The sequence below is a fragment of the Pseudopipra pipra genome, chromosome 2 (genome assembly GCF_036250125.1).
Source record: "Pseudopipra pipra isolate bDixPip1 chromosome 2, bDixPip1.hap1, whole genome shotgun sequence".
Taxonomy (NCBI): domain Eukaryota; kingdom Metazoa; phylum Chordata; class Aves; order Passeriformes; family Pipridae; genus Pseudopipra; species Pseudopipra pipra.
The window spans coordinates 65198794-65435339 of NC_087550.1; the positions used below are offsets into that span (position 1 = coordinate 65198794).

The following is a 236546-nucleotide window of genomic DNA, read 5'->3' on the forward strand; positions in this document are numbered from 1 at the left end:
GTTACGTATGTCTATACAGATCTGACCTAAAAATTTTGTTTTAAAATCATACAAACCAGAACTAAGCAGGTGGTAATTCAAAGGTCTTTTGAATAATTTATAGATTAGATTGTCCAGCAGTTACAGCTGTAAGGCAAAACTGTTTCTAGTCATTTAGTAAGGCTTTTATCATAAAATAAAAGTTATCATAAAATCATAGAATCATAGAGTAGTTTTGGTTGGAAGGTCATCTAGTTCCAATCTTTCTGCCATGGGCAGGGACACCTTCCACTAGACTGGGTTGCTCAAGGACCCGTCCAGCCTGGCCTGGAACACTCCCAGGGATGGGGCATCCGTACACTCTCTGGGCAGCCTGTTTCGGTGCCTCATCATCCTCACAATTTCTTACTAATATCTAACCTAAATCTACCCTCTTTCAGCTTAAAGCCATTATCTTTACCCCTTATTCTCTTATTACATGCCCTTGCAAAGAGTTTCTTTTCTTTCCAGCCTTCCTGTAGGATTCCTCTATGTTCTTAAATCAACCTTTTTAAACTAGAAGCCTAAAAGACACAAAAATCAACTTTAAGAAACTTAAGTCCTGATTCCCTGCTTATGAATCAGTCTAGTACCAAAGAATACTATTTAACGGGGAATGACTCATGATAAAATCTCTAAGGATTGCCTTCACACACTTAGAAATATGGATATAAGCAAGAGCTAAAAAACCCACGGACTGTCTGCATGCTTTAAAAATTGAGTCAGCAGTCTCTGATAAATGATTGTATGTCATGAAATTTCAGGCTTTCATACATAGCCTTGTGAATGTATTTCCTTCTCTCCACTCCCTGAATATTAACTCCAAGACACAAGATAAATATACGTAGTGTGTACCAGTGGAAAGTTGAGTGAAGGGTAGAAGGAAAGAAGGATGCATTAAGTTTTAGGATTTCTAGTGCAGTTCTTGGTTTGCCTAATCTTACTGCAACTCACTCTTTTTAAGGAACCAGATTCATGGAGGTGTTGTCTTCATTGTACCCGACTGAGATTTCTCCAATAGGTGGGAAATCACATTAAAAGGAAAAGTTCTGCCTTGAATTAAACTCTTTCTAAATATTGTGAAATTCCCACAGCAGCATCTTGAACATAAGCCCCACTTTGAAAGAGTAAATATTTTTCTCTTATAAAGCACAAGATTGTACCAGTCTTAGAGGTGTGAAGGCTTTCAGGAAGCTGATCCTTACCAAAGTAGAATCAGCAGGATTTGCAGTCTTGCTTCCCTTTCAGGAAGTTTAACCTTTGTGGTACATGAATTTAATTTTAAATATTGCAAATGTAGTGAAACATGAGGACTAGAGGCAACAGAGTGTTTACAGTCCTAAATAATTTGAGATTTTCCATAAGGATGTATTTTAGCAATGCTAAGAGTAAAATGCTCTGTTGAATCTGTGCCTAAATATATTTCGTATTGGTTAAAAAGAAGCATCTCATTTGTGTGAAGAAATACACTTGGAGATACTCAAGTCTTTCACTCTTCTGAAACTGAAATTCCAAAATATGAGTACCTCTGGTCAACTGACTGGAATAGGCTTTGGTTCAGGCTTTGTGGAAAGGCAATTTTTCTATGAAATGCCTCAAAAAAACAGTTGTAGAATGTTGAGTAGATATGTCTTCTGCTGCTCTGTGCTACTGTACTGACTTAAGTTCCTTTGAAAATGCCATGCTAGGGAACTTAGGTACCAATTTCTGATATTGGTAAGGTAGCAGTGGACATGTCTTGCTGTAATACTGCCATAAAAACTAGATATCTACAAGGAACCTTGAAGTTCATTTGAAAATATCAACCTCCATCAGTCTCCATCATTTAATTCACTAGATTTTTACTTGTGTCTTTTTATAGAACAATAGACATGGTGGTTATTCCATCTGTCTTGAGCCTATATGTCTGTCCTAGCTCTTACAATACACACGCTTTTCTATTTTTTAAAATTTCGTTTACTTTTGGTGTTCAATGTAATGTATCTGTAGGTAAAAGGTGCCAAACTTCATGTGATCCTCTGGATGGGATTCCTCTTGTTTGACTGTACACATGCACAGCTGAAAATTTAAATTACTTCATTTGGCCATTTTGCCTAGACTGCCTTTATTGACTATAGGAAGCAGAAGTATATTATTCTGTCTGCTTTCATTGTACAGTTTAGGAAGAAATGATTCACTCCTTTTACGGGCATCTTTCTTTCTGCTGTAGAAAACTACACTGCCAGCTTAATTTTAGCATCTATCCTATGTACTATATGCGTGGTTATTCTTCCCTGACTCTTGATACAGTATCCTGTTTCCTTTTAATTATGGATTTTCTTCTTCTTGTGTCTAGCAAGAAACTTTTTTTCTGTTTACAGAGCTTGCCAAACATATCTTAATGTAATCTATCTTGTAAAGCGAGGTTTTGTCAATATGAAAGCATTTTGCCTGGGATAGACTGTTGTAAACTGAACAAAACTGTGAGGTTCTTTCCAGCTGCCAACCACTTGAAAGTCCAGGTTCAAAAGCAACATTTTTCTATTTTTCAAGACAGGCAAGAAGGAAGACCCCGGAAACTACAGACCTGTCGGTCTCACTTCAGCGCCTGCTAAAATCATGGAAAAATTGTTCTGGAAAGTATTGAAAAACACTGGGAGGACAATGCATTCATTGGTCACAGCCAGCACAGTTTCAAGAGTGGAAAGTCCTGCTTGTCAAACCTGATTTTCTTCTACAACAGCCCACCTAACTGATATAGAAAATCCAGTAGACATAATCTTTTTGACCTTCCGCAAAGCTTTTGATACTGTCTCTCACAGTATCCTTCTAGACAAAACATCCAGTTTAAAGCTGGATAGCCATGTTTCATGATGGGTGAGCACCTGGCTCACAGATTGGGCACAAAGACTTACAGTGAATAAGGTAACATCAGGCTGGTGTCTGGTTACTGGTGGAGTTCCACAGGGTTCCATCCTCAGACCAGTTCTCTTTAATATCTTTGCAAAAGACTTAGACACAGGATTCAAAGGAATACTAAGGAAGTTTGCCAACAACACCAAACTGGGAGGAGCTGTTGACTCCCTCAAAGGCAAAGAGGCCCTGCAGAGAGACTTTGACAAATTAGAGAGATGGATAATCACCAACCATACGACGTTCAACGAGGGCAAGTGCCGGATTTTTCACATGAGGTAGGGAAACCCTGGTTGTGTATATTGACTAGGGAACAAAAGGCTGGAGAGCAGCACTGTGGAAAGGGACTTGAGGAGATCTTGGTCAATGGCAAGTTGAATATGAGTCAGCAGTGCCCTGGCAGCCAGGAGGGCCAACTCAGTCCTGGGGGACATCAGGCAAATCATTGCCAGCTGGTCAAGGGAGGGGATTGTCCTGCTCTGCTCTGCACTGGTGCAGCCTCACCTTGAATATTGTGTGCAGTTTTGGGCACTACAATATAAGAAAGGTATTAAGCTATTAGAGAGCATCCAAAAGAGGGCAACAAAGATGGTGAAGGGCCTTGAGGGGAAGCTGTAAGCCTTATGAGAGTGGCTGAGGTCACTTGTTCTGTTCAGCCTGGAGAGGAGGAGACTGAGGGGACACCTTATTGCAGTCTACAACTTCCTTGTGAGGGGGAGGCAGAGGAGCAGGTACCAATCTCTTCACTCCATGACCCATGAAAGGACTCAAGGAAATGGCATGAAGCTGAGTTGGGGAAGGTTTAGGCTGGATATCAGGAAAAGGTTTTTCAAACAGAGGGTGGTTGAGCACTGGAACAGGCTCCCCAGGGAAGTGGTCACAGCACCAAGCCTGTCTGAGCTCAAGAAGCATTTGGACAATGTTTTCAGGCACATGGTGTGATTCTTGGGAAGTTCTGCACAGGGCCATGAGTTGAACTCGATGATACTGATGGGTCCCTTCAAACTCAGCATATTCTATGCTTTTATGATTCCCTGAGTCTATGATTCTGTGATTCTATAAATTATTCCAAGACATAAGAGATCACAAATCCACAAACAACAGAAACCTTTGTGTCTTGGCAGCAGGTTATTGATATTTGCTGTTCTAACTGATGCTTTCTTTTTCATATGTAGAGGTTGTATTCAGATATTGTGTTAATGATTAAGAATCATTAAAAGTCAATGACCTGAGCCTAGATTCTAGGACTTGTTAAATATATGTTCCACTTTTTAAATCTTAATGAAAATCACCTCCAAGACAGTATTCTTAGTCATAATTTCAAGGTGTCTGCTCCTTTTGTAGGTTCTGCACCTCTTATAGGAAATCAAACAGTTCTGCACCTTGACTTTTCTGAAGTCTGATGCCAAGAACAGTTCTCCATAAACAGTAGGTAACTGGATTAGCAAGCAAGCAACCAATTAAGCTTTAATAGTGCTTCCTAATGGTACTCTTGAACCCTAGGTTATAAATCAGAGCAATATTGATAGGAATACAAAAGGAATACACGGGAATGTGTTTACTAATTACTATATTGTGGAGGGTGGCAGGATGGAACAATGAGAAGAATGAGAAGAATATTATGAATCACTCCTTTGTGCTGCTTTAGACCTTTGTTTCTCATGTAAATAATATGATTGATTTTTTCTACAGGAAAAGAAGAATTAGTATTACTGACAGTAGTTGAAAGCATAATAGTGTGATGACAGGAAAAGTGCTGTGATCATGAGGGAACTATCGTTTTTCAGAATTTACTAGTTTGTTCATAAACTGACTTGGCCAGTCATTTCAGCCTCACTGCAGCTATAATGATTTGCTTACAGCCATGAAATGTATTTGTAGATAGGACTGAGTGGACTATGGAGCAGCTGATTTGCAGTACCATGAAGGAAGCCCATGAGTGGACAGGTGGCACAATTTTATCCTGGACCTTTTCCATTTCTTACTTATATCAGCACATGTGAGAGTGCTGGGAAGCCAGTTATAAAGAGTTCCTATTATCAGTATTTTTTTCTAAGGTTCAAAAAAAAAAAAATTGGTCTTTGGTTGTGACTGTATCCATTTTGACTACATTTCTGATTCCTCGTCTACTTCTAGATCTAGAAAATTATTTTCAGAACCTGGCCTTGCCATGGAGTGCTTTTTGAGAAACATACATTGATTATAGTAATATCATAAATATCATAAAAGAGAATAATGAAAATCATAGCGAGCCCTTCCAGACCATCCATCATATCAAAAGCTTAAACCACTCCTGACTGATGAATGTTCAATTCACATTCAAATTTTCACTTGAATGCATAAAAATTGTGAAAGAAATGAGCAATTATGTACTTTTCAACAGAATATTTGCATGTGCACTCACATTGAATATATATAAAATATCAGAATAGCAGCATAAAGGTTCCTAATCACCTTAAATTATATAATTATTTACGGATTGTACTTTTTCTATGTGAAGATGGATTTGAATTAATACTATATTTAATTTAAATAAAGACATTCTTTAACATGTTTCTTCCATCTCTAATTGCCATGAGTAAAAATTTTAGGTGGCCCAGATTTTGCTAATAATATGTAGCAGCTAACTTATTTAGTTAAAACTGTGACTAATTAATTTTTAGCACTGGAAAGGGATATTATAAACTAAAGCACAACATTGTCTAAAGGTAGTATATATGTATGTGATTTTAATTTTGTCACAGTCAAGGATAGATGGTCTTTTGGACTCTGCTTCTCACAAAATATACCACTCTATATAAACATAATGTACACAAAGACCTTCACAAGTCCCATCTTTATGTTAGTGATACATCTTTCATGTATAGACATACATGTTGGCTTCTTGATTTAAACATTCCATGGACATGATTTAGTTCCTAAAATCCGTATTCTTGCCAAATAAGGCTTGCAAAAGGCTGTTAATTCAATAGTTTGTTCAATGCATGTGATTTTTATATTTGCCTTTAAGAAATTTGCTGGTTTAGTGTTAACATTTAGTGAAGCAAAACAAAAAGCACACTCCAATCTTGCAATACTGGTGAACAGATGGTTGCCAGAGCAGGGTGTGAAGGCACCAGAAGGCACCAGAACTCTTTCACTCTTTCCAGAATCAGAATTATTTTGAATCCCATCACCAAACGCATGAGGCACAGAGCATGCAGAAGAGAATCCCCAGAAAACCATGGTCAAACACCTGTGTTTTGGAACAGGCTTTTGAAACAAACAATTTAATTTAGGGAAGAAAAAGATACTACACTTAGTGGATGTTGAAAAGATTGAAGATTGTTAAGGTAAGAAAATTTCTGAACATTTTGAAAAAAGCTAGAATCTTTGATTAGTAAAATATTTACTCTGACTTAGGAGTTAGGTGTTTTAAATTTAAACTTTATCTCTGTGGTATGTTTAGTAACTATAACAAAGTGATTTCTTGGCACTAATTTGGCATTCAGTCTGATGTTTTGGCTAAGTAAGCTAATATACATATTTGTTCTTGGTACAAATCAACTTTTAGAAAGATATTTTTAGACTAGGTAATGATATGCTAGCCACAGAATTATACATGCAGCTGTTTGCTGTCTTACATGTCAATAAACCTGTCAATATGTCACCTTTTTCCCCGTCTCAATTTGTAGATGAGTTTTTCAAGGAGGGATGATCTATCATATTGATCTGTAGTGGAACCTGAAACTCATTGAATCAATGCTGTTACACACAGAAGACCTAAATACAAGTGAGACGTAAGAGAAAGCAATACCTGGAAATCAGAAACATGATTATTACTTTGCAGGTTATCTTAGATAGCAGAAAGGAATGAAGTGTGAACGCAGGCCAAAACCAAGCAGACGAACACATGAGGCTTAAACATTTTGCTTAATTGCTTAAAAGTCTGAAAGAAGAATCAGACTTAAGCAATGCTCTCCCTTTACTCAGTGAAACAGCATAGTTTCAAATGTTGAACAATCAACGATACTGAGACATTTATGTGTGTTTGAGTTCACACCAAGTTTTCTCAAGAAGGCTGCAACCCTACTAAGTGTTACAGAGGCAGAATTTAATTGTTGAAGTTGAGGAGGACAGTCATTGAAGACCCTTGCTGAGTTGCTCAGGTATGCTACCATCTATGCTTGTAGGGCCAGCACTTTGTTAGTTAGCACACTGAATGATTCCTCTGTTAGTAATGGAAGTTTCCTCACCCCTCCCTCTCCTGAGTGCAAACCAGCATGGGTAGGGATGGCAATGCTTAGACTTTTCAAATCAAACATTAGTGGTTAGGATTATTAATGGGGATCTTAATAACCACTCTTCTGTGGAATTTATTTGGTTCGGTTTCCATTTCTTTTGACAGCTATTATATCTTAAACATTTCTTTTTTTTCCTTTTTTTTTTTTTTTTTTTTTTTTTTTTTAAGCCACTGCTTTTCCAGTCAGCAGAGTTGTGAAGCCTGGAACACAAAAAGGAAGAGTCTGAAACATTATGAGCAGGTAAGAAAGAAATGTATGTTCTGTGCCATTCATTGCATCACTGTCAAATCAAATTCTCCCTAGACTATCCTTTCAAATCAAAGGAGAGGAAGGCTGGAGAGATGCAAAGGAAATGCAGTTCTCTTTGGCAGCCCTGGTGAGAAGATACAGCTTTGTTCATATGTCTTGTTTAATACTGCTGATGTAACCAAACTTCAAAGAATAAAATCCTAAAGGAAGTCAGTAAATTAGAGTAAAAGCTGAATGTGTATCGATTTTGTATCTCCCGATGGAGTAAATACTCACTGGCACGACCAGTAAGACTGGTAATGACATTTTTACACACCATCCAGGCTGCAAAGAAGGCTGTGTGAATAGTATGACCTCAAACATTGAAAACTAATAAAGACTTTTCATTGCTCTCCATATATCCTCACCTCTCTCCTACAAAGTTAGTAAGAGGGGAGAGCAGATAACAAGCAGTCTTTGCAGTACTAGGCAGCACAGAGACCTCCAGGCTAGAGCCTGTGTTTTGTTTCTTTGAAGGTCAAGTACCTCAGGAATCCACATCACAACAAATCCCAGGTGGAATTATGCTTCTTCCACAAGTAAACATGAGATGAATTCATTTTGACATATCCGGTTTGGGCAATCTTCTGCATTTGAAGTAGATGGAGAATGTGAAGCAGAAGCAGAGCTTCACAAAGCTAAATTAGGTGTCCAGTGAGCTGCCTGAGAAATTAAAGGATAATTAAATTAAGCTTAGCTCTGCTTCATACTATTTGCAAATAATTTGGATAAAGCAAATATGTACAAATGACTGATCTATTGCATGTTGCATTAAGATATTGTTTCTCAAACTTTCCTTTCATTGTGTTCTTGTTATGTTTCTGCTTGCATTAACAACAATATTGCATCATGCTCGGAATTAGAGAAATAGAAATTTTTTAACGCCATAATAAATATTTGCATACAAGTGTTTATAAATGGTGTCTGAATGGTTCACAGTGACCAAATGTCTCTGGTAATAGCATGACATGAATTTGAAGGAAGCCTATTTAAAGGACAATTGAAATGAAACTCATTATATCATCCTACAAATGGTTTCATTGTGAATGATATTTTTGCTGTTCTATCTTTAATAACTGAAACATCCATAGAATCATGGAGTGGTTTGGCTTGGAAGGAACCTTAAAGATCATCTAGTTCCAACCCCTCTGCCTCTGGTAGGAACACCTTCCACTAGACCAGGTTGCTCAAAGCCCCATCCAACCTGGCCTTGAACACTTCCTTGAACAGCTTCTCTGGACAACCTGTGCCAGTATCTCACCACCCTCACAGTAAAGAATTTCTTCCTAATATCTAATTTAAACATATGCTCTTTCAGTTTAAAGCAATTACACCTTGTCCTGTCACTAACTGCCCTTCTAAAAAGTCCCTGTGCAGCTTTCTTTTAGGCCCGTATAGTAGGTTTCTGTGGCTGGGTTTTGGTAGCCAGGGGGTGTGGGAACGGGTGGGGGGGTGGGCAGGGGGAAGGGGTGGGCCTACAGGGGTGGCTTCTGTTAGAAGCTGCTAGAAGCTTCCCCTGTCCTGTGGAGCCAATGCCAGCTGGCTCCAGGATGGGCTTCCATCCATTGGCTGCTGGCCAAGGCCGAGCCAATCAAGAGTGACAGTAGCGCCTCTGGGATAACATATTTAAGAACAGAAAGGCAGAGTGAGAACATGGCAGCAACAAAGTAGACACCACGGTCAGTGCAGAAGGAGGGGCAGGAGGTGCTTCAGGCGGTGGAGCTGAGGCCCTGCAGCCCGTGGTGCAGACCATGGTGGAGCAGCTGTGCCCCTGCAGCCCATGGAGGATCATTGGGGTGCAGAGACCCACCTGCAGCCCATGGAGGAGCCCATGCTGGAGCAGGTGGATATTTGAAGGAGGCTGTGACCCTGTGGGAGGCCCAGGATGGAGCAGGGTCCTGCCAGGGACCTGGAGAGAGGAGTCCATGCTGGAGAAGGGTTTTCCTGGGTGGCCCCTGTGGGGGACCCACGCTGGTACAGCTCATTTGTGAAGGATTGCATCCCATGGAGAAGTGACCCACGGGACAGCAGTTTCATGAAGAACTGTTTCCCAAGGGATGGACTCACACTGGAGGGGTCCATCAAGGACTGTCTTCTGTGGGAGGGACCCCATGGGAACAGGGGAAAGACTCGTCTCCCTGAGCAGAAGCAGAAACAACAACTGACTGTAACCTCCATTCCCTGTCCTGCTACACTGCTGGGGGTGGAGGAGGGAGAAAATGGAAGGAAGGAGGATGAGGGGAAGGTGTTTTTAAGATTATTTTACTTCTCGTTCTTTTGCTCTGATCCTGTTAGTAACAAATTTAAGTACTATCCCCACTTTGAATCTGTTTTGCCTGTGAAGGTAATCAGCAAGTGACTTCTCCCAGCTCTTAACTCATGAATCCTTAGGCGGTTTTTTTTTTCTCTCCTCTGTCCAGTTGCAGAGGGGACTGAGAGAGTGGCTTTAGTGGGTACCTGGCATCCAGTCAGGGTCAACTCCATGCAACCCCCTCTAGGTACTAGAAGGCTGCTATAAGGTGTCCCTGAAGCCTTTTCTTCCAGTTGAAAAGCCCCAGCTTTCTCAGCATGTCTACATAGGAGAGATGTTCCAGCCCTTTGATCATCTTAATGGCCCTCATCTGGACTCCCTCCAACAATTCCATTCGTAATTGGTTTTATGCTTAAATGAACTACCTCAAAATAAACATTGTATTACATAACAAACAAAATCATGTCTCTTCTTCTTCAGGTTCCATTTATGCTTTAAAAAAAGTATGCCTCTGTACACACAAAGACACATGCTTTCCTATTAACAGCTTTACGTTATGTTTGCCTCTATTTGATGTACCGTTGAATGTGATTTAATGAATAGTGACTGAAAAGTAGACTTCCGGGGATAGGTTACTGTCAACACATTTTGTCTCTCTGATGTATTGTCATGGGTGATCATGCTTACCTTGAATGAATATGTCTTATGTTGCTTTCTGACGTGTAGTTATTGATCTAAGATGCAAAGTTAACAGAAAAACTCAACACATAACAAGTAAAAAATGATGCGACTTGTGCTAGTTCCTGCCATGCCATGCCAGGCACTCCAGTTTCTTTTCCTGACTACTCAGTTGTCAGCACTGCTGATTTCTTCTAAATTAAATTATGAGGTATTTGACATGTGAAACATGAGCCCACTGTCTGGAATTAACTGAAGTCCTTTATAAATTATAGATCTGATCTGAAGTAGGAAGACATCAAATAGCTAATGCATTTCTGTAGTTTATTAGATTGCTGGGTGTGTATTCACATGAGAATTGCTAGAGCTAGAAGGCATCTGTTGAAGTCAAAGGCAAATATGCTTTTTTTCAAGTGAAATCAACTTTAGGTCTAATAGGGAAATGGTTTCACATTCTAAGATATATCTATTACATTGTGCTGTCCTGTCACTAGGAAGCAAAGCCACCAACCACTAATCAGCTGGAGTATAGTCAGATTGAAGTCTGAAGGGAAAAAACCAAAACTGCACAGTTTCAGTGAGAATATTTGACTACAGAAATTTCAGATCTCCATGTTTTCTTTTCGTTTATTCATTTGTGCATCTTTATGAAAAAACCAGCAGTTCTACAACAATGTCCCCAACTCCAACAGGCCCAGAGCCCACAAGAATGGCACTCAGCATTGTGTCATTAATTAAAAATTATGAATCCTTACTGTAGAACTCCGTTTTTCAAAAAGAAGAAATTATTTGAGAAAAAAATCACAACTCCGTAAATATGCCAGTGTAATCATTCTGATACCCACAATTAGTCTTTCCTTAGGACAGTCATATCTTTGACCAAAACAAAAATAAAATTATGTCATTATTTTTAAAGTATCAAAGCCATTTCGCTCTGAAGAAAGAGAATCTATAAAACGTGCTTTTCTAGTCCAGTTAAAATCAGCAGTTCAAGTCCAGTGTTTTGATCAATCATCATTCCAGACAAGAATTTTCAATACTAAAAGGGAAAAATTGCATTTTCAAATCAATATTTAAGTGGAATATGAATTCTACTAACAGGAATAGAACTTTCACAAACCGTATCATAGATTCTCAGTAGCTGAGAAATTAATTGATTTGTCTGAAAAAATTATTTGCAAAGAATTTATGGATGTGAGGGTTTTTTTAATACTTGCTGTTTACACATGTTTTAAGAGCCCAGAATATAACATGGAAGAAAACAAACTGATCTTACACAGATTTCAGTGATACTGCTCCATCACCTGCAGTGAAATATCCCTTAATACAAGCCAAAGCAAGAAATGAAGCAGAGAGGATTTTCAGTCCTTCATTGCTCATCGTTGGCCCCTCAGTGCTTCTGTTCCTACTTGTCTAGTCAAGCATCTGCTACCAGAATAAACTCTAAAGCCTTGTATTTTTTGCATTATGTCCAAGATTCTCATCCTCAAGTTTTTGACTTGATCCTCTCTGTATGCCTGTTTTTATTTCACCTTATTTTTTAACACAATATTGATGTTTTTGTCTGACAAAGACTGTAAGACATTGGTCAGAATGATGATGAAAATTAGAAAGCAGAAATTTAGGAAAAGTCAGAACAGCTATTAAGAAAAAAGAAAGGAGGCAATTAAAATAAAAAAAAAGTATGAAATCTTCTAAGATTTTGCTTTATTATACACTCAAGCCTAATCCAACGTTCTGGTCTTTAGTGCGTATCCATGCACCCAGGACAAGACACAATGCAGCCAGTTAATGAATGCTACTACCTTTTGTTTTCTTGTGTGATGCTCTGAAAGTCAAATGAAAGTGGTGGGCGACTTTTGTTCTGTGTGACCCTGGTAGTATGCATATGGCTGTCTGGGCATGGCCTGGGGATGTAAGATCTAATGTGTACTCAGGCCCTTTCATTTCAGTGAGGAACATTAAAGATTTTGGAAGCAGAGCTAAGCATATTTTAATGATTCATAAAATCATCTCAAAAAAAGAAAATAAGATCAGAATATCTTCAAAATTTTTGCAATTCTTGGTTTAACTTTTCTATTTTTATTTTTTTTTAATAACACTTTCTTTTGACGATTGGCCAAGCTTTTGTTCTACTTTATGTTTTGCTGTATCTTTTAAAATGCTGGAGCCTAAAATATTTAGTAGTTCATGCAAACATGAAACACAGAAAATACCTAATGTAAACCCAAATATCTTATTTTATTAATTTTTTCCAGTTTATTTGTGAATATAGAAGAAAACCCTGTGATTCACAGTGGTAGGTTCTGTTTAAAAAGAGAGAGCAGGGGAGCAAGTGTTCTGCACAGCTGTGCGAGAAATAAGAATGACAGAACAAAGACTTGAATTATGTGGAATGTGTCCTGGAATTCCTTTTTCATCAGCTGACCATCTGATCCATAAAATTTCACAGAACAAGATAAGCAAAGTGATTTTGCAATATTTTGATTCACCAAGAGAAGAATTGTTTCTTTTTTCAAAATACTGAACTATTAACAAATCAGTAGATATTATGTCCGAAGTCTGATTAATATTACTAAGTATATGTTGAATGCATATGAAGCCGGAAACTGTACCACTTGGCAATATCTGGTTTGAATCACAGTTCTGAATTTAGACACAACAGAAATCACAGAAATTAGGGACTGCCATGAGTAAGTTGAGTATGGCCTTTTGATTCTTGAACTTATATCCCATATAAATAGCACTGTGCTTGGGCTTCATTAATCTGACTAAACTGGAAATGAATGTAATATGTAGTAAAGAATGTGCTGTATAGTAAGATCTGACTCTTTCTCTGACACAAACTGATTTAAAACATCTTAGTGAGAAATGGGTATTTAAGCAAACATACCCCAGCATGAGAAAAAGAATCTGTAAATAGCCTGTAGAAATAAAATCAATATATATAAATAGAAGTACTCTGTAATACTTTAAACAAATATTTCTTTAAAAAATAGTTGTACTGAATGTCTCAAGATCATTTGTAGTTCGTGATTTACTGATTCGCCATCGTTAAACCCTGTGCATTTGGTTTTGGTGGACCTTTCATCTGCTCTATCTTATATCTTGAAGGTACAGTCCAGTGTTTATTCTGAATATACAATATGATAAAACATTTCTGACAAATAATCCAAACACCTCATGAAAGATAATCTTTTTACATTGTATTAGGTCATTTTGCTGCTACATTTTGTGATTCAGACTTAAAAATTAAGGATGTGGACGCATAGGGAATGCACTGAGACTACAAAGAAGTATCTTTGTAATAACATATCTCATGGAAAGTTCCATGAAGCTTCAGAAATTGCCTGGATGTAGTTGTCTTCACAGTTTTGGGGTTAGGAGGGTGAGGTTTGGAGGAGAAGGTAGGGAGAGGATTTTCCTTCTTTATTTGTTTTTAGAAATAAACTGGAAACTGTATTGAAAATAACTGGGGTTAAAATTTTCACAAGTGTTTTTTTTGGTCTAATATTGTTCCCCTTGTATTCTAAAATAAACATTTTAGCACTGATCTCAAAGAGCACTTGATAAAATAACATATATGTACTTTTGAATATTGACTTTTAGATGATTCAAGAAAAAAAACAGCACTCAGTTGTTAAGTGTTAGAAGTAATTTGGAGGATAGAGAACTCCTATAAAATAGTGTGGTCCATCTAGGAAAGGCATGAATAAAATTAAGAGAAACTGACCATCTTGGGGTGTTGGTGGATGAGAAGCTTGACATGACCTGGCAATATGTGTTTGTAGCTCAGAAAGCCAACCATGTCCTGGGCTGCCTCAAAAGCAGTGTGGCCAGGAGGTTGAGGGAGGTGATTCTTTCCCTTACTTCACTCTGGAGTCTGCATGCAAGTCTGGGGCCCCCAGCATAAACAGACTGTGGACCTGTTGGAGTGAGTCCACAGGAGAGCTGCAAAGATGATCAGAGGGATGGATCATCTCTCCTGTGAGGAAAAGCTGAGAGAGTTGGGGTTGTTCAGCCTGGAGAAGACAAGGCTTCAAGAAGATCTTAGAGAAGCCTTCCATTGCCTAAAGAGGGCTTACAAAAGAGCTGGAGAGGGACTTTTGACAAGGACATGTAGTGATAAGACAAGGGGTAATAGCTTTAAACTAGCAAAGTGTGGGTTTAGCTATAAGGAAGAAATTGTTTTCTGTGAGGGTGGTAAGATACTGGCACAGGTTGCCCAGAGAAGCTGTGGATGCTCCATCCCTGGAAGAGTTCAAGGTCAGGTAAGATGGTGCTTTGAGCAACCTGGTCTAGTGGAAGGTATCCCTGTCCATGTCAGGGGGGTTGGAACTAGATCATCTTGAAGGTCCCTTCCAAACCCATTCTATGATTCTACGATGATCTAAATATGGATATTTTATTTCTTCAGTGTAAAACTAAAGATGCTGATAAGTAACTACTGCAGTAAAATTTTCAGAGGAATATATGAGAAGTCCAAGGGAAGTGAAGCTGTAGTGTAATTACAAGATCTATATTTCATCTGTGAAAAGAGTTGCTGAGAGTGGGCTGCTGTGCAGTTAGTTACCAGGGAAGGGTGGGTGGAAAACCAGCACAGAACAGAATGTCTATGAGATTGAAAAAACCTATTGTGCCATAAGAATGATTACTGGAAGAAATGACTATGGACTGTAATGCAGCTGAAAGAGATCACTGTGTACTTGTGAGGATAAAATAAACAACACATAAGGCAGAAAATTAGATGGCAAAAATCCGATGTATATTCAAGTACATGGTGATATTTTCCGTAGTTTCTGTTATACAAATAATTTATCTGGGCCTTACATACATTCCATTGTTTAATCTAAGTATTTGTTTCAGAGTGGTATTTACTTCTTTGTATAGTTTAATGGCATTCCAACTTCGTAGTGCCATTATCCTGATCATGGTCTGTGATTGGTCCAGAATTATTTTTTTTTTAATGTTCTGGAAAATGAGGGGTTCTGGGTCCAGACTACGCAAGAGAAATAACATATATCATATGTAGAGACAGTCTTAAAAATGGTCTGGCAATTATCTTAAACATCTTATTAAGAAAAAAGTGAAATGAAGTTGCAATTTCTAGTTTTGATTTGCAATCCATATTATAAAAGATGAGGTTAAAAATTAGTTGACTTAAAGGATGCACTCCACCAGGGTTTTGGGGGAAGGTAAGAAAGAGATTTTTGTTACAGATGAGATTCCTCTTATCTCATGAAAAATCTAGTATGCATAATATTTATCTGAATTTAGTATAAGGAATAACAATGTATTAAAGCTGAAAATCTGAAACCTATAGAATGATAATTATTTATAATAGCTATGCATTTACATTTTTTTAAGTATTGGTTCTAAAAATAAGCTACTCCCTTTCAATTACGAATGTTATCTCTGCCATGAGCTGTTATTCTATTGCACCATTCTGTGTACAGATACTACAAGAGATATTTGAACTAGCAAAATAAAAGACTTTATTATAATAAAAGGATAAAAAAGCAACAGTTAGTTGCAAACAATAGTCACCTATTGTTCCATATTACAGACCTAAATATATATGTGACTATTTTTAGCTCGATATTCTTCAAATTTATATAAAACTAATTTCTTTAACATTCAAAAATTAATTCATCGAAAGAATTTCCAAGAAACAGGTAATAGATTAATTCTATCAATTTAGACTCTTGAAGTATAGGGAAGGAACAACCCATCAGGAGTTTTGCCTGCACATCACACAAATTTTACTTTGTCTGCAACTTTTATAAACTTCTGGAAAACTCCCCAAGTCAAAGCGGGAAAATACGTACCATATGTCCATCTGAGTGAATTGATGTTTATGCATATGTCATATGTCATAATGGGCAGCTATAAATAAATTGGTTTAGAAAGAACTCTGGATGAAGCTAAGGGCCAGATCCAAAAAAGGACTTATGTGCCTTAAGAAAGACTTGGCAGAATTTAGGCCTAGTGATCCTGAGAACTCTAAGCTGCATCTGCTTAACCCAAGAAATACTTGAAAAACTGTATTATTGTCTATTTTTAATCATTACATTTCACCAGTCCCATAGCCTGGTTCTGTATGTGCCCAGATCTGCCCCAGTTTGACCTAGTGGTTGTGCCATTAGGTGCTTAATTCATGCTTAGTACATTGTGTCTGCATCTTAAAATGTCTTTGAACCCTTCAAGCTGAGAAAATAACCACACTTCTCTTTCATGGGAAACACCTGAATCAGAGGATATTGTTCCCTCATAAAATTATAAAACCATGGAACATAACATCATAGAATGGTTGGGTTTGGAAGGGACCTTCAAGATGATCTAGTTCCAACCCCCCTGACATGGACAGGGATACCTTCCACTAGACCAGGTTACTCAAAGCCCTGTCCAACCGGGCCCTGAATGCTTCCAGAGATGGGGGATCCACAACTTCACTGTGCCAGTGTCTCACCACCCTCACAGTAAAGAATTTCTTCCTAATATATAATCTAACCCCACACTCTGCTGGTTTAAAGCCATTACCCCTTGTCCTATCATTACATACCTTTGCAAAAAGTTCCTCTGAAGCTTTCTTTTAGCCCTCTTTAGGTGCTAGAAGACTGCTATAAAATCTTTCTGGAGCCTTCCCCAGGCTGAACAACCCCATTTGTCTCAGCTTGTGTTCATAAGAGAGATATTACATCCCTCTGATCATCTTCATGGCTCTCATCTGGACTCACTCCAACAAGCCCATGTCCTTCTTATGTTATAGTCTCTTCTCTGTCGCAAGTAATATTTATAAGGAGTTTCAGAGGAAAATGAGGACAATGCTCCTAGGCTGGGTAGCCTGGTGAGGAGATCAGCCAACGAAGAGGAAAGAAAAGTGGACTAGAAATATCTCAGAGAGCAGAGGGAATCAATGCTGCTGTGCCCATCTTCTCTGAGTGCTGTACCCCCTGAGCTACTGTGGAAAAGGCAGTTGTGACATTTCAGATCAGGTTTTAAAAGAGCAAACTTTGATTCATTTGAAAATTAAAGGAATAAACTTTAAGCTCCACAAGAAAGGTCCATGGGTGAATACCTAGGCAAATAAAATATTTCCTCGCAGTTCTGACTATCACGTATTGGGAGGGAAAAGTGGTGGCCCATCTACAAGTTCTAAGGCAGTCAAATCTGATTAAATGTAGAGAGCACCCTGTCTTCCATGTGGGTGCAATATTCTACTTTATTGGCTAGGAACCTTCTTTTTTTTTGCATTAGGAAGATTCAGTTTTCTACTCCCCTTTCATCTAGGATCTAATGGCAGTTGATTGCTTTGGAGTTTTATTTTGGCTCACCTCAGGTCTACTTCTTAATAGAACCTGGAAAAGCAGTGTACTGTTTCATGATAGCCCTTCTCTTAATGGCACTCTTTCTTCCTTAGTTACACTGACATCTTAAAGAGCATTCTGTTTCTGTTCAATTTTAATCATAAGTTCAAGAAATTTGAAGTGCTGGTTTTTGAGGACTTTTATTCAGACTTCCAATTCCTCCAGTGTCTAACAATCTTCAGAGGCAATGGTGAGTGTGTACAAGATGGCTGAACCAATTCCTGAGGAAATACGCACAGATACAAATATACAGAAATGAGCCTTTTTATTGTATTTTTGTTGAAATTGGTTTTTCTATAGTCCTTGGCAAAGTCAGATAACTTTGAAATGATCCCTTGTCACAACAAAAGATTTATCAGTAAAAAGTCAGCTTGATTTCAAAGTGTTTTTTCCTCCTCTACTCTCCTGTGTCCCTGAATAAATGGAGTTCTCTCCAGCATCCGCATTTCACCTACATTCAGAAAAAATCACTTCCAGCACAGTTATCTGATTTAATCGATATCATGCTTTCAGTACAGAAACAGTCTCGCGAGGTGTTGGTCATCTGACCCATTTTAAACTTTTAATTTATAATGAAATTGCTGCATCTCCTGTTGCTATACAGGGAATTCAGGAAATTTAGGAAGACTACCCAAGATTTCAATATCTTCTTCACAGATACTTAAAGTGACTCTACGCTCATATAGGAGAGATGCCCAAATCCCAGCTGAAGCATGCCACATCCATAAACACTGGACAGCTTAGTATGACAGAAAAGCATAAGACACCTGAAAAACCAAAGCTTTAACTAGTCAGAAATGTATTTTTGTGTTAATCTGGTTTAAAAGCCTTTTTCAAACCTTGTGCAAGTAACTATTAGGTGAAGAAAATAAGAGCTTTCACCTCTGAAGTGCACATAACTAATAATTTCATTTCCTTTCTTCCTCTCTGTTGCCACTTTATGTGAATATTGCAAAATCAATTCCAAAAGTATTTTTAAGGAAGTTCGTTATTTAAACATTTAGTCTAGCAAACGTGTGGATGGCAAAGGGCATTTCACAAAGCACTACAGATACAGAGGTGAATGTAATTCTAATTTTTGAATTACCCCTAAAGTGTAGATGCCTTTTCCTCATGCTGGACTGCTATGCAGTGAAGTCAATGAGATGAATGTATTTCTGACTGCTAATAAAGTTTTGCTGCAAAGCAAAGCAAAATTAAATAAAATCTTTACGGAATGTCTCATAGAACATAAATGTGTTATATGAACATACCATGAAAATTTATATAAAAAAAAGACAAAATTATAATGCATTTTCTCTAAAGCTGTCATTACTTGTTCATACAAAATAAATAGAGTAATTTAGAGTGCTAGTTCACAAATACAGAATGATGATACCTTGACAGATGAAATGAGAACACACTAAAGTAAAAGAAAAAAAGTTTATTAGGCAGCTTCCCATTCCCTTTTCTCGTGCCTGGAGGAAAAGAGTCTCCAGGGAGACTTTATCACTCTCTACAACTACTGAAAGGAGGTTGTAGAGAGGAGTGGTTTGGGGGGTGGGGGGTGGGGAGGGATGGACACCTTGGTCTCTTCTCCTAGGTACCAAGTGACAGGATGAGAGGAAACGGCCTCAAGTTGCTCCAGGAGAGGTTTAGATTAGATATTATTATTATTATTATTATTATTTTCACAGAAAGGGTTATAAAGCATTGGGACAGGCTGCCCAGTGAAGTGGTGGAGTCACCATCCCTGGGAATGTTCAAAAAATGTATGGATATGGCACTTGAGGATATGGTTTAATGGTGAACATAGTGGTGGCACTGGGTTGACAGTTGGACCTGATGATCTTAAAGGTCATGTTCAACCTCAGCGATTCTTTGATTCTATGTTTCTAAGTTCCAGTTTGCCACACTTTGGAATGGCTGAGACAAGCATTATATTTAAATGTTAAGGTTTCCTGGGCTCAGATTTTCAAAGATAAGATAACCTTACAGTTCTGTGGTCAAATATGCCCAGCTCTCCACAGTTCGTTGAGTTAGAATATCGAAAGACTCGTTTTGACTCTAGTTCATGAAGATTAAACTGTTGTGATTGGGTATGTATAAATGTATATGTGTGTGTGTGCATATATCAGCTAGGGAATTAGAATTCTCTGTGATAGGAATTATTAGCAGAAAGATAGATCAAAGTAATTTTGAGCTCTGAAAAAAAACTCTGAAATTCCTTAAAAACACACTCTATGTTAATAGTTCTTATTCATTTTCACTCATTATTGCTATGAAATTAAAGCACCCAGCCCTTGCCAACCAAATCCTAAAATGGCTTGGGGCTAATCCCGTGCTGTTAGTACTGGTATTATAGTCCTTGATGGTCTTTGTTCCTGAGGTCAAGGTGGTCAGATTTACAAGCATAACAACAAGAGAAGCCAGAATAGAAGTCATTAAGTGGATAGGTGGGTACTCAGCTCCACTCACCCTCTCAAATTTAGGATCTCGTCCCTTTGTACAATATTTGACTTTCTGGAGTGTTCCCAGCCTTTGGCCTCCACCCTGGAATACGTGAGCCATAATACTTAGTACAGGAGCAGAGGGAATAATTTTCCCAGGTCACAATATACCACTCATTCCGTTGTGGACTGCTTTATTTATAATTAGAATTATACTACTTTGTATATATATAATCTATATAATATAATATACTATATACTATATAATATAACAGCATACCATTAAATTCTAATTATGTATTAATTATGTATTATAGGTTCTAATTCTATATTCATTAAATAATATAATTATATATCAAATTCTATATTATTATAATGCTTTTATTTATTTCATAATCCTTAGTTATTGTTTTTTCCATTACTTTTTTAGTGCTGCTTTTTTGTAATGCAGATGCATTTTTTCCTCCATCTCGCATGGCTGTGCTTTTTCAGTGTCTGATAGCTGATCATCAGCAAGTTGTAATTCCCAGGTATCTTCTTGCAACCTGTACTCATATTTTCAAAAATATTTGCTGTTATCCCAGGCTTAAATCAGAAAAACCTGGTATCAAGGTCTGTCTCCCACAGCAATTTCTTATAAGCAGTTGGTTAACAAGCCTAAAATCCAGGACCAGGGCCTTACAAAATTACCAATAAAGCACAGTTTGCATAAGGTCTGTCAGTACTTTGGCAATATTGGGTTTGTTAGCTTGTGTGGTTATGTTATAGTGGCATGCTTATCTTTGGGTTCCAAACAAGCTAATACTAAAATCTGCAGTGTGGTACAACAGAGGCCTCTACGATTATTGTAAAGGGAGTTTCCATATCCTTACTGAGTCTTGTGCTCTGCTGTGCTCAGTTTCATGCACTTTTTACTCCCTAGGCTACATAGCAAGGGAGAGGTAAAATGACTAAGGTAGCTGTCAATACCTAGTCATGTGTTCCTCTGGAGTGCGTTCTATATAGGTTTGTTGTCCAGAATACTCTGACTGCAGTAATGGAGTGATTTTTTGGGGGTAGGAAAAGAATTATTTTATTTCCATTCCACATTGTCTGAAAATCATAATGTTCCACTGAAACAGGTTGACCAGAGAAGGTATGGTGTCCTGTCCCTGGAAGTGTTCCAGGTTGGGTTGGATGGGGCTTTGAGCAACCTGGTCTAGTGGGAGGTGTCCCTTCCCATGGCAGAGGGGTTGGAACTAAATAATCTTTAAGGTCCCTTCCAACCCAAGCCATTCTATGATTCTGTAACATTAGTTATGGAAAAGAGAAGTTAGAACTGGGATTTTCACAAATAGAACTACCGTGTATCCAAGTATCCAAGTGTTGAGTTTTATGAGTTTGGGGACATAATGTAAGGGCTTTATATATTTGATGGAACTTGGAGTATTCATTAGCCTAGTCAGATCTGAGGTATATGTAGGCAAATAAACTCTGTGGCACAAATAGAAAATTCTACAAATGAGACAAAGCAGTAAACATTTCTAAACTGGCAAGTTGGTTCATTTGTCTAAAGAATAAATAAAGGGTGATGTAGAGAGTCTGCTGCATTAAATACTACTGTCTGCTAGGGAATCTGTTCTGTTGCTGTTTTCTGGAAATGTGTTATCTTTATATCACAAATAAATTTGTTTGAGAATATGTTCAGGTGGGTTGAATCGACCTTCAAGGTCAACTAGAAGAATCCTATGAAAATGGACTATATACAGATGATGGGTATATCTTAGTAGCAGGCATGAATCATAAAGCTTTCCCAATGCAATGTTCTCTAACCTCTTTATTTGTACAAGGGTGTATCTTTGTTCACTTCTCTGATGCATCACTGGGTAACTGTCTCAATAGGTTGTTAATGCTAAATCTATCCTAACAGAGTTTAATCAAAGACCATATTCCGCATCTTTAGTAAAAACCAAACATAGTGGTGGTTCTAACCTTTACTTGCACACTAAGGCATACAAGTCATAATGTCTGAATAGGTTCTTTTTTAGTTAAATATGACATTTTAGTTTGTTATATAATTTATTGACATGGTTTAGAAATCACTGGTTATCTTATAACCATAACTCAGTAGGGTAGCCCAGAAGTAAAGCTAAATAAGAAAAATAAATAAATTTAAAAAAGCTATTACAGAGTGTCCAACGGAGGGCAATGGAAATGGTGAAGGGCCAGGAGGGGATGCTGTATGAGAAGCGGCTGAGGTCGCTTGGTCTGTTCAACCTGGAGAAGAGGAGACTGAGGGGAGACCTCACTGCAGTTACAACTTTGTCGTGAGGGGAAGAGGAAGGGCAAGCACTGATCTCTTCTCTGTGGTGACCAGTGACAGACCTGAGGGGATGGCCTGAAGTTGTGTTGGGGAGGTTTAGGTTGGATAATAGAAAAAGATTCTTCACCCACAGGGTGGTTGGGCACTGGAACAGGCTCCCCAGGGCAGTGGTCACAACACCAAACCTGACAGAGTTCAAGAAGCATTTGGACAATACATCATATTGTATACATGACTAGATTTGTGCTGGACATTTTGTGTGGAAGGATACTGCAAAAGAGAGTATCAAAAACGTTTCTAAATTAAATAAAACCCCCATATCCAGTCTTCCCTTCATCCATTAGTCAGGTAACCTTGTCATAAATGGAAATTTTAAGTTAGTAAAGGATGATTTTGCCTTTATGAACATATGTTGCCTTTGAGTGATGACTGCATTGTCTTTCAAGTGTTTTTTAATAACTCCCATAATAATCTTCTCTATAATTTTACCAGGCACCAAGGTGAGACTGACAGACTTATAATTACCAGGGTTTTATTTCTTGCCCTCTTGAAGACTGGAATAACATTTTCTAGCTTCCATTCAACTGGGATCTCTGCATATTCCCAAGACCATTGATAAATAACTGAGAGAGGTCTCACAATAACATCAGCCAGATCGTTCAGTATTTTGGGATGAAATGTCATTATTTCCTAGTTAAACCACTAAATGTTAGAAAACTATCCTAGTTCTGGTTTGATCTTGCTGAGGAAGCTAGACAGTTCTACTCTCAGCGAAACCTCAAATATTTATTTTCCTGTTTGTAGAATTATAAAGCTGCTGGGAATACAAACACTACAGGTAATCCAATCCAAGCCATCAGGATACACCTAAGCCATTTCTGGCAGAAATCTGCCTAGAACTGTGATATAGACTCCCCAAGCTCATCAGATAATCTATACTTGTTCTTTTTCTTTTTATCACCCACAGTTTTCTGCTGAAAGTTAAAATCTAAATATAATAGTGGTTCACATTCCTCCAACATTTGTTTGTGTGGGCAGCTATCATAAATACAGGTCTCCTTGTAGGCACCAAAGAATATCAGATGCTGAGCATGTAATAAAATCAACCCATCCCTTGTTCAAAACTGGGTGACACAGATTTCACTGATTTGTAATAACTAAATAAATAGTTAGGATTTTATTTTATTAGTAGTAAAAAAATCACTCCACGTTTCTAAAAGTAAGTCACCTCTAGTGAGGTAACGGAATATTGAAAGAGCTCCATAATTGTACACACATAGTTTTGGAAGCATTGACTAAGGTAGATATCTTATTAATGCTGTCTTTTTATTCCTGGGAAGTTATGAAATACTGCAAAAGTTGGATAGTGGAAAACTAGGGCATCTGATGTGGATATTGCTCAACAATTTTTGTGGAAATATTTCTTTGAATAATTGAGTATTTAAAAACTAAATTAACATCATTTACATAATTTAGAAATGCTCAAGTAGTAAGCAGTGTTCGTTACTATAACACCATCATTTTGGCATGTACGCTGGCAGAAAGGTTTTTTTGAATCAGAATAACTCATGATACTCTGTCTCAATTTATTTTATGTTTCCATTTGGATTGTCTGGTGGATCTTGTTGATAACAACAGCACCTATATTGTATGCATAATCAACTTTCAAAACATTAGCTCATGTATAAATTTCAGTAAGTACTTCATTACACATATGAGAACAAAACTAAGAGACTCTATCACAAGCATGGAAAATGTTTCTATGATTCTTTTTCTATTCCAGATTCCTGATTATGATAGACCATTGAGAAACAATGATTTAAGTGTTTTTTCCACCCATCTTCAGAGCTCTAATGCTAATGAAAGACTTTCCTACCCTAGGAGTTGCCCAATAATTAGCATGGGCTGTTTGGTGAAGGGGTTGCTCGCTATATTTCGGTGAGGTATTGGCAATTCATGCAAATTTTAGCTGCAATGACTGTTTAGGTCAGTGACCATGTAAGTCCTGAGATTTCTTTTGAGTACTTTAAATTGAAAAAAACAGCATTCTTCTCTAAATGAAGTGTTAGTTTTAAACCCAAATGCCCTTTCAAGCCTTGATCTAAAATTGAAATTATTATTATATGTCTATTTGTTAAGGGATGGACAAGTTATGACAGATATTCTTTTTTATTAGTCAGATTGTTAGTAGATGTCCCAAAAATTTTATGCTTTAAAACCCTCTTAGCAATTTGGTAATCTGTGATTTCTTCCTTCTTCTTCTACCCCAATAGGTATAGGAATATTGCATTTATACAAGAAATTGTGTACAAAGTCTATTAATGAATCCCTTTTGCAAAGGACACAGTATACTGAAAATTGATTTCCAGTTAAATATATTAGTAATTTTCTGACTCTAGGCCATCAGTTGACAATCTTCAGAGCTCCTGCCTCTTCAAAATAATCTTTTTTTCATTAACAACTTTACATATAAGTGATGGTGCATTTCCAGTGAGAAAGAAGCTGACCTAAATCAGTACCTTTTCAGTATTTATAGTTACAATTGTACTTCCATCATTTAAACTTTAAAGAAAATTTCTTTCAAGCGAATGAAGTAATTTTTTTCTTTCTTTCCCAAAATAAAAATTTTAAAATGAAAACAAATCATCATTTTGGTGCTCTTCTGTGTCAAACAGCTTGTCATGTTAATGACAATAATCTTGTTGAGATACTTGTTCAATGGGGTTTTTTTCTCAATTTTCTCAATCCCTTCTCAGTACTTTTCAAATACTGTGCCTGAGAAAACACATGTATGAGAAAGTTGTATTTTTAACAGCATGATTCCAAGTCTCCTTGATTCAGGAGTTTTCTAATCATTCTGCTCCCTTGCACAATTTGAAAACCATTCATTGCAGACAAATATATATGCATTTTACAAAATGTGTGAAGCTACCTGGCAGACCTAGGGAGGAAAAACAAACCCTTGGCTTCAGTGCCATTTCAATACAGTCTGACATTTTACTTCCACATTTAATATAAAGTGTACCTCCTAGGACTGATGTCTTCTTAGTGGTTCCAAAAAAATCCAACAAATAAGGCATATTTTCAAACCTTATTATTGTCTTTTCTAAAAATACAAATACAGTACCGTTTATTGATATGGAACTATACCTAATGAAGTTTTCATGTTGCTAGTAAAGATTAAGGCAGATTGTATCTCATGGTTCCCACTCTGCTCCTACTGAGTGGTTAGTAGGTGTTTATTTCCAAAAATCTGTGCCAATTTAAAATGTTGCCACCTTACACTATCTTTTAAACTCCCATTCCTGTTTTGGGAATGCTTGGTGCACATTAGAAAACACCACTGTACAGCCCTTGGTATAAGAAAAGTTATAGAACAGGAAATTTCCAGAAGGTGATAAATAAGGAGCAGTTGGAATAGGTAAAAATCTCACTGCTTGCTCCAGAAGACAGCATCTGTCCATGCTATTTTGAACCCTCCAGCCCATGATTTTCATGGAGAAATTATGACTAAGTATTTGCTGGATCCAGCTTCTAATTAGCTTCCCACCAGTGTTGGCTTAGCACAGCCATCAGCTGTGGGATGTTCTGAATTGAGTAGCCTGAATTTCATTTACGTCAGCGTTTGGCCTGACTCATTGTTTCTGAAGAACTGAAGGAAAAGAATAAATGAGTACATTGTCAAATGGAAATTTGGTCAGCACTCAGCAGCCCTCATGCTTTTAAAACACTTTGACTAGAAATTCATTTAGCCATAGCATGAAAACCCTATGCCCAGGTATAAACCCTGTTTATGATTTCCTTACTTTGTAAACTACCCCACTGGCACCTGCTGAGAAGTGTGTAGCACAAAATCTCTCATTACAATTTGTCCTTAGCTGTTCCGGGAACTGGAAAGCGTGAGTTACAGATCATAATTCCCATTAATGCTATAGTTGAAAATGAGACTACCTAAAAAGTCTATTCCTTGTATTCAGATTAATGGACTTTATTTAACAGAGGAAACTTCAATGACATACAATAATTCAATCTCTTATGTTGTTTTTTTTTTCTTTTTTTCTAAAATTGTGTTTTCAAGAGACCTTACCTCCTCTGTTTCAGTACAGCATTAAATATGCTTGGGGGATGTAGTAAATAAACAGTAAAAGACATCTCAGCACAGAGCTTAGCATGAGTCTCACAAATTGAACAGAAAAATTTGCCATGAAGGGTGTCTCACCTTGTAGGTGTATGCCTGAAGCCAGAAGACTGGAGGTACGAGGTTGGTTACGGAGATCTTGAGACGAGAAGAAGGAAGATGCACAAACTGACTGTGTTACCCAAATCTGTAAACTAACCACTGAGCCTGCATAGAGGCTTCAGTGAGCACAGGAATAAAACAACAAAACCTCAATACTGTGGAAGGCAGCAATGTGGTGTAGTTTGTGCAGAGTGATTGTGTATTAAAAGGGAATGAGATCCTGAGGGTACACCATGTTCCAGTGCATATTATCATTTGATCTGCAAACTGCCAGCCTTTAATGATCACTATATTGCCTAAATAAGTTAACTGATAAACTGAATATGTATCCTAAGAGCCTATGCTGCTGAATGAGGGGAAATATAACCCTCAGGGAGAAGATGACTGAAAAGTCTTGAGGTTTGTGAGCAAAATTGTTTTTTCTTCATTTGCTACCTGCCAGCCCTGTCTAACGTTTACAGCGCAAACGGTTCTGAGTTGATGTATTTAATTCTGCACATACAGGGTAACAAGTATATTGGTCACAACAACCCCAAGCAGGACTACAGGCTGGGGACAGAGGGGCCAGGAAGATGCCTGGCAGAAAAGGACTCAGAGCTGTGGGTCAACAGCCAGCTGAACACGAGCCAGAAGTGTGCCAAGGGAGCCAAGAAGGTCAATGACATTCTGGCTTGTATCAGGAATAGTGTGGCTAGCAGGACCAGGGCAGTGATTGTCCCACCGTAGTCAACACAGGTGAGGCAGCAACTCAAATTCTGTGTTCAGTTTTGACCCCCTCACTAGAAGAAAGTCACTGAGGTGCTGGAGCCTGTCTAGAGGAGGGCAACGAAGCTCGTGAAGGGTTTGGCACAAGTCTTATGAGGAGAGGCTGAGGGAGCTATGAGTATTTAGCTTGGAGAAATGGAATCACAAAGTAGACATAATCACTCTCTACAGCTACCTGAAAGGAGGCTGTAGCAAAGTGGAGGTCAGTTTCTTTTCCCAATTATCAAGTGATGGAACAGGAAGAAATGGCCTCAAGTTGAAAATGGGAAAGTTTAAATTTTATTAGGAAAAATTTCTTCATGGAAAGGGTTATCAAGGGTTGGAACAGGCTCCCCAGGGAAGTGGTGGAGTCACCATTCCTGGACATATTTAAAAGGCACGTAGATGTGATGCTTAGGGATATGGTTTAGTGGTGGACTTGGCAGTGCTGAGTTAACTGTTGGACTCAATGATCTAGAAAGTGTTTTCCAACCTAAACATTTCTATGATTCTAAGTATATGGGGATCCTTGCCTAACTTTTTCTTGAGCACTATGGAACATTTTAAGGATGGGCCTACTTATCCTGTCTTATAGCAATGAAGAGATCTAGGAGTCTGTGTAACACAGGATTTTGTAATCTAAGGTAAACAGATAAACTCAAATTCTCCTTCATATATTTCTACATAGTCAGTAAATTCCCTGAAGCGAATAGGATAATCCTGATGTAAATAGAAAAGAAGTGTGCTTCTTTAGCTCTTGTAAATATTCCCTTTAGAAAATACTTTTAAAGTGTAGAGCTAATTGAACTTTGAATGCTCAAATGTTTTCATTATGAACAAACAGTCTTTGAAAAAGGCTTTTTAACTTTTTCTCTGTAATGTTCAAAATGACTCTGTGGGAACTAGCTCTTTAAAAACCCCCAAAACAAAACAAAGGAAACTGAACTCTCCTTCTCCCCCAGAACCTTAGGGGTTCAAATTAAGTCAATCAAAATCAAGACCTTTTGTGGGCTGAGAGTAAATGCTGTTTTCCTCTGCAATCTGTGGCCTCAAATAGGCCCTTTTCTTTCTAATTGCATGCTTTACATGCTGTGAAGAATGTAATGCATTTAATTCTTTGACTCAGCCTCTTTATGCCTATGTGACAGAGCTGGTGAAAACTGCAGGTGAAGTTCTGTAGGAAAGAATAAAGCAAAAAGTGGTTTCATGCACATTTCCCTATTCCTAGGGTTCTTGCAAGTATACACGCAGCATGTGGGATTACCTACAGTGATAAAATTGAAGGGTTTGAAAGAAATTAAGTTCTGGGATGATAAGAAGGGAAAATAATCACATTTTATATGCTTAGGGTAGAAGAAAATCTTTGTGTGACTTTAAGACTGCCTATTTAGTGTCCATTAGGATAGAATAGAATAGAATAGAATAGAATAGAATAGAATAGAATAGAATAGAATAGAATAGAATAGAATAGAACAGAACAGAACAGTTCAGTGGGAAAGACCCTGCAACAATCATCAAGTCCAACTGCCTAAACAGTAGCATAGCCTTTACACCAGAGCAGTTGCATCATTTCCCTCTGACTTGTGGAAAACTGTAGCTCTCTTTTATGTTGTTTGGCGAAGCAGATTGCTGTGTACTTGCCATGACTATCTGGTTGCTTCTTAGGGAACTTCTCTGCTTGACCATTTCTTATGTGTCTAATGTAGCTAATATAAATGCTTCAAGGCTTTGGAAGAAAAACAATAACTTTTAGCCACCCGTGGTCTTCAGAACAAGATGAATTGATTACATACCGGTAAAAGAAATGTGCTCAGGACCACAGTCTGAAACAAAGCAGTTCATACAGACTTGATGAAATATTTTTATCCCCAAAACAGGGAATGTGCATGAAAATAGCCTACTGAGAACAGTATTTGAGCATGGTAAGCTACTGAACTTGGAAATGCATGAAAACCATTTCAAGAATAATTCAAAAAATTCTAAAGTATATCGTATTATTGCTATCCAGGAAAGTTTCTAGACACTGTTTAATTTATCACTACAGGTGCAACCTCTGTGACAATCATTCATTTACAATCTGTATTTTCCTCTTTTATCCTCAACATTTCTATGTAAACATCGATACTTCTCCTTCTTCCACTAATGCTCAATGCTTTGACTCCTTTACCCCCTAATACTAATATTTCTTTTTCCCCTGCAGTGCTCTTAATATAATTCTTTGTGTCTTCACTTTCTTGTCAGTGCACTCTTTTCAGCTATATGCAACTGTTACTGTACTTTCACAGATAAAGACTTCACAACAATGGAGAAAAATCTAATGGAAAACACATTTCTGAGACAATGAAACAAGTCTGTTATGGAAAATTATCATCTTTCTTCAGTGAGCCAAAGATACCACAGCTGTGTAGAGTTCTGCCCACTACTCTAGGTGACATGGTTGTGGCTTTGTTTCACGATGATCAAATCTCCCCAGTGTATTTTTCCTTAATTTTCCCATTAAGATATTCATAGAATCATGAAATGGTTTTGGTTGTAGGAGACCTTTAAAGATCACCTAGCCCATCCCCTGCCACAGATACAGACATCTTTCACTAAACCAGGTTGCACCAAAGAGCCATCCAACCTCAATTTCAATAGTTTTAGGAATGGGTGATCCACAGCTTCTTCAGGCAGCCTGTTTCAGTGTTGCGCCATCCTCAGTGTGAAAAATTTCTTCCTTATGTCCCATCTAAACCTATCCTCTCTCACTTTAAAACCATTACCCTTTGTCCTGTCACTTTGATCTGTCCCTGTCTTTCTTAAAGGCCCTCTTTAGGTACTGGAAGGCTCCAATATGGTGTCCCAAGAGCCTTCACTTCTGCAGATTGAACAACCCCAGCTCTCCTAGCCTTTCTTCATATGATAGGTGCTCCTGAACATTTTTGTGTCCCTCCTCTGGACCCACTCCTACATGTCCATGTCTTTCATGTACTGGGAAACCCATATGTGAACACAGCACTTCAGGTGGGGTCTCATGAATGTGGAGTAGAGGGGAAGAATCACTTCCTTTGACCTGTTGGCTACGCTTCTTTTAATGCAGCCCAGGATGTGGTTGGCCTTCTGGACTGCAAGCACACACAGACATCTTTGTCTTCATGTGGAAGCTGATGGGCCAAAACTGAACTTTGTACATTCAGGCATACAATAAGCAGAGGCTGGGAGACGCAGAAAGTCAAAAAGAGTAGATTTTCCATTGCCAATAGCAATCAAGATTTCATTTGAGAGGCAGTATTTTGTGGTACATGGCTTCGTTATTTCAAGAACAATAAAGGTAGATCACAAGCTGGCTTTCAAACTAAAAATGAATGTGTGACATTCTTTTCACTCCACTCTACATGTCACAAAAGGCTCCAATCACCTCTGATTTATTGATCAATTTATTTTTCAATATAGTTAGTCCTTCTGTCAAGAAAAATAATGTAGCATAGACTAAAATACAACTAAAATTTTAAAGAATTATTGCAATTAGTATTTGGAAAATGAACTGAGTGATTAATATAACTCAGTAACCATATATTTTTGTTCTGTACCTTCATATATTGTATTATTCTTGCTCTTCCTTTTTTTTCTTGCCATAGGATGAACCTGTAATTCCTATAACTGAAAGCCATGACAAAGTTGTAAAACATGGTATTTTTTAAACAGTAGGAAAGATGAAAGCCAATCAGATAGATGTTCATAATTCCATGATCCTTTAAAAACCCCACAACTATTGCATATGTATTTGATATCTGTGCTGCCTTTCTATAATTTTATCAGTTATTTAGAGTATTTACAATATAAGAGGAATTATCCCCCCCCGCTAATACACCTGAATCTGCTTTTATGTGATTGTCTTTCTAGAATGTAATACATTGCACTTATGACACATGTCAAGACTACAGTTATGTTTGACAGGAGTACATGAAGAGTTGACAAATAACTTGGAAATATTTATCGTATAAAAAACTCAATTGTTTCATGATACGTTTTAGTACAGGTGATATATAATGTCTAAAAGATAGACAAACCGGTAACCAAACGTAATTATTTCTCTTTATGAGATAGTTTGACACCAAGCCCTAAAAAGCAAGCCTGTTTCAACCTCTGGATAGTGTTACATATTCAGACTGCCAAGCCACAACAACAGTTTTCATTCAAAACTCATTTCACTTAGTTTTAGGCATTACAGCAGAGACTAAATGAGAAAAACCTGGGCATATCCAGCAAAAGATTCTCAGCTCTTTCATAGACATCTTGAGCTGCTTGCTAAGGCAGTCTATCTGACCCCACTATCAGGAAATCCCAGATGACCATTGGCTAGATGCTCAACCAAACTGCCCAAAGATAAATCCTACACAAAGCTCAGTGAGCAAATAAGAAAAGTGACACTATAGAAGAAGATTATTACTTATAAGTAAATAATTTAAACTATATATTTTTGTTCAGCAGGAATGAAGGCTTTCAAAGCAGAGTCCTGACAATATCCTAAACTTTTATTTTATTATCTTTATTTCTTTTATGTTTATTCATTCATCCATTCATTTATTTTAACTTATTAAAGCTAGAGAAATCTGCATGTTGATTCTGTTCTTGTTTATTAGTGATAGCTTCCTGTTCTCAGTGTGGTGAACACTTAATTTAGTCTAAACAGGACTGCAAAATCCAAATGGTTTTTCTATGAGCCATTAACTAGAGATCATCACAAAATCCCTTCTGATCATTACCAACTCTCAGCTAGTCCCACGCCAATGACAACAAAGGAAATTTTTCTAAATTGTTTCCAAATTATTCCCCAAGTCATACTCAGGTCTACTAACAGCTTGCATGTTTTATTTCAGGAAAAAATAACATAGACACTCTGAAACACGCACAGAGAAAGTCTTGGGGTCATCTGAGGCACAAAATGTAGTAAGACAGACAAAAAATCCTTACCAGGCTGATTCCAGTCCTGTATTTACAGCAGATGTCAGTATTTCTTAAGGACTATATGTATTAGAAAGGAAAAAGCATCTTGAGGCTTCTCAGAACAGGATTCTGGGTACTTGTGATCTAAATTTGTGAGCAACAGATTTTATTGTTTTCATCACCTTATTTTTAAAATGTCTTGAAGAAGGTATTTGTCACTGAACCAAAAGAATAGCAATTTAATTTATGTGTGGTCTCAATTCTGAACAGGTCTGAGTAGCCTGAACTCAAACCTTTGGCTGGGGTTGGAGAAAGAAGTTGCTCTCATTCCTAAGCAGCTCCCTTCACAGAACGGTCAGTGGGGATACGATCTTAAGATATGGAGGAAATAAAGAGGCCATGATTTAAAAAGTAACCCACTAATCTCAGAGTGAAATGAAAAATACTGTGTAAACTTTTAGATCTGAATTATTAAATAGACAATAAAAATTGAATATAGACATTTCAGAGAATAAGATGTTGTTATCTAATAACTTTCAGACATATATATGTAAGAAGACAGACTTTCATGGAGATTATTTAATTCTGACACCATTTATTCAAACACATACATCTGTTGAAATATTTGAGACAAATCACAGGAGTAGTTGCGTATAAATCACAAAAATTCATCATAAGGATTATAGAATCTTTCCTCACATCATATAGCCTTGAGTGACATGTTGGAAAAAGGTTCAACCTATACAAACTGAGGAGCTGGCAAAATGCTTGAACTTCTCAAAGGAAGAGAAATTTATAATAGATCAGCTTTGAAGGTTCCTAACAGCTACTAGGGCTTTCTAACAGTAGGGAGTCAAGAATCACAATACCTTATGTGATGCATTCAAAAACAGTTACAGAATGAATGTCAGAAATCCTTTGCACTTTTCCAAAATGTTGTATAATTAAGAGGGTAGCTTTAGTCAAAAGCAATGAAGACATGGTTGCAACCTTGATGGTCCGTGTTGGAGCAGTTATCTACCTTCAGTCTATGGAGGACTCCACACTGGAGCATCTGAAGAAGGCTGTGATCCCATGGGAAACTCACACTGAAGCAAGTTTGCTGGCAGGGCTTGTGACCCCATGGGGAATCCACACTGCTGCAGTCTGTTCCTGAAGGACTGCACTCTGTGCTAGAGCAGTTCATGAAGAACTACAGCATGGGAAGAGATCACATTGGAGAAGTTCATGGAGGACTGTTCCCTATGGGAGGGACCCCGTGCTGGAACAGGGGAAAAGTGTGGGGAGTCCTCCCCCTGAAGGAGCTGCAGAGACAACATGTGAAGAACTGACTTAAGCACCCATTCCCTGTTCTCCTGCTCCACTGGTGGGGAGGAGGTACAAAATTCATGATTAAAACTGAGCCTGGGAAGAAGGTAGGGGTAAAGAGAAAAGTTTTTTTTAAGATTTGGTTTTGTTTCTCATTACCCTGTTTTGATTTGATCAGAATAAATTAAATTAATTTCCCCAAGTCAAGTCTGTTTTTCCTGTGACAGTAATCCATGAGTGATATCTCCCTGGCCATATCTCTACTCATGAGCCTTTCCTTATATTTTCTCCCTCCTGTCCAGCTGAGGAGGGTAAGCGATTCAGCAAATTTGGTGGACACTTGCCATCCAGCCAGGGTCAGCACGCCACATCAGATAAAAAAGCATCTTAAAATCTTTTGCCCAAAATTGTTACTTTGAAAGATTAAATACAAGGTACCAGTGTATATGCAACAGAAGGGGGCAAATGAGTCTCATTTTACTGTGCTTCAAAACTGTCAAAAAATCTCTTGGCTGAAATTTTATCTTGAGCTATTTTGCGTAAACATGTGCAAAAGAATGTAAAAAATCCAATCAACCAAGGAAAAAATGAGCAGAAATAGAAGACAAGTAATATGAGGACACTGTTCAGTAAGCTCTGAAATTAATTCCATCAAGGGCACTCAACTGTGACACCCTAGCTTGATGGCTACATTCTCCCCCTAAGACATGGTTAAAAAAATATATGTATTTACTGATTCTAAAATAAAATCATTCTCTAAGTTTGGTCGAGGTGATGCCCCACTGGCTGGTTCTCCTTATCAGGTACAAAGCTGACCATGTAAGTTCAAGCGATAGAAATACAAAGGATTTCCACATTTAGATTCATCTTGACAACGCAGCCAAATATTTCCCCATGTTTGCAGTTATCTCACCTCCACGAGCTACACTCAGTTCTGCTTGCACACCGTGGCTAGAATCCCTCTTCTTTTGTCTGGGGGTAGGATTAAGTCTCTGGCTTTTTAAAAGCAGTCCTCTAGGCGGTTTTAAAGCAAGTGGTAGATAGGGGAATGGTTTTGTAAACAATCCTGTTAGATGTTAATAGGATCAGAATGATTACCTCAACTACCACACCAAAAATGCACCCTCAGAGAGATTTTTCTTCATGTTATTTATGCTTAGGTAAGTCCTCTGCAGGAGTTTCAAACCAACCACAACTTTAAAGTAGTACAAGTCTGCTCAGGGCAAAGAGATGTTACAGCACATACAATCTGCAGTGAAAGAATAAGCTTTCACATAGTCTCTCTGAAATTTGGTAGAGGTTTTGTACCATCCCACAAAACCCTGTTCCTGTTTATAAGGAGTGAAAAGAAGCAATGTCCAGAGAGCAGAGAGTTCTGGATAATTTGGGGTAGTAGAGAGCTGTTGATCAAACAGTCCAAGCTGGTCTAGCACATGCATTGGGGTTGGCCATTACTCCAGTTTTAATTGTACTCTTCTTCATTCTGTTCTATTTTACATCTCCTCTAATTTTTATAATTTAATATTTCCTATCCTTATCCTGAATGAAGTCTGACTATGATGTGAAACAAAAATAGCATTCCATGACACTCTAGATGTTAAATGTGAATACACACCATGCATTTGTCTTACTGTTGAGCTATTCTCATTGCATTTCATCAAAAAAGTAGTATCTTAGAAAGTCTGTGGAACTTGTCCTAACTCTGTAAGGCCTCAGGTTTCAGGTCTTCACGTCAGCAGCTCTCAATACTTGAATACTACAATATAGGGAATGAGAAACTTGTGAAAACTCTGGAATTCAGGAAGAACAAAGAACTGCCAATATCTGGCAGTTATTTCACTTGTTTTTACTTCTAATCTAACCTTATTAATAGATAGACATTAATTTCCTTTCAGGTAATTGTAGAGAGTGATAAGTGATAGCTTCCTTTTCTCCAGGCTAAAAACCCCCAGCTCCCTCAGCAGTACTTGTGCTCCAGACCCTTTACCAGCTTTGGTGCCCTTTGCTGCTCCAGCACCTCAATTTCCTTCTTGTAGTGAGGGGCACAGAACTGGACACAGTACTCAAGGTGAGGACTCACCAGTGCTGACTGCAGGAGGACAATCCTGTTCCTGCTGGCCACGTCATTGCTGATGCAAGCCAGGATGCTGTTGGCCTTCTTGGCCACCTGGACACAGTGCTGGCCCACGTTCAGCTGGCTGTCAACTAGCACCCCTAGACCCTTTTCCGCCAGGCAACTTTCCAGTCATTTTTCTCCCAGCCTGTCGCGCTGCATGGGATTGTTGTGACCCAAGTGCAGAACCTGGCACTTGGCCTTATTGAATATTATGTAATTGGCCTCAGCTCATTGATTAAGTCTGTCAAGATTCCTCTGTAGAGCCATCCTGCCCTCCAGAAGATCAACATTCCCATCCAACTTGGTGTCATCTGTCAACTGACTGAGGATGCACTCAATCCCTTCATCCAAATAATCAATGAAGTTATTAAACAGAACTGGCCCCACAACTGAGTCCTGGGGACACCAGTGGTGACCGGCTATGAACTGGATGTGCCACCATTCATCACCACTCTCTGGGCCCAGCCATACAGCCAGTTTTTAACCCAGCGAAGAGCGTACCTGTCCAAGTTGTGGGCTGCCAGCTTCTCCAGGACAATGCTGTGGGACATAGTGTCAAATGCTTTACTAAAGCCCAGATAGACAACATCCACAGTCTTTCCCTGATCCACTAAGTGGGTCACCTTATCACAGAAGAAGATCATTTTGGTCAAGCAACACCTGCTTTTCATAAAACCATGCTGAGTAGGCCTGATCCCCTGTTTGTCCTGCACATGTCATGTGATGACACTTAGGATGATCTGCTTCATGACCTTTCATAGGTACCGAGGTCAGGCTTTGGAAACTTTGTAGATGGGTTCCTTTAATTAACTCCAGATATGAAAAGCTTTTCAATATTACAGTTTCACAGAATTATGAGATACTTCCTGAACATTCAGAGAGGATAAATTTAATTTCACAGAATTTGCTAAGCTGAACATTTCTTTGTTTGTACACCTGACAAAAATAAATATGCATCTTCCAGATGGATGTTCCAGGTTTGCATCTGCTGGAATTCGTTCTTCTGAAAGATACTGTCTGGAGGAGAAACTGAAATTTCTCTTACAAATATATAAGTGTTGTGTCAATACTTCAAAGAAAGATAATGAGTAAAAATCAGAGCAAACATAGAAGTGAAACTAGTCTAAAATACTTGTCTTCACAATATTTCCATTTATGCCTTTGTAAAAATAGGTGAAAAGCAGGCACAAACCACTGGCTATATTAAATATCCATGAAAACTCATAGAAGTAGCTAGCGTTAATGGCTAGAACAGATGCCTGCCTCCTGACTAGTTTACTTTTCTCTATGTTCTGACATGAGTATCAACATTTTGTGAGTGATTACTACTACTTGCTGCAGCACTGGAAAATTATATCACAGAAACAGCTGAGATACAGATAATCTGAGGCACTAAGTACCTAACTCATGCTGAGCTCTGATAGATCTGAGTGCTATCAAGAATTTGGGACCAAGAAATTTTTCAGCATCTCTGAAAAATTTCCTTGTAGGGCATGTAGTTTCTTAATGGAACTGCTGAAGCATAAAAGAGAAAAGCTAGATGGAAATCATCAGGGTGAATAAAACTACTCTTTATTTTAGCATATCACCATCATCATGGCTAGGCTTCGCGAACGAAGATTTGGGAAGGGCTCTACCCACGTTTGTTACGAGCACGTTGGTGGCTAAAAATGCCAATACGAGATAGACACGTCCGGTTGCAAAAGGCACAGCAGAAAGACTCCTTAGGTGGTATATTCTGCAAGGCACAATTCTTTCTGCGTTGTCTTTTCTCCTCAAGAGTGATCCTGTGTGCTTTCTCAAAAGCATCAGCAGCGTTATAGATGGTGTGTCTCCAGGCCTCCCGATTGGAGGCCAGAGTAGACCAGTGATGATGATCAATATGGCCAAGGCTGAGATGTTGTTTCAGGGAGTCCTTGTATCTTCTCTTTGGGGCTCCTCTCATGCGGCAGCCGGTGGTAAATTCACCATAAAGCGAGATCTTAGGGAGGCAGTGGTCCTTCATCCTTGAGATGTGCCCTGCCCAAGGCAGCTGTGTTCTCAGCAACATGGCCTCAATGCTTGTGACTGCTGCTTGTTCTAGAACAAATGTATTAGCAGGCCAGGGCCAGGAGCCAGCCCCCCGCCCAGCGTGGCTGGTCAGGGCTGGCATTTTACCATATAGAACCAGAAAAAAAAAAAAAAAAAAGAAACATAAAATCTATGTGAATGAATGAGCTCAGTATCTGTAAACTGCATTATATCAAATCTACAGATTAGCAAATTAGATAAGCCGTTTTTCCTAGGATTTTGTCTTTGTTCATACTGAATATATGCTTCAGCGGAGGCCAATCAATCCTTTGTCAGGGGCCTGTGGTGGGATGCCCTTGGCTGGCTGCCAAGCATGCATCCAGTTGTTGTTTTACTGCACCTCTTCAGTGGTACAGTGGGAGAAAATGAGGTGAAAATGTCAAAGATCAAGGCAAAGGCAGTTTAATGAGGGGGAAAAAAAATTATTCACTGCCTCCCACCAGCAGATGATGGCCAGCCACTTCCTGGGAAGCAAGGCCTCAGTACATATAGAGTTTGCTTTAGAAGATGAACATCTTAACAAATGCTCTCTACCTTCTTTCCCTCACCTTGTAATGCTGAGAATGAAGTCGTGTGGTATGGGACATCCCTTTGGTCAGTTTGGGTCAACTGTTCCAGTTGTGTGACCTCCTAGCACCCGGCCCCTTCCCATCCTACTGTCTTTTGGGAGTGGCAGGTTGGAGAGACAGTCTTGATACTATCTGAGCACCACTCAGCAACAGCCTAAAACACTGGTGTGTTATCGACACTGTCCTAGCTACAAATACAAAGCACAGCCCAATATGGGCTGCTATAGGACTTAATTCCATCCCACCTAGACCCAATACAGGGCCAAATTTTGGGATTTTTGGAAGGCCACTTCTGCCTGTTGAAACACTGAGTTTGCTGTATTCCATATTTATTTGGCAAAAAATAAAGCATAGTGCAGGTCTTCCTGGAAGTAATATAGAAGCTGTATCAAATAGTTGCTGCAAGTACACCTTGCAGTCAAGGTGTGTTTTTAATTGTTTATTCTGCTTATATTATATTGTGGCTGAAGGAATGCTGTAGAGGAATTGGCATGACAATGATACAACTGTCCAGGAGAAGAATACAACTGTATCCCTGAACTGATTTTACCTGTTTTACCAGAAAAACACAAAAATCTGACTTTCCTTTCAAAAGAAGAGGGAAATCTACCATCCAAAGTGTGTTACAGATCAGACCCTGCTTCATGTGCCTTCTTGCCTAGAGAAAGGAAAGGTAGCTGAGGCAGAAGTTTGCATAGCTGAACCTAAACAGTCAGAAAAAATGTATTGATGATATGTTATAAAAATAGTGACTGTTCTCTATTCTAGAGAAACATTCTGCTGGGGAGGTAACTCATATATCTGTGAACAGATTCCATCCATTAAAACTCTCCATACAGAATTTGACACACCACTTTTCTTCTTGGAGCTAACCTTATACCAGCAAGAAAAAATTTTAAGCCAGATGATATTGCAGGAGAAGTTATGTAAAAATGTATTAATTTTGAGTAAATATAAGTTAATGATCCACACAGAAATCTAGCACATCAGAATGAATGAGTCTGTTCATAGGACCTGTCTTCCTCATGTCACTAATTTTTTGGAAAATTTTTTTTCCAAGCAAGTGAATTGTTTCCCAGTCCTTTGTTTTCCCACACACTGGACTTCTTTGGTTATACTACATACTGACTTTCAAGAAGTACAGAAAGACCCAAGAAAAAGCACACCTTTATGGAGAAAGCTGATTAAGACCAATACAGAGAGTACACTCTTTTCCCAATTTTTCCTTCAAAAGAGGAAGGTTCAGTGCTTCAATCCTTTCCACACACTTGTAAGTTAACACTTACCAAGAGACAATGCACTGAAAGGCTCATTGTGAGAGAGATTCTTATTTAACTAACTAGAACTAGAAACTTTTTCTTAAGTTTTCTGTGAGAAATCTCATTTGAAAATCCTCGTACTTCTGAGTTCCATGTTACTATACACAAGTATGACTTTACTGCATGAGGATTCTTACCAAAATCAATAGATGGGGAATCTGGAAGGACCAAACACCCTTCAATAACAAAAATAAGCCCATAAAAAAAGCAGCAAAATTACTCAGGAAGATATTTTGTAAATTTATATTATCATTCAGCATTTTCTTGGTGGCCCTTTAGCATACCATAAGCCTCAAAGAATCCATCTCTTGTAAGATAAATTCCATGAAAATGTTCAAGAAACTTGGGGGAAAAAATTTCTTGTCTATAATACCTACTCCATCATATAAAAATTGTGAGTGTACTGAATTAGTACAATTAATAAAGAGTGCTCAGCTGCTCAGGCAGCTTCACTAACCCGCTACTTTACCTTAAATGAATTTTACATTCAAAATAACGTAGGGAGTTTGAGTCAAGTAATTTGTTCTTTTGATGAGTTTCCTACTGCAGCATACCTTGAAGATGGTGATCATGTTTTAAAGCTGTCCTTCAATAAACTTCTCTTTTTTTCCCCTCTCCAGCAGCACTTCCCCACTCCAATTCCTGTTTTAAGGCATAATTTCACAGACTTACGAAAATGAAAAAATCCTCCTTCTCTGCCCACCTGCTTCTACCAGGAACTGCAAATGCCCCCACATTCCTTATTTCATGCTATAATTAGAACAAATATTTGAAATACAAATACTCTCTACTTCTCCTCCTACCGTCTTTGTTGCTCTCCTGTCACTCTCCTGTCATCCTTCTGCACTGCCTAGAAAGACTTTGAGTCCTATTGAAAACCAAATTTTCTGCTTTTTTTAACCAAGGTTTTGATTTAGTCAGCACAAGAAATATTAGCCTTAAACTTCTTTATTACACATTCTTGTGGGTCTTTCAAGAGCCTGTATTGTCCGCAAAGCTGCCAGTAGATCCCTTAGGTAATTCTGTGCTTCACCTTCTCTCTCTGTATTCACACCTTTGTGAGCCCCAGAAAACAGATATCCTTATACTAATTATTCCTTTTGAAGCAGACGATAGACGCTGGGATGCATTTCAGTTTTACTAAAATATCCCTCCTTTATTGTTCTGTCCCCCAGAAAGAGCTCCATGCTGGAGCTAGGCCATGGAAAGTACATCACGTATTTGTTGCTTTTAGATCATTCAACATTCTGTTGGGTATGGCAGAGGCTATCACTGAGGGTAATTCCCTGCATAGCCCTCCTCTCTTGCCAGACCCATGGCAGCATTATTAGTCAAGGCTCTGACCTACAGCCTCTCACAGGCACGTTCTTTGTTCTGCCTACCTTGTGCAGCTGAACCCAGTACTTCACCACAGGGACACGTTAAAGATAGCAGCAGCATGTCTGAAGACAACCTGAAGTAGGCTAAAACACAGCAATCAAAGCTACCAGAAATGAGCAGAGAGATGAGTTCATATTTTTCCTGTCAGTCATCTGTTTGCTTGAAAACAAATAGCAAACCAACAACAACATGCCATGTATCCATTAAGATGCTCGCTATGTCTTCCCACTCCCATCAGGATGACTTTTCTACAGACCTACTCAAGTCCCACAAATCTGCCAGACTGTGAGCTAGCAATAAGATATTTTAGGACAGCTGGAACTGGTGCTGTTAGATGTGGTTTAGGCAATAAAGGCTGCTTTTCATTCCCATTATGCCTATTACTCTTAAAATCTTTTGTTTAATGTTTATGAGACTTTGACACACTTGAATTACAATAATAGAATAACCCAAGTTGGAAGGATAATTGAAGTCCAGCTCCTGGCCCTGCACAGGACAGCCCCAAAAATCACACCATGTGCCTGAAAGCATTGTCCAAACACTGCTTGAACTCTGTCAGGCTTGGTGATTACTTCTCTGGATAGCCTGTTCCAGTGCCCAGCTACTCTCTGGGTGAAGAACCTTTTCCTAATATGTAGCCTGTGTATGACACAGTTTCATGACATTCCTTCACGTCCTATTGCTGGTCACCAGAGATAAGAGATCAGTGCCTGTCCCTCTGCTTTCCCTCATGAGGAAACTGTAGACTGCAATGAGGTCTCCCCTCAGTCTCCTCCAGGCTGAACAGATCAACTGACTCCAGTTGCTCCTCATATGACTAGCTTGTTTAAAGCTACCTCTGCTGTCTCACTGATAACCTTCAGCAACCTCATCTATTACTGGAAGAAGCATCTACCCATCATATTCATAAAATATAGGAGGCAAGTAGAAAATTCTGTGTCTATGAAGAATGAGAAACACTTATCACCATAAGAATGAAGACCAAGAAAGTGGTCTTCAGCTGATAGTAAAGAGAAACAGCAATTTTGAGAGCGTCTGCTTGCTGGATCTGCAGAGAAGGGCAGAGGCCAGTGGCTGTTCTCTGCCTGATTAAGAATGTGCCCACCCAGCTTGAATTTGATGAAGCATTTCAGGAGGTTTGGTAAGTGTACCACAGCATGTGCCTTATCTTTATGTATAAGTACTGCATTCAGTATTGAGAATTGCATGATAACAAATGCTAAGAACAGATAAATAGATAAAAAAGCCTACTGTCTCTGTGTAGCAACGATATTAAGAGATACCTGACCCCTAGCAAATCAGATAGATTTCCACTGGATGTCCTGCAGCAGACAGATACAGAAGAAGAAAATATGAGCTAGGTTTCCCATTGCCTTGTATATTTCTTTCAGTCATAAGTTCATGCAGAAAACATTGTTTCTAAAAACCTGTCCTGCTAGTGGGGAGTTCACACAAGAAAATCTCAAGGAGACTGCTCAGAAACACATTACTCAGAGCAGCATTGTGATTGTATTTGTGTAGCAGCATACTGAGCAAAAGTCCTAAGCAGGGCATTTGAGTAGGACTACGGAAGCAGTGATCAATCTTAAATTGAAGTGTCACAGACTATTTTCTGTAAATCTCTGTTTATTTTACTGTTACTGTCTGGAATAAAATTGTATTGCAAAGCTGGTAGCCAGTGTGTAACATGTAATACAGGGAGTAGAAAATTCCAACAAAGTCACATTAAGAGTTTTGAAGTTTACTGGGAAAGCCCTACCATACTTGGAAAGGAAGCTAGTTCGACAAAGTCAACTGTTAGATAAGGAAGCAGCACCATCATTAACTTATTGTCCTGGAATGATGAAATGGCCAGTGATCAAAATTAGCTCTGTAACACTTGGATTTCAAAGGAGTACAATTGGTTGTGTCTCAGTTATTTCTTGTGGTAGTTCTTGTGTTTTCACCCCAAACCTTGTGAATTAAAACAAACAAAGAACAAAATATGGCACTTCAATCAAATTTTTTATATTCAAAATGTGGTTAGATTTTGACTGCTGACTGCATATGTCAGAACACCTATTTTAGCAATATGCTATATATTTTGTTCTTTACTCATACTTCTCTCCAGAATGCCATTTTCATACTTTGGAACATTAACATATATTAACAAATTACACTTTGTGGGCTTAGGCATTATTGCATCCTTCTTCCACAATTAGTCCAAGGCGGTGCAAATAGTTTTTGCAATAGTGTAAAACAGCCCAAAAGAGGTAAATAAGTGACTCTGCACGGCAATCAAAGGTGTTCTGGACTAAAGGGATGTTTTCAGAGATCATAACTCTACCACAGCTAGAAGTAGTCTCGCCCTTTAGTTCCTCCTTGCCATTCTTATGTGCCACAGAAATTCTGTCACTAATTTTCAATTTTATAATTCATCCTGAGTGACAGTATTTTCAAAGACCCACTCATTAATTCTCATGGTGATTTAAATTATCCTTACACATCAGGGTGCATATAAAATATGCTCCTGGGATCATAGAACCCTGAAGATAAATAGCTACACATGTATCCAGTGTTGCCTTCCTATTAGTTTTCAAAAAGACAAAATATGAAAACAAATAATGTTAGAGACAACTAAGCAGGAGGTATTCACTTTTTTCCTCAGTACATTTCCATGAGAGATTGTGAAAGGATTTTAAAAGCTTTGCTTTAAATAGGCTTCCCAATATAGCTGTCTGATAGATCCAGGACTTTGACAGAGCCCCAGAATTCATCAACCTCCACAAATGCATACAGAAGTCATTATTAATATTGTGCAACAATTTAGATCAACAAAAATATGAGACACAAAAAGTTGTATTTCAAGATATAGTACTTGCACTTACACGAAATTGTTTTGAAAAGCAGATTTATGAATGGATCTAATGAAGACCATGCCTTTTTGGGACTGTGACACCCAGCTTGTTCAGGCAGCTGTACTGATTGAATTAGGACCTCAGTTGTAGCAGTTATGTGCTGTCATCTCTAGTTAGCAATGCTGCTCAGCAGCTGCTTGCTTCAGGCATCCGTTCAAACATGGGAAATATTCCTGGAGGTTTGAGCAAACTTAAATGATTAGGAGAAGGGTAGAAGTCTGGGACAGAAATTCATTATTAAGGGGTGAATGTGAAATATAGAATGGCTATCAAAGAATTCTTTGTGTAAGTCTGAGGAAATTAATGATCACATCTATGTCCAGTGAATTCAGTAGGAACAGCTTCAAATTCATAAAAAAATTGCAGTAAGACTTCCTACTGGACTTTTGTGACTTCTAAAAAAATCAGTAAGAGTGATCTCATCATTTTTTTAATATATGAGTTTGATCTCACTTTGTTTTCAAGTTAATATTTTTTCTAATATAAGTATTTGATAATTTGAGCCTTTTGTGTTTATTTATGTGTATAAATATACATTATATATCCAATCCATTTTCTTTCCTTTATTAAAATTAAATCTCAGAATCTGCCCCTAGAGCCAGTGAGCTGCTGTACAGATGGAAGGAACTGCTTCCAGAAAACTCCTTTGTATCCTTAGTTGTCAGGCTTTCTTCCATTATTGTTTCTTCCAAATTGTCTCATTACTTTATGTTTCAAATAATATTGTTGCCCTAAGTTGTAACACAAAGGATACATTTTCTATTTTGTGTTTTACTTGAGTAATAAAATGTAAAATCTCATTATTTGATAGTTAGATGACGCAATGTGTGTATTTTAGATTTTAATTAAATTGAAATACCTCTGAAGCAGTTTACAATTCAGATGAAGTCTTCGTTAGAAATATAAAAATATTTTAAGTTAGTTGGCTTGGTACATCTATTTCCATACCTCACTACTATACAACAATCCAGGGGTTAATCTGCCTTGCCAAGGAGATGGAATACCTGGTTATTTACATAGTGGATGGATATATCCTAGCCAGCAGCCTGCACTGTGGATAAGTTTATAGCCAGTGAGAGCTATGGCCAGCACATGTACTGTTTCCTTCGTAATCTTACAAGCAGTTGTGAGCACGGGTTGGTTTGTGGTGAAATGATTCACAGTGTTGGCAGTGAAGGTGATCCTGTGCTAGAGAAATTTCGCTGAGTTAAGCACTACCCTTCACAAATTGCTAGACTGTCCTCCTGAGCTCACTAACAGTACCCAGCACTAGGTGACAACTGTTCAGTCTTCATCTCCTCAGCTGCTTCCCCAGGGCCACCATGTCCACTGGGCCTGCAGGAGAAGATTCTGCTGTTGGGGGTATGCAAATCTTGGGACAACACTCTGATGCACAGACAGCTGCAACAATGTGAAAGGCACACACTGCAAGCCCTGTACCTTCTCTGTCAGTTTTAGCAGAGGAAATGTCAGGTCCATACAGACGTTTAAAATAATTTTTTTTCATGAGCACATTTCTTTTGCAGCCTTGGCTGCACAGGTGAACTGCTGAAATTCAATCATGTATGGGAATTGATTTGCCTCTTTTGTTTTCCTTTCTAAACATTATTCTTGCTGCCAAGGAAACCTGGTGCAGGAAGAGCAGTTCAGATAGCCTACACATGGCTCTTGTTGCTAAGGAAACATCTGAGGATGCCTGTAGACCTCTGTGTAGAGCTCCTAAGTGCCATTGTGCACTTGGAGGGCTGAGATCCACATGGATGAAACGACTATGGAGAAATCAGACTTTCTATTTTTCATTTAGTTTGATATCATTACATTTAGCATTTAGCGTCTGAGACTGATTTTCCAAAACCATAGCAATGAGAGTATCTGCTATATCACTGTTAGTACTGCTGCCTGCCTGTGCCTGTAATCATTAGTGCACAAAGCAAATAATCAGACAACTCCTATAACTGCCATATCCAGTTCCCCTTACTCTCATGCTCTGTTATTCTGAAGAGATAGATAGGAAGGAGACATAGACAGATGTGAACTCTTTAGAAATGCAAATGATCACTCTTCAAAAGTTTTTTGCACATCTGCCTAGCTGGTATACAAAAACTTTCTAAGAATGGTGGAAATTATATGTATTGCTAAACAACATGCTGGAAGGATATGAGATTAATTCTCGAGAGTCCCAGTGATAATTTAAATGTGTCTATTTTGAGCTGAGGTTATATATGCAAAATCACATAATAAATCTGATGACATTTCCAGTCTCCCACAAGGAATGACACTTATCTGCTCATTAGTTGACCTTCTTGGGCTTCTCATCAGATATGCATGGACGCATTCACATATTTTACTATAATGATGCTTCTCTTACTCATTTCAACTCACACTCCACACAAATTGTTCACCTTGTAGCTTAGTCGATGTTCTCATACTAATAAAGATTCAAAACTAATTGCTTTAATGAATTATTGATCAGAAATAAATTGAACACGGAAGGCAAGCAACAATTTGATATGTGACACAAACAACATTTTATATGTCAATCTAGTGTGTTCAGTACTCATGCTGAGTGTAATAGGTACACTCTTAATCCATTCCTGTACATTATTTGCAATATGTGAACTCTGGGTATATAGATTGTTATAGCCCTCTGCCTCAGTCTTTGAGGCCCTCAGTAAAAATGCTAACTGGCACATAAGATGCTGTGCTCCACATCTTGCGGGTCTGGCCAAATAAAAAGTGGCTGCATAAATTAATTATTCATATGGAGGGTTTAATGACCTTTGGGTTTATATTGGCAGTGAAATAGGAAGCAGCAGCTGGAAACAAACTGGAAACTAAAAGTTCAGCTTTTACCTTTTTTATTAAAAATGTATTGAGGTTGCAATAGTAGAATGATGTTATTCTTTATATATCTCCAGATACCAAAAAACTGACCCCATCGTAGTAAAAATAATAAAGTTCATTCATATGTTCAGCATCTCTCTGCCTGCCAGCAGTAGCCTTGATCTTCCATAACCTGCACAGATGAACTGACCAGAGGGCAGCTCCAACTCACTCTTCTAACACCTAAACTGTAAAGTTCTCATGCCAAGACATTAGGAGGAACTGATACAATCCAGTAAAATCCTGTCACAGAAATGAATCCAAATATTCCAAGAAGAAAGAAAATAAAGGTTTGTCAAGAGTAGAACTCTTTTATTCAGTTAGTCATTGATTCTAATTAGTCAGCACTGTGAAATCACAGTAATGCCACTCTTTCTAACCCCTGGTGACCTGAGAGGTCCCAAAAACGCAGTTTCCCACAGTTGTGAATTCATAGGGTTGGAATCTGGCTGGAATTTATAAACAATGGAAATTAAATTATCTTTTCTAATGGTACAATGATTTCTAACACATGGATAAATTTCCCCGTATTTCTTTAATAGTTTACCCCGAAATTTCTTGTTTTCATGAGTTTAAAGACATGGTCATTCTACTTATCTACAAAACCTGATTTTTAGTTTTCAGGCACACATCCAAAATAAAACTTCATTTCCACAAAATTATAAAACTGGGATGAGTGACAAAAATAGTCATAGAGAAAAACAAAATTATTACTTCGTAACATTAAAACAGGTGTTTCATAACTCCTCTGGTTAGAGGTAGGTAATAGTAATGGCTACAATTATAAGTTATGCACAGTTTCTTTTAGAACATGATTTGCAAGCGGCAAGAACAGATCCCATAATGGCAACTGGGGAAGTGTTTTTCTTTAATGAAGTCAAACTACAATTCTGACTCTGATAGAAAGAGCTGTTTCTGTCATTGAAATGGAAGAAAAAATGAGAAAAATGCTTAACTAGGTCATGTTTTTTTTTTTTCCCATGATTTTCAAGTCGTTGAAGATTTCAATTTTCAGGGACCTAAAGTGTATTCACATTGAAGCAGTGGCAAATATGAAGCTTTTATTACACAAAAAACAATATACCCATCTTGAAAAATGTCCTGAAAGTGTAGATAAAACACACATTAGCAGAGTGAAAGCTACAGACAGAAGCATATGGCTCAGAGCCCAGTGATCAAGTATACCTCTCTTAACAAAGAATAATCTTGCCACCCAAATATAAGATTATTTACATTTTTCAGTAATCACATATACAGAAATAGTACCTATCCAGCAGATCAAGATCTCTCAAGCTCTGAGCACTTCACAGAATCACAGAATGGTTGAGGTTGGAAGGACCCTCTGAAGGTCATCTAGTCCTACCCACCTGCTCAAACTGGACCACTTGGCCCAGGTCTGTATCCAGATGGCTTCTAAATCTTTTCAAGGAGGGACGCTCTACAACCTCTCTGGGAAATCTGTTTAATCAACCTCACAGAAAAAAGTGTTTCCTGATGTTCAGAGGGAACCTCCTGTGTTTCAGTTTCTGCCCATTGCTTGGGGTCCTGTCACTGGGCATCACCGAAAACAGCCCAGCTCCATCTTATTTAAACCATTCAATAAGGTATTTATACATATTGATGACACCTTCCCCCTGAGTCTTGTCTTCCTTAGACTGTGCTCTCTCAGTCTTTCCTCACATGAGAGATGCTCCCATCACTCCACTATCTTAATGGTCCTTTGCCGGAATCTCTTCAGTAACTCCATTTCTCTCTTGTTCTAGGGAGCCCTGAACTGGACACAGGACTCCAGCTGTAGCCTCACTAGTGCTGAGGAGAAGAAGGATCACCTCCCTCAACCTGCAGGCAATGCTTGACCTAATGCAGCCCAGGACAATACTGGTCTTCTTTACAACAAGGACAATAGTTCTTCCATGAATGGCAGATCTCTTACTAACATTTGGAAAGGATCCACATATTAATTTGCAGTTATTTAATTTCTATCTCAGAGAAGAAGCTATGGATGAGGAATCACAAAGATTCAATTCTATTCCCAAGTATTCGAAATGTGGTGAATAATCTTGGGCAAAGTATCAGATGTCTATGTCTCTTTACCCAAGAAAATAGGTAAGATAGCATTTCCAATATGTGTGAAATATATTGAGAGTTTCGAAAAAGAAATTGAAAAAGTGCAATTCTTTGTATAAGAAATCAAAAGCTAAAAAAGGAATATCATTGAACAATCCAGCAGCAGATAGAGCTTTGTTAATTAAGTACCTTTTGAAATAACTACATGCAACAAAGCAGACTGGTGTCCATCTGCAACTTTGCAGTCAAAGACCTGGGGATACTCGCAAACACTTGAATCAAAGTAGCTATGCGAGGGCAAGGACTTATTTTTGCTGCAAGCCATCAGAAATAAAAACTTAAGTGAAGAATATTTCAATCAGATTTTTTTCATTCTCAATTACTTTTGCATTTGAAACATTTAAATGTATCCAAAATATTTGGAAAAGTTAGTTTAAAAGTTGGCTTTATTTATATTTAGTTTTTAGGTGCTCTTGACAAGCTTTTGTCCACCCTTATTAAGCAGAGGGAAATACGACTCTTCTCGTGCTGGAGCTGTAAGGACTGCAGCAGTCAGGGCAGGCAGGAGATAAATAGCAGGTGGGACTTAAGTGATAAAAAGGAGAAAACTAAGGATATCATCTTTGGTTATGTTTAGAAAAGTGCAGACATATTTTCCTGGCAAGATTCCTGAAATTGCATCAGTATTTGCACACTGAAGATGTAAAGTTTCTTACATCTCTTCAGGGACAATAATTATAAGAGTTATAGAACAAAAGATAATATGTTGTCTTGACTTTTATTTACATTTCTGTCTATTTCTTTACTTTTGTTTGCTTTGAGATTACATTCACTATGAGTGAGAGTCAGTCCTACAGTTCTACTTGTAAAATTTGCCTTATGCCAGCACTTCTGTTTGAGAACATATTTCAAAACTGCACCCAGCTGGTTTTACTTGGAGGGCTCAACTTCCCTCCTAGTGGCACACAACCACCAATTCAGATATAATGACTATGCAGCTACCCTATTTTCTGTATCATTATAAGTTGTCCTTAACTGGTAATCCAAGTATCCTTGACAGAGGTCACAGTTTAGTATCCTTGACAGAGGTCACAGTTTAGACACCTCTTTTCAAGGGATCACAGTAATGGGAAACTTTCTTTTTTTTTTTAAATCATCAGCATTTCCTAAATATGCTAAACTCTGTCTTTGTACATACACAGGTCTGAACAGTGAGATGATGAAAACCAAACTATGGTAGTTTGCTGAAGAGGAGGAAGTGATCAAAATGTGTTTATTCCATCAATTCATAATTTGCTCTGTGTACTGGGTTTGACCCTGACTTTCTGTCAGATGCCCACCCAGCTGCTTTATCACTCACTCTCCTCAACAGGATGGGGGAGAAAATAAGGTGAAAAAAAGTTTATGGGTTGAGATAGAGATATTAATCACTTGCCATCATGGGCAAAACAGACTCAACTTTGGGAAGATTAACTTAATTTATTGCTATTTAAAAATGGCGTAGAATGGCAAAAAACAAAGAGATAAAACCAAAAAAGTTTCCCTGTAACCCCTATTTTTTCCCAGGCTCAACTTCACTCCTTCTTTCCTAAGCTCTTCCACCCACCACCCAAAGTGGCACCGTGGAATCAGGAAGGGGGCATTGTGGTCCCAGCAACTCTTTTCTGCTGTTGATTTCTGCTCACACTTTTCTCCTGCTCCAGTGTGATGTCCTTCCCACTGGAGACAGTCCTTCACATTAGGCTCTAGTGTGGGTTCCCCATGGGCGACAGATCACACCAGAAAATACCTATGTGCGGTCCTCTCCACAGGTTGCAGCTCTTGCCAGGAGACTGTTCCTGCATGGTCTCTTTATGAGATGCACCATTTTTCAGGGCATATCCACCTGCTGCAGCATGGGGTCCTTCATGGATTGCAGTATGGGGATCTCCTCTGATGTTGTCCTCCAAAAGATGCAGAGGAATTTCTGCTCCAGTACCTGGAACAACTCCTCCTGCTTCCTCTCTGACCTTGGTGCCTGCAGGGTTCTTACTCTCATATTTTTCTCACTCCTCTCTCAGAGCTGCTGTATAGTGGTTTTACCCTTTCTTAAATATGTTCTCACAGCAGTTCCACCAGCCTCACTGATGGGCTCAGTTGCATCCTGTGGTGGGTCATATGGTGTGAGCTGGCACTGGCTGTGACCAGCATAGGCCCTGGTCTGTTCTCCCAGAGGCTACCCCTGCAATCCCCCAGCTAACAAAACCTTGCCACATAAGCCAAACACTATGACAGCCATTCTGCTATTACAGATATGTTCACTCTTCAGATCACCTGGCTTAAGCCCTCCCTTCTCACCCCACTTTCACATTCATGGGAGTGCACACAGAGCTCAAAGCCATCCTACTGGAAGCTTCTGCACTACAGTGAAGCATATCTAGCTCATGTAATAATTTTATTAAAACCTTTATGAGAATGTTTTAGGGTGCTTCCTGTAATTTCAGGAACTGGTCAATGACTCCAGCATTTCATGAAATGCTTGCATCATCCATATTTTTGAAGTGTTCTCAATTTCAGCAGTGAAAAATGTTCTACTTGATATGAGAAACTTGGCTGACAGAGGAGAATCAAAATCCATGCCCGTCACAATGTGAGAATTCTGCCTGTTTTTCATCCACAATTTGGATAAGAAGGCAGGTGATGGAAGACTGTCAAGTAACATAAAGTTATGAAATAAATAAAAAAAACCCTTTGGGTTGAAAGACTCAGAGCTAGAGAGTTTATTTTTTTTTTCATGCTATCTGTAGGACTCAAACAACAGCAGAGTGAAAAACCCCATGTTATTCTTGGACAAGTCATGATGACTGCAGTTGCAGAGTAGGCTTTGATCTATTTCACACTTTAGCATATATGAGGTATTTTAACTTTGAGTTAAGAGCCTACCAGAGTCCCAGCTCTGCTAGGTCAAGTGGCCATAGAGCTAGTTGTTTTTCTCTGTGATTGGGGTTCTGTGATTCTTATCTGACTCACATTCTTCCTTATTTCAGAAACACGACTCCAGAGAAATTAATGGAAAAATATATATATGTTCCAGAGAAGGATTTCAGATCCTGTAGCAGTTAGTATCTCAAAAAGCGCACCAAAAGTAAACAAAAGACTAAAAGAATTTGAACAGACTGCGAAGAAAATTACACTAAGCTGGGTGCCTAAAAAAGGCAGGAATTTAAAACAGGAGGATGCTTTGGAAGTGCTTAACTTTCTTCATGGACTGAAAAAGGTGTTACAGCATCTGTTGCCTGCTGGATGTCCACTGATATCAATAATTAAATTTAAATGAAAGTGCAAGTCATTTAAAGATGTCAGTTTTTTTATAAACACAACAAAATATCAAAACAACATAATTTCAACACCAACAAATGTAGACACACACTCCACCTCTCTTTCCTTCACCACAATCGCAATTAAAATTCCCTGCAATTATTCTGCTCTCTAACATTGTTCAGTCCATGTTTTCCCCTTTACCTCTCACAATTACTATTCTTATATTGAATTCTGAACAGCTCCCTATTGTACAACACAAAGAACTGTGGTGGGTTGACCTTGGCAGGAGCTCACCAAGCTGCTCTGACAGTCCCCTTCCATCAACAGGACAGGAGAGAAAATAAGATGAAAAACCAATAGGTCAAGATAGGGACAGGGAGGTCACTCAACAGTTACCATTATGGGCAAAACAAACTCAACTTGGAGAAATGAATTTAATTTATTGCCAATCAAACAGAGCAGGATAATGAGAAACAAGGACAATTGTAAAACACCTTCCCCCTTCCTCCCCCTTTATCCCAGGTTCAACTTCATTCTCAACTCTTCTGTCTTCTCCATATGAGCAGTGCAGGGGGACAGACTGAGGATTGTGGTCAGTTTGTAACACTTTGTGTCTGCTGCTTCTTCCTCCCCACACTCTTCCCCTGTTTTCATGGGAGACAGTCCTATTAATTGCTCCAATGCGAGTCCTTCCCATGGGCTGCAGTTCTTTGTGAACCGCTCCAGCCTGAGTCCTTTCCACAGGGTGCAGTCCTTCAGGAACAGACTGCTGTAGCATGGGCTCCCCTCTGCGTGGGTCAACAGGTCCTGCCAGAAGCCTGCTCTAGTGCAGGCTCTCCACAAGCTCCAGCTTCTTTCGGGACACATCCACCTACCCTGGTGAAGGGTCCTCTGCGGACTGCAGAGGGACAGCCTGACACCACTGTTGTCACCATGGGCTGCATGGGAGTTTCTGCTCCAGCGCCTGGAGCATGTCCTCCTTCTCCTTCTGCAGAGTTGTTTCTTTGATATTTTCTAACTCCTATCTCCCAGCATTTTTCAACCTTTTTTAAATATGTTATCACATACAAGGTGCTCCCAACATCGCTGATGCGCTCCACTTTGGCCAGTGGCAGGTCTGTCCTGGAGCCGGCTGGCACTGGCTCCACTGAACACAGAGGGAGCCTCTGCTGTTACCTCGCAAAAGCCAACCTGCAGCCCCACCTACCAAAACCTTGCCACATAAGTGCAATACAGTCACAGCAGTACTTGCTGCAAATCCAGGGGCAAGGTAAGCTGAGGTAAGGGATAGCTTTAAAGCATGTAACGTGTCAGGGAACCATTAGTAAGTTTACGAATGACGTTAGAAAAAGGAGTCTTCTAGCAGTCCAAAAGTGAAGCTCTAGACCTTCTTTTCCTCACATGTAATGCAAAGCACTCAATGCAGCTTGTTTTAAACAGAACATCATACATTTATAGTCATTTGTTCAGTTTTTCTGTGACACAGGGTTGAACACGATGACTCAGAACTTGCTGTGAAATTACTGTGCTTTTATATCTGCTGATAGCAATAGGCTAATGATAAAACATGAGTTAAAAGCCTTATCAGCAGTATGGTTCACTGGAAAACAAAAAGATAGGATTTCATTCCTATTCAATTTGTCTTTGTAAAGAAGAAAGGTCTACTTTGCCCAGTAAAACCAACATTTTAAAAATAAATATCTATCTTCTGAAGACAAGATATTTATAGAGATACCTTCTTAATAGGCATTTTAATTAAATCCCAGCACCCACAAGGGAGCCTGATGTACAAAAGAAAGAGGTTTCTGTCTGTCATCCAGTCATCTTCTCTGTTTAAATATAGATGGAATCTTAAATGGTTTTTAACAAAAAAATTATTAAATTTCCAAGTATACACTTACACGTATACTGGAAAGAAAGGAATTTCTTCCATGATGTATTTGTGGTGTCAGGATGCTGATTATTCCTATTTCACTAATTCATTATATTAACAAAGATGGTGCTGAAATTTAATTATAATTACAAGTTTTTCTTTTGGGTCATGAGCCACATTTGCTTTTCTCTTTCTTTAATTTTCTAAGGATGATCACACTCGCCAGAAGAGTATTAGTTTATGGTATGGCCCTCTCCCCTGACTGGCCACTTCTCCTGTTATTCTCAGTACAAAAACATCTCGGTTTTTTTATCAGAATAAAAATGTGTTGCATAAACTCAAGTAATTTGGACACTAAGAAAAATGCCAGGATCCAAAGGATCTTCTAATATAAACTGCTCAATCTTACTACTTTTGATAGAAGTTGAAACTATGAATGAGAATACAGTTAGAAGACTTTGGAATATAGAAGGTTTCCAACAGAAATGTTTGTTTAAAAAAAAAAAGGCAAAGAAAAGGAAGATAATTGGCTGATATAATATCATAGCAATATCATAGCATCATAGAATACTTTAGGTTGGAAAAGACCTTTAAGATCATCAAGTCCAACTGTTAACTCTGCACTGTCACATGACCTCTCATTGAATGAAGCATTTGATTTTGTTCTTTTGTCTTCTTTTCTTTCTAAAAAGGATTATCAGTAATTTATTTGCTTTTTCTGTGAAGAGAAAGAAAGTTGAATTCATATTTAGAAAGTCCTTTAAGCATTAAACCACTGAGCTATAGCTTTTCAAAGTAAAGAACTCATAATTCTTGGGGCAGTTGAGAGGAAGAGAGAATTCTGTTATATTTTAATGGGTCTTTACACTGTCTTGAGTGTATCTCACAAAAACCCCTGGATTAAAAAAATAGTCTAGATAACTATGGAGTTAATTTTTGGTTATACACTCAGCTAACATAAAAGAATGTGAGCAAGTGAGAATGTGACAAACTGTTCATAAAAAAAGCAAAAAACAAAGTCCATCTCAAACTATCTATTCCACTGGTAAGAAAAAAAATCTGTAAAAAAAGTTTTGCTTAAAGGAGCAAATTCACATCTTGTGCTATCCTGTCTTTGAGGCATAGTTTATGTAGGTTGACTTGAAAAATTACAATTAAAGCTTTTATCTTTCTTCAGAATTCATATCCTGACGTTGGATACTCACTTTTTTGTACACAGGCACACAAGGCTCATAAATTAGACCCTTTGAAATTAAGGATATGGATTTAAGAGAAATTGAAGTTTAGAGTGTATTTAAAAGAGCCTGTAGTGACAAAGACAGACAAAAGGCTGCAAAATAGAGACAAGGCAGTCATGAGGCACACACGCAAACTGGGGATTGTAATTATTTTCAGGCACTCATATTCTCTTTCTTTGCTAGCACAGCCACAGGAAGAAGCCCCAAGCCCAGCTCCAGTTTGAAGACAAACAGTCAAACCTGCTTTGGGAACTACTGGTACCTCAGGCTTGTATAACACACATGGACACTATAGTTCCAAATAAGAAATAATATGAAGTAGGAGCCTGATATAGTGCTGATGTCTACCATGCAAATATCTGCCTCTGAAGTAATACAGTCATGTTGGCAGTGGAGAGAAATAAGCACCAGCAGGGTATAATTAACCTCTTCCTAAAGCAGACAGTTCATATAGGTCAGATGACTCACTTCTAAGAAGTGCCCATTTTTCTCAAGTATGGGATATTGATGAGAGGATTAACTCATCTTTAGATCCATGGAACTAAAATTGGAGAAATAAATCCCAGTTATCAAAAACTATTGTATATCATAATCACATCCATAGGTATTTCTCTGAAGCCTAACAATCCAAGTTGGCATGTTACATATAATATAGCCATAAAATACTGTCTGCACACATTTCCGCTACCATCAGCAGATCAGATACTAAAAGACCGCCCTAGTTTAACCAATTGAAAAATAAATCTAAGGGATTCACTAGTTATCCAAAAATAAAGGAGAGGTAAAGAACCTAGATTATCTAATCAGAGAAGTAGATCAACATATTCCCTACTTTAAAAGGGGTAAATAAACCATAATGAGACCAGCCAACTAGAATAGACATGATTTTTCTTACAGTTTAGTAAATTATGGAAATTAAGGAAAGACCAAAGAATTGATGGAAAGTTACAACTCTCTCCAATCATTGTCATTTCTCACATACAAGCATAACGCTGCCTTCCTTTTTAGACTGTAAATTAAGAAAATGAATATACAAACATGAAGTTTGAATAAATTAAAACAGTGTAATGACTAACTCCATTTCTCCAGTTAATAAAAGGAAAGAAAGTCTTCACAAAATGCTCTTCATCACTATTTTCACTCCAATTCTGCTTGCCTTTCTGGTGGCAACAGAATGTCAGTTTAATGGCTTTGAAAGATTTATTAGTAACGTCCCAGAACCAAAATAAGCCTCATGCCATTAGCAGTCACTCAGCAGACAGTGAGCAGGTGGAAGATGGTTTTGTGATTCAGACACAGATCATAAATAATGATCCTTAGTTTCCTCTGAACTACCAGAAAACTGCCTGTAGAAATATTTTGAAAGAAATTAGGGATTATAGATGCATGCAGGATACCACCTTACTCATCCACCAGGAGACATTTAAAGGCATTCCAAGAGCTGGACCAGGTGACCACCAAAAAGTTTAGCCTTAGAGTCAAACCACAGGTTCAGCAATATGATGTACAATTCCAGACTAGGATCCAACAACTGTGTGTTTAGAGAAATCTCTGTTATTCATCTAACTCTACTGTCCAATTTGTGGTTGAATCAACTCTAGTAAACACTAGTTTGTATTGAAATATTCTCAAACATATTCAATTAATTCATATGGACATAACCTGTGACTGTATTTGGGTGAATCCCTTAATTCTCTGTACTTCATTTTAGGTATGTCGATGCACTACTCAGAAATTGCAGAGATTTTTCCTAAACATATGTCTTCAGGCAAACCTGGACACATGCTTTGGATAAATCTAGTGATCACTGAAATAATTTGTAAAATATTTCATAACCTCTATAGTATTATGTGAATGAATAATACATAAAAAAAAAGAAGTGGCCCTTTTAGAACAATGCATTATCATATTGCATGTTTTCTTTAGAGAGGATATTTTGAGGAAAAATAACATTTTCTGTGTATTCCACACCCACTACTTAAAAAAGAATGTAAAAATTCTGATTTAAGGGTTAAAAGAGAGGAGTTGTAATTTTTATGCTCTTAGTCATTTGAATCACCTGAGCAATGACCTCTCTACATGATTTTCTGCACTATATGACTCAGATATGGAAAAGCATTAGTTCTTGAAAGAGGTTTCCAAGCCAAGTATCTGTACTGACTCTCTGTCTTCCTTCAATGTTAATGATGGATCCTCAGGTATCTACCTTCTCAAAGTAATTATATTGCTCTTTTTTGAAGTAGAATATACTCCCCAAAAGATTTTAAAAAATAATTTTCCAGAAGATTTTACAGAAGGTAAATTATGACTAATAACTTGCTACAGTCATAATTAAAAGCAGTCAGCAGGAAAAGATTTCTCCTCAGCTGCTGTGCTCTGCAGTTTGCATGGTGTTAGATTATTCCCATCTTCTGTGCACAGACTGCTGCACCATTTACACCTTTCATAGGCTGTAGTCTTCCCTAGGCAATTAATGCATAAAGTTACATAGTGAGCCTTTTAGTACAAGCATATTCTCTTTCTATACTTTAATCTAGATGACCTGGTCTTCTAATAGGCTGATAGGTTCTTCCAGAGAAGTGTCGAGCACCATCTGTTTTCACAGACAAGTTCTCAGTCACCATTTTCCTGTTCTTGAAATATTGTCAATCATTTGCTAAGGTCTAAAATTTTTAATAGCACTGGAGTATTTAAAGATCCACAATTTCTTCTCTGCGAGAAAGCTTTTTTTTTTCTTTTTTTCTTCAAGGATAACATTTGATGAGAAATTCACTCCTCATTACTGAACATGCCTCATTACTGAACATTACTCCTTACTCATCAAAGACCACATTCTGAACTTGTAAATCAAGTGAATATGTGCATCAAGTGTGAGGCATAAAGGGGTTCTCTGCTCCTTTCCACAGGTGCTCTACTGTGTTGATAACAGCTGGAAGATGTTAATGATTAATCAAGCATGTCACCTCCCTTCTCTTTATTGGGTGTGAACTGTGCTCAGTCTCCCTGTCTTCTTCTGACTTGGACCACCAGACAGTGCCCTTGGTTTGATGAGAGAGCAAGAAGAAAGCAAGGGAACTTGCTTTCTTTTGGGAAGCAGGACTACACTTTCTTTTTTGCCATTGAATAAGGAGAAACAGAGTCAAGACTCTGCTTTTCAAAGATGGGGGCTTTTTTTCTGAGGGACAATCTCTCTTTGACTGAGCACATAAAAACTTAAATCTAAACTGGAAATTTTCGCATTCTGTATAAGAAAAGAATCAGACACAAGTTTCATATATCTAATACATTCAGGTAATGATTTCAAATGAATACTACTTTCCTTTAATAAAAAAACTGACATGCAATCATACAATTAGTCATACAAAGATTATAAATGTATCCGTATTTTATTTAGGAAACATGATTTGTTCTTATTAGAGAGAAATACTGTATAATAATTGGCATTTCTCTAAGGGTTGTTTTCCATGAAAAAGCAATTAACAAAACCCTATATCTGAAAAGAAGTTTATATTTTAAACTCTTTATATTTAAACTGATACTTCTATGTCAGTAAACTTCAATCTCATTACACAAAAGAACTGTGTAATGATTATAGTTTTATACAAGATGTGAGGAATGGTGGTTTTTTTTTGTATTACAGGTCTCCTTGGATCAGTCATATTGAATGGAGTTGGTTTCACCTGTCTTTAGCCAGATAAGTGTTGGACATTTAGTTACCTAATTTAAGCTAACTTCCTTGGATTGCCTGGAGAGAGATGGTCACCCACAAAACACACTTGAGCCAGCCTCAACTGCTCAGCATCTATGGGATGAATTGCACTCCTGATCACAACCTCCCAGTAATTACAAACAAGGAATAAATGGCTAGTTTAGAAGATATGTCTAAATTTTACATAACTGAAGTTATGCTACATGAACCCCATCCCCCTGCACTGCTTGGGGAGAGTAGGCAGAGAAAATTGGCAGAGAAATTAAGTCCAGGAAGAAGGGAGGGGTGGGAGTAAGGTGTTTTTAAATTTGAGTTTACTTCTTATTACCCAGATGAGGAGGGGAGTGACAGAATGGCTTTGATGGGCATCTGGCATCCAGACAGGATTCAAACCACCACAGTGCTGTAATTTTAACCTTAATCCACTGCAAGTTCTTAATATACTTTGAATACATACATCTTTGCTTACTGGGCAGTTCTACTGACATCACTTATATTATCCATATAAGAAGACAGCTCTGTTGTCATATATTAAGACAGCTCTGTTATCCTCTGTTGACTAGAGAAAAATTTGTTTCCATTTCTTTTGTGCTGTATTGATTTTCTCTGGTCTTTCCTTAAGCTGATAAAGGAGGACTAACTTTTCCAGTAACCTTCTTCAAAAAAAAAAATAAAATTCTACATCTCTAGAAATTTTCCAGAAATGTCAATTGTGCCTCAATAAGACACCTCAGTAAGGCAGCAACTGGTAAAAATATTTTAAACTTTCACCAACAAATTTTAAATAGTTGACTAATGAGCTCTCTAGTTAATGAATACTACTTTTCAATAATTCTTGCAATATCAGGAAGGTTCCTAAAGACTGGAAAAGGGTAATGATGCACACACAGTGTTGCTCAAACAAAGTAATAAAAATAGACCGCTCTAACCAGCATCAGTAAATATGGGAACGGCTGAGACTCTGTTAATGAACAATTAAGAGAATGATTAATGCTTCAGGAAAACCCGTTAGATCTTTTCCAAGCAGTTTGCTCTTTTAATGATGTCAGTTTGGTTAATAAAGGTAATGGATGCTGTGTAACATACCTCAACTCCTGTAATGATCATGACTCAATATTGCTTGACATTTTGATTAAGAACTAAAATGATATGATATTAATATGATGCATCAAGAATGCATTAAAAATAGGCATGGCATATCTCAAAGCTAATGAGAAAATCAGCTAGTGAGTTTCTGAGGGACCAGAAGGATGTGCGGATGTTGATTCCTAGCTTTATGAAACATGCAGTTCTCTTCAGTAACTTAGAATAAAACAAAACAAAGCAAACTGATAAAGTTTGCTGATGGCAGATATTTTTGGAAAATAATAAGTATGATAGAGAGGATAAGTTCCCAATGACTAAAAAAAATTAGATTACTTTGTCTGCTGAATGGAAGAAGACAAGCTTTTTTTATTCTGTCAGTGGAAGTTAAATATCTGCAAAATATGTGTTATTGAGAGAACAGTAGAGCTTCTGCTGGTGGGCAGTGGAGAGGACTGTTGTCCCTCAAGAGGACTCTAGAGGAACGGAGGAGCAATGGCTGAACCTCTTACAGAATATCTATAAGACCAATACACATTCCCAAGTAGGATTTGTGTGTCTACATTTCCTTTGTACTGACAGAGCTGTCACAGTCACCATCTCCACATATGTTGGTCACAGTTTATTAGGACTGTTGATAGTCTGGAAACTGAGAAATTAAAAGTCTTGCCTTTTAATGGCATCCTGGGAACCGAAGATATTTAGAATATCAAAAACTCTAGTGTGATAAAGACTAAGAACCTATACTGAGAGAAAAACGTGTAATGGGTTCTTCAATCCAGTTGCCAAAGTTATAACAAGATCCAATCCATACTGAAAATTAGACAAATGAAGGCCAAAATAAAGGTGTAGTTTTACAGCTTTCAGCCTAGTTAGTCACTGAGGAAAATTTACAATAGCTCCCAGTGCACGTTCCTGACACTGAACATTTAACACTAGAAACTGATACTCATTTTTAAAATTGTAATTCAACTTAAAATCTTGTGAAATGTCCTGGATGATGTTATACACAGCCAGACTGTTCTATTCTATAAACTGTCAGCTGAGATTTCAGACAGCAGTGAATCAATTAAGTTGTCCAATGGATGTAGATACATTTATTTTTGAAAATATTTAAAAGAAGCTCTTAGCATACAATGTACAGTCACTTACCCAAGGTCACAAAGCATGTGTGAAGCAGAATCAGACACTGACTCACAATCTCCAGTACTCCCAATATACTCTTCTTTTTCATCATTTGGGGATCATTCTAATCCAGCAGTGTCCCCATTCTAAAAATAATGTGTTCTGAAAATAAGTAACAGAATTACAAACACAGTTGTAAAAGCTTTTTCTTCTGATTCATTTCCAAATAAATTTTAAGCTGATAAAACAGAATTCAATCCACATTCATTGCCATGCATGATATGGTTAACTCAACTGAGGTGGAGGTGGGGATGTTATTCATGGCTGGGCTTCACGAACGAAGATTTGGGAAGGCTCTATCCACATTTGTTACAGGCACGTTGGTGACTTATGAGGCCAATATGAGATAGACATATCCGATTGCAAAAGGCACAGTAGAAAGATTCTTTAGATGGTATATTCTGCAGAACACGGTTCTTCCTGCGTTGCCTTTTCTCCTCGAGAGTGACCCTGAGTGTGTTCTCAAAGGAGACAGCTGCGTTATAGATGGTGTGTCTCCAGACCTCCCGATTGGAGGCCAGAGTAGACCAGTTATGCTGATCAATATGGCCAAGGCTGAGATGTTGTTTCAGGGAGTCCTTGTATCTTTTCTTCGGGGCTCCTCTCATGCGGCAGCCAGTGGTAAGTTCACCATAAAGCAAGATCTTAGGGAGGCGGTGGTCCTTCATCCTGGAGACGTGCCCTGCCCATCGCAGCTGTGTTCTCATCAACATGGCTTCTATACTTGTGACTGCTGCTTGCTCTAGAACAGATGTATTGGTCACATAATCTGACCAGTGGATGTTTAAGATTGTTCAGAGGCAGTGTTGATGGAAGCGTTCTAGGAGACGCAGGTGGTGGTGGTAGATGACCCATGATTCGGAACCATACAAGAGAGTAGACAGCACTATGGCTCTGGGGGATGTTATTACTTGAAAATTAATTACTTACATCTAACTTCAAAATCTTAAGTTTGCAGGCTTTCTAGCTCTAATTTCTGTTATAGACTTATAAGACATCTTTCCAAGCAAGCTATCCTATTTTGTGCAGTACAGAGTCTACCTTATGTTCATCACACATAAATTTCTCTGTTATAGCAACAGCCAACACCTCATACTCCAAAATGGCCCATGAAATCTCACAGAGAAGCACTCTCTACTTTTTATACAAACTTGCTTGGCATCATGATACTATCCCTTTATTTTAAATATAAGGTATTGTCACTCCTTGAAAGATAGAATGCCTTGATGGTTTATATTTGACTTGAACTCACACCCAGGCATAAGACAAATATAAAGTAAAAGAGAATTGCATGTAGAACTCAGTATTTGAGATTTGGACTAAACAGAATTGTACTCAAGATCCTTGTGGTGTACCATGACATGCCCTATCAGGCATATGGGCTTAGACAGGCGGCTGGCACCACAGAAAACAGAGACAAGTGTGCAAAGACAATAAAATAAATGTAAAATTGAGCTTTAATGCTTTATTTCCTCAAGTCCACCTACACTTCAGATGTTCAAAAAATAAGGTCTCACACAACTTAATTATCTATCTGCCCAGACAAAATCATGCATTTCAAAGGATCTTTTTTTGTGTGTTTGTAGCACTTATTTTTTTTACCTCAGCTTTACACTCTTTTGTTTGTTTAAAAATGAGCCATTTTTCCCAACTTAATGTGAACAAAAACTAGAAAAATAATTTAAGTCATCTATTCTAGGTGTTGAGTTTGTTTTTTTTTTTTTTCTAACTTCCTAACAAGCAGTAGTTAAGAAAGAAAAGACAGAGATGAAAGAGAAAAGTGGGATAGCAACATTTTTTACAGGCACATTAAAATTCTCATTCAGTGCACTGGTAAAGGTGTAGGTGGCTGAAATCTGTTAGGTGTGTAGTAACCTAGCAAGAAAGGGTTACACAGTTTCTTTCTTCATGTGGTGCCAACATAATTGCTCAGCACTTTAAAATATTACCTAAAAAAATTGCAAATATTTTTTAGTGTGGGAATTTCTTCCACAATAAAAGTGGGCTCAGATAGAACCATTCACCCACAGGCTTCCTGACAAGGAAGCTGGAGACATGAAAATTCATGTGTCAGCCAGCCTGCAAAACAAATCTGGCTCATTAGGCTGGGTAATATGCAAAAGAAAGGTCCTTATTTTTCTCTGTCCCATATCCAACCCACTGAACAATTTTTTATTGTGGTCAAGAGAGCTTTCATAATTTAGGGCTTGTGTTTTGGTATTTCAATCTAGCACAGCATAATTGAAACTTACTGGCTTAATTTATTCTGTCTTCAATCTAAGCTATTACATTGCAAAAGCATTACAGAAGGTATAAAATATTTTGGAATCTGGGAGCATTATTTACAGTGCAGGAGCTGTGAACATCCCATAGCAGAGTTCATATCAGTTCATATTGCTTGTCAGGGATGTTTCTTCTGAAGTGTATTGGTCAAAGCAATGCTTTGAAATGTTCCAAAAATACTTGCTTCAAGCAGGGGTCAAGACTTTGCATCCAGAACCGTCACCTTTAAGATTCTGCAAGCTGTGTCACCTGAAGAGTGTCAGCCCCTTGCCTGAGCAATAGGACCTCTTTGTAACCCAGGAAGCACAGCATGCTATGTGAAATAGTATCTATGTCGGCATTTCACAGACATTTGTATCCTGAAAAGTAGCATTGGGTAAGGAGATCAAAGATTGCTATCAGGGGAGGTGTTATCTTATTTATTGGTGTTGTATTCGTGGTAAGAAATAGACAGAAGTACCTTATAATGTGTGGCTTTGCATCCACTCCTAACATAGAACTTCCTCCAGACAGCACATCCACTGTACACCTTTAACAGCTGGGAACAGCAGCATTAACAAAGAAAAAACAAACAAACAAACAAAGAGTAATTTTCTTTGGGAAACCAAGTTTGAAGCAGTTTCAGGATCCCTTGCGCGTGGAAGCTCTGACCTTAGGTGGGGCTGGGGCTCAGGCCCTCATTCAGCCCCCTCACAGATGTTTTATTTCATGCTTCAGTATTTTAAAATTGTCGTAGCTATCCCAGTGTCTCAAACCCTGTCATTCTGTCAGATTGTTGTAGGTTTAGGTACACACTGCTTCCAGGGTCTTAAAGCAATTGATTTTCATTTCCAAAGCAAACATGTGAAATCGTTTAATGCAGATATAGGAACACTGAAAATACAAACTTTTTTTGTAGGGCAGTTCATTAAGGATCCAGATAAAAATACTTTCTACATGACATGCTAGACAGGAAACATTTCAGGCTCAAAGAACTGGAATTGTCTGCCAAAACAGATTTAGCTTATTTTTTTCCTACTGTCTTTAACATTTTAAGTCAAAAATATTGACTAAATTCACAACACTGATATGGATATCTAGGGGCATTTCTGCAGAGCAGTCTGCTTCTTCAGATATCCCTTTCAGTGGACAACATTTAATTTGTAAGTAGGTATTTGGAATAAGATTTTAATAGCTGAGGCAAAAAATCACTAGGCTTTCTTTTCCCTTACAGTTTTTAACATTCTTATATTTAGTCAATTGTATCTGTTTCTGTTGAAATGTTTGGGGGTTTTTGTTGGTCTCATTTGTTTTTTCTTGTATGCCTGAAAAGTCTGTGACATGCAGCTAACAGTATTTGTAATTTAAATATCTCCCTTATGGTAACACAATTCAAACTCGAATAAAGTGCATCTCTATTACAGGGAAAGGATCAATAATAAGTATTCACATCTGAACAACAGAGTTTATGCAAGATTTGTTACAGAAACAGACTTCAAAGCAGCCTTCATATGTGCCAAATCTTCTAATGAAGACAGTTTTTCATGTTACTGTATACTGTACATGATCCAAAGCCCTGAATACACTTTCAGAAGATTAGAAGAAAGTCAGTGATATAATGTGCTATGTATAAAAATAGCAGAGCAAAATGTCGAGTTCCTAACTCATAAGATATATGCGAATAGTTCTGACACAGCAGCAAGGATTACTCTGGTTTGTAAGTTGACCTTCTGCCAGCGCAGTGAAGACAGCTAAATTGTTACTGAAACCGTTCCTCTGACATGGAATTTTACAGTCCATTTTTAAAAATAATCAGCATACATTGTGAAACAACACCCTCCAAACTGTGGCACTTAAAGAGACATTTCACAAGAGTCGACACGCATAGTGTCGACACGCATAAGGCAGCAAAGGGACCTCAGAAGCAAAGTTGTTCAGCTATCCCACTGTCAGCAATCTCCACTCTTCAAAAGCCAGACCTTGAGTAGTCTTAGTGAGATCACTGCACCTCCATACTGGCATATTCAGATTCCATATTCTCACTGGATCTCCTCCCTATCTTTATATTGTTAAAGAGCAGGTTTTTATTCCCAATTATCTTAACAGCTACAGTACTCTGAAAGTGCCATTTGCCAGTCACCGATTGCAGAGTAATGCAACCAGGACTTGGCTCTTCTTTTTATTTTAAGCTGACAAAGGCTGTCCCTGGCAATGGTCTCCTTTCCCCTGACTCATATCCTCCCATGTCTCAGTGACAATTTTTATGTCAGCTTTTGAGATTTTTGGAAATGGTATATCCAGCAGAGATTTAACTGGCCCACCTGACATTTTGTCTGAATGGTTAACTCAATTACTTGTAAAAATACAGCACAGTAAGGAATTAACTTGGAAAAGTGGAATCTGTAGATTTTTAGAAGCCAAAAGTTTATACATTCATGTCTCAGAACAGACTTCAATGATCAAAGTAACATTAAGCTGCTCTCTTATTTAATTGCTCTTATCTACAAAATAAGTAATTTCCTGAAAAAAATGGTTTTGGGGAAAGTTTTTGTACCTGAAAGTATAAAAGAAGTTTCCTATGAGTACAAAGAGACAAAAGATGTTATGAATTTGAACACTTGGACAAGAAAAGTCTAGCAGGTAATGTGGATGATGGTAACTCCCTTACCTAAACCCTGGACTTAATATCTGCACGTTTTTCTTGTCTTAGGTACTTTTTACATTCACTAGGACACTGATCTTTATTACTGGCTTCCACAACTTGTCATGTTGACTGGAATACCAGGAGAAATTAAGACAAATAACACGGAAAATATGTTATTCTGATTGTTTGGATCCCCTCAAGATTTCAACTTTTTAAAAAAATTATTGCTGCACACAAAGTGTAATTTTCTTGGGCTTAATATTATATGTCCTTTAAGAAACATTAATTTAAAATTAAAATATCATTTAACAAAGACTTTATAGGTTCTGGTGTGATTTTTTTTCTTCCAGAAAACCCTGGCTTGTCAAAAGCAACATATTTCTAAGTGGCTTTTGTAAAATCATCCTTGATTTTTCTGCTAAGTGTTGTTCTTAAGTGTTGTTGTGGCCAATTGCCACCAAGCCTGTCACTGACTGCCCTGGTTGACGTCCCTTAGGCTTCCTGACAACAACCCCAGCTCACCGCCCATATTGTTGTTGCAGCAGGCAGCTGACCCACCAACCTGAACAGATCCTGTTCTCCAGATGCCAGGATGATTCTTGGTCTTCACAGCAATTTTTCTCTGTGGCCTAGATATCCCTCTTCCATTTGACCACCATTCTGTGATGGTGGGCCATGCAAATGCTATGCCATTAGGCTGCCATACAGATCTCTTTGGTTTTGCTTGAATGGTTGTAGAAATTTAATTAACTAAAAATAAACTCATAAATACAACACAAACAATATAAATGGAAAACAGGGAGTGTCAGGAACAAAATAGTTACCATATTATTTGGTGTGTTGAAAAATAAATATACCTCTTGAACAAAAAATGCTACTTCTTTCAAGGTGAGGATTTGCTGTTTTTAAAACTAGTATAAATTGAACCTAAGGGGAAAATGGGACATAATTGTATTTCTGCTTTAGTGGGAATTTAGTTGGATTTATTTTTTACCTCCTCTACACTAGAACAAGAACAAAGAAGTCATTATATCTTATGAAACAAAATTCTGATGGAAAAAATAAAAGTCTCTACTTTGACTGATAAGCACTTTTTCTTTTTTTTTCCATTTAAACTCTCTCACTTTAAATTAAATTTTTAAAAAATACTGTCCCAGTCTGAAGCTTTCATAATACTCAGCTCCCACCACTCAGTGATTCAAGGTGAATGTTGCCTTCTTCAAATTACTGCCAGAGAAGAAAGATCCTTTGGAACAAGGATGGAAGGAAGTCAGACAAAAGAAGAGTAAAAGGGAAGAACAAACAATAAGCAACTCTTTCCAGAAGATTACAATCTTTTTTTTTGCTGTTATACCCAGTGGAACAAACCAAAGTATACCACCCTTCTCAAAGCTGCTTTGCTTTCTACAGAATGACCTGCATTGAAGAAGAAGGTGTTTTCAAATTCTCAGTTTATATTAACCTCCCAAACACCTTCAACATGAAACTGGTGCTTTTCCAAGTAATCTGTCACTGCTACATAACTGCCCATAATAAATCTTAGTAAAATGTTTCTTCACTGAAGTACTCCGGCTATTTGTGCGCTTGCTCTGCTCTGATTTTTATTCCTTGAAATAAAAGTGCTTCATGATGAGAATCTGGTTCACAAGCTTGTCAGTAGCTTACAGTGTATTGTATCCTCTGTACACAATAACTGGCTCTGTGAAATTTTCCAGAAAAAGAGGTTTTTTGCTTCTTCATTTCTCAGTAGTCCATGATATCTTCTTTTGTCTCTCCTGCCCTCTCCAAGTTATAAAAGCATGCAAAACAGAGAGCCTTTAGGATTTCTGTCTATTCTTTAATCTTCATGGAGTAATTTATGCTGCATTCCAGTGTTTAGAAACAGAAAAATTTCAGTCCAAGGCATTCTGCTATTTCTGTGCCATCTCCCTCCTATATGATCTATCCCAGTCCTCAGCTCCACGCTGTGCTGACATAGTCATCAGCTGACCAGTGGTACCAGTCAAAGAGGAGGCAGGGGTTGCTGCCTGTAACTCTAATTTCTGATGACAGAGTCCCTCTCCTCCCCATCCGTTCCCTTTAACAGAAGAAACACCTGCAGACATAAAATTTGTGGGGACATTACTGCTACTGCTTCCTGTCTCCACAGGCCAGCTTTGCCTCAGGGTAATTCTGTGAAGTTGCAACTCAGCAGTGCTTCAGTACTGATCCGTAGCTGGGTTTTTTGGGATTTTTCCAGTCACAGATTTCACCCTTCACTGTAGACAACTATGGGCATGATCCCATGGGAAAGGCCTTGCGAAGTGTGGATGCAGGATGTGTCGTGGGGGAGAATGTGAATGGGATGGTAAGAGATGGGAAAAAACTTAAAAGTATGTTACCAAACATACAAAAATGACCCTGAATGGATCCTAGAGTGAGGGAGAAGAAACCATCAACATGGACATCCTACTCCTCCCAGCAAGGACTCCAGATGATGACAGTTTCCTGTAACACCCTCACTGCCAACACCAGGATGAGACCGGCAACTTTACAACCTACAGGAGCAGAGGAAAAGTAACCAGAAAATTAGGAAAAGGGGTAGAAAATAAGAAGTGCATGCAAAATGAGTTTAACTGAATTATTATAATTACTGGAACTTTTTCTGCATAGGTATATTATTTTTCTTTTTGAAACAATTACTCCTGGAATAGCAATGATTCTTGAATTAGACTGTTACAATTTTAAATGTACTAACAATAAACTTTTAACTTTGTATATAAAGTGTTTTTCCTCTTTTCTCTAACAAAAAAAAAAAAAAGATTTTTGAGTGTAACACTAGCTCCCTATCCCAATAAAGTCAGAAAGGTAGAATCCTAGAATCATGGAATCATAGAATATTGTGAGTTGGAAGAGACCCACAAGGATCATCAAGTCCAACTCCGGGCCCCGACAAGAGTAGTACCATGTGCCTGAAAGCATTGCCCAAATGCTTCTTCCACTCTGCTAGGCTTGGTGCTGTGACAGCTTCCTTGGGGAGCCTGTTCCAGTGCTCAACCACCCTGTGGCAGGAAACCTTTTTCCTGATATCTAACCTGAACCTCTCCCAACTCAGCTTCATGCCATTAACTTACTACTAATAAGTACTTACTAATAATACCAGTAAACTACATCATTATGAGAAGACATGGGTGTTGTCAGAATACCATCCACTGCTTGCAACATTCATACAGGGGAAGGTAACTACACGAATCCCTGAAAAATGTCCTTTGACCTTGCTCCTGAATGTTACCTATTGCAAAATGATAGAACTAGAAAAAATGAGCAAAACATATGGTTATATGTAGCTGTGTATGAATCTGCTGCTTTGCCTTCTGGTGAAATAGTCTTAGGTGGCATTAAAAATCAAAGAATCTCGGCTTACAGATCTGCAGGATATGAGCAGTGGATGTAGCTCATACCTGGATTTCCATGCCTGGATGGGAGTTGTTTATTTTCATTGAGAAGACTTTGAGAATCTATATTTTAAGTTCTGTCACCCTTAAAATATTCAGGATGTAAAGTTAACAGCAAGTCTATAATTTAAAATGCTTACATTTCTTGAGTATGTGTAGACTGAAATAAAATGACTAAATATATAAAAAGAATTAGGTTTACAGGCTGTAATCCCTTACCCTTAAGAGTCATCTACCATCGCCAACCACAATTTGTTAGTGTCAGAGAAAACCTGCCATTCCCTGTGTCAGGATAAATTCTGCACAGCTGTTACTCAATATAAAAGCAATCATACTGCCCTTAATGAGCAGACAATAGTAAATGAAGAAAAAAGCCACCGTTTCTTTCCTTGGTCACAATTAAAGGAGAAACAAAAAGGCTACAGAATATTAATATGGGACTGAAAGGGACACAGCCCACCAGAGGATGCCAAATGTGAAGTACAGCATTTTTTTTTTAGGCCTATGAGCTAAAAGACACCACCAGAAATTAAGGGCAACTGGTCCAACTGCAAATGAGTTACATTTGCTTGTTCTCTAAGCCCTCGTTTTTTGTCTGGCTTGCTGCAGGACCATTTTTTTAGTTGCCATCATGACACTAATGAGTCACGCTGCAGAAGTGATCTTCACTATGCTCCCTCTTTCAAGATATTCTTTACAAAGCTTGTTTGGTTAACTCCACTCCTTTGTATCCATTTTGCCTCTGGTTAAAACAAAATCCTACAGATGCAAAGGACTGACAGATTTTAAATGAGAAAAAAACAAATCCAGTTTCATAAGACATGATTTTGACACCAGACTCAAATCAGTACTCATAAGTTTTACCAGCTTCTATAAGTAAATGCAACTCTTCTCTTCTCATAGAAAGGTACAAACTAAAACAAGTCTTTGATTTTGAAGTAGATCTTATTCACTTCAATAAGTCTAGGGAGAAGTTTTGGCATTTTTGCAAACTACTTGTCAGAATATAAGGTATGTGAAGCCATGTAAGCAAAGGTAATAATTTGTTCTGTTTCCTATATGCTATTCCTTGAGCTGGGGGAATAAAGGCCTTCAGAAAGAAAACATGAGGGGCTGTCCTCTGGAAGATTGCTGCTGGAAGGAAACCACCACTTTTTAGGCATTGAGGAGAATGTTACAATTGGTATTTCTCAAAATAAACTTCACCTTTGTTTTTTTAAAATAAAATTTAAAATAAGTTCATTCTGTTTTGCTTAAATAGCTAACCTGCTTTCGAAACATCTACCACTGTTCCCACAATGTTTTGCACACAAGCTCACAGTTTGGCTAAGCTGAGCTGCTATGGAACATATGAAAGAGTTTAAATTCTTATGGTAAAAGTGAACAACCTCTGATTTTCCCTTTTTCTTTTTTAGGAATAATACTATACGGTTTACAATAAAGGGGATATGAGTAGTGAAGCAGAGCAGTATCATATTGGTAGAAGTTGTTTGGCTTTTGAAAACATATGGTAGGAAATCATGTAACACTATGAACATTACCCTGTGAATAAAGCTTACAGAACACCATACCTACTTTCAAAGTTTTCTTCTGAAAGTGCATTGGAGAAAGTTGTGATAGACATGAAGGCCTTCTGATTGCAGCACACCTGTTTTAAAGAATAGACAATATTTTGTTGATTTAGGGAATGGTCTTTTTGGTTTTTATTTTGTTTTTTTTTTTTCATTTCAAACTCTAAGAAGAGGTTTTGTGCCAAAAAATCTTATTTGCTTTTCCAACTACATTAGTTAGTCTAACAAAAAAATCTCTTCTGTGAAAGTCTTGTTTTGGTGGATATAAATACTGAAGGCTGCTGATACATGCATCAAAACTACGTTTATGCAACTCAATAACTAATCGATACATTGACTGAGCTAAGCTGATACTATTACCAACTTTTTTACCTCTAATTTTAAATATTCAGTGCTGCAGTGCATTAAAAAAATGCTAAATACTAATTAGGTCGGATATCAATTATCATTTTCCAAGAAATAATTGTTGCCATATTACTAATTTTCAAACATGAAGACAATCTGCCATATATCTTTGATTTTATGCTATTTAAGAATAAACTATTATTCTGAATCACTCCTTTTTAATCCTCCATGTATAATTGAAGCTCAAAAAATCTGATAAATAATCTTCTGATGTTAAATTTGTTCACAATGATAAATAACTTTTTCTGCTTTTTAGTCTGTTCTGTCAGGATGTGAGAAAATAAATCTGATTTAACCATGAATAATTTGAATTATTTGCATGTTTGGAAAACTATTAAACTTAAGGAAATTGATTTATTTACACAATTCAAAGGAAGCCATATTTGTATTCCTTTTAGAAGCCTGAATCATTTCTATTCCAGTACATAAGATTTTGCCATTGAAAACAGCATTAAAAAGTTATCAAAAAGACTCATTTTGAGAGGAAAAAAAGTACTTATAAATTTACTATATTGTAACATGTAAGAAGTCATCATGTTTTAACTGTGCTACAAAAATAGGTCAACCTCTAAAATCAGATTGTATTAAGTTAAAGATGCACGAATATGAGTTTAGGGGTTTAATAACTACATTTGGAAACAAAATAATTACATACTATAATTATAGCATTAAGATACTGACTTCCTTCAAATGTCCGTAAAGGAGAAGAAAACGTGTTCAAAAGCTTTTTAAACATTATTTTGTCTAGTGTTTTCTAATCTGATTATGGGCTCTATTCTGCTAACCTTTCCAATGTTAATCTTTTTATTATAAGGGACTCTTCCAAGACTAAACCTTTCAGTCTGGAGTCTACATTTTGCAGAGTATTATTATGTAATTGTGTAAGTGTCTATATTGCTGTTTAATATGAAAGCACGTTTTTTCTATCCATGTATTTGTTTTTGATATTCTGTACCCTACATTATATTTTTAGTCATCTTGATACCTTGTATTAACATTTAAATTGAGCCTAGCACAGCTACCTGAAAAGTAAATTAAATGCAAATGGAAATACATATAAATTCAGCTAGAAGCTATCTCTGTTCAAGCTATGTAAGAGCTTTCAGATACAGAGGTTTTTAAATCATGGGTGTGTTAACAGAAGTGAGAGCCTTCCCTAGCTTCTATGTTGATGTGCATGCTCTGATAATATCTCACATCCCACTTTCTGAGGAGGAGCCATCATATTATTTACTGTAGTCAGAGACCATGATTCCAGGGTACGTTACAATATCTATTAGTCAGTAAATATCAGAGCAATCTATATGACTAGCAGGAGCTATTCAGTTTCCTTGTGGCAGAACTTAATGTTCTAACATAAAACCAGCTTTCAAGACAAATTCAGCATTGAATCCTGATGATATTAACTTCCCACAGATAGGAAAGCATATGAATCACTGAAGTCTAAAATTAAGACTACTGAATACACTGAATTCAGAGCTATCATGATATATACCATAGTTCACAGTATAAAACAGTATCACAGTATTATTATATTGCAGTATGATAACACACTACACTGTTTGGAGAATGAATAAGACTATAAATTTCTTTAAACCTCTGAAAAAAAATTTCCAAAGAATGAAGAAAAGACTAGAATGTTTTTCCCACATCACAGCTTGTCCCTTACAGGCACCATTCCTGCCTATAGACCAGCTGTTGAGCTTTTGCCCTTCTGAGATCTAATTAAAACATTCCTTCTCATTTGTAGGAGAGTGACTGCCCTTCTTTACGAGAGGGTGGCAGAAATAAGAAGTGGGGATGTGCAGAGGCAGGAAGAGACGGACACATATTTGACTCATTCCTGGAAACTATTAGTGGTACTTATAGCTGGTACTGTGCCCATTTCATCCTCCAAGTGCCTCTTCAGCAGATTTCCCTCATTAAGTTAACTTTCATAGGAGGTTTTCCAACCAGAGGCTGAGATAAGACATCACTTTACTATCATACTCCCAGCTCTCAGCCCCCTCCCTCTGACAGGAATTTCTCTCAACAGCTTCTCCTTGAAACAGGTGGATACCAAAACACATATGCTGGGTAAGTGCATCACTAAATCTTCCTTCCTTCCCCAAAGGAGAAGTTGTTAACAGATAGGTAGGCAACCAAAAAGCTGAACTAGAGTTAATCTGACACGGTTGGTTACCTTTTTAACTCAATTGACACTAAAAAAATGAGCAGATGTGCTGTGAAAAAATAATGACAAGCTGTGTGACCTAAATTAACCTCTATAGATGTTCAAGTGTGGCTGACCTGCTTTCACAGGATATTTCCTTACATTTCTCTCCCACCTGCTTTGCTAAGACTTTTAGCTTTACTTATTGGCTAGGTCCTTTGTGAACCCTGTCAGCAAGAGACTGCCCTGACTAAATTGTTGTTGTCCAGGGTTGTCAGGAAAAATGTGTGAGACTGAGACAGTGCCAACTGGTATGTGATGCAGTCAAAGCAGGGAGCAGGCTGACTCCTGCCACACTAAGGGGACCTACAGCCAATGTGCAAATCAACCCATGCTCCAGCCCTGCTTGCTTTACCATACATTCATGAATTTATTTTAGTGTTTTCTGTTCTAGGTTTTGTGCTGATAAAACAGTGAGAGAACAAAAACTGTATCCATCAGGTTTGGGGTAAAGGGAGCTTACAGTGGAAACGTTTAAATCTGTAGGGGAGAAATAGACAGAAGAGAGGAAGGAAAACTAAGCCCTATATACCAGCCAATCTAATGATAAAGACAATTATGGGGGATGCAGAGTTCCACAACCATAGATGTTTCACCATTTAGGACTCCATTTTTATCTACTACTTTCTGGAAAACTTGGACATAAAAATTCCTTTTTTTTTTTTTTTTTTTTTGACTGAATGAGAAATGGGAATGGTTTTAAGTCTTGGGAGTTTTAATGGGATTAGAAATACAACTGTCTGTGCTCACTAATTTGCCCATCACTGGGCCGTTGACATATGAGCATTGTCTTAGAAGATATCGTCCTGAAACCTTTTAAGGCCGTTCATTTAATTTTGAAGTCATAAAACCCCCTGGTTTTATTTCCCATCTCAAAAGTAAACAGTGCTTTAAAGTCAGAACAAAGCCAATTTGAAACATTTTGTTCTCATAGGTAGGAGGGACTAAATTTAAAAGTGCTAGAGAGCCAACGCCTGCTGCAAATAAAAGAGAGCCCCAACTTCATGCTTCACATTTATTTTTCAGTGCATATGGGAGACATGATAAATCTCCAATGGGCTGCTTGACAGTTTCTAGGAGAAAACACACATAAGCAACAGTATTAGGAGAACACAGTATCATGATATGGAAAGAGTTATTCTCTCAGTGGATTATTACTAAGGGAAAATCTAAATTTGTAAGCATTTTGACAAAAAATTTCTCTATACCCAGCCTGGTTAAACTGTACAAGTAAACAGCATAAATCTGTTTCAGAAGAAACTGAATTTAGAGAAGGAAAAAATCAAGAGCCTATAGAAACATGCTTGATTCAGAGACATAGCTGATGAGATCAGACTTATATTTGTTATTCTCAGAAACAATGAGGGACAGTGAATCATTACATTTCTCTTCTGGCAATGAGATGTACATTTAGTTCTATTGTATGCCCAGAATAAGGGTTTTTCTTGTTGTTCTCCAAGTGAGGGTGAATGTCACACCGAGAAGACTGCCTCCTTATATCAATAACAGGAAGAAAAAAAATCTATTTTGCTTTAGATATAATTTGAAATGTCACTGTTAAAAAACCCCAACTTTTCCATACTCAATTATTTAAACTTTTCTGTAATTTTTTTTTTTTTTACATATTGTTGTATACAGGGCTTCTACAGAGTGTCACATTCCAAAAAAAGACTGTGTCTGAATAACAAATCCAGCTGCATGCAATCACAATGCTTTATTACCCTTCCAAAGTCTCTCCCTGAAATACTCTCTGCCAATATGTCTGCCAAAATGAGAAAATCTAGTTAACAGGTTTTCTGTGATGACTTGCTTCATGCTGACGAGTTAATATTTATTCTTGTATTCTCCACATTCACTCAGTTTATCTACCTGTGTTCAGGAAGCCATACTCCAGTTAACTTTAATGCAGGCATGATGGCACAGGTTTCAGTGAAATCTCTAGGAGCATAGCAAGGGTTCTGGATACATGCCTAGATTGCTAGTGTATTCTGAAATCAATAGTGAACATCGTTATTGCTACTGTTTTGCATGCTAGTTGTATTTAGGTAGACATTGTTATGACAAAATGAAATATTATTATATGTTTTGCTCCACTGTGAATAAAATCTCTGAGTCTTCAAGACTGACATAATCGATTCCTTAGACATTAGTAGAGAGTCTACCTCTGACCTCTAGAAATCACGATACTACTACTAATGTAATGCTACTACTAGTGCTAGTACTAAGAAGCACATGCAGATGTTTAAAATCTCAAAACCACAATCTAACAAGGAATCAAGAATGGTAATAATGTAAATCCACTCCAAGGTCACCAGGGTAGTACTGTCAGACTGGATGGAAATGATCAGTACAACTTTTCATTTTTGTTACAGTCTCCTGTCAGAAGTTTCAGAAAACCCTGGAGTCATCTCTGAAAGGGAAGTTTCTGGATGGTATCTGTGTAAGCAATATTGGAAATCAAATATGTTATTTGTTTTTCTGCTATTCTAATAACAGCCCTGATAACACACAAATGATACAGTTTGCAGACACATAAAAACCAAAGCAGATACAGACATATCTGCCCTTTTTCTGCCTGCTTGCTCCTTAAACTTTGCAAACATATAGTTAAGATTCTGTGGCACCAATTTTAAATTATAAGGCTCTTCTTTTCCTAGGAGCTGTTCTTTGTTCATAATTATCCTCTTTTGTATATGACAAATAAAACAGGTATTTGGTTTATATCTGAAGTGCCGAAGTGATACCGAATGCAGTAGAAGCTGAGAGTATTCCCTATCAAAGTAGAGAAAGCTAGATTATGACACTCCTATTTCACATTCTAAGACTAAGAGAGTCTTTTTATCTGGGCTATCCCTTTCCACCAATAATTTTGCTATGGCCTGATTTTTATAAGATTTGTAAAATCAGGCTTTGAGGCAGCTCCTCAGTCAGAGTATGTTCACATACCCCCTCTAACTGTAATGGAGTTTTACCATATTTTCAACCCAATTTAATCAGACACAAAATTAGGTACATATTTCATTCACAGTGGTGTTATAAATAGGTAAACATACTGGCTTCATAGAGTCACTCAGAAGCTCTTTGCATGGGGTCTTTGGCTGTAATTTTGGTTTATAAGAGCTTGCAGTTTGGCAAGTTAAACATTACGCTTCTGATTCTGACTTCCAAATCTCATGGCTCTCAATATGAAGAACCGATTAAAATAGAAAAATCATCTCTCAGCTACCTACAGAAATGTCTACTTCCACATTCTTTGTAATGCCTAGATTTCAACTTGAATGACAATGACATGCTATCTAAAAATCTTTCTCATGCTTTCTAAAAAGTATCATTAGACCTGGCTTAGAATAGCTGCTATATATTTGGGCTTCATTCATTCCTATATGGATGAAACATTCAAATGTAAATATTTCGCTTAAGTATATATCGATGACAGCTTTTGTTCCCCCTCATAAAAACTGTTTATATTTCACTGGAAAATCAAGAGATGAAAATACTTAAAAATTTGAAAACAGACATTTTTATACAGAAAGACTGTGACAGTTTTTACCCCAGACTGATAGCAAAAATGGTTCACATGCTTTCTGTTATTGCCATCCTCCATATGACAGATTCCCTGGCTAGAATAGGAACATTTTCCTGTAATGTACTCTTGCCTCCTGCTCCTGGGATTTCTATCTTTAGCGAATCATTCAAGGCTGAGTCTGACTGGGGAATGCGACCAGAAGGAGAAAGTAGTGATAGCAGGAAATTACACTATAACTTGTATGACAGAAGCATTTCTAAATGGAATTATCTATTTTCAGTGAGTTTACATGAGATTACTATGTGTAGTTCTCCAATTTTTTAATTGAAACTTTTTGTGAAAGCATGAACTTTCTAGTCTTGGACAATCATCACATCTTCCTTCTGACTCGTTGCTGGACATCTCTATCATATTTTAATCATACCTCAAAACAGCTTTGTAAACATACATTTTCAACTGCCTTTTTTAATCCTTCCAGTTTTGTCAAGTATGTCGTCAGTTTGTTGACAGTGCTAAGGTTGCATAGAAAAGCTTGTTGTGAGAAAATCAAGGAAAAATAAAGCATATAATGAAATATACAAAGAATCATATACAATTAAAAAGCTCACAAAAATATATTAGAAAAGGTTGAGCAGTATAGGTCCCTTTGTAAGGAAGACAAACAATAATTGTTGACATGGAAAAGAATCAATTTGCTTTTTTTCTTTTCTGGATTATCTAGCTTATTTTCAGATTCTGTAACAGTTTAATAATAGCCATACACAGCATAGTTAAAATGGACAACAGAAATAGGTCAAATCAGAAAAAATGTTACTTAATGTTTAGAGCTGTCAGAAAGACAAGAAGTATACCACAGGATTCCAACAGTCCTTGGCAGAGCACTCTGACTCTTTAGCAGATATCTTCAGGAATCCCTGGAGGAAACACAAAACCTCAAAGATCCTTAATGGGCAAACATAATAGCTATCTTTTAAAGAGTATAAAATGAGTGATCTAGGTATTTATAGGTCAGGTAGACTAACTTCAGTATCAAAAGGGATCTTGCAAAAAATCATGCAATATTAAATTTGTAACTATTGAAATATTCTTGTTGATAAAGGGAGAATAATGACAAATTATTAAGCCAATTACGTTTATTTTTTCTTCTTTAGCCTGATTTTTAGACCACTGAATAGGAGACAAGTAGATTACACCATAGATGTTGCTTTGAGTAAGGTTTTATTGTGTCCCAAATTGTAAGCAAAATAGAGAACTGTGATCTGGATGGAGTGATTTTGTGAGGTAGATACTAACAAAAATATAATATTCAAAGACCAGCCAAAGACTTCAGCTGAACTGCAGGACTCTTGTCATGGGCATCCCATAGCCTACATCTGGAGAGCGCACTGCGTAAATTCGGTCTTGAAGTTCAGGATTTGGGTCCCCCAAGTTGCCATAACAAGAGTTGGCTTGAGCACACTGTGGGCCACCTCTTCCCTCGGATATTGCCTGTTATTGCTTTCACAGAAATGAAGGAGCAAAAAAATTGAAAGCCAAGAATACAAAAGGGGGAAAATTGTGTAAATATAACTCCCACAGAATGCATCTCAGCTTGGACTGGATCACAGATGGAATATGTCACTGGTGTAATGTAGTTATTCAAAACTAGCAAGGATGTTACATGTAAGACATGACAAGTCCTCAGAACTAGTTATGCTTTGAAGGAAGTACATATGTCTGGCACTGGAATCCACACCTTAAAAACTGCAGGAAAGGTAGGAGTCAGAAAAAGTATATTAGATAAAACAAAGCATGGATGGGTTGTAATGTTGTGTGACTTGGAAAAACAACCAGAAGACAGGAACATGTATGTCTCTGAAAAGAAAATGCTGATGGATTATTCCATCTGTGTGTTCCTTATGGTCAGGATGAGCTGTACCAACTTCTTTTGCAGCAAATCTGATTTAGAAGAAATATTAATAAAATTAGTAAAAAATCTTTCTAACTTGAGGCTAGTTAAAGTACTTAAGCAAACTGCATCAGAAGGTCAGCAAATTCCAATAAAACATGATTTTCAAGAACTAATTAGGCAAATATTTTGAAGGGCATCATGTGTAGTATACATTTAATTCTGCCGTACAATATAGGATGAATTGCAGTGCCTCTTGCAGCTCTCCCTAGTCCTACATTTTTATTACTATAGAGAGAGAGAGAGCTCCAACATCAAACTGTTTTCACAAGCTACAAAATAATGACCTGAATGTCAAATTACTTACATTGATTCATGCTAATGTAATCAGCTAGGTAACTTGTGTTGCTCCTGATAAGACATAACATGGGCAGAAAAAAGAGCATAATTTTGACTTGGGTTTGACACTAATTTAAATGCAAAAGATATACTCTTCTCAGTATTACTATTACGATTATTTATTCTGGTCTCTCTTAGTAGGTAAACATTCATCTTCTTGGAGATCTGAGGAATATTTGTATTCCTTATTCATAGTACTCAATAAAAAGAGGATCACACCTAATTTCATAATAAAAAATAAAATAACCATTGCAGTGATTTAGGATTTCTTCTTCTGTTTGCCTTTTCCTCCCCAGTTGTTTTGTCAACAGCAGAGGGGAACACAGGAGCAGTGAAGAATTTAACATTCACCTTTCTTCCACCTTCAACCCTTTCACAGACCAAACAAAATCAATACTGAATGACAGTCCTTTGTTGATATGTGACATAACTTGTTTCTGGTTTTGTTTCTAGGTTGGGTTTTGTGGTTTTTTTTGTTGTGGTTTAGGTTTGTGGGGGGTTTTTTTGTTTTGTTTTGTTTTGTTTTGTGGTTTTTTTGTTGTTGTTGTTGTTTGGTTTGGTTTTTTTTTAATGTGTCTTTTTGTATTCTGAGCCAGCCCAGGCTCTAAATAGTATCTGTCATAATCACATAATCATATACAAGTTTCGGGCACCCTTGAGAAACAGTAACTCTTGAAGTGCTCTGCTAGAGACAGCAAACACATTAAAATATTACAATTCTTATAATCGCTCTCCTTTTCCTTAATCTCTTTTAGGGTGTCTCATGGCTACCACCATTATCATGTCCATCCTCAGCTTCAGGAGTGTCCTACCTAATACTTCTTAGAAATGATGTGCCAGCTGGGTGGTAGACTTTTTGAGTTCTGACAAATTGTTTCTTAAATATTATTTCCTAAATAGGCAACTGCCTCCTCTTTTCTAGTGGTTTCTGGAACCTGCAGATGCCATTTTTGTGGGCTAGCAGGTTATTTTCATATGGCACAAGGTTTCTATGAATGGAGTAGTGTGCCCCTGTCTTTTCTATAGTCTTTATCAAATATTTTCTCACTCTTAGAGAGCTCTGCTTTGCAGTCTGTATTTTTAATTGACAATTTCTTCAGCACTGCAGACTTGTCAATAGAAAATTCCTGAATCAAATATTTTTTTTAAAATAATGGCACTCAGTAAAGCATTAGATTTCTAAGTCATTATCTGTGATATACTTTTATTATCAATTCAAATATATATTTCTATCATTTGGCTGTAAAGCTAGGAATAGAATATTTAACTTTATCCACTACAGTCAGTAAGATGAAGTCATAATAATTACTACCAGCACAATAAGAACTTTTCTGTTAGTAAGTGACAGGATATAACAAGGTGTGCTTTGTTGATCTGTATTAAGTTCATTGACTTGCCAATAGTTACTGAAAGAATTCTGGTGGGTTTTTTTCTTTTCTGTGTATAAGTTATTGAAATTCTTTTGTTCCTTTTCTCTGTACTCATGCTGGCTCCTAACTATAACCTTCCAATGTGATTTAAATAATTCACAAAACATGACACCTGCTGATGCCAGAGGAGGATATGCCGGGGAGGCATTGTGGTTTCCATTGGAAACCTTACAAAGCTCTGTAGTTTTACATGGGAACATAACACATTACCCTATATTTTTCTTTGACCATTAAGAGTTTTATGAAGCCAGAACTCCCAGTAAGCCCGAGAAACAAAAGAAAACTCTTACATGAATTTAGCAAGGCGCTTGATGATTGTCACAGAACTCTGTTAATGACTAATGAAGTTTTCAAAATTTTGTGTTGGAACCAATTTTTGCCAGTTCACATGTATTTTCCTTTTGCTTCATTAGTGTTGAAAAGAGGAGGGTGGAATTGCAGTTATCATATTTGGGGCTGCACATGTGATCTGTCTTTTTTCCTTTGGACATGGTCCTACTTCTTCAGAAATTCAGATGAGAAAATTTGGAGATGAATTTTATTTCCAGGGAATCTTGATCACTGGCTTCTGTGTTTTCCCTTACTAGCAAAAACCTATATTTTGAAAATAGTAATACCCTAACCTTTGACCATCATATGTATTCTCTATCTTTGGAACTGTGTGACTATACTGCAACTCAGAAAAACTTTGCAGTTGGGTAAAAAAAGCGCCTTTGCCTTCACCATTATCTTGGCTGCAGAGCACCATCAGTGGTTCCTGGGTCATTACAATTTTTTGCTGGATGATTCATAACTACCTTCACAAGTACAGATTTAAGTTTTTCTAATACGGCCATGCAATTTATTTCATCTTGCAACAGGCCCCTCCACTCATCGACTGCTTTGGAGTATCAGAGATAGGGAAAGGACCCTCACATCTGTAACCAATCACACACTAATGTGAAGATCAATTCCTGCTGTTTCATGGAAAGAAAGCACCGTTGTTTGAAAAAAACACAGATGCAGAACATACTGTTATAAAAAATCCCATCAGTGGAATTGTTCATACCAATGGGATGATACACCTGATTCTTGGTGGGGAATAGTGTTGGATAATTTCATTTAGCATGTCACAAATATCTCTGAGATTCAGTTGAATGTGAGATTCTTCTTGCCTTAGTTGCATATAACTGTTATGTTCTGTTTAATGACTACTTCTCTCTCCTATTTTTAATACAGACATCTGTATTTTGTTGGCAAGAAATGTTTTTTCTCAGTGAATTCTTGTTCAGAAGCATGAATTCCATTAACATGTGAAAGCATTAAATTTTTTATGAAAGATGAAATAGAGTATTGTATTGGTTTGGTTTGGGTTGGTTTTCCTGTTGTAAATTAAGGATTTCTTATTCATCAACTAAAATTGCTATATTTTACTCTGGAATTTTCAACCAAATATAAAACAAAAAGGAAGTTAAGTAATGTTTATGATTTAAATCATTAGAAAGAAAGGTGATAAGCAACTGCTTTCAAAAGGAAAGATGCAAATCATATTTAAGAAATGAATGTGTTTTCCTTCATTCATTATTTCCATATTGCTTTTAGGCATAAAGGGCCAGAAGGCCAAAAAAAACCAGCTACAGTCATAGATGTGGTAAGATCTTTTACTTTTCTCCCTTCAATGAGGTACTGAATCAGAAATCAGTCTCCGTAGAGATCCTTGCCCCTGGTAATAGCAAAACATGTAGTCCCAATATTCTGCAAGATATGATGCATTTCCAGAATTCTTCAGTAAAAGGGCTATGGAGGCTATTTAAATATGATCTTCACCAGCAGTATTCTGAGCTATACTTCACTGTAGCATTCTACCTGCACCAGAATGAAAAGCACTGTGTTTTGCAACAGCTTAGAAACAGTCAACATACCTTTGTAACTCATGCTTGGACTGATTCCAAAAATACACTCATTAGAAAACAAACTGATCCACCACAGGCGGGCCAGTCACATGCATCCAGTATTGCAAAAGGTACTATGGAAGAACACTAAAACTCGGGGAATAAGTCACCTAGAGAGAAGTCACATTCACTCAGATCTTCCCTTCAGGTTTTGTTCGTGGCCTTAAAAGGTTTCATTCTAAACATATAGAGAGTTATAGAAATTTGTTTAGTGTTCAGTTTTAATACTTTGGATGCAGCTGTGGTTTGTTAAATCATGATGCTGTCTTACAACTGCACAAAGGCTTATGGACAACCATTTGGATGTAAAAATCTTTGAACAAGAGGATTCTTGTCTTCGTATGTGTTTCTTAAGAAACAGCACCTGGATCTTATCTCAGCTCCTGTAGTTAACAGTCTTTCACACCTGGAGACTCCTCTCTTTCCTACCACTGCTCCAAAGCTTCACCTCTAGAAAGTTTTGAAAAGCTGACTGTTAGAAGGAAATACAACTCACTTTTGCAATTCTACAAAACTACAAACTATTTCACTTCAAAAAATTGACCAGAAAACAAAATAAATTTCATTCCTGATAGCATCCCAGCTATAATATTTCAGATCTTTTCACAGTACTGATAGCTGCTTCATCCTAGAGTAAGCTACCTCCCTGTCCCAGAGAACTTATTTTCATTTCATTAAAAAACACAACCTTTTAAAAATAATTTTAAAAAGTTTCATTGTTTTGTTAAACGAAAATTTAACCAAACACTGACCAGGAACCGTAAAGTTTTTATCCATTCTGGGTTTTATATGCTGTCACAGGGTATTTTTTTTTCTTTTTCTCAATATGTTATTTGCTGTATTTTATACTGTTTCCCTGAAACAGCCTCGAGACTGATACTGTCTGCCAGACAGCCCTGTTTTGTTCCATGCAACTTGCTTGGGGCTAGATGATGATCACTGATTCTTTCCAAGTTTCTGTCATAATGTTTGTTCTCTGATTGTGCTGAACTAAATAAATTATTAAGAGCTACTGTATTATGTTCTCTACAACATTTGAGCTTACCTCTATGTAGAGTAAATAACAGTATACATTTGTAGTTAAGAGATCTTGCATCAACTTTCTCACTGTCCTTGCTAAGGCCATTATTTCATCCAGCTGCTGACAGGCTGACTTCACAGTCTTCTTAGTTTATTTTATCCTCTTGTCTTTCACTCCTATTTTAAACTGGCATTACTCTATAAATTCACAGATGATAAAACCAGAGGGTCTGCAGGGGAGCACAGGGCTTCTGTGGAGGTCCTGGGGAGGCTGCATGCTTGTAGCAGGAGCATCAGACTGATCCCTGCTTCCTGGCCACTCTGCTTTCTCATGCTGTGAGCTCCATGCGGCCGCCCAAGAGAGCTCTGCACCCTAGCTCTGACAGCTAGACAGCGATTGCCAGAAACGTAAGAAGCCCTTAGTTTTCATGTTTAGAGGTTTAATTATTCTCTGACAAATAGTTATACCTCTTCATGAAAGACAGATGTGATGACTGGTATTGCTATTTTGAACAAACTGCTCTCCATCACTCCTTGACACCAGCTGTATTGTGATAGAATTTTTTAACACAAAGCACATGCATCACAGCTCTGTAGCTCTAGGCAGCACCGGCACAGCACACCAAGAAGTCTCAGTTCACTCTGACACTTGCCTGCCTTCACAAATGTGCACGACTCTCCTACCCATACGCTTATACAGCCAACATTTTCACTCTCGAATTTAGAAAAAAAAAAAAAAGGGGTTAGTTTTTCACCGAGGGAAAGAACTAAACTCTCTTATTTTAAGTGGAGATATTGACTTATTGTTTATTTAAGTACAGGAACATGAAGGTTGGCAATTGGTATTTGTTTGTTTGTTTCTGTGTTCTTACTTTTTCTCAAACCAAGTATCTAAGGGAGACAGCAATAATAAGGAAAGAGTGAAAAGAATGTATGTAACAATGGAAAATAATTAGAAAAATAAATAGTTTCCTCTCTTACAAAGCTGAAATGAATTTGATAGCTTTATAAAGAATTAATAATTTAACACAATTCTGTGTGAATACATACAATCACCCACTAAATAATGTATGAACACGACACATAAAGTCCGATCTGAATTACTTTAATGTTGAAATAATTAAAAAATAAAGCAAAGATTTTAAATGTATAAAATTTGAACATTAGGCTACACAAAGTAGTACACAAAAGCACAGTTAATTACAGATAAAATTGTGCTTTAAAATTTTTGTAATTACTTTCATGTGGATAAAGATTACTTATGCAGAAACAGATCCATACAAATATCTCACAATGGATATTAGTGACTCCAATATGAAATAAATAAAGTTTATTGTTGGGTCTCTAAAGTGCGATAACATTTATTTTCAAGAAAGTGAGGCATTTCCATGACTTTATTTTTGAGCATATTTGCCAAGTGAATAGTAGAATTATCTCCATGGAAATAAAAAAAAAATTATTAGGAAAAAAACAACCAATATAGTTGCTCTTGTATACTCTGCTTCAAGGAATTTCAGCAATAATCAAGTCCAAAAAAGAACAGAGAAAATGAGTATCAGTAAATATACACTGTAGAGCACATAAACACTGCTATTATAGCCAAATTATGCTCATTCATGCCCAGTAAATTCATTTGTTCATCTTATGTTGATGTAATAGATTAACATATATACAGTCTCCTTACAATAGGCACTTTCCTGTGAAGAATACAAAATTAAATGTGTAAGTGAGAGGAGGATGGGTAAGCACTCATTGGTGGGGTTTTTTTGGTGGGTTTTTTTTTTCGATTGGGGTTTTTTTGGTGGGTTTTTTTCGGTCGGGTTTTTTTTGGTTGGGGTTTTTTGTGGGGTTTTTTGGGGAGAGGGTTGGTTGGTTGGTTGGTGTAGTTTGTTTTACAGATAACTAGAGGGTGTGGAAAGAAAACCCTAAACTGTGGGGGTAGTTAAAGTCCAGTGTTCAAGCTCATTCCCTGACTTTCTTTATTTAGTATATTTTGCTCTATGTTTATATGGTTTTAAAAACAGTAGAAGAAAAAGACATAGTAGCTTTTTACCTGTGAAGCTCTGGCTATTTTAGCAGTGCCAAAAAACTTAGCTCTTCATTTCGCTCCTGGGCCTCTGTCCACATATTTTACATATAGCATTAAAGTTATTTTGTTTGAGTTTCTTTTCTGTATGTTCCTTTCACAACAAAACACAGCATGACAGAGCAGGAGCAACAGCATCTACCCTGGCTCCCTCACCTCCTTGCCAACACCATCCCAGCAAGATCTGAGAGGTGGGTCTCCAAGCACCCACCCATGACTTCCTGTCACACCCCTTGGCATTCATTTTACACCTCTGTTTCTTGTCATAAAGAGTAGTGCTGTGGCACAGCCCTCAGAATATTTTGCATGCTTTGCATAGGGGACGGAGAGAGGGGGAGAAAATAAGGGAAAAAAAAAAATAGAAAAAATTCTCCAAAACCTCAGAACTAAATTAAAACCCAAACAAGGAAAATCCAGTCACCACAGGTTTGCCAGTATATGCACAAATTCTGTGATTGCGTCCTCTATTTAAAAATACAGATGCACTCTGTATATCATTAATGACGTAAGGTGAAATCTTAACAAACTCTATTGTAAAAATAAAACTATTTGTGAACAAGACAGTTGTAAATAGTTTAATGTCACTCATGTCTTCAAGCAGATTTTGTACCAGCCTGGGAAACACATTTGTTAGTGTCTGGGTCTTTCTAAATCATGTTTTGGAGCTTCCCTAATGAAGATTAATGACAAAAAGAAAGAAAGTAGAAAAACAACAAGCATATTCATTTATAGCTTTAACTAGAGTATTCCATGCGAGACATCAAGACATTGGAGAAAATGCTGTAACTGAAATACTGTCTCTTTATTATGTAAAGAGTCATTAATCACAGGAAGAAAGACTATATATTTTTTTCTTCAGCTTCTGTCATTTTTCTATGATGGATTTATATTTTATTAGACACATGATTTTACAGGCAATAGGCAGAAAATTGCCAGTCATATCCTGCTATCACAGAAGATTTACTTCTCACATGCAACTGGCAAGGTGCAGCAGATGGTGGCTGAGACTGTTTTTTGCGAAGAAATAAAAAAACCTCTAAAAATCCATCTACAATATAGGGTTAACTTTCCATGCAAGGAAATTCTGGATTAAGCTGACTTCCTCCAAACCTTCACATGAGCTTCAGTAGCTTTAAAAACATTTCTGAAAATACATCTGAAAAAATTACTTTAGAGCAACATGTCAAACAAAGGAGCAAAACTAAAGAGTATTTTTGGAGCATACCTAGGAAAGTCTGCTGACTTTGACTTTCAGAATTACTGGTTATGCTCCTAGTGAAAAATTTCCTCATCTAAACAGCATTTAATCCTTTAGTACAAGTCATATAAATGGTGAGAGTGGATATGACTGCAAAGAAAAAGTATCTAGTTGCTCAAAAGAAAATAGTTCTTCATATAATGTTTGAATCCAGAATTTAAAAGCCAGAGAATTTCAGTCATGTGCATATGAATTAGTGCTCCTAACAGAGTTATTAATGAAACATTTTGGTCTTCTAAAATAGTTTTTTTCTACCCTTTTTTTGATAGGGAAACAACTACAGTACAGCATGCACTATCCACAGTGTATTAGGGGTTTTTTTTACAATTAGAAGAGAGAAAAATAAGGAAATTTTGATGAATTGTATACATAGAAGATACTTTCTCTGTTATAGCTGGTAGGAGGGTATAGCTTGGGTGGTGGTCTGTGTGGGAGCCCCATGCTGAGCAGGCAGCTGAGAACTGGCTGGGGATGTGGGGCAGAGAGTGAGAGAGGGAGCAACCCAATCTGCAAGTAAGTCCCTGTGCCCATGACGCCCTCAGGGATCCCAAAGAGACAGATGCCTGCTGCCTGCTAGGCTGGTGGCTGTGGATGGAGATGCCTACTCTGCTGAGCTGGCATGGCATCTGTGTTGATGGAGGGGTTCTGAAACAGATTGCATATGACCAATATGATCCACAAAATGTCCGCTTTATTTACAGAAGTTGCCCTTTTTATACTTTTTCTACACCCCGGCGCGTGATCACTTTTACATTATTGGTTACATGATAGTGTCCATGGTCTAAACATGCCCTACTGACACACTTCTAATTGGATTATTGCAGGTGTCCACGTGATATGAAGACATTGTTTACCTCTTAGGACTCCTCCTTAATTTTGGCACAGATTTCTCTTTGTTTCAGCCTCAGAACCTGAAACCATGATGACTGTGCACTTTTACACTGTCTGTGCCCGGCCATGTCAAAGCAAGGCCTACAGAAATGCAGGATAAGTTGCTCACGCAATCCTGCTCTCTCCACACATCTGTGGGTATGTTCTGCCTTATGGGAATCCAGAGGGGTTTAGAAAGGGGGTTGGAAAATGTTTCAGACACATCCAGCTGTTTGACTGTCACTTCCTGGTGCTTGGATTATGACCGGCAATGTTCTAGCAAGGTTCAAGGCAGTAGACTTATTACTATCTGTGTCACTAAGCTGATGCGGAGTCAGTCTGAACATAAGATAAAGAGACAAAGGAAAAGTCTCTTGACTATCTCAGTTTCCCTGCATATCAATGCAAGAAATACAGGTTAACCCCCAAAAAACCTCAAGAAATACAAGTCAATACTTTAACTGGCTTATATTAATAGAAGTGTACAACTTGGTCAGATAGCAATGAAGAATATTTAGTTGGATAGAAGTGGTCAGTAGTATAGATAGATGACTCAAAGTATTTGTCCTGGGCATTTTAAAGAGAATGAAAGTGAGAAGAAATATGAAAGCATTCTTAAAGTATGTACCTATGGGCTGCAAAAATGAATTGAATAAGCTCTTTCCACAGAACCTGGATGATGTGGGTTATTTTTCGAACACATATATATGTTCCTTTCAAGGTTAAGTAAGGCTATCCACCTAAGTAAGGCCAGTAAATTGTAGTTTTCAGGTAAGATGACACATCACGCTGAGTCCCTTTTAGCCCTTACCTACTATCACTTCTAATCTCTCCTCAGGCTTTCGTCACCTACATGAGCTCTTCTTCCTTTCTTTCTCCTTAGGCTCATGAATCCCACAAAAATCAGTTCATTAACAGGCCAATTAAGTTTATACAATAGTTTGTGCAATTACAAGAGGATGAATTAGTCTAGACTTGAAGAGAAGCTTTCTACCAACACTGGGAACTGAGCACTAAACCGGTTAAGTGGCATGACTACGGTATTTCCAACCTAAAAATAGTGTAGAGCTGCATGAGCATCTGTCGGACATAGTTCAGTGGTAGCCAGTTCTGCTTTAGGGTGCATTAGGTTCCCCAACACAGCACTTCTATCAGGTCCAGAAATCTCCTCTCCAGTGAAGCACTGCAGTCACCAACACTGATATGTACTTCAGGACTTTCAGAGGTCCTAACAGAGTCCATCCTGCCATTTTTACAGTCTTTTCCTACTAGTATAATTGTCAAGTAGCTTTTTTTTTCATCCTAAGACCCTGCCTGATGAAGTTGAAAACAAGTCTGAGTGCATCTCTCACCTTTTCTAGCATTGCTGTGCCTCTTGGGGGTATTGTACACCTCCTGGTTCCAGCAGCCCTTGCTCGTGGCTGAAAAACAGTGATGAAGCAAGTGATGTCTCCCACATCAGGAAAATAATTAAGGATGCTTTTTCATCATCATTGTGGTCTTGTTTCTTGTCTAATACCAAAGATCAAAACCAATGCTACCTGGTACCAGTGCTCTCTTTTCATGGGGCAGAGGCAGTGGAACAACAAAGAACTGGGAAACATAAGGCTGTGCTCTATTAAAGGAATTTCTACCCCATTCCCCTTCTTAGCTTTCTCCAAAAGCCAAGAATAATCTAACCATACATTCCACATTCTTCACAAAGCCTGTACTGAAAGATAATGGTCTTCCTTTTTACTCTATGCAGGTTATTTGTTTTCACTGACAGTAATTTATTAAGACTAATCATGCAAAAGGTTACTTTTAAAAGATTTATTGCCTCTAAGTTAAATAAATTAATTTCATGAGCCATCAGACCTCAGCAGTTTTCCCAGATAGAAACAAGACATGAAAGTGTCATTATAATTATTTTTTTTTTAAATCACTTTCACATTTAACATTTTAGATTGTTGATATTGACTGTTTTGACAACCATTGTTTAGGAGACAAAGCATGAGAAATTTCTTTATTCATGTGTGAAGTATGAAAGCATAGAAATGACAGATGAAATGATTCTTAAATTATGAAGTGATTTAATATTAAAATTAAATTATGACAAATACAAATATTTTAGCAGAGGGAAAGGCCTCTAGAGACATAAAACTGGCACAGAAGTCACTCCAAGGAAAAAATGATCTAACAGTCACAGGACCTCAGTGATTAGAAAATTATTTTTTTTCCAAGCAATCTCATTAGTTTTGGGAAACTATTTATAAATTTTAACATGCATAATAAACCTAGAAATTCTGGAAAATTTTGACAGTCATTTGCACAAATGATACAATTACACAGAGAAGTATTTCCACCCACAAAATTATCTGAGAGAGTGGGGAAAAAAAAAGATTTCTAGCAAGTCATTAATACTACATTATGTATTTAGGCAAAGTCTTTGGGTAGCAGGGGTAAAAATAAATGGTATAATTTCAGTAAAAATGCTAGCATCAAGTTATATTTTTTTAATGAATATGTTGTCAACCAAACTCCAGAATGCAGTTATTGATAAAGCTTTTGGATTTTCATATTCAAGTCTTTTTTGCCATTTTTCTAAGTTCTTTTCAATTAAGTCCTATTGGACAAAATGACAAAAAAGTCATTATCATCAGTGTTGTGCTAGTTTACACAAACAGGTTATTCTATTGCACTCAATATCCCAATGTCACTAAATACACTTATTTATTACCATTCTTTTACAGCAACATATACAACGTCAGTAGCATTGCAAATAGTCTTTAAGCTCTACTTCATATTATCTGACCAGCTATTTCAAATATTCTCTCCCCTAGAGAAGTATCATGAGTAAAGTTAAATGACTATTAGAAATACATCTTCATCATCTCTCATTCTGATATGAAAAATGTATTACTTTGACTGCATCTTCTCCTCTTGCGGACTTACCTGCATGATCATTCTAGTTATTGCATTCATTGTATTTTCAAAATCTAAATACTCAAGACTGATCTGGAATGAACTGGAGTTATTGTAGGGAAACATTAAGGAACTGATTTTGAACAAATAGTTAATTTCAAAGAGATGAAATAGCTATTTCAATATTTTCCTCAGTTCTGCCTCTGGTATCTGATTAATAGTCCTTGTGACATTTAGAAAATGAAAGCAATCAGCTTATCAAGCAAACCGCATCTTAACTTAAAGGATGCAGCTGAGATGATATAACTGAGTTTGCTTCATACACTTACAGACATGATGTTTGTAAATTCCTCCTTCCAAGCTGCAATAGTGTCCTTTCCCAGAAGGCCATGCTCAGTTGTGTTTCTGTGGGCTGCGAGGATGAGATTCACTGCAGATTTTTACATGAAGGCTAAGTGCTGACAGGTTCTTTGTAGTGACTGAGGAGAAAATGGCATTCCTATGGCATCCCATCTATGAAAACATTTTGCCTAAGCATTTTGTCTACATCAAGGTCAGTTTGGCTCATATGTAAGAAAGTATCTTATACAGATACTTGACTATAGCTGTTTAACATATGGTGACCTCGATCTCACTGGAGTTCTTAGGACCTGCACAGAAACTAAGAACCCATGGAAGTGAGATCTGAGCACTATGTTAAGTGCTGAACTATCTTGACATACAGAGGCTTCAGGGTTTCCAGGAGATGACAATCTGACTATGACAGAACTCTGCTTTCTTGATCCTTCCAAGTGGTCCCACCACAGCACTGACAGAAAAGAAACTTGTGTAAATCAATCGCCTTGCTCACAGTAAGGGCAGCAGTGACCAGAGACAGGGGACAGACAGAGCAAAGCTGTTTCCCCTCATTCCCATGGAGTCAGTGATAAGCAGCTAAAGCCCTCTGCACAGAGACATACCTGCACAAAATGCCCAGAAAGATGACATGCTGTACTAGACTTTCACCAAATAAATCAAACAAACAACTCTGTGTAAAACTGTACTATATTTTTGTAAGTACAGTGCAAAAAAAGATACCGAACGGACATAAAATCTTGACCAGTTTCCTTCAGTAAAAAGCACCCACACACACACACATACAAATACAGGATGCTCGTTTTTCAATAAAATTAAACTTGACTTTTATTCTTTGACTCAGAATTTAGCATGAAATTCTATAAAGCATGCGAGAAAAGAAATAAAAGAAAGAGAAAGGTAAAATTAATTCTTTGCGTGAGCCTCTTTCATGCCTCACGCAGATGCGTGCAAGGCTGTGCACCTTGCAGGTCTGTGCGACGACTGCAAATTGTCTCCACAGCACCATCCAGCGGCCTTTCCTTGGCTGTAAAACACGGCAGGAAACCTGCGCCTAGAAATCGCACACCTCGGGGCTGAAGTGTACAGCAACATAGCCATATTCTCGGCATGCTAGTTCTTCCCTCTGCCCCGCCCAGCTTCTGCCACTTCTATTCAGCCAATAATTATGGGTACAACACAATGGAGTAACTGGGGAATACAGTGGTATCTATTTATTTTAGGACAAATAGAAGCTCAATCTCTCAGAATTAATCATTAAGCAATGTTCTGCAAATCTATGCCACAAATTATCTTGCATTTCTGTTACACATAATCAAATGTGAAGTAAATTTCTGTCAGCATTTAACATCACTTTGAGAATGCAATACCAAAAATGTAGCTAAAGACTGCATTAAGTACTTTGAAATCCAGGAAGCCAATTTCATACTCTTCTGTCACACAGACAAAAGAAAAAAAAAAATCAGAAAGCTACTAGAACACTCTAAAATGATAATATTAAAAACACGAGTCAATTTTCTTTATTTGTGCCTAGCTATATAAAATCATAAAAGGTATGGCAAAAGACATTGTTTTCAATGTTAAAGGAAAGCAACTTCAATCTTGAAATATCCTTTGATATCCTCTGCCTCTCTTAATGCCATCAATATGAGCTGCCATAAAAATATATATATGGCCATTATTCTTAACTATTAATGAGTCTCAGTAGCAAGTATTGTTACAAGCAATCCTTTATATATACAGATAATCCTCTCCCAGCACTTTACACTCATGAAAAGTATTTTAAAAAAATTAACTATTTTTATCCAAAATGCAGAATCAGTGCAGCATCCATTATAGGCAAAACTCTTATTGTAACTGTTGTTGCTACTTACAGGTCCTTTAATGGTTTTACAGGTATTTATGATGTCTTCCTAGATATTGAGCACACAGTCATAATGGAGCAAAAGAAAGGGGATTGTCATATCATAAGTAAGAAAATCAGGAACAGCACACAAGAGGTATTTACAAGGCAGGAAGAGAACTGATGACTCAAGCCAGAGTATCTTCCATCCCCTACTTGTTCTAATATCTGTCTCAAAATAAGTGAATTTTATATGCTCTGAGGTTCTACACACTTTCAAGAAGCCCCACTTCCCCACTCCCGCCAAGCTGAACTGTTGTCATTCTGTAGTTTTAGGAACCAGATAATTAATATCCTGTAAAAGCCATATATTTTTAAAAACTTCTCCCTTTCTCACACATTAAAAGAATTACTGATGTATTTGTGTGGTGGAGAGAGAAGGAGAAGAATTATATTTTTTTAAAAGCTTGAATAATTAATCTGTGATTTGAAATTAAAACAGAATTCCAAATACAGGTTAAGGAAAAGATACATATGCTTTATCAAAATGTTAGTTAAAAAAATACGGAAGTGATAAAACTGCCAAAGAGCACCTTTAGGACAGGACTCAGTTGCATGGTGCCATTTTAGGCTCTGTGGAGCTCCTGGACACTGGAATATCCCACCTGTTGCTTTAGGTGGGTTTGGACCTGCTGTAGGCTGGGGTTACACATGCTGGCCCTACATGAGCCTTTGGGGCACCCTAAGGAATCTAAAAGGGTGTCTGTGGTTAGGAAGTTGAATTCCTCATTTAAAGTCCTACTGCCTCAAATCACAATGGACACAAGCCAAAGTCCTCTGCTTGAATGCACTGGTACCTTCCTGGCTTTTATGGGACTCTATCCAAAGGGAAGAATTCCCCATTTTCAAATGTATTTGGTCTCTTAAGCTACATATGCTTCCAAAGTTGAATCACACTGTTCAAATGGCAACTGAGAGTGCAAACAGATTGGCTGCATGTCTTTCTTAAAAGCATGAAAACTCAGTTTGCCAAAATATCATCTATAAAAAGGGGTACACTAAGTTTTGGAGGAAAAAATGGCTCATTACAGACACTTAGAGAATCCTAAAGTAGAAAAAAACCCCTTACTTATAGAAAAAAAGTTCACATGTTTCAAAGATACGGATTCCACAACTTTCTCATTTGAAATCTCCCAGTATTTACCTCTTTTTATAGTTAGGAACATCCTACTTATGTACAGTTTAGGTCTTCCTTGCTAAGATGAAAAAATGATTACCACTTCTGCTTCTGTTGAATATGTTAGTTGTCACTTTAGCGCTGTCTTTTTTCACAACTATAAACTATACGACATAACTCAAAGGTATCTTTTCATGGGCAGAACAAGCCCAGTTGAAATATTCCTGAGAGATCATGTTACCTTATGATCTATGACAACCTCCCTGCAGGTTCTTTTTATACACCACTGTCAAACATGAGGTCTGAAGCTGACGTAAACTTCTGCTTAGCTAGAGCAAAACAACAGTTTCTCATGTGTTACACTCCTGGTAATACATTCTGAATGTCTACTGCTTTCTTGACAATATTGCTTTTTTTTGTAACAACTTCTCATGGCTTAATCTCTCTGAGCTCCATTAAACTCTCTGAGTTCCATCAAAATCTTCAAACTTTTCCTACCAGACATCTAAGTATGTCACCACCTTCTTTTTTGGATGTGCTGTTCTCAATCCTATTATTTCAAACTCACTTTTATCAGGTCTGAGAGGCCTCCATCTTTACATTTTTCAGCTGTTTCACCCCATTAAGACATAAAAAAATCTAGGTATATACTCTACCTGTTGAGGATCACACAAAGAATCACAGAACATTCTGAGTTGGAAGGGACCCACAAGGATCATCAAGTTCAACTCTTAAGTGAATGGCCCTTAAGTGGATCACCCTTGTGACCTTGACATCAGTAGCACCATGTAAAAATGCAGCTCCACAATTTCAAGAAGAGCCTCCTTTTTGTGTAAGACATTCAATCACCTCTTCTCCCACACTGATTTAAGGTAGACCAATCTTTTAAAACCCTGGTTTTAGTTCCCTTAAAAACTTTTTATGTCTGTCTTCTCTTTCAGCAGATCATAAACACATTTTTGGTAACACAATGTTGCCTTCTCCTTTTCCTAGCCTTTCTTCCCCGAACAGCCTGTACCCTCCTCTATGAACACTCCAACCCTTTGATTTATCCTACAAAGTGTCTGTCTTGCCGATTAAGTTATAGCTTTGTTTGTGTAGCAAGACATCTCGTTCTTTCTGTTTATTCCACATACTTAGAGATACCTAAAATGTCTGGCTAGTTGCCCTGGAATTCTGCCTCTTGTTTTCTTTTATCTCCCAATTGAAATATACCATTTGTTTCCAAGATTTCAGGTCTTTTACAACATTACGAGCCTTATAAACACAGGTAAAGGTTCCAGCTGCTTCAGAAAATTAGAAAGGGATAATTGCTTAGGTTTACTCTTCAACAAACTTCAGTTTGCCATTGCTGTCTTATGACTTTTGTCATGCAATTCTAAGGATGACGATTCGAACATCTGATTCTGTGTGTCTATAATGCTGGTATTTACATAGGAGATTTGATCTCCTATTAGAGCCAAAAGGGACATAGTGTGGATTCAGGTGCTGTCCGTAGGTATCCAAAACCTATATAATTTCACAGAATATTTGGTCTAACCTCGAGAAAAGTAAAGATCACCCATCAGACAGTTTCCTTGGCAAGGTGAGGCAGGTCAAAAACTATTTGTTCACCTTCTGCAGGCATCTTGGATAGCCTTGGGAATCTCAAGCAGCACGAGGCATCTCCACTTTGGTCTTTCCCTCCCCTCCTCAGTAAAATGCTTAGACACTATTAAGCTCATCAAGAAGTCAAAACCCACACTCAAAGCTGAGGTTTTCTCTAAGCTCCCATCACTGTATTAAGACATTTAGCAATTCAAATGCATACACTTAAATTTAGATGTCTCTACTCTAGAGCTGCATCCCACTCCAGCACTGAGTTTGATACATTAGACCTGTACCTTCCTAAAACTTCTACAGAAAGACTGACAGAAAAACCTCAAAACTGTAACATCTGAGTATTCTAACAGAATGTAAGTGCTTAGTAGGAAGCACAGATATCTGAAAATAATCATGGAGGACAAAAGTTGAATGGCTTTGAAAAACACCAAAAACTTCAGTGACGATATTCTGCTATTCATTAAAAAATTGCAAAAGAAAGCAGTGAACCTCAGTGCACCAACTTCCATCCTCTGATATCAGAAAAATAAGCTTAAATTATTCAAAAACTCTGGCTAGGAGAAGAAAGGAGATAGAGCTTGTAGCATGTCAGTAAAATTAACAGATACGAATTCTGTAGAAGTGATAAATGTAGGCAAAGAAGTTTAATTGCTGTCCACCAAAAATAGGAATTGTTGCAATTTAAGTAGTAATAAAATCGGATGTCTACACAGAATTCTGCACGCTTCCAAAATAAGATGTGGAAATAAAATTAAATAGCAATTTAACTGTCAATAAAGCTAAGGGACTTGCTTACCTCTATAAAATTACAAACCCCAAATATCTTCTCACCTGAATAACTTGGAAGTCTTGAGAAAAAGTCAGAAAAGAACTTGCTTGTCATCACATGAAATTAAGGTTGAGCAAACACTAAAATTTGGTATTGGAAATTTTTTTCCAGTAGTTCACTTGTGTTTGACCCATTCTATTATTTTACCTTTTAGTGAAAACAAACTAAGAACTAAGAAACAAAGAAATACAGTTCAAGATTCTAGTCTATCTGGCACAGAAGAACAGCCTGAGTGAAAGAGACCCAGAGCTGAGGTCAGTACTTGCCTGTAACACATCCCTGGATCAATGTCTCCCTTCCCTTGCATGTTCCTGTCTCTCTCTTCACTCACAACCCGTTTGCCCCACTAAACCTTCATGAGAACTATATCTCTGCCAATAAATGTTCCATACAAAAAAGAAAGATTTATGCTGGGGTCTCCTCCTTCTTTCATAGATTCCTTGTGTTCTTCAGTCGTTCAATGAAAGGAATCTCTTTTTCTCAAGTCTTGGAAACTTGAGTTTTGTCTAATGATATTTAAGTACATAAATGGCAATACACTGAGTTAACGCGAAAGAAAAGACTTAATAGTATGGAATGCTTGGTGTGGGCTGGCAAGAACAATTTACTGCTTGCAAAAAGTTCTGTCTGGGAGAAGTGCATGATCTGTAACAATAGAACCAATGGAATTAACTTGTTACAGATTTCATAAATCAGATTAATACAGAGAAAAAAATTATAATCCTTATTCTGTGTACCAGTGCAGTCTCCAAAACAAACATAGAAAAAAATCTAAACTGCCCCAAGAGATGTTATTGCACTGTGTGATTTCACATTTTACATCATGCTAATGAGCAATAGATCAGTAGAAGCAGATTTAAAATTACATGAAAAAATAGAAATATGAGGAAATCTTCCTCCATTATCCAAAAATAATAAAAATTAATGCAATTAATGTTTGAAATAATTGAATAAGATTATTTTAAATAGTTTAAATTTCTTTCTTATGCATATAAATCTCCATTCTTTGAAGAAAATGTCATAATCCCTTAAATATTCATACTACTAGTAAGAAAAGCTGTCATTAACACATAAAGAAAAGAAGCTGAGATACAGAAATATTATGGCACCTTTTACCTGGTACTGATTGAGAAAATATGGTTAAAATTTCTGCATTGGTTTTTCCTTTCTTCTTTGAATATAATGAGCCATCTCTCCAGGTAAGACAATTCAGTTTCACTGATTTGGGTAAATTAATACTGAATCACAGCTCCTGCAGCTGTTTTTACCTGTACCCATTAATATTAGAAGGTGAAATCAATTAGTTTTTTCTAAGTGCTCCAACCTTATCTTCTTTTTTAAGCTGCCTTTAATCTTATGTTTTTCTGCTTGGAGTAGTTTATGAAATAAAATTGAGAGATACATCCTAGTGATATTTGCACAAACTGCAGAGAGAAGGGAAAAAACCTCTCTGCTTGCTATTTTTAATATATAAGATTTGGCTGAATTGCAAATGGTCAGCACCTGGGCATGCATCAGCAGGTGTTTTGAGGGGGATGGCGTAACATGAGGGGTAGAAATGGAGAAGATCCCAAGAGGAATGTAATTTGGTGTGACACTGTGAGCAGATTAAAGGAAGGTCCAGTCATGCTGTTACCGTATCGCCCCTAAAACCTCAATATGTGATACAGGTTTCAGAGAATGTTTAATTTTTCCCCTTTTGCTTGCTCTTCTTGCCACGGTACTTACTGCTGAGAAACACTTGGCAGCTAGTACGTGTTAGGAATAAAACATACAAGCATGCACTCAGAATGTTGCCAATATCCAGACCTGGCTGTCCCAAATCAGAGATAAAATTCTGTTTACTTAATTTTCAACTGAGTAATACCACAGAGATTTTATCTGAACATTAGTTTAATAGCAAATTACAAGATTGGCAAGATCCACAGGTTATCATACGTAAAACGCCAGGAAACATAAAGCATATTGATAGTGCTATGTTGCATTCAGCCCTGCAAAGCAGAAATGTCATATTTCTTTTCACACACAAAGGAAATACTGTTAATTATAGAGGTTATTTGCTTGTGAAAAACAAAAATTACACTCAAAACAGAAGTTGGCTTCTCAAGATCTAATAAGGAAATGCATGGGGAAAAAAACCACTCTCTACTTGGGGAAGTACCTCTGAAAGTAACTTCCAATCTGTAGCAACACACTGCAATATAAGTAGTGTTGGTAGCCTGCACAAGGGGTACCAATACTCCAGTAATACGTAGATAAGCTCACACTACCAATTTCAATGCAATGCCATAGCCTTCATTGCAGGCTCTCTGGCTGTCTAGAGTGCTTCTACTTACCCAACTCTCTCTCCTTGCCTTTATGTGGATATGCATGTATGGGTCTACGTGTGTATACACATACATATGCACACATATGTGTGTTTACTCAAATGACTGGCTCAGCTTCCCAAAGCAGCTGCTTTTGGCATTTGATCTGTATTTGAACCAATATGAGTTCTCTCGTGTTCAGTTAACATCTCTTAGCAAGAGACATGCAGAGACTTGTTATAGCCTGCCTGTATTGTGCATTGCTCAGTGGCACGAGGCTGTTTTCTGAGCAGGTCCCCACAGGCAGTATCTTTCTGCTGAAATCTCAATGGTATCTAATTTGGGGCACGTCTAAAATACGTATGCCAGTGGTTCCCACAGCAGCCTCGATGCTGCAACCGTGGAAGTTCCAGAGCAGAAGCCATCTGGCATTTTCACTGCTCAGTTTAGTGCAGATTAATTGCATCACCTCTGCTGCCCGTGGAGGTCTGGTGCCTTCGAGTAGTGTGGCTGGCGATTCCTTCACATTCGCTGTAATGGCATTTTCAGGCTCGCCTGCTTCATCAAGAGCTTCATTGCTCAACGCGGTGAAACCTCTTTCAGGGACGCCGGTGAAAGCCAGCACTACGGATACTCTCGCTCTTGGCATTGTTTACACCCCACACCCGCCGTCCTGCGTAGCCTGGCCCCAGCGGGGCAGGCAGCAAGGGGGCTGTTGGCGGCTGGGTTGTCAGCGCGCACTTTGCTGGCATTCGGCCCTTCCCGATGCTCCCCTGGGCTTATTTCACCCCCCTCCTTCCCCGGAATGCCAAGTTGGAAGCTCTTCACCCAACGAGGCGGCCAAAGTCAGAAAGTGGTGGCATGCTGCCCGGCAGTGCCACGCGGGGAGCAGCCTCCCGGTGGGGAGGTGAGGCAGGGATGAGGGGGAGTGGAGGGATGGTAGACCGGGCACGGCGGGCTCTGAGGACGGTGGCAGGTGCCACCCTGCCTGCACCGTGTCCAGACCCCAAAACGGGGCCGAATCCAAAGGCTTCTCCAAAAAAAAAAAAAAAAAAAAAAAAAAAAGGAGGATGTTCTGTCGTGTATCTCTGTCTCTGCACGTTGCATATTTTTCCTATCGTATTTCTAAGTTCGAGCATTTAAGATATATCATATTTTTTTAGGAAAAATAAAAGTAAAGTGAGCAGTTGGTGTCTAGCAGCCTCGTCTCCTCCGCTCCTCTGTTAAAAATCCTGGCTGCGGTTCGGTCCCCTTCACGTCCAGGCCGGGCTGACCCAGCCGCACCGGGCGAAGCTGGTGCAGCATAAGGGCAGGGACCACCCGATGGGAGGCCGGGCCCAGGGGCGCACCGGGGCAGAGCCTCTACCGCGTCTCGGGAAAGAAGCGTCGGGCGCGCGCCGGAACCCAATCCCGGCTGCGGGCTCGAAGGGCGCCGGGCGAGGCCCCCGCGGAGGCGGACTCACAAGAGCCGCACCGCGGCTGCATGGAGCGGGTTGGGGCTTTCCCAGATGCCGAGCGATGTGACAGCGAACTTCCTCCAGAGTCGAGGCTGCTCCTTGGTGCGTCCGCCTCTGAGCGGTCCCGAGCGGTGCGTGTTCTCGGTGGGTGCCTTCTCGCTGCTCCCTCTCCGCGGGGGGACAGCCGGCTAGCCCCGCACCGCGGAGCGCCCCGGGCCGGCCCCCGCGCGAAGCCCCGCGGAGCCGGGCGCGGTGCGCGGCGCGCCCGCAGGGGGGCGCAGGCGGGCGGGCAGCGGCGGTGCGGGCGCGGCGGGCGAGGGGAGCGGCACGGCCGCGGGGGGCAGCGCGGCGGGGGCGGGCGAGCGGAGAGCGGCCGGGGGGGCTCGCTGAGGCAGAGCTTGCTGCCGGCCGAGCAGGGAGCGCAGCGGCAAGCGCGGAGAACCCCGGCGTGTGCCCCTCTGCGCTCCTTCTGCCGGTATTTCGGTGTCTTTTTTCCCTTCCCGCGCCGCGCAGCCAGCGCTCCGGAGGGGACCGCCGCATCGGGAGGAGCTGTTACTTTTTACAGCCGGCATGAGGCTCCCCGAGGGAACAAGGAGACGCCGCACTAAGCAGCCAGGGAAGAACCTGCTCCTCATCTGTTGCAGCGGAGCCCGGCGGCAGGCGCGGTTCCCCCGGCCGAAGGTGATGGGCACCCGCTGACTCGTGGACGTGCGTCCGAGAGTGCCTGCATGTGTGGCAGACATGGAGAAAATAAAGTAAAAAACGGGGATAGTGGATGAGATGGACGACAGCCAGTGAAATAAAACAGACAGCTTCTGTAAGGATTTAATTTGCAAACGGGATTGTAAAAGGTACAACTTCCATGGGAAAACGTGACCTGTTAAAACTGCTGACGGAAGATGCCGGCTGTCAGCGCAAACACCTAAACCAAGTAAGTTCTCGTCAACTTTGTTCCTTTGATCTATTCTCTTTCTGAGCTTTTGATTACTTTTTTGTTCCTCTTAAAAAACAACCACAACAACAAAAAAAACCCAAACACCAAAAAACCCACAAGTCCCTAAGACTGTCTGAGGTAACTTTTTGCGCCAATGGAAGTAACATAAAACGACATAATGAACGCCCTTGGTGGCAGTCCAGAGGAGCCTTAGGATCTCTTCCTTTTTCTTGTATGTAATAAACATGTTTTTCCCTGGCAGCCGCTGCCGTGGGAAGCGGCATCCATCGGTCGCTGGATGACACCTGCAGGATAGCGGAGCGCCCGGGGATCGCAGGGAGCGGGCGGGGTCCGCTCCGTGAGGGCAGAGGATGCTCTGTATCTGCCCCCCGCGCCCGGCACGGGCGAGAGCGGCCGCAGGTGGGAGTCTCGCCGGCCTGGCCTCTGCCCCGTGGCTCCCGCCGGCCCGGACGGCGCTGAGCGCACCGCGGCACCCGGCAGCGCCACAGCGGGAGTTCACGTGTCACGCACACGGGTGGGGTGCGGGAGCCTCGCCGCGGTGCTCCCCGCGGTGCCGGCGCGGAGCCGGGGTGCAGAGGGGCTGCTGCTGCTCCCCCCGGGACTGGCGGCCCAAGCTGGGGTGTTCCCGCAGAGGTGCCCCTGCGGGAGGACCTCGCTCGCCGCCGGCGCAGTCCGCAGGGACCCTCCAAAAAAAGTCGGGGTCCTGTCAGGAAGCCCTCCCGGAGGGACCTGGAGGATGGTGGGATGCAGGTGGCTGGAGTAGAGGAGGATGAATTTGGCCGTGGGACGGCTCATGGAGCACAGAAAGGGACTGGTGGGGTTCGTCCCCGCGTGGAGTTTACACCTGCAAGCTCCTGATTCTTGAGGAGATGGGACATAAGCTATGGTCCTGTTGGGAAGAAGCAGCTGATGCTCTTGAGGTTTAAATGCCGACAGAAATTCACCACTCTACAAAGGGACGCATCTGTGAAATTATCTTCAGCTGGCAAAACCTGCAGCCTTGTTAATCTAATATTTCCCCGTTTTTACGAGGAAATGTTATTTATGCACTTTTGTTTTACTGGACTCAGCTGAGTGATTTCCTGTTAGCATGGCAACCGAATTTTATATTTCTCTAAGCATGACTTGTGAGATGGCTCTTCCAACGCAACAACACCTTTTAGGTGGAAGTAAATAAAAACACTTTTTAGTCTGTGTTTTTGTTACAGAGAATGAGTACTCCTCAAAAAAAGAAAACAGTAACAGATTGCATCTTCGTTTCATCTGAGAAAGTAATATTTCTTTCTGTAAGAAACAGTGCACATAGAGATCTTCTATAAAATGAAGTATAGACAGAATGGGAAATAGTTTATTTTAACTTCTACACACTAAACTAAACACTAACATTACTGCACCTCTAAGTCCAGTCTGCTTGAAATTTCAAATCTAATTGTACTGCAGTGACAGAATGTTTCAGTGTTTACATTACTTGCTCCAAAGCTCAGACCTGGATAGTTTAGCAAGGTTATCTGTGCAAGCATACTGAATTTTCCATTAATTTAATCTCATTCACATAAGCAAGAGTTTTATGTACAGTCAGAGAAGCCAGGCACCAGAGTGAGACTGCTTTAGACTTGTCTTAGAATAGCAGAAATTCTGGATTTACAGAAGACCTGAGTTTACATCCCTTTTTCAGGCAAGACTCAGAAATGAGCTTTGTCCTTTAATGTTAAAGTAGCTGAAACCAAACAGTTTGGTTTTCCTTTGGTGTTGCCTTCTACAATGAAAAATCTTGGTTTTCTTTGCATAGGGATTGGGTTCTTTACTATTGTTTTTCCTCTTTTTCATCAGACTTGTTAGATGAGACTTTATTTGGAAACATCTAAAAATATGTCTGTCATTTAAATTTAACTTCAACCACTTACTCTGACTCTATGTATAGTAGTCATTGCCCTTAAAATAGCTCCAGGAAAAAATTCCATTTCTTCTTTTCTTGTGTTATTTAGAGCCAAATACTGCTAACTGAAATTTAAGTCAACTGAGGTCACTACAGATGTGGTATGATTTTTATTATCTTTCTGAGATATCTTTGCTTATCTCCTGAAAATGTTGATTGCCAAGCAACGAGGTGACAGTAGACTTGCAATGTGGAAAGCCCACCAACAATATATCAAAGGATGGACATAGAGAAAACTGTTAAGGGATTAGCTTTCGCCTTTGCATTTGTGTGTATATATTGCCTGAGTTAAATGACAAGGGAAAATGAGCATGACTGCTTCTCCCAGTTCCTGAGACTTGTCCCCATGCCGGTTTATTCTGTCAGCTTTTTCTGGTATTTGATTCACTGGTGTGAAGAGGAATCAACAGGGAAAATCCTGTGTGGCATCTCTGCCTGCCTTTGGTGATGCTGGTAATTAGTGCTAAAAGGGACTGAATTAATATTGAAAATAATGACTAAGTCACCAAAACTTTTCTTACAGAAAGGCAACATAGAAGCAAGAAGAAAAGACTGTTAAGAAAGAGCAGACAAGAATAGATGAAGCATTGTTCTATTCAGACACTTAATGATTTTATGAGTATCAGATTTGTCATTACTTTTTCTGTTTAGTTTTAAGTCATGTTGGGTTATATTCTGGTTACTTTCTCAATTATATTTTTAGTTACTGAAAGAAGGTTGAAGGTAAAACTTTCTGTATACATCAATCTTCCATCACCATGTTTTGTGACAACAAACAAAATTGCAGAAACCATGTGTTTTAGGAGTCCTGGATCCAGAGGCCAAACTTGCCTTTACTTTACTACACTGAAATTAGGTTAGGTAGTGTAGCATATTGTTAGTATAACACCAGCAACAACGTTGCCAGAGTCCTCACGTCCACTGGGATTTGTTGCTGTGAAAAAAAAATCACCTGACTAAAACTATATTCATTAATATAGTTTCATGTAGTCAACACAGAGAAAGGCTGAGCAAATTAAATCTTCTTTCTGTAACAGATACTTATGCAGAAATGCTTTGTAGGTGCTTCATCATTCAATCAAATAGAATTTGAGACTGTCAAAAGGAACAACTGAAAATAAGACATAATTTCTTTGCTCAGCAAATAAATTAGAAGTTTTTAGTGTACCACAAAGACAAAAGCAACAAATAAATGAGTTATCTATTGTATCATGTTCTTGAAGTTGTGGGTTGGGTTTTTTCGGTTTTGTTTTTTTCTTTTTTCCCTTCAAACCTCTATTTTGGTTTAATTTCTAAAAGTATTTCTTCTACTGTTTTACAACCACATATTTCTAATTTAGATCGTGACTGGTGTGAGACAAAAACTGAAAAGAACCTTGGATAAAAATTAGGATTTTTTACAGCTAAGCTATTTTTCAGCGAATGTGGGCTGAAGTGGGACAGGAAAACTTCCTTGAATTTGAGTGAATTTTAGATCTGTCTATGATTATGGACTGGTCAAACCTAATCTCTGAAGTCCGTGACAGCTTCTGCAATTGCTTGGTCACTGAGTCTGTGCTAAATACACTCATCTCAAAAGCTTCTGGCATACTTGTGCATGTGAGATGAACCATTTGAATATTATAGTAATATTATCTGGTATATTATTCAATGGGTAGAAGGGGGAACAGTAGATGGAGAAAGATTTTTCACTGTGCTTTTCTGAGACAGGGGTTGTAGGTACTTTCCACATATCATTGAAAACTTCTGAGGAGCAAGAAGCCTTTGCCCGGGAGGCAAAGGCCCCCATCCTACCACTGGTGCATGGGCAGTCACTGAGCAGCCAAGCCCTATGGTGATGTTCCTAAGCTCTTCCAGTCCTAGCTCAGTACGCACTGGTTTTCCAGGATGCACAAGATCTTTTTGTTTTAGTTTAGTTTGGTTTGGTTTTTGAAGTGATTTCTTCTGATACCAGTTTTAAGGACTACAAATACATCCTTCCTTGGATCAGAGAATAATAAATCTTATGCTACCTGCATTCACACCTAAGACCATACTGGAAAACCAGGTACTAGGCTCCTCATGTCCTTGTGCCAGCTAGTCATGCAAAGTGCAGTTCAGTTGACTTAGAGATGGCACCATAGGAGGACACTAGTCTCCTGTAGGTCTTGTAGCATACAGGTTATCCTTTTGTGGCTATATCTGGTAAGACTGAACTGACATGAACTATCTGTCAGCTACTGAGGTGAACCTGTAGTGTTTCTTTTCCTTTCTTTGAAAGAGAAAGGCAGAACAAGCAGAGAGTAAACCATCTTCTGCATTTTGTTGTCTTCTTTATAGCAGAACAAGCATCCTCTAGAGGTGCCTGTCTTTGTTAACTATGCAGCAAGAGCCAAGACAAGGAACCTTCCTTCTTAAGCTAGATTAGCTGAATCCCAGTTGTGCAGAGCAGGCTGTTGTAATACATCATAAAGGTTGAATAAGCACAGAGGTCAGTAGATCCAGGACAAAACCCAAAACAAACCAAAACATGCATACATGTACTCATATACATGCACATGCTCCAAGCTGCTATGCTAACAATCTGTAAATAGCAAAACTCACAACTGACTGTTGGACGTACACTTCTGTAAATTTGCCAGCTACCACCTCTGCAATCCAGCTTCCTTACACAGAATTCTGCAAAACACAGAGTCTTATGAAAACTTTTGTCACTTTTCAGCTCAGGTGTCTGGTTCTCATGGTTGTGAGAGAGAGGCAGCTGCTGCCAAAGAGCCCAGGGAATTTCACAGTGATGTCCAAGTAGTGGGGATGGTTATTAACCCAGTTCATAAAGCATGAGAGGAGCATTAATACAACTCTGTATGGTGAGAAGTTTGCCTGGCATGAGAGCTTCGCTCACTCCTTATGAAGAGATGTAGGCATTCTGGTGGTAAGGACCTTACTGTAGTAGACTTTGCATGAGATTGACTGAGAATTCAAATTTCTCCCTTTTCTCCCTTTAACCATCATTTAATCGAAGTACCCACTCACATCAGGGGAAGTTAGCAGTTCTAGGAAATCAATACTGTCCTGTGTTCATTAAATTAATGGATAAACTTTTGCCTGTGTTCCTTCTGTGGTGCTCTAAATCAGGCGAAGAATACTAAAAGCTACTATTTTGAAGATGATGTCTGCAGTATTGCCTAGCATACAGATGTTTTTAGCAGATTAGCAGTTTGATGTCAGACCTGAGAGTACTGGATAGAGCACCAAGTTTACAGTCAATGAAAATTATATTGCCCTCTGTATTTTTTCTTCCTGAAAATTGATTGTCATGGGTTTACTTGTTCTAGAAAAAAAAAAACAACAAAAAAACAAAAGGGAATTTTTCTTTCCCCTGCTGCATGTGGGGGAGGGATGTTGAATGGGGAGGACAGCTCTCTGCCTTGGGTGATTACCTACACAAAGGAGCTGGCTGGCAGAACTACATTCCAGCCTTTCCAAACCTGCAGGGAGGGGGAAGGAGTTTTCCTCCTCTTCTTGCAAAGGGGGGACACTTCACTTTCTGCCTTAATGGAGGCAAGGGGGGTGTGTGTGTTGGAAAAGCTTTGAGGCCGTATTGTTCTTGACCTGGTCATCTGGCTGCTCTCCGGCCTTGGCTTGCTTGCGTGCTGCCCTGTCTCCAGCCCGAATCTGCTCAGATTTCATCGTAGAGTTTGTGCTCACTGACGAACAAGGGGGGAATCCTGTCTACAGCCAGCCGCAGACAGCGTGAGTTTAGTGGGAAAGAAACCGCCCTTCTTTCCCCTTTTTCCCCCTTCCCTGCCTCGGGGGGCAGGGGGAAATCTCCATTTTTTGGTTTCCTCTGCAATCCGGGGCCCCCACGTGGCGACCACCAGAGCCAACAGCGCCCCCTGCCGACCAACGCCGAGCACTGCAGGCTCTGCTCCTCCAGGGATCCAACAGCGCCCCTGCCAACCGTGATCAGAACCGCGCTAGAGGACAGAGAAGTATCGAACTGTTTCCTTTTTTGAAGAGGACTTTTGGGTACAGGATTATTGCTTAGTTGTTTTTGTGTTCTGTTGCTGTTTTTGCCAGTATACATGTATCCTTTAATAAAGGGTTGTTATTTCTTCCTTCTTCCATACTTCCTCGATTTGAGCCTCTTAATTTCGGATTTACGATTGCTGAGAGAGAGGAGTTTGGTCTACCTCATAACTCATCCTCCTTAGCAAAACACTCCAGTCTCCTTAAACTGAGACATTGATGTAATTTAAATGTAGTTCATCTTGCCAATAAATATTTTGTTCTATGCATTGATTTGCTACTGTCCTTCCCGTTATAAAAAGTAAACCAGGCCAATTTGCTTTTTCGAGTAAAGAAATGAACAATGGGTTTGCAGCAGAAGATAAGAGGGTCATATTATCTCTGATTTAAGATTACCCCCAGTACATTCGTATATAGTAGTTTAAATAAAAAACATTTTTTATGACAAATTTTGAAAAGCTGTAAAAAGGATTTTTGCAGGAAAGGTCTGTTGTTTATTTTTCACCTAGCCCCCACAAATTTGACTGTAACTATAAACACCAATCACTTACGTTCCTTGCATAGTCACTAGAGAGAGACAGAAACCTCTAGTGAACAAACTAATCCAACAAATCCAATTTATACCTGACATAGAGTGGAAAGAATCAGGTATTTGTTGTTGCTGATTGTTGCTTGATTTCACATAGCTGAAGTAAGGCAAGAGGAACCTTACCCTAGTGGTGTCAGAAACTCCTCCACCAAATAACCATTTTCAGAGGAGACAATAAATAGACATGGTTTTCTTCCAAGGTGTCTTAAGGTCGTATTGACTTTCATGATATTGATGCAGATATCGTAACAATAACAGATGGCTGCAATATAATTTAAATATCCTGTTGTCTGTTCTCAGAGTTTTTAAGAGTTTGTGGTTGGATTGAGTAGCTGAAATACAGCTTCTAGCTGTGCCAAGGGAAATGGGGGTGTTAGCTGGACTGTTGCAAAAGAACATACAGTTCTGGGTGCTCACATCCTGCCTCCTGCAAGTGCAAGGTGTCTCTTTTCTGGAGAGAACACATTGCATCTGTGGAGCAAGGGAAAGCAAGCACAGATTCTCTTCAAATGCTCTCAGCATTGCCAGTGCCACAGTGTACCTTGGTCTGCCAAACACATGATTACAACAGAAATTATCCCTCAAAGATTACGTTGTTTTAACTGCTGTTCATGTGGAAATGTTTGTTATTATTAAACACTTCAAAATCAATCCTCAGCTGTGCTTCAGCACTGCTTGCTGCATGGATCCTGCCTATCTTTAACTGGAAAAAACCTAAAATATCCCATTTGTGTTTTGCTTATACTGACAGCATTTTTTTTAGATGGGAGAGATACTGGACATTCATTTTGGATAGTAATCACTGAAAGTGATGACAGCTGCAGTCAATCCTTTGGACTTATTTATGCTGGCATAGTGAGTTTGTTTTTCAAATTTGGTGTGTTCTATAGTACGTTTATACCTGCAATGCCATCAGTTTCAAAAACATATGCTTTCCCTATAGCAGCTTTCACTGGCTAGCAGACTCTCTACATAAAGAATTTTGGTAAATAAAACCAAAACTAAGTTGCCTACAAAACAGTTGTCTAATTTGCCTTAAGCCTCTTAGCTACAAAACTGTCATTCAAAAGGCAGTAACTGTTTGTCTTTGAATTCATCAAGACACCGTAATGTCAGACCTGTGTGTCTGTATAGGCTTTAGGAAGAACTTAGTAACTTCATAGGGTGATTCATATGACCTATCTTGAAGAAAATTAATTGCCCTCTGCAGGGGGTGCATTTTTTCCTATTTGTAATAAAGGAAAATTGGGGTGACAAACCAGCTTTGGCTGTCAGTGTTTTGAATTCCTAGCCTATCCAATATGTGTCTCACCTTTATTTTTCAAATGTTCTAAATTGAAGTACTTTATGGTGTCACATAATGATTAATAAAGTTTCCTAAGTCTAATATGAAGAATGTGCTGTAGTAATTTTTCAAAACTACTAAGGAACCTGGTACCTATGGCACAGAGATCACGTATTGCAAATTAATGGCATAGGTAGGTATCTGCACTAATTCCTGGGCTGTAACTACTCTTGTATTTTCTTGTAAAAGACATCAAGGTCAGTGCAGAGCGATTGAAAAATAATATTTTTGTCTGCCCATTTACATAAAAATATGTTATTAATTATTGTTTAACTTAGTGATATTAACTTTGAGCATATTTGTTTATGCACTGATGCCAGTGGTACCAAATACTGATGTGATTTGAGATGATTACATTTATTTTGCTGCAATGTCTTTACATAGAATTAAACTTCCACGTAACTATTTTTACTTTTCTTCTTTTTAATTTAAAATTTTCTTCTTTCACAATACTTAAAGCAAGTAGATGGAGCAGAGATTTGAAAAACCCTTCTTTTTAGTGTGATTTTGCTCTCAGAGGAGGGAAGCAGGGGATGCTCAGAGAGCCTGGTTGCATTTCATTGGTTGTGCACTTGTCTGGACTCAGAGCTGCACTGAGTGATTGAACTAACTGACGGCATAAGCTGGATTTATAGGGATGGGTTAGGATCAAAGAAGGATTTCTCACTCATCCCAAGTAAATTGTGCTACCCAAATTCCACACATCAGGGTCCTTATTTTCAGGAAGAGTCATTGATGATTAATAATTCTTTTCAGTGGTAGTACACAACTAGGCTTCTCCTAAAACCAACGTTTGCTGACTTTGGGCAAGATAGCAAGGGCATGAGTATGACTTCGAGGAGGATAGAATGGACAAAATAGTAGGCGTTTTCATTTCAAAGCAGTCATGTAAATAAGTGTCAATGAAGACCATGACTATTTAGAGACACTAGCACATTCAAATAGGACAGCTTGTGCCCATCATACTCCCATTGACAGTTAAGTAATAGACATCTTTAAAGGCTTGATTTTCTTCTGAAACATAGTGGTTTGGTAGACAGTATACTGAGGCAAAATGGCATTTTAGTTATCTTACTCCATTAGTGTTTTTTTGCCTAATTGCCTATTTACTGTTATTTTAACACTTTACTTAAACCTATTGCTGAAAAACAAAGTCTACAATAAAAATTACCTAAACCAATCAACAACTCATAACAGCAGAGCTTTATTGTCAGTGCATGATGGAATTCATTTTAAGAAATAAGATACTATCTGTGTTTTCTAATTAAGTCTTAATTCAAGAAAATATTCAAACATAAAGAAGCTTTGGTGTTCTACTGAAAGCAGAGCTTCAGAGAATGCTTCTTGTTAAGCATTGGCTTTGTTCCTCTTTTCAGTATGAGACATTTGCCTGAATATTTGTGTATTTTTTGTGGATTGCTACTGTGTGTGCTCTTTAGCGTTAGAGAAATATGAAGGTCACAGATGAATTTAAAATGATGGTAATGGTCAAAGTAATTTGAAATTCTAACACCCTTATGTGAAATTTTACAAAATACAAAATGAAACAATTGTGCCTTCTCATCAATCATACATGTGTTGGTTCAGATGGAAAATGTAATTTTGAAAATTTTTCCCCTTGCTTTCAAGAGAATTATAATGCTCTGGCAGCTTCTTGTTTCTTCTCAATAATTTAGCAGTTTATGAAAAATATATTGTGTCTACTTCTCCACTCTGATGCAGTCAATGCAGTTACAAGTTGTGGAGAATCTAATCCAAAATCTTGCCACTCTTGAGTATTTTAGAAAAATATGTAGTCCTAAAACATTTGCCATTGTTGCCATGGTTGCAACCTGCATCTGTCCTGTGTAATGCACAATTTTCTCCATTCCCTGTCTAAGTACTTTTTTCTGTTGCAGTTTACAGACTCATATATTGAATCTTCATGGAGGGAAACAGCGAATCATTCTTTTAAGTATACTACTGTAGTTAATGAGAACTAAAATCTCACTGCATCTGATTAAAAGAATTCCTGCTTCTTTCTGTTGCTGGGAAATTTGCTCTTAGAGTGAAAATCAAGTAGGAAAGGACATGTGCAATTTTTAAATCAAATTTTTTTGATAGCTTGTAAAACATTCAGGAGCCGTTCTGAACAGGTTTTTATAGAATTGCCAGAAAATTGATTGCCATTTCAAGGTTAGCACATCAACTGAAAAGAAAACAGTCTTAGAAGTCTCTATTATAAGCAAAACTCTAGTGTACTGGTATATATTCAATATGTTCAAGCTGCTATTAATACTTCTAGTAGATCCCATATACTTCATTGAACCTAAGGTAAAATGATTTCAACGTTTTATCTACTTATGTCAAGCATGAAACCAGGGTGTTCTGTTATGAAGGAATGATGAAAATTTATGTTCAGTTTCCTCAATTTTGCTTAAAATCTTGTGACATTTCAATAATTCTGAGTAGCAGCTCAAAACACTGCAGTAGAGTTAATTTCCAATGTGGGTATTCCACTACCAGGTTTAATAGGAAAGGCAGATAATTCTATTTATATTTTGATAATTTTGAAGGTAATGATAAGTGTCTGCATCCATAATAAGAATGATTTCCATATTTATGGATGCTTGTATTCTGTGCCAAAATATGCTTATAGATACTTACAGTTTGGTACATACATACAGCGCATGTCTTTATATACACACATAACAGAAGAACACATATATATATACATGTATAGAGAGATATTTATGTGCACTGTGTGACTGAGACACATGAAAGGTTAATTTTTGATCTAGTGAGTGAAAGAGAAGAACTACCCAGAGGTCAGGAATACAGCCCATTAAAGTGTCTATATTACGTGTGTACTGCAGAGTGATATTTGTATCTTGTTGGCTGGGAATATTTACCTCTCTCTGCACTTGCTTGTATGATTTAAATGCTATGTGATTGAGTCCAGTTCTTGGCCAAGTATGGCTTCTTTGCCACCCCAGAGAAGAGCTGTGAATTTAACTTAATGGCAACCAGGACATGGAAAATTTGTAGGCAGTTCCTTTCCTCATGAGTTTAGAGACTCATTGAAGGTGGAGGCTTCTTAAAAGCCAGCACCTTCTGGCCATAGAGCTGGCAGATCTAACACTGTGTAAACTTAGATACAGCTCCTACAAAGGAATTTTTTTCTTAAGTCTAGTAGCAAATACAGCTTGACCAGGACTGATCCATTATCTTTCACTTTGTTTATTATCCAGAAGGACATTTTTTGGTAGACTTTTATATAGAAATAATAACTCATCCAATTAAAAACACAGCAGTTTATTATTCAGATTCATGTAAGTCTAACAAAAACATTTTTAACTGTTTGATCCGTAGATAAGCTGCAGATGGCAGCTGTCAGGGAAAACTTCTGAAAGGAGGCAGGATACTCTTGTGCTACACTGCTTCAAAACTTCCTCAGAAACCTGCTTTTGTTTGTAGAGACCAAAGTGTACATAATATGAATTGAAAAGGTAGTCCAGAGAAGGTGTGGCTGCCCCATCCCTAGGAATGTTCAAGGCCAGGTTGGATGGGGTTTTGAGCAAGCTGAGCTAGTGGGTGGCATCCCTGCTCATGGCAGAGGGATTGGAACTAGATGACCTTTAATGTCCCTTCCAACCTGAACCTTTCTATGATTCTGATACAATCCTTCAGGATACTCGTGGAGGTTTTATGAAGGGTCATTGCAGCAGCAGAAGCCTTGGAGCTGATTGTCTTTTGTGATCTCCAGCACTTAAGTGTAAGAAGTGTTGTAAGAATAGAGGAGGATACAGGCACAATGAAAAAGGTGCTCTTAGAGTAAATGGTGTATATGATCAAAGCCTGAGTCATCAATCATCAATATCTATCATCTGCAGATAATTTATCCACTGCCTTTCAGTGCTAGGTGGTAACTTATGCAGTGAAACTGGTAGCTTCCCAGACCAAATAAGGTAAGTTCGAAGTGCTACTAATAAAATATGAGGATTTGACGTGGATTGCCAAGTCAGAAGTGAAGATGATAGCCAAAAGCTGTACACAAAATAGATTTGCCAGCTTGAGTGAAGTCAGTAGCAGCTGCTCTGAAGAACAGATAAAGTCCATTTTTGCTGAGGTCCATAAAGCAGGCTCTTTTCTTCATGGATTGGGTAATAGATTTTCGCAGATATATTTTCACAGTTTTTTCCTTAAATAGCCTACTCTTATCTCCTTTTTGTTTTGTAAGCATATATTCCATTTTTAATATTCATAATTATTTCACCGTGTCATACAAAAAACCCCAAACTACACCAGGTCTGTCCAAGTGCTAGAACACAGGCAAACCTGAGGGTATTGAGATTCCTCCTTCAGCTGTCTAGGCCTTGAATGCCAATGCAGCGAAACTGAATAGTCCTCTTCCAGGGCAAATCATTGTCAATGAATCTGTTTCTCATCAGAGGGCTGAAGTTGCAAAAATGGTAACAAGTGCAAGCCTCATCTCTCCCATTTTCCTCTGCTGCCTTTCATGGTTTTAGTAGTGGTCAGAAACATGACTGAAGTAAAACAGATAAGTACAGGCATCCCCAAGTTTCCTATAATGCTGAAAACAAGGAGAGGACATTTCCAAAATGTCTATTTTAAGTTTTATTAAAATAAGTAAAAATAAAAAAAGAAAAGAAGTTGCTACAGGATTAGAGGTGTAAACTGGATTAGAGTTGAGAACAGAAAGCAATAGTAATTAACACTATTTTTAAAGAAGGTTTAACAGGTGTTCAGTTTCAAAAGATTGAGAATCTGTTCAAGGAAAACACACAGACTAGGAGGAAGCACACCGGGGAATAGACAAATACTGAGGAGATTACGAAAAGGTTTTAGGAGTAGATAAAACTGTGGTTTGCTGAAGGAAAAGAGGTGACTGGAAGTAGAAGATTAGAAGATTGAGTGGTACAATAAAGCTAGATCACAGGGAGTCAAAAAGTTACAAAAATCACTTGCTCTGACATTTTCTAGTGCTGATGACTGAAAGGGTAGTAGTAATTTGAGAAACAGTAGGTTTTAGGCTATACAATAACTAGAGCTATTGAGTTGCATTTGTAGTGTAGTTGTACTTATACACATGTTAATTCTACATTGCTTTCTGACCTATACCATCTGGCACATTTAAACAAAAATGCTATAATAATGAATTTATTTATCGTTTCCTTAACCCCAGCATACCTAGCTAAGTCAAAATTTGCTTTGCTACTGACTTCCTCTATGATATTACTTCAGCTACTGAGTAGTTGTAATGCCTTGGATATTTTAGCAGCAGTCAAGGTTGAGAGACGCTATGAGAGGTGGGACAAACTGGCTTACTGGAGTGTTGGCTGTAGAGGATGGAGCATTTTACCGTATACCATTTTGGAGACTTCACATGAAAGAAATCAAAGGGTACATGAGAATGTGCTTAAAATTTCCTGGGAAAACACAAAGAAAACAAAATATGATAATACCATTTAAATACCTTAAATAACATTATCTGAGTGACACCAAAGTCAGCTATGTAGTATCATGGATGTAACTGCTGAACTATAGCAGTCCTGGCAGCTTTTGAGAATCAAATGAATCATGTATTTGGGTGTATAAAATTCCTAATCATATTCAGTATTCTCTAGATGTTGAATAAGAAGCAACAGAAACCAAGAACTAGTTGGTTTCAAGTAGGAGAGACTCCACATAAAGAAATAGTTAGAACAGATCTCTGAAAATGAATATACTCTACTTGAACAGATAGATGAAGCTGGGCAATAAAAACAATCAATTTTTTTTTCAAATAAAAACAATTGAAAGACTACCATTTGAAGTGTCAACTAATCTTGATAATTTGTCCCTTTCAAAGTACTGTAAAAGTTGTATTATTACTTTCTCTAGATGTAAGTGTTGATTTCCTGAGTGCAAGGTATGTAAATCTCGTTACCTGTGCAAAGTAACACAATGAACTTGTAAACTGTAGTGGATTACAACCTGGAGGATAATAATTCAAGTGAAGAAAATAAGCCATTTTGACATAATTGGACATTTTTCAACTGATTTGAATACAGTCACAGCCTTACTGCCTGCATCTAAATTTTTTTAAGCCTAATAGCATGTGTTCAGCAGTGGCAAAATGTCTATTTATCGACAGAAGTACAGTAACAGAGTACCATCATATACCATTATTTTTTGTAGTACTCTCCCAGACTCCAATTTTAGTGCACGGACTTTCTTTGCCAGATACAGTTTCTCTGTGTTTTGGAATCCTCTTTGGATTTTGGTTTCATAAACTCATCCAATCTTCTGTGTAACCAATAGATAATTTTAGCATCTTCAAAATCCTTCAGCAATGAATTCCTCAAGTAACTGCCTGAAGACTCATTAACTCTTCTTTTTTCTTGAACCTGACTCTTTTTGCCTTTGTTTGATTGCTTCTGGGTCTCATACCTGAAAAGCCAGTGAACAATTAAGCCGTGTCTGTCCTTTACTAATTACATAGACCCATATTACACCTTCCATCTGTAATTCTTTTAGAGAGTGAAGATTTGTGTCTTACTTTGTCATTCCACTTCTGGGAGGCCTTGTGTTTAATCATTCTGCTGCCCTTGTCTGAGTGTTTTTTGGTACTACTGGCTCCTTTTTTTGAGATAAGTAGCCTAGAAATGCATGTTCAGTCCTTTGTGTCACTCTGAAACTACAGATACGCATACATTTGCATTAGTATGAGTGAAGGAAATTTTGTTTGACAGGAAGTGGCATAGTAATTAGAGAAAATTCATCTTATCTTTTGGGAACCATGAGTCCAAATCGTTTGCCTTGTCCCTTTTTATAAAAGAAGAGTTACAGAGTACTTTTTTTTTCTCTCAAGCCAACTTGGCAGAGGTAGCTAAGGCATGTGGGAATATAACTGGTCGTGACTTATTTAGGCATAGACAAGAAAGGAAGATTTGTAAATTATCTTGTAGTTTGTTTATGGCAGTGTATTTCAATGCTGGGAGCATATCTTCTATTCTTCTAACTGAAGTAAAGATCAAACAGCTCTGAAAAACCTGAATCATTATCTTGTAGAAATGCTCGTTAATGCTAGTAATCAGCTCTTTCAGTTCCTGTACATGTGTTAAAATTCTCCTTATTACTCACTGTAGCATATGGATTTAATGCAAATTGTAGAAGAACTTTCACTATTCACTTGAACTTTCACTGGTTTTGCGCTCTAATGAGTCTCTGCCCAGCTGAACTTGTCATTCTGAGTTTGTTAAAAATGTATCTCAGGCTGTGGAACTGTAGAATTTAAGAGAATAAGAATTTACTGAGTCATATAAGACTGAAGGTAAGAGTAGGGAGACTACTCACTGAGCCATGCAGAATCCACTGTTCTTTTCTCGCTAATTACATGTATCACAAAGTTACAATCCCACTTTTTCTTCAGACTTGAAGGGTATATTTTAAGTGTGTGTGTTTCTCTTCAAGACAGCCAAAGACAATAAACAAGAGATTCTTTAACAAAAACTTAACAGTTCAGTTGGTTTTCCATTTTGCCTGTTGGGAAAAGGAGTCATCATTTAAGCTCATTTCTCTCACATCTACCTGAAAAAAGTAGAATTTATAATATTGTACTGTTGAGATGCATTCATAGTCAAGTTCCTCTCAGTTGGCACTGACAGAAACATAACCCAGCCATGGACTAGGACAATTCTGATTTTCACCAGAGTAATGTTGATAGTATTAACATAGATCGCACTCTCTGACAACATTTCTCTGCCCAAACCTGTGGGACATCACACATTTGTGCTACTCTTTCAGAAAGAAAAAGGCTCAGCCTGCATTGGTTCATTTGGGTCCTTAGCAGAGGCTTCAGTCCTATATGTACTGCTCTAGTGTGGGTCCCTTCCATTGGGAGTAGTTCTTCAGGAACAGACTGCTCCAGCACGGGTTTCCTCCAGGGTCACAGCCTCCTTTGGGCACATCCATCTGCTCTCCTGTGGGGTCCTCCATAGGCTACAGATGGATCTCTTCTCCCTCTTTAAATCCCATGGATTGCATTCACCAGTTTCTCCCTTTTCTTCTTGATGTCATTGTACTTACCTGCAATGGTCCAAAGCAGATGTTGTTTATCCTGAAGAAACACATTTTCTAATGACACTGTTATTATTGACAAAAGCACATTATAACAAAGGGATCAGACAGTGATTGGTTGCATCTTATCTAATTTTAGGAACATGAATAAAGAAATAGACATCCAAAATTTTAATTATTCATTGGTGTAAAATTAAAAGTAAGTATCTTTTCATTTTAAGGCTGCTTGGGATGAAAAAGTATTTACACATACATTTTGGAGGTAATTATCAACAGAAATTATTATCTTGTTTATGAGAATCAAGAGTGAGTCACAGAGAAACAGGGGAAGAAAGAATTCCTATGAGCCAGACAAGACAGACCTCTGCTCCATCAGCACTGCTAGAAGCGTATCTAATGAAGGAACAAACCGCAAAGGCAGACACTGGAGATATATTCCCAAGCAAGGCATCTAGATCTTGCAATTGCCAAATATGGTCTGTTTATGCTCATCATAAATGTTAATGCTATGACTAGAAGAGAAGAGGGAAGAAGAGGGCAGGACAAAACAGCAGGAGTCATTGCAGTAGAAGAACATGGAGTAAGTCATCCTTCCTGAAATGGATTGCTTATGTTACAGGACATGAGGCTATTTCTCGTTCTTATCATCAGATTATGCATTTGCAAGGTGTTGATAATAACTACGGTCTTGGAAAAAATTACTGTACTTTATACAGGGACATAAAATTTGCAGATGAGTATGGTTGGACTGTACATTTCACTTAGCTGACTGTAACAAGAGAAAAATACCAAAAAGAAGAGTCAGAACCCATGCTGAGTTAATGGTTGAACTCAGTGATCTAAGAAATGATCGTAGAGGTTTTTTCCATCCTTAATGATTCTATGAGTCTGCTGTTTGGATTTTTCATAGTACTTTTAGTATGTGGTAGGAAAAGTTAAGAACTGAAAGACAATATATATAAAAAAATGTTGCCAACAGTTACTTCCAAGACAGAGACTGTTCCAGACTTACAGCAGGGAACTGTATAAAAACCCCTGTAGTATGCGGGTGGTGCTACTTTTGCCATTTATAGACAATAAATATTATTTCCCTTTTCTTTAAGAAAGAACACTTAAAATTGCAAAATGGTTGTCACAGTATAACCAAGAAACCATCTTTTAGAAATGGTACTGTATTGCTTGTTGTTTATAGGTAAAGAATCGAACATTAAACAATTACTTTTTAGGGACAAAATTTCTAGATCTTTCAGCCCCAGTCATATTTAAATACACAGAAAAAAATTGCTTGCAATTAAAAAAAGTTTAAAAATATGTATAGCCTTATTTGAAAATAGTCACATCTATATTGTTCACACAGGTACCTGAACACACCTCCAAATTCTTCCTTGAAAAAACAAACTTTTTTTCATTGAAAATTTTTTCCTAAATTACTGCCTAAGGAAAGTGCTGGCTTGTGAAATGAGTACCATCTAAATAGTTTGGGAGAAGAGATTCCTTTTGTGTAGAGCTTCCTTTCATTAACAATTATTATAGAAAACCAGCATTTTTCTTAGAGTTACCATTCAATAACTGTATATTTCTGAACATTTTAACTTAATATTCAGAATTGTTTCAAACATTACATAAGATGAGCATCTGTTTTGTAATTTTGAAAATCTCTCTGTACTGGGCAAAGCAAAAATGAAGTAACTACATAAATTTTTAAAACTTTTTTTTTGTTTAATTCATATAATGATAGATTCATAGAATGGTTTGGGTTGGAAAGGACATTAAAGATCGTCTAGTTCCAACCCCTCTGCCATGGGCAGGGACACCTTCCACTACACCTGGTTACTCAAAGCCACTTTCAGCCAGGCCTTGAACACTCACAGGAATGAAGCATCCACAACTTCTCTAGACAACCTGTTCCAGTGCCTCACCACCCTCACAGTGAAGACTTTCTTCCTAATATGTAATCTAAATCTCCCATCCTTCAGTTCAAAGCTATTACCTCCTGTCCTATCGCTATCTGACCATGTAAAAAGTCACTCTCCCTCTTTATTATAAGCCTCCTTCAAGTACTGGAAGGTTGCAATGAGGTCATCCTGAAGCCTCCTCCTCTGAAAAACCCCACTTCTCTCAGCCTGTCTTCATAGGAGAGGTTCTCCATCCCTCTGATTATCTTGGTGGCCCTCCTCTGGACCTGCTCTAGCAGGTCCATGTCTTTCCTCTGCTGAGGATACCAGAGCTGGATGCAGCACTCCAGGTGGGATCTCGTGACAGCAAAGTAGAGGGGCAGAATCACCTCCCTTGTCCTGCTGGTCCTGCCTCTTGATTCAGTCCAGGATTGTCTCAAAATAGCAAGGCATGTACAAATACCACATCATATGTAGGCAATGTCTCAACAGTTTAGTCACTGAAGAACAAAATACTGTCTTATAAAGTGATCACCCCTCTCATTTTTTCTCAGTCACAGTAGATGGACTCATATGAGCTCTTAACTTTTTGGGTTTGTTTCTCTTGTTGTTGTTTTTTTTTTTTTTTTTTTAATAGGCAACACAAGTATATTTTTGATCCAGACCAGTATGTCTCTGTGCATTTTGGATGCGTGTACAAATACGTCCAATGGCTTCATCCTAAATGTATTCTAACTTGTGAATATTGACTTCCTTTTAAGTCTTGAATTAGGTCAATCTTCAGTTTCTTCATTAAGTTCAGCGATGGGAGTAGTGGGCATTTTTCCCCCAGCAGGAAGGAGAGTAACATCTATTCTGTATGCAGCTCTTGACCCAGGCAAAATCAGTTTCACAGTCCTGATTCTGTGAGTCACTGGGCAATGTGACTCACCCAATCTCACCCAATGGTATCCCGAATTCCAGCCCGATGCTTTTCTCACCAGGTAACTGAACAGAAGTACAGCTATTCTGAAATCTTTTGTTCCCCTTCCTAAGAGTCTCTCCTAAGCATATTATATAAGCATAATCAGACTTCTTCTTGACACAAGAACAACTGTGACTATATATGAGTGTATATATAGTTCTGCAATATGGAGCTGCTTGCATGAGTTCTTTTACTCAGTTCTGCAATATTTATGGATTTTTGGCCCTTTTAATGGAAGTGAAGGGGGTATGAGCCATTCTTCTGGAAGTAAAACATATTTGTCATTCCTAAATAGGTACTTAGGAGTTAACATGTACACAGCGAACTCAGAGGCTCCTTTACTTTTAATAGTTCATGATGAATGTCTTAAGGAGGAGGAAAAATTTAAATGTTGCAATGGGATCTGTAAGTTCAACAATTCCACAAAAATTTTTTTAGAGAGGCCAAAGTTAGATTCACTGACTACTCATTTATTTCCTTTTAATTGCCCTCCCTGCTTGCATTTCGAATGAAATTAGCTTTTCATTTGTATTAAAAGTTGCTTTTATATGGTGGTTCTACAAGAATAAGAAATCTCCACATGTGCAGGAAGAAATTCTCATCTGAATACTTTATATTACTTGGCATTCAAGGATCTGAAAATGTGGCACGTTTCTTGAAATCCTATACATAATTTTGTAGCTATATTCTAGAATGTATTACTCAGTCTAACCCAGATCTTTGTGTAGTTTCTATCTTGGATTTTTGCTTTTCAGGATACGGTAGACAGGGAGTGATGCAAAACAGAAAGCTTGTAAGTAAATGTAGCCAACAAAATGACCTGAAATAATGGTCTCCTTAGAGGTTTGCTTCATGTAAAGTAGTACAACTCAAGAAAAGATGAGAAGGCTTTCATAAGCTGAATACATTCAATCTTTTATATGCCTGTGCTTTCACAACGTCACTTGTAATGGCTTTATACAGCAGAGCCTTCAGAGTACCATTAAATCTCACTGAGATTTAAGTAAGTGCTTTCTGAATCAAGGTTAGTATTCTTCTAGCTCTGTTTGTAGGACTGTTTTTTGTGAAAACACATATACTATTTATAGTCATATTCATGTCCCACCTCTAAATTTAATTCATCACAGGTGCCATTTTAGAAAAAAAGACATTGGCCCTACTCACAGTAGCCGTGTGTGAGCAAATGAAGAAATGGTAGAGAAGAACAAAATAAGTGTTTGTTTTCTGCATAGTGTCCCCAGCAATGCTTGAGCTCCACTGTCCCTTGGCCCTTCTCACCAAGGTCTCAGTGCTAATACATTGCCTCACAAGATCTCACTGAGGTAACTCACTCAGGCCAAAGATCTCCTGCTTGTGTGTAAATCTCAGAAAGGCAACTGAGACCTGTGCCATCCATACTTTAGATACAGGCAGTAGAAGGCTCTGGTTCTTTATGGCATGCTCCCATTCAAAACCTGTTCTTCACTTTGATAGACATAGTTTAGATAAAATAGGAAACATGGAAACACTCAGGCAACCATTAGGCTTACTGACCTGAAAAAGGACCTGGGTTTTTTTTCCCTTTTAGGAGAGGTGGAGGAAGGAATGTCTCCCAGCTAGGAGGGGATTTCCTTTTGCTGCTTTCTCCAGTCAGTGATCTTAGCATCTGAACAAATCATGATTGGTAGGACAATCCCCTAGGGTGTCATTTGGCTTTTATGGATAAAATTCTAGTTAAGATAGGATCAAATGCTGTTGGCATAGCATCACAATTATTTTTGAGGAGTCTTAGGGAACTCCATTGTTGGAGAGCTTTTTTTGACTTGTTCAGTCTTTCACTGGTTCCCTACATCACAATCCCAGCTATCTGAAACCCAGCTCCTTCACTACAGATCTTAGGCACACTTTGTCTCTGGGCAGTGCTGTGAGTGTTTTCTAAATCGTCATGGACGACGGTCACGGGAACTTAAGGAGATGGGACCCTGACTGAGTATGGTGAGTAAAAGCTTTTACCATCTGAGTTGGTAATCATCCATGTTCCTTTATCAGGAAAAAAATATGTCCATCATGATTGGTGTCCCACATTAACAGAATCTCCCAAACATATATGCTCCTCTCTGCAGCATGCACAGGCATGAACAATGGTTTTCCCTGTCCATCATAGTTAGTGTGCCCCCTCTGAGCCAGGCTGGGGCTTCCATACTGGGATGGTTCCCAAGTTTATTCTGACAAGTCACCACAGATATAATGAAAATTCATAAAATCATGTTCCATCTAAAATACCAGAGGGGTAGACTTTCATTCAAAGTACAGGTCTTAAATATGCAATTTTAAATTCTTCGATAAACTGGTAGATCTGTAGAATTTTTCTCTTATGTTCTCCTTTCTGAAGCTGCTTTAGTGCTGTCTGGACTGTGTCACCTTGTTTAGTGATAGCAGTCAAGTTGCTGCCTCTTATAAGATGATGATACATTTGGCAAATTTCATCTTGTGTGGCTGGTGCAGTCTTGTAATAGAATGTAATCTGGTCTTCTTTACAATTGGAGAAACAGATGTTCTCAGGTAATAGCTGTTTTCCTTTGCTGTTGCTGCTACTATGATGTTGTTTTCCTTATCACTGCATGCCCGAAGGTATCTGTAGATCTTAAATGCAATCAAATACAGCAAAATAGCCTCAACAATATCTTGTAGGCTTCAGGAAAGAAAGAGATGCGATTTGTGAGATTCCAGATGGGTGAGGGAGGAAAAGAAGAGGACATGGCCTCTTTCATGGTACAGCAAGAAGCATGGGGCTCAGAGGGTGCTGATGATGGGCAGCTCCATGACTTTGACAGCTCTCCTTTTCCTCCCCTTCTCTACACAGCAAATCCATGAGTGACTCTTCATCAGAATGGTGGCCAACACTTTCAGTCAAATAAAAGCTAGTCTCCTCTTTCACGCTTGGACTAAGACATTAAAGACAGGACTTCACCTCCCTGAGCCATCAGCTGAATTTAAATACATTTAAATTCAGCCTCAGACCTTGTTAAAGAGAGATAATCTCTCATACAGGGAACAATTTCATCTGAGGCTTGCTGGCTTATGGATATGGAGAATACAACAATGAGCTGACAGTATGGCTGTCAGCACCACGCCCCTCAGGTAGCAGGGGGGAGATCCCACTGGCGGTGCTGTAGCAGTAACAAAGTGCCATACACTTGAAGACAGACCTGAAAATAGACACATTTTCTCATTTCTATTTGCAACTGTTTTAGAAGTAAGCCTTCTCACAAGGACTGTGAAGTCCAGAATTGTACCTGCTAGAAAATAAATACTATAATTCTTTCCTTATCATGTTTTCTTGAGTAATAACAGCAGACTGTAGAACCTCCCCGAATGCATGTCTTGCAAGGACTATTCATTGAAGTGGTCACTGTGATGTCACTTCAGTGTGCTGTATTTGAGTGTCAGTGCCATATATCACAAACATGAAAGTAATTTCCTTTAAGAATTATCAAAAGAGTAGTAATGAAATTAAAATGAAATGCTTTCCCTTTCCTGCATCTAGCTTGTGCCTCTTGTGATATCATCAATTAAAGCAAAATGTTCCAATAAGTTTATAGTGAGTTCCAAAATATTACAATCTTACCTTTATTTGAGCTGCAATATTAGAGCAAATAAGGGAAAATGTAGCAATTTTTATTCAGTATTTCTTGATTTGCTTTTCTTTGTGATTAATCCTCAATATGTAATACAGAACTGTGTCATTCCTAATTAATTTTTACAATTAAATATTGTTTAACTGTTACATCTTTCACAATTACTGTGAGAGGAAACTTATGTCTTTTGCTGACATGTTCCTTGTGAACAGACCTGCAATTCCTCTGCACAGATCTGCTGGGCAGGCAGAAATGAAGTGTGACACTAGCTGTGTCTGGCCAAAGGTGGGCATTGTGGTCCTCAGCTCTGTCCTTGCCTCTGTGCTTGGAGCCTAGGACTCAGGAGAAGGCTGCAAATGGTTTCACTCAAACCTCTCAGCACGTGTGAGCAGAAGATTCAACAGCAGCTAAATTCTCTCTAAGCACTAAGGCATCCTGCCCTCTAGCCTCAGTGGGTCAGAGGCTTTTGCTTCCCATAACAGGGTGGAACATTTCTTGTGCTATGGAGATCCTTTAGTGATGCTGCTGCAGTGCCTTTTTCAGTGCATCCTGGGTTCTTGCTAATTCTTTCTTCAGTACGAGTGTCTTTACATGAGCAAAACAGCTACTGAGGAAATGAATGAGCGTTGCATGGTTTGCCTCTTGGTTTATTTCAGGCAGTTAAACATGGGCACGTGGGACTTTTTTTAAAAAATTCCTAGTTCCATTAAGGTGTAAATGAACCTTGCCTGAGGATGCTCTATGCAGATCACCTGAATCTTTTATAGCTGCTATTTGCATATTTTATATAAAGAACCTTGAATTTCTATGTGGCATTTCTCTGACTTCATCAAACAAATATGAAGTTCTTCCTTACAAGAACTAGTGGGGAAATATATGAGGGACAGAAATTTCTTTTAGTATAATTTGTCATCTATTGGACTTAAAGACTATGTGAGTGCTTTTAATGAAATCACATTAAATGTTACATATGCTATATTTGTAACCTTACATTTTGATCCACAGGTCTGTTTAGTGTCTCTATTTCAGTCTTTTACAACATAATTATAATTGATTTTTGTCTTTAAATATATAATCATAACAGAAATGCCATCATTTTTATAGCATATATAAAATATATTTATAAATATCCAAATATAATTATAATAAATATTCCAGTAGGAATGCAGATTTTTTTATATGGTAGGAGCACCTTCAGTAATTATAGTTTTTTAGATAGTTCATATTACAGTTTGTTCTGTGCCCACAGATTTGTTACTGTGTACTTAAAAAACCAAAAAGTTAAAAAAATTTACATCGCTGCATCTGAAATCTGTAATAGAAAGAAATTAACATAATCCATTCTGCTCATGAGATTCATGAATTGTCATTCAGTGTAAATCAAAGTCAGTAATAACTAAGAGATGGTAAAAATAAGACAAATTAAAATTGCATCCAACATTTAGCAGAATAATTGATATCAGAATTTTATTTTGGATGAAAGCTGCAGGGGAGATTATTATTTCAGAACACTGAAATAATCAATTTAGATATATTTGGAACAACATTTCAAAAAGTTTTAGTTATTTGATTTTTTCTTTCATTTTAAAATTATTTAAATGCACTAATAATGTCAGAATTGTAATTTTTTTTTTTTTTTTTTTGCTTTTGAGTCATCAACGTAGTCTCTTGTCACACTTCCATCTCTCAGCATTTTATCTTTTTGACTAATACTGAAATAGTCTCATTTGGAACAAAGCTCAATTTTGAAGCTTTGAAATCCACTGTAAAATGGCATCTTGATCCTCTGCAAAGCCTTGGTCTGTCGTTTATTAATGACCCCAAACTAAAAGACTTTGTCAGTATTTCAGCATATAAATTTCATCCTTTTTTTTGGCAGCACATTTTGTAACACTCTTTTTCTAGTAAGAGTTGATTTGCACATTCATTAGCTGTTTGGACTGTTCATTTGCTGACAAATTTTTAATCTGAGTTATGCATTATTGACATAAAACATGTTAATAATGGAAGTCTGCAAAGAAGAGAAGACCCAAATAATGCACTCAGACTAACCAGCTATTACAAGTATTGTACATTTCAGTCTGGCTTTCTGGGCAGCTGGGGCAAAGCTGCCACCTCTGGTGCAGTCTTTCCATGCTGCTAAATCACTTTGTGATAAGTAATAGAAAAGATGAACAGAGAATTGAGGGACAAACTGAATTCAGATTGCTCTAAATTTGCATGTTTCTAAAGAACCCAGGGCTCTGTACCTCCAAGTTGAAGGTTTTCTGTACCAAGAGAAGAGAGGAGGAGAGGGGGTCAGTACACAGGCAGCGATCTGTTCATATTAGCTTTATTTTCCTGAACATTTCCTTGGGTTGTTTCTGTGCTGGGGAAGACAGCAGAGATTATTAGCTAGTACAATTTAACTGTTATACCTTCTCTCTTCTCTGAGAGAGGTTAAATTAAATGGTTCCTGGAGCTCTGTCTGCAGCAATATTCCCTGCTTGGAGCTACACCAAGGTGGAACAAATATCTACACTGGGAAATGTAAGAACAAATTATCTAATGAAAATTTAACTTTGAAATTATATGAAGAATCACAGAATCACAGAACATTCTGAGCTGGAAGGGACCCACAAGGATCATCAAAGTCCGACTCCTGGCCTTGCACAGGACAGCCCCAGGAATCACACCATGTACCCGAGAGCGTTGTCCAAACACTTGTTGAACTCTGTCAGGCTTGGTGTGTGGCCACTTCCCTGGATAGCCTGTTCCAGTGCCTAAGTACCCCCCAGGTGAAGACACTTCCTAGTATCTAACCTAAACTTCACCTGGCACAGCCCCATGCTGTTCCCTTGGGTCCAGAGAGAAGAGATTGGTGCCTGCCCATCTGCTTCCCCTTGTGAGGAATTTGTAGACTGCAATGAGGTCTCCCCTGTCTCCTCTTCTCCAAGCTGAACAGTAAGAGTGACCTTACCCCGTCATGCTACTTCCCCTCAAGGCCCTTCACCATCTTCACAGCGCAAGGAGGAGAAGGAGGGAAAAAAATACCAAGAAAGAAGTTTATTTTTATTGGCAGATTTGACAACATGGTGTCTCAGCTATGGTCTCCACAGGCTGGAATTGTGTTGATAACTAGCCTTTATTTCTGCCATTTCTGAGTCAAGCTCAGCTGGTTGCTGCACCATGCTATATGGAGCTACGTATTCACATCACAAGCTGGAGCTTATGCTTAATTCAATGACAGCAAATAAATCCAGCAGCAAACATAGCTCTGACTAAAATACAGAGGAGAGAGGAAGATGTGTGTCCATACACTGTTCCTGTGCCATATACATATACTACATAGGCACTGGTACAGTCCCTGGGAAAGATCTGTACAGCTGTGTGCTGGCATTCACACCACCCAACACAGGGGCAGTAGGTGCTTTCTGGTAATTATGAAGGACTGAATCCATCCTAAACCTACCAGCACAGCTTCTGAGCATGTCCAAAGAACAGGGGTAGGTTATGTTTTCATGTATCAGCACAGCACACACTGTTTTTATTCAGAAAGGCTACAGGGAGTGTAATTTATTTTAGATTATAATTGCTGGGTTTCTCTTCTTTCATACAAAGGAAATAGAAAAGCAGAGATTATTACTCCAACTTTAATTAGATACTTCCACACCCTCTAGCTTTCAAGTTATTGTTTTTCCAGTAACTTTTCCAATCTCTCTTGCTCTTCTGTTGAAGTAGAGGTAGTGTGTAATAACTACAGCAGTCCTTTAACAAAATAAATTCTCACCTAAACTGGTTGTACCTGCTACTAGTAGTTCATACGCATAATTCTGTGTGGAAAAAAATGAAATTTGTGTGTTTTGTGTAGAATTAAAATTATATAAATTGAACTTCATATAAGTAGAAAATAATTTCTGTCTCAAAAACTTCTTGTCATAATCTATTTCTGCAAGCAGAAGTATTTTTATGCTCATGGCAGTGGAAGATGATGTAATAATTCACCTGATTATCAGTATAGCTAGTGATCTCAAATCTGAATTTGATCAAACCAGAAGAATAAATACACCTCAGAAGGTCATGTTAAAAAATGTTTGATTTGCTAGCACACAGGTTTAAATAGAAAAAAACCCAAACCAAACCAACAAACAAAAAAATGGACTCCTGTTGTTCTCTACGAAGAAATACCATAGAAGATGGTTCTAGAAATTACTAAAATAATCTCATCTGTGTGTATTACTTACTTTGGAAAATTCTGGTGGGACTTAAGAAAATAAAGATTTTTTTTCCCAGCTCTGATCTGAGAAAAAAACAAACTGGAAAGAAAACTGCTCATTTCTAACTCAACTGTGTTTCCCCTTGAGGGCACTTCTTGAATCAATGTCTTTCACACCTTATTTAAAAGATATTCAGTAAAGAAAAAAACATCAATTGATGTTTTAAGGCAAAAGTTTATGATCATGAATTTAAGACAACAATTCATCTATTTTATTTTAAAAGTAAGAATTGCACCAAAGACCCACTATTGGAACTGTATGTAATTGTATTGCATTTGGTGTTCTGTGTTACTATATTTTGACTACTTGCAAAATAATTTATCACTCAGTAATCAATTTAGTAATCATTTCTGCTTTGTGTCCCATTACATTTAGTAATTAAGTAACAGTCACTGTTTTGGGTTCAAGGTCTTAATTTCAACACTGCCTTCAGTAATGTTCATTTGGAGACGACACACTATATCCACTCAGTGAGTAAATGTCACTGATTCGTTAAAAAAGCCCCACAAAAAATCTCAAAGCAGTTTCTTAAATACAATCTCTAAAAAAGATGAGAAGTTAAGAATTTTGACATGATCCAGAGAGAGGGAAGAAAATATTTAATTCGTTAGAAGCCTTCAGTCATTACACAGGCTTCTTGCTTAACTTTGGAGAGATGTCTTTTCAAATATTTTCCTCACATACTTATGTCATTTAGCTGGATGAGAAAGGCCGTACTCACCAAAACCCACAGTATACTTGTAAAAATGCTATGGCAAGGGACAAGTGCTTTTGTTGGCATAGAATATATCATTGGGGAAGTACTGGAATTATTTTGCATGAAGAGTCCCCTGAAACATGAGACTTATCCCACATCCCAGTCTTCATGAAGCATATTTGTATCCAGGGTACAGTCTTCTACAGAAGGAAATTGGTGATGGCTCTGGTGCTCTCCTCCTAAACCATTGTCTTCTTCCTACCTGATAGTGAGGGTTTTCTTTCTCCACACTTTCTCCGGTCTGCAGTGGATTGCACCCTCTTTCTGCCAGCTTTCTGCAGCTTCTTTTCCTGGGTGCTGGCATGTGAACTTCCCAAGCCATTTTACTGGATCATGATTCCCCCCTCTCTGCAGGTCTCCTGAATCACACTCTGACCCCTTGCAGACCTGAATTAGATACAGCTTTCCACGTGAGCACATTTTATTTCTCTCAGTTTGGACTCATCCTGATCGTTGATCAGTGATCTCAGTCCATTACTGAATATATTGTAATTTAAACTAGCTGTTCAGTAGAATTTCATTATAAAATCAATGGTGTTTTTGCCTCCTGATTTAATAGAGGTAGATGCTTCTCTCAACTAAGTGGCTGTCTGAAGGTTAGCTGTGGAAGAGCTTTCTATGCTTAGAATCAAACAGGAAATATGCAGTAGTTTCAGTAATAAGCAACTATTTTCACAGCTTATTGTCAGGGTGCACATGTCATCTGGTTGACCATGATCTTTTTTTTGAACTACAAGGTTGTTTCTAAATGTTTATTTTCATAGTTTCCTATGTGGTCTTACTGTCTCTTTAAGGCTGTTGTGTGGGAATGAAATGTTTAGTACTGAAGGATCAGATCCAAAAATAGAAAAGAAATAGTTCTGAACATAAGCAATGATCTGGAGTCTAATGATAAATATAATTGTTAAAAATAGGAAATGATAGTATAAATGCTACGGAAATATTTGTTTCTAGTAACAACTTACTTGTTCTGTCTGCAGTAAGATAAGTGTCCCAGAGAAACTGTATGAAAGAATGTGAAATTGAAGGTAGTAAATTAAAGTTTCCCACCACCATGTTTAAAAAGCTATAGTGCACACTCCATTGCAGCAGAAAGTTTGGAGAATCCTGCTTTCTTGCTGCTCTTAGGGCCAAATTATTTGCAAAATTAAAATCAAAATTTGCAGAACCTGACATCTCTTGGAATTTTCTCTTTCAAAGCTTTACAAGCTGAAAACCCTATTAATAAATGTATAGGGTTTAAAATCCAGTTTATTATTTACAATTCCTGTCATACCTTGAAGGTGGCTCTTCCTAAATAATGTGTAAGAATGCTTGTGATGATGTTTCATCCCACATGCCCTCTTTCTGGAGGGGTGGTATGTGGGGCGGACACTGATGTTTCAGTTTACAAGGCAAAGGGTCATGGAATGTTCTGAGTCTTGATTTAAGCCCAGGAACAAACCCTGCGGCTGCTTGGGAAGAATATTCTAAGCTGAGAAGCAAAACATTCCATGGTCCTTAAACAACTGAAAACATCAACATCTGACCTTCACACGGTGGCATGAATGAAAGATTTAAAATCTGAGAATTGTACCATTTTAGATCTGAATTCTCCAATGTGCCTGGAATTGTCATATGGTGATGCTGTAATTTTAAGTTACATGTTGTACCAGGAACGTTGTGTTCACCTAACAAAAAAGGGAAAAATATGTTTTCAAGAAGGTCTTAATTCCTTTTGTATAGTAAGTATGTAAATGGCTACTGGATTTTCCATCAAAGTTGTTAATATAAATTCATTTTATATTAGATGAAAATAAAAAGAAAATTTCCTTAGAGGTACTGTATTACAGTCTCACAAAACTGGTAAAACACATCGAGCTTCAAAATAACTACTTTGAAAGATGAATTAAACTAAGACTTATTTTAATTAAGGTTTAAGTTACAAATAATTGATCAAGTGTTAAAACTAGGCATGTCACACTTTTTATTTTACAAATATAATTGTTGAAGTTTTTATAAAGGTTAATATTAATTCCACTATGCAAAACAACTCTAAATCTATAAATATGTATTCTACAGATCTAAATTACCATCTATCCAAACACAGTTTAATACATGATTAAACCTTCTCCTGCTGCCTTTCATAACTCGTGTGTCCCACATGGAAAGAATTTGTAGGCTAAATCCATTTTCTGGATGACATACTAAAAGTCATTCTACTTCATTTAGGCATGCCAAAATTTAAACAAATCAGGGTCAGCCTCCCTTGTAGCCCACAAGATCTCCAGGAGGAATTAATCTGATCCTAAAGGAAGTACCTAAGATGTGTATGAGGAATCTGTAGCAGCCTATTTCACTACACTGACTGTAAAGGAGGACTCCCCTTAGTTAATCAACTAAATTTAAGTAAGACTACTGTAGACAACTAAATTTAGAAAACTAAACAGGTGGGAGGAATTCCTCCACAACAGTTTACATGCCAGTTAGAAATGATGATCTCACTGTCGTGGGAAAAGATGAAACTGGCTGTTTGTCTTGGTGGGAGTGAAGACATAGTATCAGGATATGGGGAAGATTTCACAATTGCCCCATTCTGTGTCTTGAGAAGCTACTGAAGACAGGCATTAGTCACTCCAGTATGTTCCTCATGCAGTTCACTTTAAAACTGATTGATATTCGTTGCATTATCATCTTTTCATGATTAGATTATTTTCTTTGCCCGTGTCCTCTCACTAAAGTTGAAATAGTTTGTTATGTTCCTTCGTTTGTTATGCTCTTAAACTGGGCAGCCCTGGGTACACTCACAGTGTGAATTTATGGCCAAGGAGCATGAAAAGTACAGGAAAAAATCTCAGTTCTTTTTTCCAAGTATGTTTCTGGCATAGTCATGTGATACAGTGCAATTTGTAGTTCTGTTTCCTTTTTCATACATCTTCTGTTACATTCCAGAGTAACTTGTACAATAACCACCACAGTTGCTTTGTGTTTTGGCTGTTAGCTTCTAGGTATTCAGGTAAAATAATTTATATAAGTAATGAGGTATGTTTTATTTGTTGGCTAGACCATGGTGGAAGTTGTAATTCAGAACATCTTATTTTAGCTACATTTTTTCTTGATTTACAAGCTTGGGTTGGAGAAGTTAGAAATATTTACCAGTTGGCTGACAAAAGCTTAGAACTTTGCACTTGGCAACTGATTTGTTTGAGATGCAGAGTGAAGGTGTTATAGGAGTGGTAATTATTTGTAGTACATTAACCTGATGCAAGACGACAGCCTTTTCCCATAAAGTCGGTACTGCAAATTTGATGAAATAGTCCTTGGAGTTTTGTTATTCTGCAAAAGTCCACCTATTAAAAAAAAGTCATAACTAGATCAACTTTAAATGTTGTTTAAGCAGCAGGAAATATCTCAGATCCCTTTTACCTGACAAGCTACCAGATGGCTTGTCATTTCGGTCTTCATTCTCCACCTGCATTTTACAAAGTACACAAGTAGAAGATTCAAGTCCTATGAATGTCTTTTCAGAAAAAATATCCGTGATAAAGATGTATTTGATCCAAACAATCCCTGTAATTTAGAATACTGCTATGTCTACTGAAGCAAACATTTAAGAAGGACAAAGCTTCCTCTCATGTGAGGAGCTCTTTTTTACATTTCTTTTAGTAATAATCAGAAATAGTATCACGATACAATGTAGCTCTATTTAGGCATTTGTAGGTGGTGTGTGGAGAACATGATCTTAAGAAAAAGAATATACAAAGCATCTTTATTCACATTCAGCATAGTTGTAACAGTTAAGCAGATTTGCTTTTAAAAAAGCCACCTGGTAATTAATTCAGAAACTCTCACAATTTCCTAGATGACAGAGGTGGTTCAAACTTGCAAATGAACATAAGCAATTGGAAATCCCTCAATTATAGGAGAGTTTTCCAGATATGTTTTTAAGCATGCAATAGTTTTTCTTGTCCTACCATCTGAAGCAGTATTTCACTACCAAGGCTAACTTGTAGAATTTCCGAAGGATAGTTAAAAAGCCAGTGAATCTTTCATAGTATTCTACTCTTGCCAGTCCATTATATATAACAGTTAAAAAATTAGAAAAACAGCCACAGAGGTTTGTTTTCAATCAGGAAGGAATAAGAAAATAAATTAGAGGTAGCTGGAGACAAATCACTTTTGACTTGTTGTTGAGGTCAGTACAAACGGTGGATAGAGTTTAATAACTATAATTTTTAAAGTCTGTAGAGCCAGCCAAAATAGAATGACTTTTTTTTAATATTATATTCCACTTACTTGATTTGTACTATAGAATGCATAGAAAGCATAAATCCAAATTCTTTTCAATGCATGTTCAAAGTTAATATTACACACTGGCAGAGCAACATTTTGCTATGGAAAATTATAAACAAAAAGTTTGTAGGGCAAAAATTAAATTATAATTTTCAGTTCATAGTCTCAATTTTTAGACCATGTAATAAATTTGAACATACTCTAATTACAGTCCTGTTATAATTCTAACACTGTGCTTGGTAAAAGGCCTACCTGAAGGTTTCTATTTTAGCTCCTGAGCCTTTAGTGCTAGCCAGTCCTGAATACAGAACTGAACATGGCTCTTTCAAGAAAGTGCTATAAGCATTAGTCTTTGGTATCAGGCTCTTGTCCCTTCTCCCTACTGTAATCAGTTTTGAATTTCTTTTTCAATAGTAAAATTCAGAAGGAATACTGAAAAATATGATGCTTCAGAACAACACTATGATTAGCATATATGTGTATAAACCATCTCAGAATGTCCGAGATTTGACCCAGTACTCTGAACACTGAACCATTTTGTGAACATCAAGAATAACATGTCCTCCTGGTTTGAAAGGAGTGATCCAAGCTCATTTTCCTGAAAAGCGGATTATCGTGTCTTACTTTCAAGAGAAAGTCTGAGTGTCTTACTTGAAGAACAATTTCCTCTGAATTTGTGGAAAAGGGGAGGGAGTGGGGCAGGGGGGGACCTGTCTTTTCACAAAGAAGTGGGGTTTAAATAATAGAATCATAGAACAGTTTGGGTTGGAAGGGACTCAACACAGAGAGTAAGAACTTACTCATGTACTAAAGATCATGCTGTCATATAGGTAACTGAACCCTTCCCTTGATAAGGCCAACTGCTTCTTAAAAAAATTAAGTGATTCCATATACCAGTCACCAGAACCCATGGAAATAACTGCAATACTGTCAAGTACCAATGAAACAAGGGGGAACCTTTTTATGTATTTAATGGTCAGAGCAATTTATCTCAGCACTAGAGTTTCAAATCTGAAAACAAGAGATTGAATAATTGTAGCTGCATCTACGTTAGTCTAGTATCATAACAGCAAAGTACCCTTTTAGTGTTTTTCCCTCCTGCTTTTCCTTCTCCTACCACACTTTGGCACTGCAGAGTGGTCTGGAGTATGTGGACTAGATTCCTCCACAGGATCCAAAGCCAGATCATTCACTCCAGGAGCATTCCTACCACACTCCAGCTACTAACACTCAGCTTCCATGACCAGGATAGAGCTCATCTGATGTAAATCACTTGAAATGCAGGGCTTTCAGCAAGGAGATCTGCTGCTACTGTACTGTGATATTTGCTGAGGCAGATACAGTCTTATAGTGTCTATTCCTCTAGACATGACAGCACGAAAAAATAATGCTCAAACTCCAGTGCACTGTCATGACCCACTGAATGTTTGCGCATGATTTTGAGGAGCACAAAGCAAGTCTCAATAAGCAAACTAGTACTTTCCTTATGCCTTAGTTCTGTCACATGCAGATCTGTGTGGTAGCAGGTGGTTTTCTGAATATAGCTGAGATAGCACAGCTCTTTTCATGGCACAGGTACACCTGCTCCTGCTTCCTCTTTGGTGGTTGCTCTTGATCAGCCTTGCTTTCCACAGTTAAAAGCAACGTGGCAGAGATTAGCTATTTTAGCAGTCACACATCTGCTCTCATCAAATCAGACTGGACTTGTAGAAGTAGATCTGGTCACCAGCCAATTCAGTTCTTCACTTCTGCCTTCTCACCTGACACAAACTGAATTTTTGCAGATAGGCTGCTAGCAGTGTTCTCAAGAACACTGGCTTAATTTCCTTTACACTTTCTATTCTTGGTTTAGTCTGGTCTGAGTTAATTTTTTTTTTTTTTTGGAGGAGAGGTGTGGATAAAATGAAAAGTTGATTGAAGAAATGTGAAGGTAAAGGTAGGGATAAAGACTCTTGCTTCAGAGGTGAGACATGACACTGAAGCCATCTTCTGCTGTCACATAATGAAAATGTGACAGCAAAAGGTTGTGAATGCACTAGAAAGCTTTGGCCATTGTCCCCTAGCAAAAAGCAGACATATATCCAGTACACTCCAAATCTTTCTGGTTAATAGATGTCACAGATGAAAAGAACTTGGATGAGTGGTTGTCAGTAAGCAGGCTGTTAGCAAAATTTACTTAAGTAGGTCAGTGTGACTATAATTAGAAGTAATGGGGTGAAAGTTAGCAAAGTAAAATATGAGCGAAATATCTGGAAAGCATTTTGAGTAGTGAAGTGTGTTGGACTGTGAAACGTTCTCTACTGGTGTTGAAATACATACATATGTGCTCATCATTTATATTCCGTGCTGGTTTGCCTTTCTAATGTGATATGATAATCATGTGTCTATGAAAATTATTGGGAAATCTTGGCACCTTTGATTTAATCCTAGCAGTATATATCTCTAGTGGGGCAAGTAGTGAGACAAATATCATAGATCAGAAATAACCAGATGGCAGGCCAGAAGGGCTCTGAGTTTGCTCAAATGTGGAGTAACAGGGTACCAAGCTGTGGGATGATAACACCTGGTTGCCTGTTAGCACTTTGTGTCAAGGCAAGACTTTAATTTCCCCAAAAGTAGAGCAGCGCCTGCAACAGCCTCATGTGTGCCAAACAATGGCTGCTAATGTATTATATCTTCATTTTCTCATCAGGTATAGATTTAATGGGAGACATTCTTGATTTTAATATTAGTAGCAACAAGTGCATGGCAAACTCCACACGTGTAATGAGGTGCAACTCCACAGGTATCTCCCACCCACTGCAATATGTTGCCAGCAGTTTTGAACTCTCAGTCTTTGTTGACCCACTGACACCACGGGGAGAAGAGACATGCTCCTTTCTATCCCTCTGCCCCAGTGTGTGGCTTTTTTATAGACTTCAGAGGCAGGGAGCATACTGACAGTAACACCCCTGGTGTTGCAGCTCCCTTGCTACAGACTGTCTGCATTCTTTCTTCCCCAGCAGACATCTAAACTCAGTGTGCTCCTTGGCTTTCTGGTCAGTAACTTGGCAGAGGATACCTGCCCTGGAGGCAGCCAGTTTCCTGCCTGTCATGACCTTCACGTGACCCAGTTCATCTCTGAAACCCTAATGTATCATCTTGTGGGCTCAGCATGCGGGATTTGCTTCCAGACCCACACAGGGTCTACATGCAAGTGCCCATAATAAGTATGCTAGGTGAGAACATAGCCCATGTAGCTGACTGGCATATTGATACCTCAGGTGACTTGAATCACTTTGCAAGTGCTGCTAGTTCTACTGACTAAAGCTGTGATAAAGTTGGCTAAAAGGTATATGTCTAGTGAGATCTGAGATGGCATCCTTCTTGGATTCTACCTGTGGACAAAGAAGGATATAGTCTATCTGACCAGTGCCCAGGGATGTCTCAGGCATGTAGAATATCTTAAAGGTCATTAGTTTCTCTGTTTAAAAAATCTAATCCTGTCCTTGTTATCCACTGACAACAGAGGGAGTTTTGGGGACTTATCTCAAATGTCGATGTCTACATTTAGACATTTAACGTAGGTGTCTTAACCCTGAACTGAATCCCACTCACAGTTTTATCTTCCAAAAAGAAGTAGTCTAAGGACATGAGATTGCCTGAAGCAAAATGCCAAAAACTTGCTAGTAAATGATTGTCAAATATATGCAGCACTTTGACACAGCTTTCATCCAAAGAGTTGGTTGCTTTTCAGAAATAAATATGAGTATGCTTTTAGGGTCCCCTGCTACTGGGTGTAATTCTCAATTCTGTGTTATTTACCATATTCCGATGGACACATTCAGTTGCATGATCCACTGCCCATTTCTTCTTGTTCTTATGTTGTTACAATTTCTTTTCTGGCCTTGTCCTGTCAGTTGCTAAGCCACTGCTAAAAATGGTGGACATTTATTACTCTTACAGATCTCTGTAAAATGCAGGATGAAGATACTCCTGTTCAGTCAAACTGAGTAATTGTTTCTGAGGAGTGTTTTATTAACAGCTGGTTTTTCTACCTTGAGGTTGACCTTATGTTTTGAGACAATTAGCTTGATTAAGTTCTCCCTGACTTGCCACTGTGCAATGAGCTTTGGAACTACTCTGTAAAGGCAATATCTACTATCCTTGAATTAGTCCCATTTGTCTCACTATCTAAGCAAATGAGTGTGATTAGTGTAGAAACAGTTCTATCCCTGAAAAACAAAATTGCTCATTTTTACCATGAGAATGGTTACCATGGGAATGGTTACATTAAAACCTTGTCCAGCATCTCCTTATACAACCAGAGGTAAGTAAGCACTTAAGTACAGTGTGTGCCAATGGCAATTCAATTTTCCCCCTTGTTCCAAGCAGTGAGGGTAGAAAACTGAGGGATGCGTGCTTCAGTAACATGCTATCCATGACATCTGATAGTCTTGAAATTTTGCTACTGTAAAAAAAAGTTGCTTTGAATATTTTGATTCCTAAAAGGAGTCTTCTTTCCATTCACAAGCATTAATTTTAAAAAGGTTTACTTTTATTTGTTTGTCCGCTTTTTCTCCTCAGAGCTCTGGTAAAACAGTATCAACTGCTTTTATGATGGATGATATTATGTTGACAGTTCCTGATTATTTGTTAAGGGCTATTACATGTCTGGAGCTGTAGCTCTCAATGGAAAGAATGTCGTAATTTTAGATTTCCTTGAATAGAAACCACTGATGTTTTTAGTACCCAGAACATCAGGGCACTAACCCACTTCAGCAGTGAGCAGCGTTCAGCATAGCTGTCTGTGGATGTTCTGGGGGTTAATGGGAATCCTGTGAAGCAGCACAGCTCATCAGGGACAGATGGAGATCCCTGCCAAGGACACCGCTTGAGGTGTGGGGAAGCAATGGCTGGAGGGCACGTTGCTGTATCAAAATTTGTTAGCTTTGCTTTCAGGGAAGATGTTACTGTCAGGCCAGAATAACCTGTTCCTTATTTAGTTAATGAACCTCCTGTGTGTGGAATTTCTAAGAGTCATCGTTAGATTTTCATCATTTTCTTTGCAGTTTCATGTGTTCTTTTTTTGGTTTGTTTGTTTCAATTGCCCTACTGTTCTCCCTAAATACCTATTTTGGATATTTGTTTTTTCTTTCATCAGGTCCTGATTTGTCCATATCCTGATATGTGCACTCTTACATACTTCATAGACCATCTTCTGTCTTGGTTTGCCTCTCACTTTAGCAAATTTTTCTGGCAACTAAAATTTATCTTGGCCTGGGTCTCCTCTCTTGCACTTACTTGAAAGCTGAAACCATTTTATTTGGTGTTAATCTCCTAAATTCCAAAATCTATGCGTAAATACTTTGAGATGTGTTCTGATTTTATAAAATACAATTTTCTAAGAGCTTGCATTGACTTGGATGGAACCTGATGTTATTTTTTTAAAATTATGTTAAAAGGTGCTTAAGTTAAAGTTCAGAAACATTATGCTTTGGAACAATGTGCTGAGTGTTCAAAACATTGGCCTGATCTCATATTAACATGGCAATTTAATAAGTGAGAAGATGAAATATAGTATCTAAACCTATGTTGTGTTTACAAGCTCCTTTTTTTCTTAGTAGCTACACCAAACTGTTCTCATTCACATTAGTAATATTACTTTATTCCTTGCCTTCAGGAATAAATTTTTTCCAGAAGTTCAGTATCAAAATAGCATTATTTCAATTTCTTCCTATTCCCTGAAGTCAGAAAGAAAGCTGAAACCCTTCTTAAAGGGAAAACAACAATGCAGGAATGCAGGTAGTCTGTCTATTACCACTAAAGATAACCTTCATCCTTTAGAAGTAAAAAAAAAAAATCTGGAAAAAATGGAAACTCCATCACTAGCAGCTGCGTTTTAAAGAAATTCATACACTCAGTATGTCACTAACTGTGCAATGTTACCATGCAGGGGACTATGGAGAATGTAGGACAGACCTGCACAGTGATGAATAATGTTAATAGCTTGCACATATGTATTTGAAGGTCAACTTCTTTATGCAGCTTAGGGGCAGTTTCATCTCTCAGAAAACTAATTTCAGGGAAAAGTAGGTATTACTTCCCTTACCAGCTATAATGAATTGTACGTATATATCCCTTGAACATGAGTGACCTTCTTTAATATTTTGGGACAGTTCATGAGATTTCTAGTGGCCACCAATGGTTTGATATGTTGGTTTAGCACAGCATCTGAAAGGGGACATGTGCCATAACTCATGGTGCAGTCCCTTATGTGCTGCTATATGTATTTGTACATAGAAGAGAATTAGAGTAAGAAAAGGGAAATCTTTCCAAAATAAGATTGCCCCACAGCCTGCAGATAGGTTATTTATGTATCTGGTTTACAGTAGTGACAGGAACCTGCATATCCCTCATGTCAGAAGATATTCCTGATACTCCTAATCAAGATAGGGCGTGCCGTCTTTTGTACATTTGTATTCCTTTGGTTTTGACCAAATGCAATTTCTTATTTGCCATTTTTTTCTTTTCAAAACAAACTTTCCGAACATCTTTGGTTCAGAGACTTCTTCAAATGCAGATATTCAGGCCTAGATTCATACACACCTATACCAGGCAAAAGAAAGAAATAGAGATTTGACTGAATTGTTTGCAGCAGAACTTTCCTTCTCTTTTTCCGCTAACTCTAGAAAGACAACAAGATAAATACATTCCAACTTAGAAACCTTAACAAGCTGTCTAAATTTAGATATATTGCATCTAGGTACAGCACCACTGCATATGGTTAATACCTACAGTATTTACCCCTTACATTCACTGGTATGAAGTGGATGTAATTTTACTTATTTCAAAAAGAGTAAACACTACAACTTTTAGCCTCTTGATGATCGCTTTTCTTTTGCCTCACTGTTATTTATATTCCACCTATCTTACTCGATAAAATAAAATGGTGATGGGTATATTTAGAACAAAGTTTTCAAATATAAAGTTCATGCTGTTCACAGGGAAGGAACATTTGACATTCATAACTACAAGAGGTCATAGAGTCAAAGACTTACTGAGTAGTAACAGAGTCAGAGACCTGTGTGAGACATCTAAGTAAAGAGAAAACTGACTAAAACTGGAGCACTGGGGAGGAAGAGGATTGCTAGAAGTAAAGAAGTTCTTACATATATGCATCATTGAAAAATTAAGTACCACAAGCATTTCTGTAATAATTTGTAAGTATAGAATTGTATTGTAAATAAATAGTAAATAAAGAATAATTTGTAAAATTATTTTTTTTTCCTTTCACCAGAAGTTTATTGACTGAGAACAGCTGAGGAGGGAAAGAACATGGGTTATTGGCAAATTGAAGGTTGATGATTATGATACAGACTTGAACAAGAAGATGGTAGGTTTAGAACTTAATCAAGTAAAATATCTAAGCCTAAGATAGAAAAGTATTGAAATCATTGTACAAGAATGCAGAGAGGTGTATCTTGGAGTAACAGCTACACTTCGGTCACTCAGAAGAAGTGGTATGACAAAGGCATAGTGCAAACATGAAGGAGACAGAAGGTTAAAGTCAGCTGACCACTTGTGGATGTCTACTGCCAGTTAAATGCCTGAGGGTACCAGGGGTGTGACATAAGAGCTAGAGGGGACCAGTGCTCTTTCAGGGCAGCAGCTGGGGACAGGTGGGGCATCCTGGGGTTTTCAGGTGGCACCAATGTGCAAGGAATGGGCTGGAGCTGTAAAGAAGCCAGATTTGTGCAGCCTGGCAAAAGGAAGTCTAAAGAAAGTATAGTTTTTTTCCAAATATACTGGAGGAAGGATGATCCTGTCAGTAGTCCTCAACAGCTGAACTTAATTTAGGACTGAGGAAGTTGTCATGCCAGAAGAATGAGGCTTTGTCACTCACAGAAGCAGTGGAGGGGAAGGTGGGCCAAGCGGGGAGATCCCAGATACTTGTAATAGGGAGTCTGATTTTTACAGAGTCAGATTGTTTGAGAGAGCTGCTCGTGTAAGAGGCTGGGTTTGGTGGCCCAGGAAGCCTTTTCCAATTCAGACTTCTCAGGACCAGGAAGCCATGCTGATTTTCTCTTGACCGGCCTTATGTCAGAGTTCAAATGAGATATTTATAGTAATCCTTAGTCTGTGAATCTCTCATAGCATCTGGTCTACTTGATAGTTAAAGTGTTTCAAAGAGTTTCTTGTAACCAAGTTTCATTTTCCTGAAATTTTAATGTCACTTCCTGTTCTCTTCAGCTTTTATTTGGTTGTCTTGCTGAAGAGGTATTCCTACATTAAGAATCTGAGTTAGGCTAGCTTGTGTTTAGAAGAACTTGTCCCTCTGGCTCGAGGTGCAGAAACACAGGTGCTTCAAAATGAAGTTGCTTACTCCCTATTTCCAGAGATAAATCTGATTACTTTTTAAACTAGATGAGCGAAAAACTGCGCTAAAAGCATGCAGAATTAATCTTCTGCCAGTTGGAAATCGTGAAAAGATGCATTTTCCACAGTGAAAGTTTTATGTGTCAATTATTTGGTATTTTCCTATGTGTCAAATATATTTTTTCTGTGAATAATATGCTGGAATAATGAATTATATGTTTGGGAGAGGAGTCATTATTTACAGTAATGGACTTTACATAATACCTCAGAAAGCAGTTCATAAGTAAGTGTTGAGCTAGATTTGTTGTTTAGATTTTCAAGTGACCTGTTTTTTAAAGTTTCTGTGTTGTAATACACCGATGCATATCATTCTGACCTTTTCCCACACAAAGAAGAAAATACAAACTTCCTGAAGAGTGCTCCAAGTATTTGAGCTATTACCAATCTTACATAATTACTACTGGGTCACAGATCTATAGAGCATTATAACAGACGTGCCTTTGTAAGCCAGGGAATCCCCATGACAGCTTTCTGGTTTCATCACCCCCTAGCAATGAGAATTCTCTTATTGCTACTATTTATATTTTTCACTCCTGTTCTAACTTAGCAGGAGACTTTTAATCCTGAAATGTTATTTGGGCATAAGCATAAATGACAATTTGGCCATGTAGGCAAATTTCTGGAAAGAACTGTTCCCCTGGATTTAAGAAGCCTTATATAATACCTTATCAAGCTATTCATTAGGGCATGTTCTGTGCTATACATTTAAAGGTCTTGAATTATATGAAGCTGTCATTTTATGACTTCTGGTAAATAGGAGTTGTCAAAGTTTTGGTTTTCTATTCTATTCTTTGAAGTCTTTATTGATACAAGGGCAGGAAGGGCTTAGTCATCACATAAGTATACAATTTCTTGAGAAAAATGCTAGCATTATTTTTGTCAGCCTTTGGTCCAGATAGTAATTAGGTTTTGCTGTTAGACTAGTTAACTAACCAAATTATACATTTGACAGATTTAAATAAAATTCTTTTGTTGGGGGTTTATCACCAATGTGTAACCATTTTTTTCTAGACTTGTATAACTACATTTTGTGTTATCTAACTAATTAGATTGTGGAACATCATCTAGTATTGAGTTTAAATGGTCTGTTTAAATATAAATTTGATTTTGATTTGATTGATCATTATAATTCTTTTTACTTGAGTTAGTGGGTTATTATTGGTAGGTGAGCTTACGTAACAAGTTTTCCTGATTTTAGTTTTATGAAGTCCTTCAGGAACATGTATTAAAATGCACTGACTCAAGTGTCTCTAAGCAGTGAGAGGTCAGAACCACTAAGGATGTGGGTAGAAAAAGGCCAATAAATTCCAAAACCTGAACAGTTTCTCCTAACTAGCCTTTATTTATTGCCAGCTTTTGTTTTATTTTAGTTCAGCCTCTTTTGAGGCTCCCCACAAAATACACATACCACTCTGAGGGCAGCAGCCAGTACTAAAGTGCTTATGTGAGCGTATATGTTTGTACACAGATCTCTTCACAGCTGGCTCTCTGTTGGCTTAGATACTACGAAGTGTTGTAACTTATCCTGAGGGTGGCTTAGCTTGTACATCTGAAAATGGACCCACAATGGAGAGTTTTTATTAGCAAATCTTTACTAGAAGTATTTGGGCAGTCTGCCCAAACCCTCCCTTTTCTGGCCAAACTGCATGCTGCCTGGAACTGCATCATGTGAAGCATGGGAAGACGTGGTTCTGTGTGAAAACGTACCTTGAAACACAGAAAGATCACTGCCACTTATAATGTAACTCCCACAAGTAATGCTCCTGTCCCATATTTCCGAAGCTAACCTGCATCCTCTCTCCTTTCCTCCTCAAATGAACTTGTACAGTCAGACCCTTTCTGCCCAACCATAGTTTGATTTCTCAGCAGAAATTGTGTACTTTCTTCTCCTGTGCTTTCCACGTTTGGAGAAAGACCACCCACTCTCTCCAGGAGCAGGGGACAGCCCACTCCCCACATCTCCTGAGAATTGTTGCCATGCTGCATGACTGCTGCAGAATTACATCCACAGGGCATTAGATTAGCACTACTGTTGGAAATGCTGGAAGGCAGCCTTATGTGTAGCCAGATGATACTGAAGTACTTTCTCTTGAAAACTATTTTTGAGAGCTCCTTTAGTTTACCCAGGGGAATAACACCAGCCAAGGAGACAGGAAGGTCAGTTCAACTGGATGATGCAGTCACTCAAGATCATTATCTGTGTTATTGCTGTCTCTATCCTTCCCACCCCAAACTAGGTGCCTACTGGGTGTAGGCTGGACTCACATCGTTCACGCTCCATCATTTCAAAGAAGTTCATGTCAGTCAGTGGAAAGCAGACTTTGTCTCCTTTGCTCTGGTAACAGGCTTAAATGCTTCACTATTCATTCCCCTCAGAGCAAGCACAAATAGCTCAGGCTTCAGAGTCATTCCCATAGATTCCCAAGGATATTTGCATAATTCTACCCATCAGCAAGAGGAAACAATACATCTTGTTTTTTTCCAAACAGTATCTTTTTCTAGTTTAAATAAAACTGGAAAGATGAACTAATTTAATATTCTCATCTAATGATACTTCTGTGAGCTAGTGGTGCTCTTTCATGGGGGAGCTATCTGATTTTTCGCTCATAAAGTAAATAAAATTAGGCTCAGTTTTAGGAGTTTTTGAAGAAGGAAGTTCTTGAATATCTCTGATTTTCAAAATTATGCAGCTTTGCAATACTGCATTCCTGACCCTAAATCATCCTACCCCTCTATGATCAGTTAGTAATTTCTAATGCCTCTCTTAAAGGTTTTTTTTTATACTTTGATATTTCTCAAACCTCAAGCTGATACCATTGCTGACCTTAAGGGTCACTGTTAAAAGAAGAACCTGTCATTCTCAACTATGATTTGCTGTGACATTAGCCCCAGAAATGCAAATTTTCTTCCATTTGGCATCAAATGAACTTACAGAACATTTATATGCTATATATGAAGCACCATGCTTTAACCCCCCCCAAAATGCTATGAAATTGCATCCTGTCTTAAAGTTTGGAAAAAAAAAAAATGCCAAAAACCCTAAGCAAGTAGTCTGTGTCACTGCATCAAAGGTTTATCACATTCAGTGTCAGCATTTGCGCTCTCCTGGGACTCGATCTTTTAAGATGCTCATATAAAATGGTGGTAGAGTTTATATCCATTGTTGTATATCCATTGTACCTTGGCCCCTGAAAGTTGTTCTTTATAGCTGATATCCTGCCTTGCTGATTTTGAAGCTAGAACACAACATGACAGCTTGCCTCCCATCATTCACTGCAGCTGTAAGTCATGTTCTTTGCTTTACTGCAACTTGGATTATAGGGTACTTAAACCAGAGAACAAACAAGAGGTTTAGCTCTTTTCCAAAGTAATCAATGGCCTCAGAGGGAACGTACACCATATTGAGCTATTCAGTTTATCTCCTCCATGCATGACTCAGTGTTAAAAGCCCAAATTGCTACTTTTGCTATTGTTAGCTTTCAAGTCTGAAGCTGATTGTAGTTCTAACAATGAAAAATTACTTTCAGGTGAGGATACTGTATTGCCAGCTAGAGCAGTTGTAAAATAAACAGTGCTAAAGGCATACATGGTCAGTGAAACTCCATCACCTGCAGCTGAAGTTGTTTGAGCAGTCCCTGGAATCAATCCAACTGTTGTCTCAGCCCAATTAACATCTTCCTATGAAATTTTCAGGCAAAGTGTGGGAGTTAGCATGGACCCCAAATTATTCCCAATAGACAGTTCTCATTCAGCTGTCCTATTTTTGGGTGAAGTATGTTTAACAGTATAGGCACAGCCTATCCAGTTGATCTCAATGCTAGAAGCATGTTTAAGTTATTTGTTTAACTTTGGTTATATGCCAGTTTCTGGACTGATGCTGGGTTCAGAGATCAAAGACTTACTTGAATTTCTTTTGTGCTTGTTGAAATGAAACAATCTATTCTAGTGACTGACAGTGAAGGAACTTTATGCTTCGTTTGGACTGTGATTTATCAGAGCTAGAGTCTTGCTTTCCAAAATGCTCTTTGAACATCATTTTTACTGTGTATCAAATAGGGTTCTATGTCAGATTAAAGCTGGGATGTCACACGTCTATTTTAGAAAGAAAATTTCATACTTTCTTGAACACAGCAAATGTCAGAAACTTTCCTTTGCCATGAAAATTGCACATAAAATAGTTTCAGAAGATCACAGTGAAATCAGCATGTTATTCACTTGTCGTAAGTTTTCTGGTTTCCTGAGTAGGGTGACACCATAGCAATGAAGTTTCGGGGAATGGTTTGTTTGTTTGTTTGTTTTTCATGCAAATAGTCTGAAAAACAAACTCATGAGCAAAATCAGAAGTGTGCTTTTGATGACATCAGAGAAGAAGCTATATAGTTTATATGCTGCTATAGTAAGTGTAACAGTGGTCAATGTTGGAAATAACGTATCTTTAGAAGGGTAGCATCAGTGAGGGTTTCAGAAATTGCACATGTGGATACTATGGAGCACATCCATGTCCCTCCAGCTGCTCATCTGCTGAAGAAGATGTGTTGTCATTGGTCTTTTCCTGTCTCTGAAAGGGCTGCAATCCATAAGCACAGTTGCTGTGACTGGCAGTAGAAATGGCTTGTCACAGAGGCCCTTGGTGCCTGTTAATGGGTCACTCCAATACGTCTCCTGCACCTGGCTATTGATGGTGTTTTGGCATAGGGGACAGCATGCAAGGGAAATGCAAGTCAGGGTTTCCTGGAAAAATAAGGAAGATATGGTCATATGTGTAGAGGAAGCAAATACGGCAAACACAGAGGTCGGATAAATGCCAAGGAATTCTAATTGCCTTTTTTTTTTTTTTTTTTGAGGTGTATCTTTGATGGGGAAATTTCTGTGTACCTGCAATTATAATGTGCATGTGTGTGTATATATATATATACACACACAATATAGCACCAGAAGAAAATTTCCTATTGTTTATTTAGCATCAGTAAAATTCATAACATCAGACTTTCTTAGAATTATCAAATTATTAAATAATGATAGAGTGGAAATGTAAAAGGTTTGCAAAGAAGGTGAAATGTTACCGTTCCTGGCTGAAAAAACCATTCCCATATAATTTGAAATAGTTGTCTGTAGTAGGTGTAAATAAAACTGCATGTTAAGAAAAAAAATCTTGCCTCATAAGAATCTATTTTCTGTCAAAGTATTACAGTTTCCTTTTTTGTATACTTCTCCTGCTCAGGTGCTGATGATATTTCCTTGGCATGGCAGGAAGCACTATGTAGTTATTTAGAGAGTTATTTTGTCTTTGTTTCTTTTGAGAAGTCTTTTTATTATGTGTCTGATGTGTGGACTCTTTGGAGACTATAGTTACAATTTTTCAAGTTTTGAACAATATTTTTTTTTCTTTCATTTCCCTCACACTGTTCTAGTGTATTGGACCTCTTGGTTTTTTAGCCTCTTGTTCCTGCAGAGAAGTTCAAAGCAATTGGAGACTTCCTTAGCTCTGCTGGCTACTCTGAGCACTTACAGCTCTCATGATATGCCCATGTAAATTTATCATATGCATGCATTTACGTGTGACAGCACAGTAACGGTTGTCATACAACACTATCTACCTGTAAATAAAACAAACAAACAAAAAATTATTTTTGTAAGCACCCATGAACTATTATTTTTGATGTTTACATCACCTTCCAGGATCATACTGTATCAGCAATTAATCTCTGCTTTCTAATTGCATGTAAACATAGATTTTTAGTTAATACAAACCTTTATGTATGGATGATATTTTCAGGAAGTGGTGCAGGCAAGAAGGCTTAGCAGAGGACAGCTATTTGGAAGAATGACAATGCGTGCTTAATGTGTCTCTTCTGAAAGAGACAAACTAAGCTCAGATCTAATTTTCAAGAATCATGTGAAGGTAAGCAAAAAAGGTTCCAACAAGTGTTTTCCTTATGGCGTACAGTGAGACAATAATACATCTTCCTCACACTTATAAAAATAAAGAAACAAGGAATCCCCAAATGACCCTAGTGAAATTATGGTAGATCCCATCCATAGGTTGCTTTACTCTTCTTCTACCATAAGCATCTCTATGATGCCTGGTTTCATTGATATAAGTTAATTCCTAATTTGACTCACAATAAACAGGGAGATAATGATCTGTTTATTCATTTCTGTGCTTTCAAGAGAAAGAAGTTTATAGCATTGACCTTCCAGTTGCAGTCCCTCAGTTTGCTCCACGTGTCTATAATGTGTGTGCATTATTCAATGTCTGCCTGACAGATATGAAATAGAGTCATTATTGAGACCGAAGTCATTGTGAGGTGGCAGCTGGACTCAGGTAGGATGCCCTTCAGCATCCAGTACCAGACCACAGTTTGTGAGCAGAGGAATGAAGCCGTAAATCTCTATGGCTATCATGGGAATTTAGCAGCCCACCTTCCTGGTAGATGCCTACTTGTGAACTTCTACACTTAAGTCTGTTAAATTGGGTCTGAACATAAACTTTTTTCCTTCTTGAATCCAGTTTTGAAAGGAAATAATTAAAATCTAACTGGTAAAATAAAAGTGCATTAGCCATAAGAATGTGATATCTGTTCCAGGAGTATAAAACTCTGCAATGAATCTGCAGTGTATTTTACTTAGAGTGAGATTAACAGAACATAATCCACAAATTGTGCAACCTCTAGTAGCCCAGATTGCAGACCGATACCATTTTGTTGGGAAAATTGGGAAACATCTTGAAAAGGATTGCAATTCCCAAGCTCCTGTATTTGGATATGGAGGAGAATTTTTCTCATGTGTCTCCTTTGCTTTCTTCTGCCTGCCTCAAGTCCTGTTGATCTGCTCTGAAAAACAAAGTAAACAACTCAATAACAGCCTTTGTACTTTTGTACTTACCTCTCATCACACTGCATAAGAAGAGTGGAGAAGATAAATTACTATGTTCCTCACTTACTGTTAGTGCCTTTTTTTTTTTATGAATCAAAACCTAAAAATAATAAAAACATATATTATCTTTTTAAACTATGATCTCAACAGAGATTTTAATGACTGAAAGGAGTAAGGAGTGGAGGAAAAGACAGTGGTTTACTGCAACTTGCATTATCAGCTGAGAAAATTTCAAGAAACTACAGTTCTTCATCAGATAAACTGTTCAGCCTCTAATTGAACAGCAGGGGGAAATATTTTTTGTGTACTTTTTGCTTTGAGGTCAAATTTTTCTCTTCCTTCTTTCCTCTTCCTTTTTTTTTTTTCTTACCCAGTAGAAGATTGACTCAGGAGAAAATCATTCTGTTAGAAGGAATTATTTTTGCAAATTCCTTGAATAAAGTATACAGAATAAAAGCACAGACATTAAATGCTTTCTTATAAGTAAGACTTTGGAGTTGTTTTATAACTGCTATGTTTTTGTATTAATTCTGGTTTAGAACTGAAGAGTACAGAATCAAAATTGTGACTATTATCTACCACTCCTTGGAATATTATCTCCTATGGATTTTGTTTTTTCCTTTTGAGTTATGAATTTTAATTTATTCATTAGTAAGTGCTGCTTAGAAAAGCATTTTATGTGAATGTTTTTCTAATAGCATATGAGATTGAATCAAAATCTTCGTAGGGAAGCTCACCGCTGAACTGTGCAAAATAAGTCTTCCCACAGATAAATAGGGAATTTGAGCACTAGGAAGATGTAAATGCTAATAACTATTCAAATTCTATCATATTCTTTCTGCCCAGCCTAAAGAAACAGGTAGGAAGGGCTGTATTTAGTTGTCTACACACAACCCTTAAATGACACATGGCTTCTGTAGGATGTCAGAGACATTTTCATGGAGGTACCAAATGTGCACAGACCTCGTGAATGACCTGAGACATGCTGGAGTACAGATGACGTAACTAGAGCATCTCAGAGAGGCCTCAGAAGCTTATACAGGCAACTGAACCAATCTCAGAGAGGCCTCAGAAGCTTATACGGGCAACTGAACCAATCTCAGAGAGGCCTCAGAAGCTTATACGGGCAACTGAACCAATCTCTAGGTGACATAGCCACTACAATCAAGCTTAAAAGATGTGAGTGCCCTCTAATCTACTGAGCAGTGGCAACTGTGCATGAGCATACTCTTCAACTGTGGGAAACATGAGGTAGTGGAACTGAATGAAGAAATTAAGGATGAAATGGAGCTACACTTTTGGTGCAAATGACATTGTATCGTGTCATTTCATGTTTGCCACAGGTCTAAGAAATGCATACAAGCAAATGGTATGCTGACAGATATGCTTTCACTTGGCATGTTACAAACAAGCAATATTTTGGCTTTTACTCTTGCAGATCTTAGAAGTTCTATTGATAGACACCATTTGAATGTGTTTCAACATCACTTTTTAGTATGAGTTTTAAATACTTGTATATTGCAAATATTAATTTGATGCACTGTACCCCCTAAATTACTGACTTAATCTTTATTTTCATCTTGCAGAGACAAAGTATTAGAATGGCATAAAATATGGCCCAGTTCTACTACAAAAGAAGCGTCAATGCTCCCTACAGAGATCGTATCCCTCTTCGCATCGTACGGGCAGAGTCTGAACTGTCTCATTCAGAAAAAGCCTATCTGAATGCCGTGGAGAAAGGAGACTATGCCAGTGTAAAGAAGGCTTTGGAGGAAGCAGAAATTTATTTCAAGATCAATATTAACTGCATTGATCCCCTGGGAAGAACTGCACTCCTTATTGCAATTGAAAATGAGAACCTTGAGCTCATTGAGCTGCTCTTAAGTTTTAATGTGTATGTGGGAGATGCTCTGTTACATGCCATACGGAAGGAGGTAGTTGGTGCTGTGGAGCTGCTGTTAAACCACAAGAAGCCCAGTGGGGAGAAACAGGTACGTGCAGGATTTTCTCTGAGTTTGTGGTCTGCTCTAATGTAAAGAGAGGAATTGGGCCAAGGGAGTAAGCAAAAAGAAAAACAAAACCAACCATCATCCTTGCACACAAATATTTAAAATCAAAAAATCAGTTACGTTGATGCTGTATGCATTGTATTAATCTGTGTTTAGACATCATAGAATCACAAATTGTTTTGAGTCAGAAAAACCTTAAAAATCATCTAGTTTCCAACACCCTGACATGGGCAGGGACATCTTTCCCTAGACAAGGTTGCTCAAAGCCACATCCAACCTGACCTTGCACACTTCCAGGGATGAGACATCCAGAACTTCTCCGGGCAACCTGATCCAGTGTCTCACTACCCTAACTGTAAAAAATGTCTTCCTTCTTCCCAGTCTAAACCTACCCTCTTTCAGTTTAAAACTGTTGCCTCTTTCCGTGTCATTACAGGCCTTGGTTAAAAGTCTCTCTTTGTCTTTCCCATAAGCCCCCTCTGTATAATGATAACATTATTCCTGTTGGAAAGTCTTTAATCATTCAGAGAAGCAAATAATTCCAAAAAGAATAGTAGTGGTAATATGTGGTCCATTTGAATTAATTATGAAACTCCCATAAAAGTCAATGAATGTTTCAACCCCTCCATGGGGAGGTCATCATCTCCCAACTCTGCAAGGCAACACTGGGAGGCATGACCGAATTGATCAGAACTTCAGCCCTGTCTTAAGTAGTCATCCATCCTATCAAGTACACCTAAAAAGGTACAAACTCCTCTCCCTTTCTCCTGTCTTCTCTCAAAGGAAAAAATCATTGCATACAGGCTCATTCATAATGTGATACCTACTCTGCTTTCCCTTGCACTGCCTTGAGAGACATCTCCAGGAAGTAGTTAGCCTTCTCATTTTAAGAAAAGAGTGGAGACAGGATAACATAGCCCATTAATTCTGATATTCATTGGACTCTTCTAGGAAGAAAAACCTTAAAAGTAGTTATAATATTGTATTATATTTTCATCAATTTCAAATTTTATGTATTATTGATACTCTATAAATGTATTTCAGTGAATAGTATGTTGAATGATTACAGCCCTTTCACAGATAATGCATACAATATACTTTAATTACAGTATAATGTACTTGGTGTGGATATAATTGCAGATAGTAGGTTAAAAGTATAATTTTTGCTGATAAACTAACACAAATTCTATGCTTTTTTATGGTAGGTCTTTGTACGATAGTATATGCCTGTCTTGTCTTCTAGACAGTAAAAGCAGAGCTCCTTTAAAATGACCAGAACCCAGAAGGATTAGTGCACAGCCCCATGCCAAACCAGTCAAAACACCTGTCTCTCCATTCTCCAGCCTCTGTAGTGGAAGTTGCCATTTGCAGAGCAGAGTTCATGTCACTTAATGGTAGCCATCCAAAGATAGGTCTCATCTCTGATCTGGCTCCTTGGACTTCCCTTCGCAATGGAGAAAAATGGAGATCCCTGGAGAGCACCTCATGCTGGCTTTTTCAATTACTTGCTTTGTGACAGCATAAACCACTTTTTAGCTTTGCTAGAGAGAGTCTACAAATTCACCTTAAAATAGCTGCCTAAATTTTAGACTGTTCTTCAGACTTTCAGGGCTACTTTTTCATGTGTGCCACAGCTACTGTATTGAAAATGCTTGAATACAAGTAGTAAAACTTGTTTTAGGTGAGCTTCATGCTATAGCAGTCAAAAGGTAGGATTACTTTTTGGGTGCATACTACAGTGTTAAATTAACCACAAACTGATTTGCTCCAGTCTAGAGGTTAGATCTCTGGGCTGAAGCTTAAGTTTGTTGTTTCAGTGCCAAATTCCGCTGCTGGCTTGTATGAATAGCTTTTCTCCTTCTGCTCTTTCTTGGTTTCCCTGGTTGCACTTGATGGGGGTCTTACTGTAAAGCAGGAACATTATTCACAAATTGTTTGAACAGAGATATCTCCTTTTGTGCCTGTAAAAGGCTAGGCTTGCCCATTGCCAATGCAAGCACTGCTTGCAAGCCAGTGCATGCAAAAATGGTCTTTAAACAAACAGGTTATTTACATGTGTATGGTGTTGTGTGCACTGGGGATCCCAGCAACCATTAAGCTTCTATGGGTGTCATATGTGTAGGTAGTCATATTGGTTCATTTTTAGGCCAATGGCATGCTGAAGAGAATGTAAATGTGAATGACATTTTTGCAGTAATTCCATAATGAATTTACTGTTACCAAAGGTACCTGCTGGCTGAAAAATCATTGCAATGGGCTAAAGATATAAAATCTGGACTCTGAGAATTATAGACATTTTTTTTTCCCCTGGAGAATCAAGTTCCTTTTGAAACTGTTTCAAACTACAACTTTTTTGATTACTATTATTTGTAAACATTTGCCGTATGTTTAGATGATGATTCATTTTCAGACTCTTTGCTTCTTTGTATGAATCTGGTCATGTGCGGTAAAATTCTGGCCCCTTGAAGTTAGTGGAATTTTTGCCATCCATTCAGTGAGGTCAATATTTCACCCTTTCTGCTGGTTTGATTTTTTTGTTTTGCTGTTGTTGTTGTTGTTGTTGTTTTTTCTCTTGATGAAAAGTTATTCCCAGAGGGGACAGATAAGAAAATAAAGAAAAATGCATGTGCTAAATACAAACAAGCACAAGAAACAGTTTAGGTTCCATAAACTGTTTGTGATAAAATTATTGAACATTGAACTAATTGAACTTATATTTTTAGTGATAAAATTTATGAATATTCAGATGCTGGAAAAAATCTGATATGATTCACAAGTAAATGAATTAGCTCTCACTATATTTTTCTATTAATGAGGTAATATCCTACGTATGATACATGGCTAATTTCAGCTTCACCTTATACAATAATGTAGCTATATTTGTAAAATGAAATCATTTTTAATCATAGAATTTCTTATATAATTCAAGAGCACATTGACAATGTCAGAAAGCTAGAAGAAAATGTCTTCTTGTACCAACAGAAAGCTACAATTCTTCAGGACTGCTGAAATGTATCTTTTGAAAGAAATGATTTTTCTCCAAAATTTAATTCTTTAAACATGTAAATGTTGAAAAAGAAAAGGGGGGAAAATGTAAAAATGTGTTAATTCTGACCAAGAATCAATGCATATAGTTAAAATAATATGTTTTTGCATTTTTTTAGGTTTTCCAGCCAACATCTCCAAATTAGGAGATGCCACTGAATCTTACTCTCTAACACTTTCTCCTCAAAACAACCCCAAACAAACAAAAAAAGAACCCCAAAACACCCTAACAGAACCCCAACAAAACCCAAACCATAAAACAGCAGTCAGATCTTGTTAAAGTTAAATCTAAACTCTCTAGTCTACTGACTACTCAGCTGTAGGGCTCTACGTAATGTCCGTACATGATCTGCTTTGCATTTCAAATACCACATGGATTATAGAGGTTTTAAGCTGATTGTCAGTATATGGATACATCTGGTGCCACCTGGTGACTGCAGATGAGGCATATATGTTTACCAGCTTTGAATTGTCTTTGAACTCCTTCTGTTACTCAGTTTGTGAGTGAGGTTTTTGCGCTATACATTAATACAACTCAGGAAAAGGTTATTTTGTCACTTGCATTATAGTCATTATATTTTCTATGCTTTTTTATCTGTACCAGCTGCTAGAGCACATGTAAAAGAGAATAGCACAAATTAATGTGAATGAGTTGAGGAAACTTGTCCAAGTACTTTTAAATTACCATTCTGCAACACCATATGTCCTGAATTATCTGCCAAGTCACTTGTTGCTTACTCTGATGGATAGCTGAATGCCAAATTAAAAGGGGGGGGAAAGTTATTCTTTTTAAATTTAGTATCTGCAGAAAATGTTTTAATCTTACTAAATTGCATGCAGCATCCACAGATGGGATGGGAGTTAGGCAGCATAAAAAATAAGTAGAATACCTTTGTGTGTGTATGGCCAGTCTTCACAAACGAAGATTTGGGAAAGGTCATTACCTTTCGAGCCTGCGCAGTGGATTTTTTAGGAATACCTTTATGTAAATCATAATGTGCTCTACTGCTTAAGGAACCCAGGCATCGATCTCTAGCTGGGTGTTTGACCGTCTAGATATTCTTGTATATTCAGGGAAGACTGAAGCAGAGGTGTAGCTGCCTTCTAACAATGCTGCAAATGAAATAAGTGAAGCTGAAGTCTCAGTTTCTAAACTTGAAGAGTTTAGCATTGTATTAACTGACAGACTAGATTTGGGGCTTGGAAATTGGCTGCAATGTTTACAGGCATTGCTTGACTAGCAAAAGCACATGGCAATGCTTTTATGCATTCCTGTTCACTATTAGATGTCAATCTTGTGATACTTCTGGGTATTCTTAATGGGTGGACACCCTAGGGACAGCTTTCTGCAGAAGTTGGAAAAAAACTACTGTGCTAATGCCAGACTGGCATTTGCAAATATAAGGGATTTTCTAGAGGATGGAGAACTTTGGGACAGGGAGGGATGTGATCATTGTGACATATCCCTGGTTCACTCCTTCTGTGGTGTGGCTGTCAATTAATCTGAAAATATTACTGGGCACAAAGTGGTGGTTATGGTAGGGTTGGACTCGATGATCTTAGAGGTTTTTTCCAACCTAAATGATTCTGTGATTCTGTGAGGGTGGAAGCTGACAGACTCCAGCCCCTGCGGCTTTGTTCTGGTCAGTTTGGAACCAAAATGTTTGTAGCCATCAAAATAATTTGGGAGGTAAATCTCCTGTGTAGCAGTCTGTGGGTGCTTTGGATAGACAGATCAAATGTCACCCTTAAGTTGTCTTTCCCAAAAGTGCTAGTGTCCTTTCCATATGTAGAGAAAAGGAGAGATTGCTGGCATAATCCTGGAAGTAGGAATCCACTTGCTGCAACTCTCATAGCCTTTTTGCTCTCCTGAGACAACCCGTAAAGTCACATCATAAACTATTTTATACAAAGAGTCTGTCTTCTACTTATTGTGCCAGTCAAAGTCCAGCGAGGAGGCCAGGGCTCAGCTTGTCATCGTGTTGGCCTCAAAAAATGCAAGTCCATGGCATATACAGTTCATTGGGTTTCATGGATTTTCCTGGCAATGTCTTAAAGGCCTAAGAAAGGCTAAGTTCAGACCGTTATCTAAATATTTGGGAAAAATATTTATTAAAAGAGAAAAAAACCAAACCTCTGAGACTTAAAATATACAGACAGACATTTCTGAAGGACTGAAAGATGCATCATATGGGTATCAGAGACAGGGTATAAGAGTCTGGCGTGTGTTTAGGAACTGGTAGAAGATCCTGATACCTTAATTATCATTTCAGTACCTTGCTTGCTGTGGTTATGTGCTTTTATGTTACAAGGAATGGCATCTGAAAGAGATGGGTGAGGTCATATGTAAGAAGATAGCAGCTCTGATACCTTGCAAATCAGATGTAAATCCAGGAATGCAGTGAAAGGACAAGGGGAAATGGCTTTAAGCTGAAGGAAAGTAGATTTAGATTAGATATTAGAAAGAAATTCTTTACTGGGGGTTGGTGAGGCACCGGCACAGGTTGCCCAGAGAAGTTGTGGATGCCCCATTGCTGGAACTGTACAAAGCCAGGTTGGAAGGGGACTGAGCAACCTTTTCTAATGGAAGGTTGCCTGCCCATGGCAGGTGGGTTGGAGCTAGCTGATCTTTTAGGTCCTTTCCAACCTAAAACATTCTATGATTCTATGAATCTAACCCAGTCAAACATATTCTAATAGTGCTGTATGCTCGCCAGGGACATTTTGGAGTTCACAGGGTGTGTGGTGACAGCATCTTCACCCAGGGAGACACCAATCCATCGTTCCACATCTGAGTGTTGAAAGAAGTAGCAGAAAGTTACATGGTGGTCTGGCCAACACTCTGATCTGGGTAATGGGCAGACCAATACCTGAGAGCTTGCTCTGGCATTTATATGCTACTCAGTGTGTTAGCAGCCATTGCAAACTCTTGGACAGGAAGAGTTAATCAGTTGGATCAGTTGGAAAGCTTGCTATCTTGGGACTTTTAAGGAGGTGGGGAGAGAAGGGGCATTATTTTGCTGTCACGGGCTAAAGTTATATTTTATAAATCTTGACGCATGTAGCTGATTGATAATTATTTGAAGTGTGGGAAGGTAGAAAAGAAGAGGAGGTGTTGACAATACAAGTTGTCTTTCACTTGAATCTACTGATGCAATTCTCATCAGAATAAACAATGACTGATCTTATGCCAAAATGTGTTTCAACATCTGATTTTTTTTTTAACAGTGTTGCTATGTAGTTGTGGAGAGAATGAAAGGATGTGAGAGAACAACCAGGGTGAGGGGTATGGTCCTGAAGAAGAGTCAAGAATGTTGTACAGTATACTTTCTAGGCCACTGGAGCACGCTTTTATGTGGATATTCAGGCACTCGCCTAAATTATCTGGAAAGGGATACAGACAGCAAGGCTAGATAGCTTTGCAGGCAAAGTGCCTTCAGTCTGGCAGCACTCCCAGAAATAGATAAAAGGTCTAAAGGTGAAATGTTAGAAAACAGCATGAAAGCAGCACAAAGCCTGAAGAATCATTTTCCATCCTGAAATGCTGGCAGCATGGATTCTGCATGTCTGACAGAGCTCCTATCAAGCCTCACAGAAGCTCCTATCTCCTTGCAAATTCCCCACATGTGGTCACATCACCCACTCTGTTATTTTTGTGACTCTTAGTATCTTTGGACTACTTGAAATAGCCCTTTGAGGAGTCCCAGTGTCCTGAGATGAAGCCAGTGCTCTTCTTTGGAGCTGCACATATTGCTCAGCTTCAGTCTCAGTCAGGCTCCTCTTAATGTGTACAGAGCTTTAATCAGCTTTCGTGTATTATTTGCCTTCCAAGCCTCATGAGATATCATTTTCCCAGCCCTGCATTGCCACACAACCCAGTGGTGTACGAGGGAAAGCTGCTATGTCAGGGTTGTTATTTCATCCTGGTAACAGTATAGGCCATCACGGAGGAGACCAGGGAATGTACACAGGTTGTAGGCCCAGCACACTTGCAGTGGACTTTAACTACAAAAATATTGAATCTGTGGGTTTTTTTTAACATACTTTCAAATTCTTACCTAGTTACGGAACTGGGAGGTATATTGGTAAATCAGGGGCAGAAAGAAAGATTTTATGAGCACTGTATGATGACCTGTAGTTTTCTTATCTAAAACTCTCTCTGGTAACTTTGGAAAATACCAGTCTCAATGACTTGTGTAATGCTTTTTGGCTGTTGACATTAAAGCATCATTTTTGTTTTGAAAATATCTCCCACAGAAGTTCGTGAACTATGTGCCTTTTTTTGAATGTTCTGATTAATGACAGTCTAGCTAGTAATGTGTATGGAGGATGCAATGTAAAGATATTTTTTTGGGCATGAAGTACACATTCTTGAAGTAGAAAGGGAGAGCACAAAGTTGGTTCTTCCCACTCCTAGCTGCCTGAGTGGGTAGCTGAGTATTTTTTCCCAGATGCATCCGATAAGATACTATTTTCTGACAGGTTTTAACATATTGATAGACAGAGATGAATGGAAAGAAGCTGTGTAGGATATATTTCAGTTTATAGGTATAATAGCCTATCCACATGTTCAGTCTTTCATATAACCATTTGGCCACATGAAAAAAACTTGTAGCTTGTAATGACAGCTGTACCATAAAGGTGGAGATGACTAATTGTATGTAAGATGGAGATATGGATTTATAAAAGTATTTTTCTTTGATTTTTGGAGAGATGCTGACTCTTTTCAAGTTCAAAAAAAGCTGCATATAAATGTCATTATGTCTTGGCAATAAACCCAAACTGTATGTGTTTATATGAATCAGAGGTAAGGTGGGTGGGTGAGTAGAAAAACCTGTGACAATTATTCAAGAAATACTCCAGAAGCTGATATCCTGGTGCCATCAAATAGAGCTGCTAGCAATTTCAATATTGAGGTAGGCAATGTGTTCTACAATATGCACCCATCACCTTGTAACAAATGCTAAATCATAATATTCCAAAGTTGAAGCAGTAGCAAAAGACACATGTCAAAATATGGGGAAACATGATAGCTTCTTGACCTGTACAAAATAATGAGCAATTTTTTATTGGCAGCATAAAAAAATTCTGGCTAGCATGATCCTTATAGATAGATTCCTGAAATCTATGTGGTGGTATTGAGTATGACTTTCACCAGCTGTGAATCTAGTCCTCTATTTTAGCAGTTTGCAGAAGTTCAGAAAATACTGATGATAACAAATACAGTTTTATTTTAAAGAGAACTGGTGAACCAAACTTCTACCTAAACTTGAAGTGTTACAGATTTAGAAAGATGAAATACTTTTCTGTCATTATTTGCTGACTTTTTCACACTTCTTGTGTGAAATGAAATGAAAGTATTTTCTACCATGAGGAGATGAGTGGAGATTAGCAATAAATATTTGAAAATCTAAAATAAATCAAAATCTTTAGAAAAAAATTCAAAATCTTTAGAAAGTTAATTAAAAATTGAAGTCTGTGGAAAAGTCAGATTTCTCCTTGAGAAGTCACATTTTCAGTGCTGATTTCTTTTCCCTTCTTTTTATATTTGTTGATCTCCCCTTTACAGCACTCTCTCAAGTTTTACAATTAGAATAGGGATAGCATAAAAATAAAAAATGTCCAAAATCTCTGCCTTCTACAGTCATCTTCATGGTCCTGTGCTGTCATCTTCACAAACCTCTCAGCCTAGCATCCATTTTGCCAAACCTACCCATTTTCACTTCCTGACAACTCAACAACTGCAAAGATAGTTTCAATTAAAGATTTTTACAGCCTTTCAATGCTTGAAAATAGGTTAAGAATCAGCTCCGAGGCCAGTAGTATAAATCCGTTAAGAAGACCAAGAGGTTAAACAAATAGAATTTTTTTTGAGGTAGCCTTGTCTTCTAAGGTCTAGAAATCCCCATTGCCAATTATCTGTACATTCGGCTGTGCAATTTAACTTATGAAGTTAACAAATTTATAAGCATTAAAAGAGACCAGTATCTTCTCTGCCTAGAGCAGCCTCTCAGTGAAGAGGACAGTTAATGATTTTGCCCTTGATACAACAGACTGAGGTCTGTGCTATATATAAATATATGTATACAGTTGCATGTATGTAAGGGGGTGGAAGTCAGCTCCCCATTCAGATGCCTGAAGCTGAATGCAATGTAGCAGTAGAGCTGGGGGTCTGTGCAGAGATGTCTCCTGCTTCAGGGCAACCTGCCTGTCCTCCGCCTGCACTGCAGAGGGATGAGACCCTCCAGCTGGTCTTGTGTCACATCTGTGTAGATCTCTCTGATTCTCTAGAGTGTCTTAAACAGTACAGTGCTGTTTGAATCAGTCTGTTTACTGCTCACATAAAAGCCAGGTAGCTGAACTCTTAGTAAGGTCAGTGATGAGCAAGAGGGTTAGCTGACCAAATGCAAGTATCTACTGTAAGCTAAGAAAAATAGTTCTCTGGGCTCCACTCATTACATCAATTAGGGGCCTAGCTCAGAAGCTCACATGTAGTGGATAAGTGAAATATGAGGCATCCTAGAATATGTGTGAGACGGGTGGGTCTGGCAGTTATGACACAGGACCTTTGGGCAGCTGAGATGATTTTCCTAGGTATAATAGGAGCTTAAAAACCGAATTAACATATACAGCCTATAATTCAGTGTTTAAATCTAGACATAAATCCCATCCTGTAGGTTCTGCAACCTATCCGCTTTCTGACAATGTCTAGTTCAGAAATCTAGGAAAGATTTTAGGAACAGGACAACCAGAACCCTACTGTTGAAAGAGACTCAAAGGCACAGCAGTTCCTTATGGACACAAACTTCCAGACAATTCAATGCTGAACAGCGTCTACCGAAAAATATTTTCAAAGAGCCATTCTAGACTTCTTCATTGCTATGAGGAACTACCCTGCTGAAATGCAGTTACCTTGAACTTGCTTATGGAAATACTTCTTAAATAAATTGTATTTAGGAAGTTGGAAGACTTCTAGTTGGAAGACTAGAATTTAAAAGACTTTTTAACTAAGAGTCAAATATGCAATCATACCTAATAATCTATATAATCTTTCCAAACCTTCAGCCATGGGAAGATCCTATGAAAATTTAAAAAACAGAAACACACCACTGTCAAGAAGCTTGCTCATATATGGCCCTGCACACTCCTCCATCAGCTTTGCATTTGTCACAGGGCATCCCTTGTCAAATTGCTCTGTGAGCAGTGAAATGTATGGAATCTGATTTCCACATAGCTATGTGCATCGTGATTGAATTTTCCCCATTTTTGATGTTATGAACGTTCATCAAAGCTTTTGAAAAGGCTGAGGCACTTGTAGTATCCTCTTTTTGTATTAATTCTCTGGTGTCTACTCAAATAGTTGTGCTCATACTCCAAAATTTTCTTCAGATCTCAATCATCTGTCTCTTTTGGAAAACTTGCAGGAATTTAGTATTTCTAATATTCCTTCGTGTTAACATCCAGCTAGAGCAGTCCAACAAATTCAAAAGTCACACTGGACTGACTGACAGAGTCCATTAATGTGATTACGGAGGCTTTCTTGTCTTGGGAGACTACGAATTTAGCCTGTCAATTTAGCAACTGTTTTCTGGATAGAGGATGTGTGTCTCACATACTGTGCTGACAGAAGTATTTTAATTGTACTTTATACCAGTGTCAGGATCCATATCTTCCACATCTTTGCACCAGACTGGCAGGAGGCAAAATTAGTTCCCCTTTCAACTGAGCTACTGAAACACTGCTGGGGGTTGGTAATAAAATATTATCTAAGTTTGCAGGCTTGTCACAATGTGTGAGGCCTTCTAGAAGGAAAATAAAAAGGAAACCTGAAATATCTACCCTCAAAGCCTTACATTTATGTACTACCAAGATACTACCGCTGAATATTTGCAGAAAATGCAAAAAAGTCTGCCACCATTTTATTTGCACCAACTAGTTTTAGACATCTACTGTAAGTACAAACAATCTAGTTGATAACATGAAATTTCTCTTCCCTGCTCAATTAGACTTCTCCTTATTAAGCCTCTGTTTACTACCATGCACTGAACTGAGTAAAAATACATAAGCTCAAAGGAAAAAACTTTCCATATCCTAAAGCACATTAAGAATACCTCTTATCCATTCATTTCTAGGATTCACCATGTATATAAGATCTTTACAGATCGAGATTCAATCAGCTGGTAAATTAAAGAGCAATACAATGCTAAGATAAGACTAACCTGAAACAAGGAGAGCTCACAGTATTGAATGATTTGAACTAATTCATTCCCCTTGGCATCAGTTTCAAAGACTTCTTTCTAGCAATCTACCCTTAAATACCTCTAAGTAACTATTTTGCTCCTGGTCTCTCACTGCACAGAACAGCTTTTAAAAATGCATATCTCCCATTTTTCCTTTGATCTCTTTGCAGTGGGAATCCAAAGGCAATATTTTTATTTCTAGCAATCTTCTATGGTTTAACACTACACGTTTCCAAAACCTCATAACCATTAGGATTGTTCATTTGATTCTTGTGTGCAGAGAGGGTCTTAAAGTATCTCTTGTTAAAGAATTGAACAAAGCTAAGAATATCACTAACCCGTGATAAAAATTGGTTGTCAATGCCTCTGAAATGCATTTTTCAGTCCCAGCACATCCTAGCATAGTTGCATCAGACTTGGTCTGTGTACTTCAGAATAAATGTCCTCTTTGCATCTGTGAAATATGGAAAACTTACACTGTGGTTCAAAAACTAGAGCTGCTGCTAAATAACAAACCACTGAATAACATACCAGGAATACTTATGAAATATACTTATGAAACAGCTTACTATGAAATTCTTCTGCACCTTCTGAAGATTTAGGAGGTTTCTTTGTCCCTGCCATACTCTTTTATATTCCTTTTTCTTCATATTTTTAAAATAGAAAAAAACATTCTTCTTTAGGTGTTTTGCAAATTTGCTTGATTCCCACTTTGTTATTTGGGAGTATAACCATTTTAATTTTCTCAAACATGAAATTTACTCCACAGCCATGAAGATATCTCAAATTACTTTGCAACACTAAATAATTGCAATAAGCTGTAAAGAAGTTTAGCTACTTCCCACCCTCTGAGACGCTTGTATCTCCTAAACAGTTTGTTGATACCAAGGGAGGCCACCAATCTCTTACTGTTCTTTCTGCCAAAGCTGCTTTTGTAAAACAATCTTTCTCATTCCTTAGCCAGTGGAATGCCTTTTCTTGTGTCTAGATCCATGAAGCTCAGGGATAAACAAAGGATCCAGATCAGATTTTAAGAACTCTTCTTTTTCTGATGTTTCTCTCAAGACGTCCCTGTAGAAGCAAGCCAATTTCCTTCCACCTCTCTAGGTAAATATTGGAGCCATTTTGGGAGAAGGCAAAAAAAAAACAGGTAAAAGCAAGAGCTTTCCCACACTTTTCTAATCAGACTAGAGACACAGGTTCTCAGGAGGTGGAATATCAGACATATACTTCACTGAAATGATATTGCCTTTATGAACCATTCTGTATTTGAGTAAAGTATCTGTGCATCCATTTAAAAACCGTTCAGATGGGAGGGACCCCACTAGGTTTACTTGGAACATTCAGGAAGTTTCAGTATTGGCTTCATTCATCGTGCAAACCTTGAGAGAGGTGTATATGAGTTTTAATATGATGCAAAATAAATAATTCAAGTTCTTCTTTAATCCTTTCCATAAGATCTCTTTTCTTTCTTAGCTCCAGTGTTTTTCAAAACATTTTAATTTTTTTCTTTTGCTGTCCCTGAATGAAAACAACAATGTTTGCTTGTCACTTCTCATTATGAGCACTCAAGCAATGCCCAGAACTCTTATTGGAAACACTGTTCTACCTAGTTTCAAGAAGAGATGTGGTGATAAAGCGAGTGTAATTTTCAGAGCTGAAAACAAATTCCAAATATCCTGACACTCTTTTATTGAGTGTCTACTTTTAGCAGTTTTCCACCCTTGCTCAAGGTACTGGCATTGACTGATGGAACAGCATATCCATCCACTAATAATGGTCATAGGAAAACATTGATTGAAAATGACCACTTTTTTGTACAGACTGTGTTTTGGATCAGCTCTCAGAGATACAGGGAGGAGAAGAAAGGGAATAAAGAAGAGAAAATGCTGAAGCCCTTTGACATCCATCTCACAAATGCATGTCCTAAATCTATCAAATCCAATATATTTTCCTCTGCTTCTGTCTGGAAACTGTTATCAATTCATTTTACAGCATTTCCTTTCCATTCTCTATTTTCCTTTTTCAAATTAAAGAAATCTATACTTTTTTTACATCATGCAGGATCCTGAAGAAAATAGTCAAGCATTCTGCTTGTAAGCAACTAGAAGAAAATATAGACACGAATAGTAGTCTACCAGAATTTGCAAGAACAAATCCTGTCATAACAATATAATTATCATTCATCACCAGATAGCAAGCTCTGTATGTTGGGGAAAAGCAGTACATATCATAGAGTTTGAGTTTTGTAAGACATCGTGTACTGAAAATACAGCCTAAGAAAACCACACTCAGAGTAGTTCCTGATAGTACTTGGTGAAATAGGATGAATGAATCCAACAGAGGGATAAAATTAGCAATTCTGCAGGGGTCTATACCAATAAGTACATTCATTCATGACATTAGATGAAATAGAGGGTGTGTTAATTCTGCAGACAACACAAAACTGAGAGGGATCACAAGGCTGTTGCAGGACACAGAATTCAGGATGGTTTTGGCAAACAAAAAATTACTACTGTAAAAAAATAAAACAGTTCAGTGAGAAAAAAGGCGTGGTTCTAAGTAGGGCAGAAATAATCAACCAAGTATTTATGGGAATTGAAAATAATTAAGATAACAGCTCTGCAAGGGATATTAAAACAAGACTGATATAAAGACTGGACAATACCATATTACTGTGCAAAAGTTAATACCACATCTGATCACATCAAAATGAGCATAGTATCCTAGAATCACAGAATGGCCTGGCTTGGAAGGGACCTTAAAGATTATCTGGTTCCAACTCCTATAAGAAAAGTCTGAAGGAATAAGTACTTTAAAAACTGAAACTATTTTAAAGAAATAAAGTACTCTCTGTATCCACATTTCACAGAACAAGAATTTATGGGCTTAAACTGCACGGAGTTGAAACAAATTAAGTATCGGAAATATTGTCTGGAAATGGTACAACATATTCACCCACCACTGCAGGGCTTTAAGAAAAGATTGGACAAATTATTTTACTTAATATGTTACATTAATACTTTTTGTGGAGTGTAGCTGTCACAGAGACTGGAAGTGATCAGTCCATGCTATGACTATTGTGACACACAAATTGCTTCAGCTGTAATAAGATGAGCATAAAAATGCATTAGAAAATGATAGTCTCATGTCTTAGGGTAGGTTAACTGTAACCAAATAAAAAAAACCCAACCAACCTCCAAGGTTTTTAAAATTCAGCTTGTATTTGAAAAAGATGTAATGAAAATAACTGAAACCTGTAAATTTAACTTTTCAAAATTCAGACAAACAAAAAAGAAAGCACTCCTTAAATGTGACAGGGATTTTGTATTAGCTATGGCAACATCCCTGTTCCTAGTAAGGTCCCAGCAAAGCTGGAAGTAAATTTTCAGCAAGATAAATGAACATGATATTACATAAAACACAGTTATCCTTTGCTAACAGTAATGCATATTAGCACCAAATGAGAACACTTAGGTGTGATCATTGAAAATATATTATCACATATGTGATATATATTGAGAAAGGCTTACAAGAAGTCAAAAATGGCAGCTTCCCTCCCTACCAATGGGAGATATATTAAAAGTAATTTCCTAAAGGTAACACGCTCAGCTTTAGCTCTACATGCCTTCTTCTCACAAACCCTGGAAAACTGGCCAGAATGATGAATCTAGTACTTTTGAAAAATACCTGTCTCGTATCTCAGCATTACAGGTTAGGAGACATGAGCCATGGTTAGCTGTGGGTCAGTATTGGCATGAGATAGCACAGCTATCAAGTTTTGAGTTGGTTAGCATATGGTTTATGTCTGACAAATAAATTCTGTTGCACTGTATGCTAAGGGAAGTGTTTACCTTACCCAAATTCAGCTGTATAAAAGTTGATATATGTCTTGAGTTGCATATCAAAGCTTCTCTCTGCTAGATACCTTTCTTGGCTGACATGAAATACAATCTTTTAATAAGAAAATTTTAGGGACATTTTATAAAATTAATAGTTAGAGTTTTCATAATCATATTGTAAAACCACAGTGATTTAATCTGAAAAAACATGTTGGGGGATTGGTCCTTCTTATTGTTAGATTATGGGCAAATTTTTGAATAAAGAAACATTTCAAAATAATAAAAAAAAAAATTCCAGAATATTTTGTTCAAAAACATCCACATTAAAATATCTGATTCTTTAAGTTTGGTGGGTTTTTTTTATTATATCTACCTTGCATGAATTCATAATTGGAATTACATTAGGCTCTAGAGAAAAGAAATCTGGAAGTCAAGCATTAAAGACCTTGACAGCATTGAGGTGAAATGTGGGCATGAAAATGTTAAAGGACACAATTTGTAATTAAATATTATGAAAATTGGCATTCATAAGAAGTTACAATATTACTAAAAAATTTACGTTTAGTCCTCAGATTGTTTTTAGTCAATTTATAGTGCCTAAGACCCATGCATACATCTGTTTCCTGCATCTGTTTCATGTCTGTTTTCTGTATGTTTTCTGGTTACATCTGTTTCCTATGAAAAAAAATAGACATGGAGGCAGAGTATTATAAAATGAAAGATAATACTTCAGTACCACAGTAAGAGTGTTGGACTTACTTTTAGGAAATGTAATGAGTTCAAGGACAATGAACAAACTGCATGTGTGAGAACCCGGAAGACTACAACTCCCATGATTCCTTGTCACATTCTTCCTGCCGCACTGAACCCTTTCCAAGGAGGGCAGGGAGGTTGCCTATGGAAAGCAGAAAATAACAATATACAGGATGGCTGTTGCGTGGTTGCTGTCACACACACTGGTCTGAAACGATGCTGTCCCTGAGCTCAGTTTGGCAACTTCCATCCACTTGTCTGCCTTACACTCTTGATGGCCACACAGCATGCCAACTGTACAATGCACAGCGAGCAAGAAATGTTTGGCCAAAGGACTTTGGCCATGTCTAGGGCTACCATTGCAGACCTGCAGTTTATGCAGTCTTGTGAGGATAGTTTCAACATGACTTTCAGGATTTGCTGTTTAGAGACCCGTCCAGTGCTGTGACAACTGAATTCAAGTTTTCTTGACATTGTATCTCCAAGTGATTCAATTTAGCTGGATATTTATTAGTGACTTAGTGCATGTGAAAGGAGTTGGGGTAGGAGAAATTTTTGAACCCTTCCTGGTGGAACTAATTCCTTTGTTGTAATCAGAATGTATTTCAGCTGATAAAATAATGATACAATAATAGCAAACCAAAGAAGAGCAGAACTCAACAAACCAGAATGTAAATCATGAAACTGTATATGCATAGGAATAACTTGTGTGCTCTGGACAGTACTGAAATGTAGAGCTGAGAATTTTGAAGCTGTTTGGCTGATGACAGCTATAGAGCAATAGTGCTAAAGCAACTGACACCTCGATGACACACCTTTATAATTTTAATTTCCTTATATAATGTAGTACTGCATGAGATGACATCTATTCATCTAATGTCATATGTTCTTTTTTTCCTTTGCTTTGGGTTTTTCCTCCAATCATGCTGTCATGATTGACATCACTCAGAAATTTATTCCCCTAACTACTTGAATCCATTGCAGGATTTGCTTTCTTTTATAAACAATAGGCAAAATAATTGTAAATAAATAACAAAGACAGGAACCAGGGAAACTGTTTGCCCAGGGAAATAGATTTACACAGATTCTGAGCTCTTGCACCTAATCAGTAGGTAAATGGGCACTGCAGTTTGAGATATTCCAGCAATGAAAGCCATTATGAGATATCTAGATGGAGAAAAAGATGCAGCTGGGGTTCACATTCTTCCTTTTCCAAACTAACTTTTAAATTTTTCTGTTTCCTGGATGTCTAAGAGATCATCATCTGTCAATCTCTACTTTGATGTCATGGGGACAGGAAAATGTCTCAGACCTAAATAGCATTAATTTAACTTAGATTTCTCTTCCTGTCATAGCAAAGGAACTTCTCTTCACACAGACCGTACAGGGAACATAAACACAAATTGAAGAGGACTGTTCCACTTGGTATCTAAAAGGATTGTTAGATATCCAAGTCAGACTGATTCATTCCCACGTACAGTGAGTGCAGGGAAAACAAGTGCAATAGAAAACGCTTGTGTCCTTAAGCACTGAAGTGTACAGACTTTGAGCCATGCTCTCTTATTTTTCTATTTTGTTTTCTTTTTGCCTACTCATCACCATAAGATATAACAAGTACACACAGTCACCAAACTGGTTTGCTCAGCCCTATAAATAGTGCTGAAGTAGAAAATTTTCAACAAAATGTAAAAAGACAAGAATCATTTGACCTGACCAAATTTAAGCAGCCTCACACTTAACACACTAACTCCAAAATTTACAATATAGTTGCACCACTGCTGAGCCTTGGGAAGTTACAGTAACAGTCAATGACTGTAAGACCTAGTAGCTCCCCATCCTCCAGGATTTAAGGAAGATTCATATGTTTTCTGTGAGTGTTCTGTCAAAGCTTCACATTGCATGGCTAATGTCAGTGTGTGCTGGTTATTTGTTTTGGCTTCTGTAATGAGAAGTATTTTTCAGTGCTTTGAAAGTAAAATTCGTTATAAGTCTGATAACTTAAGAGCAAGTACTCTGGGTCAACAATTAACTGGTGAAATATTCTGAGTGCCATAGAGCACTCAGAACTTCAAAGACAAGTACTTCATTTTGCTGCAGATGAGGGAATAATTTGACCTTACTGCTTTGACATTCTATCTTTGGTTTAAATTAGTAGAAAATCTTAAAATAGGAAGTAAAGGGTCAGGGGTTAAAATAATGATGTAATTAAAATTGAAGTCAGGGTTTGCCCTTTAAGTTTAAATGTTTCGGTAAGTTAAGGCTGAAATGATTTAATACACAATTCTATATTTGGGTAAATTCTGATGGTATGAATTCCAAAATGCGTGCATTAGCCTTGATATCTGAGTTAGCTTAAGATGAAAGGTTTTGATAAGCTATGAGAAAAACAAGCAGCTTTTGAGATAATGGACCCTATGTGTAAGTCAATCATTTTAATGTCATGTTGTTTGAAGCTGTGTCTTAATTTTTCAGAGCTTGCAGCTGATGATATGTTTAAGATAGCCTTCGGTTCTGGCAGGGCTTGAAGCAAATGTTTGTTTAGTACTGTCAGAAAGTACAAAGCTAGTGACATGCAAAGTGACAGAGTAATACTCTGAGCAGTCAGTGAGTTTGAAGTTAAAGCTTTCTGTCCTTGGGTTTTCTGCCCTTGTAGTTGTTTCCTTTGCTCCCTGGTACCCTGAACCTGAGGCCATGAGGAAGTCTCACTAGTTGTGGCAGACACTGTCAGAACACAACACATGCCTCTCTGTAAACACTTTTCAGATCTATGATGGCCCAGAATCTCCTTTCTACTAATGCAAAGTTTGAACCTCTTCTACCATTTTAATCTCTTTCTAGCTTCAAAAGCGTTGGCCGCAGTTGCAATTTAGAGAGCAGGAAAAGTCTGTGTAGGCATGCAGTGCTCTCTTTTTTCTAAGTCAAAGAGAAGATAAATCTAAGATTACAATAACTAGTGAGAATTGGGATTGAAATTGGGTCTCATTTTCCCCACTGACTCCAAGAACAGGTGAGAAAACAGACATGGATTTCAAGCCCCAGTCCACACTGGACAGAAATAATGAAGCAATCTGGGCAAGCATCCCCATGTGGGCTCTGCATGGTGTTCAGCCTAGAGGTGACAGATAATGCAGAGGTGCCCTGGAGGAGACCTGACAGAGCAGTGTGGACAGAGCCAGAGTCCTCTGAGAAGACATATTCCCAAGTTGTGTTTTTTGTCCTGACCACAGCTGAGACCAGGCACAGTGCACAGACCTTCTGCTTGTTCTTATACCCAAGTGTCTCCCCCATCCATACTTACCTTCAGTATATTCTCAGCTGGGTTCCTTATCTCCTGAGTAATATTAAACCCATGTTTCTCTATATGTCTTCACACACAACACTATTTTGTTTGTGAGGGTGAGTGAGCTAGCTCAGTCATCCCACAGTCCTCTCATAAAACAGACTCCGTGCCAGCCTGACCCAGTGCCAAGCCAAGTGTGCATGTCTGAGTGCATGGGAAGGGAGAGAAGGGATTTCTCTGCCTGTTGACTCCACATACCTTCTAACAATCCGGCACAGCTACTCGAGGTTAGCAATACACTATGGACGGGCAGGGATTGCTTCCCTAGAAATTTTTTATTACAGTCCTGAATACCAGATCTCCAGTCTTGACTTTCCACCCCATTTTACCACTCCCATTTAAGGGGCCACCTCCCAAAGTGATTCTCTCATTCAGCTACTTAATTCTTCAGGTCCATGTTTTACAGCCACAAACATGGGAAATCTTAGATGTGGACGCTGTCCCATTGAACAATTGTGAACTGTTTTACATGCAGAATAGCTAAAAAATGTACAAAATAGACAACAGTGAAGATTAGAAAGGGGGTTGGAGAGGAGATCCAGGATCTATGGATTTTATTTATATATTTATTTTTATATTTATTTATTTATTTATTTATTTTATATCCACAGGATACCATTTATTTTAAGCTTAATTGAGTTTCTGTCAAAATCTGTGCATTTCATTTTCTCTTCTTTCCTTCCCAAGGCTCTAAACCCATTTCAACTCATGCTGTTCTCACATGCTTTACCTTTTTCCTGTTAACTTTTCTTCTGTGTATTTGTTTTTTTTTTCCACCTGACAACATGGTTGTGGTGCTGTCAAACATTTTTTCCTCCCTGTAGTGGCCATCTATTTTCCTAGCCTTCAGATACCTTTGAGTCAAATGTTTTCATTTTTGTTTCCTCCTAAAAGAGCATCAGTCAGAGCACCTCTCACATGTGGATTGAGTTTGTACTTGGTTATTGAGCTGGGGACCAAAGGCAGTCTGTAAGTGATGATGCCAATACCATTTTTTTTATTGATATTGGCTAATTACACCTATGTGCTTAACCTTACTGGTCTAATGAATCGTCTTGACTTGGGAAAGACTTTAGAGCCTGGTAGTTTAAAATAAAGAAACAAGCTTAAAATGAAAGTCTTCTGAAATTCAGTCTTCTGAAAATACAGAAATACACATCAAAAGAGGCTTAAAACATGATCTCTTGGAACCCTTTTCCTACTAACTCCCCTTTTTCTACCAACTTTGTCTATAAATAGAATATGTTGCTTCATGCATGTGAATGTAGAACTGAGCCTTAAGATGTTAAGCTCTTTGCAGCAGGTATCTGTTTCTTCCTCTACTCGTCTTATTTTCAACATTCTGTTTAAGAAAACATGTATTTTCTTTCTCATTTACTTGCCTATTTTATTTTATAACTCTAACTTGCCTGTGTCCTGTTCACTGCCTCCTTCAGAGAGTAATGGTTATTCCCCCATGATTCTTTCTTCCCTATAAAACTGAGATGAACCATGGAGAGATGAGAAAGCGTTTCCATCTTTCTCACTTCAAGGGACCTGACAGGAGCATTTGTGTTTGACTCTTCCTTATTTATCTAATAATTTGCTCTAAAGAATGGTTGCCCATGGATTTTTTACATACAAAAAGGTTCTATGAAAAAGCGCACCCTGTTTATAGTAATTTATTAACTGGAAAAAGGCTATCTTAGCTAATTTAATTGTTGCATTTAAAGTGTTTCCTTCAACTCTGTCCAGTAGCAAACATCCATCAGTTGGTGTATTACCTAGTAAACCATTTGTAGCTTAATTTTCTATAACTTTTCTTCAATGAAGAGGCCTGTAAGAGTTTTTGCCTTTTTTCACAGGTGCCACCAGTGCTTCTGGACAAGCAGTTTTCAGAATTTACGCCAGATATCACACCTATTATTCTGGCTGCCCACACCAACAATTATGAAATCATAAAGCTACTTGTGCAGAAAGGGGTTTCTGTGCCCAGGCCACACGAGGTCCGCTGTAACTGTGTTGAATGTGTCTCAAGTTCAGACGTGGACAGCCTCCGCCACTCTCGGTCCAGACTCAATATCTACAAGGCTCTGGCGAGCCCGTCGTTGATTGCTTTATCCAGTGAGGACCCTTTCCTTACTGCTTTTCAACTGAGCTGGGAGCTGCAGGAACTGAGTAAAGTCGAAAATGAATTTAAGTCAGAGTATGAGGAACTGTCACGGCAATGCAAGCAATTTGCAAAAGATCTCCTGGATCAGACACGGAGTTCCAGGGAATTGGAAATTATTCTTAATTACAGAGATGATAATAGCTTGATAGAAGAACAAAGTGGTAATGATCTTGCAAGATTGAAACTGGCAATTAAATACCGTCAAAAAGAGGTGAGTGTGCTGGAGAATATTTAAACCTATTCACTAGTAGTAATGTGATAGATAAGAGCCTGAAATTCATCCTTTTAACTGAGACAAATTGCTGCTTGTCTTTTACTTTTGTTTGTTTGTTCTACCAGATTTCTGCTCTTTGTATAGTTTTAATTAGATGAATTTGAGTAGTTGTTACAGTTTGATAGTATCAGAATTTGAAATGTTCTCTTATAGGACAGATTCTGTGAAACTTCTTTTTATTTTACACCTGATTAGACATAGTCTCCAGTAGTTGTGCTCTGAAGTGCTTTTCAGTAATAGGATAAGAAATATCAAATTACCTTTAACTGTGTCTGACAGAAAAAGGAGGCTATGTGCTTAAACACATACTACAGGTACCTCTATAGAGAAGTTTTCTCAAAAAATAGCTACTGTAAATAGATATTGAAACAGAAGATAAGTAGCAATGCATGATTCCCAAAAATGTCGACATCGAAATTCTCTTTCATAAAGAATCCAAAGTGGAAATACCTGGGTATTGGTTTCCATGATAGTTGAAAATTCCTAAGTTTGCTTCACTGATATATGTACAGTTGTAATCAGAGGATGTCTGCATATCTTAAATACTGAAGTTCTTTTGCATGCAAAAGGAAAAGAAGCAGATTCATGTCAGAATGTGTTGTATGATCTTATTTGGAACCTGTACATACAAAGTCAGCTGAACTGTGGAAGTCTATAGGCAAAATAAATGCTGTTAGTAATTAGATAGTACTTGTTCATACAAATTATGGCAAACGCTTAAGAAACTTCTGTGTTATATTGAGCTAGTCTGTCTATCACTGCTAAATCTCTGTTCTGCAAAATATAATAGTAAACGTGTTAATATATTAAGTATGTTAGAAAGGTTTGCAGAAATAATAATTAAATGTGCAAATGATTCTTTTGTCCATTTGAAACACAATTTAGTAATGCTAAGAAGCTACCATTAAGGTAAGGACCTTCTGAAGTTCTGCTGGAAAAATTTTCATTTGGTATCCGACATCATAAGTCTTCTAATAAGCATTTTTTCCTCCAGAAAATGTATGATTTTATGTTTTATAGTATAATGTTTTAGAGAACATATCCACTGCCTTCATAAATTATTTTCAGATGATATTTTGCCAGACTTAACAACTACTGTTTCTGTTTCTTGAAATGCCAATTCCAATCTTGTCTTACAGTCATTGAAGAAAATCAGACTTGGACTTCTCAAGGATTCATGCATCAAAATAAAATTCTGACCTCTCATTGTTTGTTTTTTTTCTTTTAAATCTTAACAAAGAGCTTGAATTTTCTTAATTTGAGATAGAGACAGTGATAAACATATGTAGGGTGAAATATTTTTTGTAGTTGCGTCTGATTCCTGTGCTTAATTAAGTTGCAGTAATACAGCTGATTACGATTCTTCATAATAGCAAACATTAAAACAATGCTGATTTTGTGAAACAATTACAATCCACTGGATCTTTTATGCTTTACATACATTTTTAATTTCTATAAATATTTCCCCCTGTCCCTACCACTTGAGTCTCAATGAAGTAAAATCAAGTTTTATTAGATTCTTTTGCTGTGTTCTTATATGTATTCCATACTGGGTGATGGAGCAAACAGTAGCCACTGTAACTATTCAGTCATTTTATTTCTGATTATTACAACAATATTCTAGTAGGTGCAGCTCTAAGATCAAGAAACTTACCTCAGGCATAACAATTGCTTGGATTCTGGCTGTCCTGGTGCATACAGATCATGAAGAAAATACATCAGATGGGTCTTTCTATTTCTTGTGTTAAGGATGTTACAACTGACACTGAATACAGCAGCCTTCAGGGTCTTTAGATTCTTTCAGCTCGGGCACTAGAACCCAGCCAGAAGCTCTTGATAGTATAACATTTTAGGCAATATAGTCACTGCTTTTGAAGATTATTTTCAGATGGTACTGTTCCAGACTTAACAACTACAATTTCTATTTCTTAAAATGCCCCCCCCAATGAAACAGCAAAACAGATAATAATGCGTTGTCTTCCCCTCTTATCTTACCATTCCTAACGCCTCAACCTGTATTCATGCTATTACCAAAGGACGTTATAACACCATATTGGGGCTGAGTTCAGAGTTCCATGAGTAAGAAATCACATCTGGTTGTCCGGAATGTCCAGTTGTAAGTCCAAAAATGGCATCTGAAAGTGACAAAATAGTGATGAATGTGGACAAATAAAATTAGAACATGTGTCCTTTTATATTGTTTTAATGATTTAGAGCTCAGGATTATTTTTTTTCCTTTCAAGTTGAAAATAACACCAAAAAGTATTAGAAGCAATTCCTTTGGGCATTGTAAACAAGTGGATATGAAACATATTAGAAGTAAGCCTTGTAAAGGAGTGGAGTAGGCTTTGGATAATATGACTTCATTTAGTCTCCACACACAAGATTGGGTGGAAGGTTTGCTTCCACAAGGGTACTTGTAGAAGCAAACAAGTGGATGCCGAAGAATTTTCATTGTGTAAAGAAAGGAAAATTGACAAATGTGAAAAGATCATTACCAAGCTTGGAGTTGTTGAGGAGCTTTCCAGATAACATGGTGTTTAAAACGTAAATCTAGAAATGCCTTGTAATGAACTCTTAAAATTTAAGTGATTAAGCATTGCTTGGTGTAGTGGTCTGCAAGCCCCTGGTACCACCTGTGTTATTGTGTACGGAAATGAAGAAAGTACATTCTTTCTCAGAGCTGTCTCCATTGTTCATATTCACCATTTTACCCCTGAAGTGGACCTTCGACAAACCAAAAACCTTATGTCAATTGGATTTGAGGTTCTCTTCAGTAAAAGTTGCTCATCTCTGCATTTCCATTCCTTTCTCACTTGACATAATACTGTGATTCTCATTCATATACTGGCAAAAGGCATCTCAGTTGTATCAATTCTTAGTCCATAGAGTCATGTCAGAGGTAACCCACTGTGTATCATCAAGAAAGAAACTTCCCCGATAAAACCATCTATCTTCTTTCATTAATAACTGATGATACTGAAAGAGATTTATACTTTCAAGTTTACACTGTGGGATAATGTCTGGCAAGACTGTGGATAACAGTTATGTGGCAGAACTAGGGAGTATCTGCCAGGACGTATGTTTTGCGTGCTTGCCCACAATTTCTTTTTAGCATAGCACATAGGATAGAACATTCAAGGTACCTTTTTTTTCTGTTCATGATGCTGTTTGATGTTAAGCACAGACACATTGCTGATGCTTATGGTGCCTGTTTCTGACACCTACTGTTGCCTGGTCTAAAACCAGCAGCAGAAAAGGGAGATTCTCTGAAGTCATGCAGCCACCCTGCATTGGGCACAAACATTTTGTTGTCCAGTTATCTGCTGTATAATATTATCTTAACTAAGGGAGAGCTTGGTTTTATAAAGGCTGTCACAATTTCATTGCTTTGGATTCTGTTCATTCTATTCATTCTAAGCACAGAATGTGCAACGAGAAATAAGTTTCCCATTTTTCTGAACGAAATAAAAATGTTATCTGATTTAACTGCAGCTTCACTCAAGGATGTAGAAGGGAACTCCCCAGTTCTGTGTATGATTCACAAGAAAGTCTGAGCTCAAGTAAATTTCAAACCTCTGGTGCAAAAATGCAATTAAGTAGCAGAGAATAGTAGCAGTCTTTAATGATTAGAAGACAGTTATCTTTGCCGCTCATTGTGAACTGCATGTTCTCTCTCCTATACTGAGAGTTTTTAATAGAGAAATCACAGCAAAATCCCAGTGTCTCTCACTCTTCAGTTAACTTTGTTTTAGCTTTGGTTCTATTTAGGTGTTAAGCATGTAACTACAAAAATGTTAAAAAGTGCAATGCTTACTAATTTTCCCTTATTTGTGAAATAAAGAAGAGAGGAGATAAATAGACTGAATCAATATCCTCTTGTTTCACAGTAAGTTTAATTAGTGGAATTTAAATACTTATACAAGTAATTTATACCTCTGTTTCATTTCACCTCATACTAACTGTCCCATGCCATTTAAACTGTAGCTGTATAAACTTAAACATAGTAACAGGATGAGGTTATAATTATTGGCAGTACTGTCTCATTGTGCTTTTTTATTAGACATTCTGATATCAACACGGAGGAAATATGAAATTTAAAGTATGTAACTTAACCTTTTCTCTTTCACTTTTCAAAGGAATAAATGCTAGCTGGTTTGGTTTGGTTTTATTTTTTTCTTTTCTTTATCGTTTCCATTCTTAGTTTATGCTGATCATCTTTCCCTTCCTCACCAAATACAAGATAATTGGTAAATTTGGAATACTTTATATTATCTGGATGTAAACAGGTTAAATTCTGCAGATTTCAGTTTGACGCTCTGGAAACATTTTAATAAGCTTTTTTCTGCTTTTATTTTTAAAACCCCAAAAAAATGCATAGTTTATCTAGCCTCCTTGCAGTGTTATGTATTATGTTGAGATGTATCCAAAGAAGGAAGAACTGAATTTTCTAAAATTCTGGAGGGGTATTTTTCCTGATCATGAATTAACTTTTTAAAAGGTTTGATTTAAAACGTAGAAGTATTTCTAAATTTTCACTTCTCCTCATGTTTACCAAACATGCAGTTGCTTAACTACTAGATCTCTTCCAAATACCCCTAGCTGACCTTCTAGCAGCTTCCCCTTCCAAGGGGCAGGCCCTGTTTTGCTGAGTTGTGAGCAGCTGCAGACCCTGGACTGGCAAAGGGGCAGAGTTAAAGAGGGAGTGGGTTTAACAACTTCACACGTTTAAAAACATTTAGATTTAACAAGAGTACAGGCTTTATTAGAAAGAATTTCAGGGAAAATATTTTAGGGAAATCAGTTCAGACTAGATTAAATCTTAAATACAAAATATGATAATTAGATTTCATAGCTCAGTCTTGTTTTCTAGAAAAATTATGCTACAGGATAAAAAAGAAAGTTGTTTGTTTTTGTTAATAACCATCTGTTTGCTTTTGCTCAAAAGAGGACTTTTTAAGATGTAATCATCAATTCCTTCTAGTTTTTTATGCAAAATACAGACTTAGTGAAATGGAAATGTTTTACATAATTTCAAAAATTCAATGAGATTTTCAGTGAAAAAAAACATGTCAAATCAGTTCAAATGTGTAATTTCAGGTTGATGTCTAAACACTTTATTTCAATAAAGGATTTTGTTTGTCTACAGTTTCTTCTTACTCCACTTGGACTTTAACAGTTTGGAGAAAGAAATTCTTATACCTAATATTATCCATATCATATTACTATAGAAACCAATATAAGCATGATAGAAAGCAAGAATTACCTTTTCAAAATTACGTCTCTCAGCAATGCCTAGAGAAAATAATTTTAAAGTACTGAAACCAAAAGTTGCCATGTTCTTAGTAGTGTTTTTAATTTTTATTATAATGGATTTCTCATTAAAAATCTTTCAGATGCAAAAACCTGAATTACCAACTCTGCAAGCAGGAATTACTTTGGAAACACAGTATCTTGAGAACCATCCTATGTTTAAAAAACCCCCACACCTGAAACATAAGCAGAGACACAGCAACCATGTGTAGCAAGTCACGGTGTATATGAATATTTGTCAAAAGACTGCAAAGGTGCACTCACAAGTCTCCCTGTAAAAAATAACAAAACCTCACAAAAAACAGACTCTGATAATATTTGGACATTTTTGACACCAAAGGAAGAGATGTTTAGTCTAAGAATCACATAACTGAGAGGAGTGATATCTGCACATTTGGGTCCGTGTATCCAAAAGACCCATTTCTGCAGACTCTCAGCCACAGTATTCAAAAAGTTTGATAAACATCTTTTCAGGCAAGAGCCAGGTACTCTAAACCAGGTCATATGTTTGCTTTGTAAATCATGTAAAAGTCTCTGTGTTTATAGATAAAGACTCCACAGATTGTTAAATAGTATGAATTATGTAAGTAGCTTATCCGCTACACATACTTAAAGTCTTCCTCTAATTGATTATAGAATCATTTTGGTTGGAAAGGACTTTTAGGATCAACCAGCCATTAACCCAGCACTGCAAAGTCCACCACTAAACCATGTCCTTAGGTGCCACATCTACATGTCTTTTAAATACCTCCAGGGATGGTGACTCTACCGCTTCCCTGAAGAGCCTGTTCCAGTTCTTAACTGTTTCGGCAAAGAATTTTTTTCCTAATATCCAGTCTAAACCTCCCTGATGCAACTTGAGGCCATTTCCTCTCATTCTATCACTCGTTACTTGGGAGAAGAGACCTACAACCACCTCACCACAACCTCCATTCAAGTAGTTGTAGAGAGTGATAAGGTCTCTCCTGAGCCTTCTCTTCTGCAGGCTAAATAACCCCAATTCCCTCAGCCACTCCTCATAAGACTTGCGCTCCAGACCCTTTACCAATTTCACTGTCCTTCTCTGAACATCCTTCAGTACCTCAATGTCCTTCTTGTAGTGAGGAGTCCAAGGCTGAACTTAGAATTCAAGGTGTAGCCTCATCAGTGCTGAGTGCAGGGAATGATCACTGCTCTGGTCCTGCTGGTCACACTATTCTTGATACAGCCCAGTATGCCATTGGCCTTCCTGGCCATCTGGGCATACTGCTGACTCATGTTCAGCTTCTATCAACCAGCACCCCCAGGTCCTTTTGTGCAGAGCAGCTTTCCATTAACTCTTCCCCTAGCCTGTAGTGCTGCATGGGGTTGTTGTGACCCAAGTGCAGCACCCAGCACTTAGTCTTATTGAACCTCATACCATTGGCCTCAACCCATTGATCCAGCCTGTCCAGATTCCTCTGTAGAACCTTCCTACTTGCCAGCAGATCAACACTTCAGCCCAACTTGACATCTGAAAACTGCATTTGATCCCCTCATCCAGGTCATTGATAAAGAGAATTAACAGTAACGGCCCCAATACTGAGCTCTGGGGGACACCACTTGTGACCGGACACCATCTGGATATAACTCCATTCACCACCATTCTCTGGGCCTGGCCATCCAGACAGGTTTTTTTAACCTGTGAAGGTTAGCTGATCCAGGCCATGAGCTTCCAGTTTCTTCAGGTGAATGATGTGGGAAATGGTGTGAAAGACTTTACTAAGGTCCAGGTGGACAACATCCACAGCCTTTCCCTCATCCAGTAAGCAGGTCACCTTGTTACAGAAGGAAATCAAGTTAGTCAAACAGGGCTAAATGAAGTGTGAGTGTCCCTGTGGAAGCTGTACTTATTGCTGCTAAGAAAAATGTTCTTAAATCACAGGGCACATCTACTAAATACAGCATTTAGTTGTGGTGAAGCAATTCTCCTAGAGTATGTGAGCAAATTCCTTATAAGGTCAAAAGACAAAGGTATGCACAGAGGGGGATCCTGTCTGCTCAAGATAAGACTTGTAAGTTAACTCCAGAAACATCTCTCTCTTGGCTGGGTAGGGAAACAGGGTGCTTCAATTAGAAGAATTACTTCACTAGGCACTGAAAATGTAGATGTGAGTTAGACAAGTTATTGCATCAACTGCAGTTTCTACCCTGTGGTAACAGAGATTTCAAATTCTGAAGACTTAGAGCCCACCTAAGGGGAAATGAATCTCAGCAATAACTAATTAACAATGTCTCAGAAGGCATCAATAACCTTTGAATGCTATATGCTACACATAAGCTGCAAGCCTCTCATCACAGTTTCAGTTAAACTGTTCATGAACTGACAGCAATGTCTTTTTATTTTGAACCCTTGCTAGAAGTAATTAACTCAAAGACAAGACTTACTGTTAATGAAGTACAGTGGAAATATCTCATTTCTGTTCCTTTTCCATGTCTTCCTTATAAGAAATGGTGCTGGGATGTCTGCCTCAAATAGGAACAACCAGTATTCCAAACCTCTAACCAGCAGTGCACAACTCTTTGGTTTGAAGGCATCTCTACTAATGCATCTAAAAGTTTCCCTACAAACCTGGGTAGATTTAGCACCATGAGCTATTTTTTTTCTACTTAGAATTACAAAATATTTGCTTGAGAAATAGAACTTCAGAGAAAAAAAAATCTTGAACAAGGTGAATAAATAAATTATACATGTAAACCTATACATGTAGGTTATACATGTAAACCTATAACTTTAGGAGTTTACAGCCCTCTTTCCTCCCTCCATGTAATTTCTGGGGATCTGGCTGTTTTTCTTCTCACCCCTGCAAGAGCATCTAGCCCACAGCTGAAGTTATTTAGCTTGTCTGGATGATGAGCCCCAGACTGAGCTGTTGTGAGATTTGCATCTTCTGACTGTCTCCATTCCTCCCATGGTCTCCATTCCTGACTTCTACCAACCCTTCCCTTGTGCAGCTCTTTTCTCCTGCTCCACACACCTTTTGCCACAGTTGCACCAGCAGCTATGCTTCACTCCCCACTGCAAGGTATTTTGGCAAAGCTCAGGAGCTTTAAATAATTCTTATTATTTCAGCCCTGGTAACTGCCCCTGTAGCATAAATAGTTCATACAGGCATCTAACTCATAGAGGAGTATAGTTAAATATTTCTAATTTTCTATTCTTTCTATTTTTTCCTGTCCTTAGATTACAGGACAAGATTAAGCAACTCCTCTTACATGTCTTATACAAGGCCTTTACACAAAAGCTTTCTGTCCTCCTGTCCAAGAAGTAACTGTGCCCTCCCTGTGCTAGGTGTAATTGGGCTAAAACTGCTTAACCAGTTGAGGCAAATTTGAACATGTTGACTGAAGCTTCAGCATGCTGTTATAGTGCAAATTTTTTCACTACCTGGCTTTCTCCATTAAGATGCATGTTTATTAAACAATAAAACAAGAGAGCCAAAGCAAACTTGGTTTAGGCCTGTCTGCTCATTCTTTTAATCTATCTTCTCATTGTTCCACCAGATGTCTACAGAGCATTCTTTTCTTCTTCCTTACCCCTTGATTTATTGTAAGTCTTAGCTATCAAGATTAAAATAGCAAAGGGCTTCTTCATCCATTGCCTCCATCAATGTGTACAACCATTATCAAACAAAACATTTATGAGAAAAACAAATGCCTGTTAGAGAAACTCACTCTTGTGCCTCCAAAGAGATCAGAACTATGTTCGATTGAATAGAGAATAATATTTTCTAAACTTTACAAATCCAGGAGTTAAAGTAAAAAAATTAAGAGAGATGTTGAATATGACACTGGTATGACAAACAAGAGCTTGTGTTTTGAAAGTCATATAGTGCTCAAGTTTGAGTGTTGGCATTTGAACTTCTAGGGGTTTTTTTCATACATAAAAGAAAATGTTTACACAAAACTATCAAAAAGTCCTCCTTATGAAGACACTTGGCTTTCTTCTGCAGATAATAGGATGTCATTCTTCAGTGTTGAAATATGTTGGTTGTTGAGATATCTTAGAAAAATAAGACATTTTTAGAAAAGATTTTAAGAAATTGAAAACTCTTTTGTTATGGACAGAATAGTCTCACTTGTTGGTGAGCACTTGCCTATAAGCAAGGACTTGATAAGGAAGGATTTTGCAGAATGTTTTGAGGAACAGGGAGAAGCCAAAGGTGAATGCATATGAATAGGAGAAGAAAGAAATCCAGAGTTGAACATCCTCTGGCATATTCTTTATTCCATCAACTTAGGACTTTTAGTCTTTTGAATGTGTTTCATTCCTGAGTAGTATTGGATAAATGTGAGGGTCCTTAACATTTGTGGGAGAGAAAGACCAGTGCAGATCTTCAGAAAGTAGAAATTGCTGAAGGTCTGCAAAGTGCAACATGCCTATGCTATATTCGTCAAAAACAGGGTCTGGCTCATTTTTTAGGTGGATAAAAAGGAAAAGGAAATGTTTTACTCTGTCTGCTATTCATAAAATATAATAATACTTAATTATAAGGGTAGTGTAATAATTTAAATTAAAGGTTATTCTAAATAGCTAACCTTAAGGGCTTCATGAGCAACCCTGCTATGGTTCACAAAAAGACAACTCATTTAAGGGGTGTTTGACATTAAGACAAGCTGAAAGTGTAACATCAGGTAAAAAAGGTTTGCCACATTATTAATAGAATACGTTCCAGTATTTTTTTCTGCCTTCTTAATACCACACAGAAAGAAACTAGAAATAGCCATTCCTGTGGTGTGCATGTGCTGTGAGTCTCTGATGCATTCCACATAACCTCAAGTATTTAACTAAGGTATCTGTGTCAGCGGCCCAGCCTTGTGTTCCTTCATAACTGATGGGAAGAGACAGACATTTCCAGACGCGACTCAGGCCATCCAAGAACAAAATCGGTTTTGTCACTAGCTATTTTGCTTACACTTATTGCAGAGAAGACATGGGACAACTAGATGTGTTGTTCAGGCTAAAAAGAAGAATAGTATGTAATTTCTGTAAGGTGGGTAACAGTGGGAAAAAGCTATCTTTTTTTAAGTCTTGATATTCTGTTTTTCTGAGAACTGGAAAAGCCCCTTAAACTGAAATGATGAACCTGTTTACAGGAATCCCTTCTAATGCATTGTGTGATCTAAGAATCTGCTTGGAGAAGTAAGCATCATGCAAAGCTGCATTTCAGAGGTTTGGTCTGAGGGAAAAATCCTCAATTTTGCATGAAAATTCTGAAGATTAGGCAGAAAGTTTTGCAAGAGAGAACTGTTAGAGGCTATGACAGCCTACAAGACTCCACTCGTGTTGAGGCATTTCTTCATCATTATTTCCAAAGCTGGAAACCTGTAGTGAATTTATTTGAAACCACTCAAAATCTTGAAATAAATGATAAAGCTTTTATATTCACCGAAAAAATATTTTCTTTCACTGCATGTGGCCCTATTCTCTATGTCTTAGTCAAATCAAATTAAAGGTAAGTAGCATAATAACACCTGGATGAAGAGAAATAATCATTATCATAGTATATTAAGGTTATATCTTCCTAATTGGACTGTGAAAAAATTTTCTTTGTTCTGTATTAAACCTTTGCAAAATTAGTCTGGCCATAGGAGAACTTTTTCTTTTCAGACTGATCTTTCCAGGTATAATCATTGCAAATTACAATGTACATGTATGATGTTTAAACAAGATCCTATCAATACTTAAGACTATATTGGTTTTAGATTGTCTTGCTTTTCTGTTGCAACTTGCAGTTAGAGTAAACATAAGCACCATATCTGAAAACTAAGCATCATACATCTCCTTTCTCACTCTCCCCTCGTGGGATGGGGAAGAAAATCAGAAGAGTAAAACTGAGAAAACTCATGAGTTAAGATAAAGATAGTTTAATAAATAAAGCAAAAGCCACACATGCAAGCAAAGCAAAACAAGGAATTCATTCCCTATTTCCCATGGGCAGGGAAGTGTTCAGCCATATCCAGGAAAGCCAGGCTCCATCTTGTTTAACTTGGGAAGACAGGCACCATCACTCAGAATGTCCACCCTTTCTTCTTCTTCCCTTTAGTTTATATGCTGAGCAGAATTTCATATGGTATGGACTATTCCTTTGGTTGGCTGGGTCAGTTGTCCTGGCTGTATCCCCTCTCAACTTCTTGTATATCTCCAGTCCACTTGCTCGTGGGGTAGGGTGAGAGGCAGAAAAAAGCCTTGACTCTATGAGGCACTGCTCAGTAAGAGCAAAAACATCTCCTTATTATCAGCCCTGTTTCCAGCACAAATCCAAAACATGCTAACTACCATGAAGAAAATAACTCTATCCCAGTCAAATTCAGCATGCCACAGAAACACCACTTGGACACTAACTAGATTTGTGGCCAAAGATATTTACCCTAAGTTTAACAAGGCTTTTGGCACCATTTCTCACTATGTTGTTGTAATCAAGTTAAAACTTTGCAGTCTGGAGGGAAGAAAAAGATAGGCAAAAAAAAATGATTGGACGGTGTTGTGGTTTAAGCCCACCTGGAAGCCCTCAAGCCTCAAGGAGCTGGAGATATAAGCACCTCCACCTGAACAAGCACAAGCAGCAAAGAAGGGTAACAATAACCTGGGCTGTAGTAAAAGGAACTTAAGTAGTGTATTGATGAAAGTGATTGTCCCACTCTAATTAGCACTCATAGAATCACATCCAGCTTTGGGTCCATCAATTCAAATATCCTTGGAACCAGATGATCTTTAAGGGCCCTTCCAACGCAAAGTGTTCTATGATTCTATGATGATTCTCTTCACAGTGTTTCATGGTGGAAGGATTATGAACAATGGTTATCTGCTGAAAGAAGAAACTTTTGGAATGAATATAAAGAACAAAAAAAAGCTTTCCACAGGAGGACAGTCAAACAGTAGAATAGGTTTCCCAGAGAGGTTGTGCTGTCTCCATCCTTGGGGATTTTTAAGACTTAACTGGATAAAGCCCTGAGAAACCTAGTCTGATCTCAAAGGTGACCCTGGTTTGAGCTGAAGATTGGACAAGAGACCTCCTGAGGTCCATTCTAGTCTGGATTTTCTATGATCTGATGACAAGAACTGAAGAAACATGTATTTTGTAGCCAGTGTGCTTGGAAGCCTCTGTCATCAAGCATACAGAGGATGACACATACTCATCTCTCTTCTCCTTTGGTATTGGGAAATCTTGCTACCTTAGTTTTTCTCAGATGTTTCTCAGTTGAAAGCATAAAGGGAGAATCATTTTTATAACTTCTCAACCTCAAACAGATTTTAAGGGTACAGAAAGAATAATGCTGTTCTTATTAATATCATAGCAGTACTCCAAGGACCAAGCAAAGTTAAGGAAGCAAAAGGGTGGATCAGTATAAAATTATTTATTGCATCAGAAGATAGAATGTGAAAGTGTTCAGTTTACAAATGTTCTTTTCATGGGACCAAATAACAAATACTTATATTAGAAGTAAAAGTAGTAAAAGCAACAAAATAATTAAACAATGGATTATTTAGCAAATGTATATTATTCTTCCTATACCAACTTCTCGAAAAATATGATGATTCCACTTCAAAACATTTAGGTGAAAATTATTATCCTATAATTTTCAAAAAGAAAATGAAGGGAAAGAAGTTCCCTTCCTTACTGCTTTCCTTCCTTCACAAATGCAATTAATGTAAATCGACCAGTCATAACACTGCCAATATAAATATTCTGCCAATACAAACATAAATATTATTCTTTTAGCCATTGGTCCTTTGGCTTCTATCCTCCTTCAATTTCTGTGGAAAAGCTGGGTTTCATAGCAAGTTCAGCAAGTTCAGTACTTCAGAGAAGGAAAAACATTTCCCCAAAGCAGTAGCGATGATATATCTGCCATTAAGTCTTCCTTTCAAAATAGGAGGTGAGTCTTCACCTTTGTGAGCTGTCAAGGTTAGAGAATTAAGGGGTTTATGTGTCACATCCCATGTTGGAGTTTCTAAAATTCCCCACAAAAAATGACTGATGTTGGATTGTCCTTGAAGTTCTTATACGAAACCCTAAAGGAGTTCACAGTTAAAACTTAAGAGTGCTGCTGCTGATGTTTCCCTGCAAAATTATAATTTAATTTAGTTCACTTTATGGTTTAGTTATGAAGTATGGATTTTTTGGCTGGCTCCTCTCAACCTCTCACTGAAGCATTTGGATGCTGAAGAAATCACCATTTTGTTGTGTTGATAGAGGCTGGATTTGGGAGCAGTACAGATTCTGTAAGGGTTGGAATTGACTGACACAAAGTGGGCAGTAGTAAGTAACAAAGAGAAACTAGGGTCTCACCACCACCACCTCAGGAAGCAGGTATTTTGGGTGTAAATTTAAGAGGGATGTGTGGTAAAGTAGATGTTTTGCATCCCTGACTACAGTATTTGATGGCATTAGCATGAGACTTTTGCAGCTACAGGCTGTATTTTGTGGAAAAAAAGAACATGACTGAAGATGACTAGCTCTGGAGACATCACCCAGCCTGTCTGTCAGCCACAGGAGAAGTCCTCCACCCAGCTGATTTTGCTAAAGTCTGTATGTTATATATAGGTGCAGAGGATGGTAAAGGTACACATGCAATCTAAATTTAAAATGCATGTCACAAAGGAACTTCGGTGGTTTTTGTAGGTTTGCCTGAGATTTTTTTCCTCTCTTTATTCACTTTTCTCTTACTATACAATAAGTTTCTTTATTCTTAATTGTAATGTATGTCTGATTCTCAAATAAATTTCAGTTTAAAAAATCATGATTTCATGATATGATCAGGAAACAGCACAGAAGAGAACAAAGAAAACAGAAGAAAATATTCCTTCAGAGTACCAGTGAACTATCTTTCACAAGGCTTAAACAGCAGCTCTTTCTTAGAAATGTACCCTTTCTGACTTGCTGGAGCAGAGTCTAGGGCATGCACGTCATCCAGGCAGTGACAACAGCCTATGGAGTGTATTTCTCTGTCAGTGAATGAATTGTCTGATTTGTCAAGAAAGAATGTAGCCTCAAACCTTCAGGGACTGAAACAACCCTTGCTTTTATCATTCCACATATGCTTCTTCCACCTCTAGCTTTTTACAAAGTATCATTTTCTTCCACACTTTAAGATAAAATATTTTCCTTTACCTTGAACTGTAAGCCAATCTGTTCTAAGAAAATCTTCATAAGAAAATACTATGAAAATTGGGCAAAGAAAAGCATCTGCTGGGTTACCCAGTATGGCCAGTCTAACACAGAAAGGGATTTGTATGCAAACAGCCTATAGCAAGTTGCAGATTTTCCTTGCATAGAGCTGGCTGGAGAGGTGAAAAATAGAACCAGGCGAGAGTCAATAGGTAGTGGGTATGACTGGGGTCAAGTACTGAGACTCAGTCACTGATTTCTTCAGTCTAGGTGAGGCCTAAAAATCCCTAAAAGTAAAGCATGTAAAGCTCAAGTAAAATGAGCTCTTTATTGATTCCTTCATCATTGGTTCATCGTGAAAGAAACCAGCAGTGTTCAGGCATCTGTACATCAAGAGTAACTCCAGGTTTTCATCCGTGATACCCAAACTCAAATGTTTTGCTACAAATTACAGAGCTTCATAAGGGGAAAGAACAACTCAAGGACTGTAATTATTTATCCAGGCTGGCAGATGCTGGGTACACAGAATTTCATTAACAGCTGTAGTGGGTATCTTCCCATAATGTGAAAGCACAGTATTTCTTAGGTCTGTTCACAAGAGAAGGTAATTTTCTTCAACCACAACCTATTCTTAGGTGTAACTAGCTTTTGGAGAGCAAGGCTTTTGAGCAAGCAATTATACTCCCTTGCAATACTTTCCAAGATTCATATTCTGTGTTTAAACCACAGAAGTCACACATGACTACATGTGACTGATAAAATCGATGCAGAATAACAGAAAATCTGTTAAAGACTCACATGCGTATCTCCTGCAAATGGTCTCAGAATAGTGCTCACTGAGCATCCTTGCCAAAGACTTATCATTTCAGCTTAGTCTTTATGTAGGAACTGGGTGATTAATCTGATTTCTCAGCCCTTAACATTCTCAGATAAACACACAGCCAAGTTAAACAAAAGGAACCTAAAGATAAAAAGCGTGTAAATATTTGAAGAGAAAGAAAAGTATCTTGAGTGACTATATATATTCTGTTCCTAAGTATTTGTGAAACTACAAAGCCAGATCTACTTATGTTAATGGAGAACTTTCAAAAGAAAAATTTGCTGTTTATTGCTTGATTTAGTTTGAATGCCTTTGTAATCAGTCTGTGTTTTTATTTTTCTCTCATCTAATTTTATATTCAGTCAGCCTTCAAATTTGTGCTATGCTTTCCAGGAACTGGATTCCCACTGATTTTGGGGAACTTTGGTATCATCAGTTCCACACAAGCTACACATCATAAACAGTCACTTCTAAAGAAACTGGGAAACCTTGGAGTTCAACATGATTCTGCTGTTGGCTCTCAACACTTGGCTAGAATAGCATAAGCATGGAGTCAAGAACAGTTATGTTTACATCCATTTTGCATACAAGGATGCATGATGGCACCTCATAAAGCTAAGCTAACAGAGTGAAATCTACATTTGCCTGGTGCTATTGGAAAGTGATTGCCATTGTTTTCATAGAAAAGAATAAATAGTGTGACAAAATATCACTCGTCCAAGGTTTCTATTCACAGTAACAGGCAAAACAAGCCTGAAAATGGAGAAAAGAAAGAATTAAAAATTTTGTGGTCAGATTTCTTCCAAATAGCTCAGTACCCTGCTCAAATCTGAAAGGATGATCAATAAAGGAAAATGGAGCTAAGAATGTCTCTCTGCCTTGTTTGGTCTCTGCAACAAACTGCACAAATGGGTATCAGGGTGGTCTCCAGTGATGCCAATAGAAATTCTCACTGGAGCAAGAAATACCCAGAAGAAAAATCTAGCAGTTCCAATTGCTTTCCTTCCCGTCTCTCACTCAAAGCTTTTCACAGCTAATTTTTCTCCAATTAAACTCACACTGTGTTATGTTCTTTAGTTGCTTTCAACATATTTGCAGCTCCCTCATGAATTTTGAAAGGTTGCTTTATTAATTTGTAACTTTTCCTTCTGTCATGAAGTAGACAAAGTGGTAGAATTATCTCGATGTGAGGGAACTCATTGATTTTGTCATATGGTGGGCCTGTAAGTAACTTAAATCCTAACTCGTTTTGGCTGCTAATGCTTACCAAAACAGGACACAGAACCATCTTGGATATAAGAAACATAGAATCATAGAATCATTTAGGCTGGAAAGGAGCTTTAGGATACGTGCTAGTCGCTCACTGGTCCAGAGGTGTGTTTTTTTTTTCTTTTTACAACCTCTGTGTTGATATATGAAGTTTCTTAGACTATATATTGATTTTGGTCTACTGAAATGAACTTGAACTTTTGAGATTATAAACAAAATATGTTTATCATCTCAATTTACCTAGTGTTAGAATGAATACTGGGAGAATGATCTGCTACTATTTCTATTCCCTTTGAGTTAGTGTATTTTGTAGAAGCTATTAGTGCAGACAGTAAACTTGGTGTCAGAGGTATTTGAAGAGTGCTTTGGGAATAATAGTATTGAAATTACAGAGACTACTCAGGTATGTGTGCACTCATATTCATCTTTTTGCTTATTGGTGTCCTCAGATCTTTTCTGCAAAGCTACCCTCTAAACCATGAAACAGCCTGTACTGTTGCACAGGGTTATTGTGTCCTAAGTGCAGGATTTTGCATATAAATATCAGTCTTATTTTTTGTTTGCTGTGTATTGAAATACAGCTGGGTGGGCAAAACCAGGCATCCAATATAACAGAAATAAGTTCATAGTGTATTCTCTCTGCAGATACTTACAGGGATTTTGCAATTGTTTTTCCCTGCAAAAATGTTTTAAATTGTGGTGGTTCTAACACTTTCCCAGAATGGGAACTAGAAGTATTATACCAGCATCACAGTTCCAAAGTTTGGAGCTATTTTACACACTTATTCCACAGCCCAACAACCGATTCGCTTTTCTTTACCACTGGAAAGTCTAACAATGCTATTCATGCATAGCTGGTTCCTTAGAACTTCATTCTAGCTCCAGTTGCTGTTGCCTTTTAAAAGCAATTAATCAGAATCTCTGCAGTTACAAATAATTCTTGACTTATTTAATAGATATTTAATAGTTTTCTCTGTGTTGATTCATTTTACTGAGGAGTAATGAATCACAGTGAGAGCTTCTGCTTGTGTTGATGTGGCAAATGAGAAATTTAAAATATTAAAACCCACAATGTCATTGTTTGTATAATAATGTTAATTAATCTTTTTAACATTCAGTCTTCACTTTTATGTTTTCCTTTTGTTTCCTTCCTGCTCATATTTGAACTTAAACAATAGAATAGTTATAATAAGATCCCCAAACATTGTATTCTATTCTTGGTAAGAGGAATGTAAACTCTGGATTTTATGATGAAAGCATCTGTGCTGTGAATTTGTTTTGCTATGGAGACCTGATCTGACACAGGTTGCCCTGATGATATACAAGCTGGTGTGCTCTGGTGCTCTGATCCTAAGTGTCCTGTTTTCATCTGAGATAAAGTTCTTCTTAGTAGCTGGTACAGTGCTGTGTTTTGGATTTAGTATGAGAATAATGTTGATAACATAGTGATGTTTTGGTTGTTGCTAAGTAGTGCTTATCCTAAGTCAAGAACTTTTCAGTGTCTCATGGTCTGCCAGTGAGCAGGTGCACAAGAGGCTGGGAGGGAATATGGCCAGGACAGCTGACCCCAACTATGCCCAGTATATAAACTGGGGGAAGCTGGCTGGGAGGGGCCAATCACTGCTTGGGGATTGGATGGGCATTGGTGAGTGGGGGCTGAGCAACTGTATTGTACATCACTTGTTTTGCTTGGGTTTTATTCCTCTCTTTCTTTTTCTTTATTATTATTATTGTTGTTGTTGTTGTTGTTATATTTTACTTTAGTTCAGTTATTAAACTGTTCTTATTTCAAGCCATGTTTTTTACCTTTTTCTAATTCTCTTCCACATCCCACTGCAAGGGATGGGTTGGTGAGTGAGCAGCTGCCTGGTACTTGTTTGCCAGGTGGGGCTAAACCATGACACCGAGCTCGTTAGTTCTTGTAATGGCACAACTGCAGATAGAACTGAGAAGAATCTGACCAGTGGTTTGTGTACAGTAAGAATCATGTTTATAATGATGGTCTGCTCCAGTTGGCACAAGGTTTAGATGGGATGGACATGAGAAGATTCATAGTAATTGGCACAGGAATCAGGGCTTCTGGCCTGAGGCAGAAAACAGACAGTATAACTATACCCGAAGGAGTCCAGAACACAGTCACTAGCTTTTAGAAAGCAAAATCTGCTGATCCAGTCGGTAATGTTAAAGCATTTAAATTGCAATTCAGTGTTATTTGTCTTAATGAAGTGGTCCTCACAGAGTAAGTGCTGAAATCCACAAATACAGCCTTTGGGGAAGATACAGAAAAGAACATGCAGTGGTGTCTCTAGAGGGAGAAGCAATCTAACAAATTTAGGAATCTACTTAATGAGACCGGGACTTGAATCTGTCTTTAGTGCCAAGCAAATATACTTTTCACGACCAAGAGAATTTTGAAATGTAAATTTGAAGTTAAACTAAATAGAAGAGCTTGGGTTTCTATTAAATGTCTGTGAAAATATGTAAAATATGAAAAGTAAAATGTTGCAGAGAAAGAAAAAGCAACTGAGCTTAATTTTTGTCAAACTGGAACACAATCATTGGGAACTGTGTGTGATAAAGCAGCAGACCTCAGAGCTAACCTTTCCTACCAGTGTGGCTGTAATGGCAGTACAGCAAAGAATATGGCCATGACTTTAAAGAAGTATTAATAAGAAACTTTATGATAAACATTTTCACCTGGTTCCTCCCCCCAAAAAGATCTTTAACATTCCTGTTAGAGAATGCTATCAGGAATAGTTCTTTGTGCTTCAGCATAGCTCACTTGAACTTAAATCAGAAAGGAAATAACTTTTCCAGCTTTCATTTCTAGATGACAAATGGCATCCTTTTTTATGTAATATATACTAAACCACCTATTGATGTCAGAATGAGAATTTAATTTAGACCTCAGATTTTGTTAGACTGCTTTGTAAGTTTATGAATGAGTACCCTATTATAAGTGGACATGTTTTATATCTTTGCATATTTCCTAATACAATGAAAAAAATACTTAAATTTTGGTACAGTAAAGAACTGACTTGGCTTTTTCTGATGGTATATGGAAGTATTATTTCTCTAAAGACCATATACAATAAATAGTATTACTTGTGTCATTTCTTCATCATTTCCACTGAGAGATATGTATTATAGCAAAACTAAAGATCAGATTTAATCAGCAGTAAAAGTGAAATTCTGCTTTATATATATGTTTGAATATCACTATAATCAGGCTCTGCTATTATTTATACCGGATTATTTTTGCTGGCACTGTGAATAATTTCTGTTTTTCACCAGTCTCAGGGAAGAGCCAGTTCCCAGCATGACAACTAAGAGAATGAATACCAAAACATTTTCAGATGGGCAGACTCTATGAAGAAGCTAAAGTTGTGAAACCAGGAATAATCATTATAGCAAAATCCCTTGCATAATTACAAACTGGTGGAAGCTACTGGAAACCATTGTAATGTGAAAATATAAACTTGCTGATTGCTAATTATATGGAGACATTGTCAAAGTTAAACAACATAATACTGACAGTACAAAAGATACTCAAGAATAGTAAGGGAATACCTCAGAATGTTATATCTCCAATTAAGGAAGAAAAATTATACTACCATGAAAATATCTTTGCATAGCAATGCAGAACTGGCAAATAATGTCACAGAATATTTCTATTTCTGCTAGTCACAAAATATATGTGTAAAATATTTTTTTAAAAAAATTTTTAGCTCCTAGTTCAGCAGAGGACTTATATGTCCACTTAGCTTTAATATGTGATCATCTTAGATGTGATGCCATCCATTTATACAGGAATTGTCTTATGCTTGGAACTGTATTTTTTCCACCCAGTTCTACTGTTTCTTTTTAATAGAAAGGTTTATAGTAGGTATAGTAGAAATGTCAGTTGACCAAAAAATTTTGCCATGAAGACATTTTTTCTTTTTTCTTTTTTTTTCTGTAGAGAAGGGCTTTTCAGTGGATAAATCAAAAGTTCAAGTGTAATAAGAATTCAGGATCAGTAATAAAATATAATAATCACCAATAAACTCATTTGATCTGTAGAACTGGTTTTTACCTGTGAGTAGTGTTTCTGAGACAGCCTATACAGCCAGCATTTACAATGTGAGTCCCAGGAAGGCTTCCCTGCCGCCAGTTCCTGGATGCACTCAAATACTAACTTATTACACATGAAGATAAACAGTAGGTTCACAACATATTCCCCTCATTTTTTCTGGAGGAAATTTCCACAAAGACAAAAGGGAGATGCAGTGTGCAGTGACTGGCTCCCCTTCTCTGTGTGGCTGAGGAACAAGGCTGTAGGGTTCACCATTGTGTACACTTTTCTTCAAGGTACATCAACTGTTCCCCATATAAAAACTTCTTCCATTATTTAGCTAATGTAGTAAATGTTGATATCACTACTGAACATATTTCACAGCATATGATGACAATCTCTTGACCACAAAAATGAAGGAAGTAGTCAAATTTGTGAAAATTAATTTGGACATTTTTAATAGCATCATACAATTCCTTGATAAATGAAACAGAAAAGCATAATTTAAAAGAAGTGTCAACAAGAGATTTAGGGTAGTTTTCCAGTTGTCCAGAGAATACTTTGTAGTGTGTCATAGCATATTTTATATGGCCAATGAAACTCAGAACCAGAAAGAAAAGTGAAGAGCCAGATATTTTTGTTGCTTCATGACATTGTTAACTAACCTTGCCAGTATGTTGTTACATAAAAACTAACAGCATGAAACTGGATATTTGGACCTCTCAGAAATGCATTATATCGTCTGTAGGCACCGTGTTTTGTTTTCTGTTATAGACTGTTTCCTGTGGTACTAGAACTGCTTCCCTATGCATGCAGCTCCTAAAATGCTGACTTAGTATTTTATATGTTTGCTCCATACCGTTAATTGCTTCTTATATATTTTGTGTCAAGTAAGTAATTTAAAGTACATTACCAGTGATGCTCCCCCTGACTCTAGGCATATTGAATGTATACTCTATATAAATTTTCTCCTATAGTCAGAGGATCCAACCAGTGCTAGAACTGTCTTGTCACAGTCATATTTAATTTCTTTTAAAATTATGATTTAAAAAATTGACTCTTTGATGTCTGGGATTTGAAAGTTTTCTGCATTTACTGAAAAACTTCCTATACCTCAGAACACAGTCATTGTCTTTAACACATTGTACCTTAGCAACACAGTCCCAACACTAGTATTAGGAGACAAGGAACATTTTTTTAAGCCTGCACAAAAGTGCTTTCTCTATTAACACTGGCAGTTTTGCATATTAATCTGTTTAAAGATTAGAACTAAGCGACCCAGTACCCACTCCTCTGTAGAGGACTCTCCAGATGGTTCAGTCAGCAAGCATCTCCTCATGGCATGAGGTACCTCTGCATCATTTCTGGTCTGCCCAGATCCAGGACAGCCCAGTACTTGGTGGACATTGGAAAAAACCCTCCTTTCACTTAGTTTTCTTGACATTACAGCATCAGAAATTAGTTCTCTTTTAGCCATGCTTGGTAAGGAGTAGGTTACCTATATCTATCACCAGTCTTTGCTAGCCACTGAAAGCTGTTCCTTCACATGGGTCCCAAGTACTGTGAAGGTGGCCCAAAGGTGTTGAGAACTGGTTACTTTTAGATGAGAGGATACATAATAGGAAGATATTATGAAGAAGAGGAAACAAACATGGACCTGGCACACTCTGGGGCAAAAAGAGGAAAATATTTTACTGAGGAATTAGTCCCCAAGTCTCACTTTTTCACTAGTCAAGCAACGCACTAATCTGTATGTACTCAAGCAAATTGAGTAGAAAAATTTTGTAGGGACACCTCCGTTAAAAAATAACTTTGAAACCATCTGCTCTGACTGCATGTAGTGTTATTCCAGACATTTTTACCTAGAAACCAACACCCTGAAACCTTGAGAATGCATTTTTCCTAATGGAATAGTACACTCTGTTACTCTTCTGTAAGGCTATTTTTAAGATTCTTATGGTATGAGTAAATTTTCTTGTCTTTCACAACAGTCAGAGACAGCTGGGTAAATATGCCCCTGCTAAAGACACTAGCATGACACAGGTTTGAATTTGTCTCAGGTTATCAATTCAGACAAGTTCCAGACATATATAGAAAGATGGATGCTGGCTCTCATTTCATTCCAAACTAAATAGAATTTTCTAACAGTAGTAATCCCAGTGATTTTAGAAACTGTTTGAGAAGTTACCTATTATTCATCCCCAAAGGAACTTGGTTCCTGTGGTTATAAGTATTATAAAAATAATATAAAATCCCAAACTAGGCGCATTTGATTAGAGTTCAAATCTGAAATTATTTGGTGTAAATAAACAATTTTGTTATAAGAGAGAAAAAGTTTCTGCATAGCTTTACTCAGTCTTCAGCTAATGATATAATTAATCCAGTGTATGTATGTAATACACATATATGTGTAAGTGTACTGCGTTTGCGTGGCAGGATTTTGTTAGTGAGGGTAGCTACGGGGGTGGCTTCTGTAAGAAGCTCCCTTCCCTCATGTTTGATGCCAGCTGGCTCCAAGACCTGACACTGGCCAAGGCCAAGCCCATCAGTGGTGGTGGTAGCACCTTGAGATAGCAGATTTAAGAAGGGGAAAGTTACTGCACAGGAACAGCTTCAGACAGGGAACAGAGGAGTGAGAATATGTGAGCAAAACAACTCTGCACCAAGGTCAGTGGAGAAAGAGGGGAAGGAGGTGCTCTGAGCACCAGAGCAGAGATTCCCCTGCAGGTGGTGAAGAAGACCATCTTGTGGCAGACTGTCCCCGTGCAGCCCATGGAGGCCATGGTGGAGCAAATACTCACCTGCAGTCCCTAAGGGACTCCACACTGGAGCAGGTGGATGACCAAAGGAGGCTGTGACCCCATGGGAAGTCTGCACTGCTGCAGGCTCCTGGCAGGACGTGTGAAGAGAGGAGCCCACACTGGAGAAATTTTTGTAGTAGAATGTGTGACCCCATGGGGGATCCATGCTGAAGCAGTCTGTTCCTGAAGGGCTGCACCCTGTGGAAAGGGACCCACACAGGAGCAACTCATGAAGAACTGGAGCCAGAGGGAAGGACTCATGTCGTAGTCATTCATGGGGCACTGTCTGCCGTGGAAGGGACCCCACGATGGAGCAGGGGAAGAGTGTGAGGATTCCTTCCCTTGAGGAGGAAGGAGCAGAAGGGACAATGTGTGATGAACTGACCTCAGCCCCCATTCCCCATCCCTCTGCACCAATGTAGAGGTGGAGATAAAGAATTCTGGAGTGAAGTTAAACCTGGGAAGAAGGGAGGGGTAGGAGGAAGCTATTTTTAAGATTTGCTTTTATTTCTGTTTATCCTACTCTGCTTTGATGAGTAATAAACTAATTTCCCAAAGTTGAGTCTGTTTTGTCTGTGATGGTAACTGGTGAGTGATCTCTCTCTGTCCTTATCTCGACCCACTAGCCTTTCCTTATATCTTTTCTCCTTCCCCTACCCAGCTGAGGAGTGGAGTAATAGTGCAGCGTTGGTGGGCATCTGGCATCCAGCAGGGTCAACTCACCACAGTAACAGAAGAAAAATGCTTATTTTCTTTCTTCTCTCTTTTTGTGTTGTTGAGGGTTTTTTGTTTGTTTTTTTCCCACTTATTTGTTTGTTTTATGCGATTGGTTTGGTTTTTTGTTGTTTTATTGTTTGTTGTGGAGGCTTGTGTTTGTTTGTTTCTATTTTATGCGTTTCGTGTCAACTCTAGGATAGGGTTACTCTGTGTCCTCTTTATAAAAGAAAACATTAGGGAAACAGGAACTAGTGATCAGTGAAAGGTATGACATAAAACCTTGAATATACTTAAAGCTCCTGTAAAAAGCTATCTGAAAAATATTAAATATGAGTTTGAGGTTTTTGGATGAAATTAAATTTTAAGGATCAGACAGAGCATAAAATATTGCACAGGACAGGAGTATATCCTGGCAAGGGTTAGTGAAACAGTGAGGAATGCTAGTGCTTAGTTCCTATCGTGAAAGACTTTTGTCATGTATTTTTAAGAGTTTTGTCAGTATTAAAGCATGTAAGCCTGATTTTTCGAGTGTTAGCAGGGAACATACTGAGAAGAGTTTGTTCATGGCTGTGGAATTCAGTTTCACTGCTTACAGATTTCAGTCGTGCTGTTTGTTTCATATTGACTTCCACCTCATGTTCTGTGAATTCTCCAGAAATGTTGCTGGTTAAATAATGGAAATACTTGTGTTGCAGTCTTTTGGCTCCTTGTATGGGGAAGTCAAGCTTTACTGTGAAAAGTAAATGCTGATAGCTTTGTACTATACTTTTTGCGTTGAAGGAAAGGCAGGCTGACCTGGCCCTGTCTTACTGGTATTGTCAGTATGGGTGAGCTTGCATAGGCTATGGATTTTTTTTCTTTTTAAATTTCTATCTGAAAATTACTTAACTGACATAGCATGCAAAGAACTTTACAGAGGTAACAAAAAACTAATTGTCTTCCTTTCTTCTCTCTGTAGTTTGTTGCTCAGCCCAACTGCCAGCAGCTGCTCGCATCCCGCTGGTACGACGAGTTCCCCGGATGGCGGAGGCGACACTGGGCTGTGAAGATGTTGACATGTGTTGTGATAGGACTCCTTTTTCCAATCTTCTCTGTGTGCTACCTGATAGCTCCTAAAAGCCCATTAGGGCTGTTCATCAGAAAGCCATTTATCAAATTTATCTGCCATACTGCATCCTACTTGACTTTTCTGTTCCTGCTGTTGCTTGCCTCTCAGCACATCGACAGGTCAGACCTGAGCATGCAGGGACCACCACCAACCATCGTCGAGTGGATGATATTACCGTGGGTCCTGGGTAAATGTATTACTAAAGAAAATACAGTGAAAAGTGTTTTGACCCCTGCAGTTTTGCCATCCATTCCTGAGGCAGAATACAGTAGAGTTCTGTCATGAATTATTGACCTACCAAAGCAGGAAAATGGTCCGTCTCCTCCAATACCTAGCAAGAGTAGTTGACAACATAGACAAACACCAGAGTTTAAAAATTCAAAGTTTCACCATCTGATATATTACAGTGAGGGGGGAAAAAAAGTATATCAGGGGTTCCTTCCTGTGATTAAGCAGAGCCTGAAACATACATATTGTTATTCTTGTTAAGATCTATTTTCTTCAAGCCAGAATTTTTTCTGATTCTTGTAAGTGTCCATTTTTTTAATTTGTTAGTCTACTTTAAAAAAAGGATCCCTTTTCCACAATAATTATTTTTCATGTATTGGAATGAGGCATAATGTAATTTCTGAAGTGTTATTATTAACCTTAGTTACCTACAGTATGCTTCCTTCTAATATGACAGACACATGTATTGAAAATATGATGACCAGCATTTTCAAGTGAGTATTTTCATTAAAATATGCATGCAGAGTAATTTTTCTGTGCAAGAACAGTGATGAGGACTTGTCATGCAACTTAAAAGCAAATGTTCTACATCAGAAGGAATAAGAAAATTCCCTAGCACTTTTAAAATGGAAGAAAATATTACCACTCTATCCTGATAATTTAAAATAAAAATTTCAATCTGGGATTATTGGAAGCCTACTTTTTGTGGGCCATGTCATCCACTGATTGGCAGTGCCTGATGTTCCAGACAGCAATAATTTAGTGGCTTTTCCTCTACCTTGGTAGAGCACTGTGGGAAGCAGGAGGTCTACATCTCTCTTTCACGTAGGAGAACAGGTATGCATGACTGAAAACCCTGTGTACACTTACTTGTAGGGAGCATGTCAGAAGGACCTGCCTTCCACACGTGAACTGCTTTCTGAGATTTCCCCCACGGTAGCACAGCTGTTCTCACCACCAGCCCTCACTGTAAACTGTGTTGTCCTTTGCTGGGTAAATATTTCTAGTACATTAAAAAACCCCAATATCTAGCATTATTGCAAAAGAATTATTCAATCCAGCAGGCTGTCTGGACTGACACTTCCTACAGATAAGTCAGACTAACTTCAGTAGGTGAGTTTCACATTTAAATACTTTAAAAAAATTTCCACCAATTCATTTCCTCGGTTTTTTACTATCAAGAAATGAGAAACCAATATAAAAATCATTAACTTGATACATTGCTTCCTTAGAAATAAATGCTGCACTGATGAGGAGGAGCTAGGGGCTCTTCTGTGCTGTGCCATGCCTAGAGGAGATATTAGTAGCTTTTCTGTCTGGTCTTCCAAAGTAGCAGGTGGTCAGTATCTGCTTTTACAGCATCCCAAGGCTAAAGGATAATAAGAACAAATGCATGGCTGACACATAGACCTTGACATGCCAAAGTGAATGGTTTCATTAATCTGTCTTTTAACAGAGACCAGAGAAAAAGGCACAATTTGAGAAGGGCAAGAGCTAGCTTCTGGTAAAGGCAGTTCTAAAATTTTGGCGATTAGCTCCTCTCCAGAAAACATGCAGTGGGAAAAGGAAGAATCTCCATCGCCCTCAACCTCTAACAGCATTGTTTACTTAGGAAGAGGTTTGAGTAACCCACATCCCAAAGCACTTGGTTGAAGAAGCCATTAACCCTGAGAATTACGACTATCAAGATGCATATCATTTCTAAAAGGAGCTTTAATATTTGCAGTATAGACACATATGGCCAGATTACACTAGTACTGCCTGTTTTGAACAAACCCGTCATCTGCAAGCAGTACAGGTCAAGTCACGGGAAACTCTTGCATAAACAAAACCTCACAAGCATGGGTAAAGATCAGTAGTCAGATACCATGTGGTTAAATAGTTTGTGGTTAATCTGGACTGTGGTGTTCAGAGAAACTGCCCCTTCCAAAATCTCTTGCTTCTAAACTGATGTGTTTTACACACTGATCTCTAGTGTTTCCTAACTAGTGGTTTCCTGTTGTTCCAGTTTCACATTTTCTATGTTCAGCTGTCAGAATTTGTTTGCTGTAGTGCCTTAGCCCACCTAAATAATAAGACCTCAGATTCACCCATTGTAATCTCAGGCAATTCGTTAGGCACCTAAATTCCCCCGTCATTGAAGGAGACAGACACACATCTCCACAGGACATTTCAGTTTACAGCATGTGGTGAATGTGTCTATTTTAGCTTTTTTTGTTTGTATGGGTCTTTTTTTTGGTTGTTGGGGATTTTATTTCAGTTGGTTGGTTTTGGGGGTTGTTGTTGTTTTTAAAAGAGTGATTCTCAGCCAAAACCTGCTCTTTTCCTGTTCACATAATATAGGCTGTAATCTAATCATCTTTTAATAAGCTTAATACTTTCCTTAAGTCCTTATCAATAAGCTAAGGTTAGTTTACAGGCTATTTTCAAACCATACAGTTAAGCAGTATCCTTAAAAAGAGTCTCCCAGTTACACAAGGGAGACTAAATATGACATATGTAGAGATATTTTGCCATTTTCTGGATGTAGACAAAAAATTTTGTCATTTGAGTCAAAACTTATGTGGCTCTAGGGTGATAGTTTTTGAAACTGGAAACATGACCAAGTAAATACTTTCCACAAAGCAAAGGTTATCCTGGAGCAGCAACTGCTGCTAACTACTGTTAACATTTTGAACAATAGAATTCTTTGCTTTTCTCTGTATTCAAATAGCTCTGCATGTAGTTTGCATTTTAATAGTTATCTCTCTTAAAATGAAGAGAGGAAGAGGAGCTCTATGTTTCAGCCTTCTTGTCAACATGAATTTCAGCATACAAATATTTCATAGAATTTAAGAAGTTTCAACGCTGTCCATAACAATCTGAGCTCTCCAGAGATCAAACAGTATTACTATGTAATAGAAGGCTGACTGTGCATAATTAGCACATGTAAAAAGTGTCGCTAAAGTAGTAGGCTCGCAAGAAATGTCTGTATTTGTTGCATTTCCATGGAGACTATCGACTTTTTAAAAAGTCTCTTAAGGAAACTTCTGCATTAATTTTGTGTTTTACATGATTAGATGATTACGCAAGTGGTGCTCCAGTGTGTGGTGATTATCCGTGCAACAGTAAGTCAGTATAACAAGACTGTTATAACTTTAAGAAGTAGTTGAGGAAAAATCTCTCAGTAAGAAGAGACAGAATCTCCCATCCTTGCATCTAAACAAAGCCTTGGCTCATAAGGAAAATTAATTCTGTTCTTCTTATTAGCTGTTGGTTGAGATCTCCCAAGCATGAAAGATGCTTCACACTACAGAAACATAGGCCTATGTGCTATACTTGAGAATCCATCACCACTGAAAAAAAGGACAGGAAAATCAAGAATACCATCTTGGGAGAAAGAAAGGAAGAACAATATTTCCCATCACCAAATTCCCCATCCAATTGCTGAGTAGCCTCTGACCATGATAGCAGTGATGCAGAGGGGAAATGAAATAAGACCCAGCTTCACCCTCTGTATGCCTTAACTGCAGCTCACATAAGGATCATATTGATTCCTGTAGACTTTTCATACCTTGTTGTTCTGCCCTAAACCATGGCCTCAAACCTAGCAGTACTAAACATCCTTGCAGTGAGCATTTGGTTCACCAGAGAATGATACAAAATTCAAAGGAGAAAGCCATCAACCTGACAAACTTAGTGTTCAGTAGTTGTGTTTAAAAAGTTCCCTTCCAGCTCATCAGGGTGGCTGCAGCAAAGAGAACATTTTCTAGGCAAATTTGTTTGGTGAGTTTTTTGCTCATTTATGGGCATACTTAAATGTTCATTGTATTTACATTGTTCAGAAGACTGCTTGGAGCAGGAATGCAGCCTTATTGGGTCTCTTGAACAATGCATTCCCCATCCTTTCTGTCAGAATGGTTTATGCTATTGGAGTATGTGAATCTATAGAGAATGTGGATGTTTGGGAACTGTGCAAACTGCAGACATTTGTGGTTAGCAAACTGCTGGTGGGATATATGAGTGTACATTCTTGTTAGTACTTAGCACAAAGTACATGCAGACCTATGGCACAGCAAGACACTTCAGAATAATTGATCATAAGGGTGCCAAGTACCTTCTGCATCATCTTCTAAATTTGGTCAAGAAAGTGTTGTGTAAAAAATTAAATAGTTAGTATTAATTGACACGTGCCAGGGAACAGATGTAGAGGATAATATGTATAGATTTATTTTATTCTTTGGCTGTTGGTGATGTTGGCTGATATGTGGCTTTTTGTACTTTATGATTTGATCTAGAATGGTCTTGCCATTTCCAAAATGGAGGGAAAAGGAAAAATGATTTGTTTTGATGATGAAAAAAAAGCCAGAACACTTTTTCTTTGGGAAGCACTTTCAGTGGTGCCACGATCTCCAGTTAAATATGGGTAGCCATGTGCATTTTTTGGTATTCTAGTGAAAATCAGTCCAAAATTTAAAAAATATTTATAAATATATGAGTAGAACTTTCCTGGAAAGAGAGATTGGACATAAATGGTGCCTCTGGCCTCTTTGATGCCTCTTTGCCTGTCCGGATGCAGGACCCAGACACTGTGCATGGTTATTCCCCTCACAAACAGCCATTTCTGCAGGGAAAAGCAGAAGGCTTGTGTTTGATTTTGTGCATGTTCTCTTGAAATAGCTGTACTCTGTTAACAAAATATCCCACAGAGATTGGGAGCCCCTGAATTATGCCAGGATGCCTCTCCACTCCTCTGTTACATTCATATACCTTCAGCAGAGATCAGTTCATCAGTCCAGGTGTAAAGCAGAAGAGCTATTTCAAGCCTCATCAATTCTCACTGAATTCCCTGGAATGACTTTCTTTGTCTTCAGAGAGCTTTAGATCATTAGCAGCTTGTCTTACTCCTTGTAACTGTGAAAAACTCTATACCACATAGTAGGGCAAAGTTAATTTTGTCAGTTAAATGATTTCACAGCCCAGTAAAAATATGTTCTCCAAGAAACATACTGAAAGGTTGTTGTTGATCTTGGCATGCAGAGATTGACCTTGAGGAACCTCTTGCTTCCCATCACTTAATGGTAAGGAACAAAAATAGCACAGGGCAACCAACCTTTTGTGGGAAAGGTAAGGCCAAAATTAGCTAGGGATCCACAAATCTTTTCGAAACCAAAAATAGTTCAGGATACTGGCTTTCATATCTTTCTCTGGCAAATTTTGATGTTATTATTCACAGACTTTAACCATAATTATAATTATAAACAACAAAAGGCAGTGTTGCAGAGATGGCATAAATTTTTGTGAAATGCCACAGTTGCTGGAAAATTGTTTTTTTCATTTTCTCAGGTTTCAGTACAAGATAGGAATTTAGACAGGGTGTATCCAAATATTTTTGATTTAGAACTTAAACCACCTTTAAATGGATTTCATTGGGAAGTTATTTGTCATTTGTATCTTTTCCCTGAAACTGAAATGTGTTCCTTAAGAGTAAAACTACAGGTCTGGGTAGCTGTAATGCTATAATGGATCAAACAGGATAAATCCAAAATATTTTCCATCTGAAAGTTATCTACCAGCACAAAAAGATATTGTGTCTAACCCAAGGCTTTATCCAAAGAGACAGAAAACTTTTGTGAAAGTGTTGAGCTGCTGCCCATGCTCAAAGTTGCAAGGTTTGCCAACAGATCCTTAATTTATGAGAAGAAAAGCAGGTCCATATTTTTGAAAAGACATTTCAGTGTCTGTTATCCAAACATTTCAAGACTGGAAATACATCTTCAAATCCAAAATCTCTAGATAAATATCTGAAATAAAAGCTAGTCTTATCAGTGTATATGTATTGGCGTATCTACACATTAATCATATGTAGTATGTGATACCTACTACTCAATTCCTAAGAATTTTTTTTAAGTGTTATAATTATAATTAAAGATGTTATTTTTCTAAGAGCATTCTTATTTAAGTGCCCTTTGTTCTTCAGTAAGAAGGATTTTAATTTCTATACATTTTGTTACTTTGAATAAAATTTACTTTTACAATATGTAGTGCTTTTTTTAGAAGAAAGAACTTTTTTCATTAATGTTTCAAAATGTTTACTGCAAAAAAAAATACTTAGCAAATACTTAGCACACAGATTTCATTTTTTTTTTGGTATATTTTAGTTCCTTTCTTTAGGCAAACTGAACTTCAGTCAAATGGTTGCATTGATCAGTTTGCATGTATCACAGTGCTTTACAAAACCTCTCCATGGTGTCTGTCATTCCCAAGGCCTCATGTGGTCTATGGGATTCCTGCCCTGAATTTATGTCTATTTCATCCCATTAAAACCATGGAGCATTTAATGACATTTGTTTCTGTCATCTCAGTCTGTTTCAAAATATTCATGCTGTTATTTCTCTTTTACTGCTACAATATCTAGTTATAAACAATGCAGCAAGTGTATGAAAGTCTCACCCTCAACTTTTCAATTTAGGTCCTTGATTAATGAGGTGGAAGAGCTGCATAATGTCGATAATTTCCTTGCAAGTGGCAGTAAATGATAACAGCATGGAATGGATAGGTGAGGGTCTAAGAGGCAGGTGTGACATCTAGCTGGTGTGCTGAGATAGGAAAGACACAGCTGGAGGAAAGAGACAGATTATATCAAAAAGTATCCAGCTAAAATAGTGAAATCTACTCTGAGTGGGATTATTTCAGCTAAATAGAGGCACCTGGAAGTTAGACATCTCTTTTAATTCAGCCTGATCCTCATAGCTCCCTTTTCAGTCAGTGGGAAGATTGACCCACCTGCAAGTGACAGGATTCTTGCCTTGGAGATGCTTGTTTCCTCCCAGAGAGGTAAAGGGGGCTTTGGGCAATGAATTGTCCCCAACCTGACTGTCTAAAAGGCTGTTACTTTTAGATCTATCCCTTGTATTTGGCTGGTTCCTCCTTCTGTGCAAGCTGGTTATGTCCCCTCTGTTTTGTTGAGACATCACCTTTCTTGTTGCTGAATACATAGCTCTGACATGAGCTCTAACAGCATGTGATAACGTTGCTGCTTTGACACATTAATAAGCAGGCAGTGCCTGGACTCTAGATGTCTTTCCTACCTGTAACAGTGCCTCTATTAGACAGTCTTGCCACTGCATGTCTTCTCTTATGTCAGGTCATGTTTTGGAATTACCCTAAAGTCTCCTTGCAGAATAAAGTCAGGTACGATCCAGCTATCCATAAATCTTCTAAATAGAAAATGAAAGTGTGCAAGGTCAGAGATACTGCTGCTCTGATCTCTGGATTTATTTTTCTTTTTTTAAAAAAAATACATAGATTTTCCTAGTTTTTCCCTGATTCTCCCAATTAATATAACAGAACAAAACTGGTGTATTGTGTCACTGGGTGAAGATAAGAGTTGACTGACTTCTTCCCCCCAGACCCTTCCTTCTTGCAAAAAGATACAGTTATGATCTATAAGATTTCAAGACCTCTGGCTTTGTGACCATAAATCAAACCTAAACAGCACAACTGGAAATCCCTGAGGTTTGTTGCTCAGAATAGCTTCATCATGTCAGCTCACCGGGCCTTAGGGAAGTCATCAGCTTTGCATAAAGGCGCTGAGATTTCAGAGGACACTTTTCTAGGATAGCCCTTCAGGTACACATGGGAGGCTTTACAGAACTCCAGAGATCCCAGTTCTCCCAGCATTCAATTCTCCAATTAAGCACCCCTAAGGATACCTAGCCATAGAGACCTGATAGCTGCAAAGGCTGATCACAGCTTTCATGGTGAAGTTGCCCTGGAGCTGTGAATTTGGGCAGTCAATCTTAGGACTTCGTACCAAGATTTTCATTCAAAAATTCATGTCTAGGAAGATCTGCTGTGCATACATGGACTGTGAGTCTGTCACAAACATAGCATCCATCCATCAGCCTAGCTTCAAATTCTCTGGAGTCACATAAGATCTCAGTAAGTGCATTTATATATGGAGTGTACACTTAGATGCTTTGGCTGACAAGAAGATTAAGCTATCACATCTCCATTACAGCCAAAAATGTGGGATTTTTGGTTTTCCATTGATGTTTGTTTGGAAAGAACAAGCCCTGCATCAGGATGAACATAAAAGTTGTCTTGAACTAAGAAAAAATTAGAACCACCACCTTTATGATGTCAAAGTATACTCAGAACTTTCAGCTGACAAATGACTTCAAAATTGCTGATAGCTTGGATTAGTTGTGTTTCTAATTAAAAATGATCAAATTTACAACAGCCATGTACTCTCTTCCACTGTTCTATAATAGGTCTGTATTTCTCTGTTAATGTCGGCTTTACAATTACATTTCATTTTCTGAGGCCCAGGAAGTGCTTCGGAAAACAGTTTTCACTCACAAAACAGATCAAATGCAGCAGTGTTAGTCAGCATTTCTTTTTCAATCTCTACGTAATCCTATTATATTTTAGGCAGTGCTGTCAAAGCATATGATGCTGAGCAACAATCTTACACAGAACAGCCCTGTTGCGGTCTGTGTAAGTTCATGTCTTTGGTTGAGAACCATGGAATATCTTGGCAAAAGACTTTAATGAACCTAGAGCCTCTTGTTTAACCATTCATCCTATTATTCATCCCAATCTATTTATGATCTGTTTTTAAAGAGTATTTTAAAGAGAATTCTTAACTCTATTGAGTTACGAAAAAAAAACATTTAATTCTATGTGTATATTGACTTCTACAAAACCTTTTTATTTGGGGATCTTCTATCAATCCAACTGTCTGCTTTCTCTGCCATAGCAGTCTTCCCAGTGTCAAGATCCTGCAATTATATCTGTATTTATTAAATGAAAAAGAGCAAGGCACTGTTCTCTAACACTGAGACTTAGGGGCTGTATCTGTATTAGACAGCCTTCAGCTCCAGATCTTCTCTGAGCCTTGAGCCAGGTCGCCTCCTGAGCAGAGCAGTGATTTGTGTGTGCTATTCTGCAGGTGAGGCAGGGGTGATTTAGAGCAGTGTCTGAAATGTTAAGGATATATTGCAGCCCACAAACCAGCTGCTTTTATGACCTAACAGTGCTTAACATGTTATACGTGAAAGGTAGTAGAAGCACAAGCAGGGACATTTGTAAGTTCATGGCCTGCATGGTGAAGGTTGGAGGGGACTGTGGAGAGAAGGAGGAGCTAGAGCTGCTGTCACCATGTTCATACTTACATACATGGGTCATGAGTGACCAAGTCTTTGAAGAGTAAGTGGTTAAGTCATTTCACAGGCTGAAACGGGCAGGCATATAGGAGCCTGCCTAGTAGCCCTGTGAAGGTGTGTTCCCTTTGTGATGGCACTTGGGCAGTTAACAGCAGCAGCGTAGCATTATACAGTGGATATTGACTCCTGCCATGCAATCGTATTCATCTGTTTTCTCACCGTGATGCATCAGGATTGCAGCTTGAAAATAAGTGTTAGCTTCATAACAGTGCTATATTTTGTGTATTAGTTTTATCTGCTAAACTATAGCTAGAGTTGCAGTCAACCTGTCTAGGCTGTTGTAGACAGTAAAATTAGTATATCCCATATTTCTGTCCACATGTTCCCAGCATGGTCCTTTCGCAGAATGTGTTGCCCCAGATCTGCAGAATGCTGAAATGGTGATGTGGCATGGCTGAAAATGAATCCTATGAAGATAAAAGTTACTGGATCAGTCAGATGATTGAGATACCCCTGAGGCTTTGTGGTTACTGTGATGATGAACAGAAACAAGATGGGACCATGTGTCAGAGGTTTGAGGGCAGAAGTTGGTGAGGAAGGGAACTTTTCTTTTTGAAAGCAATCAGGAGACAGAAAGGTCAAGCCAAACTACTACCAAATTAAATTATAATAACTCAAAAACCTACCTGGCACAAACAAGAATAGATCAGGTATCACTTCTTAGGGATCATGTTTGCGAAAAAATCCGAAGTTTTCCATCCTGTCACCTAGAACACCATTAAGACAAAATGTTAAGGTCCAAGGACAATTAAGCTCTAACTAAGGAGATATAGAACTCTATAGGCTCCTGCACAAAATCTGCTCAAAATTTTCTAAAAGAACATATGATAAGCAAGTGTATAAAAGCCATGTTGAATTAACTGTATCTCAACATCAATGTGAGAGACTGGCCTTATTTGTCCCTCTAATAAACATGAAAGTAAGAAATTCCTATAAGAAAATAATTAACTGTGAAAAATTAAAAGCTGTAATGGTATTGTTCTTAAAAAAATCTCTGTAGATAATAATATGAAAAATGCATCTAAATGTTCCATGTTGTTTTATTACCATATGTACTGATTTCAGCCGGGGTAGAGTTAATTTCCTTCACAGTGGCTGGTATGGGTCTGTGTTTTGGATTTGTATTGAGTGCAGGGTTGATAATGTGGAGATGCTTTTGTTACTGCTGAGCAGTGCTTACACAGAGCCAAGGCCTTTTCTGCTTTTCATACTGCCACGCTGACAAGGAGACTGGGGATGCATGGGAGGTTGGGAGGAGACACAGCCACGACAGGTTACCCAAACTAACCAATGGACATATGACATCATGCTCAGTATGATGAGCTGGGGGGAAGAGAAAGGAACGGAAGGTTTGGAGTGGTGGTGTTTGTCTTCCAAAGTAACTGTTATGTGTGATGGGTCCCTGCTTTCCTGGTAATGGCTGAACACCTGCCTGCCCATGGAAAGCAGTGAATTAATTCCCTGGTTTGCTTTTCTTGTGTGTGTGGCTTTTGCTTTCCCTATTAAAACTCTCTTTCTCTCAACCCATGAGTTATCTAGCTTTTACCCTCCTGTTTCTTTCCTGATCTGACTGGTGGGGAGTGAGCAAGTGGCTGCATGGGCCTTGGTTGCTGGCTCAGCTTAAACCACAGCACACCATATTATACAATAATGTGGAGTATCTTCTTCAGAGAGGTTTTAATGTTTATAGCATTAAAGAGTCTGCACACAGTTGTCTCTGAAGCTGTTAAACCAAGTTCATGTCAAACAAGTTGCAAGATTTCCCATTGGGACTGAATATTTCTGTTTCACTGTGTCTAGCACAATGTGTGCTCTGCTCACCTGGAAAGCAGTTTCCATTCCTTCATGTCCCAAAGGAAGGTATCAATAAAAAACATCCTGCTGAAGACACTACTCTTTCATATGGAAAAGCGAGACTTTAGTTCAGGATTAAGAATAACAATAGAAATTCTCTTCATTGTGTGGGTTTCAATCAAAATAAATTAACGTGTTGGATTGACTCCTGCAGTCATAAATTTTCTAATTTGAATTATTTTACATTGGTTGCCAAGAACTGAGTTGGCACTGGTGACAGGTTTTAAGACCCTTTTTATACTTTCTAAGATATCGTGATAAAGAGAGTGAAGAAAGCCAAAGAAATTGCCCTTGTACAAGCAGAAGTTTTTGGTTTTGTTTGTTTTTGGGTTTTTTTTTTTGGTTAGTTGGTTGGTTAGAGTTTTTTGGTGTGTTGTTTATTTTTGGGTTTTTTTTTGGGGGGGAGGGTTATTTGTTTGGTTTTTAGAGCACTTATCTACCTACCCTTTATACTTGATGTAAGGAGAATCAATCTGTAGTGTCTAGATCTATAAATAAGTGTCTAGAATAGTCACAGCCCTTTTTATTTAATATTCATGCTTAATGAATTGTGTTCTATTTACAGGTTTTATCTGGGGTGAAATTAAACAGATGTGGGATGGTGGACTACAGGACTACATTCATGATTGGTGGAACCTCATGGATTTTGTAATGAACTCCTTGTACTTAGCAACAATCTCTTTGAAAATTGTTGCATTTTCAAAGGTAAACTTTTTTTTTTTTAAATAAGCAAAATTTTTAAAATAAATGAAATGAGGCTTCTTCAGTCTTTTCTCTGTATTTGGAGTTGCCCAGGCTTAGCAATGCAAGAGATGTATGATGTGCTCATTGAATCCTCTGCAGCAATGACAAGAAGCTAAAAGAGTATAAAAGCAAAGAAAACATTGGGTTTTATACTTTTTTCTTCTTGGCTCATTCAATCTTTTGTTATTTTGTCATTAACTGTCATACTGTTATTTTCTTGTAAAAGGAAAATTACTAATAATGTTTTATAATGTTTGCATACAATTATGTTTTGTATTAATATTTCATTATTTTTCAGTAAGAAATTATTGCCCCTAAGACACATTTACACACCATGCAAAACTTTCAGACAGGACTACTAGCAACATATTTACTCAAAATTGGGGGGGAACTAAACTGTAAGACTTTAATTTGTTTTGAAAATTTATCATAAATGGAACATGAAAAAGTAAAACTGAAATAGATACAATGGTCACTTGAGGATGGGTATGTTCATTTTTTTCATCCTTTTCTTGGACTTGTTCTGAATAGTTTTATATTTCACTGTTTGAAGTATCTTCCAGCAGAACAGCCATTCTTTCCAAAGCCACAGAACATGTTGTATGAACATTTTGTATTGCATTCAACATGAATCCATAATATGATAGAAATTCCTCATAAAATTATCTGTTTTAATCAAAAAAATGGTCTTGAGCACAAGGAAACCACATCTGAAAGGAAATTAAAGCATTTCTTAGCATCTGTCACAGAGTTTTTATCACATCCAAGTAAAGATAAGCCCATTTTTGCTGGCCACTGTATCAGCATTATATTTCAGCTTTTTCAAGAACCCTGCCACCAACTACCCTGTATGCATGGAAGGAGAGGCTCTCCTCTGCCAAGACACTTTTGATTGGGTCAAGGAGAGAGCCATCAAGTAGCTAGTTACAGCTTCCTCTCCTCAAGCAGCAGCTGTTCTTGCTGCAGCCCTGCCATAAGTGTAGAGGAACTTAGGAGCCTCTAATTTCTATCCTATTGTGTCTGTTCACAAAGGTCCATATGTCAGCTAGTCAGGAGCAAATACCTGGGATATGTTGACACACCAGACTTCTCCTTTGACAAAAGGTTTCTGGCATGCTGGGTCTCTGACTGCAAGCTTTTGGAAGTCTCACTCAAAGAAATCTGGAGCTGTTGCCTGAAAGAGGAAGGTGTTCCAAAATGTGGAAAGCTGTCATTTAAAGCTAATGAAATGCCTTTTTATACACAAGGATGCCTTATAAAGTGACTGGAAGTAAATAGTCATTTCACTTTCCCATGTAACAAAGTGAACAGTTCATTGAAAACAGATGTTGCCAAAGTATTGGAATTGACCAGTTATTCACTTTAGAATAATATTAATTAGAAGACATTATAATCCTTTCATCTCCTAGACAGCTTCTGTTTACGGTAATCACATTCCAAGGTGACAGTATCTATGCATCCATTACTCTCCAAATTGGTGCTTACATGTCTAGGATAATCAACACAGTGCATAAAGCACTCTTTGGTGCTGGCAGCTATTTTTTTTTTACTCCATGTTCAGTGTTGTATCTAAAAACCTTTTTGTTCCTTTAAAAAGCCTCAGTTTTGGTAGTCAACTGTAACATATGATGATATAATGAACGGAGTAATACAAGTGTGATTTAATACCCAGCCACATTTCCTTCACATACCTACAACAGAATTCATTACCACTATGCTAGATGAGATTGAGAGGATGCCAGATGTAACCAGTATGTTTTGATGTAAAGCTTTAATTTTCTTTTCTTAAGCCTTGCAAGATAGGTTTTCCTAAGTTACAGTTTTTCTGTATTTATTGATTCAAATATATAAGCTCAGATGAATCAGCTCAAGCCACCTAAGAAAACATTTTGACTAGCTCCCTTGAATAAAATTATGAGTGCCCTCATGCTACTCTCCTCTGTGATAAGTATTCCCAGAGTAAAACACAGTGTTTATTGCCTATTTAAGTCTCTCTGACTGATGCTGTATTTGAGTAGATGGATATTTACAGCAACTGATGGGATAGTGTAAATTACACCAAAGCATTTAATTTCAGGATGAGAGGACTGCTAAGATAAAGTTATCAGTTTCATTGCCAGTATTCAAATAAAATGAGTACATCACATAATTTTTAAAGGGCTATGCTTTTTGTCTCTGTGTATCAACATGTGAGGTCTTACTAAATTATCCAGTATCTCCACTGAAAATGCTTTATTCTCCATAAAAATGTCATAATAAATAATGCATTGTCCAACAGTTTTTGAAAGTACAAGATGACAAATTTTAAGCAGCACATTTGTTTTGATGGAGGGTTACAGATAGAAATCATGGTGCTTTAGGAAAAAATGGTTCTTTTTACGGTTTTGGAAGATAATTTATTATGTACTGATGTGTAAAGTTAGGTGCAGTGCCAACTTCTATGCAGAACCTGCTTGCTTTATCTTAAATATTTGTTAAACCTGAGCATTGGACCTAGTGCTGTTTCTTTCCAATTCTACTAGAAATTACATGCAAGTTCATATTACTGATAATGTGTCTCAGCTTTGACATGAAGAACTAGTAGAGAAACATGTTGCTATTTAGGGAAAGAAGTCTGAAAAATAATTAAAGGTACATTATTTGTCTCAATATTTACTGGTGTAACGATCACTGTGTCAGGTCTACTTTGTTCAGTAGTAAATAAGATTATATATCTCCTCTGCTTCCAGTTCTGCAAAAGCTAACATCTTCTTACATATTTGCATTATAAAATGGTTTTGATTGATATTTTACCAGATTCACAGATCAAATGTCCATTTATATAGGAGGATTAACACCCCTCTGTCCCTGAGAAATGGACTCAATTCTTCACCGTAGTTACCATTTTAAAGCTCTCTGCAAGGCCTCCTACCCCCTTCCTACTGCTGCTCTGAAATTCAGCATAATGACTGCAAAGATTGGGTCGTACATTTTAAAATAGGAAGAGTTCACATTTACATATGACCTTTCAGGGAAGGATTTAAAATACTTTTCCTGAAATGAATATTATGTAACTTTTCTTTTTGTGATCAGAAACAAGGCATTCACCTTTGACCAAGGTCCAACAGCCCATTAAACATTCAAGTAGCCTGATGTACATGTTTATTTGATCTCTCTTGGTGCTTTTGTAAGTTCTACAGATCATGTCTTTTGTTTTAATGTGAAAACAGTGATTACTCAGCTTTTTTCTGATTTAGATTCTGATTATTTGGTTCTGATATTAGATTTGCATTAGAATTCCTTTGGGTAAGGATCAGTTGTTATCTTGTATGCCCTGAGTGACATCGCAAAAGCATCATATATTTGCCTCAAAACTCTAGTTTATATGCTGCTCCATTTGTTTTTTGCTCTTCTTAATTTTCCACTGATGTGCCATGTAAATTTCCTTCCACCAATGAGCCAATAATAGGTATTATTTAATCACATTAAGTGATGGTTGGCTTTGTTACATGTCAAAAGGTTGTGTTTGCATTTCAGCTGGGGACAGAAATTCATCAGGGTCACAAAATAATAGAGGACTGCAGAGTATCAACATCATGATTTACAGCAAGCTCAGTGTTGCTATATTTGCTCTTACCATTTTCCATTCCTTAGAACAATAACCATTTATTTATTCTACATAGAACAGAAGGAACATCAACAAACATGAGTGAGAGAACAAATACTTCAATTTTGCATGTTTTGGCTTGTTTGACCTTAAGATACAGTTTTTCTTCTTCTTTTTCCTTTTTTTTTTTTCATATTATCACTGTTCCTGGTTTTAGTATACCTTGTCTTTTTGCTTCTCTTTTTTATTTTCCTTTTCACATGGAAGTTTCTTTGCTCTCTAGATTTTTTATTGATATTTCTAGATTTCTTTTCAGCATCCTCTACCATAGTTAGTGAAATCAGTAGGTTTTTGTTGCTAGAGCCCTCTTATCCTCATTATTTTCTTTCTGGCTTCTTAAAGTTAATATATTTCACAGATAATTTCCAAATTTATTTCTCAGGCCTTCATCTTTCTCGCTTTTTTTCTGCCAAGTATTTCCAGTCTCTTACATAATGTTTCTTCAAAACTAAAATAACAGCCATCACTCTCTGCTTACAACCATGACACCTTTTGAATTGTATCCACACATGCAGGAAGCAGTTGGGCCCAAAAAAGGCAGAGTCAGTTAAACTGAAATAACATAGTTGTGCCTTTGATTTCCATTTTTACAAATAGGAGGTTATTTGATCTTTTATGAATGTTTTAACAAACAAGTTTTAAAACAAACTTATTTAACAAACTTTGTTTAACAAACAAGTTTGTCTTGATCCAGGACATCATAGACAAAGTCCTTATTCTCACCTTTCTCCTCAGCATCATTTCTTTTAGAAAATGTGACATTAGATACATCTAGCCAGACTACAGCTGTAAGACAGCCTCTCCCCAACCACAAATGAGGAGAAAATGAGAAACTTAAAAGAGCAACTCATCTGACCTGTTTGGGATATCCACTTTCCTACTACTCTAGAAATTCTCATTTTTCTTTGCTGACTGTAAAACTAGGTGACAGAGAGCACAGACATGGCTATCCACATCTGATTTGTTAAACTTCATCCTTGCTCTCTTGCTATGTCTTATGCTATACTTATTCAGTTTCCTGTACTTCCATGTTTTTCTCAGTAGGGTTCCTTAGTTTTCTCCTATCTCCCCTATTCTGTAACTTCCTTGGAATCTGCCACTACTTGCTCTCACCTAAAATATGTCTGCAGTTTGATGCTTTTGATTGTCTACCAAAACACCCATTTCTTCTGAGTTCCAAATATGTTCTTTATTTTACTTTATTCCCCCAGCACACCCAGTGTTCTTTTTCCTAGTCTGAGCATCTACTCAGATGCTCAGGTTTAGGTTCAGCATCTAATCTTTGTTTGTACCAACAGTTGTTCCTAGTTATTTAATAGGTGCAGGTTTGCAGATATGAGGGTTATAAAGTACCATGAGAATCTGTGGTACTGTGCTGTATAATATTATTCAAAGAAAAACATTATAGGAATCATGCTGAGAAATTTTCAGCTCTCTCTTCTCAATAAACATGGAAAAAATTTTCTTCTGCTTTTTCTTTGTGTTTTATCTCTTAACTGTTGTCTCTCTTAACTAAATTCTGTTTTCTTCTCCCTGTTTTTCATCACTGATCTTGAATCAATCAGAACTGAACTGAAGGGCAATAGTGGATGAGGCAAAAGAGCATGTCTCTTGAAGCTCTAATTCCAAATGCAGTAAGACTTGATTTTACAGCATGATCATTAGGGAGAGGATAGTCTAATGAAGAGAGTACCAATCTATGACTCCAGCAGGTCTAGATTTAACTCTTTGCTCTGTAGAGAACAAATATTACTGGTGAATGAAATGTGAGGCTGAATAATTCTTAAGTCTTTAATCAATTGTTCTCCTATTTTGCAGTTCCTATCTACAAATCCACAGACCTATCAGCTGCTATGGCTGCTTGTATATGAGTAAATGAAATTGTGCCAAGGATTGCTGTTGGGCACTGGGACAGTTGCACAGGCACTACCTGTCACTTAGAGAAACCCTGGTGTGGTGGAGTACTGTGCAAACTATCAGTGTCCACAACAATGTCCAGTTCCCATTACAATTTGAATCATAGAATCACAGATGCATAGAATAGAATGGGTTGGAAGGGACCTTTAAAGGCCATGTGGTCCAGTGCCTCTGTAATAAGCAGGGACATCTTCAATGTCCTTGCTCAGAGCCCCATCCAGCCTGACCTTGAATGTGTCCAGGGATGGGGCATCTATCACCTTGCTGGGCATCCTGTGTGTTTCATCACCCTCATCATAAAAAATTTCTTCCTTACATCTGGTCTGAATCTACCCTTTTTCAGTATAAAACCATAAGCCCATGTCCTATTGCTACAGGCCCAATTAAAAAGTCTGTCTCCATCTTTCCTGTAAGCTCTCTTGAAGTACTGGAAAGCTGCAATAAGGTCTCCCAAAAGATGCCTTTTCTCAGGCTGAACAACCTCCACTCTCTCAGCATTTCCTCAGAAGAGAGGTGCTCCAACTTTCTGATTATTTTCATCTGGACTTGCTCCAATAGGCCCATGTCTTTCCTTTACTGAGGATGCCAAAGCTGGATGCAGGTGTGCAGTAGAGGATGTCCCTCTACTCTCACCAGAGAGTACCAGACCACCTCCCTGGACCTGCTGACAGAACTTCTTGTAGCCCAGAACACTTTCTGAGCTGTGAGCACATGATGCTGGTTCACATCCAGCTTTTCATCCACCAGTACTCTAACTCCATCTACTCACAGTCCCTTCATTCCTCAGCCTGTATTGGTACTGGACTTCCCCAACCCTGGTACAGGACTTTACACTTAGTCTTGTTAAACCTCATGTGATTTCCTTGGCCCACTTCTTGAGCTTGTTCACATCCCTCTGAATGGCATGCTGTCTCCTTTTGACACGTCAACTGCACCACTCAGCTTAGTGTCATCTGCAGATTTGCTGAGGGTGCCCTCAATCCCTCTGTCTATGTCATTGATAAAGATATTAAACAGTACTGGTCCCAACACAAATCCCTGAGGGACGCTACTTGTCACTGATCTCCATTTGGACATCGAGCTGCTGTCCAGTTCTCTGCGGATGCAACCATTCAGCCAATTCTTTATCCACCAAAAAGTTCACACACCAAATCCATCTCTCTCCAATTTAGAAAGAAAGGATGTTGCAGGGGACAGTGTCAAAGAACAAAAGATAGATGACATCTGTAGCCCTTCCTTTGTCCACTGATGTAGGCACTCCATTGTAGAAGGCCACTAGATTAGTTAAGCAGAACTTACCCTTGGTGAAACTGTGATGGTTGTCTTGAATCACCTTCCTGTCCTCCAGGTACCTTAGCAGAGCTTCTAGGAGGATCTGTTCGATGACCTTCCCTGGCACAGAGATGAGGCTGACAGGTTTGTTGCTCCCAGGGTCTTCCTTTCTCCCATTTTTAAAAGTGGGTGCAATATTTCCCTCTTTCCAGTTACCAGGGACTTCACCTGACTACCATGACTTTTAAAATATCATGGAGAGTGACTTGGAAACTACATCAGCCAGGTTCTTTAGGATTCTGGGATGCATCTCATCAGGTCCCATAGACTTATGTATGTTCAAGTTCCTCAGGTGGTCTTGAACCACTCTGAGAGTGGTCACCTTCTTTGGAGGATGAGTGTGGTGTTGAAATGCTGTGGTGCCTGTGTTGTCTCATCTTGCCCCAGTGACACAGAGTCCCTTTCCTTACTGCTGCGAGCATGCACAGCAGCTTTGAAGGATGCATCTGTGTGGCCTAGAGTAGGTAAATACAGACTACACCATAGTCCCTCTTTGAAAGGGGCTTTATATTATATTATCCCTTCTTTTTAGAGTGCTTCATAGCATAATTCTGTCCTCTGATATGTCCCATAAAACAGATTATTGAGATGAAATAAATAATAATGAGTCTGCAACAGTAGTTAAGCCTCAGTTCAAAGTAATATCTTTCATCTGCAAGAAATTTTTGGTAGAGCTGGAACAGGAAAGAGTCACAGTTCCAGGGATCAGACTCTTTGATAATGAGGCACACAAGCAGTTTGCCATGGTTCATTAATAAGCAGCTTTTTCATCATTGGTCTAGTATTAGTGATTAAGTGATATACTTATTCCTTGATTGAATGCTTTCTTCCTACTTGCCAAATTTTTTGTGGGTTTCTATCCATAATTGTCAGCTCTGCACTGTTCTTCAAAGAAATCATTTACCTGATATTACAGCTGAAAGTTTCTATAATTCTAAAAATGCAGGTGTTCAGAACTGTTCCTTTTGTTCTGTCAGAATTTTTAGACTTGCTTTTGTTACTGTAAAAATTTATTGTAATATCTGCAAATTAACTGAACAGCTTATAAAGAAACTGGCATATTTGTTTATGCATAAAAATAGAGGAGTGATTTCTTCCCTTCTGCTTGTTTTCAGTATAGTGGGTTAGTTCCACGGGAGAGCTGGGACATGTGGCATCCAACCCTGGTGGCTGAGGCCCTGTTTGCAATCGCAAACATCTTTAGCTCCCTGCGCTTGATCTCGTTATTCACTGCAAATTCTCACCTGGGACCTCTGCAGATATCTCTAGGAAGAATGTTGCTGGACATTTTGAAGTTTCTCTTCATATACTGCCTTGTGCTGCTAGCTTTTGCAAATGGATTGAACCAGCTGTACTTTTACTATGAGACAAATGAACCTGGCAACTGCAAAGGAATACGATGTGAAAAGCAGAATAATGCATTTTCAACGTAAGTGTCTGATCTATTTCTATCCTTCCCTTCTGCCTCAAATATTTTAATCATTTTGATGTGGTTTACAGGAAAGAGGCTCCCTTTTCTATTGGTATTACACTGGTGTCCTGACAACCACATTTAATATTACCCTAATTAAAAAAAAAATTAACACTACATTACTCTGTAATAACTTCACCCCATACCACAGTAAAGTCCATACAATTCAAGATATCTCAAAAGATAAAAGGTAAAATGAAGGTAAGAGGAAGATATATGAGAGTAGAAGGTACATATTTAGAATTAAAGTCACCAGATCAGAGGTTACTTATCCAGGCAGCTGTAACTCTGCATTTCTTCCGTGTCTACATGTGAGCATTAAATAAGTCTGCTGTCTAACATGAAGATTTCTTGTAAATGTGATAAACTGAGGCAGGAAAGGAACATGCAGTCCAACCTTCTACTGACCCTACACACAATCAAATTTCTATTCTAATTTTTGTTATAAATAATTTTTCTTTTACTTTAAATCAATTTTACTCATTCTGGTTTTTAGTTCATCTATAGTACCAAAATATTACCAAATTAACACTTCTCTATCTTGTCTTTCAACTTCCAGCCTGAATCAAACTCCTGCTATAAATGTCTGTTCCCTACTTACTTCTGTGTATCTAGGCTGTTTTTAAAATAAAATTATTACCAATAGCTTGCTTCTCAAGGTAGATAATTTTATAAAAATAGCAGCTTTTATGTCATATTAATCAACTGTGTTTTCTCAGGTGCAGCATATTTATCTTGCATATTAATAACATCTATGCAGGTCTAAATTTTATGTGATCTGAACAGAAAAGCACAGGGAAATTTTTCAGAGCTCAACTTTGAGGGAAGCAATATTATTAATTTGGGAAATAGCAGGGCCTACTGGTAGTAGTGTCAGAAGATGGTGCCAAGGTAAACTGTGATGAGCTTTTTCAGCAATTGTGGGGGAGGTAGAATTGGGTTGTTCAATTAGTGCTCAGACAAGTGTAAACCATACAAGAGGCTCCAGAGCTGTACTTTACCACTCAGATACACCATGTTACAGGAGCAGAGATTCAGGACCTGCCCTCTCAGGTTCTCTCTCTAGGATAGAGCTGTACTAGGTCGCATGGAAACATTTCACAGATGATACCATATGGTGGGAAGGAGACCAAAGGGTTACATTTTGTCCATCTCTGGACAGTACATCCCAGAGTGTGGGATGCAGGGTGATATGAGTCCCTTGAGTCCCTGCAGTTCAGCAGCCTCCCTGCTCTAGGTGCAGTAGGGATAGCACTGGTGGTCCACACATCCTCTGTGGGTAACCTGCTTCTGGTGTTGGGGTGAAGGAGCAGGAGAGAGGCCACAGGGAAGATTCACTCCAGTTAATCTCAAGATACGGGCCTAGATATGCAGAAAATTTTGCTCCAAGCTTTTGAGAAGCAAAGAGCATCACTAGGGCCATGCTTATAACACTATAGTGTAGCTGAATATTGCACAAAAGTGAAAATTTTTCAACCTATCTAGGATTATTTTCCAAAGAGGATTATTTTCAAAAGTTCATCATTGTTACTAGCTTCCTAGCCATTGTCCTAAACTTCCCTAAGGGAATATCATATAGTTTAATTATAAAAGAACGTTTATTTTGGGAACAGCATGCTTGTCTTTTTTCTGTCTCCCTTCTTTGCAAAACAAAACATATGCTAATGATACTAATGTCCTTCTAATTATACAACTCCTTTTATCTTAGTGGCTCTCAACACAAACCAATATTGCATAAACTGACTAGGTATGAGGATACCAGACTTCTTCAACAACCTGGTGAAACACAAACATTGAGTAACTTTTGGATCCTTATTTTACCCCCTTCAGCCAAGGCAAAGGGTCAAAATGCTTCAAAGGAAGATGTCCATCATAAGATCTCTAAAACTATATTTATCCCTCTGAAGTATGGAAAAAATCAGTGTTTTGACGACAGGCTAATTTCTAGATTCTGTATTATATATCTAGAGGTTCAGATATGAAACATTAAGCTGTTGTTTTGCTAGAAAGGTATTCCATCTATGTTGGCTATACTGTGGTAAGCATCATTCACCTCAGTCAAGTCAAGGACTTTTGTGTGTTTTGCAAAAAACTGAACAATCTGAAAACTAAATGTGTTTTATTATACAGCTATTCCTTTTGGGTTTTGTTTTTCAGATTATTTGAAACGCTGCAGTCATTATTCTGGTCTATATTTGGACTCATCAATCTCTATGTGACCAATGTGAAAGCAAGGCATGAATTTACTGAATTTGTTGGGGCCACCATGTTTGGTACCTATAATGTAATATCTCTGGTTGTTCTACTCAACATGCTAATAGCCATGATGAATAATTCTTACCAACTTATTGCTGTAAGTTGTTCCTTATTAGATCATTTACAATATATGCCTTCTCTCTGTTCCTAGATCCTGTTTTTCTGGCAGTAAAACATTTTACAGACAGGACATTGGGACAAATTTTCTGATTTGTTCTAGTTCTTTTGGACTTTTTTGGAAGGATGCAGAAACCAGACCCAAGCTGGACTGGGTAGAGAGGAATTTCCTCACAACACTGAATAGGAAAGAGGTGACCCTTATGAAGAAACCAGCTTTGGGTTGGGAAGGGTGTGCTGATGCTTCTGGCAAATGATGGACTTCAGCCCTGCCCAAGCTGCACTGTACAAGACCTCTTCTGAAAAAGAGACTGCCCAAGATTGTTCTGTCTCTGCTTTATATTTGTTAGCATTTGAAAGACTGTTATTTTTTTATTTTTATCTGGCATGAATATACATGAATATACAGTTAACAGAAATTGGATGCCCATGTGCCATGGACAATTTTGGACCCATTAGCAATTCATCAAAATGTCATGTCTTCTCGTTCAACCATGTCCTGTTTTCTCCTTTAATGAAAACTATCTTTATCCTTGTCAGAGCTATTTGCTCATTTTTATTTCTCAACTGTCTACTAAGGAGACTGTGGGAAATAAACACTGATTCATCATATGATAATTCAAATATGATCATGCCAAAAGCAAACAAATAAAAGAAAGCTTTAGTCTTAAGATTTTAAAATGTGCCTTTTTTTTCTAATTTGGAAATTACAAGTTTTTCAAAAAGAAATACTGACTATCTGTATTTTTATAACACTTGTTGGCAATGTCTTGTGCACAATATCACAACACAGTACCATTCACCAAAACTTGGACTGCAGGTAGTATACTTTTGGTACGACAACTTCTAAATTTCTATGTTGATTACTGTATGCCTAGGGCTAGACCTGGCTACTGTGTTTGTTACCCAAATCCAGTGTTAGTGATTTAAACTTTTTATTCAGCTGCTAGGATTTAGAAATATTTCCATGGACTTTAGTTTTGATTTTTCCAAACTTTTCAGAATTATATAATACTATATAGAATCCAAAAGAAATAAAATTTCAAATAAAAGTTATAAAAACATCCCACAACCTATTCCCAATATAGAATTCTGAAGTAGAAGGAAAAAAAAGATACTTGCCTTAGCAGTTTTAGTAGCCTCATGATTTGTCGGATAACTTACTTGCGAATTTCCGGTGCTGACAATTACTAAGAAAATACATGAAACTTACTGACTTGTTGAAGCTGCTGCAGAGCAGTGTAATTAGACTGATCTATGTGGAATAATGGTGTGTTGCTTTTATAATAAAACATTTGTTCCAGAAATGTAGTATTTTTCTGCTGGTAATTACCCTTTCAGTTTTTTCTGAGAGACTTTTAATAATTTAAATGCTCATAACAGGGAAAGAAATGCTTATAAGCAGATATATACTTTACATACCAAGCATCTCGTTGTAAAGCAGCTTAGCTTTGCTTTGCGTTAAAGACCTTATGTCAAAGAAGATGGCAGTATTTTATCAAGACAATTCATTAGTATTTCAGGGTTATTCTAGTTTTAGTTTTTCAGATTTTTGTAGAGGCTTGTTTTACCTCTTTACAGCAATATCTACGTTGATGTTGTGTTTCTGGTGTGCAGGATCATGCAGACATTGAGTGGAAGTTTGCTCGAACAAAGCTCTGGATGAGTTACTTTGAAGAAGGAGGAACTCTGCCCACTCCTTTTAATGTCATACCAAGCCCAAAGTCTCTGTGGTATCTGATCAAATGGTTATGGAGACACCTTTGCAAGAAAAAAATTAGAAGAAAGCCTGAAAGTTTTGGAACAATAGGGGTAAGTAATGGAATTTACTCTGCCTTTAGTCTTCCTCTTTGCTATTTAGATGAGCCTTTCTCAGCCTTATAGAGCATCCAAACAGTCAAATAATGTGCATATGAGTTAGAGAATAATTCTAGCAGAGAATGTTTACTTTTTACATTCATGTCAGTGTATTTTACTGAAGACAAATCATCATATCCCTGTGCAATGGCAATATGAACCATGACTGTGCCTTTTTAAGAGATAATTCAAGAAAGATTAAAAATGATACAGAATACAAGAGATCAAATGTGTATACTTGTCTACCAGTCCCAGAATTTTTGGTTGATGATCTCCAGCTCCAAGTGCCCAATTACCCACTGTTCAGGTGTAATTGACGTATCATGAACCACAGGCTCACTATAAAGTATTCGTCATGGGATATTCTCTGTGTCTGTCTCCTTACATGTAACGAAATAGGTTTACCATAAAAACATTCTTACCAAAAGCTGTTCTCATTAAAGAAAATATTTTGAAAGGTAACAGCATTTACCTGGACTCACTTACTTGAATTTACAAGTAGCGTTGTTTCAGAATCACATTGGTATACTATTCTAATAGTGCTGGTTAGCAAGGAAATTTCTAGAGAAAAAAATAGAGGGGAAAAGATACATAAGGAGACTGAGAATAGTCCTGCACCTGGATTGAATAGGTGCCTGTGTGATATCTCAGACACATACTTTCTCTGGTAGCAGGAGGTAAAGCAGGTTTGAATTTGTCCTTCCTAATTTCATCTAGTTGAGATAGCTCAGTCAGCAACACAGTTTTTCTACCTTGGCAGAGCAAATATCCAGGCAACATCCTAACCCACCAACAACTAAATCTCTCTAGTTATGTTTTCTGTATTTCCCAAGAGCAAGTCAGTACCTCAGTAACTAGACTGCATTTAGGCAACTCTAGCATAAAGAAAACTGATTTGGGTGAGATGTGAATAGTGGCACTTTCCCTATATCATAGGGGTTTGGTGAATATAAATTTTTTCAAGTCTGTTAGGAACTCAGATAGCCAAGCATTAAGTGAGAGTATAAGAGTCAAGTGTGGGTAAGGGGAAAAATAAAGGGATGTAGTCCTCATGCTGTTGACCCTGGTAGAAAAACTTCCATCCATTTAAAAAAAGCCAGGGAATATGAAACAATTCTTTGATGGACCATTAGTATATCAACATTTTCTTTGTATTTCTTCACTGTTTCTTGATAAGTAAGTAATAAGGATAGGTTTTTCCCACCTATTCTCATGTCATATCCTGGAATTCAGTTTAATTTGGAGCTATACTTGGAGGAACAAGTTTACATGGGTGTATAGATATATGATAAAGAGGAAGAGTGACATATAAAACTAATTCACAATTGCTATTACTACTGATGAATGAATTTTGTCCTCTTTGTAGAAAGCTTCCAATCAGCCCTATTGCAATATACTGATCTCATTGGCCAGTATCTATGCTGTGAAAGCAAAATTGCTTCACTTAACTGTCATACTTGTACATAGCAAAGAAACAGCTAGAAACAGAAGATTGTAAGCATGAGAATGACATTAAAACAAACCAGTAGTGGACTACAAGAAACACACACTGAATAAAACCCATTAAAAGTAATATGAAAAAAGCAGTGAAAAGAGACAAACATTGATTCATATAGAAATTTTAAAAAGAATATGAACTAGCATAAGTGGGGAATAATTTTAAGGATAAACATCTCTGTGTGACATAGGAAGGAAAAGAAGTAAATGCAGAGACTTACAGGAAGAAAAATTATGAGATTTTGTTAGAAAGAGAAAATCAAGAGAGAGAGTGATGTACTTGTGTGTGTGGGAGAGTGCGCAATGCTTCCAGGCATTTGTTAAACATTTGGCAGGGATGATTAGGTAGTGTAAACTGATAGAATGATATTAAACTTAGTGCCATGATGCCAGTGTATAGCAGAGGGTTGGAACAAAATATCCCTGTTTGACTGAGACACATCCAGAATACCCTTATACATCCCAGCTAAACCTTCAGAACAATATTTTTTGTCAGACTTTCCATCCACGATAAGGATTTTTTTTTTTCCTTTTTCTTACTCTCTCAAACTGCAGATCTGTGGGTAAACTCATTCCTGGATCTGTGGAATAATAAAGAAAAATACAGGGTGCTCCCAGCCCTATGTTGAATGGCATGATGAGAAAGGGGATTCAGAAATATCACGTCCTGCTTCCTACAGCTACCTCCTGCTAGAATACATAAATACCACCTTCTAGAAATCCACATCTTAGATTTGGGAAAATTGGTGCAGCAAAGAGTCAAGGGGCAGGCAGTCTATTCACAGAGCTGCTTGAGAATTTTTTCAAATAGAATTTTCAGGTTTTTTAATGAAGAAAGATTAGAAAATCTGTAACCTCCAAGCTTTTTCATTAATAAAATCCAGTTTTAAAGAAGCTTTTGTCAGAAAAGACTTTTAAGCTTCAGGATGGAATTTCTGTTTGAAGAAAGAAGGAGCAGGTGCCATGTAAAGCAAATAGCTTGGGCTAAGGGAGACCCAGGTTCACTTCTATTCTCCAGTGGATATTTAATTATTTACCCCAAGCATAACAGCTCTGGCAGGAGAGATTTCCATCTCGAGATCTTTAAGAGCCTGCAGGAGTTAAGGTGCTGTCTTGAGAGAACACAAGAGAAGGAGCTGAACCTGGCTTCCTTATGATTTGAATGTGAATCACTAATTACTAAACTGTTTGAGCGACATTCTTAGTTAATTTCTGTAAAGTTTTTTAAAAAATGGTTTGATGAAAGTGAATTCCCAAAGCATATGAAACAGTAGGGCCATATCCATCACTAGTTTCCCCTGCAGAATAGGTACTTAGTTGGACATAGAGCTGAAACGCCTCTGAAGCAAAGAGCTCACCAGCAGAACCATCATGGCAACTAGACTTCCAGCTGTCTGGAAAAAGTAAGTGGCTGTGGCTTACCAGGCAGATTCAGTCCACCATATGGGCATCTCATAAAACTACAAAGTTCTTCAGCTATCTTCTCAGCATGACAGAAGCCCCATTAGGGCTATCTCAATTTGGAACATTTTGCAATTTCCAGGCCCAGTTGTGCACCCAAGCTCCAAAATGGAGTAAGATGTGGGTATGCACTGTGCACTCTGATTTCCACATTAGATAGATGCAAACCAGATGCTGTTAACTGGATGTTCCCCAAGAGGTGAAGTCATCAGAGAACAAATGGACGCACTGCGGTGTTCTCATAGTTTGTCCTGGGGGAATGCAGTGCTTTCTGATTTTGAAAAACTTATTTCCATCACCCACAGTTCAGCTTTGTTTTCCTAGATCTTTTTCAATTGTCCCAACAAGCTACATCACAAATTAAATTTAGATCCTCTATGCACTTTGGACCAAAAGTAAATGAAGAGTTTTCTTTGCCTTTTGTTCAAGGATTCCAGGTGACAGCTCTCTGATTCTGGCTCACTGGAATCTCCCCTGTAATAACTTTGGCCTCAGAGCTACAAGATAAGCTTTGTTGGGACCCACTCCTTTTCACTGAGTCCTGCATTATAAACTCCAATTCCTTCCCTACAACCAATACTGGAAAAAAAAAAAAAAACAAACAAAACCACTATAAACCGATTTTCTTATATTAGCTGTATGGATATATAGATGCCATGTTGTCTGTAAGGAAGAACTCAGATGTCAAAATGTTTTGTCCTGAAATCTCTAAATGTTAACTTTCCTATCAGGAAGCGCTAATCCATGGTGACATACTATGGTGTTTTCCAGTAGAAAAAGCAATAGCATGCATCCAAAGGGTGAATCAGTCCTAGAGGATGCAAAACAGGTAATAGAATGCAGCTGGCAAGCATCATGCATGATCTCTGCACAAGAAACCTTAGTACCAAAAAGTCAGGAATCACAAGCTAGGACTGAATCAAGGATGTATTGCATGTCTCAACAATCCACTGTAAAATTTTTATATGTGTAAACCTGAGAGTTCAGTATATGCAGACAGAACATGTAAAGAAAGGGTTCAAGATCAGGATAGTTTGCAGCACACATGCTAGTGGAAGGATTTATCTGGCTCATAGGAAGAAGAGAAATGTCAGTAAAAATAAGTATGATGTGGTTGCTTGGGAGGACCATCTACATTGCTGTTTATAACAAAACTATCATGGGAAAGAACAGGGTCTGTAGGCTTGCGAGGTGGCTCTGAAGAAAGCTGATTAATTTGCTTCTCCTTGGATGTCAGTTCTGTGATTCTTTCGTCCTTTGTTGCTCTAGGACATGTGAAGCAGTGGGTGGTGAAGTCAAGGGGAGGTTTTTCAAGGGAGAGTTTTTTTCTCCAAAGCAACACAGTGCACAGCCATGCTGATGGCAGCTTCTCTAGCCACAGTTACATCTGAAGGAAAGCCAGGATGCTTACATGTGATTTACTAGGATTTCAGTTCTGCTATGAATCAGACAGAGCTCTTCTACCATTCAGAGTTCAGCATATTTTTATGTTCTGTCATTTTGACATATCCCAGGTATGCAGCATTCTCTTTAGCTATCTCTTTAGCATTCTCTTTAGTTATCTCCTACACTTAAAACTCTGAAATAAAAGTGTGTGCTGCTCTTTATATATATATCTGTATATATGTATATATCTATAAAAATATCAGCTCTGTTAATTTTGTCAGCTCACCTTTGGAAAAATCAGATTAGTAATATAACTCTATTGGTTATGCTGACGTTTCCTGACTGTACAAGACTTTGGGTTTGTCAAGGCTACTCCTGTTGGCCATCTGAAATCCAATGCTATTTCAAAAAAGAATATAAATAGGAAAAGAAACTCTAATCCCACTGGAATAAATTTTACTGTTTTCCTCAAATTACATTCTCCTTTATGCCTGATCAGTTACCAAAAAGTGTTTTACCTTTTTTTAGGTATTTAAGAGGAGAAAACGGAAAGGATTGTCAGGGATATCTTCAGTAAATATATTTTTTGTGCATCTGGTGTTTAGATAAACTGTTACCTCTTTTCTAGCTATCCAGATTTTTATGCCATTTTCCAAGTATCCTGCATGATTTTATTATCATTTGTCAGAGAAAATCTCCTTTTCCCTTCTCCCGTTCTTTGTTATCCCAGTGGAAAATGATGCAACTTCTAAGTGAATATAAGCATTTTCTATTTTCTCTGTAATGTATATTATGGAAAGTTGAGCAAAGAAATACCTTCCACCTGGCATGGAAATTGGTAATCTGTAGTGTTTGTTGTATAGCCAAGGACCATCTCATGGAGAAGCCTCTTTGTCAACAGAGATAAATTCTAATCCTTTTTATGCGATGCTTCTGTTCAAGATGAGGAATATATCCCATGATTTCAGACAATAGTTTTTTGGACCTTTATTACTAACTAGTACTCAGTAATTATCAAACATTTTCTGGATCTTTATTACTAAGTAGTTTGAGGTCAAATGCAGACATTAAATTTGAATTTCTGCTTTATGAAACACTTCAAAGGAAGTAATTCAACATTATCAAATTTTTACTGCTAAAGAGATTTTTCTTCCAAACAATGCAAATTACTAGGAATGGCATGAATAGGAAGACCAAAATAAGTATCACTACTAGCAGAACTACTGTTAAAGCTTCCTAAAGGACATTAGTGCCCCCTTTTGGAAAGTGTCAACAGTATCCCCTTCAATTTCATTATCTCATTCCACATTTGTCATTAGAAGAGTGTTTCTCCCTTATTGCTATTTTTAGTCAAATTTAACTTTCATCCCTTTGTTGGCCATAGTTTTCAACTTCTTCAGGCAGATAGCACAATGATTACTCAAAACGAATTTTGAACCACAAATTAGACTATAACTGGGTAGAGGAAAGCAGACTGAGAACTGAATGAGGACAATATGAGTGTTAGTGACATTTTATTTATAGTGAATAGCTTGATTTTCAGATGTGTTTGGGCAAAGATTCATTCTGCTTTCAAAAGAAATCAAAAGATGATTATGAACTGGAGACTGAATCCAAACATTTAAACAGGAGATAGAAAACTGATGGGGTAATAACTGATGAGTTGCTTGTATGCATAATTTCATGTGCAGGATGTGGCTTTATATGAAAACATAAAATGAAATCAATTTTCTTTCAGCTTCTCAGTGGTAAGGAAAAATAAATCTTTTTAGATAGTCATCCTAAATTGCATTTGTTGGCATTGCATTGAGTGCAAAAGCCACAGCCACTGTTTCAGGGAGTTTCCAAAGTGGTTGCAAAAAGAAGATAAACAAGGTATTTCTTGTTATAGGTACAGAATTAAACCTATACATTTATTTCACATTTGGCTGTAATCCAAGCAGAGCAGACAGCAGTGGCAGAAAGTATTCTGCCAGACAAGAATCAGCATTTGTTTTATTTATGAGTTATTAATTTTACGTGAAGTGTGTTTCAATTACACCTTGAAGTGTTTTTCCCTTTATCTGTGAGTCAGATTTGTTGTTGAGAGCTCTCTTAGCCACCGACTCCCTTAGTGCTCTCTCAGCAGGAATGAAATATCTCCATCGTGTGGTCAACTGCAAAAAATGAGTTGGGTTTTTTTTTCTAAAAAACGGCTACAGCTGCGTGTTGGGAGGATATCAGCCTTCCCATGGCTGCCTTGCCCCCTCTGGCCCCAGTGGTGGGCAGACTAACGCAATCCTCCACCCTTTTAAACACAAGGAGTTTCCATCTTCTCTTTGGATGAGGTATAGATACGGAAGCATGATCTGGAAAAATACTGAAGACAAGATGCTTGTGTATAAAGCCCTCCCCTGGTTGTTCAGACTGATTAGGAAATAATGATTTTCCCCCTATTATTTTTTGCCAAGCCCAACCACACAGCCACTGCATCCCTCAAATTAATTGCAAACAAGAAATCAACCTTGAAGTGTAAACTGACTCCAAGTACAGGGAAATTGGTAATCACTTCTTTCAAATAAAAGAAGATGACAAAATAACTTACTGTGTCTGCCTCATTATGCAACCGAGGTCAATTTTAACAAGTCTCTTGGATGTCCTTTTGCCCTGTTTTAAGCTGTTGTAAGTGTTCCGTTTTGTAGAAATACAGTCAGTGGTCAGATACATTCTTTTCTTGTCAGCAGCAGATATAAGAACCCAAGTTAAAGCTGTAAATCTTTCTTTCACCAGTCAGGGATAATTAAGGTAGAGGACAGGGATGTGTGACTCAGTATGCAAGTGAGGACAACAGTAATTAAAGGAAAAAATAATTCAGGCCTTTTTTTCTCCCTCTGTCTTCTCCTGGACAGCCTCTAGATATGTCAGTATAATCTAATTCAACACCTGCTTGAAACCTGTACCATTATTTCATCCGACCACATTTCTTTTTGCTGCTCCTCTTCAGACTTACTGTCCCGTTTACCCTTCTTCCTTATCAACACCTAGCTATGTTGAAAGCTGAATTTCTTTCTTCCATACACCTCTCTGTGACTAAGTGCTTTTGACAGAGAACTAAGCAGGAATTTTCTCTTTGATATAGTTTACAGTGCAGGTTTTGGTTAGCTTTATCTTAAATGAGACATTAGGAGCCATAGCAAGTGTCTTGCTAACATCATGGTTTTACTAACCCCACTGTGTTGATGATTTTCCATACAGAATTTCCCTTCCTACGACTCATGTCTATTGACTTCTGTTCTTTTGCCGTGCACCTCCAAGAAAAATATAACTTGATACAAATCAAACTTTTCTCAATTCAGTAAAATATTCTTCAGCCTGTGCAAATGAGTGACATGATTCCATTGTTCCCTTTCTATCTCAGATCGGAGACCTTGGGATCAGAGACTCTGGCAAGCAGTGACCTGGGTGCCCACCACATCCATGACAATGCTGGAATAACAGCATTTTGATGAAAATGTAGAAAATCCTCTTCCCGATAGCAGCATTCTCCTTTCTGTAAAGCAAATAATAGGCTTTGCTCCAACACTGTCATTTTTCAAGACTTTGAACCATTTCTCACAGCTTGGTAGATACCTTATAATGCACAGACCTACTGTTTTGCTGTGGCTAAGTATTTTGCTTCCAGACAGGGATTAATAGTTTTTTGGTTTTTCTGTTTTCAGAGACGTGCAGCTGACAATTTGAGAAGACATCATCAATACCAGGTACAAACCTGTGTTTACTTTTAGGCAATTCTTTTTTTCTATGCCTCTAGAATGTTTTCATGAGGGAAAAAGAAAAAAAAATAAAGAAAGAATTTAATTGGAAAGCAGAAAAGAAAAATAAAAGAAAACACAAAATGCATACTTATTTCACCTTAGCAAACGAGCTTAGTAATTTTGGTGTTCAAAAAAAGCTTTTGAGAAGTATGGTTGTCTTCTTTTAGGAGCAAAAGGGTATTTTCTAGAGCAATAACATGCTAACCAGTATTTTGTCCACTGTAACATGGAATGCCTTTAAAAAAAGCAAACACATAGCCCCAACTCCCTGCCAGGATTCATCAGGAGCGTATATGCAGCTCACCGATGTGCTCCAACCTGCTCTTCATCTCTCCAGCTCTAGTCCCCCATAAACAATTTCTTTTCCCTTAATAACCCCTCTGCTTGGGGTTATTACAGGATCCCCTGTAATGAGTTCTTCTTAATCCTTCCTTCTGCAGCTTCTGCTTTTTTGAGATTATTGTAACACAATGAATAATTTTCAGCTTTATTTTGAATTTTGTTGTGTTAAAAGGGCGGCAAGTTAAACAACATGTAGGCTGTAAGTTTGGTAATAATGAATTCCATATGGGAAATAACTAGAAAAACTAGGACTTTTCCAACCTGAAAAAGAGACAACTGTGCAAAGTAAAACAGGGATCTGTACAATTATGGGGAAGGTGAACACAGAGCAGCTGTTTGCCATTTATCCGCAAACTGAATACCACACACGTACTGTGCTGCGTTAGTAAGGCTGTAGGCAGCCCTTTGAAGAAAGTGATTATTCTTCTCCAGCCCACACTTGTAGGACTCTATCTGGAGCCATGTGTCCTGTTTGGGCCCCACACTACAAGAGAGATGCTAACAGACTGGAAGGAATCCAGCAAAGGGCCGCCAAGATGGTTAGAGGACTGACAAAAAAAAAATCTTGGATTTCAGCCTGGAGTTGGTTAAGGGGAATATAACTGCTGTCTTAAATAACATAGTGGGTGGTTAGAGAGAATGAGCCAGATTTTTCTTCAAAGTACACAGCAAAAGAACAGGAGTCAGTGGGCATAAATTGCAGGAAGGGAAATTCTGTAAGGTAAGGAGAAACATCCTCACAGTGAGGGGAGTAAAGAACTGGAAAAAATTGTTCAGGGAGGCTGCAGCTTCTTCACTCCTGGAGATATTCAGCATTTGACTGGACATGGCCCTGAGCTGAATCAGACAGCCTCCAGGCATCTTTTCTGACCTAAGTAATTTCTAGGATTCTTAGAAGTAGAAGGCAACAGTGGTAACTATCAGAGTTCAGGTTAAAAATAAATAAAACCCAAATGGAATCTTAGTCCAGCTATACTGTAGAATTAATTGGCAGAGGATTTCTGCATACTGAAAGTTTACATGAGTTCAAAATGCATAGGAAAACCTGTCACAGCCAGTTAAACCTAGAACTGTCATTTCTGATTCAGAAAGTCACTGAATCTCACAGCTCGGGAGGGTAGAGAGAGAATATCTGGAAATAGCGTTATACAGCCACACTAGACTTAATCTCCTCATGAGGCATCAGCAACTGCTCAATGTCAGGCTGCACATTACTGGCATGAGACATACCCTTGGTCAAACCCAATATAGCCCTTCTCACGATAGTAAACATTAGTACTTTCCATGAAAAAGCAGAACCAATTTCTAAACAGATCTAACACTTACACATTTTTTGTCATGTTCCTAAAACACAAAAAAGCCCAAGCAGAGCCAATGAATGTAAGTTTAGTAACTAATACCAAGAAACCTAACACAATGCTTTATATTTTTAGGAAGTTATGAGAAATCTGGTTAAGAGGTATGTTGCAGCAATGATAAGAGATGCCAAAACTGAAGAAGGATTGACAGAAGAAAATTTTAAGGTAGGCATTTATTTTTATGTTTATAGGTGTTTTTGTAAGATATTATAAGACTGTGAATCATATTTCTCATACTGAGTTGTTCAGGTAGCTCTAGTAACTTCCTAGAGCAAGTTCTTCTACCTTGAAAATTTCAACAGGTATTATCCAGATGGTGAAGTTTATTACTAATCCCTGCCATAAACCTTTTTTTCTCTCTATTTTATTTTTTTTAATTACAACAGGGAAAGTCAAATTAGCTTTCATGCTCTGATGTTTCATCTTTCTTCCTAATTTTTAGGAGTTAAAACAAGATATTTCCAGCTTTCGCTTTGAAGTCCTGGGTTTGTTGAAAGGAAGCAAGCTGTCTAATTTGCAGACTGCAAAGATGAACAAAGACGCTGCCTCTCTGTCAGAAAATGAAGAAAACAGTGAGAGTGAAGGAAACAAGAAAGGAAAGAAAAAACCCTTCAGCCTTTTTGACATAACAACGATGATTCACCCACGATCAGCCAATATTGCCTCTGAAGGGCATAATGTAAGCAATGGCTCAGCAATGATGGTGTCAGAGTCCACTCAGGAGAAACAAAAGCGTGTGAATTTTGTAACAGACATAAAAAATTTTGGGTTGTTTCACAGACGATCAAAAACAAACTCTGTGGAGCAGAGTACAAATAAAATATACACTGTTTCTGAAGAGGTTTCCCGTCAACAGGCAGAAGAACAATGTGAGAAAACTGATGAACTGGAACAGGGAGAGTTGACCATGAACTGTGAATTAAATATCCAAAATCCTGACAAAAAATGTGTGTTAGCTGATTCACAAAATAACAGCAACTCTTTGGATTCACAGGAAGAGGGAAGTATTTGTATTTTAGAAACAGAGAAAATGGAGTTACAGAACTCAGAACCTGCCACACCGCAGGATCAGCTGGACAAGGCATTAGATATTAGCATTGACTCTGCTGGAAAACAGGAAACAATTATTCAGGGTGACTATGTGATAACAAGGTTGTGATGCTTACAGGAGGAAGCATTTACAAATATATATATTTTGCATAGTGCTTTTGGGGAGGGGGGAATGTTTTAAGAATTATATTAGCAAATGCAGAATTACACTTTATAGTACTCAACTGTGGCACTTGATCTTGTAACATAATAGTCAAAAGAAAGATAATATGAGGACCTTCTGTTTTGTAGCCTGCTTTAGCTTTCACGATTTGTTTTACATTTTTTAATAAATGGAAGCATCTTGTATTCTTGTACTGTTGCAATAACCCACAGAAACTTTTTAGCTATCTTTTTCAATTACAACAAATGCAATTTCTCTCATATGATAGTTGACTCCTATGATAAATATTTTTCTATGCAAATAAAAAGTAGCTTAAGAGACTTGTAAGCCTTTATTTAACTTTGTAGGTTCTTAAAATATTCTGGGCATCATAACAATCATACGTGGCTCCTGTCAGCACAATTCATGTCAAGCTATTAGAATCATTTATTTAAATTGCTAGAAATTTAATTATTTTCAAAAGCTATACAGAATCAAAAGATAAATTATATTCTTTTATTTATTGAAGGAACATGAATACCTGTAAATTATGAAAGATTGGTCTATTTGATTATTTAATTACAGCTTCTCCCTCACAGCAACAGGAGTATCACTGTCCTGATACCATTGCTAGAAATGCATTTGCAGGGTTTGAAGACTGTGAAAAGTGTTTCTTGTAGGAAAAAAATATCTGTGGTTTGCTAAAAACTGATGATGGATTACTCCACAGGAATCCGTAATCACCACAGTTATTGCTTCTTCAATGATTAATTTTTCCTAACATGAACAACCTATGCACTTTAATATTCAGCTGCTTATTAGCTTTTGCCTTTACAATACACTTGCATTTGCTAAGAGAAAGATACTTCAGGACTAAGCAAGCATACAATGATCCCCTGAGTACCTGGAAAAATATGGCAATTTTTTGAGAAGTTTTAAAAGGCAAGCCTTAAGAGAGGTTCTTTGACAATTTCAGAATTTAGGGGAACCTGATTGGATGTTTTATAAAAAATACCTAAATGTATAAAGAAAACCTGATAGTATTTTTAATAACTGATGAGTGAGTTATTGTCTTAGTCAAAACCAGTATTTTTTAAATTAAACAGTCTGTTTCTTTTTAATTGTTGACTGGTGTCCTACATTATTAAAAATGTAATTTTTCAACTGGCTTAAGAATGACCACCCTCGAACTCTCATTCTTTTCCTCCCTGAATATACCACATAACTTAACTTCCCTAGCCCTGCCATGATAGATTTTGTAGTTCATATTAGCCTGTATTAAGAAAACTCCGGATCCATAGTGTACATTTACATTTCAGATTAAATCCATCACATGTTACTTCCACCTCATAGGAACTGATCCAAAGCCATATCGTTCTGGATCTAAACTGTCCTGATGCTGAACTGAATTTTGAAAATCCAGGCAAATCCCTCTCATCTCAATACTTTTAGGTGAGTTTTCCAGCTCTACTTTACACTTGTGCTACTCTCTCTGAGCTCACATATTGAAAGCTTTCTTCCTGCATATCTGTTTGTGTCATGGCAGATATAGTTGAACCAAAGTGGAAAATATGAGCTGTAATTGGAAAATAGTTTGTATAGCTTTGCAGCAATGCGTTCAAACCATATTTGATTCATTAATTTCCATCTTGGCCTCTTGACTGCTCTGTAGACCCCCTCCACGTCTCTCTCCTTGTCCACCTTTAGATTGTAAGCTCCTTGGGGCAGGGCCTGCAGCTTTTCTGTTTGGAAAGCACCTGAAATATTACAAGTATAAAAAGAAATAAATAATAAGAAGAATGGTGGAATACCTTCATATCATTTTTATTAGGTAAAATCTTAGAGAGTTCTCTCTTCTACTGTGTGCTAAAAATGCCGTAAAGCAATGGCGTCACATGTTGTCACAAAGTTTTTTATATCCAAGTTAACAGTCATTCTCCACCACTGATTTCAGTTTCTCATTCTTCATCACGGTTTGTAACACTTTTGAGTCCTAAGTTTACTACCCTTTCACTAGCCAAGTTCAAAATAAACAGTGCTTACTCAAAAGGGCTTTCAATACATTCCAGCCACATGGTTTCACTCCAGATAAAATGTGCCTGACCAGGGTATTTGTAATGCCAACATCATCATTATCAGAACAAGTTAACTACCACAGGTCTGACCTCTGTGTTTTATTCTGCCATCATTAAAGCCTGTGCCTCCTGTGCATGAAGTTCCCAACACTTAAGTTCAGTTAACCTGAAACATCAGCCACACCATCACATGCCCACCCCACTGTGCTGGGCATCAGTCTAAGTCTTGGAGTAGATACAAGACAGAACAGTGAGTACATCACAGGTGGCCAGGTTACTTAGTCATAGGGACATGAGGTTGCATTGTGTAGCAATAGGTGGTCAGTCTTCTGCTGCTTTTTTTTTTTTTTATAGCCGAATACTGAAATGTAGCTCTATTAGATAAAGCATACTCAAAATCAACATATGCTCTGTTTTTTGCTGTTCTTAAGCATTAGAGCTTGACACCAGTAAGGACTGATGCCACTCCATTTAAATTTAATGGCAACTAAGTACATTTCACATTCTGTGAAATATATGAGCCCAAAATATATCCTACATTGAAATGGTACTTTTATTGCTTTGCAGGCAGCCAAAAAAAATCCCAAACACTTCTCATCGGATGCCTCTCAGAGGACATCTGTGCCAAGAAGGATTTAGAGGTGCACAGAGCAAGATTTGTAATGCCATGCCAAGCTTAGCAAAACTGAGCATACTTTCTCCTCAAGAGAAATAAAAAGTTCAAACCTACCTGTCCCTTCCTGCAGCTTCCATAAGTGTCAGTATAGGAGGAACCGGGACACAAACCCCTGTGAAAGACAGTCTTTTGAAGCAGAGTTTAAGATCTTGAAATGTTTCACAGAGCTAGAAAAGTGACTAAATAAAAGGTGTTTAATCCCAATATTAGGTTGTTTAGAATGTTAAGAAAACTTTGTTTAAAACATTTTTTAAAACTCTGCATGCTTCAATGGCCCTCAAGGGCACTGCAGAGGTGAGAGCCACGCATCAGAGGGTTCAGACTGAAGGGTCCCGTGAGCCAGCTGCAGACCACAACACTATCTATATGTGGTACAATATCCCCAGAGAGCAAGCCAGGTAGATTCCTCTTCAGGGAGGAACCATGGCTCTGCAGTTGGTTTTAATCTTGCTTTCTTGGTCCATAGAGTTGAGACCATTACATTGACTGGTGTG

The 236546-nt window shown here is 37.9% G+C and overlaps 1 protein-coding gene across 3 annotated transcripts; it reads left to right on the plus strand.

Annotated features, from left to right (window-relative positions):
* Positions 1-100783: 100783 nt before the first annotated feature.
* Positions 100784-235101, plus strand: TRPC4 (transient receptor potential cation channel subfamily C member 4). Of its 3 annotated transcripts, none has more exons than XM_064645848.1 (12): positions 100784-100967; positions 101337-101754; positions 150359-150763; positions 171846-172364; positions 197491-197827; positions 209497-209636; positions 217686-217999; positions 220199-220394; positions 222032-222226; positions 230314-230355; positions 232185-232274; positions 232552-235101. In XM_064645848.1, exons 3-12 carry the CDS (start codon positions 150386-150388, stop codon positions 233266-233268), a joined length of 2928 nt encoding a protein of 975 aa, XP_064501918.1. In that variant the 5' UTR covers positions 100784-100967; positions 101337-101754; positions 150359-150385; the 3' UTR covers positions 233269-235101. The 3 variants fall into 3 exon arrangements, with proteins under 3 accessions (XP_064501918.1, XP_064501919.1, XP_064501920.1); XM_064645849.1 differs by lacking the exon at positions 100784-100967 and adding an exon at positions 147673-147798 and having other exon boundaries at positions 101222-101754; XM_064645850.1 differs by lacking the exons at positions 100784-100967; positions 101337-101754; positions 150359-150763; positions 171846-172364 and having other exon boundaries at positions 197703-197816.
* The last annotated feature ends 1445 nt before the right edge of the window (positions 235102-236546 follow it).

What these genes read in the sequence shown, in the direction of transcription:
- TRPC4 (XM_064645848.1), top strand. Translation starts at nt 150,386, where the DNA reads ATGGCCCAGTTCTACTACAAAAGAAGCGTCAATGCTCCCTACAGAGAT. An exon ending in GATATTACCGTGGGTCCTGG is followed by an intron (nt 197,828 to 209,496) that starts GTAAATGTATTA and finishes TTCTATTTACAG; the next exon opens with GTTTTATCTGGGGTGAAATT. An exon ending in TGACAGAAGAAAATTTTAAG is followed by an intron (nt 232,275 to 232,551) that starts GTAGGCATTTAT and finishes CCTAATTTTTAG; the next exon opens with GAGTTAAAACAAGATATTTC.